At 42.0% G+C, this 288358-nt stretch overlaps 5 protein-coding genes and 1 long non-coding RNA gene across 9 annotated transcripts; 4 read left to right on the top strand and 2 right to left on the bottom strand.

Annotated features, from left to right (window-relative positions):
- The first annotated feature begins 168714 nt into the window (after positions 1-168714).
- LOC120029035 (galactosylgalactosylxylosylprotein 3-beta-glucuronosyltransferase 1) lies at positions 168715-177079 on the top strand. Its single transcript, XM_038974328.1, has 4 exons — positions 168715-168838; positions 170396-170907; positions 173784-174080; positions 176984-177079. Exons 1-4 carry the CDS (start codon positions 168727-168729, stop codon positions 177068-177070), a joined length of 1008 nt encoding a protein of 335 aa, XP_038830256.1. The 5' UTR covers positions 168715-168726; the 3' UTR covers positions 177071-177079.
- Positions 177080-179757: 2678 nt separating this feature from the next.
- Positions 179758-208178, bottom strand: LOC120028331. The gene is made up of 13 exons (XR_005473428.1): positions 207742-208178; positions 207041-207208; positions 206901-206945; positions 206686-206816; positions 206035-206143; positions 205448-205529; positions 203988-204072; positions 186130-187948; positions 183968-184103; positions 183068-183840; positions 182811-182898; positions 182270-182388; positions 179758-181583 (listed from the first exon to the last, which is right to left on the bottom strand). It is a non-coding gene; the product is annotated as an uncharacterized LOC120028331 (long non-coding RNA).
- Positions 208179-208397: 219 nt separating this feature from the next.
- On the top strand, positions 208398-234471 carry glb1l2 (galactosidase beta 1 like 2). The gene is made up of 19 exons (XM_038973542.1): positions 208398-208572; positions 224637-224822; positions 224918-224986; positions 225073-225168; positions 228650-228758; positions 228875-228967; positions 229076-229157; positions 229314-229378; positions 229476-229560; positions 229865-230005; positions 230092-230172; positions 230287-230390; positions 230523-230669; positions 230790-230861; positions 231255-231333; positions 231577-231664; positions 233422-233536; positions 233765-233881; positions 234096-234471. The coding sequence occupies exons 2-19, from the start codon at positions 224659-224661 to the stop codon at positions 234204-234206; spliced, it is 1818 nt and encodes a 605-aa protein (XP_038829470.1). The 5' UTR covers positions 208398-208572; positions 224637-224658; the 3' UTR covers positions 234207-234471.
- Positions 234472-237709: 3238 nt separating this feature from the next.
- Positions 237710-242598, top strand: LOC120028754 (2-hydroxyacyl-CoA lyase 2). Its single transcript, XM_038973987.1, has 14 exons — positions 237710-238262; positions 238726-238927; positions 239082-239209; positions 239425-239675; positions 239768-239867; positions 240032-240129; positions 240218-240354; positions 240441-240575; positions 240694-240808; positions 240990-241159; positions 241351-241421; positions 241551-241622; positions 241718-241823; positions 241976-242598. The coding sequence occupies exons 1-14, from the start codon at positions 238161-238163 to the stop codon at positions 242152-242154; spliced, it is 1866 nt and encodes a 621-aa protein (XP_038829915.1). The 5' UTR covers positions 237710-238160; the 3' UTR covers positions 242155-242598.
- Positions 242599-255591: 12993 nt separating this feature from the next.
- Positions 255592-266700, top strand: LOC120028949 (protein FAM118B-like). Of its 4 annotated transcripts, XR_005473548.1 has the most exons (9): positions 255592-255933; positions 257285-257377; positions 257581-257884; positions 261467-261694; positions 264875-265003; positions 265175-265472; positions 265806-265868; positions 265971-266057; positions 266170-266700. XR_005473548.1 is itself a non-coding variant. In XM_038974227.1 (8 exons), the coding sequence occupies exons 1-8, from the start codon at positions 255812-255814 to the stop codon at positions 265982-265984; spliced, it is 1200 nt and encodes a 399-aa protein (XP_038830155.1). In that variant the 5' UTR covers positions 255592-255811; the 3' UTR covers positions 265985-266700. The 4 variants fall into 4 exon arrangements, 3 of the variants coding, with proteins under 3 accessions (XP_038830155.1, XP_038830154.1, XP_038830156.1); XM_038974227.1 differs by having other exon boundaries at positions 257632-257884; positions 265971-266700; XM_038974226.1 differs by having other exon boundaries at positions 265971-266700.
- Positions 266701-266787: 87 nt separating this feature from the next.
- On the bottom strand, positions 266788-280936 carry LOC120028948 (signal recognition particle receptor subunit alpha-like). The gene is made up of 14 exons (XM_038974225.1): positions 280587-280936; positions 279207-279290; positions 278917-279080; positions 278537-278697; positions 278051-278213; positions 277792-277948; positions 277411-277538; positions 277166-277284; positions 276674-276760; positions 276323-276495; positions 275855-276068; positions 275477-275640; positions 268231-268329; positions 266788-267857 (listed from the first exon to the last, which is right to left on the bottom strand). The coding sequence occupies exons 1-14, from the start codon at positions 280707-280709 to the stop codon at positions 267729-267731; spliced, it is 1965 nt and encodes a 654-aa protein (XP_038830153.1). The 5' UTR covers positions 280710-280936; the 3' UTR covers positions 266788-267728.
- Positions 280937-288358: the final 7422 nt, after the last annotated feature.

The following is a 288358-nucleotide window of genomic DNA, read 5'->3' as shown; positions in this document are numbered from 1 at the left end:
AGAGACATGCATTGTGCCTGGATGAAACCCTGGAATTTAATTTTGGAAGATGTTATTCTCTACTCTTATTTCTCTCAGGGTGGTGTGTATGTTTTTCCAACTCAAAACCAAGGCTTTAGGGCTTCAGTTTTCTACTTCCAATCACTTTCATTCCAATTGTGTTGTTTTGTTCTTATGTTGCCGTAATGAGTGCAGCTAGCTACTGAAAATATTTAGACAGGTAATCTCCATGCAGTGTGACTGTCAGTTGGCAGAGTGTTAGCATAACTCTGATTTGTTTTTCTCACGTTCCTGTTGTGAAATAATTCATTAAATCCATGATTTTTATGTTAAGATCTAACACTGAGACCAGTGTTAGATCCTCCGTTCTCAGACAGTTTCTTTTTCTCGGTGACTACACACAGCTCACACAGTCTTACTCCACAGATGTCACACAAAGCACCTCAACAAGGTTGCAGGGACATTACTTTCTGGAATAGACCCATAGTGAGCAAAGCTAGACATTGTCTAGTGGCTTGATAGAGATAGATGGTAGTTCACTGTGTGCCTCTTCTCACTAATTACAGGTAGCAGGTTATTCAGTTACCCACCTCAGATTTCATTCAAATATGATTGATGGCAGTGGATGACACTGTCCCAGTTTTTTGGTTACTACATGATTTCATATGTGTTATTTCATAGTTTTGATGTCTTCACTATTATTCTACAATGTAGAAAATAATAAAAAATAACCTGGAATGAGTAGGTGTGTCCAAATTTTTGTCTGGTACTGTATATCAGTTCTCCATTGTTTGTACAAGCTAGCTGACTATAACTGTCACACCCTGATCTGTTTCACCTGTCCTTGTGCTTTTCTCCACCCCCCTCCAGGTGTCACCCATCTTCCCCATTATCCCATGTGTATTTAAACCTGTGTTTTATGTCTGTCTGTTGCCAGTTCGTCTTGTTTGTTCAAGCTTACCAGCGTTTTGTCTCAGCTCCTGGTTTTTCCTAGTCTCCCTTTTTCTCGTCCTCCTGGTTTTTGACCTTTGCTTGTCCTGACCCTGTACGCGCCCGCCTGACAACTGCCTGTCTCTGACCCTGAGCCTGCCTGCCGTCCTGTACCTTTGCTTCACCTCTGGATTACTGACCTCTGCCTGACCTGACCCTGAGCCTGACGCCGTCCTGTACCTTGGCCTCTGCTCTGGATTATCGACCCATACCTGCCTTGACCTGTCGTTTGCCTGCCCCTGTGGTTACAATAAACATTGCTACTTCACATAGTCTGCACTTGGGTCTTACCTTGATTCCTGATAGTAACAGACATTTTGAGTCTGTTGAAAAGCTTTGTAGAGACTGAATGTTTTGTAGTTGTTTCCAAAGCTCATGTTAAGCAAATGATGTAACCCCAGGTGCAGCATGCAGGGAGATGGCCTGTTGTCTGTCTCTGATTTGACTAAAACCATACACTTCATGGAATACAGAACCATCTCACACAGCAGAGTGAATACACATTAGGATTCTCATCCATAGCATCGAGCTAAGGGGCAAAGGAAAACTTAATTTGTTTTCTGAGAACTGTGGTGAGTAGTTATTTACATTTAAGTCATTTAGCAGACACTCTTATCCAGAGTGACTTACAAATTGGAAAGTTCATACATATTCATCCTGGTCCCCCCGTGGGGAATGAACCCACAACCCTGGCGTTGCAAGCGCCATGCTCTACCAACTGAGCCACACGGGACCAATCCCTCTACAAATGTAGGATCTTAATTTGATCACTCTGTTGCAGGAGAACTGCAAATGTAAAACCTGTAATGTATTTGAGGTTTAAAAAGGCTTCTGAAGTTTGTAATTTCCACTATGAAATTTCAGACTTGATTTTCCCTTACCAAAAATGTATCAACCCCTACAAAAATGTGCATTAATTATAATCCATATAATTCACCTTTCCTGTTGCAAGATTATGTTCCTGCTGTAGCAAACTGGCTCAAATTAAGATTCTACATCTGTACATTCCTATAGGGTGGTGACCACAGAGCATTCAATACATGGGTTTAACTCTGCATTAATGCAACTGTAATTACCTCACGGTAATTCCCATTAATGCACACAAATTGGTGAAAGGACAGCATCACCAGTTTAATTATGCATCATATGTAGACAGGAGAGTCCTTCAATATTGATGATAGGCTTAATGGACTGGAACAGGTAAATGGAGAACTCATCTCCTTTCTACCGGACAGGGAACCAAACTTCTGTGGAACTTAACTTTTACACATGTACCACTATTAGAGTTGACATGGGCAGTCTATGAATAAAACACACTAACACTATTTATATTGAATGTATCCTCAAACTCTTGGTTTAGGTAAGAGGCAATAGTGCCAAAGGCAGAACTGATTAAAATCTACTTTGACAACTGCTGCACACGTTGTTGTTACAATATATCCACCAATAGTACATGTTACAATTTGTATTCATATTGAACAATATTCTAGGTTAATAATGGCAGTTTCTAAAAAACATACATAAAAGAGTTAGTAATGGCCATTTCAACAACAACAACAAAATATCAAAGCGTTAGACCATGTGAATAAGCCCAGATGCTACCTGTCTGGTGAGAAGTCCAACCTAAGCCCTGATGCTAAAAGAGTTAGAACACGTGAATAAGCCCAGATGCTACCTGTCTGGTGAGAAGTCCAACCTATTCTGAAAGCATTTAAACTAATTTTAGGGCCCTTTGATTTGTGTATGTGGCACCCTGGTGTGGTAGCCAAAAATTCTAAAAAGAAAATATAACTTTCTTTCATAACAACTACATATGTGTTTGAGTGTATTTTACATTACACAAATGTCACCTTGGATGCTGTTCTACAGGACAACAAGTAGCCTACAAAATGACAACAAATATTGAGTAGAGGCAAACAGTTTCATGACAAAACACCATTAAAACAAAATGCTGGTAAATATATAGATTGTTACATGTGTGTGATTGCAACGTTTCTGTCTGTGCTGTAACACCTGAGCTTTAGATTATACAGATATCTGAGAATGTGTCAAAGTGGTAATTAGCTAGCTTCTCTGGGGTTGCCATGTTCAGTTCTTTTATCTCACGATAAATTCAAGGGAGTGATTAAACATTACACAGGAACAAGATATCAGAGTTATTAACCTTATCAAAGCTTGTCAGATTACGTTAGTGAACACAAACACATCTAATTTATTCCTTATGAATTAAACACAAGGATTTGAATGCTTTAAGACGATAAATGTACCTGTATCAGGAAGCAACATTTTAAAGATCGTCTTAAAATTTCAAAATGGACTTTACTGGAACAAAAACTAGAGACACATTTACACACCTTAATGAGATGACCTTGCTCTTAGAAGGTTTAGAGTGTCACAATCCCCAACATACTGTAGCTAGCTGCTGCTAATTTAAAACTCCTACCATATAGCACCACTGTAAGCTCTATAGATCTTCATCCTATATTATTAACCCATAAAAGTCTAAGCCCTGTCTAAGCCGGGGGCTTAACATGGGGAGTCTATGAATAAAACACACTAACACTATTTATATTGAATGTATCCTCAAACTCTTGGTTTAGGTAAGAGGCAATAGTGCCAAAGGCAGAACTGAATCAAATCTACTTTGACAACTGCTGCACACGTTGTTGTTACAATATATCCACCAATAGTACATGTTACAATTTGTATTCATATTGAACAATATTCTATGTTAATAATGGCAGTTTCTAAAAAACATACATAAAAGAGTTAGACCTTGTGAATAAGCCCAGACGCTACCTGTCAGGTGAGAACTCCCAACTGACGGATGCCTCACTGAGACTCAACAGTATGATACATTAGCATTGTGTTGCTCCTTACGTGTTCATTAAACACTGCCTAAAGGCATACGTTAGTACTCATCATTGAGATGACAATAATATTCCTTGATTAAGAAAGGTGATGCAGATTAGTGTGATTCATTAGCAACCTGGGGATATGTCTTTCAGCTCTCATGATAAATTGCCACAGTACAGTAGGAGAGTACACATACACAGAGGATCACTGTGGGGTTGACTTTTCATTGGAAGCTTGTTGACCCTAATGACAACAAATATCAACCTTGTCAAATGTATCAAAACTTGTCAGATTACGTTAGTGAACACAAACACATCTAACTAATTCCTTATGAATTAAACACAAGGATTTGAATGCTTTGAAACGAGAAATGTACCTGTATCAAGAAGCAACATTTTAAAGATTGTCTCACAATCTGAAATTTAAAAATGTACTTTACTGGAAACAAAAACTAGAGACACATTTACACACCTTAATGAGATTACCTTTCTCTTAGGTTGAGAGCCACATCACCAACATACAGTACTGTAGCTAACAGCTGCTCATTTAAAATTCATACCATATAGCGCCACTATAGATCTATAGATCTACAGCCTATATTATTAATAGATAGCTGAACCACCAATGAAACACCAGTGGGTCCCATTATGGCAACTGTATCTACTGTGCCAGCTGAGCACACTGACAGAGCCTAATCTCAAATATCTTATTGATTGGAACAAGGTGCCATGGATTTGATCTATGAAGCATTTCAAGCCGCAGTGCCAGAACATCTGTTGTAGAGGGGGAGTCTGTAATGGCTATGTAAGGTTGAATAACATCATTCAGGGGCGGACTGCCATCTGGCATTTCAGGCAAATTCCAGATGGGCTGGTCCATTTTCAGCCTAGTGAGCCTGTGTAACTTGATCTTTATTTTGTAGTGCAAAATGACAAATATCTGGCTTATAAAAGGGGCCTCAAGGAAAAGAAGAGGAAAGAAACTGCTTTCTTAGTTCAGCACTTTTTTCTACTGTTTTAATCACCAGGTACGGATCAAGACATTAATCACTAATAGTTATTTTTTATTAGTATTCTTTTGTATGTCCCACGGGGCGGCAGGTAGCCTAGCAGTTAAGAGTGTTAGGCCAGTAACCGAAAGGTGAAAAATCGGTCAATGTGCCCTTGAGCAAGGCACTTAACCCTAATTGCTTCTGTAAGTCGCTCTGGATAAGAGCGTCTGCTAAATGACTAAAATGTAAATGTAGGTAACCACATGCTTAGATTACTTTCTAATTAATACTTGACCGTACAGTACTCAAGATATATCAAACCAATATCTTCCTATGTACACTACCGTTCAAAGGTTTGGGGTCACTTAGAAATGTCCTTGTTTTTGAAAGAAAAGCACATCACTGGAGTGATGGTTGCTGATAATGGGCCTCTGTACGCCTATGTAGATATTCCATTAAAAATCAGCCGTTTCCAGCTACAATAGTCATTTACAACATTAACAATGTCTAAACTGTATTTCTGATCAATTTGATGTTATTAAAATGGACAAAACATTTGCTTTCAAAAACAAGGACATTTCTAAGTGACCCCAAACTTTTGAACAGTAGTGTACATCTATATATAAACACGGTTAGTACAGAAGCTACATTCACAATAAAATCTAAGGTCCTAAAGTAGACAGAAACAATCAGTGCGCATTTGGGAGTAAATCTTCCATGCAAATCACAGGAAGTGACATGGTAATTCAGGAGATTAATGGTTTTAGTAAATGAAGGAGCCATTACTGAAATAACGGATGCCATTTGGCATGGGAAGGACAAACATCTTTAAGTTGAAAGATAATGCTGAGAGGTACTGCCAGCTTTTACTGACATGGTCCTGATGAAGAGCATGCCAAAAGCTATATATGTTTCACTGCAGGTGCTCTGCAGTTGAGGCACTTAAATTGACAGCTAATCTTTTACACAGTGCTATCTAATAAAGAGACTGTCATAACTGTGGTCATCATTAGTTTCATTGTCAATGATAATAAATTAGCTGAGGCAATTAATGCCGAATTTCAAATGTGTGATAGCCTAGGGAGTAATAACTTAACTTTTCTCCCATTCATGGACCACCTTATCAGCTCTGAAATACTCCACAGCTGACCACACTCTTACATTTAACACATCAATCACTTAATTTAAGTATGTGTTTGTGGTGCACAGTGGGAGGAATGTGAATTTACTATGCGTTAACAATCTGCTTTCCAGGCAGCCACGGGTTGGTAAATGCATGTGTAATACAGATATTTGAAATGTAATTCACATTTTGAAAGATAATGGTTTAGTATAGCCAAATTTATGAGTGATTTACAACACCTTTAGGACAACACCAATTAATGTAAAGTCTTACCAACACTCTGTTCTAAAGTGTTGCATGATGACAGTCCCTGAATTAGGTCCCGGAGTAAATCCATGGGTGTCATATGTCAAACTAAATAAAGTTAAATCATAAGAATACATAGTTGTTTTTTTAGACAGCCATTCCAGTCAGACTCCCAGATGGCAAGTATGTCTCATCTGGCTCATGTTATATCATGATTATGACAATGGATTCCATTATTAACAAGACTGCAAACTTCTGCTGAAGGCAAGATCATGTATCAATTTGTAAAATGACAAACAATAGAACTACAGTTCATATAATATGATAGAAACACACAAAATAAACAGACATGTACATCCCCAGATGACCTATATTAATGTAGATTTCTGCATAGCAGCAGAGCTACTCTATATAACGACAAGATGGTCTTGTCTCCGCCCTAACAATAGGAGTAGTTGTCACAATGGCATAAAGGAAGGTGGGAGGAGGCAAGATCAGGTGGGAACCTTCTAGCCTATCAGAGGGCAGATATGTGTGTGAACAACAGACACAACTCCGTTATATATATCTAAAAATTAAAAAAATCTTGCCAAAATGCCACTTATATCAGTACATTTGTAACAACCTAAACATTTCCAAACATCTATTTGATCAAATATGCGTCACTTAGCAAATTACCAATCACTTTTTGTGTTGACCAAAGCCGACACTTTCTCATAGACCTCCATACAAAAAAATCCCCCCTTGGTCTGCTTATCGCTGTATTCTCGCGTTGACAGATTTTGACGGGAGTTGAGCCTCTCGCTTCACTTCTTCCTCTCTGATACCAGTACCATTACAAACATATAATAATTCCTTCATCCATGCTGTGACATAGGAACTGTAACTGTAAGCTTTTGTGTATTCTTTATAATATGATACTGTGTAACATACAATTTCTCAAAATCATTGCTATCATTACCATAAAGAAGTAGATATTAAGTACACTACATGACCAAAAGTATGTGGACACCTGCTCGTCTAACATCTCATTCCAAAATCATGGGCATGAATATGGAGTTGGTCCCCCCTTTGCTGCTATAACAGCCTCCACTCCTCTGGGAAGGCTTTCCACTAGATGTTGGACCATCGCTGCAGAGACTGCCACAAGAGCATTAGTGAGGTCGGGCACTGAAGTTCGGCGTTTAGGCCTGCCTCGCAGTCGGCATTCCAATTCATCCCAAATGTTTTCGATGGAGCTGAGGTCAGGGCTTTGTGCAGGCCAGTCAAGTTCTTCTACACCGATCTCGACAAACCATTTTTTATATATATATATTTTATTTCGATATTGTCTCATCGCTGCAACTCATCGCTACAACAATGAAGTTGTAAGCAACAGTAACATTTCCCAGGACATAGACATATCTGATATGGGCAGAAAGCTTAAATTCTTGTTAATCTAACTGCACTGTCCAATTTACAGTAGCTATTACAGTGAAAGAATACCATGCTATTGTTTGAGGAGAGCGCTCAGTTATGAACTTGAAACTGTATTAATAAACCAATTAGGCACATTTGGGCAGTCTTGATACAACATTTTGAACAGAAATGCAATGGTTAATTGGATCAGTCTAAAACTTTGCACATACACTGCTGACATCTACTGGCCAAAATCTAAATTGTGCCTAACCTGGAATAGTACATTATGGCCTTTCTCTTGCATTTCAAAGCTGATGAAAAAAATATGTTTTTCTTTTTCTTTGTATTATCTTTTACCAGATCTAATGTGTTATATTCTTCTATATTATTTACAAATTTCCACAAACGTCAAAGTGTTTCCTTTCAAATGGTATTAAGAATATGCATATCCTTGCTTCAGGTCCTGAGCTGGAGCAAGGGTATATCAATTTAGGCAAAAAATGGAAAAAAAGGGTCTGATCCTTAAGAGTTTTTAAAACCCGCCCGCTTAACCCAGAAGCCATCTGCAGCAATGTGTTAGAGGAAACATTGTTCAACTGAAGACCGAAGTCATCCTGCAGGCACCCGGCCCACCACAAGGAGTCGCTAGAGCGCGATGAGCCAAGTAAAGTCCCCCCCGGCCAGACCCTCCCGTAACCCGGACAACGCAGGTGTAACGCCTGTCGTCGGAAGGAGTGGACCAAAGCGCAGCGTGAAAAGTGTTCATGATTATTTATTTATCAAAAACACTTGAACAAAGTAACAAAACGAAAGCAAAAAGTTATGTCAGGTAACAGAGACTAAACAGAAAATAACTACCCACAAAACACAGGTGGAAAAAAGTCTGCCCATGTATGATTCCCAATCAGAGACAACGATAGACAGCTGCCTCTGATTAGGAACCACACTCGTCCAAAAACAAAGAAATAGAAAACATAGAAATAAAGAAACTAGAATGCCCACCCTAGTCACACCCTGGCCTAACCAAAATAGAGAATAAAAACCTCTCTATTGCCAGGGCATGACAGCAGGTCTAATTGTGCGCCCCCTATGGGACTCCCGGTCATGGCCGGTTGTGACACAGCCTAGGATCGAACCTGGCGATGCAGTGCCTTAGATGGCTGCGCCACTCGGGTGGCCCGACAAACTATTTCTGCATGGACCTCGCTTTGTGAACGGGGGCATTGTCATGCTGAAACAGGAAAGGGACTTCCCCAAACTCTTGCCACAAAGTTGGAAGCACGGAATCATCTAGAATGTCATTTTATGCTGTAGCGTTAAGATTTCACTGGAAGGGGGCCTAGCCTGAACCATGAACAAAAATCTCCAGACCATTATTCCATTTGGGCAGGTAGCATTCTCCTGGCATGATTCTTCCATCGGACTGCCAGATGGTGAAGTGTGATTATCACTCCAGAGAACGCATTTCCACTGCTCCAGAGTACAATGGCGGCGAGCTTTACACCACTCCAGCCGACGCTTGGCATTGCGCATGGTGATCTTAGGCTTGTGTGCGGCTACTTGTCCATTGAATTCCATTTCATGAAGCTCCCGAAGAAGTTCCCCGTTGCCTCCAAAGGCAGTTTGGAACTCAATAGTGAATGTTGCAACCAAGGGCAGACGCGTTACGTGCTTCAGCACTTGCCGTTCCTGTTCTGTGAGCTTGTGTGACCTACCACATCGCGGCTGAGCCGTTGTTGCTCCTAGATGTTTCCACTTCACAATAACAGCACTTACAGTTGACCGAGGCAGTTCTAGCAGGACAGACATTTTACGAACTGACTTGTTGGAAAGGTGGCATCCTATGGCAGTGCCTCGTTAAAAGTTACTGAGCTCTTTGTCTATGGAGATTGCATGGCTGTGTGCTCGATTTTATACACCTGTCAGCAACGAGTGTGGCTGAAATAACCAAATCCACCAATTTGAATATACAGTGGCTTGCGAAAGTATTCACCCCCCTTGGCATTTTTTTTGTTGCCGATTTTGCTGCCTTACAACCTGGAATTAAAATAGATTTTTGCGGGGTTTGTATCATTTGATTTACACAACATGCCTACCACTTTGAAGTTGCAAAATATTTTTTATTGTGAAACAAACAAGAAATAAGACAAACAAACTATATAACTCTTCTCCCCCCCAAAGTCAATACTTTGTAGAGCCACCTTTTGCAGCTGCAAGTCTCTTGGGGTATGTCTCTATAAGCTTGGCACATCTAGCCACTGGGATTTTTGCCCATTATTCTAAGCTAAACTGCTCCAGCTCCTTCAAGTTGGATGGGTTCCTCTGGTGTACAGCAATCTTTAAGTCATACCACAGATTCTCAATTGGATTGAGGTCTGGGCTTTGACTAGGCCATTCCAAGACATTTAAATGTTTCCCCTTAAAACACTTAAGTGTTGCTTTAGCAGTATGCTTAGGGTCATTGACCTGCTGGAAGGTGAACCTCCCTCTGTTGGCAGGTTTGTTGTGGTGCCATATTCTTTCCATTTTTTAATAATGGATTTAATGGTGCCCCGTGGGATGTTCAATGTTTTGGATGTTTTTTATAATCCAACCCTGATCTGTACTTCTCCACAACTTTGTCCCTGACTTGTTTGGAGAGTTCCTTGGTCTTCATGGTGCCACTTGCTTGGTGCCACTTTCTTAGTGGTGTTGCAGACTCTGGGGCCTTTTAGAACAGGTGTATACTGAGATCATGTGATAGATCATGTGACACTTATATTGCACACAAGTGGACTTAATTTAACTAATTATGTGACTTCTGAAGGTAATTGGTTGCACCAGATCTTATTTAGGGGCTTCACAGCAAAGGGGGGAATACATATGTTCCTACCACTTTTCAGTTTTTTTATTTTAGGAATTTTTTTAAACAAGTAATTTTTTTCATTTCACTTAACCAATTTGGGCTATTTTGTGTATGTCCATTACATGAAATCCAAATAAAAATCTATTTAAATTACAGGTTGTAATGCAACCATATAGGGAAAATGCCAAGGGAGGGTTAATACTTTCGCAAAGCACTGTACAGTGTCTATAAAAGTCTATTCAAAAATTAGCTTTTCTCTCATTAAAGGGTACATGCTCATTACAGCTACAGCTAAAAGGACACTTTTACCATTAACATGTTCAGATAAATACACATCACGCCATGAACTATTGTTCTGGGCTGTTAGGGGGCTATTGAGAAGCACTAGACCAGTTAAGTCCTGCTTTATGAAAGATAAAGGCTTCAAACCAGTCCAATTATTGCCATTAATAATGCTTTTTACACCTCAAATACAAACTTATACATACAAACAACAACTTATAGACTCACACAAACAATGACTACATCTCCTCTGCCCAGACCCGCATGCTCACACCCCCATCCCTAGTACCTGCATTATTGTTTGCCACTTTTTCTCGGTCGCCAATGCTATTTCAATATTTCAATAATAAATAATTTACATTTTTCCATTGTGTAAATAATGGTGGAAAGATTGACTTCCAAGTTTTTAGTGTACGTTTTGTCAAGATAAGAAGAAAACCATCCAGCCCATTTGGTATCTCAATACACCCCCATATGCATTGTCTTGAAATATGCAGACAGACGGATTAAAAGTAAGTTTATATTGTAATACTTCTGACAGCCAACTTTCTAGTTCCGCCCATAACTTCCGGACTTCATAGCATTCCCAGAAAGCATGGATTATTGAGTCATTTTCAGTTTTACACTTAAGACATGACTCTACCGTTGTGCCGTAGAACTTGTGAATTTTGTCTCTTGTATAATAAATTCTGTACATTAGTTTATACTGGATTAAGCATACATTTTCGTTAACTGTAATTTCGTTAGTTATGCTACAACTTTCCTACCATTATTACCATTTGTGATACACACCATATTCAATGTCTCAATGATGTCTTCTCTATTGTACGTACAGCTAAGAGATGTATTCTCCAATCACAATAATAATGGTGTTTACTATTGGAAAACTGAGCTATTGTATGTTTGATATGTCCATCTTTTGTCTGATGAAACTACCAAAGGTATAACAAGCTTGTATTTGAAGTTGAAGGTGAGTGAAATGTACATGCTAAAGGCAGGTTCCCTTCACTAGTGTTAAGAAATAGGACATTGGGCAGACCTGAACAGAATTTATATTCCATTGTGAAGATGTACTATCTCCCATACAATGTTCTAAAGAATGGGAAACTTTCATTTTAGCAATGTTCTTTGGTAGATAACAAATTTAAAAAATGAGCATGAAACAAGGAGTTGGGTGGAGCGACGTGAAAGCATGTGAAGACGGTACACGAGGGTCACATATGAAAAATGAGTTGAGGTACTACATCCACGTGTGTTCTGTTTTATGGAGAGTCCACCTTGATAGAGAGAGAGCCTCTCAGAAATATGAGGGGAGGTTGTAACTCTGCTCAGACCATTGTTGTGTCTTAATAAATGAAAGGGATCTTGGTGAAGCAGAAAAACTCTTCAGACAGTGCAGCATGATTCTGAATATTTCATCAAGGTCTCTCTGTGCAATGACATGCTATCCTACTGACAAACTAGGTTTTCTCATAAAAAAGGAAACATGGAGTTTCCGGGCTCTCCGCCCTTTCAGAAGACCCAGGGAATAATGAAAGAACATTATTATCTCCAACTCCATGAGGAGCTCTATCTAAGGCCAATGTAGGTTGCATTGAGAATGAGCATAAATGCTTATAAAAATAAAGTATCTCCCTAAATTGCATATTGTGTTTGCTGTAGAGAAAAATTACCATAGTTCACTGCTTTGTACCTCAGTCACAACAGAGAGCTTGCGAAAATATAACCTCTGACATTCAAATGATGTAAACTGTGGTTCATTGGGCCACAATACTGGCAAAAGAGCAGTATGATCCAAACATACAGTATTATGCCAAATTATTAATAAAGATATACTGGGCAAAATAGCCACCATCTGTTAGATTCCAAGTCGAGGGCATATTCAATGTGTGGCTTGAGGGAAGGAAGGCTCTTCTTTGTGCCCTGCCACTCTGCCACTTAGGCCAGTCGTACATGACTTCATCTGCCTCCTGGGACCCACCATTCCCTTCCTCTTGGCTGTTAGTCCTTCACCTTTCCAAACCTCTCCCAGCCCCTCTGTGTCCTTCTATTCCTCTTTCCCCACCAGAGGCCTCTGCTTCAGTAATGAGATGCATGCCTCAGCCTCGCCCCAAAGTGCTCGCCTTCATCTCCAACCCCGGAGTCAGGGTTCTCCTCTCCTCCACCAATCATGTGAGGCCAGCCCGATGCCGTGTCTGAACGTCATGACCTTACTCCCACACACCGTGGTAATGAAGCGGAAAAGTCCAGTAGTCTGGTGACCATGAACAGCATTTCCATTTTGTGTTGCAGAGATTAGGATCATTGATGATGCCTGCAAGAAAGAAAAAAACAAAGTCACCCCTCACCCAACTTAGCATATAAATGAAAATGATATTGAATCTCCCCACAACTACAGACTTCAAGTCTGACAGCCCCTGCCACCCAGCATGGCCAGAAAGAAACGACGGTCTGTTGTGACAGAATATGAGAAATGATCAGTATTTAGATATTTAGATATAAATATTTGGGTTAATGATCTCTAAAAAGCAACAAACAAACATAATCTGTCCCCTGTAAGCAGGGGTAGGAGTGGCTTAAAGGAAAACTCCACCCCCAAAATAATATTTGGTATTTGTTTCATTTGTCCATTGTTGATATACATAGTCTTAAAATGTGTGCATGTCAGCGATCAAGTTTTCAAGATACAGTGTATAACTTTCAAAATACATTTCGGGAGTATATCAACAATGGACTAATGAAACAAATACCAAAAGACAGTTTTTTGGTGGAAGTTTCCTTTAACAATCCCTGTATTCACCTCTATTTGCTACACTGGCATTACAATGCAGTGCTGATCCCAATTTGGCCTGAGAAGGCCAGAGAATAGAAAAGGGGGTGATCAGTTGCGCAGTTACAGAAAGAGAGGATGTCACTTACAGTGCGTGGAGGAACTCATCAAAACCTTTCAGTAATGACTCAACAAATGATTATTCTTGTGTTCCAGTGGAATCGCTATACCCTGATCCCTCACCCCGTGTCAGCCATATGAAAGCATTTGAAGTTACTTCATCCACCACCTGTGGGCACGGATCAGTGGGAAATGTATTGGTGCTTGAAATACAGTGTTGTAGAGGTCAGCATGGGCCAACTCTTAGACGTGCAGATATTTCACCTGCTCCGGCGTTTATTGCAGAGGGACTGTAGCTAGCTGTACAGGGTACAGGGCCATGCAGCTCACCCTTGCCACCGGAGGCTATGCCTCAAAAACACTGTCTCCATGGTAACAACACCCAGTTCCACGACAGGCATGAAGGGCATATTAAGAGATTGTGGTTTTGTGTAAAGAAAGAACTCTCACCCTGAGAGAGTTTGTGTGTGTGTGTGTGCGTGTCTGTGTGTGTGTGTGTCTGTGTGTGTGTCTGTGTGTGCGTGTGTCTGTGTGTGCGTGTGCGCATGACTACCTGGGGTGTGTGTATGATAAAGGACTAGTCATGACAAAGGCATTCTTGCCGTACCAAAGCATGAATAGTGATTGACAGTAAAATGTAACCAATCTCTGTAAACCTTTCTTCACACTATTAAAGTGCCATTAACCTAATGATCCCTTCCCTTGAAAGAACTGTGTTTAATGTGTTTCCTTTTTAGAGCAAATGAGTCCAGAATCTGATTATCAATGCATCTTGACAAGGGCTGGATAATTATTCATTTTGATTATGGTGCGGACTCAAATGTTTCATTTGCATTTCAGAGCGCCTCTCATCAGACTTAGCTGATTACATTTTCATAGAGGCTTCATCTGCCTAACAGAGAGGCCTGGTGCCTGCATTCATATTGTGGTCATAATCTGGTTGGAAATATTCAAAGCGCTTCCCTTATTTCCTGCCTGCCAAAGGAAAGTGTCAACAACCTGTCTCTGTTGATGGATTTAGGTGCAATGAGACATATTGAATGTATCCCATAATTCAAGAAAATCATGAGTCATGCATCACTTTCTTGTAACTTTGAGGAAGGAAAAGAGACATTTTTCCATTCTTAGTTGAGTTTTAGATCTGAGACTTCTCTTTGTAATACTCTCATACGTGGATTCTAAGCATATGATACAAATCTGAAAACGATGGGATTTTAGTTGTTTTGGATAGGATGAGCACATTAGAGGCTGCTGAGGAGAGGACGGCTCATAGTAATGGTTGGAATGGAGTGAATGGAATGGTATCAAACACCTGAAAACCATGTTATGGATACCATTCCATTTACTTCATTCCAGCAATTATTATGAGCCATTCTCCCCTCAGCAGCCTCCACTGGATGAGCATGTTCAAACAGGTGTGAGAAAGGTCCACTGAAAATGTGAAATAGAGCTATCTTTGTTTTTTGTTTGCTGTGTAGGTTTTAGTGTGAGAAATTAGGTTAGGTATGTGAACCATGTATGAGACCACATGGCTGTTTATTTTCACATTAGTCATGTCATTCCATAGAGATGTCTCTCTCATCAAAAGAGCTGCTAAATCATGAACCATACCACAAACGTCCTCTCCGGAGGTAACTGTGGGATAACACACTCCATTCTCTCTCTGTCATTCTCTCTCTCTCTCTTGCATGCATGCACGGCCTTGCGCACGTCCACACACACACACACACACACACACACACACACACACACACACACACACACACACACACACACACACACACACACACACACACACACACACACACACACACACACACACACACACACACACTATAACCAGCAGCTGAGCTTGTGAATTTCACATTCTGACAAGACCACGAGAAAAACCAAGAATAGGATTGGATTGCTGAGAGACTTTTCTCTCCTCAGAGTGTCAATTCAGGGCATTAAAAAATAAATAAATTGACTATTGCTGCCCTGGTTAAGACATACATCAAACACAATATGTTAAAAGGGGGTCTTCTGGAGACAGACACCCACTGTCAGTGTCAAAGTTGATTAAAAGGAGGCTGATCTGGAGCTGTAATTACTTCACACTGCTCAGAGACCTCTGGATGCTGGAGACATGAAACACTTAGGGCTTCTTACTCCTCAGGCCTTTCTGTCAATTAAGGATTGCAACAAAGTACTGATTGTTTTAGCTAAATGAGGGGAGAAAAAAACTACAAATATACAGTTATCTTGATTTCCTGGGGAACTATTATCATCCATTCACCTAATAGCTGAGATGTATCACTGAGACATTAGGCAGATAATCCTCTATATCGTTCATATTGTCCCCGTGGCTTATTGTGTCAACCTGATGAACAGCCACAGCTGGGCTATGACAGCCTGTATCAATATCACAAGGTTTAAATAATCAATCATACTTTACACTACTGAGATGGGGTTGGTTCATTGAGCTTTGCTGCAATAACACAACAGTGATGAATCAAATCAAAATCAAATCAATTTACATTTGTCACATGCTTTGTAAACAAAAGGTGTAGAATATCAGTGAAATGCTTACTTATGGGCCATTCCCAACAATGCAGAGAGAAAAATATAGAAAAAATAATAACACAAGGAATATATACGCAATGATTAAAGATAACTTGGCTATATACAGGGAGTACAAGTACCGAGTAGGGTTGCACATTTTGGGGAATATTCAGAGGTGGAAACTTTCCGTGGGAATTAATGAGAATATATGGGAATTAACGGGAATATGTGGGAATTACGGACATATATGCAAATGTATATTAATACCTTTTAAATGTAGATGTTTTTTGCATTTGAATATATTTACCATATCATATGGAGAAAGAAATATAAACATTTTACCTCATAAGTAGGCATAATTGCAAATGATTAAATCCTTCTAATAGAAATAAAAAAACAATTTAGTTATCTACCAACAAAGACAGGGCTCTAACTCCTCTAGCTCCACAATGAAATAGGGTGCAGGCCAGGCAGCAGGCTATTAGCCAGCCTGCCAGCTTAGTGGAGTCTGCCACTAGCACAGTCAGTGTAGTCAGCTCAGCTATCCCCATTGAAACCGTGTCTGTGCCTCGACCTAGGTCGGGCAAAACTAAACATGGCGGTGTTCGCCTTAACAATCTCACTAGAATAAAGACCTCCTCCATTCCTGCCATTATTGAAAGAGATCGTGATACCTCACATCTCAAAATAGGGCTACTTAATGTTAGATCCCTCACTTCAAAGGCAGTTTTGGTCAATGAACTAATCACTGGTCATAATCTTGATGTGATTGGCCTGACTGAAACATGGCTTAAGCCTGATGAATTTACTGTGTTAAATGAGGCCTCACCTCCTGGTTACACTAGTGAGCATATCCCCCGTGCATCCCGCAAAGTCGGAGGTGTTGCTAACATTTACGATAGCAAATTTCAATTTACAAAACGACGTTTTCGTCTTTTGAGCTTCTAGTCATGAAATCTATGCAGCCTACTCAATCACTTTTTATAGCTACTGTTTACAGGCCTCCTGGGCCATATACAGCGTCCCTCACTGAGTTCCCTGAATTCCTATCGGACCTTGTAGTCATAGCAGATATTCACATTTTTGGTGATTTTAATATTCACATGGAAAAGTCCACAGACCCACTCCAAAAGGCTTTCGGAGCCATCATCGACTCAGTGGGTTTTGTCCAACATGTCTCTGGACCTACTCACTGTCACAGTCATACTCTGGACCTAGTTTTGTCCCATGGAATAAATGTTGACCACCATTTTATTACGTTTGTAATCGCAACAAAAAATCTGCTCAGACCCCAACCAAGGAGCATCAAGTCATGCTATAAATTCTCAGACAACCCAAAGATTCCTTGATGCCCTTCCACACTCCCTCTGCCTACCCAAGGACGCCAGAGGACAAAAATCAGTTAACCGCCTAACTGAGGAACTCAATTTAACCTTGCGCAATACCCTAGATGCAGTTGCACCCCTAAAAACTAAAAACATTTGTCATAAGAAACTAGCTCCCTGGTATACAGAAAATATCCGAGCTCTGAAGCAAGCTTCCAGAAAATTGGAACGGAAATGGCTCCACACCAAACTGGAAGTCTTCCGACTAGCTTGGAAAGACAGTACCGTGCAATATCGAAGAGCCCTCACTGAGGCTCGATCATCCTATTTTTCCAACTTAATTGAGGAAAATAATAACAATCCTAAATTTATTTTTGATACTGTCGCAAAGCTAACTAAAGAGCAGCATTCCCCAAGAGAGGATGGCTTTCACTTCAGCAGTAATAAATTCATGAACTTCTTTGAGGAAAAGATCATGATCATTAGAAAGCAAATTACGGACTCCTCTTTAAATCTGCGTATTCCTCCAAAGCTCAGTTGTCCTGAGTCTGCACAACTCTGCCAGGACCTAGGATCAAGAGAGACACTGTTTTATTACTATTTCTCTTGACACAATGATGAAAATAATCATGGCCTCTAAACCTTCAAGCTGCATACTGGACACTATTCCAACTAAACTACTGAAAGAGCTGCTTCCTGTGCTTGGCCCTCCTATGTTGAGCATAATAAATGGCTCTCTATCCACCGGATGTGTACCAAACTCACTGAAAGTGGCAGTAATGCCGTGCCGTGGCTGAGATCTTTGTGGGCTATACCCGGCCTTGTCTCAGGATGGTTAGTTGGTGGTTGAAAATATCCCTCTAGTGGTGTGGGGGCTGTGCTTTGGCAAAGTGGGTGGGGTTATATCCTGCCTGTTTGGCCCTGTCCGGGGGTATCATCGGATGGGGCCACAGTGTCTCCTGACCCCTCCTGTTTCAGCCTCCAGTATTTATGCTGCAGTAGTTTATGTGTCAGGGGGCTAGGGTCAGTCTGTTATATCTGGAGTACTTCTCCTGTCTTATCCGGTGTCCTGTGTGAATTTAAGTATGCTCTCTCTAATTCTCTCTTTCTCTCTTTCTTTCGTTTTCTCTCTCGGAGGACCTGAGCCCTAGGACCATGCCTCAGGACTACCTGGCATGATGACTCCTTGCTGTCCCCAGTCCACCTGGCCGTGCTGCTGCTCCAGTTTCAACTGTTCTGCCTGCAGCTATGGAACCCTGACCTGTTCACCGGACGTGCTACCTGTCCCAGACCTGCTATTTTCAACTCTCTAGAGACAGCAGGAGCGGTAAAGATACTCTCAATGATCGGCTATGAAAAGCCAACTGACATTTACTCCTGAGGTGCTGACCTGCTGCACCCTCGACAACCACTGTGATTATTATTATTTGATCATGCTGGTCATTTATGAACATTTGAACATCTTGGTCATGTTCTGTTATAATCTCCACCCAGCACAGCCAGAAGAGAACTGGCCACCCCTCATAGCCTGGTTCCTCTCTAGGTTTCTTCCTAGGTTTTGGCCTTTCTAGGGAGTTTTTCCTAGCCACCGTGCTTCTACACCTGCATGGCTTGCTGTTTGGGGTTTTAGGCTGGGTTTCTGTACAGCACTTTGAGATATCAGCTGATGTAAGAAGGGCTACATAAATACATTTGATTTTGATTTGAGTTATGAATTTAACTTTATTTAAATGAGTTGACTCTTCACATGGGATGATTTCACTGAACTACAAAATAAAGGGACTATTGAATGATCCCCAATGATCTATCACATCTCCCAAAAATGTTTTCAAGATACATCTGTAAAAGGATAGTCTAGAAACTAAACCTTTGGTTGTCTTCCTCTCAGGCTTCCATGTCTTCTCCCTGGACCTCCTCAATGTCCACCTCTTAAACATCAGACTCTGAGGCCTCATCTTCACTGTCACTTTCCAATCTTGTTGAGGATGGCTCATTGTCAGGCTCAAAAAGCCTCAAATTTGCCCGGATGGCCACCAATTTTTCAACCCTTGTATTGGTCAGCCTGTTATGTGCTTTGGTGTGTGTGTTCCCAAACAAGGACCAGTTGCGCTCTGAGGTGGCTGATGTTGGTGGGATTTGGAGGATGATGGAGGCAACAGGGGAGGAGCCTCAGATCCACAAGGTCCCTTCCACCAGGTGGTTGATGAGAAATGTTGGCACGACTGCCATATTGCATCTCCATCCCAAAGCCCTTGCTTGGAAGTGTACTTCGCCAGACTGCCAAGAACCTTTCCCTCATCCAGGTAAAGTTGGCGAAACACGGTAGTGATGACAACATAGGCCTTGTTGATCTCTGCACCAGACAGGATGCTCTTGCCAGCATGCTTGGTGTCCAACATGTACGCTGCAGCGTGTATGGGCTTCAGGCAGAAGTCTTCAAGCTTTTTTATGTATTTCAGAACTGCAGTATCCTCTGCTTGGAGCAACAGTGAAGTGGGCAGGGCAGTACAGATTTCTTCTCTTACATCTGCAAGCAGAGTCTGAACATCAGACAAGATGGCATTGTCTTCCTCAATCCATGCAATGACTACTGATATAGGTTTCAGGAGTTTCAGGCTGCTTACCACTCTCTCCCAAAATACATCATCCAGGAGGATCCTCTTGATGTGGCTGTCCATATTGACAGACTGTGATATGGCCATTTCTTGGAGAGACTCCTTCCCATCCAGGAGACTGTCAAACATGATGACAACAGCAACCCAACGGGTGTTGCTGGGCAGCTTCAATGTGGTGCTCTTATTCTTCTCACTTTGCTTGTTGAGGTAGATTGCTGCTATAACTTGATGACCCTTCACATACCTAACCATTTCCTTGGCTCTCTTGTAGTGTGTCCATTGTTTTCAGTCCCATGATGTCCTTGAGGAGCAGATTCAATGCATGACAGCACAGCCAATGGGTGTGATGTGAGGATAGGACTCCTCCACTTTAGACCAAGCAGCCTTCATGTTTGTATTGTCTGCCACCAGTGCAAAGCATTTCAGCATTGTCTGCCACCAGTGCAAATATCTTCTGTGGTCCAAGGTCCTTGACTGCCTTCAGCTCATCTGCAATGTAGAGACTGGTGTGTCTGTTGTCCATTGTGTCTGTGGTCTTGTAGAATACTGGTTGAGGGGTGGAGATAATGTAGTTAATTTTCCTTGCCCACGATTATTCGACCATGCATCAGAGATGATTGCAATAAAGTCTGCTTTCTCGACGATTTGCTTGACCTCACTTGAACTCTGTTGAACTCTGCATCCAGTAAATGAGTAGATAAAGCATGTCTGGTTGGAGGGTGTAGAACATTCATAAATCTCTTCCAATACACATTGCCTGTGAGCATCAGAGGTGAACCAGTTGCATACACAGCTCGAGCAAGACATTCATTAGCATTTCTCTGACCACGTTCCTCCATTGAGTCAAAAAAACTTGGGATTCTAGGAGGACCATGAGCTGTTGCTATCGATAAGGTGTCTGATTCAACATTTTCACCTCAAATAGTATCATAGAGGGACTTTTGTCAGAGGTTGCTTGTTGTGAGGGCTGAGGGAACTTTATGCACTTGGTCAGATGATTCTGCATCTTTGTTGCATTCTTCACATATGATTTGGCACAGTATTTGCAAATGTACACAGATTATCCTTCTACATTAGCTGCAGTGAAATATCTCCACACATCAGATAGTGTCCGTGGCATTTTCATGTAAAGATTAGAAAATAATTTGTAAAAAAAATGCAATTCCATGTACAGATAAATAGTTAGGCAGTTAGATTAAACAACTCCTTTGTAAGATAAATGTTTTAAAATGAAACATGTATGGAAACAGGTGAATTAACACTCCTCAGTTAACAGGCTCAAGCAAGCTAAACCCCACATGGTAGCAAAAACTAACTAGCAAAAATTGTAAACACACTTTGCTGTAGGCTACTATTTACTAGCTACCAAAAAATCATGTATGTCATATGAAATATATTCACCCCACTCAGTATTGTAAATATTTATCAGAAAGCATGTAGTCCTTGGCTCAGACAGTATAGTATTGTGGGCTCAATAGCATCACATTAGTGTGCAAGATCTTGAGATTCAGCTGTACATCTGATGGAAGAGTGCACTGCACATGCGATGGAAGACGGCACTGTGCATGCAGAGGGTTGCAATTCCATTGAATTGGGGATAGTTTAACCAAAATATGCCACAAGACCTAGAATTTCCTTATGTGTATCCCACAAAAAAACTTTTTTGATGATTTTGAGCAAAATTCCCAAAATTCCAGGGCATCCCATGGAAAATGTCCAAGCCTATGCAACCCTAGACATAATTGATGTACTGTAGATATGCACATATAGCAGTGGAAGCTCATAATTGGTTTTATTTTAAAACATTGATAAAGTTAAAACATTGATAAAGTCCTTTTTAGATAAAACTATACTACATATAATTACGTCACCAAATAACAGATTAAAACAGACTATTTTGCAAAGAAGGTCTACAGTAGCCTCAACAGCACTCTGTAGTGTAGCACCATGGTGTAGCCGGAGGACAGCTAGCTTCCGTCCTCCTCTGGGTACATTGACTTCAATACAAACCTAGGAGCATCATGGTTCTCTCCTCCTTCCATAGACTTACACAGTAATTATTGCAACTTCCGGAGGATGTCCTCCAACCTATCAGAGCTCTTGTAGCATTAACTGACATGTTGTCCACCCAATCAAAGGATCAGATAAATAATCTACTACTGAAAGCATAAGCTACAGCTAGCTAGCACTGCGGCGTATAAAATGTGGTGAGTAGTTGACTTAAAGAGAGAGCAAGACAATAGTTGAACAGTTTTGAACAAATTAATTTATTCCAAAATGAAGGAAAATCAAGAGAGAAATAAAGAGAAAGATGAAACACCCTGCTCAAACAGAGGGATGCTATGCTCACTAGCTGTCTTTGACTTTCCAACACAACACTGGAACTTTTCCAATTCAATGTACGTTTTTGGTGTTACTAATTTATTACCAATTTATTGTAACTGCTTATTGACGTTTACTAACACGCTAGTTCTATTAGCTATGCAGACTATGGCGTTACTTTAGCTAATATGGTGACAACGATGTAAGTTGTTTGTAGAGGTTTGGCTTGGAAAGGTTTTTTCGCCTACAGCTGATTTGTTGCGCATTGAAGTCCACAAGCGAAGGGAAGAGAAGGAATACAACGTGGCTGTAATGAGAGTGAACTCTGTTTACGGTGATCAGGCGTGTATTCATTTCGCCGATTCTGTTGAAAAACGCTTCTTAAATGGAAGCAAATGGAACAAAATGGGCATAAACATACCTGAATTTGTCCAATAGAAACTCTTGTTTGCAACTGTTGGACTAATGACTACACCCTACATCAGCTAGATGTAGGCAAGAGTGTGCAAGGCGGAATTGAATGTCACTGTCTGTCACCTTAAATTTGTCTCTCGACCTGTGTTGACTATGTTGTACATTTTCCTTCATAGTCTAGGTTGTAGCAACCTCATGATGGGTATAAGGAAATTTGAGTATCATGTAGTAGCCTAAACCTATCGCTGTTACATTGAACTGGGTGAATGGAATATGAATGAGAGTCATCCAATATGCTGTAATAGAAATAAGACCATGCTCATGGAAAAAAAATCATCCTCCCTCATCTTAAATGGCACTGACCGCCACTGACATATAGGTAGTGGTAAAGTGACTATGCAACAGGACAGATAATGAACAGTAGCAGCAGCATATGTGATGAGTCCAAAGAGTTGGTAAAAAAAGGTTAACTATTTAGTAGTCTTATGGCTTTGGGATAGAAGCTGTTCAAGGTCCTGTTGGTTCCAGACTTGTTGCATCGGTACTGCTTTCCATGCGGTAGCAGAGAGAACAGAGTGACTTGGGTGGCTGGAGTCTTTGACAATTTTTAGGGCCTTCCTCTGACACCGCCTGGTATAGATGTCCTGGATGGCAGGGAGCTCAGCCTCAGTGATGCACTAGGCTGTACGCACTACCCTCTATAGCGCCTTGCGGTTGGATGCTAAGCAGTTGCCCTACCAAGCGGGGATGCCGCCAGTCAAGATGTTTCCGGAACTCTGCAATCAGCTCCTTTGACTTGCTGACATTGAGGGAGAGGTTGTTGTCCTGGCCACACACTGCCAGGTCTCTGACCTCCTCCCTATAGGCGAACTCATTGTCATCGGTGATCAGGCCTACCACCATTGTGTCATCAGCAAACTTAATGATGGTGTTGGAGTCGTGCACGGCCACGCAGTCGTGGCTAAACAGGGAGTACAGGAGGAGACTAAGCATGCAGCCCTGACGAGCCTCCGTGTTGAGGTCAGCGTTGCGGATGTGTTGGTGCCAACCCTCACCACCTGGGGGTGGCCCGTCAGGAAGTTCAGGATCCAGTTGCAGAGGGAGGTGTTCAGTCCCAGATTCCTGAGCTTAGTGATGAGCTTGGAGGGCACTGTAGTGTTGAATGCTGAGCTGTAGTCAATTAACAGCATTCTCACAAAGGTATTTCTATTTTCCAGGTGGGAGAGGGCTGTGTGGAGTGCAATAGAGATTGTGTCATCTGTGGATGTGTTGGGGCGGTAATCAAATTGGTGTGGGTCCAGGGTGTATGGGATGATGGTTTTGATGTGAGCCTTTCAAAGCATTTCATGGCTACAGATGTGAGTGCTACGGGTCTATAGTCATTTAGACAGGTTACATTGGAGTTATTTGCACAGGGACTATGGTGGTCTGCTTGAAACATGTAGGTATTACAAACTGGGTCAGGGAGAGGTTGAAAATGTCAGTGAAGACACCTACCAGCTGGTCAGCGCGTACTCTGAGTACGCGTCCTGGAAATCCATCTGGCCCCATGGCCTTGTGAACGTTGACCTGTTTAAAGGTCCTACTCACATCAGCTACGGAGAGCAACATCGCACAGTTGTCCAGAATTGCTGGTGTTCTCATGCGTGGTTCAGTGTTGATTGCCTTGAAGCGAGCAAAGAATGCAATTTTAAATTCTTAGGGATAGCCCCCTTTTTTAAATGACATACCCAAATTTAACTACCTGTCGCTCCTGAAGCAAGGATATGCATATTCTTGGTACCATTTGAAAGGAAACACTTTGAAATTTGTGGAAATGTGAATTGAAAATAGGAGGATATAACACAATAGATCTGGTAGAAGAAAATACAAAGAAAAAAACAGTTTTTTTCTACCACCATCTTTGAAATGCAAGAGAAAGGTCCCAGTTCTAGCCATCACTCTGGTTGTAATTCCGATAGTGTCCAGAAGATTGGCACCAGTGTATGTGCAAAGTTTCAGACAGATAACTCTAACTATGAGTGAACTACAATACTTTTAGTGTGAGGTCCACAGTTACATTTGGGCAAATCTTGAAGGAGACATTCGCATTCATTAAAACATTTCTGCAAGAATATCGTCAAATCTTTATACTTGGACTTTGATTTAGCTTTCCAAGTATTAGTAGCCATATTATAAGTTCAACATTTGCAAACAACCAGTTTTCATAACTTCATAACTCTGAATATTCTTAAAATGTTTGTCCAAAATGAAAAGGCATGCTGTCGTACAAGGCTAGTAGCTAAATTTTACGACATGTACATGGTTTACTCCCATAACGCCCAGCTCATTGGCTATCTAGCTAGCTTTGTTTGACCCTGATTGGTGCTTATTTGACAAAGATACAGTCGTTCAAGTGATGACCCCCCGCGTCATTGGTGTGCCATGAAGGCGTCGCTCTCTGACCAACTACTAGATCCCTAATGATATAGTGACGTCTTGTTACGTTCTTGGATCTCTGAAGAATATAAACGAATGTGATTTGACTCGTTTAACGTTTAGGGTGAGATTTTCACAGATCCCTTTCTTTGTAAATTGAACGAGTGGAAATACAAAATCGATCGTGCATGCTATATGGACCTTTTTAGGATTTGAAAAATGATTTTATTTAACAAAAGGACCTTCATGTTATCTCTGGGACCCTTTGGATGATAAGTCAGAGCAAGATTTCAGAATGTAAGTACACATTTCACCTTCAGAGGTGAATTTATCAAACCTATCACGGTGAAAAAAGTGTTTTGTTGTTAGGAGCTCTCCTCAAACAATAGCATGGCATTTTTTCGCAGTAATAGCTACTGTAAATTGGACAGTGCAGTTATATTAACAATAATTTACGCTTTCAGCCGATATAAGACACTTATATGTACCGACATTTGTTGTTTCTCTAAAATCTGCAGTCTTGACAAAAGGCGCTGCATGATTTACAACTGACTGGACGCCGATCCTTAATTAAGGTTGTCTGGTAGGCTCGCGTCACTGGGCAGCTCGCAGCTGGGTTTCCCTTTGGAATCTGTGATAGTTTGCAAGCCCTGCCACATCCGACGAGCATCAGAGCAGGTGTTGTAGGATTCGATCTTGGTCCTGTATTGACGGTTTGCCTGTTTGATGGCTTGTCGGAGGTCGTAGCGTCCGGATTAGTGTCCTGCTCCTTGAAAGCGGCAGATACTGTTCAGCCATCTCAACAGTGGATGTGTGTGTGAGAGAAGACTTGATGTGGACAACCAATTCTGGAACTGTCCAGAGATGATCTAGCAAAGAATCATGATCATGGTCACAAGAGGAAATGGAATTCATAGGGGTAGCACTTTGTTTCTCCCCATGTTTACTTTTGTGAACACTATGTGACCCCCAGACCAGTCCTCTGGTGAATAGGTGACTGCAGTAATGCAGTCTCCCAGCCAGTCATGTGAATATGGACAGAATGGACCAGAGCTGAACACCACGTCCTGTCTTCCATCCATTACCCATGAAAGGTGAGAGCCCCATGGGTCTACCAGCCAATGTGCTCATGTTCTATTACCTTTAAGGACACCTCACATTGTGCATCTGCAATAGGCCCCAATGTTGCTCTATTTCTGAAATACCCTACATCATATGCAGCCTGGGAATTAAATTAATGTAAAATACTAGAGCAGAATAAGCTCAAGCAAACCTTTGGTGGCCGAGACAAGATAACCAAGGGAATGGTATTAGCTATGCTAGAGTGGTGGATTTAGCTAGACCCAAGATGTATATTAATGTATCTGTTCAGTCTTGGTTTTGCAATTTATGACTGAAGTAAAATACTTTATTGTAAATTCAAATAGTCTGGTAAAACAACAACAACATTTTCCCTTTCGGGAGACATCCTGTGTACCACTCTAGGAAGATCTCAAGACCCCTACAAAGTTACCAACAGATCAATATGAACTAGAGTAAACACAGACAGAGCAGGCTGTGAGAGCTAGAAAACTCCAGAGGGATTATGTGGGACAAGGCATAGGGTCAGGCAGGGAGGCTGTAGTGCTAGGGTAGAGGATAGGTCAAACACCATGGGCTGGTTTACAAGAAAGTGGCTGTCATTGTAGACGTCTTAACTGACCGAAATCTGTGTATTTTGTCATTATCAATTACACACCATTGCGTCACAGCTTCAAGTCACGCTCACCCACTTAAGATAGCTTGCTAAAATAATTGACAACATCTGTCCATCAGAGGCAGTGATCTATGTTGCCCTTCAGATGGCCCCACCTCCTAATAGTCTCCAGGGTTTATGAGATTTAGACTGTGCTGTCATCAAATATCTCTGATGTTATATATAGAGTATTAGCTGTGCAGGGGCTGTGTATAGTAATCTTTTGTTTGCAGCAGTGGCATACAGTACGTAACTTGAAACATATTATGTGTAGGATGTGGCATCTAATGTGGCATCTGTCTGTCACGGCTTTGCTGAGAAAGATGATGGATAATGTGGCAGAATTGTGTTAATTAAGTTCACTCAAGCAGAGTGGAGTGCAGACTGGTGGGCGGGGGACGTCTGGGTATTAGCATGCAGTGGGGCAGTGCTGCAGACCAGACACTTGCCTTGAGTCCAGGATGACACAGCCATTTTGGATAGATACTGACCGGCTCTCTCGCTGACTGAAGCATAAAAACAGTCTGGTAGTCAAAACTGACTTTGAGTGCTCTGACATTCATGCTGGAAAGCCTACATTTTTATTTTCGGAAAAGATGTACTGTATTTGAAACATAATTTACCAGCTGCTATGTGTTTGGTTTAATGTATCATATTTCCCTTCACGAGTAACGAGTGAGTAAAAATAAATATCCTTCTTTTCTGTCAACATTTCCTGTTTTTGAAAATAAGAAACTTAAAAAAATATTTTTCAATGCAAGTTGAGTCAAACGTAATTTGATTCATAATGTCCTTTCAAAATTAAAGTAGCAATTCAGCCCACAACTTGTATCACTTGATGAGGGTCTCTTTTAAAGTGAGTTATTACAGATGGTAAATGGAAACTGCCTGCTCTCTATAACAACTTAGAATGACTCCATTGTTGAAAGGACACCCTCAGTCACTCCAATTCATTGTGCGTTCCCTTGAACAGGTCAGGGTTACAATACAGACTGTGTTCATGATTGATCAAAGCATTTCATGTAAGGACAAAAGGTTTCCTCTAGTCGTGTACACTGTATCAGAGCATGCTTTTTTAAATGGCTTTGGACTATCCTTTACCAGTCTGTACTGTAGCTATTAGGAAAATAACACACCTAGTGATGTGAATAGTGTGTGTGGATCAGAGTCTATATTAAATAAATACAAACAACATTTGACCGCTATGAAAACTAGTCTCCAATCCAGCTGAAAATGAAAAGCTCTTGACAATACATAACGACATGTTTTGGAAGAAGAGAGGAAAGGGCAGGGTGAAACAGGATAGTGTGAGAAGCCTCAGTGTTGTCACTGGCCCAGCATTGATTAAACATACCTTTCCTGCTGTGTCTCGGAGCTAAGAGCTATTCTCCTTTTCTCCTTCTCCTTTCTCTCTTCTTCACCTTTCCTTTGAGATGTTGCCCTTCAGCCTGCCTGCCTGTCAGATCCATCTGGCTCAGCCGCACCACACCCGGCTCCTGGGGTATTACACTCCTACACTACACAGGCCCTGTCAGACACTGATGCTATCCCATCACCACCAAATACCACCCTTTTAACACAATAACAAAATTATATAGGAAGTAGTTTATTCTGCTGTCAGCGACTGAGCTTCAATAGTATGAATGGCGCTTAAAACCAACAGTGTACGGTAAGTGAGAAAAAAATTAAGACATAAATAGCCCAGTATCACCATTATTGCCTGAGTGCCCAATTGTCTTTCCTATTTTAAAGTTTAGTTTTTGCTTTTTCTGGTATCAAGAGGCATTATCTTGGCTGGAGAATACCCTGCTATTAAGTAAATATCTTAATGCTTTACCTTTCAGGGAAAAAACATATAACAGACACAGAACAATGATCCAGAATTAAAGGGATGTCATCAATAACACACATATGGCACAACGATCCCGAATTAAAGCGATGTCGTAATAATACACACCCAGCACCATGATCCAGAATTAAAGGGATGTCGTCAATGACACACACGCAGCCCAATGATCCAGAATTAAAGTGATGTAGTCAATAACACACAGGCAGCACAATGGTCCAGAATTAAAGGGATGTCGTCAGTCTTGGGGGTAATGACTAGCAAAATCCATTTCCATGATAGAGCTATAAATGTCATATCCTGCCACACACACATATCTTCTCTATAACTCATCTCAGGCTCTGGGATTGGCCTGTCTCTGTACATGGCTCTACATGACTTTCACTGCTGTCATGTATGTATCAGAGGAGGCTGGTGGGAAGAGCTATAGGAGGACAGGCTTATTGTAATGGCTGGAATGGACATAATGGAAAGGTATCAAACTCAATCATATGGAAACAACATTTATTCCATTCCAGCCATTCCATTGAGACCATCCTCCTATAGCTCCTCCCACCAGCCTCCACTGGTATACCTCATTATAGCACACTCATTTATGCCATATATCATGGACGTGAGTCTCCTTTGTGCCTCTGTATAGCTGTTAAATATCACTGAACAGAATGTAGATGTTTTTCACACTGATGTACTTCCATTCCAAGTTCAACAATCTCCCCAATAACTGTTCCTGTGAATCAATGACAGCTGGAAATAAATGTCAACATGTCTGCTGAATTGCTGGTTTGAACATATTTCTGGCAAGTTGTGCAGACATGAAAGTTTATAAGGGGATGTTTGTCCCCTCATGTTTGGTATTACTTACTTGTTTAAAATCTATACATAAACCTATATTTAGTATAGGTCTGTTAGCATAAGAGTGGTCCCGTGTGGTTCAGTTGGTAGAGCATGACACTTGCAACGCCAGGTTTTTGGGTTCGATTCCCACGGGGGAGAATATTCCGATTCCTACGAGAAAATATATGAACTCACTACTGTAAGTCGATCCGGGTAAGAGCGTCTACTAAAATGTATAGACCTTGTTTTAATGAAGGGCGGTGACCTTGGGCTGTGATCTCATCCGGAAACAATCATTGGTAACATAAGTCTGGGGACTGGGAAGGGATATGTGTAGGTTGATCTGACCACAAAAACATAGGGAGGGTGGTGCCAAGGAAATGGCCTCAGAAAAAAACTGAAATCTAGTCTGTCCCCCTAATGCACTTCAAGCCACAGTATTAAAAGCATTAGATGCAATTCAAACTCCATTACCCCACAACTTGTCCTTCCTCTACCTTCTTCACATGAGGAGATAATAGGCATTCAAAAAGCAATGAAATGCTATGAGAACATTTAAATCAGGCGAATGGGCTTGTTTTTCAGTCTATGGTTACTAATATGTATTATTTATTTCCATCTGAAATAAAAAGGCTCTCACCAGCGATTTCTTTTTTTTTTTACTTCAAAATGTCCATAAGTTTAAATCAAACAAGTACTGCCATGTTCAGGCAAGGGAAGCATTGTGTGAAATATAAACATGGGCTGTACTGTATGTTTGGTTTACACAAAGAGAATGTCACATCCCGTGTAACACCCACTTGAAAACATTGCAGACCTCTTTGCTCTCCGTACCCCCCAGATGTTGAGCCATATGTGCACTATCACCAGAGCATGGATAAAACGTCAGGATTTTACAGCATTAAATGTGTTTTATCTCAGCTTTGCTGTGTTTTCTCTTGCAGTGGGAGATTACCTCTCACATAAGAAACCAACCATCTGTCGGCCGGCCAATAGAATGGGGGATGTTTCTCTGTGTCTTTATGGAAAACACAAATACAGTCTGCTCTGTGGGTGACTCACAAAAATGCTTAGAAGGACATACTGTATTGATAGCTATTCTAGGAATTCACATCACCAGGACTAGCTGGCTTTGTGCTTCTCGTTGACTATTGAAAGAACATTTTCACCTCATATATCAGTGATTCAACCGATTATATGTTGTGTTGGTAACATACTATTTATATAAGTGAAGGCTGCTGAGGGGAGGACGGCTCATAATAATGTCCGGAATGGAGTAAATGGAATACATGGTTTTCATCTGTTTGATACCATTCCATTCCAGCCATTCCACTCCATTCCAGCCATTGTTATGAGCCGTCCTCCCCTCAGCAGCCTCCACTGATGCATATGCTCTTTCATTGTATCACTCGCCACTGCTGTACCATAGGTTAGTATTTTGCAGGGATGTAAGTATTGCCTTTAGAAGCCAAATCATTTCAGCAAACCTCAGTCCTCTGCTCATATAAGGACCCAGCTAGCACATTTGGTTCTTTGGAAGTTGTGGGAATGTACGTTTTTGGTTTCCCATTGGTTCTGGGAACGAATCCATATGTTTTCTGACAGGTAAAGCAGAACACTTTTTAAACATTCTGAGAACAGAAGTGAACATTCTCTCTGTTCTGGGAACATTCATTTTTAGGTTGCATGGAGGTTCCGAGAAAATGTTACTCTGGTTGCTTAAAAGTGGGATAAACAAACTACAGTCAATAACACAATAGAAAAAAGACACAATAGAAAAATCTATATACAGTGTGTGCAAATGTAGTAAGATTAGGAAGGTAAGGCAATAAATAGGCCATAGTGGCGAAATAATTACAATTTAGCATTAACACTGGCGTGATAGATGTGCAAGTAGAGATACTGGGGTGCAAAAAGAGTAAAAATAAAGAACAATTTGAGGAAAGAGGTAGTTGGGTCGTCCATTTACAGATGGGCTGTGTACAGGTGCAATGATCGGTAAGCTGCTTTGACAGTTGATGCTTAAAGTTAGTGAGGGAGATATAAGTCTCCAGCTTCAGTGATTTTTGCAATTCGTTCCAGTCATTGGCAGCAGAGAACTGGAAGGAAAGGCGGCCAAAAGAAGCTTTGGGGATGACCAGTGAAATATACTTGCTGGAGCGCGTGCTACGGGTGGGTGTTGCTATGTTGACCAGTGAGCTGAGATAAGGCGGGGCTTTACCTAGCAAAGACTTATAGATGACCTGGAGCCAGTGTGTTTGGTGATTAATATGAAGCGAGGGCCAGCCAACGAGAGCAAACAACCAGGCATCCTTTACTGACAGGATGAAGTGAATATCCTCCCAGGATACCCGGGCCAGAACGATTAGAAAGGCCTGCTCGCTGAAGTGTTTTAGGGAGCGTTTGACAGTGATGAGGGGTGGTCGTTTGACCGCGGACCCATTACGGACGCAGGCAATGAGGCAGTGATCGCTGAGATCCTGGTTGAAGACAGCAGAGGTGTATTTGGAAGGCAGGTTGGTCAGGATGATATCTATGAGGGTGCCCGTGTTTACGGATTTGGGGTTGTACCTGGTAGGTTCCTTGATAATTTGTGTGAGATTGAGGGCATCTAGCTTAGATTGTAGGACGGACGGGGTGTTAAGCATATCCCAGTTTAGGTCACCTAACAGTACGAACTCTGAAGATAGATAAGGAGCAATCAATTCCCATATGGAGTCCAGGGCACAACTGGGGGCTGAGGGGATTTTATAGCAAGCGGCAACAGTGAAATACTTATTTTTAGAAAGGTGGATTTTTAGAAGTAGAAGCTTGAACTGTTTGGGCACAGACCTGGATAGCATGACAGAACTCTGCAGACTATTTCTGCAGTAGATTGCGACACCGCCCCCTTTGGCAGTTCTATCTTGGCGGAAAATGTTGTAGTTGGGGATGGACATTTCTGAATTTTGGTGGCCTTCCTATGCCAGGATTCAGACACAGCTAGGACATCAGGGTTGACGGAGTGTGCTAAAGCAATTGAATAAAACAAACTTAGAGAGGAGGATATCGGATGTTAACATACATGAACCCAAGGCTTTTATGGTTACAGAAGTCAACAAATGATAGCGCCTTGGGAATAGGTGTGGTACTGGGGTCTACAGGGCCTGGGTTAACATCTACATCACAAGAGCAACAGAGGAGGAGTAGGATAAGGGTACGGCTAAAGGCTATAAGAACTGGTCGTCTAGTGTGTTGGGAACAGAGAATAAAATTAGCAGATTTCTGGGCATGGTAGAATAGATTCAGAGCATAATGTACAGACAAGGGTATGGTAGGATATGAGTACAGTGGAGGTAAACCTAGACGTTGAGTGACGATGAGAGAGGTCTCGTGTCTGGTGGGACCAGTTAAGCCAGGTGAGGTCTCAGCATGTGTGTGGGGGGGGGGGGGGGGCAAAATAACTATCTAAGATAAGGTAAAGCGGGACAGAAGGCTCTACAGTGAAATAAAACAATGAGGAATAGCCGAGACAGCAGTAGACAAGGCATTTTGACATTAGAGAGAGGCATATTGACATTAGAGAGAGGCATGAAGCTGTCACAGGTGTTGATCGGGAGAGCTAAGACAACAACGGGTAAATGACGATGAATGGGCATAGCGGGTCAGTTAGGTACATACAGGACCTGAGTTCGAGGCTGGGGCCGACAGAGAAACAAAATGAGGTACCGTGTTATTGAAACAGTCCAGGGGGCATCAGCTGTGTAGCCGAGTGATCATAGGGTGCATCATCACTTTTGTCAATAGGGGGGCGCTATTTTCACTTTGTAAAAAATCGTGCCCAAATTAAACTGCCTCGTACTCAATTCTTGCTCGTACAATATGCATATTATTATTACTATTGGATAGAAAACACTCTCTAGTTTCTAAAACCGTTTGAATTATATCTGTGAGTAAAACAGAACTCATTTTGCAGCAAACTTCCTGGCAGGAAGTGAAAAATCTGAAATCGAGGCTCTGTTCCAGGGCCTTCCTATTAATTTGCCTGAAATCTATGGATCTACATGCACTGCATACGCCTTCCACTAGATGTCAACAGGCAGTGAGAGGTGGAATGGGGTGTCTAGCTTGATCTGAGGCCGAACAAGAGCTTTTGGAATGACGTGACCAGAATTTTCATTGTCTTGGAAGGCGCGAGAAGGGACCCCAGATTGCGTTCTGAAAAGCTTTCGGTATAGACGTTAGATATCTCCGGCTCTGATTTTATTTGATATATGTGATAAAAACATCATAAAGTAGTTATTTTAAACCTAGTTATATCAGTTTATTGAACGTTTATTGCGATTTTCGGCATTTTATTTTCTTTGCGTTATGTGAAGTTGGGCACGTTTGCGCCACATGGCTAGCTTTGGTTGCTAATTCGACAGGAGAAGAGGACATTCTACAACCAAACAACGATTATTCTGGACAAAGGACAACTTGTACAACATTCTGATGGAAGCTCATCAAAAGTAGGAACCATTTATGATGTTATCTTGTATTTCTGTTGAAAATGTTTAGTCATATTTTCCGCCCTGATTTTGGGCGCTGTCTCGCTATAACGTAAGCTGTATGTCGTACTAAAGTTATTTTTAAAAATCTAACACAGCGGTTGCATTAAGAACTAGTGTATCTTTCATTTGCTGTACAACATGTATTTTTTAGTAAAGATTATGATGAGTTATTTGATTAGATTAGGTGACTCTCCAAGATTTCTCCGGACAATTTTGTGCATTTTGACTACGTATTCACATTGTAAAACCACGATTTGTACCACTAAATATGCACATTTTCGAACAAAACATATATGTATTGTGTAATATGATGTTATAGGACTGTCATCTGATGAAGTTTGTCAAGGTTAGTGAATAAATTTATATCTTTTGCTGTTTTTTTTGCTATCGCTACCTTTGCGGTGAATGAATGTGGTTGTGTGGTTGGCTATTGTAGTAAGCTAATATAATGCTATATTGTGTTTTCGCTGTAAAACACTTAAAAAATCGGAAATGATGGCTGGATTCACAAGATGTGTATCTTTCATTTGGTGTCTTGGACTTGTGATTTCATGATATTTATATGCTAGTATTTACTTGTGGCGCTATGCTAGGCTATGCTAGTCAGCTTTTTACTGATGAGGATGCTCCCAGATCCGGGATTGGGACCAAGTAGAAGTTAACGCTCTGAGATCAGAAATTCTAGCTTTATTTTTATTTTTTACATTTTCTGAATGTTTCAATAATCGTTTTAATAACAATGCTAGCATATTTTAGGTAAAACTTTTTTTAAACTCAAGCACAGATGAAAATGTATTTCCTTAGGCAATTTCTTTCTTTTTTATGAGAAATGGCATCATTGAGATTCAAACCTATAACCTTCTGTTTTCTATCCATGGAATTTGTCCACTGCACCATCAGGATTGAGCTAGCATGTGATGTTTTTTTACACATACAAAGCTGTACATTTTTCTCTATTCAAACAGACCCCATTTCAAAGGAAACAAGCACTCATTAAGATCAGGGGCCGGATTCACAAAATATTCCTTACAAGAAAACGCAAGACAATTCTTAAGGAAAACAATAAGAAGTTCATAAGATTGTTCGTAAGTTCAATTCCTCAAAATGTTCTGAGGAATTCAGTTTTCTTAGGAACTATCTTTCCTAAGATCTTCTCATGTGTCATTGACATTAGTGACGTGCTTGAAACCAATAAATAAGCCTATGTGACAGGGATGATAGGATTTGTCTCACTATGTTAATGTTTTGATATTTCCATTTTACTACATGTATTTATCTTTTTTATGTCTCGAGAAGAGTTTTTTGTTGTTGGCTCGCAAACCCTTTATTCACAAAAACAAATGTTATTTTTCACACATTATAACCATCAGACTAGCTATATTTTTCAGTCTATGGTTACTAATATGTATTATTTATTTCCATCTGAAATAAAAAGGCTCTCACCAGCGATTTCTTTTTTTTTTTACTTCAAAATGTCCATAAGTTTAAATCAAACAAGTACTGCCATGTTCAGGCAAGGGAAGCATTGTGTGAAATATAAACATGGGCTGTACTGTATGTTTGGTTTACACAAAGAGAATGTCACATCCCGTGTAACACCCACTTGAAAACATTGCAGACCTCTTTGCTCTCCGTACCCCCCAGATGTTGAGCCATATGTGCACTATCACCAGAGCATGGATAAAACGTCAGGATTTTACAGCATTAAATGTGTTTTATCTCAGCTTTGCTGTGTTTTCTCTTGCAGTGGGAGATTACCTCTCACATAAGAAACCAACCATCTGTCGGCCGGCCAATAGAATGGGGGATGTTTCTCTGTGTCTTTATGGAAAACACAAATACAGTCTGCTCTGTGGGTGACTCACAAAAATGCTTAGAAGGACATACTGTATTGATAGCTATTCTAGGAATTCACATCACCAGGACTAGCTGGCTTTGTGCTTCTCGTTGACTATTGAAAGAACATTTTCACCTCATATATCAGTGATTCAACCGATTATATGTTGTGTTGGTAACATACTATTTATATAAGTGAAGGCTGCTGAGGGGAGGACGGCTCATAATAATGTCCGGAATGGAGTAAATGGAATACATGGTTTTCATCTGTTTGATACCATTCCATTCCAGCCATTCCACTCCATTCCAGCCATTGTTATGAGCCGTCCTCCCCTCAGCAGCCTCCACTGATGCATATGCTCTTTCATTGTATCACTCGCCACTGCTGTACCATAGGTTAGTATTTTGCAGGGATGTAAGTATTGCCTTTAGAAGCCAAATCATTTCAGCAAACCTCAGTCCTCTGCTCATATAAGGACCCAGCTAGCACATTTGGTTCTTTGGAAGTTGTGGGAATGTACGTTTTTGGTTTCCCATTGGTTCTGGGAACGAATCCATATGTTTTCTGACAGGTAAAGCAGAACACTTTTTAAACATTCTGAGAACAGAAGTGAACATTCTCTCTGTTCTGGGAACATTCATTTTTAGGTTGCATGGAGGTTCCGAGAAAATGTTACTCTGGTTGCTTAAAAGTGGGATAAACAAACTACAGTCAATAACACAATAGAAAAAAGACACAATAGAAAAATCTATATACAGTGTGTGCAAATGTAGTAAGATTAGGAAGGTAAGGCAATAAATAGGCCATAGTGGCGAAATAATTACAATTTAGCATTAACACTGGCGTGATAGATGTGCAAGTAGAGATACTGGGGTGCAAAAAGAGTAAAAATAAAGAACAATTTGAGGAAAGAGGTAGTTGGGTCGTCCATTTACAGATGGGCTGTGTACAGGTGCAATGATCGGTAAGCTGCTTTGACAGTTGATGCTTAAAGTTAGTGAGGGAGATATAAGTCTCCAGCTTCAGTGATTTTTGCAATTCGTTCCAGTCATTGGCAGCAGAGAACTGGAAGGAAAGGCGGCCAAAAGAAGCTTTGGGGATGACCAGTGAAATATACTTGCTGGAGCGCGTGCTACGGGTGGGTGTTGCTATGTTGACCAGTGAGCTGAGATAAGGCGGGGCTTTACCTAGCAAAGACTTATAGATGACCTGGAGCCAGTGTGTTTGGTGATTAATATGAAGCGAGGGCCAGCCAACGAGAGCAAACAACCAGGCATCCTTTACTGACAGGATGAAGTGAATATCCTCCCAGGATACCCGGGCCAGAACGATTAGAAAGGCCTGCTCGCTGAAGTGTTTTAGGGAGCGTTTGACAGTGATGAGGGGTGGTCGTTTGACCGCGGACCCATTACGGACGCAGGCAATGAGGCAGTGATCGCTGAGATCCTGGTTGAAGACAGCAGAGGTGTATTTGGAAGGCAGGTTGGTCAGGATGATATCTATGAGGGTGCCCGTGTTTACGGATTTGGGGTTGTACCTGGTAGGTTCCTTGATAATTTGTGTGAGATTGAGGGCATCTAGCTTAGATTGTAGGACGGACGGGGTGTTAAGCATATCCCAGTTTAGGTCACCTAACAGTACGAACTCTGAAGATAGATAAGGAGCAATCAATTCCCATATGGAGTCCAGGGCACAACTGGGGGCTGAGGGGATTTTATAGCAAGCGGCAACAGTGAAATACTTATTTTTAGAAAGGTGGATTTTTAGAAGTAGAAGCTTGAACTGTTTGGGCACAGACCTGGATAGCATGACAGAACTCTGCAGACTATTTCTGCAGTAGATTGCGACACCGCCCCCTTTGGCAGTTCTATCTTGGCGGAAAATGTTGTAGTTGGGGATGGACATTTCTGAATTTTGGTGGCCTTCCTATGCCAGGATTCAGACACAGCTAGGACATCAGGGTTGACGGAGTGTGCTAAAGCAATTGAATAAAACAAACTTAGAGAGGAGGATATCGGATGTTAACATACATGAACCCAAGGCTTTTATGGTTACAGAAGTCAACAAATGATAGCGCCTTGGGAATAGGTGTGGTACTGGGGTCTACAGGGCCTGGGTTAACATCTACATCACAAGAGCAACAGAGGAGGAGTAGGATAAGGGTACGGCTAAAGGCTATAAGAACTGGTCGTCTAGTGTGTTGGGAACAGAGAATAAAATTAGCAGATTTCTGGGCATGGTAGAATAGATTCAGAGCATAATGTACAGACAAGGGTATGGTAGGATATGAGTACAGTGGAGGTAAACCTAGACGTTGAGTGACGATGAGAGAGGTCTCGTGTCTGGTGGGACCAGTTAAGCCAGGTGAGGTCTCAGCATGTGTGTGGGGGGGGGGGGGGGGGCAAAATAACTATCTAAGATAAGGTAAAGCGGGACAGAAGGCTCTACAGTGAAATAAAACAATGAGGAATAGCCGAGACAGCAGTAGACAAGGCATTTTGACATTAGAGAGAGGCATATTGACATTAGAGAGAGGCATGAAGCTGTCACAGGTGTTGATCGGGAGAGCTAAGACAACAACGGGTAAATGACGATGAATGGGCATAGCGGGTCAGTTAGGTACATACAGGACCTGAGTTCGAGGCTGGGGCCGACAGAGAAACAAAATGAGGTACCGTGTTATTGAAACAGTCCAGGGGGCATCAGCTGTGTAGCCGAGTGATCATAGGGTGCATCATCACTTTTGTCAATAGGGGGGCGCTATTTTCACTTTGTAAAAAATCGTGCCCAAATTAAACTGCCTCGTACTCAATTCTTGCTCGTACAATATGCATATTATTATTACTATTGGATAGAAAACACTCTCTAGTTTCTAAAACCGTTTGAATTATATCTGTGAGTAAAACAGAACTCATTTTGCAGCAAACTTCCTGGCAGGAAGTGAAAAATCTGAAATCGAGGCTCTGTTCCAGGGCCTTCCTATTAATTTGCCTGAAATCTATGGATCTACATGCACTGCATACGCCTTCCACTAGATGTCAACAGGCAGTGAGAGGTGGAATGGGGTGTCTAGCTTGATCTGAGGCCGAACAAGAGCTTTTGGAATGACGTGACCAGAATTTTCATTGTCTTGGAAGGCGCGAGAAGGGACCCCAGATTGCGTTCTGAAAAGCTTTCGGTATAGACGTTAGATATCTCCGGCTCTGATTTTATTTGATATATGTGATAAAAACATCATAAAGTAGTTATTTTAAACCTAGTTATATCAGTTTATTGAACGTTTATTGCGATTTTCGGCATTTTATTTTCTTTGCGTTATGTGAAGTTGGGCACGTTTGCGCCACATGGCTAGCTTTGGTTGCTAATTCGACAGGAGAAGAGGACATTCTACAACCAAACAACGATTATTCTGGACAAAGGACAACTTGTACAACATTCTGATGGAAGCTCATCAAAAGTAGGAACCATTTATGATGTTATCTTGTATTTCTGTTGAAAATGTTTAGTCATATTTTCCGCCCTGATTTTGGGCGCTGTCTCGCTATAACGTAAGCTGTATGTCGTACTAAAGTTATTTTTAAAAATCTAACACAGCGGTTGCATTAAGAACTAGTGTATCTTTCATTTGCTGTACAACATGTATTTTTTAGTAAAGATTATGATGAGTTATTTGATTAGATTAGGTGACTCTCCAAGATTTCTCCGGACAATTTTGTGCATTTTGACTACGTATTCACATTGTAAAACCACGATTTGTACCACTAAATATGCACATTTTCGAACAAAACATATATGTATTGTGTAATATGATGTTATAGGACTGTCATCTGATGAAGTTTGTCAAGGTTAGTGAATAAATTTATATCTTTTGCTGTTTTTTTTGCTATCGCTACCTTTGCGGTGAATGAATGTGGTTGTGTGGTTGGCTATTGTAGTAAGCTAATATAATGCTATATTGTGTTTTCGCTGTAAAACACTTAAAAAATCGGAAATGATGGCTGGATTCACAAGATGTGTATCTTTCATTTGGTGTCTTGGACTTGTGATTTCATGATATTTATATGCTAGTATTTACTTGTGGCGCTATGCTAGGCTATGCTAGTCAGCTTTTTACTGATGAGGATGCTCCCAGATCCGGGATTGGGACCAAGTAGAAGTTAACGCTCTGAGATCAGAAATTCTAGCTTTATTTTTATTTTTTACATTTTCTGAATGTTTCAATAATCGTTTTAATAACAATGCTAGCATATTTTAGGTAAAACTTTTTTTAAACTCAAGCACAGATGAAAATGTATTTCCTTAGGCAATTTCTTTCTTTTTTATGAGAAATGGCATCATTGAGATTCAAACCTATAACCTTCTGTTTTCTATCCATGGAATTTGTCCACTGCACCATCAGGATTGAGCTAGCATGTGATGTTTTTTTACACATACAAAGCTGTACATTTTTCTCTATTCAAACAGACCCCATTTCAAAGGAAACAAGCACTCATTAAGATCAGGGGCCGGATTCACAAAATATTCCTTACAAGAAAACGCAAGACAATTCTTAAGGAAAACAATAAGAAGTTCATAAGATTGTTCGTAAGTTCAATTCCTCAAAATGTTCTGAGGAATTCAGTTTTCTTAGGAACTATCTTTCCTAAGATCTTCTCATGTGTCATTGACATTAGTGACGTGCTTGAAACCAATAAATAAGCCTATGTGACAGGGATGATAGGATTTGTCTCACTATGTTAATGTTTTGATATTTCCATTTTACTACATGTATTTATCTTTTTTATGTCTCGAGAAGAGTTTTTTGTTGTTGGCTCGCAAACCCTTTATTCACAAAAACAAATGTTATTTTTCACACATTATAACCATCAGACTAGCTATATCAAAAACAAAAATGGATAACCAAGGAACGCGAAATAAAAACTTCAGCAAACAAGAGCTTGAAGTGATGGTGGAGGAAATAGCAGCCAAGAAAAGGTTGCTGTGTGTTGGGGAGACTCGATAACTGCGGGGTCACTGCAGAGACCAAAAAGAGAGGATGGGCGAGAGTGGCCGAGTCTGTATCTACCGTCAGGTGTATGGCAAGAGACAGTGATGCCGCCGTAGAAAATAGTGGTCTGACATCAAGTCGGCTGCTAAGAAGAAGGGAGCTGAGAGACCATTCATCTGGACCAGCTGGAGGAGAAGGTGCTGTCCATGATAGGAGAGATGGTGGTAGAGGGATTGCACGACCAGTAAGTTAGATAGCTAGCTAACGCGTAACAACATTATAGCCAACATAGCTAACGACATTAACATTAGCTAAGTTAGCCAAGTTCTGCTTTGCAAATTGACGAGCTAACGCTCGTTTTAACACTTCTAGAATATTGTAATATATTGTTAATTACTAGCTAGCTAGATAATGCATGTTTAATTTGTTATCTTGCTGTATTCAAATGTCCGGTAGCCAAATGTGTCTGTGGCAATGGTGCAAGAAAACGTTTATGATTACAAAAGTATCCATTCGTCACAAGACAAGGGTTTATCTATCCTAAAGTTAAGAAGGCTTGTAAATCTGTTACCAAGTATGTCCAAATAGTGGGCGTGGCCAACACACCTGAACACACTTAAAGCTGCAATATGCAACTTTTTTGTCGACCCGTCAAAATTCATATAGAAATGTGTGTTATAGATGTGTCATTCTCATTGAAAGAAAGTCTAAGAAGCAGTATACATGTTCTATGTCAGCTATTTCTATGCTACCTGTTCTTTAATTTCATTTTGTGTTATTTTTTTGTTGAGTGTTCCAACTCCTTTAGTTTTTTATTTACCCTTTTTCTCCCCAATTTCGTGGTATCCAATTGGTAGTTACATTCTTGTCCCATCGCTGCAACTCCCGAACGGACTCGGGAGAGGCAAAGGTCAAGAGCCATGCGTCCTCCGAAACACAACCCAGCCAAGCCGCATTGCTTCTTGACACAATGCCCGCTTAACCCAGAACCCAGCCCGTTCCAATGTGTCGGAGGAAACACTGTGCACCTGGCGACCGTGTCAGCATACATTGCGCCCGGCTCGCCACAGGAGTCGCTAGTGCGCGATGGGAAAAGAATGGCCAAACCCTCCCCTAACCCTGATGACGCTGGGCCGATTGTGCGCCACCCCATGGGCCTCCCGGTCGCGGCCGGCTGCGACAGAGCCTGGACTCGAACCAGGATCTCTAGTGGCACAGCTACTTAGACCACTGCACCACTCGGGAAGCCCGCTCCAACTCCTTTTTACCTTGAATTCAGTGGAGTTTGCTTAGGGGAGGACGGCTCATAATAATGTCTGGGATGGAGTAAGTGGAATGGTATCAAACACGTGGACATCATGTATTTGATGTATTTGATACCGTTCAACAATTCCGCTCCAGCCATTACCACAAGCACCTCCTGTGCTCAAATTAGTCCTTTTGGAAGTTTTCCTTGGTAAGCTAAATTCTTGTGATTTTTGGCATTGTTGTTTAGCTCCCCTCCTTTCCTTTGTTTGCTGAAGCGCGAAGGCCCACCTGAACTCTTTCACTTTTGTGTCTTTTACTTTTGGTTATGTACACCAGCTTAAAACAGCTGAAAATACAATATTTTTGGTTATGGAAAATATATTTCACAGTGGTTGAGATGGTACAATGACTCTCTACACTACACCTGCTTGTTTTGCCACATAAACTGAAATTAGGCGACCTATTAGAAATGTAGCAACCAGGAAATGGCAGAGCGATTTCTGCATATTGCATCTTTAACAAGATCGATGCTAGAGTTTTGTTGATGGTGAGAACGGAATGTATATGTGTTTAAATAACATTCTTAGAATATTCTCTGAATGTTACAAAAGTTTTTGGGGGTGTTTTTTATGGAAAGTTTTCTTAACATGACTTTAAATAGAACTACAAGGAAACCTGTAGGAAACGTTATGCTGAAGTACTGAAATTCCCACAGAAGAATGTTGCTTCTTAATGTTCTTGGAAACATTTGAGAATATTCCCAATGTCAAACCAGTTGGGGAACGTTCCTAGAACATTACCTAAATTAAATGTAACCATGTTTGAACTTTTAGGAAACATTCTGTTAAAGTAATTAAATACCAAGAAATTTACGTATTTTTGTCAAGTTCCTTAAATGTGATGAGAATGTTCCAAAGCCAAGCCACTTTCCTGCACACTTCCCAGAACGTTGTGGGAAGGTAACCATAGGGAAAATAACCATAGGACACCACACTCTCTCCAAGCTGTAAGAAACAAACAGTATGGTTCTCAGTACGTTATGTGCTAGCTGGGTACATTGGAGCACAGAAATCACAGCTAAGTGTCAAAGCCAGCTTTTCATCCAATGACGGGTAATGCAACTGTAAGTATAATAATCACCTTACATTACATTCTATGCAGCGCTGCAGCTTTGGATTATTATGCAGACATGCAGAGATTTTCAACATGCTTGTGAAACCTTGGCTCATGTTTTGCACAGTATTTAGCCTGAGTGACTGAGATTCATATGTTCTGCGTGTTGACTTCAATCCTGGATTGATCTCACAATAAACTGTAAACATTAGATTTTTGCTCTTTAGAACGTTGTCATCATTGAATGTGCTGGTATCATTGACCTGTCTCAGAAGGAAAATCCTAAGGACTCAACAGAGTATTTTTAGACACATGGACCTAACAGTTACCTTCTTCATCCTGACACACAAGAGGACACACCACACTATAGTGTACGTGAACAGATGACCAACACACTTCGTCTCCTCAATGTTAAAATTTCATTCTGCGTTGTCTGCAATCTGCAACTTCTTTCTCAAAGTGGCAAAGTCGATGCCAGTAAGGTAATGTTGATTAAATATTTATCCATTCTGTTAGATCCACTGTCTGGCTCGCCTCCAAATAAAGCAATGCTTGTTAATACAAAAAGGCCCTTGAAACGTCCTCCAATGCAATACACTCAGAGGCATGACATGTCATTCATTTAGTATGCTTGTCAGTTTCCTTGGCATGCATTTTATAACTCATGTACTTGTCCCTTTAGAAACATTATTATTTCTGTTCTTTCACAGAGATATTGTCATAAATCTCATAAATCTCCTTGGCACAGGACAAGCTTGAACGGAAGTGTAAGAAGTGGTGAATGCCAGAATGTCAATGTGACTCCTTGCATTGTTTTGTTTCTTCCATTTTGCTGCTTTGAAATTGTGCAAGTATAACATATTATTTGACTGGACATAAATCGACACATGCAGACAAATACTTTCATACTTGTTTTTCCCCCCTACTGTACTTGTTGATCTTGTCACGGCCGACGTTGTCAACATTAATTGGCGTTACTGGCAACGTTACCGGCCAAGACATTTATTAATTCCCTTTCCACATTCACTTTGTAGATGAACTTTAAAGTAATGTGTCAGTGCTAGTCCTTTGTCCCACATTTTGAGCAATGCATTGTATGTTGGTAGTTTTAAGGATTATACAAATCCTTATAATGTAGGGATTAAACAAATCCAGTTTGAAGCACATTGTTTAATGTCATATGGTAGTGTATTGGGTGGAGTACAGAATATGAATGCTTTTGAAGATTGTCTCAATGATTTTATAAATTCCATCAGGGCCATTCCATATGATCCATGGAAAGAAAGAGAGCCAGTATTATAATGTACACAACCCACCACTGTGATATGCATTGGTGAAATAATATAAATTGTATTCATAAGACTAGGTGACAGTCCAGCCCTTTAAGCTCCAAAAAAGTGCCATCCTTGGTTTATCAGAAAGGATTGGCTGGGAAAAGTTCTATTGTTCTTTTGCTTTTATGGTAAATCCAAATCTAAAATGAGAGCAGAAAGAATGAGGACGCATGCATGGCCAGTGTAACATTTAAGGCGATGACAGATATACACTACCCTTCAAAAGTTTGGGGTCACTTAGGAATGTCCTTGTTTTTGAAAGAAAATCATATATTTTGTCCATTAAAATAACATCAAATTGATCAGAAATACAGTGTAGACATTGTTAATGTTGTAAATGACTATTGTAGCTGGAAACGGCAGATTTTTTATGGAATATCTACATAGGCGTACAGAGGCCCATTATCAGCAACCATCACTCCTGTGTTCCAATGGCACGTTGAGTTAGCTAATCCAAGTTGATCATTTTAAAAGGCTAATTGATCATTAGAAAACCCTTTTGCAATTATGTTAGCACAGCTGAAAACGGTTGTCCTGATTAAAGAAGCAATAAAACTGGCCTTTAAACTAGTTGAGTATCTGGAGCATCAGATACTCAACTAGTGGGTGGGTTCGATTACAGGCTCAAAATGTCAAGAAACAAAGCACTTTCTTCTTAAACTCGTCAGTCTATTCCAGTTCTGAGAAATGAAAGCTGTTCCATGTGAGAAATTGCCAAGAAAATGAAGATGTCGTAAAACGCTGTGTACTACTCCCTTCACAGAACAGCGCAAACTAGCTCTAACCAGAATAGAAAGAGGAGTGGGAGGCCCCGGTGCACAACTGAGCAAGAGGACATGTAGATTAAGGTGTTTAGTTTGAGAAACAAACGCCTCACAAGTCCTCAACTGGCAGCTTCATTAAATAGTTCCCGCAAAACACCAGTCTCAACGTCAACAGTGAAGAGGCGTCTCCAGGATGCTGGCCTTCTAGGCAGAGTTGCAAAGAAAAAGCCATATCTCAGACTGGCCCCAAAAAAATAAAGATTAAGATGGACAAAAGAACACAGACACTGGACAGAGGAACTCTGCCTAGAAGGCCAGCATCCCGGAGTCGCGTCTTCACTGTTGACGTTGAGAGGGTTAATGTTTTATAATGATCAATTAGCCTTTTAAAATGATAAACTTGGATTAGCTAACACAACGTGCCAACGTACCAGTGATGGTTGCTGATAATGGGCCTCTGTACGCCTACAGTATGTAGATATTCCATTAAAAACCAGTCGTTTCCAGCTACAATGGTCATTTACAACATTAACAATGTCTACACTGTATTTCTGATCAATTTTATGTTATTTTTAAATGGACAAAAAATCTGCTTTTCTTTCAAAAACAAGGACATTTCTAATTGACCCAAAACTTTTGAACGGTAGTGTACATAATAGAGTGTTTTATTAGATTTACTGTGTATTTGTCTGCGTATGGTCTGACCAATCAGAATCCACACTTCAAGATTGTTTTGATCACGCGGACTGGGACATGTTCCGGGTAGCCTCAGAGAATAATATTGACGTATATGCTGATTCGGTGAGTGAGTGGAAGTGTATGGGAGATGTACCTACTGTGACTATTAAAACCTACCCTAACCAGAAATCGTGGATAGATGGCGGCATTCGCGCAAAACTGAAAGCGCGAACAACCGCATACAACCATGGAAAGGTGACTGGGAATATGGCCAAATACAAACAGTGTAGTTATTCCCTCCGCAAGGCAATCAAACAAGTGAAATGTCAGTATAGAGACAAAGTGGAGTCGCAATTCAATGGCTCAGACACGAGATGCATGTGTCAGGGTCTACAGCCAATCACGACATACAAAAGGAAAACCAGCCATGTTACTGACACCGTCGTCTTGCTTCAAGACAAACTTAACACCTTCTTTGCCCGCTTTGAGGATAATACAGTTCAGCCTACGCGGCACGCTACCAAGGACTGTGGGCTCTCCTTCTCTGTGCCCAGACGGCATCCCTAGCAGCATCCTCAGAACATCCGCAGACCAGCTGGCTGGTGTGTTTATGGACATATTCAATCTTTCCCTATCCCAGTCTGCTGTCCCCACATGCTTCAAGATGGCCACCATAGTTCCTGTACCAAAGAAGGCAAAGGAAACTGAACTAAATGACTATAGACCCGAAGCATTCACTTCTGTCATCATGAAGTGATTTGAGAGACTAGTCAAGGATCATATCACCTCTATCTTACCTGTCACGCTAGACCCATTTCAATTTGCTTACCGCCCCAATAGGTCCACAGACAATGCAATCGCCATCACACTGCTCTATCCCATCTGGACAAGAGGAATACCTATGTAAGAACGCTGCTCATTGACTATAGCTCAACATTCAACACCATATTACTCTCCAAGCTGATCATTAAGCTTGAAGCCCTTGGTCTCAACACCGCCCTGTGCAATTCGCCCTGTGCAATCCGCCCTGTGCAATTCGGTCCTGGATTTCCACTGGGGCCCCACAAGGTTGTGTGCTCAGCCCCCTCCTGTACTCCCTGTTCACCCATGACTGCGTGGACGCCTCCAACTGAATCATCAAGTTTGCAGACGACACAACAGTAGTGGGCTTGATTACCAACAACGACGAGACAGCCTACAGGGAGGAGGTGAGGGCACTCGGAGTGTGGATTCAGGAAAAACAACCTCTCACTCAACGTCAACAAATCAAAGTAGATGATAGTGGACTTCAGGAAACAGCAGAGGGAGCACCCCCCTATCCACATCGACGGGACAGCAGTGGAGAAGGTGGAACGTTTTTGTTCCTCGGCGTACACATCACAGACAAACTGAAATGGTCCACCCACACAGACAGTGTTGCGCCTCTTCAACCTCAGGAGGCTGAAGAAATTTGGCTTGTCACCTAAAACCTTCACAAACATTTACAGATGCACAATTGACAACATCCTGTCGGGCTGTATCACTGCCTAGTACAGCAACTGTTCCACCCACAACCGCAAGGTTCTCCAGAGGGTGGTGCGGTCTGCACAACGCATCACCGGGGGCAAACTACCTGCCCTCCAGGACACCTACAGCACCCGATGTCACAGGAAGGACAAAAAGATCATCAAGGACAACAACCACCTGAGCCACTGCCTCTTTACCCTATTACCATCCAGAAGGCGAGGTCAGTACTGGTGCATCTAAACTGGGACCGAGTTTCTATCTCAAGGCCATCAGACTGTTAAACAGCCATCTCTAACACAGTGAGGCTGTTGCCTACAAAGACATGAAATCAATGGCCACTTGTCACGTTCCTGACCTGTTTTCCTTGTTTTTGTATTTGTTTAGTATGGTCAGGGCGTGAGTTGGGGTGGGCATTCTATGTTATGTGTTTCTATGTTGGGTTAAATGTGTTGCCTGATATGGTTCTCAATTAGAGGCAGGTGTTTGACGTTTCCTCTGATTGAGAACCATATTAAGGTAGGCTGTTCTCACTGTTTGTTTGGGGGTGATTGTCTTCCGTGTTTGTGTTCGTCACCACACGGGACTGTTTCGTTTGTTTAGTCTGTTCCTGTTCGTGCGTTCTTCGTGTTATGTAAGTTCTCATGTTCAGGTCTGTTTAACGTCGTTTGTTGTTTTGTAGTTTGTTCAAGTGTATTTTCGTCTTCGTTATTATTATTAAAATCATTATGTATTCAGCACCCGCTGCGCATTGGTTCGCTCAATCACCTATAGACGATCGTTACAGAATCACCCACCAACGAAGGATCAAGCAGCGGGTTAACGGGCAGCAGCAACAGCGCAAGAAGGAGGAATGGACATGGGAGGAAGTTTTGGACGGCAAGGGTTGCTACACATGGGAGGAGATCCTGGCTGGAAGAGATCGCCTGCCATGGGAACAGCTGGAGGCAGTTAGGAGAGCAGAGGCAACCGGAGAGAGGAACCGGCGTTATGAGGGTACGCGGCTAGCACGGAAGCCTGTGAGTCAAGCCCAAAAATTTATTGCGGGGGGGCTACAAGGGAGTGTGGCGAAGTCAGGTAGGAGACCTGCGCCAACTCCCCGAGCTTACCGTGGAGAGCGAGAGTACGGGCAGACACCGTGTTATGCGGTAAAGCGCACGGTGTCTCCTGTAAGTGTGCTTAGCCCGGTGCGGGTTATTCCACCTCCCCGCACTGGCAGGGCTAGATTGAGTATTGAGCCGGATGTCATGAAGCCGGCCCAACGCATCTGGCCACCAGTGCGTCTCCTCGGGCCAGCATACATGGCACCAGCCTTACGCATGGTGTCCCCCGTTCGCCTACATAGCCCAGTGCGGGTTATTCCACCTCCCCGCACTGGTCGGGCTACGGGGAGCATACAACCAGGTAAGGTTGGGCAGGCTCAGTGCTCAAGGGAGCCAGTACGCCTGCATGGTCCGGTATATCCGGCGCCACCTCCCCGCCCCAGCCCAGTACCACCAGTGCCTACACCACGCACCAGGCTTCCTGTGCGTCTCCAGAGCCCTGTTCCTCCTCCACGCACTAGCCCTATGGTGCGTGTCTTCAGCCCGGTACCACCAGTTCCGGCACCACGCACCAAGCCTCCTGTGCGTCTCCATAGCCCTGTTCCTCCTCCACGCACTAGCCCTATGGTGCGTGTCTTCAGCCCGGTACCACCAGTTCCGGCACCACGCACCAAGCCTCCTGTGCGTCTCCAGAGCCCTGTTCCTCCTCCACGCACTAGCCCTATGGTGCGTGTCTCCTGCCCATTACCACCAGTGCCTACACCACGCACCAAGCCTCCTGTGCGTCTCCAGAGTCCTGTGCGTCCTGTTGCTGCTCCCCGCACTAGCCTGAAGGTGCGTGTCCTTAGCCCGGTACCTCCAGTTCCGGCACCACGCACCAGGCCTACAGTGCGCCTCAGCCAGCCAGAGCCGTCAGCCAGCCATGACCAGCCAGAGCCGTCAGCCAGCCATGACCAGCCAGAGCCGTCAGCCAGCCATGACCAGCCAGAGCCGTCAGCCAGTCCGGAGCTGCCCCTCAGTCCGGAGCTGCCCCTCAGTCCGGAGCTGCCCCTCAGTCCGGAGCTGCCCCTCAGTCCAGAGCTGCCCCTCAGTCCGGAGCTGCCCCTCATTCCGGTGTTGCCCCTCATTCCGGTATTGCCCCTCAGTCCGGAGCTGCCCCTCATTCCGGTGTTGCCCCTCATTCCGGTATTGCCCCTTAGTCCGGTGCTGCCCCTTAATCCAGTGGGGTTAATTTGGAGGGTGGTCATTAGGAGGAGGTTACAAAAGCGGGGATTGACTATGGTGGGGTGGGGACCACGTCCTGAGCCAGAGCCGCCACCGTGGACAGATGCCCACCCAGACCCTCCCCTAGACTTTAGGTGGTGCGCCCGGAGTTCGCACCTTGGGGGGGGGGTTCTGTCACGTTCCTGACCTGTTTTCCTTGTTTTTGTATTTGTTTAGTATGGTCAGGGTGTGAGTTGGGGTGGGCATTCTATGTTATGTGTTTCTATGTTGGGTTAAATGTGTTGCCTGATATGGTTCTCAATTAGAGGCAGGTGTTTGACGTTTCCTCTGATTGAGAACCATATTAAGGTAGGCTGTTCTCACTGTTTGTTTGGGGGTGATTGTCTTCCGTGTTTGTGTTCGTCACCACACGGGACTGTTTCGTTTGTTTAGTCTGTTCCTGTTCGTGCGTTCTTCGTGTTATGTAAGTTCTCATGTTCAGGTCTGTTTAACGTCGTTTGTTGTTTTGTAGTTTGTTCAAGTGTATTTTCGTCTACGTTATTATTATTAAAATCATTATGTATTCAGCACCCGCTGCGCATTGGTTCGCTCAATCACCTATAGACGATCGTTACACCACTTTAATAAATGGATCACTAGTCACTTTCATAATGCCACTCTAATAATGTTTACATATCTTTCATTACTCATCTCATATGTATATACTGTTTTTTATACCATCTATTGCATCTTGCCTATTCTGCTCTGTCATTGCTCATCCATATATTTATATGTATATATTCTTATTCCATTCCTTTACCTAGATTTGTGTGTTGTTTAGTTGTGGAATTGTTCGATTACATGTTAGACATTGCTGCACTGTCGGAAATAGAAACACAAGCATTTTGCTACACTTACATTTACATCTGCTAACCATGTGTATGTGACCAATAAAAGTTGATTTGATTTGAACAATCACTCTCTTAAAATCTGGTAATACGTCTGCGTCTGTTTCTCCAAGTGTAACGGTGTTGGTACTCGTTTTTTTATTCGTTTTTTTATTTAACCTTTATTTAACTTGGCAAGTCAGTTAAGAACATATTCTTATTGACAATGGCGGCCTACCAAAAGGCAAAAGGCCTCCTGCAGGGACGGGGCCTGGGATTTAAAAAATGTATACAATATAAATATAGGACAAAACAGACATCAATGCAAGAGAGACACAACACTACATAAAGAGAGACCTAAGACAACAACATAACAAGTCAGCAATACATGACAACACAACATGGTAGCAGCACAAAAACATGGTACAAACATTATTGGACAAAGTCAACAGCACAAAGGTCAAGAAGGTAGAGACTACAACACATCATTCTTAGTTGACTGCATGCAGTAAGTATCTGGACTTGCTGACTCTTTTGATATGTTCTCTGAATTTACTGAGCAATTTTATAGATCCAGCTTATAAAGTAGGACTAAATTAAAGTAGGTGGTGCTGCGTAACTGATGCAGTCTCTTTGGAAGCTCTGCCTACTTTCTGTGGTGCTAGGTCCTAGATGCATTGGTCCTACTGTATAGGTAAAGCCCATTTCCTCAATCAGTCTTGAGTGATGAATCCCTTTTTTCATTTCTATCCTCAAACCACTGATGGAAAGGATGGGGTGAGATCCTTTAGCAATTTAGATGCTGACATAGGTATTTCCAAAGTGTATTAGCTCTGGAAATGGCCATTCTCCATGGATACAGGATGGGGCAGAGGCAGCTAAGCAGAAAATGAGATGGGCTTTTTTCCCAGCAGATGAAGGCCCCTTCACTCATCGCTTTACCCATTACCCAGCCAAAGCAAGGAAGTCAGGGACAGGGCGAAGTGGGCCAGGGTGATCTGCGTCATTCATTTTGAAGAGTGTTTTCTGCCAATGTCAATGGTCAACAGGTATAATGTATAACCCGTTGTATACATAGCTGGGTAAATATATACAGTACACTCTTGGAAAAAAGGGTTCCAAAAGGGTTCTTCGACTGTCCCCATAGGAGAAACCTGTATGGTTCCACGTAGAACCCATTGTGGAAAGGGTTCTACCTGGAACCAAAAGGGTTCTACCTACTGTAGTATCAAAAAGGATTCTACAAAGGGTTCTCCTATGGGACAGCCGAAGAACCCTTTTAGGTTCTAGATAGCACCTTTTTTCTAAGAGTGTACATAAATGTTACCATTGGCAATGTATCCATGGTTTTGGAATAAGAAATATATATTTTTAAATCAGAAATACGCAATGTGTATCTAACTATAAAAAATCACTTGATTGTAACCCGACTCTTTATCATCGAACACACTGGCCCTTCGGAGAAGGTGATAGTGAATTAAGTCAAATAATTAGGGTTACACACACAAACCTCTTACTGTATGTTGGTAGCTGATGGTAGCCATAAGATGGTAGCTGATTTTGAAGGTCATTGTATTCTCTCCAACAACAATCATGTTGGCTTGTAGGCTCCCATGATCCACCATCTTGGTCCTGAGAGGACACTTCCAGATCAGGGCCCGTATCTACTGTACAAAGCATCCCAGAGTAGGGATGCTGATCTACGATCTGTCAAAGTAATCTTATTCGAAGGCAAAACTGATACTAGATCAGCACTCCTACTGTGAGATGTTTTGTGGATATGGGACCTGATCTTAGGGGGAACTATATCCTTCCGAACAGACAAGTCTTAGAGGATCTTGTCCTGTGCCCACTCCCCTCTCTGATTTGTTGTTTTCTCTCAACAAATCATTTGACCATAGCAACATCAAACCAAAATACAAATAAGAAATGATCTGGTAAAAAACACAGTGATGAAGAAAGGAAGGAACAGGATGTGCTTAGGTGTACAGTTATATCACTTTGTCTTCTATTGACTGCACCCCAGCCAGACGGATGTTGTGGTAATTGGGCTTATTTTGAAAACTCAATCCTATCCCTGTCTTCTCTCTGCCATCATTAGAGCTATACAGTTTTTGGGAGGGATGAAGAGGAGAGAGGAAGCAGCTCCTTTTGAATAATAATAGAGAGATAACAGTGTCTCATTCTGGATTCCCTTTGAGCCATGCTCCTACTGATCTCACTGGCTCTTTGTCTTGCTCATCGTGACTCGGGTGCACACTGTGCTCTTGAGGCTGCAGCGGATCTCACTTTGATTTGCTGTTGAAAAATGTTAAAGAGGCTCCTTGAGCGATGAAAAAGGCACATATGTGTTTTTTTGGACTGATAAGAGCCTCGACTTTAGTCGGGGATGCTTTTCATTAGGATTTCATTATTTGGCGCTGCAGCCTTTGTTTGGTCATCGGTGTTCACGCCAAGTCCTTTATCGTCAGAGGAGGTAGCTTCCAGTGTAGCATTACGCAGCATCAGCAAGACAACGCTAACTTAGCTCAATTAGCACTATCTGGATGTGCTTTTGAGATTTCTGAATCTCATTTGCACAGCTGGTTAGATTTTGTGGGGTGCAGAGACACAATGTCTTGAACTTGACTTTTGAAATGTGAATTTGGAGCCGTTTGAGGAAGAGGGAGAGTCGAAATTACATAGTCACATGCTTCTCTGCCTGCCTTTTCAGATGGATGTATTGAAGTGCTGAATGAAAGAGCTAACTTCTCTGATACATGAGGTCACCGTGTTTCAAAAAATCTGATAAACAACCACCTCTATTGAAAAAGGCCCCCAGAATGCAATTTCAGCAGGAAATTACAGAAGTAATGAGGAGGAGATAGGTTTGTGTTAAAAATGGAAATCAAGAGTCCGATAGTGCTCCATACTCACAATCTGTTCTCTTTTGGTGTCTTTGAAAAATGCACTCATTATGGCACCAGGTCCTATGGTGCAATTAAAAGACTGTTTTACATTTTAATTAGCTAAATAATCTGCCCCAGATACAATCGGTAGGGCCTGGAGAGAAAAGGCGAGATACTTTGCAGACAGCGTGTCTCCGAGGGCGGTCCAACGAACACAGAGTCCCAACAGAGGCGGCCCACAATCTTGCTCTTCTGGAGATGGTGTGGGAAGCGCACTGATTGGCTCCCTGATGTATAACACTGTCTACCGAAAACAACCACAAACTCACAAAAAATACCATCCAAAAACCAGGATGGTTACAATGACCTTTTTCCATGATGGTGTTTCCTGCATGACTGCATAATATCTTCACCTGAAGGTGGAGACCTCATCGTGAGGGTGTAAATCTGATTTTGCTCCTGGACCATCAATTGAGACAGAGTTTCAAATCACATTAGAGAAAGAGGAAGAGGAACTGCTTGTGATAAAGGTAGAATCCCACTGGGAAAAAACTGGTTGAATAACATTGTTTCCACGTTATTTCAACACCAAAAAACATGGAACACTGATTGGATTTGCAAAAAGTCATCAACTTAAGTGCATTTTGTATTTTTTTCACCCAACTTTTAACCTATCTCCATTGACATAGTGACCTTTTTTTGATTTCACATTGAATTCACAACCAAATGTATATCAAAACTAGACGTTGAACTGAAGTCTGTGCCCAGTGGGATGTGACTGTAAGTCAGTTAAGCTGACATTGACTATCTAGATGGCAGCAGAGAGCTCATTACACGAATGAAGGAGGGCACGCGTGGAAAGGGGGAGAAAGGTCAGGTCTGACTGAGCTATTTTGAGATTGGGGGAAAGTAAGATATGAGGCCTAGGTTAGCCATATCTGCACATCTGAAAAATGTGTGCCTCTCGTCAGTCAAACTCTAACGAGCCATCAGAACCCAGTCTGTTCTTCATGCGTATAGGAAGCAATGGAAAATGTGTCATGTTATAGGGTTTCCAGAGTGGGTGAAAACACACTTTGGTGATAAAATGTAACTTCCTTATGTTATAAAATACATTTTACAAAGACAAATACAATTTTTCATGCTCTGTATTGTTCAGTGGGTCTTTCTCAAAAAAGATGTTTAATAGTATATCAAAAAAGTCAGATTTCGTAACCTAATACATGTGATATTAAGCACCCAGCTTTCTCGTCACAACTTTTGAGGATTTTACATGTTGTGGTGGTCGTCTTCAAAGTTGTTCCCGTAGGTCGCAAAAAGCTAAATTAGCATGACATGAGCTGAATAAAATGTAAAAGGCTTTGAAAATAAAAAGCTTGCAGTACTCTGTGCTCCATTGACATTTCACAAAGATACACTTGTTTTTGTGAGAAATAAATGTGAAAAGCTATCACGTTTCAGTTAAGACCCAGATGTAGACAGTGTCGGAGTAACAAAAGTGTATTACTAGTACAGGGGCAGGCAAAATAATCCAGTGTGATGTGGCAAGGTACAGAACGGCAGGCAGGATCAAGGCAGGCAGAATGGTCAAAAACGGGAAAAACTAGAATAGACAGGAGCAAGGGGAAAACGCTGGTACGTTTCACGAAACAAAATGAACTGGCAACAGACAAACAGGTATATATTTTTAACCTTTATTTAACTAGGGAAGTCAGTTAAGAACAAATTCTTATTTACTATGATGGCCTAGGAACAGTGGGTTAAGTGCCTTGTTTGGGGCAAAATGCCAGATTTTTACCTTGTCAGCTCAGGGATTCAATCTAGCAACCTTTTGGTTACTGGCCCAACGCTCTAACCACTAGGCTACATGCCACCCCAAAATAGACTGGGGATAATGGGGAAGATTGGAGAAACCTGGAGGGGGCTGGAGACAAGCACAAAGACAGGTGAAACAGATCAAGGTGTGACAAAAGCATATACTAAAATGTGAAAAAACTACATGTCAAAATCGATATCTATCTCAACTCTATATTGTTTTCTGTCCGGCAGATTCAAGAAGAAACCTGACGAGTTCAACGGGAAAGTAATCCAGTCAAGAAGCCTTCATTCTCGCACATCATCCAGCCTAGGTGACGCGATGCTGTGCAATTTTCCTTATTTTTGAACACTTTTTTTCTCTGCCCTCAATTGATTTAGTCACCCTAATTTTGGCCATCCTACAAGGGTAAAAACTGCAATAACTTTTGAACGGATTATGATAGAGACATGAGGTTTGGACCAATGGTTTTCTTAGAGGATTATCTACACAACCCATTGGTTGTATGCATTTTTGATTGGACATTCTACCTATTAGTTATTGAAAAGTAGACCTATTCTAGGTAGCTATTTCATGGTAGGCCTATTGAAAACAACATGTTGGAAACATGTTCAAACAAGTGGACATTTGGAAACACATTACTGTTGCATGGGAACTCACTGCAGTTGGTTTTAGATCTGTACCTAATGCAGATAGAAAGCTATTGAACATCATAATTATTAAAATATATGTCGTAAGATTAGTTAATAATAGACAATCAGCCTAAACCTAGAATAAAGGAAATGATTGGCAGTGGGGGATTTATTGTTGTGAATTGACATATTGATTTGAAGACAAGAATACACAATCATAATTTCATCATAGCCTAGAGCAAAAAAATTATTAATGAGAACTATGTTATTCGGTGCATAAAAATGTAATCAGCTTAATTGTTTATGGTCACTGCACTCTATACTCCTGTTAACTGGTCATATCTGTATATCCGTCGCAAGACCCACTGGTTGATGCTTATTTATAAAACCCTCTTAGGTCCCCAAAGCACATATATCCCTGGGACGCTCCTCTTTTCAGTTCGCTGCAGCTAGCGACTGGAACGAGCTGCAACAAACACTCAAACTGGACAGTTTTAACTCGATCTCTTCATTCGAAGACTCAGTCATGAACACTCTTACTGACAGTTGTGGCTGCTTTGTGTGATGTATTGTTTTCTCTACCTTCTTGCCCTTTGTGCTGTTGTCTGTGCCCAATAATGCTTGTACCATGTATTGTGCTGCAACCATGTTGTGTTGCTCCCATGTTGTTGTTATGTTGTGTTGCTACCATGCTCTGTTGTCATGTGTTGCTGCCTTGCTATGTTGTTGTCTTAAGTCTCTTTTTATGTAGTGTTGTGTTGTCTCTTGTCGTGATATGTGTTTTGTCCTATATTTATACTTGATTTATTTTTTATTTTGAATCCCCTTCCCCGCAGGAGGCATTTTGCCTTTTGGTAGGCCGTCATTGTAAATAAGAATTTGTTCTTAACTGACTTGCCTAGTTAAATAAAGGTTAAATAAAATAAAAAATGGTTGCCTAACTAAGCAACACAAAGGTTCCTGACTATGACAAACTCAAATGGCCTTCTTTTTGAATGGCTAAAGTAGACTGTGGCAATGTGTCTGCACTGTATACTGAGTTCTGAGACACACTCTCACACACACACACACACACACACACACACACACACACACACACACACACACACACACACACACACACACACACACACACACACACACACACACACACACACACACACACACACACACACATTTGATGCCTTGAACAAAGATAAAGGCTGAGGCCCTGTGGGGTTTAACTGCCAGCACTGGCAAAGGGCTGGGAAATTGCTCACTCAGGGGGAAAATGCCAGTGAGTTTCCTGCTGTCAAGGCGTCCACTGCTGAGAGAGTCGAGGGAGAGGCAAGGCGGAGGTGGGGGCAGTGAAAACACCCCCTGGGCTGAGAGGGAGGGGACGGCTAACGGTAACGGCAGGGGACTAGTGATGGGACACTGTAATCTGAGGGACACCAACACGGGGTGTAGAGACCGTACAGACAGAAAAACCACGGGAACAGGCATAACTACAGGAGACAAGACTGGTCATTATTTTCAAGAATGGACTGCTCTCTGATCCAGAGGACATTCAATGATAATCTCCCTCTATTACCTTGATCAGGCAGAGCTATATTGTAGTGGACACAGGTGTCATGACTCTCCTGGCTGAGGATGCAAGGCCTCAGATCAGCTTTGCAAATGGCTGACGATGACCAGACACCTCTGACCCAGAGAAGAGGAGAGGGGGGGGGGGGGGGGGGCTGGGCCAGTTTTATGATACCTCACGTCCATTGTAAATGTTATGCAGCAGAGAACCCTCTCTTGCTCTTTAGTATCAAGATTGGAATGTTCTTTGTTACAGAGACATTTTGCCCCCTCTAACGTCCAAAGAGTAAACTTTGGAACAATATTTCTGACATCCGAATGTGGGAAATGGGAGTCGGGGGCCAAAATAATAATAATGTCATATTGATTTTCACTTTGTGTTGTTATTAAAAACTGTATGAACCAAATACTGTAATTTAGGGAAGAAACCCCCTCTAGCTGTCAAGTTTCCATCCAGTATGTTGTCTATATGATATGAAAATGGATGAAACTATTTTTGTTAAGATAGGAATATGATTTTAGGAGTCATACGAGAAAACTTCTAATAATATCCTTTGGACATTAAGTAGCCACGCCCCGAATGAGGTCAGGGAGCTTGTCAACATGATGGAACCGCCCTTTTCGACCAGAGTGCTTAACTTCTTGACGCTAGGGGCCAGAATAGTTTTTTTTTTTTTTTATAACGTTCCCAACGTAAACAGACTATTTCTCAGGCCCAGATCGTAGAATATGCATATAATTTACAGATTAGGATAGAAAACACTCCAAAGTTTCCAAAACTGTCAAAATATTGTCTGTGAGAATAACAAAACTGATTCTGCACGCGATAACCTGAGGAAATCTAACCCGGAAGTGATTATTTATTTTTTTAATCTGTGTTTCCTGGCCCGTCTTTCTTCCATTTAAAGGGGTATCAACCAGATTCCTTTTCCAATGGCTTCCTCAGGCTGTGACCAGGCTTTAGACATAGTTTCAGGCTTTTATTTTGAAAAATGAGCGAGAATTTTCAAAACGAGTCAGGTGTCCTTTGATTAGTTCCTGTGCGCGAGAGGGGTAGCTTGACATTTTCTTTCTCGCTTTTATTGAGTAGGTTATCGTCCGGTTGAAATATTATCGATTTTTGGAGAAATGTCCTCTGGTCTGATGAAATAAAAATAAAACTGTTTGGCCATAATGACCATTGTTATGTTTGGAGGAAAAAGGGGGAGGCTTGCAAGCCGAAGAACACCATCCCAACCGTGAAGCATGGGGTGGCAGCATCATGTTGTGGGGGGTGCTTTGCTGCAGGAGGGACTGGTGCACTTCACAAAATAGATGGCATCATGAGAAGGGAAATTATGTGGATATATTGAAGCAACATCTCAAGACATCAGTCAGGAAGTTAAAGCTCAGTCGCAAATGGGTCTTCCAAATGGACAATGACCCCAAGCTTACTTCCAAGGTGTGGCAAAGTGGCTTAAGGACAACAAAGAAAATAGAAATAGAAAATTTGTGGGCAGAACTGAAAAAGTGTGTGCGAGCAAGGAGGCCTACAAACCTGCTCTGTCAGGTGGAATGGGCCAACATTCACCCAACTTATTGTGGGAAGCTTGTGGAAGGCTACCCAAAATGTTTGACCCACGTGTAACAATTTAAAGGCAATGCTACCAAATACTAATTGAGTGTATGTAAACTTCTGACCCACTGGGAATGTGATGAAAGAAATAAAAGCTGAAATAAATAATTCTCTCTAGTATTATTCTGACATTTCACATTCTTAAAATAAAGTGGTGATCCTAACTGACCGAAAACAGGGACATTTTACTTGGATTAAATGTCAGGAATGTTGAAAAACTGAGTTTAAATGTATTTGGCTAAGGTGTATGTAAACTTCCGACTTCAACTGTATTTAGAACTCAATAAATAGTTTCTAGCAATATTTGTTTCATTCCCTTGCCTGTTTGCCTGTGAGCCAATGCAGCAGATGTTAGAAAATTGAGTCAAGATATTTTGTGTGTAGTAAATCTGAGTAGGTTGATGTGAATGATATTGGATGTGATTTATTGAGTGTACGATGTCTGTGTGAGAGTAAGACTATAATGTGTGCTGTCCAAATAAATAATAACTCCGCCAATTTGCATGGTTGAGTGTCTATGTGTGTAACATGAAGTGAGTATAGCCTTAATATTCATGATGATAATTGTAATCCATATCGTATTGCCATCATAGTTGCATCATAATTACCTTTAACATCATAGAAAAACACATCCAAGCATTTCCATAGCAATTGACATTTCATATGATCATGAAAGAGACCTTGCAGTACTCTAGAGACGGCTTCAATACAGTACAAATGTATTCCGTACAATATGTTATTATTCCCCAATGCCCCTATTCTGATATATTCCCCTTGCTTGTTGTAAACATATATGAACTTGTAGAAAAAATACATAAAAAAAGATAGACAAACAAGAAAAATATTAAATTGTAAAACAGTTCTCGACAATAGATAGAGCAGAGAAGAGAAAAGAGAAAAGAGAGTGAGGGAAGAGAGTGAGATCAGGTGTATGTGTATGTATAAGTCCATATGTGTAAGTGAACATGTAATTGAGTACATGTGTGTTCATATCCACTTCATAGTGTTCAGATATTTTTACAGTTCCCATACTTTCATTTTTTTGTAACCTGAAGTCCCTGTAGAATATAGTACAGCCATGGTGTTATGGAGCTGTCTCGGAATAGTTTGAGTTTGTCCATAATGAATATGGCACGCTTACCCTTCTCCCTCTGTTGCCTTTGTACCGGATACAGTCTCTTACAACGTTTGTTTATCTCCCTTGTAAATTGGTAATTGAGACCGAATTTGGTCCCTTTTAGCTCCCTTACCCTGCTTTTGATCAGCTCCTTTTGTTGGTAGTGTTCAAATTTTGCGATGATCGGTCGGAGACCCTTGGTCTTGTCGCGCTGAGCTCCAAGTCTGTGTACTCGGTGGAAAGCCACTTTGTTTACAGTCTCTATAGGAAGTTTCAAGGCAGAATGTATGAATTCTCTGATCGCGCCCTCTAGGTTATTGGATTTGTCCTCAGGAATCCCAGAAAAAAATATATTTTCACACATGCTACGACTTTGTATGTCTTCAACACCCTGTTTTCCCTGAGTAGACAATCCATGTTGGAATCGTGGATTATTACCTTAGCTGTGAATGTCTTGTTCTCTGCTTGGAGCGTGAGATTTTCACTCTGGCTAAACTCCAAACTCCCCCTCAGCCCTGCTATCTCCTCACACAACTTTTCCAGTGTTGCATGGATTCCAGCCAGAGCACTAGCCTCTACTTCAACGGTAAGTAAATCGTCCGTGTCTGTAGATTAATCTGTTTTTCTTTTTTTGTCGGGTTAAAGTTCTTTTGTGAGGTAGTAGGATCTTTCCATGATGGAGTATGTTGCTCCTCCATAGCGTAAAGCTGTTGGTACTCGTCGATTTCCCTCAGGATCTCCTTAGTATCCAGGTTGGCTCTTTACTGCAACCAGTTGTTTCACGAAAAGATAACAATGAGTCTTTCCCATGACAACGACAGGTGTCTGTAGGACAGCTTTGGCCTGGTTTGCTAACTACCTCTCTCAAAGAGTGCAGTGTATAAAGTCAGAACCTCTGTTGTTTCAGCCACTGCCTGTGAGTACCCCAAGACTCGATCCTAGACCCCATGCTCTTCTCAATTTACATCAACAACATAGCTCAGGCAGTAGGAAGCTCTCTCATCCATTTATAAGTAGATGTTACAGTATTATACTCAGCTGGCCCCTCCCCAGACTTTGTGTTAAAGGTTCTACAACAAAGCCCTTTGTGCTGTTGTTTGTACCCAATAATGTTTGTACCATGTTTTGCGCTGCTACCATGTTGTGCTGTTGCCATTGTTGTGTTGCTACCATGTTGTTGTCATGTTGTGTTGATACTATGCTGTGTTGTCAAGTGTTGCTTCCATAATATGTTGTTGTCTTAGGTCTCTCTTTATGTTGTGTTATCTTTCTTGTTGTAATGTGTGTTTTGTCCTATGTTTTATTAGATTTTTGATCATTGTATTTAGATCATTGTAAATAAGAATTTGTTCTTATCTGACTTGCCTAGTTAAATAAAGGTTAAATACATTTTAAAAAATGAAAATGTATCCTGGAATAAATAACATTTATCCAATTTTCGCTGCATTCTCTTATCGCTGATATCTTAGCTGATATTGTTACAAAATGCCACTTCACTCAGACCAAGTACACCTGCTTCTGTTGAAGACATTAACTTTCCAGTGGAAAAGTTGTTTTGTTCAACACTTACAGTATGGTACTGTAAAGCTAAGAGATTCTCAGATGTAACAGAAAAGAATCCCATGATATTTTGCCATGATGCTATGGAAACCTCAAGAAAATAAATGGCACTTCAAACCACCCCCTGAAGCGTCGCTACAACCTGACAATCTGAGCTTTTTTTCTCTCTTCCTGTCAACACAACCGAGAATAATCATCTGTAGATATCTTGGCAAAGTTAACGCCCTCAAACGAAAAAAGAAATTAATGTATTCAAACGGAAGGGAAATAGTCCCAGTGATGAGAATGGTTTTCAAATACCTCACTTGGATATGTATAACAGCCTTTCTTTTCAAAGGAGACAGAACTGTTCGTAAATTGAATCTCTGATCGTTTGAGAGGACAATCAGTGATTCTACGTCACCTATTTTCTGCATGTCTGAAACCCAGCTTGATCACAGCGGAGAGTCACAAACATCAGACATAATATACATCAAGCCCTAGCTTTGCAGACAAACTAGTCCTATGGGGAAGCTAAAATATAGCCCTTGAGATGTATATACAGTATCTAATGATGATACTCATTATATGGTTCTAAATTAGGGGTAGAGGGATGATTTAGGCTATCTTGGGAATGCACTGGATCTCATAATACCTTAACAATCAGATGTAATCACACTAATGTGCAGTCCTTGAATCAACTGTTCTAACCATCTCACAATAATACATATAACTGCTTCTCCCATTACATTTGAGAGATATTATATTATTTCATTTAGATTAATCAGAATTATTTTATTGATAGTTAAAATATATTTAAGTTCTATCTTAAATTATCTTTAGTTTGGTACTTCATTTTTAAAGAGCAAAAAGAGGAAGATTGTTTCTGTAATAACAGTCAATGTCACACCCTGGCCTCTGTTATATTGATTTTCTTTATTAGTTTAGTTAGGTCAGGGTGTGACATGGGGGATGGTTGTGTGTTTTGTCTAGTTTAGAGTGTGTGTATTGTTTAGGGGGTTGTGTATAGTGTATGGGGTTGTGTTCAGTATAGAGGTTTAGGAAAGTCTATGGTTGCCTGGTTTGGTTCTCAATCAGAGACAGCTGTTTATTGTTGTCTCTGATTGGGAGCCATATTTAAGGCAGCCATAGGCTTTAGGTGATTGTGGGTAATTGTCTATGTCTAAACGTTAGTAGCGTGTGTGTGCACTTTTGTTTTTGTAGCTTCACGGTTGTTTTGTATAGTTTGTAAAAGTGTTTCGTTTCGTGTTCATCTTCGTTATAAATAAAAGGGAAGATGTATTCATATCACGCTGCGACTTGGTCCACTCTTTCACCAGAAGACGATCGTGACAGTCAATCTTTGATCAAACTCTATACATTCTTCAGATTGGTAGTGTGTGCATCATTATCCTCCATGGCACTTCTCATAGCAGCTTCTTTTCCATTTCCACGCTGCTACATAAAAGCAGGCTTAATTTCCCATGGGATATAAGACTCTCCTTCACTGTAGTCAAACCACTAATGGTCAAGCTGCCACAAGTACAATTTGCCCCAAACGGATGACTATGAGCTGTATAATACTGTATGACATAACTGTACTCAAGGTGAAGGCTATAGTAACTTTAATTTCCAGACTTCCCATAACATTGTTATCAAATGAGGTGAACTTTCTTTCCCCCCTCCACACTCTTCTGTCTAATTTAGCCTGCATAAGGCCACTCATTTATTTTATCGAAATGGGCTATTATATCTTCCCCCTTATCAGTCACCTGTAGTACCTGTGGAGGTCACCTGGAAATACATTCACTTTTTCTAATGATAGTGCCCAAGGCCAGGCGTCCAGGAACACGGGAAGGCCAACACTTGATCGATGTATATATCATAGAGGAGTGTAATTGTCTTTAGGACAGCTGTTTTTTAGTCAAGACTAACGTAATATGTAATTGTTGTACTGTATGTGTGTTTATAGTTTTGTTTAATGTTGTGTTAGTGTAGGTAAGTTGCTTTGTCTGAAACGTTGTTCCCCCTGCTGCTATTGGACCAGGTCTCTCTTGGAAAAGAGATGCTATCTCAATGAGAAAAACCTGTATAAATAAAGGTTATGTCGTGTCTTTGGCTATGCCAGATTAATTGCTATGACATGCTATTCTATAAAATAATTTCTCCGTAATTAATATTACCTGATTGAACTAATCATGTAAATGTAATTAACTAGAGAGGGACACCACGAAATAATATTTATAGAGCTGTTATCTTCCGAATAAACTCTTAAAGATTTAGTAATATTTTACATCCATAGCAGTCACATTAATCGTCATTTTATTCAGTCTCATCTGAAAGTTGTAAATCCTTGGTTATCTGCAAGAATCCTGGCTAACAAGTTGAATCAGCAATACAAAATTGGGTTTAATTATTTATTTACTAAATATCTAACTAATCACACAGAATCACACATACACAATTAAATCATAACTTGATTACAAATTGCCGTCGTAAAGGAAAACGTCCCTAGCGGGCGGGAAATAGATATGACAGCTTGTTACACAAAGGGAAGGGGCTGAGTTTTAGTGAAAGCGCGGGAGACTGGGACAGAGGCGAAGCTGTACTATCGTAAATACAGTATCTTATGCATTCTAAATTACCGCCCATTTAGAAAAGGAAAATGCAATAAATATTTACTCTGAGCTGCGCTTCAGTAGGTTGGTGGTAGATGGAAGACCGTATCGCCAACCCGAGTCCTCTGTCCTTTGAAGAATGTCTCTGGTGGTCACTGGATATGTGGTAACGTCGTTGTGGAGTAGACGGGATACTCTGACTGTCCTTCCTAACCTGCGTTTGTAGCAGCTGTTGCTAACTCAACGGCTAGGAGGTATCACTTCTGTAGTGAATACGAGTTCAAAGTTCATACCATTTGCAACCAAAGTCCATGCTGATGTTGGCTTAGTTCTGTAGTTATTATCTGAACCATTCTGACATCGGATCGTCATCCTAATGTACCCAGAACAGGAAGTTATATTTTTGTCAATGGCTTATATAGTGGAGGGAGAGGGGTGTGTCTGAAAAGTTTATAACCCATGTCTCTTCACAGGGGCGGGCCCCTGGTTGAGCAGAAGCCCAAACTTATGAAAACCCAAATCTCTCATTTGGAAGCTAAAATTACATTTCATCTCTTCACAAATAATTTCATATTCAAACATTTGAATTAAACAATAATTCCATGTGAATCCGATACCTCTGACGTTTAGACTTTCCACAGTAGAGTTTATGTCATTCTATCATTGATGAGAATGTGTCAGAGGGCAACCGAACTGACATAATATACCTTAAGTACCACCGCATATGTTCAGTTGGTCGGATTACCAGAATATAGTTAATTTCCCCCCAACTTCTGATGTTCCCAGAATCTCTATGTTAACCAAGGGGTTTTCTTATGTCACATCAGTTATAGTAGGGAGAGGGAAAAAGGGGAAAGAGGTATTTATGACTGTCATAAACCTACCCCCAGGCCAACGTCATGACAGTTAAATAAAAAATAACAATAGAAAATCATTGATGGATATTACTGGGCAAGTCACCTGCCGATGCATCATTTTAATGTATTATAATCATCACATAAAATAATAATAATAATTAGAATAGATGCATTTTATATAGCACTTTTCGCTACAAATAGAATCTCAAAGTCATTTAAAAACTATTTAACAAAACAAATGTAAGGATCTGGCAGTTCTGGGGCGATGGTCTTCCACTTCAACTTTAGTTGATAGGCAGTTCAGAAGGGTAGTATCTTGAGCGGCGGGAGCATTGATGGTGCTGCCAGGCAGGCAGGTATAAAACATCTGACACCAGCTCTTCCTCGGGCTATCGTAGTCTTCGACTTTCACAGCTCCTCCTTCGTAGGGAGGCTGGCTCGTCCACTACACAGAAGCGTAGCACCCACATAGACTCATTCATCCCAATACATGTAAGGGTTACAGACATGTTCTCTAGACCAGACCATCAGTTATCGGTTGGACTTCCTCTGGAATACTGTGAATAGTGTGGTATGTGAAGTCACACTACCACCACAGCTCTATGTTCCCCAGCTCCTTTTAGCCCGCTCTTAAGCGCTGTGTCCTTTATAGAGCTACGCCCTATAGCTTTTAAACTATACAATGACTGGTGTATGACATACTGGACACAACCCTCCATATTCCCTCTGCATTTGACAATCGCTGATATCATTTTATTAAAATGTCCCTTTGCTTTTCTATTTGCAATAATATACATTATGCTCATCAGCCTTGTCTCATAGACTAGATATAACATAGTAACGTAAATGTTTGGTATGGTTAAATATGACAGGTTAAATAAGTCAATAAACGAAAACTGGTTGGTTGGTCGGGTTGGAAGGATAGGCATATAACTGGAATGTCTAGCAACCCAAAGGTTACGTGTTCGAATGTCATCACGGACAACTTTAACATTTCAACGTATTAGCAACTTTGCTACTACTTACACATTTTTTGCTACTTTACAATTACTTAGCATGATATCTAACCCTTCCTCTAACCCTAACCTTAAATGCTAACTCTTAGCTAACATTAGCCACAATAAATTGAAATTTGTAACACATCAAACATTTTGCAAATTCATAATAAATCAACCAAAATTGCAATTAATATATACCATATGAAACATGTAATACTAAATGAAGTGTACTGGATTTATCTTTACTATGTTATGTCTATCCCTTATTTCAGGCTGTGCTCATACACTACCATAACATTTGAAGACTAACGATTGCGTTAAATAGTGGAACATTTCTGGATTGTCTGAACTCTGACACATTTGACACAACAGCTCAAATCAAATGTTATTGGTCGCATACACATATTTAGCAGATGTTATTGCGGGTGTAGCGAAATGCTTGTGTTCCTAGATCAAGCAGTGCAGTAACCTGTAACAATTCACAACAACACACACTGATCTAAAAGTAAAATAAATATTAGGACGAGCAATGTCAGAGTCTGAAGTATAAATAAATATAGTCTTAATTATAAATGTATAGACATAGACATTATGGATAGTATGTGAATAGAATATTTAGTATATCTGTAAAATACGTAGAATATAAAAGTATACATACAGCAATAGTTGAATAGGATGGCATTGACTCGAATACAGTATATACTGTACATATGAAATTAGCAAAACAGCATGTAAACATTATTAAAGTGACTAGTGTTCCATTGTTAAAGTGACCGGTGATTCCATGTCTATATACATAGGGCAGCAGCCTCTAAGGTGCAGGGTTGAGTAACCGAGTATTTGCCATCGAGTGACAGTGACTAAGTTCAGGGCAGGGTATTGGGTGGAGGCCAGCTAGTGATGGCTATTTAACAGTCTGATGGCCTTGAGATAGAGGCTGTTTTTCAGTCTCTCGGGCCCAGCTTTGATGCAACTGTACTGACCTCACCTTCTGAATGATAGCGAGGTGAACAGGCCGTGGCTCGAGTGGTTGATGTCCTTGATGATCTTTTTGGCCTTCCTGTGGCATCGGGTACTGTAGGTGTCCTGGAGGGAAGGCAGTGTGCCTCAGGTGATGCGTTGGGCAGACCGCACCACTCTCTGGAGAGCCCTGCGCTTGAGGGGGGTGCAGTTGCCATACCAGGCAGTGATACAGCCCGAGAGGATGCTCTCAATGGTGCATCTGTAAAAGTTTGTGAGGGTCTTAGGTGCCAAGTCGAATATATTCTGGTGAAGGCTGTTGCGCATCTGTTGGACATCTTGAACCAAGTGGGGACAGCAGACTGGGATACAGAGAGATTGAATATATCCGTAAACACTCCAGCCAGCTGGTCTGCGCATGATCTGAAGACGCGGCTAGGGATGCTGTCTGGGCCATCAGCCTTGCGAGGGTTAACAGGCTTAAATGTCTTAATCAGAATGAGAGCCCACAGTCCTTGGGAGTGGCCCACTTTGTTTGGACTGTGTTATCCTCAAAGTGGGTTGAAGAAGGTGTTTAGCTTGCCCGGGAGCAAGACGTCGGTGCTGCGACGTGGCTGGTTAACCCTTTGTAATTCGTGATTGTCTGTAGACCCTGCCATATACATCTTGTGTCTGAGCCGTTGAATTGTGACTCCACTTTGTCTCTGTACTGCCGTTTTGCCTGTTTGATTGCCTTACGGCAGGCATAACTGCACTGTTTGTATTTGACCATATTCCCAGTCACCTTGCCATGGTTAAATGAGGTGGTTTGCGCTTTTAGTTCCAGGAGAGTTCTTTATTCCTGTCTGCTCGATGTACAATACAGCTTGCCAAATGGATGGGGACAGTATATCCGGAGAAAGCCATGATTCCGTGAAACAGAGTATGTTACAATCCCTGATGTCTCTCTGGGAGAAGATCCTCGCCCTGAGCTCGTCTACTTTATTGTCCAGAGACTGAACTATAGCGAGTAGTATACTCAGAAGCGGTGGATGGTGTGCACGCCTCCTGGTCGGACTACAAGTCCCCTTCGAATACTTCTTTTCTGCCGTCGCCGTCTTGAAGCAGCCTCAAGTTCAATTGCCTTGGGGGGTACGAACAAAGGATCCAATTTGGGAAAGTCGTATTTCTGGTTGGAATGCTGGTGAGTTTCCGCCACTCTGGTATCGAAAAGTTTCTTCCGGCTGTAGGTAATAACACAAAAAGTTTCTGAGCTAATTATTATTATTTTTTATTTTTTTAACCTTTATTTAACTAGGCAAGTCAGTTAAGAACAAATTCTTATTTACAACGACGGCCTACCCTGGCCAAACCCGGATGACGCTGGGCTAATTGTGCGCCACCCTATGGGACTCCCAATCACGGCCAGATGTGATGCAGCCTGGATTCGAACCAGGTACTGCAGTGGCGTCTCTTGCACTGAGATGCAGAGTCTTAGACTTCTGCGCCACTCAGGAAATAAAAGGAAATAGTAAATAAAAAATATACTGCAAAGTTGCTTAGGAGCTAGAAGCAGAGATGCCATGTCTGTCCGCACCACCTTACTAGTGGCTCTTTGTGTAGTGAACAAAAATTACTATGGCTATTGTTGTTTGTCACAATAAAGGAAATTATAGTTCCACATTTCATTAAAGAGTGAAACAAACGGTGGTTCAATTGGCGGTTGGAACCGGTTCAGGGAACAGAACCTATAACTGGAAAATAACAACATTTTCAAGGAACAGAAACGGAACCAGGAACGAAAGTGATCCATACTGTTCCGGAACAGAACTATTATTTTAAAAGCATGCGAACCAGTAAATAATGTTATTTTACATTCCAGGCATTTTTTTTGTCCAACAAAAACATGCGACAAAGCGCTTACTCTGTCACTCAGAGACGTATTCAAATGTCTGCCTGCAAGCTGAAAATCTTTGCCAGTGTGTGCGTGTTTAGGCTACCTGCACCTCCCCCTCCGAAGCATAGGCTACTGTACTGACGTTACAAGCTTGATTCAGAAGATAGGGAGAGAGATTTTTAATTAGTTAGGGATGAAGGGATTCACTTTTTCAATGCTAATTAATGACACTATGGGCTTAGCTATCTCATTTCATGTTGAAGTTATTAACCTGTTTGGGCTGCAGGGGCAGTATTGAGTAGCCAGATAAAAGCTGCCCATTTCAAACGGCCTCGTACTCAATTCTTGCTCGTACAATATGCATATTATTATTACTATTGGATAGAAAACACTCTCTAGTTTCTAAAACCGTTTGAATTATATCTGTGAGTAAAACAGAACTCATTTGGCACAAACTTCCTGACCAGGAAGTGGAAAGTCTGAAATCTATGCTCTGTTCTAGGTCCTGCCTATAAATGGGCATGATACGTATTAGTATACATGCACGTCATACACCTTCCCCTAGATGTCAAGAGGCAGTGAGAGAAGAAATGGAGTGTTTATCTTGGTCTGAGGTGGAATAAATCCTCTTGGAATGACGTGTCACCCATTTCCTGTTTTCAGGAAGGCGCGAGAAGGAACCGGGGATTGCCTTCTGAAAAGCTGTCGTTATAGGCGACTACTATCTCCGGCTTTGATTTTATTTGATACATGTGACAATATCATCGTAAAGTATGTTTTTTCAATATAGTTTTATTAGATTATTGAAATTTATTCGGGACGTTAGGCGTGTTGCGTTGTGTGCCTTTGTTCAGGAAGGAGAGCTTCGCGCCACTTGGCTAGTGCGCTTGCTAATTCAAGAGGGAAAAAGGACGTTCTAAATCCAAACAACGATTGTTCTTGACAAAGGACCTCTTGTACAACATTCTGATGGAAGCTCATCAAAAGTAGGACCCATTTTATGATGCTATTTCATATATCTGTCGAACTGTGTACTATTAGTTTTGCGCCCAGGTTTTGGGCACTCGCTCGCCATAACGAAAGCCTTATGTCGTAATGAAGTTATTTTTAGAATTCTAACACGGCGATTGCATTAAGAACTAGTGTATCTATCATTTCCTATACAACATGTATTTTTTTGTTATGTTTATGAATAGTCATTTGGTCAGAATATGTGTGTCAGAAAAAGTGTCAGAAAAATATCCGGACGTTGTGGGAAAAATATGCTACTTTAGCACAATGTATAACCACTGATTTCAGCTCTAAATATGCACATTTTCGAACAAAACATAAGTGTATGTATAACCTGATGTTATAGGACTGTCATCTGATGAAGCTTATCAAGGTTAGTCAAAAATTATATATCTTTTGCTGGTTTGTTATGATCGCTAACCTTTGCTACTGGGGAATGGCTTGTGTTTCTGGCTATTGTGGTAAGCTAATATAACGCTATATTGTGTTTTCGCTGTAAAACACTTAATAAATCGGAAATAATGGCTGGAATCACAAGATGCCTGTCTTTCATTTGCTGTACACTATGTATTTTTCAGAAATGTTTTATGATGAGTATTTAGGTATTTGACGTTGGTGTCTGTAATTATTATGGCTGCTTTCGGTGCAATTTCTGATTGTAGCTGCAATGTAAACTATGATTTATACCTGAAATATGCACATTTTTCGAACAAAACATAGATTTATTGAATAACATGTTATAAGACTGTCATCTGATGAAGTTGTTTGTTGGTTAGTTTGGTTGGTTCTTGGTTAGTTAGGTTGGCTTTGTGCATGCTACCTGTGCTGTGAAAAATGTCTGTCCTTTTTTGTATTTGGTGGTGAGCTAACATAAATATACGTGCTGTTTTCGCTGTAAAACATTTAAAAAATCGGACATGTTGACTGGATTCACAAGATGTGTACCTTTCATTTGCTGTATTGGACTTGTTAATGAGTGAAAGTTAAATATTTCTAAAAAATATATTTTGAATTTCGCGCCCTGCACTTGAAGTGGCTGTTGTCATATTGTGGCCAGCCTCGGGCTTGGCGGCTCCTGACTGGCTGGCGGCTCTGGCAGCTCTTGACTGGCTGGCGGCTCTGGCGGCTCCTGACTGGCTGGCGGCTCTGGCGGCTCCTGACTGGCTGGCGGCTCTGGCAGCTCCTGACTGGCTGGCGGCTCTGGCAGCTCCTGACTGGCTGGCGGCTCTGGCTGCTCCTGACTGGCTGGCGGCTCTGGCGGCTCCTGACTGGCTGGCGGCTCTGGCGGCTCCTGACTGGCTGGCGGCTCTAGCGGCTCCTGACTGGCTGGCGGCTCTAGCGGCTCCTGACTGACGGACGGCTCTAGCGGCTCCTGACTGACGGACGGCTCTAGCGGCTCCTGACTGACGGATGGCTCAGATGGCGCTGGGCAGACGGATGGCCCAGATGGCGCTGGGCAGACGGATGGCACAGATGGCGCTGGGCAGACGGATGGCTCAGATGGCGCTGGGCAGACGGATGGCTCAGATGGCGCTGGGCAGACGGATGGCTCAGATGGCGCTGGGCAGACGGATGGCTCAGACGGCGCTGGGCAGACGGATAGCTCAGACGGCGCTGGGCAGGCAGGCAGCTCAGACGGCGCTGGGCAGGCGAGCAGTGCAGGCGGCGTTGAGCAGACGAGCAGTGCAGGCGGCGTTGGGCAGACGGCCGACTCTGACCTGCTGAGGCGCACAGTAGGCCTGGTGCGTGGTGCCGGAACTGGTGGTACCGGACTGGAGACACACACCTCAAGGCTAGTGCGGGGAGCAGGAAAAGGGCACACTGGACTCTCAAAGCGCACTATAGGCCTGGTGCGTGGTACCGGCACTGGTGGTACCGGGCTGAGGGCACGCACCTCAGGGCGAGTGCGGGGAGAAGAAACAGTGCGTACAGGGCTCTGGAGACGCACAGGAGGCCATAGGGCGAGTGCGTGGAGGAGGAACAGGGCTCTGGAGACACACTGGAAGCCTGGTGCGTGGTGTAGGCACTGGTGGTACTGGGCTGGGGCGGGGAGGTGGCGCCGGATATACCGGACCGTGCAGGCGTACTGGCTCCCTTGAGCACCGAGCCTGCCCAACCTTACCTGGTTGAATGCTCCCCGTAGCCCGTCCAATGCGGGGAGGTGGAATAACCCGCACTGGGCTGTGTAGGCGAACCGGGGACACCATTCGTAAGGCTGGTGCCATGTACACCGGCCCGAGGAGACGTACTGGAGGCCAGATATGTTGAGCCGGCTTCATGGCACTTGGCTCAATGCTCAATCTAGCCCGCCCAGTGCGGGGAGGTGGAATAACCCGCACCGGGCTATGCACACGTACAGAAGACACCGTGCGCTCTTCCGCATAACACGGTGTCTGCCCGTACTCCCGCTCTCCACGGTAAGCATGGGAAGTGGGCGCAGGTTTCCTACCTGCCTTCGCCACACTACCCTTTAGCCCCCCCCAAGAATTTTTTGGGATTTCTTCTCGGGTTTCCGTGCTAGCCGCGTACCTTCATAACACCGGTTCCTCTCTCCGGTTGCCTCCAGCTGTTCCCATGGGAGGCGATCCTTTCCAACCTTAGCCCAGGGTCCTTTACCGTTCATAATTTCCTCCCATGTCCATTCCTCCTGGTACCGCTGCTGCTGTCGCTGCTGCCCGTTTCCACGCTGCTTAGGTGGGTGTTAGGTGGGTGGTTCTGTAACGGTTTTCTTCCTGGGATGAAGGAGAGGACCAAAATGCAGCGCGGCTAGTGTTCAACATGATTTAATAAAGAAGAGACAATAACGTGAACACTATACAAAATACAAAATAACAAATGTGAAAACCGAGACAGTCCTATCTGGTGCAGAACACAAAGACAGAAGGCAACCACCCACAATCCCCAACACAAAACAAGCCACCTATATATGATTCTCAATCAGGGACAACGATTGACAGCTGCCTCTGATTGAGAACCATATTAGGCTGAACACAGAAACAGACAAACTAGACACACAACATAGAATGCCCACCCAGCTCACGTCCTGACCAACACTAAAACAAGCACAACACATAAGAACTCTGGTCAGGACGTTACAGCCTGGTCTAGCCGCATTGATTGGTGAAGTAATTTAATGAGCTAAATGTTTTAAAAAACTGTTGATTCCACAGGTTAAAAAAGGAACTGAAAGGAAAGATATGAACCGGTAAAAAAAATGGGTTTGAACTGGTTCAGAACCTTGTTTTGCTGGGTTGAACAGTAGAACGGAACAATTTTTTTTTTTGGGGGGGGGGGGGGGGTCTGTTCCGAACTAAACAATTGTAAAATGATTCCAACCCCTGGTTTCAATAGATCACCTTTGTAGCCTATTGTAAACATACATTTTTGTATAGAGGTGTTTGGTAGAGTTTTTATAAGACTAGAATAGATGAAGAATAAAACTGATTAAAATACACTGCTCAAAAACATAAAGGGAACACTTAAACAATACAATGTAACTCCAAGTCAATCACACTTCTGTGAAATCAAGCTGTCCACTTAGGAAGCAACACTGATTGACAATAAATTGCACATGCTGTTGTGCAAATGGAATAGACAACAGGTGGAAATTATAGGCAATTAGCAAGACACCCCCAATAAAGGAGTGGTTCTGCAGGTGGTGACCACAGACCACTTCTCAGTTCCTATGCTTCCTGGCTGATGTTTTGGTCACTTTTGAATGCTGGCGGTGCTTTCACTCTAGTGGTAGCATGAGACGGAGTCTACAACCCACACAAGTGGCTCAGGTAGTGCAGCTCATCCAGGATGGCACATCAATGCGAGCTGTGGCAAGAAGGTTTGCTGTGTCTGTCAGCGTAGTGTCCAGAGCATGGAGGCGCTACCAGGAGACAGGCCAGTACATCAGGAGACGTGGAGGAGGCCGTAGGAGGGCAACAACCCAGCAGCAGGACCGCTACCTCCGCCTTTGTGCAAGGAGGAGCAGGAGGAGCACTGCCAGAGCCCTGCAAAATGACCTACAGCAGGCCACAAATGTGCATGTGTCTGCTCAAATGGTCAGAAACAGACTCCATGAGTGTGGTATGAGGGCCCGACGTCCACAGGTGGGGGTTGTGCTTACAGCCCAACACCGTGCAGGACGTTTGGCATTTGCCAGAGAACACCAAGATTGGCAAATTCGCCACTGGCGCCCTGTGCTCTTCACAGATGAAAGCAGGTTCACACTGAGCACATGTGACAGATGTGACAGAGTCTGGAGACGCCGTGGAGAACGTTCTGCTGCCTGCAACATCCTCCAGCATGACCGGTTTGGCGGTGGGTCAGTCATGGTGTGGGGTGGCATTTCTTTGGGGGGCCGCACAGCCCTCCATGTGCTCGCCAGAGGTAGCCTGACTGCCATTAGGTACCGAGATGAGATCCTCAGACCCCTTGTGAGACCATATGCTGGTGCGGTTGGCCCTGGGTTCCTCCTAATGCAAGACAATGCTAGACCTCATGTGGCTGGAGTGTGTCAGCAGTTCCTGCAAGAGGAAGGCATTGATGCTATGGACTGGCCCGCCCGTTCCCCAGACCTGAATCCAAGTGAGCACATCTGGGACATCATGTCTCGCTCCATCCACCAACGCCACGTTGCACCACAGACTGTCCAGGAGTTGGCGGATGCTTTAGTCCAGGTCTGGGAGGAGATCCCTCAGGAGACCATCCGCCACCTCATCAGGAGCATGCCCAGGCGTTGTAGGGAGGTCATACAGGCACGTGGAGGCCACACACACTACTGAGCCTCATTTTGACTTGTTTTAAGGACATTACATCAAAGTTGGATCAGCCTGTAGTGTGGTTTTCCACTTTAATTTTGAGTGTGACTCCAAATCCAGACCTCCATGGGTTGATAAATTTGATTTCCATTGATAATTTTTGTGTGATTTTGTTGTCAGCACATTCAACTATGTAAAGAAAAAAGTATTTAATAAGAATATTTCATTCATTCAGATCTAGGATGTGTTATTTTAGTGTTCCCTTTATTTTTTTGAGCAGTGTACTACAATGCATGCCTTCTACAGTAGTTCATTATTTGAGTGCTTATTCTTCAAAGGAAAAAATGTCAGAGCATTAAAAATCAATGGGTCAAAGACGCCGGGGATTCGGGACTACTTTCAGAAAGTATGCGCCACCATATCAGAGCCTTCTCCATCTGTTGCTCCTGCCCTCCTCATGTGAACACCACCCGTATTGCCCGTGGTGCTCCAATGTCTTCATGTCCCTCTCACATTAGGCCAAAAAAACACAACAGATGGCTTGTGGGAACTCACACATCTCCAAAAAGTGGAACGGCACCCCCCACAGCAATAATGGGCGCTGAAAGATTTAAGAGCCCCGATAATAAGTCCAGTACAAAATCCAGCTAGTTACCACTCTGCAGAGATGCCTCCAGGGCAAGATTCATTACAATAAATGCCGACCTGCGGATCAGACTCAGATGGAAGTACTAATATATTTACCTCGCACATGACCTTCATATGTACCAAAGCTCAGAGGCACCGTGTGTGTATACATGCCCTGTGAATAAACAACAAGTAGGATCACTGATCCATTGAATGTTTAAGACAGAAAAATCTGTTGCGGAGAAATATGTGTGATAGTTCAAAAAACAGAGTATATAGCCATCTCAATTTGAGTCTGATTGGAAACTGCTTCAGATTTTCACATAATACATCACTCTAAATATCTGGGTTTATGTATGTGGCCCTATTATTTCAGTTGGGATAAGAGAGGACAAAAGCTGCTCCAAAGGATCCTCTATTACCGCTCAAACAACAACTGCTTTAAAATGTTGACTGAAAATGAGTCTCTCACATAAAACAGCCCCTTTATGTTTCATATAATATTTTCCCATTCCTGTGACATCAGTAGATCCCCAAAATATGCATCTGTCAGTAAATGGTTCTCTTCCACCATGTGAAACATGGAGTGACTCAAGTCCAAAGCTCTGATGAGATCAAGCCCGAAATACTGCATAACGCTTCTCGGTGAAATGTATCACACAATCGTTAGTTTATCTGAGCGCTTTCTCTGCTGCTCCTTGGAGCTTACAATCTCTCCAATATCATTGCATTAATGGCGCTTTTGTGAGGTTATGTTTGCTTCATCCAGGTTGAAATCCCTATTGTTCTCTCAACCTTGACCATTTTCTATGTCAGGCAATGAATTCAAAATGAATCTTGTGTATTTAAACCATACACTAACAATAAACATATAATAATTAAAACATATATTCCCTATAACGAATACATCTTCTAGTGACCACCCTTTCAGTAATATTGTGATTGTTGGCTTACCTAAAATAATGTCAGTGACAACTTGTCCCAGACTTTGTTCGATGATGAGTTACTGTAATCTTAATCTGTAATCACATTCTCTATGATATCCTTCATCCCAGAGTGTCCATTTTCCCATGCACTGTGTCAGCTCTCAAGGATCTGTAGATCTGTGTGAACTGAAGGGTACTTAGAGGAGGGTTTTAAGGGATACCTGGGGCCATCGTTAGCTCTTGCCGCTGTAGGCTGCGTCTCTATGGTCCTGCCCCTCCAGGTGCTGACATGTTAGTCTGAGACCCAAACTAACCATGGGCAGGGGCCTCCCTGTGTTGCTCTGGCCTGACAGGAGTATCAACCCCTGGGCTGGGTGACCTAGTTGAGCTCCTCAGAGAGCCAGGCTGCTCACACTGCTCTGAGGAGGGAGGCCGAGCCGAGGTGGTGGTGCTGGGTTTTAATCTTCACAACAGACGCTGTCTCATCTCTGAAGCAGACACACACTTCCCTTCTTTCTGGGTCTCTCTGTAAACAAACTGCTTGACATGTTCATGGAAAAATTATGTTATGAATAATGACAACAAGGATAATCCTTGACAATTATTGCTATTACCTTAGCTCTTTAAATCTGATTTTAGTGTGTACATACTGACAGCTTGTCATAACGTTTGAGATGAGTCTTAGAATACACTGTGCATCCACAATATTTTTCCATCCAATGGTGCCAATGTGCATAGTCGGGTGCTGGCGCCCATATGTTTGTGTGTCTGCGCACACGTGTTTGATTGTGCAGTCAGTCGTGTGTATGCTTTATTTGCGACACAATTACAGTTCTTCCAGAAATAATACATTGATTTATGCCAAAATGTTGGGTTTGTCCAACATATGCTCTGTTATGCAATAATTCTGAGCATTTCCCTCAAAAAATCCACAGATATATTGGGGATGGGGAATTCTGAAAGTGAAGTCATACATGTAGCAGGGTGAAAATGGGGTTGGGGGCTGTGTAATAAAACAGCCTTCAGTAGTGGTAGGGGGATTTACATACAGTATGGTTAACTGGCTGGATCATTCACAGAGAAACAGTGTGCATAACAAGGACCCTCTCATGTAAAAGGTAAAAATAAATGAGAGGAAAAGGAGAAAGCTTCCAGAAAGGAGTGAGGTGGGAATAGATGAGGAATACGCTCAGCTCACCATGTTTCCTTCCTTTCTCTGCCTGCCTCTCACTATCCCCCCTCCCTGTTCCCTCTCTCTCTCTCTCTGCTGCAGCCCACCCTGCTCTGAGCCTTAATGGTACATGCCATTAGCGAGACCGTCTCTACTAGGGGAGGGGGGTCTTTGCCTCGGCTAAGAGGCTACTTTAGTCCCACATAAACACATTCACAGATGTCTCTACACGCGAAGAGCCATCTCCCCCGTTACGACAGCACAGCACAGTCTGCCTCTAAGACAACCGCCGAGTCGCGGCAACAGAGACAGAGATAGACAGAGAGAGAGGAAAAAAGAGGGAGGGACAGATAGAGAGTGGAGAAGGACGACCACGGAGCAAAACACATCACCGTCTCTCTCTGACATCCCCCCTTGCTTGCGTGTATCTGTGTGTGAGCCTGAGCTGAGGAGAGGACAGAAAATTAAGCCGGGGAAATTCTCCCTCTCTCGTTTATTTTCCCTCTTTTCTCCATCCATCATCCAAGGATTGAATACCGGTGTCATCTGCCACAGAGGGATCAAATAAAGGGATGCTTTGAATGCTGTCTCTGTATATGACAAGTCACACAGAGAAGCAGAAAGAGGCAAAACAAGCCGGGGCAAAACCAGGATTTTGATAATGAACGGGAGTCCTTCCGCAGCATGTGTTAGGAATAGCAGTCCATCACTGAAGCCCACGGTAAATAATATTTATGTCTCTCTCTCTCTCTCTCCATGCTTGATTACACCCTTCAGTAGAAATGCAAAGAGGTGCTTGCAGCAGGAGCACAAACAGAGACATAATGAAGATTAAAAATGTTTCATGCTGATAAAGATCCTAACATGAAGGAAGATTGCCATCTTTGTCCTGAGTCCCTCCCTGTATGCATGTAGCTGTAGCATCATTGTGGAAGTGTTGGAGATTTAAGCCATCCATATTGTATGCAGTAGACTACAGAGCCATGAGGGTAGTCTGAAGGAGCAGGGAATCTGATGGTGGCCTGACTGACTGACTGACATGAGGAATCACTGATAATCCCCATCATCATGTTCCTTCCTGCTCAAATAGCAGGAGACAGCAAGAGCACATGGAGAGCTTTCATCGGCTACCGTCAATCAAACTGACAATTTGACTAAAAATCTTTGTTTGTTGCTGAGGGTCTTGTTATAGTGTGTCTTTGAATTGGTGGTCTAGCATGTCCAATAAGATGTATTCATTTTTGTTACATATGTACGTAAAATAATGTATTTCCCATTGAGGACTGTGTGCAGTATCACAGTACAGTATGCAATTACACAGTGAGTGTACAAACACATTAAGAGGAAGAATGCACTGCTTGTTTTCTGTACCCTCGACCGTCAGGCAACACAGTTTCCCTGGCGACTCAGGGGAACCCTTCACCACTAACAAAAAATAACAAGTGTGTCCAAAGAAACAAAAAGGGCATTGGCTTAGAAAAACCAACTTAAGGCAAACGTATAGGTTATTTCTGGAGAGAGGGTTGTATTTTCTCATTTTCGACAGGTACTCTACCCTTGCAACTCCTTGGGCTTTGATGCAGTTTCTGTGTTTGCTTCCTTGTCAGACACAGGTGTCGGTGTACTAACACTGTACTACCAGTCGCTTATATACTAACACAGTGGATTATGTACTAACACAGTGGATGTGTAGGGGAGACCAGGGCACAATGTAACACTTTAGGCTTTTTCTTATTTTGAAAATATTATTTGAGGTACTGTAGATTCATAATATTTTTATTCAAACAACGCACATATCTTAGCTAACATAACACACAGCAACAAAACTGATATTTGGTTAAAAAATACACTATACAGTATGGACCAAAAATATTATTATTTTATCTGTTAGGGATGTACAGTACCAGTCAAAAGTTTGGACCCACCTTCTCATTCAAGATTTTTTCTTTATTTTTACAATTTTATACATTGTAGAATAATAGTGAAGACATCAAAACTATGAAATAACACATATGGAATCATGTAGTAAACAAAAAAGTGTAAAACAAATCAAAATAGATTTTATATTTGAGATTCTTCCAAGTAGCTACCCTTTGCCTTGATGACAGCTTTGTTGTTTCCTGGCATATCATGTTGTTTCCTGGCATACCCATGTTGTTTCCTGTCATATCCATGTTGTTTCCTGTCATATCATGTTGTTTCCTGGCATACCCATGTTGTTTCCTGTCATATTCATGTTGTTTCCTGTCATATCCATGTTGTTTCTTGGTATATCCATGTTGTTTCCTGGCATATCTATGCTGTTTCCTGTCATATCCATATTGTTTCCTGGTATATCCATGTTGTTTCCTGGTATACCTGTGCTGTTTCCTGGCATATCATGTTGTTTCCTGGCATATCCATGTTGTTTCCTGGTATATCCATGTTTCCTGGCATATCATGCTGTTTCCTGGCATATCCATGTTGTTTCCTGGTATATCCATGTTGTTTCCTGGTATATCTGTGCTGTTTCCTGGCATATCATGTTGTTTCCAGGCGTATCATGTTGTTTCCTGGCGTATCATGCTGTTTCCTGGCATATCCATGTTGTTTCCTGGCATATCCATGTTGTTTCCTGGCATATCCATGTTGTTTCCTGGCATATCCATGTTGTTTCCTGGCATATCCATGCTGTTTCCTGGCATATCCATGCTGTTTCCTGGCATATCATGATGTTTCCAGGCGTATCATGATGTTTCCTGGCATATCCATGTTGTTTCCTGGCATATCCATGTTGTTTCCTGGCATATCCATCTTGTTTCCTGGCATATCCATGTTGTTTCCTGACATATCCATGTTGTTTCCTGGCATATCCATGTTGTTTCCTGGCATATCCATGTTGTTTCCTGGCATATCCATGTTGTTTCCTGGCATATCCATGTTGTTTCCTGGTATATCCATGTTGTTTCCTGGCATATCATGTTGTTTCCTGGTATATCCATGTTGTTTCCTGGCATATAATGTTGTTTTCTGGCACATCCATGGTGTTTGCTGGCATATCATGTTGTTTCCAGTCATATCCATGTTGTTTTCTGGCACATCCATGTTGTTTCCTGGCTTATCCATGTTTCCTGGCATATGCATGTTGTTTCCTTGCATACAGTTGAAGTCGGATGTTTACATACACCTTTACCAAATACATTTAAACTCAGTTTTTCACAATTCCTGACATTTAATCCTAGTAAAAATTCCCTGTCTTAGGTCAGTTAGGATCACCACTATTTTAAGAATGTGAAATGTCAGAATAATAGTAGAGAGAATGATTTATTTCAGCTTTTATTTATTTATTCACATTCCCAGTTGGTCAGCAGTTTACATACACTCAATTAGTATTTGGTAGCATTGCCTTTAAATTGTTTAACTTGGGTCAAACGTTTCGGGTAGCCTTCCACAAGCTTCCCACAATAAGTTGGGTGAAGTTTGGCCCATTCCTCCTGACAGAGCTGGTGTAACTGAGTCAGGTTTGTAGGCCTCCTTGCTCGCACACGCTTTTTCAGTTCTGCCCACAAATATTCTATAGGATTTAGGTCAGGGCTTTGTGATGTTCACTCCTTAAACCATGTTGCCACAACTTTGGAAGTATGCTTGGGGTCATTGTCCATTTGGAAGACCCATTTGCGACCAAGCTGTAACTTCCTGACTGATATCTTGACACTTTGCTTCAATATATCCATATACTTTTCCTGCCTCATGATTCCATCTATTTTGTGAAGTGCACCAGTCCCTCCTGCAGCAAAGCACCCCCACAACATGATGCTGCCACCCCTGTGCTTCACGGTTGGGATGTTGTTCTTCGGCTTGCAAGCCTCCCCCTTTTTCCTCCAAACATAATGATGGTCCTTATGGCCAAACAGTTCTATTTTTATTTCATCAGACCAGAGGACGTTTCTCCAAAAAGTACGATCTTTGTCCCCATGTGCAGTTGCAAACCGTAGTCAAAAAATGTTATGCCGGTTTTGGAGCAGTGGCTTCTTCCTTGCTGAGCAGCCTTTCAGGTTATGTCGATATAAGACTCGTTTTACTGTGGATATAGATACTTTTGTACCTGTTTCCTCCAGCATCTTCACAAGGTCCTTTGATATTGTTCTGGGATTTATTTGCACTTTCGCACCAAAGTACGTTCATCTCTAGGAGACAGAACGCGTCTCCTTCCTGAGCGGTATGACGGCTGCGTGGTCCCATGGTGTTTATACTTGCGTACTATTGTTTGTACCGATGAAGGTGGTACCTTCAGGCGATGAACCAGATTCGTGGAGATCTACAATTTTTTTTCTGAGGTCTTGGCTAATTTCTTTTGATTTGCCCATGATGTCAAGCAAAGAGGCACTGAGTTTGAAGGTAGGCCTTGAAATACATCCACCGGTACACCTCCAATTGACGCAAATGATGTCAATTATCCTATCAGAAGCTTCTAAAGCCATTACATCATTTTCTGGAATTTTCCAAGCTGTTTAATAAAGGCTCAGTAAACTTAGTGTATGTAAACTTCTAACCCACTGGAATTGTGATACTGTGAATTATAAGTGAAATAATCTGTCTGTAAACAATTGTTGGAAAAATGACTTGTGTCATGCACAAAGTAGATGTCCTAAACGACTTGCCAAAACTATAGTTTGTTAACAAGAAATTAGTGGAGTGGTTGAAAAACGAGTTTTAATGACTCCAACCTAAGTGTATTTAAACTTCCGACTTCAACTGTATATATGTTGTTTCCTGAGGTATTCTGTTGTTTCCTGGCATGAGGCAGCCCAACACCTAGCTGTTCTCTCACCTGGGTAACAGTGTGCTTATACCATTCTCTCTCTCTCTGACTCTCTCTCTGTCTGTTTGCTTGTCTGTGTGAGCCTGGACATATTTAGCCCCTGCTCCAGTCCAACTATGTCAGCAAATAGCACCTAGATCTAATTTATTGAACAGAGCCTGTCATTGGATTATGTGTCATACAGTACCCCTTGGGACCAACAGTACATAGTGTAGACTGCTGATGGTAAGAAATACACATAAAACTGTCAGCCCTAACTCATGGGTTAACATTTATATCACCGCCAGGCCAGAGTTAGAGGAGAAAAGACTTCGCCACTGTAGCCAAAACTTTGCAAGACAGTTTTAAAAAGAGATTGTCCGAGTTCTAGAGCTAAGGAAAAGTAAGAGCAGCATGTGGCTGCTTGTAAAGACCATCTACTTCCATTCTGACTGCACTGATATGAGTATTCAACCTTGTTCCACTGGGTGCAATTCACAACTCTTTTGATGTCAGCTCAAAACATGTTGTTTTGCTGTTTGAACGCAGTAGTGGTTTCCACAGATCCAGGGAGCTTTACCATCTTAAGGCAACGTGTGGAAAGGGTACAGGAGCAAGGAAAGCATAATGTTGCTCTCTTCACACACACCTGCCCCATTTCTAAGAGAGAAACTCTCCCCTCAGTCTGCATCCATCCTCTCCCAGACTGGGCAACAGTAAAACCAGGGCAGACTTGCCACCAGTGGCATGCCACCTTTCCATTCAGATTACAGAGCTAGAGGAATTTTGCTGTACAGAAGTCGAGTGTAAAGTGATTCACAGGGGCTCTCCCTTTACCCTGCAAATCTCCATGCAATTAATATTAACCACAGCGATTGTTCCCAGAGTGACGTCAGCGTGGCCAGACCCCTTTGTGCTACATTATTCATTCACTCAGAGCTGCCACCACCAGTTACATGCCGACATCAGGGAGGGATGGAGCAAGGGACGGAGAGAGGAAGGGAAGGAGGGATTACTTTACTCCACTCTCCACTTCCTATCTGGCCACCAGTCTCCACTGGCCTTTTAATAAACAGCTGAAAAGCAAACTTAGAATAAAATGTACTCTGCAAAACAAGCTGTCAGGCCTCGAGCTGTAGGAGGATGTTGTGGCTCCATGGGGCATTGTGCTTGCTGCTTGTGTTTGTCTGCTGGCTGCCCACCAAGAGAAGAGAATCTGTACTCTGCTCTATCGTACCCTTCTATCTCCTCCTCCTCCCCTCTCTCCCTCTCCCTTTCCCCTTCTCCCCCTATCTCCCTTCTCTCCCTCCCCTCTCTACCTCTCCCCCCTCCAGAAAGCCCTTTACCTCCATAGACAGCAGCTGTGCCCCTGCTGTTATTGCTGCTGTTACTGCTGCTGTTACTGCTGTTGTTATTGCTGCTGTTATTGCTGCTGTTATTGCTGTTGTTATTGCTGCTGTTATTGCTGCTGTTATTGCTGTTGTTATTGCTGTTGTTATTCCAACTGTTATTGCTGCTGTTATTCCTGCTGTTATTGCTGTTGTTATTCCAACTGTTATTGCTGCTGTTATTGCTGCTGTTATTGCTGCTGTTATTGCTGTTGTTATTCCAACTGTTATTGCTGTTGTTATTGCTGCTGTTATTGCTGCTGTTATTGCTGTTGTTATTCCAACTGTTATTGCTGTTGTTATTCCAACTGTTATTGCTGTTGTTATTGCTGCTGTTATTGCTGCTGTTATTGCTGTTGTTATTCCAACTGTTATTGCTGTTGTTATTGCTGCTGTTATTGCTGCTGTTATTGCTGCTGTTATTGCTGCTGTTATTGCTGTTGTTATTGCTGCTGTTATTGCTGCTGTTATTGCTGTTGTTATTGCTGCTGTTATTGCTGTTGTTATTGCTGTTGTTATTGCTGCTGTTATTGCTGCTGTTATTGCTGTTGTTATTGCTGCTGTTATTGCTGTTGTTATTGCTGTTGTTATTGCTGCTGTTATTGCTGCTGTTATTGCTGTTGTTATTGCTGCTGTTATTGCTGTTGTTATTGCTGTTGTTATTGCTGCTGTTATTGCTGCTGTTATTGCTGTTGTTATTGCTGCTGTTATTGCTGTTGTTATTGCTGTTGTTATTGCTGCTGTTATTGCTGCTGTTATTGCTGTTGTTATTGCTGCTGTTATTGCTGCTGTTATTGCTGCTGTTATTGCTGTTGTTATTGCTGTTGTTATTGCTGTTGTTATTGCTGCTGTTATTGCTGCTGTTATTGCTGTTGTTATTGCTGCTGTTATTGCTGTTGTTATTGCTGTTGTTATTGCTGCTGTTATTGCTGCTGTTATTGCTGTTGTTATTGCTGTTGTTATTGCTGTTGTTATTGCTGCTGTTATTGCTGTTGTTATTGCTGCTGTTATTGCTGCTGTTATTGCTGCTGTTACTGCTGCTGTTACTGCTGTTGTTACTGCTGTTGTTACTGCTGTTGTTACTGCTGCTGTTATTGCTGCTGTTATTGCTGCTGTTATTGCTGCTGTTATTGCTGCTGTTACTGCTGCTGTTACTGCTGTTGTTACTGCTGTTGTTATTGCTGCTGTTACTGCTGTTGTTATTGCTGTTGTTACTGCTGTTGTTACTGCTGCTGTTACTGCTGTTGTTACTGCTGCTGTTATTGCTGTTGTTACTGCTGTTGTTACTGCTGCTGTTACTGCTGCTGTTACTGCTGCTGTTATTGCTGTTGTTATTGCTGTTGTTATTGCTGCTGTTATTGCTGTTGTTATTGCTGTTGTTATTGCTGCTGTTATTGCTGTTGTTATTCCAACTGTTATTGCTGTTGTTATTGCTGTTGTTATTGCTGCTGTTGTTATTGCTGCTGTTATTGCTGCTGTTATTGCTGTTGTTATTGCTGCTGTTATTGCTGTTGTTATTGCTGTTGTTATTGCTGCTGTTATTGCTGTTGTTATTGCTGCTGGGGGGCAGACCAGAGCATTTTCAGCTCGAGTTCCAAATCTTACCCCTCCATGTAGGGCCTGTGTACTGTATGGCATGATCACTCACGCTTCTGTATCAGGTGTGATTCGCCCCCCACTAACACTGATCAAGCTCGCTGGATATTGTTTACCACAGCAGCCAATGAGGCTGATCCATTCATACATGTCTCACCTTTTTCTTAATGGATTTTGGCAGCCAGGTATTTTATGCATAATCGCATTATGCTGATTTTGTGTTTGCACTTGGATCTCCCCTTGGGGCTGTGTTAGCAGAGGAGAGGACGGATAGGGGGTATTAGGTACAGCTGGCAATGTAGTATCAGTAATGTTCACATCTATCAGGCCTGTCTGCCTGTCTGTTGGAGATTAGCAGCAGCTCCACATGAGAGGCACATGCAGACACACACAATCACTGACACACACACACACACACACACACACACACACAGAACATTGAGTCAGAGGCATATCACCATCACAAACACATGAATAATAGCTGAGTAGCTATGGGCAGAGTAATAAGTGCAGCCCCTGACCCCTGACTCCAGCACCTGCCCCACTGCACCCCTGTATGTTGCTGTCACACTGTATTCTGCCTACATGGGAGAGGAGAGGATGGCGCGGTAGCATGGCTGTGTTTTCTCCTAAATTCCACAGCAGTCTACTGCCTAAGTGTTACTCCAACACTGACATAACAGAAGTGTTTATGTTGCACCCATCTTTCCTTCTTACAGAATGACCTCAACCTGTAATTTAGGTGGTAGTCTCACAGCTTGTGTCACAGGCTGTAGAGTGCTCCTCTCAACGGGGAGCTTAGAGAAGAATATAGGCTGCAACGTGCAGGACTAGACTGCTGACAGGCTGACAGTATGGTACAGTAGGTTAGTGAGGAGGCTAGCTGCGAGGATCCCTTAATGTATCGACAAAGACAGCCTGTTCTGTTCTATGGTCTTGATGACGTTGTCTAACATGGGCAGCTTACATTGTCTCTGTCCCATACCATTGTACAGAAAGCTTTGCATTCTGCGCTGAATTCTAATACGCTTTGCAGGCAGATATTGTGTAAAGAAGGAGCACTATGAGCGCCTAGAAGGCTTGTAGATCATTAACACACATCATGTCATTTTAAAACATCCTTGCTGTGATAACTCAGATTAAACCGTAATAATGGCAACAGCGGACCACAATAAGCCCTGGAATACACACACATCCCTCAATAACACTGGGGACAAAAGCCAAGGGCCATGCCATAAATCCATCAGATTTAACAAAGAATTAGGCGCCATTTTCTGACTAAATGGATGGAGGGAGAAAAAGCCAATGACCTTTCAAGACAATACAGAGGAAAAACAAATCACACTCTACAATGGCCTCGTGCAGAAACCTCCACCCCTATAGAGAGACCCTGGCGAGCCAGAGCCAGAGCCACACAGAAATGCCCCAGTGACAGGATACATACAGACAGTGGTGAACCATGGCTATTGGACCTCTAGGCCTTAAGATAGGGGGGGGGGGGGGGGCTTTGAACACATTGTACCAAACTCAAATATCATGAAAGAAAAAAAACAGAAACATAGCATCACTTAATGCGCCCAACTGAATCAAACAGGTCTGAGGCTGAGCCACGGTTTGGGCTGCAGCACCCGCACGGATAATGCTACCAGCAACAACAACAACAACTACACTCCTTACACAATACCATCACTATCACCAAAAGCAACAACAGTGACACAAAGGATGTGAATGTTACAGGCTCCTTAATGCTGAAAGGACAGCGATCGTAGTATGAGAGCTCGCTTTTTGGAAAACACATAGGGCCGACAGAAAGACAGCAGTCACACACAGCATGATGTTAATGATAAGCAGTCCATTCACTCAGATATAATAAACCAGTAGGTCCCAGTCATAAGGATACAAAAACACAACCATTAGGCTAAGCATTTCCTAATCGAAATGTACAACTATTACTTCCCGTTGCAAACATCTTTTTCACATTCAGCAATCAGCACACAAAGTAACTGGTGACCTAAAGTTTAAATGCAACAAGGTTTCACACACAAGTTATTTTCAAAGAGATGGCTAATAATAGCAAGTGAGCTGCAATAGAAAACACAGTTCCACTCAACAGATGATGACAATTTAAACTTAACTTGTTGAAAATTAATCTTGAAATGGGCGAAGCTAACAAATTAGAAACAACATCCTCGCTAGCTAGACCGCGGGAACACTACTGCTCGCATTAGCTTTTGTTAAAACGGTCCCACCCATTACAAGTCAAAATGTGATTGGTTGATTCCACTGTCACTCCAAAATTCTGCCTTAATAGATGAGTTAGCTGACAACGCCACGAAAACGATGCGCGCGCGTCGATGGGGAAGAAGTCCGTGGGCTGTTATGATTCTGGATGGTCAGATAGCTCGCAACAATGACAAGAAGCTGTAATGTGGGAAATCCTTGGTGGCTCGTTTCAGCTTGTTGTATCTTGTTATTGATGCCATGTCTTGTTTTGACTCGTCACACCTATGCTAATATGGCTAAAATTCACTAACCAACAACTGTAATGATGTATTTGAGAGACAACAAGTGCTCATTGTGCAAATGTATTTCTGTTTTTCAGTAAAGATTTGGAGAGGAAATATAGTTTACATGTTGTCAACAATCATTTCATTCTAAGGCAACCCCTGCCTGTTTTTCTCCACGATTGTGCACAAATCAGTTTTGTTGCTAAACAACCCACCCATCTATACAGTTGAATGGCAGATGCCTTCTATCTACAGTGCCTTCAGAAGGTATTTGACTATTTTCACGTTTTGTTGTTACAGCCTGAATTTAAAATGGCCAAAATACCAAATTATCCCTTTAAATCCGAATAATAAAATAATAATATGATTAGAATATCATTTAAATATAATTTAAAATATAAAATATTAATTAAAAGGAAATTGATATTTTAAAACTAGAGCAATTATTTTGTTAATCCTTAGGCTTTCTCTGAAGGCGTAGAAGGCCCTCATTAGAAGGTCCTCACAGTTGGTTCCCCACTGCATACAGATACCATTGCACTCTCACTTCCACCTGTGTTGCTCAATCCACAGTTTACAGGGTATCTCCCCGTAAAAAGCTGACAAGGCAACAGCAGTAATGCATAGGGTTAGTCCATTACGACATCCATTGATTGATTGATTGATTTTTTTAGATCTGAGACCAATCAGATTTACTAATCCCCCACAAACACATTACTACGACCATGACCATTTTCGCCACGGGCCCTGAATGCTAACTCATTTTCTGCTTCAGCGGCTCAATCATCCCTGTTACACAGTATGAAACAGGATTGGCACAGGATGCCATCTGACTTTTGCATTTTGCTGGAGTTACTTGAGGTTAATGTAGACAGCATATTTTGCTGTGTTGAATAGCAGTGATACACATACTGTATTTACAGCAGAGACAAATAGTCAACTTGAATTATTGATAAGATAGTGTTTTCTCTCAGTGCAGCTCTGGCATTGCTGGACTCACAAAGCCAGTATTCGCCATGGCATCCACAAAAACCAAACCGACGCACTGATACAGTTGAAGTCAGAAGATTACATACACTTAGGTTGGAGTCATTAAAACTCGTTTTTCAACCACTCCACTGATTTCTTGTTAACAAACTACAGTTTTGGCAAGTCGGTTAGGACATCTACTTTGTGCATGACACAAGTCATTTTTCCAACAATTGTATACAGACAGATTATTTCATTTATAATTCACTGTAACACAATTTCAGTGGGTCAGAAGTTTACATACACTAAGTTGACTGTGCCTTTAAATAGCCTGGAAAATTCCAGAAATTATGTCATGGCTTTAGAAGACATCATTTGAGTCAATTGTAGGTGTACCTGTAGATGTATTTCAAAGCCTACCTTCAAACTCTGTGCCTCTTTGCTTGACATCATGGGAAAATCAAAAGAAATCAGCCAAGACCTCAGAAAAACATTTGTAGACCTCCACAAGTCTGGTTCATCCTTGGGAGCAATTTCCAAATGCCTGACGGTACCACGTTCATCTGTACAAACAATAGTACGCAAGTATAAACACCATGGGACCACGCAGCCGTCATACCACTCAGGAAGGAGACATTTTCTGTCTCCTAGAGATGAACGTACTTTGGTGCGAAAAGTGCAAATAGATCTGTCACGTTCCTGACCTGTTTTCCTTTTTTCTTGTATTTATTTAGTTGGTCAGGGCGTGAGTTGGGTGGGTTGGTCTATGTGTGTTTTTCTATGTTGGGGTTTTTGTGTTCGGCCTGGTATGATTCTCAATCAGAGGCAGCTGTAGATCGTTTGTCCCTGATTGAGAATCATACTAAGGCAGCCGGGGTTTCACGTGTGTTTTGTGGGTGGTTGTATCGCGTGTCTGCATTCGTGCCACACGGGACTGTTTGTCGGTTGTTTTATGTTATTTTTGTTTCGTGTTCAGTTTCGATTCATTAAATAATCATGGACACAAATCACTCCGCGTATTGGTCTGATCCTTCTCGCCTCTCCTCCTCGTCCGAGGAGGAGGATTACGACGACCGTTACAAGATCCCAGAACAACAGCAAAGGACCTTGTGAAGATGCTGGAGGAAACAGGTACAAAAGTATCTATATCCAGAGTGAAACGAGTCCTATATTGTCATAACCTGAAAAGCTGCTCAGCAAGGAAGAAGCCACTGCTCCAAAACCGCCATAAAAACAACAGACTAAGGTTTGCAACTGCACATGGGGACAAAGATCGTCCTTTTTGGAGAAATGTCCTCTGGTCTAATGAAACAAAAATAGAACTGTTCGGCCATAATGACCATCGTTATGTTTGGAGGAAAAAGGGGGAGGCTTGCAAGCTGAAGAACGCCATCCCAACCGTGAAGCATGGGGGTGGCAGCATCATGTTGTGGGGGGTGCTTTGCTGCAGGTTGGACTGGTGCACTTCATAAAATAGATGGCATCATGAGAATGAAAATGATGTGGATATATTGAAGCAACATCTCAAGACATCCGTCTGTAAGTTAAAGCTCGGTCGCAAATTTGTCTTCCAAATGGACAATGACCCCAAGCATACTTCCAAAGTTGTGGCAAAATGGCTTAAGGACAACAAAGTCAAGGTATTGGAGTGGCCGTCATAAAGCCCTGACTTCAATCCTATAGAAAAATTATGGGCAGAACTGAAAAAGCGTGTGCGAGCAAGGAGGCCTACAAACCTGACTCAGTTACACCAGCTCCGTCAGGAGGAATGGGCCAAAATTCACCCAACATATTGTGGGAAGCTTGTGGAATGACCCAAGTGAAACAATTTAAAGGCAATGCTACCAAATACTAATTGAGTGTGTGTAAACTTCTGACCCACTGGGAATGTGATAAAATAAATAAAATATTAAATAAATCATTCTCTCTATTATTCTGACATTTCAAATTCTTAAAATAAAGTGGTGTCCTAACTGACCTAAGACAGGGAATTTTTTCTAGGATTAAAAGACAGGAATTGTGAAAAACTCAGTTTAAATGTATTTGGCTAAGGTGTATGTAAACTTCAGACTTCAACTGTACATTGCATAACGTCAATACATGCACTCCCTCGCCTCATAGCAGGAGCTCTGTTTAATCAATCCTAAACTTCCACCTCTCGCTACGCCTGGTTATTGATTCAATTATAGTTTGACGTTTAGTCGCTGTGAAGAGAAAATAATGCTTCTGCGTAAACTCTCCAATTGGTCACACAAAATGTGATTTGGTGTGGAAGAGCAGAGAGGCTTGTGCATCAGCATCAGACCCGGTTCCACCCTGTCAAACAGTGTCAGGAGCAGAGAGAGTGAGAAATGACAGGTCAGAGAACAGCTCTGTTGATGTTGTTGTTCAGATGCATTTCAAGTAGGCCCCAATTACTTTCAACGCTGTGCTGTGGCGGGTCGGGTGGCTCACACTGGATCGTCTCACACCAGCACAGAAGCTGAGGACTAAGGCCCCTTCTCCTCACGCAGACCGGTGCGACTAATGCACCATTAAATCTTCAAACCCAACCGGCCTTGTCACTCCAGCTTTGACAAGACTCTATTTAGCCAGACAGGCATTGCTAAAGCACCCGCTTGACCTCTCCCAAGCCCAGATCAAAGAGAATCTGTGCATACTGTGTGCGTGATCTAGTCTGTCTGGCTGCTGAGGAAACTCCAAAATATTTGTAACATTGATTAAATGTCAAAATGTTTCAAGTTTTATTGTCACATGCCAAGTACAGTAAAATGCCTTTCTTGCAAGCGCTTTCCCAACGATGCAGTAATCAATATCACTAGTAAAGATATTATGATATGAAATAAAGTAGAACAAAAGCACACAAGAAATAGAAATAATAAGAACATGGGAATGTAAGTAAGTTATATACAGGGTCAGTTCCAGGGTCAGTGCCAATACCTTACAATGTGCAGGGATACTGGAGTGATAGGGTTAGATAAAGTAAAAAAGCATAGAGTCAGACCTGTTGGCGTCCGCTGTGCCTTCAGCGTCTCCTGCTTCAGCCTATAATTAACAGCTCTATAGGAGAATTGTGCAGCAAACCTGAACCCACTGGTCCCAGAATCAAATCACTATGCTCTTCCACTTTTAGGATGTGAGAGAGAATTACCATTTGTTAAAAAAGTCTAATGTTCATAGTTAAACATGTTCAGAATGAATAATATGTCACACAAATTCCCTGTAATGTGGTATTGTACCATGCCATAATTCTCTGGTGGACTCCCAACAGTTCCAAATCATGTGCTCATGTATGAAACAAACATGACAAAAGCATGACAAATAGTATGATTAAACTCATTAGCTTGACGTTTCCACTTGGGAGACTATCACTTTGATTACATTGCAACAGGCAATGTAACATGCAATGTAAATCAAGCACAGCTCAAGAATTTGACATATGTATGGTATTTGATCCAGGCCTGAAAAGCACCCCTTCTCTCCCTCCCTCTTACAGCTAATCAGTTTCCAGTATATATTTCTTCAGTCTAGATGGATACACTGCTACACAGTTTGTCCTGTAGTTGTTTAGGCTCTATTTCTCGATGCCCTCACCCTGCAGATGTGATGTCAGCTCATTATTTTAAGACCAGTGTGAATGTATTGGAATAATTGGGCCAGAAGGTTAGCAGTGACTTGTGCATTCATTGGAGGGGCCCTGGATAGATGTCTGCAGTCCATAGTCATCAATTGGGCATCAGGTCCTCCTCTGCCTAGCGAAATCCATTAGGCTGATCTAGAGAAATGGCCTTGAGGACAATTTCACACTGTCCACTGGAAGAGGAAAGGGGGATACCTAGTCAGTTCCAACTGAATGCATTCATTTGAAATGTGTCTTCCGCATTTAACCCAACCCCTCCGAATCAGAGCGGTGCGGGGGGCTGCCTTAATCGACATCCACGTCTTTGGCACCCGGGGAACAATGGGTTAACTGCCTTGCTCAGGAGCAGAACCCCAGATTTTTATCTTGTCAGCTCTGGGATTCGATCCAGCAACCTTTCGGTTACTGGCCCAACGCTCTAATCACTAGGGGGTTTCATTATGCTAAACTAGTAGCTACATCTGCTGTCGCATTGGCAACACGGGTACTCTGTTCTTCTTTTTGCCTGTTATTTTCAGAAGAAAATACAGGTTGGTTCAGTGGTCTCATTTGAAAGTATTGTCGAGCATAATGTGAACAGTTTAGCGATGCTTACAGATGTTTACAAGTCATTGATTTACAAGATTTCGCTTGGTCTCATCTCAAACTTGTTCCTCCATGCTTAACGTATCCCACAATGTAATTAGGGAATCATTGTGCTTCCTCCCAAAGGTGCATAAGGAAGAGAGGGATGATTGAAAAAGATTATAGTCATTTTGTACCCAGTAGATGAGGCAGAAAATAACTTCCACTGCTCGGTGTGGTACTTTCTCATTCAGAATGACAGAAACAAAACTGGGTTTCAGAAATGCTCATTGCAAATTTCAACCCACAAGCCTTTTGTCCAATATGCTAAAATAACCAAGTGGCATTTACATCCATTACCACCTGAGAGAATATAGGCAGAAATGCAAAGAAAAAGCCATATCTCAGACTGGCCAATAAAAAGAAAAGATTAAGATGGGCAAAAGAACACAGACACTGGACAGAGGAACTCTGCCTAGAAGGCCAGCATCCCAGAGTTGCCTCTTCACTGTTGACGTTGAGACTGGTGTTTTGTGGGTACTATTTAATGAAGCTGCCAGTTGAGGACTTGTGAGGCTTCTGTTTCTCAAACTAGACACTCTAATGTACTTGTCCTCTTACTCAGTTGTGCACCGGGGCCTCCCACTCCTCTTTCTATACTGGTTAGAGCCAGTCTGCGCTGTTCTGTGAAGGGAGTAGTACACAGCGTTGTAGGATCAATTTCTCACATGGAATAGCCATCATTTCTCATAACAAGAATAGGCTGATGAGTTTCAGAAGAAAGTATTTTGTTTTTGGCCATTTTGAGCCTGTAATCGAACCCACAAATGCTGATGCTTCAGATACTCAACTAGTCTGAAGAAGGACAGTTTTATTGCTTCTTTAAATCAGGACAACAGTTTTCAGCTGTCCTAACATAATTGCAAAAGGGTTTTCTAATGATCTTTTAAAATGTTAAACTTGCCATTGGAACACAGGAGTGATGGTTGCTGATAGTAGGCCTCTGTATGCCTATGTAGATATTCCATAAATAAATCAGCCATATCCAGCTACAATAGTCATTTACAACATTAACAATGTCTACACTGTATTTCTGATCAATTTGATGTTATTTTAATGGACCAAAAAATGTGCTTTTCTTTCAAAAACAAGGACATTTCTAAGTGACCCCAAACTTTTGAACAGTAGTGTATCCAATAGCAGAATAGAAACACATAACTATAAAAGTTGAGTCACTCACATCATGTAAGTGTTTGATTCAAATCAAGTAATGTCAAATGTGACGGTACTGTATGCATGGCTTCACTGGCAAGTGGTTTTTAGACCTTGTTTCTCAAACAGCCTATCCTGCTGACAACTGATGTAAGTATTTGTGAGAATATATTGAACACAAGCAGAGTTCAGTCATGAGTAAAATATTCTGACTGTGGTAATTATGAAGGAATAGAAGGCACTAACTATCATTCTGAGGACAGGGTTCACAGTGGAGAATAATTTACAAGGAGGCGATGTATTAACAAAATAAATTATTGGCATTAGCTGAAGGAATAAATTACAAATCTATATTACTGTGTGAGCGAGTGAGCAATGCAAATTTCAAAGTTGGCAGCACTTTTCTTGATTAAATAAATCTGTAGGTGTGTGTTTTAATCTGTTGTGAGTGTCCTTGAAATGAAATTGACTCCCACTCACTCTCAGTCAATGTAAATAATGTCACAAATTAAACTGTCATATTTCAGTCCTCAATCTGATTCGGATCTGTTTCCTGTGTTTATGAGAAAGACAAATTTTCAGAGCAATAGATTGTAAATACCTAACAGATAGATCCGATATAACCAATCTAGTATTTATATATTTTATTTATTTAAAAAAAACATACATAGACAATAACAATAAACAACTTAACATTTCCACACATACATTTCCCCAAACATTAATGACATCACACTTGCTCAGACCCACTTGTTTCCACCATATTCACACCCAATGTTGTTTCTTATACTTGTAAGACTCAACCCCATATGATTTCAAATTGGGTTATGTTTTTTCTGTCTGTAGACAGATTTCTTTCAATAGTTAAGTAATAAAACATTCGATTTTTCTGTTCTCTTAACGTTGGAGTATCATTTGACTTCCAGTATTTAAGTAATAGCTTCTATAAGTGACAAAGAATATTGTCCAGTCCATTGGGTATCTCACCACACTCCACATATGCCATGTCTTTGAATATGCAGATAGACAGATTAAAAGTACATTTACATTGTAAAATCAATGATGCGAGAAATTGCGGTAGAAACGCCTTTATGCACAAATATTGATATAATAACCATCATAAGTAATAATATGTTGTGTGGTCCTCCCACTACGACTCGGGAAAGCATACAGTTTATTAGGCTACCGATTAAATAAATGATGAGGAACTTCACAGGGTGGTGTAAGTGCAAGGTGATGAGCTTGATGCTCCTTTCCAATAAATATAGAGGGTCTTATTCTGGTGATATGATGATTGATGCTTGGCCGCTTGATGAATACAAATAATATCGCTCTTATCCATAATAATGTACATTTAAGTCATTTAGCAGACGCTCTTATCCAGAGCGACTTACAAATTGGAAAGTTCATACATATTCATCCTGGTCCCCCCGTGGGGAATGAACCCACAACCCTGGCGTTGCAAGCGCCATGCTCTACCAACTGAGCCACACGGGACCACGGTAGCCAACCTGCACTGTACATGCGTGCTGTTGGTTAAAGTGCGTGTGCCAGGACCAGAGTGGACACATTTGCTATATAAAGCAACAATGTTTGTGACAAAACCATCAGTAGAGTTGAAAATGCAATGGAAACCCATTTAACTTATATTTTTCATTTGGTACATGGGAATTTAAGGGCAAAAGTTATTTTTATGTGCACTATGTCATCACGCACAGATTTTGCAGACGTTCTAATATTCGCATGAAAATCTGTTACAAATTGGATGGAAACCTAGCTATTATTCGTTTTACACTTAATACATGCCATTGTGCTGTAGAACTTTATAATTTTGTCACTTGTATAATCAATTCTGTACATTAGTTTATACTGGATCAAGTATACATTTTCATTAACTGTAATTTCGTTCATTATGTTTCAACACTCCCTCCATCTTATGCCAATATCAGTTATTTTAAAGTCTTGGTTCCATTAGTTTATATTTTGTCAGTTGAATAGGCTTTCTGCAAGGTTTACCTATCATAAAAGTATATTTTTTTAACTCAAATAGGATTCCCTCAACATTGCTCTTCTGTCCAAAAGCTTTCAGTTGAATATGGTATGATATAAAACTTGCAAGTTGCATATATTTGAAAATGTCTACTTTGTCTACCCCCCTAAAAAAAAATTTATAAACAGTGATTGTGTTTTTTTTTTAGCACAATATTACTTTACAAAGTGGCAATATTTCAATAATAAAGTGGCGATATTTCAAGAATAAAGTCGATTTTGTGAATAAAGTGGCAATATTTTAAAAATAAAACTGGCAATATTTCGAGAATAACGACAATTAAAAAAAAAAAATCAGTCGCAGTCATATTTCAAGATTAAAGTAGGGGATTTGGTTAACATCATGTCTCATTGACTCCCTGTTGCTGTTCGAGCCCCCTTTAAAATGCCTGCAGTTAGATGACCTAGTGAAACTATACTTTAGAATTGGCTTTAGTAACAAGGAAGTTATTTCTCTTTTAGCACATAATAACCATACTATTATAAGTAGGCCTATTAGGACCTGGAAGAAGTTGTGCACAGATTATTTTCAGAAAGAGGAACCACACGGACTCGGATGAGGTCTTTCATCCAAGTCTGTGTGGTTACATACAGGTGGATTGTATGTGTATACAGGTGTGTGTGGGGGAGGAGGGTCTAATACACTTATTCAAAAAGGCGTCTCACACACACACACATACACACACACACGGTATCCCCAAAGCAATACCATTTTAACGGCCATGGTGCTTTGACAGACTGCGAAGAGACAAGAGCTATGTTCGAATACTCATACTAACCATACTATTTGTGACGTAAATGTAGTATATAGTATGCTTATTGGTCATAGTATGGATATAGTTAGTATGCAAAAGGTTCCCAGATGTCGTACTACATACGCCAAAATACGAAGTATACAGGCAGTGGACACTATATCCGTGCTTTAGTTCCGATAATGCAATTCTTCAGAAATGGCCGTGGCTTTACATCGTTATCAGATTTGAAGATTATGGCTGAAAATAAGTCCAACGAGAGCGGATACAAATTCATTGCTTTAACTAATTATGACAAATGTTTACAACATTTTTAAATGAGCAATGTAATAAAGTAATAACTTTTCAAATAAGTTACCTTACACGTTATGTTGGCAGGTGTCAGTAAACGTCGGCAAAAAAGCGTAATTAAATTGTTGCCAGCAGCACAGTTACAGTCACCAAGGCTCTGAATAACATGAAAACTGCCTAGCCAGCTCTGCTAGGGTGAGTAAAATGGTCAGAGTGAGGTGCAAGCTAGCCCCGTCTGAGACAGTAATTTTACGCTCCATTATTATAGCCTAACATCCAACAGGTCTAGCCACTAGCCTCTATAAAGTGAACAAGTGGTAGCCTAAGTTAGCAGTATAGCTGAGACAAGTAAGCCTATAACGGAGACTATGCCCCTGTTTTGGGATAACCTACAGTATGCATCCTTCATTCTTCCCATCCTTGAAGACATCACCAATAGATGGATAGTGAAAGTTGATATTATGCTAGGCTACCAACCAAGTCATGACAGATCATTGATTATTTCTATACAGTGATTATTTCTTTTTAGTCTATATAGCCTATCATCAGTTGTTGAGTAGGCCTATATTAAGAAAATTACTATTTCAAGACACTTGTAAAACCCCTGCTTCATTGTTCATTCCTCCCACTGTCGTTGGATAGGCCTATCATTTACTTCCACTTGCCCACTGTTATGTAACGTACGATTAGCCTACAGGTTAGGGTACTCAATCTAGTGGGCTGCAAAATAGCGGTGTTGTAGTGAATTTGGAGAGCAGCTTGACATGGGACACATACACACGCATAGCCCCCGGTCTCCAGGATCCCAAGATCATTTGTTTTATTCGGTGTGCTCACGTAACCTACTAGCCTATAGTCGTTAGAAGGATAGTTGCCATAAGGGACAAATACTACTGTTAGTAAATAGTTGCCATGGTGTTGGCCTTGGCTACGCAGCAGAACGTTGTAGCGAATTCGGAGGGCAGACTGACAGGGACTCAAACCCAGTTCTCTTCTTATTCAGTGACGGTATCAATAACGTTTTTAGTTTTTGCTCTTAATGCACCATTGCGTTTAGAAGAGTGTATGCCTACAGTCTGAAATTGCCAGGGGGAAACTTGGTGTGTGTGTCCCTGTGCATGCGTGTGCGAGTTATTAGCTCAGATTGATAAACGTGACTGCGCAGTGACTCCTGTTTAAACGAGTGTATTAGATTGATGGCCATTTGTTTGTTTGGCCCCTATTTTTTAGCGCCCACACACACACACACCTGCATACACACACAGCCAACCCGTTTCTACCTAGTATGTAACCATGGTTCCTCCTCCTGAAATGAATCTGTGGCACAACCTTTCCCTACTTAAATAGTTCTAAAGTATATTTTCACCAGTCATTTCAACGGTGGAGCGCAGAGACACATGGAACCAATGAGACATGCACTTAACCAAAACCCCTACATTAATCTATTCTCCAAATTGTTACTTTATTCTCGAAATTACATTTTGTGTTTATTCTCGAAACATTGCAACTTTATTCTCAAAATATTGTCATTGAAATAATGCTATTTCCTAATTCAAAGTAATTCAAGGTTTCTATGTCTTTAGTTTACCATATGAACCAATTTATCTGTGAATTGTGAAAAGCTATCCAAGGATTGTTCCATAGGGGGGTGTTTTTAATGGAGTGATATTGGTTCTTGTAGAATCTGTTTAATTTTCTTCCATGATGCTTTAGAGTTCTTAACTATTAACTTGTTAATGTTCTTAGCTCCATCCTTTGAAAACAAATACACGAAAAGATAACACTTGAAAATATTCTGGGGATGATCATGCACATCTTCAATATGTACTCTTTAGTGCATGTAACAATATGTTGCAAGTAAAAGCCTTCAATGGCGAGTTGATACAATTGCAAATCTGGAAGGTTAAAACTCCCCTCAGATTTAGGAATATGTAAAACGTTCCTATATTTTCTAGTATTTTGTTTTTGCCCATATGAATGAAGTCTGTTATGACCGAGTATACTTTCGAAAGAATGTCTATGGTAATTGGTATTACCGAAAATAAATATCCATGCCATTCTAAAGAGGTTTATTATATCTGTAAGATTTATGAGGATATTATGCCATTTAATTAGATCTGCTTTCATGTTGTTGAGTACTGGGATAAAGTTATCCTTATCCCGGCAGGTAGCCTAGTGGTTAGAGTGTTGGGCCGGTAACCAAAATGTTGCTAGATCGAATCCCCGAGCTGACAATGTAAAAATCTCGTTCTGCCCCTGAACAAGGCAGTTAACCCACTGTTCCTCAGTAGGCTGTCATTGTAAATAAGAATTTGTCCTTAACTGACTTGCCTAGTTAAATATGTTTGTTCTCAGTTATTAAGCATCCTAAGTATTTAATAGTTTTTCTGGTCCACTTAATGGCTTTCAGTAGATATAAAAAAAAAATGTTCTATTGCCATTATTTTTGTTTTTTCCACATTCATTTTATATCCTGAGATTTTACAGTATTCCCGAAAATATTTTTTACAATTGGAGGTATTGAGTTTTCAAAATTAGTTAGATATATCAGGAGATCATCTGCAAATAAGTTTAGTTTATATTCATGTTTACCGATACTGATACTAGTCTAATTCTTATTGTAAGCAGTTCAATTGCCAGTGCAAATGGGGGGGGGGGGGGGGGGGGGGATTGGGAACATCGCTGTCTTGTACCCCTTTATAAAGCAATTTAATCAGATAATATATTATTTGTTTATATTTTTGCTTTAGGATATTTATATAACATTTTTATGAAATGTATTATTTCAGCTGGAAAGTTGAATGTTTCCAAAGTTTGGAATAGAAAAGGCCCCTCAAGATGGTCCAAAGCCTTTTCGGCATCAACAGCCATTACTGATAAATCTATATCTTGTTTTTTAGCGTATTGTATTATACTAAAATATGTTATTGTATTTGTTTGTTCATTTTTAATAAACCCTGTTTAATTAATGTGTATCAAGTCTGGTAATACTTTTGCCATTCTGCTGCTTATGTTTTATTATTTTATTGTCACAATTTATAAACTTTTTGGGTCAGTAATCTGTAGGGGACTCTCCAGATTTTCCTGGTTTTAATATAAAACTTAAATAACTGTTTGATACATGGAACTCGGAAGCACTGAAATTAATGACATGTGTGTTGTCATTTGAGTAAATAGGGGTGCTACTTTATCCCAGAATATCAAATAAATTCTATGCGAAAGCTGTCCATTTTCTCCACATGTCTAATATTTATTTTGGGGTGATTTCCATGTATGTGATTATTTTTAATCTGCTGATAGTTGCTTCGGGGTTATTGAGTCTATTAGGCTGTAGAGTCAGTCCAACTGCTCCCGAGTGACACAGTGGTCTAAGGCACTGCATCACAGTGCAAGAGGTGTCACTGCAGTCCCTGGTTCAAATCCAGGCTGCATCACATCTGGCTGTGATTGGGAGTCCCATAGGGCAGTACACAATTGGCACAGCGTCGTCTGGGTTTGGCTGGTGTAGGCCGTCATTGTAAATAAGAATTTGTTCTTAACTGACTTGCCTAGTTAAATGTAAAAAAAATGGCATTCTGATGTATATAGATGAAAAAACATTCATTTTTAAATTGTTATTAATAGTGTTGTTCTTTCGAATTAAACAATTTGCATGTTTACAAGAGCCGTGAAAAGCTGGCTTTAATTTCTCTCCAGAGAGGTGATTTCTAAACCCTTCGTCATAAAGGTGACCATATTAGTCAGCCATGACTATGTGTGTGTTCCCTCCATCCCAGTACAAACACAACATCACTTACCATTATTGAAACAGGATCATTCGAATGGAAGCCAAATAACAGTTAGCAATGTTGGCTGAGGCTAACCGTAGGGTAAGTTGGATGAAAGGGATGGTTTGTGGCATTATGCTGCATTTGGTAGTAGAGCTATGTCAGATGACCTTGTGTAATTGATTACATGCTTCCAACTAATGAGATAAACAGAGAGCCAATCAATGCTGTAGGCAAGAAAACATGCCAGAGGGGAAGCAGTGGTGTGCATTGGTGGTATCGACATATCATATTCCAAGGCCAATAAACAAGCTGTGCTTTTTTTGGCTAAGTGCAGTGTCCTGCTCTATCACATTGTTGCTTCACCCACCACTGCAGTCCGGGTCAATAGTGACTCAACACAAGCTATGGGAACTGACAAATTGACTGTTGATTAGTTGACTAACCACAGTTAATAGAACACTGCTGATTTGACAGCGACAGTGTGAATACTTTGCGTCAAAAGGCTCACTGTGTAGATGCTGCAGAAGGAGGAGTGCCTTGCCTCTGCTGATGGGTTCAGAAAAGAGTGATAGAGATCATTTCTGCACCTTCCACTGTTGTGCGTTGACTGACAAACTAAATTAGAGCCGCTGTGGTTGTCCCCTGGCCCAGTGGTTATTGAGAGTCATACTGATGTGCCAGTGCTCTGCTTAACCATTTAGAGCTTCCATGCTTCAGTGGGATAACTTTAAGAGGATACATAGGCCTGGACGCCATGCGTGAGACCAAGCCTGTCTAAGCTTTTGACTCACTCTAGTGTTATCGTATGCAGAGAGAACAAGAGCTGAACCGGGGAGGCTGAGATATCTGCCACTTTCTCATCCTTACTTACCTGAAACCAGCAGATATGACAAAGTAAATTCACTGGTGCTGGTTGAGAACTGAACTGCAGCCTTCTACTAGAAATGTTTTAAAAGCTCAGTGATAATAACATCCAGCTCCTCAGATTCAAGCAATGTCCTTTCATTTTCCTTAAAAAAAATGTTTTTCTAAAAAAGCCCAAATCTTGTGTGACTTCTTTGGAATTTGCCAAAAATTGGGGCCATTGTAATCAGTGATGAGGCTTTTTGGACACTTTAGATAAGACAGATGAAAGCAAATATAGCACCGGGACTGGGAGACATTTGGAAAGACATTCAAAGAGGCAGAAGTGGGGGGGGGGGGGGTCTCGGATGTTTGAGAGGCAGCTCCCGGGAACTGTTTGGGGTTCTTGGATTGTTGGTGGCCTGTCAGTTGGGAGCTTGGGCCGGTGGCCGATAAGTTGCTGGTCCGGCTCCCCGATTTGAATTGGTGGGAGATCTGTTCGACGTGCTCCTGGGCGGGGTGCTTGACCCTGGTTGTTCCTGTGGGTCGCTCTGGATGCGAGTGTCTGCTAGATGACTGAATGTAATGTAAATGTTGAGCAGCTTCACTGCAGGTAAATGGAATGTTTTAATTGATTGCTTTATGATTGTGTCACTCAGGCCTTTTATGTGCAGCTAAGGACACAGAGGGTGAGTCATCAGTCATGAGAGAGAGAGGAAAGAAATTGGGGAAATACAGTAGTTAGGCTGTAAATGACATGCTAGCTCCTGGATGAATAAGGGGGTTGCAGATATTCTTCTCCAAAGGCCAACAATATATTTGATTTGTCTCCAATCACTTCAAATGTATGTCTTCCAACAATAGATCATCAAATTGAGGTTGTTGTCATTTATCCACAGAATGAGCACTTCACAGGAAGAGGCCTGTTTTTGTTTCCAGCCTACTTCCTGCATCATCCTGTGAGGCTGACATTTACACTGACTATTTCAGCCTGTGTGTTTCAACTGTCACAACAATTGGCAATTACAATGTGTGTGTGTGTATAAAGCATTCACATGTTCTTAGTACCCATCATTACGGCGGAGACTGGCAAGGTTCAAAAACAAAGCCGGTGATAGAAAGGTATTGGGTTCAAATGGAAAAGGAAAACAAAATGGTAGTGGATGAACATGGCCTGTTGCCCATGCACCAACCACACTGATGTGTTCCAAAGACTGGCTAATGAATTCATACAGGTGTGGAGGAAAACAAGCTTTTCACTCCTCACACAAAAGGGAGAGAAAGGGGAAGAAATCAATACAGTTCCAGCCATGCCAGTATGGCTACGATAACAGGTATGAATTTCTGAATGTGCATGTTTTATTCCCAAGGTTTGAATATACTGCAGAAGGGTGATTGATGAGCTAAGGGGAAGGTAAGTGCATTTTCTGCACATTAGGGCTGCCATGTCAGGGTGTTTATTCAACAGTGGAGGGGTGAGAACTGCCCTTGCTTGGGTTTACATTTGGTTGTGATATAGCACCACGGGGTTGTTGACAATACAGAAAGGATGTCATCTTTGTTTAAAGCATGTACTTTTTGTACACACTAAGTACCCTAATCTGTCAGTTATACTGAGAGTATATAGTGCTTTCTTGGACACAGCATGCTTTATCAAACCTTCTTTGGCTCGCTAGTGGATGTCTTACATTATTTGTTTTCCATGTTGATTCAAAACACAAGAATTCAAAGAAAACACTTCCACTATTTAATTCACGGTCTCCTGCAATTACACTTGTCTGCATGCCTGGTGGTACCTCAGGTTGTATGAGGCTGGCCACTGCTGCTGTTGCATGCCTAGCAGCTATCGGGGGCCTTAGGTGGAGACAGTATAGAGAGAGAATGTAGACTGCTGTTTAAATTGTGACACTCGCTCTGAATGGCAAACAGACTGCACTGAACAAAGAGAAAAGGAACAACATTACAATATTTACTGCAGTGAGGGAGAGGGAGATGGAGCTTTTGTGAGTAAAACAAACCATGATACATTTCACATCATTCCTCATCTGTAAGGCATCTTGGGTGCATCTGGCTGGCTGTCTGGGAGGAGCGATGGTACGGGGGCAGTATGTGTGTATGGGGGCATGCTAATGCTACTTCACATGGGAGTGAGTCAGTTGTGAGTGGCATCGCCTGTGAATGCAGACTGTGCAGATCATGCATGACTAAGTCTGGGCAGAGGGAGGAACGGAATGGTCGGTGGTGTTGGGGCCGAGCAGAATCTTGGCCGTGGCAAGGCATTGCCGTCTGGCCGTAGATCTCTTCATCCTGTGTCCAGGGTGACAGTCTCTGGGTGGTTGTGTTGTTGTGGGAGAGTAGCAGCACAGGAAAATAGGGTTGGGAAACAACATGTTAGCGGTTGATTTTAAACATCGTTTTCCCCAGTATGACTATACAGTACATGACTACAGATATATGTATCTATCTACGCATGTCAGGAGACAAGACAGTGTGAAATTGAGGATCCATCATAGTATACACTATCACAAGGTTGTTTGCATTGTTTCAGCATGGGATGGGAAACATGCATCTCAATATGCAAATCTGTAGAAGAGAGTTGGTTTAGCAGCCAGATGTCATTTGTTCTTCATCTCCTAGACCACCACAATGCTTTACATGGCAGCAGGTGGTTGTGTAAGTTGGAGAGCCGGTGATTCAGAAACAGTAATAGCTAAGGGGGATGCAAACCAGGGTTTGGCTCAATTCTAATTAAAGGCAGTCAATTCAGGAAGTGATTTGAATAAAAAAATTCTGAAGTGTTAAAAGTTGACTTCCTGAAATGACTGCCTTCAATTCGAATTGAGCCCAACCCTGATGTAAACTGTATTATTTCTACCAATCTGATCTTACAGGATACCGTACATTTGTCATTGTAAAAATATGATTTGTATTGTTAATCTTATAAATGCACAAAGTGCTCTAGATACAACAGAACACTGAGGCTAAAGCCCTTTTCAGACAGGATACATTTTACTGGGGGAGCTCAGGTAGTTTAATTATGTGCACGAGCACAAATCACCACGTGTCATTTTAGACCCACCCGAATCTGCCATGTCAGCAACATTTACTTGGCAGGAAGGATATTATCCTAGCCCAAAAAAGCGTCTTTCTTTTTAACAACGCAGTTAAGCCAAAACCACGGCCCGTTATTCAGAGCGGTGTTCTAGTACGCTCCCATTGGCTAGCTAGTGGTTGTCTCACTCACAGCCAATCAGTGCAGAGACAGTGACCTTCCAAGGTAAGGATGGAAAGTCTAATTTAACAATTAGCTGCCTACCGTAATGCAGGCCTACTATTATCATGTTTGGTAACATTTGCCTATGTATTTATTTGAGTTTCAATGAGTTGTAAAAATGTCTCAGAACTCTGCTGAATTCCCTCGATTGACAGTAAGCTAAGTTAACTTAATGTTATTAGCTCGGTATTTGAAGTTGTTGTATTATCATTAGTAATCTATTATCAGGTAAAAGCATATGCTTAATATTCATCATTTCTCAAATATTTATTACCTAATCATTCAGTCGAATACTCTATGCTACAGCCATTGAATCTGTCTTTGAGCGTTAAGGGACGCTAATGGCTAGATCGGTCCACGACATTATGTTATTATATTTTTCAATCTGGAAATACAAGGGCAAATGTTATTAGTCAGTGACTGAAATTTCGCCCTATGTGACATTCACTTCCGGACTTGGAGACTTGGAGAGCGCTCAAAGCATTGTAGAACACCCCTCTGAATAACGGGGCGTGGTTTTGGCTTAACTGCGTTGGGAAAAAGAAGGATGTGCCCAAAAACCTACAGTTTTTTTGCCAAACTCCCAGGTCCTCTGATAATACGCCAAACTCCCAGGTCCTTTGTCCCACCCCCCACACATGCGGAGACCGCACTTAGCTTAACTGGCACCTCCAGAGATGCAACCTCTCTCATCGTCACTCAATGCCTAGGTTTACCTCCACTGTACCCGCACCCTACCATATCCTTGTCTGTACATTTTGCCCTGAATCTATCCTACCATGCCCAGAAATCTGCTCCTTTTATTCTCTGTTCCCAACGCACTAGACGACCAGTTCTTATAGCCTTTAGCCGTACCCTCATCCTACTCCTCCTCTGGTGAGGTTAACCCAGGCTCTGTGTCTCTCCAGGCGCTCTCATTTTTTGACTTGTGTAACCGTAAAAGCCTTGGGTTCATGCATGTTAACATCAGAAGCCTCCTCCATAAGTTTGCTTTATTCACTGCTTTAGCACACTCCGTCACCCCTGACGTCCTAGCTGTGTCTGAATCCTGGCTTAGGAAGGCCACCAAAAATTCTGAAATTTCCATCCCCAATTACAAAATTTTCCATCAAGATAGAACTGCTAAAGGGGGCAGAGTTGCAATCTACTGCAGAGTTCTGTCATACTATCCAGGTCTATGCCCAAACAGTTTGAACAGTTCGAATCCATCTCTCCAGAAATAAGTCCCTCACTGTTGCCGATTACAATAGACCAACCTCAGCTCCTAGCTGTGCCAAGGACACTATATGTGAATTGATTGCCCCCCATCTATCTTCAGAGTTCGTACTGTTAGGTGACCTAAACTGGGATATGCCTAACACCCCGGCCATCCTACAATCTAAGCTAGATTCCTTCAATCTCACACAAATTATCAAGGAACCTACCAGGTACAACCCCAAATCCGTAAACATGGGCACCCTCATAGATATCATCCTGACCAACTTGCCCTCTAAATACACCTCTGCTGTCTTCAACCAGGATCTCAGCGATCACTGCCTCATTACCTACATCTGCAATGAGTTCGCAGTCAAACGACCACCCCTCATCACTGTCAAACGCTCCCTAAAACACTTCTGCGAGCAGGCCTTTCTAATCGACCTGGCCCGGGTATCCTGCAAGGATATTGACCTCATCCCATCAGTAGAGGATGCCTGGTTGTTCTTTAAAAGTGCTTTCCTCACCATCTGACATAAGCATGCCCCTTTAAAAAAAATTAACTAAGAACAGATATAGCCCATGGTTCACTCCAGACTTGACTGCCCTTGACCAGCACAAAAACATCCTGTGGCGTACTGCACTAGCATCAAATAGTCCCAGCGATATGCAACTTTTCAGGGAAGTCAGGAACCTATATACACAGTCAGTTAGGAAAGAAATGGCTAGGTTTTTCAAACATAAATTTGCACCATGCAGCACAAATTCCCAAAAGTTTTGGTACACTGTAAAGCCCATGGTGAATAAGAGGACCTACTCCCAGCTGCCCACTGCACTGAGGCTAGGACACACTGTCACCACCGATAATCGAACATTTCTATAAGCATTTCTCTATGGCTGGCCGTAGTTTTCACCTGGCTACCCCAACCCCTGCCAACAGCTCTGCACCACCCACAGCAACTGGCCCAAGGCCCAAGCCACCCCCCCCTGCACCACCCACAGCAACTGGCCCAAGGCCCAAGCCCCCCCCCCCTGCTTCTCCTTCACCCAAATCCAGACAGCTGATGTTTTGATAGAGCTGCAACATCTGGATCCCTACAAATCAGCTGGGCTAGACAATCTGGACCCTCTCTTCCTAAAATTATCCGCCGCCATGGTTGCAACCCCTATTGCTAGTCTGTTCAACCTCTCATATCGTCAGAGATTCCCAAAGATTGGAAAGCCCCCTCATCCCCCTCTTCAAAGGGGGAGACACTCTAGACCCAAACTGTTACAGACCTATATCCATTCTGCCATGCCTTTCTAAAGTCTTCAAAAGCCAAGTTAACAAACAGATCACCGACCATTTCGAATCCCACCGTACCTTTTCCGCTATGCAATCTGGTTTCCGAGCTGGTCATGGGTGCACCTTAGCCAAGCTCAAGGTCCTAAACGATATCATAACCGCCATCAATAAAAGACAGTACTGTGCAGCCGTCTTCATCAACCTGGCCAAAGCTTTCGACTCTGTCAATCACTGTATTCTTATCGGCAGACTCAGCCTTGGTTTATCTAATGAATGCCTCGCCTGGTTCACTAACTACTTCTCAGATAGAGTTCAGTGTGTCAAAGTCTCAAATCGGAAGGCCTGTTGTCCGGACCTCTGGCAGTCTCTATGGGGGTGCCACAGGGTTCAATTCTCTGGCCGACTCTTTTCTCTGTATATATTAATGATGTCGCTCTTGCTGCGGGTGATTCTTTGATCCATCTCTACGCAGACGACACCATTCTGTATACATCTGGCCCTTCTTTGGACACTATGTTAACAAACCTCCAAATGAGCTTCAATGCCATACAACACTCCTTCCGTGGCCTCCAATTACTCTTAAATGCAAGTAAAATGAAATGCATGCTCTTCAAACGATCGCTGCCCGCACCCGCTAGCCCAACTACCATCACTACGCTGGACGGTTCTGACTTAGAATATGTGGACAACGACAAATACCTACGTGTCTGGCTAGACTGTAAACTCTCCTTCCAGACTCATAATAAGCATCTCAAATCCAAAATGAAATCTAGAATCGGCTTCCCATTTCGCAGCAAAGCCAACAAATTGCCAAGAAACTGACGATCTCGTACAATGCCGTGTACTACTCCCTTCACAGAACAGCTCAAACTGGCTCTAACCAGAATAGAAAGAGGAGTGGGAGGCCCCGGTGCACAATTGAGCAAGAGGACAAGTCAGTACAGTGTATAGTTTGAGAAACAGACACCTCACAAGTCCTCAACTGGTAGCTTCATTAACTAGTACCTGCAAGACACCATTCTCAACGTCAACAGTGAAGAGGCGACTCCGGCATGCTGGCCTTCTAGGCAGAGATCCTCTGTCCAGTGTCTGTGTTCTTTTGCCCATCTTAATCTTTTCTTTTTATTGGCCAGTCTGAGATATGGTTTTTCCTTTGCAACTCTGCCTAGAAGGCCAGCATCCCGGAGTCGCCTATTCACTGTTGACGTTGAGACTGGTCTATTGCTATCTGCAGCGTTAGTTTAACTGTTGCAATTCTTCAGCCTTTCCTGGACCTGTGAACAAAAACGAGCTACATATGGACAGTACCAAATTAAATGATCTGATGTCTCTGCCTCCTCGCAGTTTGGTAAAACTAATACCGTCCGAATCGCCCACTGAAAAAACGGACATGCTGGGGTAATAATTACATAACCGACGTTCTACTACGTCTCTGCCTACGTCACTACTTTTTGAATAAAATACCAAATATAGCTAGCAATATGGAGATCACAGTGGCTATTTTTAATGGGTGCATTTCGCAAGTGGCTAGTTTGCATCAACTACCTTCACTAAAAACTACTGCAAAGGTTTTGCCTGCAAACTTTAGTTAAGAATCACAACGTATTGGCATGTCTGCCTTGTGATTTGTTGGGAGAGTTGTCTATCTGAAGAGGATCCACCCCAGATTTTCTTTTTTTACGTTATTGAAGTTTCCAAAAGAATCCGTCGTTGAAACCAAACCCTAGTCTCTTGGCTGGAGTCGGGTTTTCAAGACTATGTGAGGCTTGGTGCCAGAAGCACGTGTCAGCTTGGTACAGCACGTGTCAGCTGTACCAATCTGCTTCCTTCAGTCTGGACTGGAAGAAGATAGGCCTATTGTGGTTGTTGCTTATAGCCCAGGATAAAACGCTTCTGTAGATCAGTCCAATCTCCAACACTGCAATCTGATTTAAGAGTTACATTCCGGATACTCTCCTGCCTTAAGGGATGTCTGAAACTTTAATACTGTAGAGAATAAAATTACAAAAGGGGCTTCATTTTTTCAAGCTGAATTTCATGCACAATTCTTTTGAAATTCATACCTTTCACAGAGTGGTTCCACTTTCATAGCTAAAAACTTAACCACTTCATGTGTGTATGAGCGTGTCACTCTCTTTTTGTAGTGCTGGTTGAAATTGCTATATCCATTTCCTTGCTGTGAGGTAGTATCCGTAGACATGTTGTCTCTACGCTCATCCAACCTCCCTTTGTGATTGGTCACAGGTGTAAGAGAGGCGTTGCTAGGTGGTAAAGGATTAAAGGGGGGAATAGAAGTCAGGATCACCTTTTCTCCCATACAAAGGGTCATGTCACCTTTACACATTTACCCCTAACAGTCAAGCTTTCATGGACTGCCTGTGCCCTGTCTCTCCTGTGGTCCATAAAACACGAGTTGGATCTCAGAGCATGGGACTGAGCAGAGTGGTAGCTTCCCCATCCCAACACACGCTGTCTGGCCTCTGACGATTTTATCCCTCTTATGTTGTGGCAAGCAAACATTATCTGCACTTACGGTATAAGCAGATTTGGGCCCTAGCAGGATGGACATGAGTATGTACTGTAATGTCAGAAATACAAACACCCATCCAGGAACTTTGGGTGGCTTCACTGCGCTCGGACTCTTTGTTCGCGTGCCCTTTTAAAATGTGGTGTAATGAGAAATGTTAGAGATACTACATCCTGCTAGAGTGAATGGGCTGAGGCTAAGCAGTTTAAAGCCATTGAAATAGAGGAAATAGTTGGCTACCTTTAAAGTGGGGCTTGCGCTAAGCTTCACATAAATCTGATAAGTGTTTTGTGCTGAAATAGTAGAACCCAGCCACAGCATTTGGCAATTACCATGCAATAAGCTTGGCATGAGAAGTACTCTCATTTGAAATATTCCCAATGCGAGAAGGGAGACAATGTTACATTAGCTGTTTTTGTAATACACTTAACATTAAGTTGCTCTTGTACCTGTGTAACTGAGTGGCACAAGGATGGTGTTATTAGCAAAGGTTCTGAAACGGATATTCAAATTTGCAAGAATTAATACATTATAAATAATGAGAGATAAACACTTGCAGTCTGTAAATATAGCCAACATTCATAATGGCAGTTTATTTGGTACATTCATCCTGAAAAGGAGTCCCATGTTTAATTGCATCATTGATCTTATTAGGGAGGGGTTGTTTTTCTATTCAGAACAGATTACTCTTTAGAGTCTGTATACAGACTCATCAGAGTGTTTCTTAGACTTTACAAAGCCAACCAGCTTTCATCATTCATCAAGTGTGGCTTAAAGGGACGATGAGTCACACTGGTGTCACTGATGAGTCATTGCTTTAATTTGCCCAACCCAATCTGATTGTTTCTGTCACTCAGACTTTACAGGTTACTGTGATGTCAAAATATGCATAGCCTCCTAATTTGAGGACCATGTATTTCTTTGATCCCTACAAGCGTGTTGTACATTAGTTGTTAATTATAAACCACAAGAAATATACAGTGACATGGCCATGTGCAACATAAACAAAACCATCAGTGTAATTTACCTAGCCAACTAATGCTAAGACCAGACTGCTACTAGCCGGCTACCACTTTTACTAACCGGCTACCACCCGGTACACTACCCTGCACCTTAGAGACTGCTGCCCTATGTGCATAGAGTCATGTAACACTGGTCACTTTAATAATGTTTAAATACGGTTTCACCCACTTTGAATGTATATGCATTATTCTAGTCATGGCTAATCCTACAGTATATAACTGCTGCTGTACACACTTGTTCTATTCATATACTGTCAATACACGCCATTATACAGTATATACACTGAGTGTACAAAACATTAGGAACACCTTCCTAATATTGAGTTGACCCCCTTTTGCCCTCAGAACAGCCTCAATTCATGGGAAAAAAAATTAAGAACACATGCTCTTTCCATGACATGGACTGACCAGGTGAATACAGGAATCTATGATCTTTTATTTATATCACTTGTTGAATCCACTTCAATCAGTGTAGATGAAGGGGAGGAGACAGGGTAAAGAAGGGATTTGAAGTCTTCAGACAATTGAGACATGGATTGTGTATGTGTGCCATTCAGAGGGTGAATAGGCAAGACAAAATATTTAAGTGCTTTTTAACAGGGTATGGTAGTAGGTGCCAGACACACCAGTTTCCTGTGTGTATCAAGAATGGTCCACCACTCAAAGGACATTTGACATAATATCAAATCATATTGTATTTGTCACATACGCCGAATACAACAGGTGTAGTAGACCTTACTGTGAAATGCTTACTTACAAGCCCTTAATAGGGGGCAGCATTTTCACTTTTGGATGAATCGCGTGCCCAGAGTGAACTGCCTCCTACTCTGTCCCAGATGCTAATATATGCATATTATTATTACTAGTGGGTAGAAAACTCTGAAGTTTCTAAAACTGTTTGAATGATGTCTGTGAGTATAACAGTACTCATATGGCAGGCAAAAACCGGAGAAAAATCCAACCAGGAAGTGGGATATCTGAGGTTGGTCGATTTTCAACTCAGTCCCTATTGAATGCACAGTAGGATATGGATATGTTTGCACTTCCTACAGCTTCCACTAGATGTCAATAGTCTGTAGAACCTTCAATGAGGCTTCTACTGTGATGTGGAGCCGATGGGAGTTTGACAAGTTTCTTCGACCTGTAATATAACTTTTTGAAGTTTTCGTCCAACTTTCGGCTGGACCTGCACGAGCGTTTGGATATGTGTACTAAACGTGCTATCAAAAAGTAGCTACTTGGACATAAATAATGGATATTATCTAACAAAACAACAATTTATTTTGGAACTAGGATTCCTGGGAGTGCATTATGATGAAGATCATCAAAGGTAAGGGAATATTTATAATGTAATTTCTGATTTCTGTTGACTCCAACATGGCGGAATGTTTTTTTCAATGTTCTGAGTACCGCATCAGATTATTGCATGGTTTGCTTTTTACGTAAAGTTTTTTTTAAATCTGACACAGTGGTTGCATTATGAACAAGTGTATCTTTAATTCTATATAAAACATGTATCTTTCATCAAAGTTTATGATGAATATTTATGTTATTTGACGTGGCTCTGCAATTTCTCCGGATATTTGAGGCATTTCTGAACATGGCGCCAATGTAAACTGAGGTTTTTGGATATAAATATTAACTTTATCGAACAAAACATATGTATTGTATAACATGACGTCCTATGAGTGTCTTCTGATGAGGATCATCAAAGGTTAGTGAATAATTTTATCTATATTTCTGCTTTTTGTGACTCCTATCTTTGGCTGGAAAAATGGCTGTGTGTTTTTTTGACTTGGTGGTGATCTAACATAATCATACGTTGTGCTTTCGCTGTAAAGCATTTTTGAAATCGGACATGATGGGTAGATTAACAAGATGTTCATCTTTAATTTGCTGTATTGGACTTGTTAATGTGTGAAAGTTACATATTTAAAAAATATATATATAATAATTTCCCACGCTGCCTTTTCAGCGGAACGTTGTTGAGGGGTTCAGCAGAGAGAACAGTCTATGACTTGGGTGACTGGAGTCTTTAACAATTTTTAGGGCCTTCCTCTGACACCACCTGGTATATAGGTCCTGGATGGTAGGAAGCGTGGCCACAGTGATCTACTGAGCCGTACGCACTACCCTCTGAAGCGCCTTACGGTCAGATCTTGAGCAGTTGCCATACCAAGTGGTAATGCAACCGGTCAGGATGCTCTCAATGGTGCAGCTGTAGAACTTTTTGAAGATCTAGGGACCCATGCCAAATCTTTTCAGTCTCCTGAGGGGGAAAAGGTGTTGTCATGCCCTCTTCATGACTGTCTTGGTGTGTTTGGACCATGATAGTTCGTTGGTGATGTGGACACCAAGGTACTTGAAACTCTCGACCCACTCCACTACAACCTCGACGATGTTCATGGGGGCCTGTTCGGCCGGCCTTTTCCTGTAGTCCACGATCAGCTCCTTTGTCTTGCTCACATTGTTGTCCTGGAACCACACTGCCAGGTCTCTGACCTCCTCCCTATAGGCTGTCTCATCGTTGTCGGTCATCAGGCCTACCACTGTTGTGTCGTCAGCAAACATAATGATGGTGGTCGTGGGTGAACAGGAAGTACAGCGGCCCGTCAGGAAGTCCAGGATCCAGTTGCAGAGGGAGCTGTTTAGTTCCATGGTCCTTAGCTTAGTGAGGAGCTTTGTGGGCACTATGGTGTTGAATGCTGAGCTATAGTTAATGAACAGCATTCTCACATAGGTGTTCCTTTTGTCTAGGTGGGAAAGGGCAGTACATGACAATACATGTTAGAATCCCCTTTTGCATTAATTACAGCTGTGAGTCTTTCTGAGTAAGACTCTAAGAGCTTTGCAAACCTGGATTTTACAAGATTTGCCCATTGTTATTTAAAACATTTGTCAAGTTGGTTTTTGATCATTGCTAGATAGCCATGTTCAAGTCTTGCCATAGATTTTCAAGCCGGAACCTAGACCACTCAGGAACATTCACAGTTGTCTTCGTAAGCAACTACAGTGTATATTTGTCGTTGTGTTTTAGGTTATAGTGCTGCTGAAAGGCAAATGTGTCACCCAGTGTCCTTTGGAAGCAAACTTAACCAGGTTTCCTCTAGGATTTTGCCTGTGCTTAGATCTATTACGTTTCTTTTTAGCAAAAAAAACTCCCTAGTCCTTGCCGATGACGAGCATACCCATTACATGATGCAGCCACCACCATTCTTTAAAATATGAGTGGTACATACTTATTGACACTTCAGCTTTTCATCTGTAAATCATTTGGAAACATTTCGAAAAACATAATTCCACTTTGACATTACGGGGTATTGTGTGTAGATCAGTGACACAAAATCTAAATTTATTTAATTTTAAATTCAGGCTGTAACAACAAAATGTGGAAAAGGTCAAGGGGTGTGAATACTTTCTGGATTCTGGACAATGCTCGTTCTAACTTTATTTGTTTTACTTTTTTGGGTTATGTTCGTATTGTTTTGTATTGCTAGATATTATTACTGTGCTGTTGGAGCTAGAAACACAAGCATTTCGCTGCACCTGCGATAACATCTGCAAATCTGATACGCCACCAATAAACTTTTATCTGATTTGACAGACCTGTCAGCAGATCCAGGATAAGGCATGAATAAACCCTGACAATACAAAAGAGAAACAAAGATTAAAGCTATTTTTCTCCTCAGATTAACATACACACATATAGAGGGTTCATAGATGTTTTTGTGTGTGTTTTAAATAGCATAAATTAGTTTAAAAATGACCACCAGGTGGTCAGTCCTCATGGTGTCTCCTGAGACTAGCTTTGTGAACATAAACACAAAGCTAACTGAACCAGCCTCTAAAGGATGAGAAAAGCAGCACATGATGTGTGTCCTATAAAACATGAGATCTGCCTGTCAAGCAAGCTCACCACTGCAGCTCCTCATCCGCTGGGTACCAGCCTACATCTTCACCCAGCCTTGCCTGGCCATACGCAGCCGTAACCATGATCCTGACCTACAACTCTGCTCTCTTTCTGCCTTAAAGGATCAGCCCCTTTTTTTCAATTGACGCCTAAAATGACATACCCATATCTAACTGCCTGTAGCTCAGGACCTGAAGCAAGGATATGCGTATTCTTGATACCATTTGAAAGGAAACACTTTGAAGTTTGTGTAAATTTGAAATTAATGTAGGAGAATGTAACACATTAGATCTGGTAAAAGATATTACAAAGAAAAAACATGCATTTTTTGTATTTTTTTTACCTTCATCTTTGAAATGCAAGAGGAAGGCCATGATGTATTATTCCAGTCCAGGTGTAATTTAGATGTTGGCCACTAGATGGCAGCAGTGTATGTGCAACGTTTCAGACTGATCCAATGAACCATTGCATTTCTGTTCAAAATGTTGTATCAAGACTACCCAATGTGCCAAATTAGTTTATAAATTTTTCAAATTCATAATTGTGCACTCTCCTCGAACAATAGCATGGTATTGTTTCACTGTAATAGCTACTGTAAATTGGACAGTGCAGTTAGATTAACAAGAATTTAAGCTTTCTGCCAATATCAGATACAGTGGGGCAAAAAAGTATTTAGTCAGCCACCAATTGTGCAAGTTCTCCCACTTAAAAAGATGAGAGAGGCCTGTAATTTTCATCATAGGTACACTTCAACTATGACAGACAAAATGAGAAAAAAAAATCCAGAAAATCACATTGTAGGATTTTTTATGAATTTATTTGCAAATTATGGTGGAAAATAAGTATTTGGTCAATAACAAAAGTTTCTCAATACTTTGTTACATACCCGTTGTTGCCAATGACAGAGGTCAAACGTTTTCTGTAAGTCTTCACAAGGTTTTCGCACACTGTTGCTGGTATTTTGGCCCATTCCTCCATGCAGATCTCCTCTAGAGCAGTGATGTTTTGGGGCTGTTGCTGGGCAACACGGACTTTCAACTCCCTCCAAAGATTTTCTATGGGGTTGAGATCTGGAGACTGGCTAGGCCACTCCAGGACCTTGAAATGCTTCTTACGAAGCCACTCCTTCGTTGCCCGGGCGGTGTGTTTGGGATCATTGTCATGCTGAAAGACCCAGCCACGTTTCATCTTCAATGCCCTTGCTGAGGGAAGGAGGTTTTCACTCAAAATCTCACGATACATGGCCCCATTCATTCTTTCCTTTACACGGATCAGTCGTCCTGGTCCCTTTGCAGAAAAACAGCCCCAAAGGATGATGTTTCCACCCCCATGCTTCACAGTAGGTATGGTGTTCTTTGGATGCAACTCAGCATTCTTTGTCCTCCAAACACGACGAGTTGAGTTTTTACCAAAAAGTTATATTTTGGTTTCATCTGACCATATGACATTCTCCCAATCTTCTTCTGGATCATCCAAATGCTCTCTAGCAAACTTCAGACGGGCCTGGACATGTACTGGCTTAAGCAGGGGGACACGTCTGGCATTGCAGGATTTGAGTCCCTGGCGGCGTAGTGTGTTACTGATGGTAGGCTTTGTTACTTTGGTCCCAGCTCTCTACAGGTCATTCACTCGGTCCCCCCGTGTGGTTCTGGGATTTTTGCTCACCGTTCTTGTGATCATTTTGACCCCACGGGGTGAGATCTTGCGTGGAGCCCCAGATCGAGGGAGATTATCAGTGGTCTTGTATGTCTTCCATTTCCTAATAATTGCTCCCACAGTTGATTTCTTCAAACCAAGCTGCTTACCTATTGCAGATTCAGTCTTCCCAGCCTGGTGCAGGTCTACAATTTTGTTTCTGGTGTCCTTTGACAGCTCTTTGGTCTTGGCCATAGTAGAGTTTGGAGTGTGACTGTTTGAGGTTGTGGACAGGTGTCTTTTATACTGATAACAAGTTCAAACAGGTGCCATTAATACAGCTTGTTTGTAGGTGACCAAATACTTATTTTCCACCATAATTTGCAAATAAATTCATTAAAAATCCTACAATGTGATTTTCTGGATTTTTATTTCTCATTTTGTCTGTCATAGTTGAAGTATACCTAGGATGAAAATTACAGGCCTCTCTCATCTTTTTAAGTGGGAGAACTTGCACAATTGGTGGCTGACTAAATACTTTTTTGCCCCACTGTATGTCTATGTCCTGGGAAATGTTCTTGTTACTTACAACCTCATGCTAATCGCATTAGCCTACATTAGCTCAACCATCCTGTGGGGGACCAACCGATCCTGTAGAGGTTTTAAAGGTGAATCCACAGATACAATCTGTCAGCTATAATGCTTCAGCTTGCCTACTGGTTCATAGTGTTAAAGAGAATCATACACATGATGTAATTAATATGACCTTGTGTTTAGGGTGGACTCTGACCAGCCTTCAGCTGTCAGGATGAGTAGAGAGGATACATGTACTTTCTATCACACCTAATTGAACTGCTAGAAAGGCCTGAAGAAATAGGAGACAGGAGGGTTTCTGGTACTTATGGTCAGCTGTAATGAGGATGGAGAGGCGGACTAATGCACCTTGTATCTAGGCTCCTCTATGAGATTGACCTTTCTCTGCAGGCCTTTGAAGGTTGGTTCCATGTCAAGGCTGACAGACAGGCCCTATTCCACTGTATCATTTGGAAGATGGAAGGAGATGCTATCTGTCTCGAATGAGGGGGAAAGGAAAGACATTGATCGGTTTAAGGTGTAGCTAAAGTGAGGGTGCATTGACTCCCTGGGAGCTCGGCTTTAATGTAAAAAAAAAAAAAAGGCCCTCCATTTTTATCCTTTATTTCACAAGTTTGCGGGTGTCTCAGGAAGAACAACAAGCTCGAGTAAATTAATGATGCTTTCAATTTTTTCTATGGGATTTCCATGCTTTGTGTAGATTGTTAAGGATTAATCCAAATCACATTTACAGCTTGTGCAGTAATTCCCTGAAGGTGAGACACAGGCACAATTTGAGCTGAGACTGCTGTGTCTAGCTCCATCACTCAGAGAGGGAGCAAAGCAGAGTTTACACATTTGCCTCCCATGAGGACACAGTATTCTGCTGCTGCTGCATTAGGCTTGCTCAAATGGTCTGCAGTACAGACAGTGTTCTCCATCTTTAACATGCTTGTGTCTACCACCATCCAGGGAGGGCTTACATGAGAGAGCAGGTGGTCAGTTCTCATCGTGTCTCCCGAGACTCCAAGACAAAGTCTGCTGTCCCTAATGTCATTGTGGGGTTCAATACTGTACACCTATCAGCCCTGATGGATCACAGAGTGAAGAGGGAGGCCCCTGTTACATTCATCAAAGCCAGACAAACTGTTCAGGCATGGTGGCCTCAGTGAAAAATTAGGACCAAGACCGGCTGGAGGATAGCGAACGGGGGAATCCCAGTGTGGCTGAAACGGGCAAACCTTAACACTTGATCCCCAAACACTCCCTCCCAGTCCCATATTGCTCACAGTTCATAAAATGTCCAATATTACCTCTAGATGTTTGTCTAGGGAAATTAAATGAATGACAAATAGCTCTGTGCTTTTAGCAGAGTTCAATAAGGCCCAAATTGCCACTTAAAAGCCTCGTTGTGAGCGCGAGGCAGATGCAAGCTGTGGAGATGCGTGTCAACGCAAATCGCATTACACATTGCAAACCGCAAGAGGAAGGAAGCAGAGAGAACTGATTTCATCCTAAGCTCCATATAAAGTGGAGGTTTCAATAGATGTAATACATGATTGTTAGAATGTGAATAGATGGTCCCAGAGGGGATGAAAAGACAGACCAGAAGCTTCTACGTCATTTATGTTGGTAAGAAATGACAGACATAATCTGAGCCTGCTTTTAGAACCAATGTTTAACCTTCATGCGTTTGTAAAGAATGCAAAATGTATCAACTCAAAAAAGGTATACATGTGGCTATACTTCTCCAGAAAAATCTTGAACCACCGAGGACCTTTTTCTAAGACTGTATAACTCTAGCGGAAAGAATGTGATCGTAGGTGCAGGGAAGGACAACAAAGGCAGAGAAAAATAAAATTTACAGGGAATTAATTATTCCTTAACACAGTAAGGTGGGGAAAAGGGGCTGGACGGAATGAAAGCAAAGAAAGTAAAAGAGTCCCCTTCCCTACCTAACCTTTAGTACCAACTGACGCGCTAACCAAAACACAGGGGTGGTCTGCCCAGGTCTTACCTAGTGTACATAGACAGATTCAATATTACGGGTTATGTTTGCCCACAGGCCTCTTGCCTAAACACTCCCAAGGTGTGTTCCCCTTCCCCCCTTGGGAACAAATGAAACAGAATAATTCACCAATACTTAGTGAACAATTTCTATAAAGCAAAAACACTAAGTCCTATGGCATACACATACCTCTGCAGGAGCGGCTACAAAATACGGTCAACAACTTACACAGGACATACAAAGAAGCTCTCGCCTGACGAAGGAACACTGGCTTTTATCAAGCTGGAGAAGGAGTCTGTACTTGATGAGCCAGCTGTTTCCACTGACGAGAGGGCGAGCCAGAGATCCAATCAGTGATGGGCCGACCAATCAGCTGCTTGGAATCCAGGAAGACATCCTGAAATACACACACATACATACAAACCCACAACAACACAGAAACTGGGGAACGTAACAGAGTCCATTCTCAACGCTTACTGTATGTAACTACCTTATGGAAGGAGCCGGGGAATAAGAAACAACGAACCCGTTATAATGCATGGCCTCCCTCTCTCCCTTCAGCCATATACAAAGGCCCAGGGCCTGGAGACAGAGGTGTAGCACGAGTACACAGCGTAACCAGGGCAGCTGAAATGCACCACATCCCTGGAGCTCTTTCCACCACATTACCAGTGAACAGTGTGAATGGACGTTAGGCTCTTTGTCTCGCAAGCTAAAAGAGAGAGGCTCTTTCCCACTCAAAGATCAGCCTGTCTGCCCATGTCTGTCCTGAAGCTCCCTTAAACACTTTGCAGCTACAGTTGAAGTTGGAAGTTTACATACACCTTAGCCAAATACATTTAAACTAATCTTTTCACAATTCCTCACAATTTAATCCTAGTAAAAACTCCCTGTCTTAGGTCAGTTAGGATCACCATTTCATTTAAATAATGTGAAATGTCAGAATAATAGTAGAGAGAATGATTTATTTCAGCTTTTATTTATTTCATCACATTCCCAGTGGGTCAGAAGTTTACATACACTCAATTAGTATTTGGTAGCATTGCCTTTAAATTGTTTCACTTGGGTCAAACATTTTGGGGAGCCTTCCACAAGCTTCCCACAATAAGTTGGGTGAATTTTGACCCATTCCTCCTGACAGAGCTGGTGTAACTGAGTCAGGTTTGTAGGCCTCCTTGCTCGCACACGCTTTTTCAATTCTGCCCACAAATGTTCTACAGGATTGAGGTCAGGGTTTTGTGATGGCCACTCCAATACCTTGACTTTGTTGTCCTTAAGCCATTTTACCACAACTTTGGAAGTATCCTTGGGGTCATTATCCATTTGGAAGACCCATTTGCAACCAAGCTTTAACTCCTGACTGATGTCTTAAGATGTTGCTTCAATATATAAATTTTCCTGCCTCATGATGCCATCTATTTTGTGAATTGCACCTGTCCCTCCTGCAGCAAAGCACCCCCACAACATGATGCTGCCACCCCTGTGCTTCACAGTTGGGGTGGTGCTCTTCGGCTTGCAAGCCTCCCCCTTTTTCCACCAAACATAACAATGGTCATTATTGCCAAACAGTTATATTTTTGTTTCATCAGATCAGAGGACATTTCTCCAAAAAATACAATCTTTATCCCCATGTGCAGTTCCAAACCGTAGTCTGGCTTTTTTATGGTGGTTTTGGAGCAATGTCTTCTTCCTTGCTGAGTGGCCTTTCAGGTTATGTCGATATAGGACTTGTTTTACTGTGGATTTAGATAATTTTGTACCTGTTTCCTCCAGCATCTTCACAAGGTCCTGTGCTGTTGTTCTGGGATTGATTTGCACTTTTCGCAACAAAGTACGTTCATCTCTAGGAGACAGAACGTGTCTCCTTCCTGAACAGTATGACGGTTGCATGGTCCCATGGTGTTTATACTTGCGTACTATTGTTTGTACCGATGAACGTGGTACCTTCAGGCGTTTGGAAATTGCTCCCAAGGATGAACCAGACTTTTTCTGAGGTCATGGCTGATTTATTTTTATTTTCTCATGATGTCAAGCAAAGAGGCACTGAGTGTGATGGTAGGCCTTGAAATACATACACAGGTACACCTCCAATTGACTCAAATGATGTCAATTAGCCTATCAGAATCTTCTAAAGCCATGACATAATTTTCTGGAATTTTCCAGGCTGTTTAAAGGCACAGTCAATTTAGTGTGTGTACACTTCTGACCCACTGGAATTGTGATACAGTGAATTATAAGTGAAATAATATGTCTGTAAATAATTGTTGAAAAAATTACTTGTTTCATGCACAAAGTAGATGTCCTAACCGAGAAATTAGTGGAGTGGTTGAAAAACGAGTTTTAATGTCGCCAACCTAAGTTTATGTAAACTTCCGACTTCAACTGTACATCTGTTGCCCTGTTAAAACAGCCCTTTTTCCCATCTCTTTGGGTATTCAGCTGGATTTACCCCTGTCTTTTTTCACCTTACTTTAAAGATAAGAAAATAAACCTTTTGCGTGCAGCCATAGAGGAAGAGGGCTTAGAATTATTTATTTTTTTACCTCAACAAAAATGTGACTGGGCAGATGGCTGAATTCAAACATGACAGGGACCTTGCCCTCTTTCTCTGTAGGCTATGTTATAAAATATGGTGAAGGTGAGGCCCTCAGTTGTACTGTGGTTGTGTAAACTGTATTTTTCCTGTCACTCCTGGTGTTTGGTATTCCTCCCCATCCGTTCCATTGGTGACAGCACTGGACTCTCTGGTGCTGTTTGACAGCTAATTTTCACACCTTATAAATAACTAAATCAATTATATTTCCCCTTCTAATCAAGCCCCCAGTTATCTGTTAACTCATGGTAGGAAGGAAGGAGTTACATGGATGACTGAGGTAAGTGCTCCTAGTAATAAATGGAGATTCTCTTGATTTTATTCTCAGTTTTAAAAGGCCAAGGAAGTGTGAAACGTCAATGTTTCTAACTGCCACAGCAATCCTGGGCCGGACCAAATGAGTCCTTCACACATGAAGAGAGACCACACACACACAAACACACACACACACACACACACACACACACACACACACACACACACACACACATATACACACACACACAATGTTAGCTAAATTATTAATTTCTGACTTTCATTCGGTAGCTTAAACCGCCCATGCCAAAATGAAACGGAATCTGTAAAAATGTTTAAATTCCCGGACTAATACTTATCGCACAAGTGAGTTTCTCTGTTTGGTTTAGCTCTGCGTTTGTTTTATGGAGTCCGATTTGCAAATCTTGTTTGGTTGGATGTTTGCATATGTTATTGATTTTTCCTGAGTCCTCGGGGTAGTGAGGAGAAAATAAATAATCACAGTCGATTTCTTGCCTGCAATGCAAGTTCAGCTTTGTTTTGAGAGAAAGCTCACACACACCTTTTAATTACATTTTGTGGCACCCACTCACAGCAAAGCCATCCGATTATGGATATTATTGGATTTGACTTCAGATCAGTGTAATGCTTAAATTGCTTTGACTTTTAATTTTAGTTTGACGACACGTTGGACTTTGACATATCAATACAAATAATTCATGTATCACAGTATTGTTTATGAAAAGCATATTTTTCCTGAGTGCATTACTGTATGCAAAAGAAACCTTCGCCTAATATTTGTTTTATTTTATGAAACCTTACTAACAGAAGACGTCCTCTCCCCGCCTCTCGGCAAACAAATGGCAGAAGTGAATAATAAACTCATTGTAGATCAAGCAGACAAACACATTTGAAAATCAAGCAGACAAACATTGAAATCAAGCAGACAAATACATTGTAAATCAAGCAGACAATCACATTCTAAATCAAGCAGAGAAACACATTCTACATTGATTTTACCAGGTATTGTTCATCCTGATAAGACAGGTTTTTTACATGGACGATACATTGGAGTTAATATACGACAGCTACTAGAAATAATAGAACATCATGGAACATCTTAGAATCCAGGCCTGGTATTTATAGCGGATTTTGAAAAGGCATTTGATAAAGTAAGACTGGATTTTATTTAGAAATGCCTGGATTTTTTCAATTTAGTGATTCTCTTATACAATTGGTATAAGTAATGTATAGCAACCCCAAGAGTAAATAACGGATACTTCTCAGAGTTTTGAGTTTTGTCAAGAGGAGTTAAACAAGGGTGTCTGCTGTCACCATATCTATTCGTTATGGCCATTGAAATGCTAGCTATTAAAAACAGATCAAAGGCTTAAAAACAAAGGTGTCCATATATGCCGTTGACTCAAGTTTTATATTAAGTCCACAAGCTAGATCCCTGCAATGTCTCATTGAAGATCTAAATAACTTTTCTGGGCCTGTGTACAATATTACGTATTGGATCTTTAAAAAATATAACTTTTACATTACCCTCCAGTTTACTTATAAAATGGGCTGACAGTGAAGTAGACATACTGGTATTCATATCACAAAATATATAAATGAGCTCTCCACAATGAATTTCAATAGAAAACTTGTAAAAATAGACAAGATCCTGCAACCATAATTATGGAAATATTACCCTGATTTCAAAGTATCTCTCTTCCTTAGTCAAATCTCAGTTTACTCACTTACTTATGGCGCTGCCTACTCCTGATGATTTGTTTTTCAAATCATATGAGCTTTATCTGGGACGCTAAACCAGACCAGATAAGGCGTGCCTATCTATATAATGAATATGAATTGGGTGGGTTGAGATTATTAAATATTAAAGCCCTAAACCTTTCTCTAAAAGCTTCACTTATTCAAAAGTTTTACTCTCAAGTAGATTACTAAGAAAAGCTCATTCATTGTTTAAAAATTGCCTTTTCGCCTTTGTGCAGATTGCCATGTCTCATTTTTGATTAATTGAAAATCTTTTTTCAAAGTATCTCTCTTTTTTTAACAAGCATTGCAGAGCTGGCTACAGTTTCAATTTCATCCCCCAGAAAAGATAGAACAAATATTACAACAGATATTATGGCTGAACTCAAATTTGCTGGTTAATAAAATACCTGTGTTGATGGGAAAGATGTTTGAAAATAGTATTTTGTTTTTAAATTATATAGTAAATCGCAATGGTAAAGTTATGTCTTTCATTGAGTTATCAGAATTGTATGGGAAGGTCTGCTCAATCGAAGATTACAACCAATTGATTACAGCATTACCCCAAAAATTGGAGGAGGCAGTTGGCAGTGGGAGGAGGTAGGGAACTGGTCTGTCTGCCCAATATAAAGGATAAAAACTGGCAGAGTAATAAAAATAGCATAAATAGGAAAGTATACCAGTTTCATTTGAGGACCAGGATGTTGACAGCTGTGCCATACAGATTGTAACATAGTTGGGAAGAGATTTTTGATGTACAGATTCTGTGGTACAGGGTGTATGAGTTGACATATAAAATTATGCAAGATTCAAGACTTCGTGCTTTTTCAGCTAAAATGATTATATATCATTCTTGCCACCAACAAAATGTTGAATATTTGGGGCATACATTTATCGAAGCTCTGCAGATTTTGTTGTGAGTATACAGAATCAATAGACCATTCATTTTGGTATTGCCCTCAGGTAGACTGTTTCTGGTCTCAGGTTCAGGAATGGATGGAAATGCATAACATTGAACTAAAATTGGCCATAGAAATTGTACTTTTGGGAGATCTGGAGAGACCGGGTCAGTCAATTACTAATATTCTTAGTAAATGTATTAATCTTCAACTTGCAATCTGTGGATTCTGTTCGATTAGATAGATTGAAATTGTGTGTTAAACATCACAGCATAGTTAAAAGATATATAGTATGATGCGTAGAAATCTGAAGAGGGTGGCCAGCAGAGGTAGGTGGGATGGGCTGAGGGAAGCTGAGGGTTGAGATGTGGAATTGGAGACAAGTGGGAGTGGAGTTGCTGGGCGGGGGATAGAATGAAGGTCAAAGATAAAAGTAAAAATCAAGCAGACAAACACATTGTAAATCAAGCAGACAACACATTTTAAATCAAGCAGACAAACACATTTTACATCAAGCAGACAAACACATTTTAAATCAAGCAGACAAACACATTTTACATCAAGCAGACAAACACATTTTAAATCAAGCAGACAAACACATTTTACATCAAGCAGACAAACACAGTTTACATCAAGCAGACAAACACATTGTAAATCAGGCAGACAAACACATTTTAAATCAAGCAGACAAACACATTTTACATCAAGCAGACAAACACATTCTAAATCAAGCAGACAAACATATTTGAAAACAGCAGAGAGATACAGTACAACACATGATCTCTGCCTTGTATGGCGATGTTCCCGCACCTCTCGCTACCCTTGAAGTTGGAACTTGGCAGGCATGAGTGTGCCTTGCAGGGAGGTGTTGCGGTGCCACATTAGGAGGTGTGCACTGCTTACCTGCAGAAAAATACCTCTGCCGAGATGAAGGAAACCCTGCACACAATATTGACTGTTCTGAGCACAGGGAGGCTGATGGGGCACACAATGGTGAGGAGTGTGTGTGTGTGTACATGTGTGTGTGCTGCAATCCCTAGGTGAGCTGATAAACAAGAGTGCTGGAGGCAGCCGTGTCCTCCTGTCAATGTGCGCCAGTGGCGGGAAGGGCATCCATTCTCTAACAGCGTGTGGAGAGTGCTAGCCCACATATCTACTGACATCCCATCACTCATTCCAGGAAGTCCCTCTTTTTTTTGCATTGAGCGAATGCAACACATGGTTGAGTGTCATCAGGGAGCTCCAGTGAACATGCCGTCTCCCTGTGACAGGTCAGCCTTCAAATAGGGGCCCCTCCCAATACGTACAAACAGTGTGAATGACCTGCACTCTCTATATCCTATTAAATACACAAACAGGTGAACATGTACAGTACATTTCACATATTTATTCCTGTGACATTTTGTGCAGTTTAGCTAGGTCAGTCAGAGAATCATCTTGTAGTCCCACATCAATGTTCAGTAGGCTAGGCATTGGGCGGCAGGTAGCCTAGCAGTTAGAGCATTTGGCCAGTAAGGTAAAGGTAGCTAGTTTGAATCCTCAAGCCGAGAAGGTGAAACAAATCTATTGATGTACCATTAAGCAAGGCACTTAACGCTAATTGGCCGTGACCTGTCTCAGAGGGCGTTGGGAAATTTTAAAAACACATTTCCATGAAACAGGACAAATATAAGCACCCACCAAATGATTGTAACATTATACTCTTTGCAACATCTGTAGTCCATTGCTTCATTTAAAAAATCTGAACTTTCTCAGCAGTGGCATTTTTCCTCCATTCAGCAATTAGCCACCATTCTCCCTCAGTGTGTCAGTAATGTGATCTGCTACGTGGGCACGTCTCTCCTTCATTAGGGTCTCTCAAACTGATGGCAATTAGACTGTGGTTCTGCTCAAAGGCAGAAAAGCTCAACCTGCTAGTCTTGTCAGAGGGAGGCTTCTCATGAACAGCTAAACTAAAACATCAGTGCTGTGCTGTAACGAGGAAAGAGAGAGGCAACAAGAAACAGACACAGACTCATTTCCCCAGGCTCTCCGGGGAGCTGGCACAGGAATAATCATTTGGAGCCCAAAAGAGAGCTTCTCTACTGGGCCTGAACACTTTGAGCCTGGGTGTCCATGGCACGAGTGCTCAGTCCCAGGCCCTGACAATAACACCCATGTTAATGCTATAAGAAGGGCCTGGAAGGGTGGACAGGAGACGAGGCAGGAGCCTGATTAGGATAAATGGACTTCTGCTGAGAGGCTTCAAGAGATAAACAGAAGAGACAGACATGGGAGAAATAGAGCCTGAGGGACACAGGGAGGACAAGGTCCTAAAGGAATCAAGGTGATATAAACGATCAGATATCATCCACATGTTCAGTCCATAGACTGTCTGTCTATTCAGCTATCGGGTGAATATTTATCCCCCCACCAGACAGTGAATTTTAGAATTTCCTCAGTCGATTAATTTGTTATTTGTAGTTCCTGTGTATCAACTGTATCAAATCAAGATTAAGTGTGCGGACAACTCCCGGCGTGACTTTAGTTCCTAGGCCCACTACAGTCATGCCAAGTCAGTACTGTTCCGGGCCAGCAGACTAGTGTGGGGGATGACAGGGACCAAGTAGTGGTCAGATCCCCAGGAGAACGTGAAGCACTGTGTCTACCAGAACAGCACTGACTGAAGTATTCGTACTGCTGATGACAGACAGACAGAAAAACGGGTGAATGCCTTGTCATTCATCTCCGACCTGATTGGACCTGTCAGGGGAGAGCTGAGCAGTGAGAAAAGTGCATTATGTCCACTCACACAGCACACTCAAGTCTCCCCATCCCAACTTCAAAAGAGGACGCTGTGTAAATCAAATGGATGTTGTTTTTAACATGAGTCTGAGAGAAGAGTATTACTATATCCTAAAATACCCTGATGTTAGTAGCTTTCAAGTTACTCATCCTTACATAAAGCCTCTCTGTTATATTTAAAGCTGGTGTAGGAGTCTTTTTAGTAATATTTTTTAAGCAGCACAGCTTGTCAACTACTGCTGAGAGGTAACCGCTAACCACGTCTTTATCCCAACGCTGGCAGGATGTTCACGGTATGCTAGACCACTGATCCAACAAGGACGCACAGTGTTCTTTTTAATGTGTCTCATCTCAAGGAGATTACTTAAGCCTCTGTTTTACGGCAAGTGCAGCTTCTCTTATTTCCCCAAGCCCATCTTATTATCCAGAGTCAGGGTGTGAACCGTGTGATTGCACTCTGTGGCAGAAGGTATATTACCTTTTAAGGCGTCCAGTGGGGTACCTCCGGGGAGGCAGCATATAATTTCAACTCACGTTGAATTCAATTGCTGGAGCATGTAAAAGGGATTTTCTCATTGTTGTGGTTGACTGTGTCTGGAGCCGCAGACGTGCCCAGATTGCCGTTGGTTCACAGCTGTGGAAGGAAACATGTAATATGATACGTGATTAAAGATCACATTGTTGTGGGATGTGTTCACTGGCGTAATGTAATGCGCTAGCTAGACTGTACAGTACATACAAACCACATTATGCACGTGAGAGAAATCATCAGGAAATAATTTACAAGCTTGTACCTCATTAATCCACAGAAATAATTTCCCCAATGTGATTATATAAATATTATAAAACATTAAAAAGGAGCTCCTTGAAGAAAATCAAACATCCAATTGAATAAGGGCTGTAATGATTATAATGGGAGAAGAACAGAGTTAAAACAGCTCTCCCTTGACATATTCAGATTGTCAGGGAGTGATGTGGAGGTGTTGATCATTGTGGGTGGGATTGGCTGATATGAAGTTTTGAATAATATAGCTAAAAGTGTACTTTAAGACAACCCAAGTCATAATCCATATCAGACATAACTTTCTTCAGTTGCTTCAAACTGAGTGTGATTTTGGCCAATGGCCATGCATTTTGCATGACAGTAAATTATGTTCTGTCGACCACAAACTCGCTCAACACATAGTAAAACATTTTTCAGGAGAGGTCTGCTATCTCAAATGATAATTGAATGCTGAGCTGTGAAGGACTAATTAGGGATGATAAAGTGATACATATTTCAAGTTGAACTCTGAATTTCACAATGCCATTTCCCCTTGTTCCCAAAGGTCTATTATTGAAGCCAATAATGGTACCCTCATAAACATTCCCGAATGGCAGGGGACTGGGCTTCCCGAAGCACAGATCATGTCATCACCTCCTGAGTCCCTTTGAAAGTGGCTGGTGACGATGCTGCTGAAGGCTCTTGCTATTCTGGCTGCATTGCGCCTTGGGACAAACACGCAGAGGGAAAACAGCCAAGTAACCAGAATATCTGTAACCTACTCACCAAGGGTGAAAATGAACCCCTCTGATTAATTGAACCCCCTGCAGCTACAGAATGAACCTGAGCGTTTGAGTGACAGCTGTAGCAGATGAAAGGGATAGACTGAAAGGTCGGGCTCTGGCTCTGCAATGCACTGCTAGTCTACTAATGTAAAGGCAATGACAATACCTTCCTCCCTGGAGTCAGGCATCTTGAGGAACCACTTTGCTTTACTTCACTTTGGGTTTGAGAGGGCTATTACTTTAATGGCACTGAAAACATTGACGACAGTCTTTGGTTTTATAGAGAAGTCAAATCTGCCACGCCGAAGGTTGAAAGGCTGAATGGTCATTGTGCCGCATACTTGAGGCTGTTGCAATCTATGTGTTTAGCATATATTTTGTTGGGCGTTACTGTCAATGTATTAATTTTATATAATGTTCAAGAGTAGTGCACCTTCTTCCTAAAGCGAGCACTGCTTCCAGTACATCCAGGGGCCAGTATTTATTTACACCCTAGGGAGGATCTGCAGTAGGATCCTGTCTAATTTACACACCACCTTTAAACTGTGTTATTCCTGTACCGATCTATTGTTCTGCCTTGGGCTTGGATTTCTATGCGCAGATCAGCAAATCTTTTTACAGAAGAGGAGACGAGGAAGGGAAGTGGTGGGTGTGTGTGCGTACGCGTGTGTGGGGAGAGGGGATTGCTGTAGTGCCACAACCTTCTCCTGTCCTCTGTCTTTGGCACAACCTGAGCCCACTCTGAGGAGGACTGGGTGAGAGAGGAGAGCAGGGAGGGGGGGGGGGGGGGGTGGTTAGAGCCATGGCCTGACTACTTGCCAACCTCCTGAAGGGACCGGGTTTGGTGAAGCTAATACCAAGCTCTCCCTGCCTGCCTCGCTGCTTGCCTACCTCTCTCCCTGCTATCGCTGTGCCCACAGCCGGGGAGGTTTAATAGCAGACTCTCTCTAATCAGGGACTTTTAGAAGATTCTGGCATGGTGAGCGGCAGATAAATTGATTTATTTTCACATATTAATGGTCTTAGGTCTGAACCTAACAACACTGACAAGTGCTGATAAAGTGGAGGAAATATCATCAGACATACCAAGTTGCTTCCACTGTCCTTTGAGTATGAGTATGGGCATCAACATGAATGTGCATGAGAGGCATTCATTGGACTTTTAGTATTCACCTCATCGTTCCTCCAATTCATAATTCTCCATTATATGATTTTGTATTCTATACAGATGCTGTAATGTGCGGTATATGTAACGGCAGCCTTCCCTCTCTTCACGAGAAGAGAGGGTGTAACAGGGATCGGACCAACACGCAGCGTAGCCAGTGCTCAACATGTTTAATAAAACGAAACAGTGAACACTTACAACGATACAAAATAACAAATGTGGCAAACCGATACAGCCCTATCTGGTGCAGAGAAAACACAAAGACAGGAAACAACCACCCACAAACCCCAACACAAAACAAGCCACCTATATATGATTCCCAATCAGAGACAACACAAAACACCTGCCTCTAATTGAGAACCATATTAGGCCAAACATAGAAACAGACAAACTAGACACAAAACATAGAATGCCCACCCAGCTCACATCCTGACCAACACTAAAACAAGCAAAACACACAAGAACTATGGTCAGAACGTGACAGTATATGAGTAACACAGCCCAAGGCCTGGTAGGAAAACTAGACATCGGTAGTACATTGTTTTCTTTTACATAGTGGCCATAAATGATGAATGTGCTCGTCCTCTGAATGGGTCTGCCCTCAATCAGATCCTCACTGTTCCAATTATCCAGAGTGCATAAAGTGAGATTATCTCTGCCTGTAAGCAATCACTGGACATCTCAAAACCAAATGGCATTTCATGAGGTGCCAGGGAAAGAGACTCCTCAGAGATTAGAGGCATTGTCCTTTTGGATTTTCACAGATGAAAACAGTGCTGTTACCCTCTGCCTTTCCTATCTGCCATAAGCTAACATGGGGGGTCTGGTGATGGTGAAGACAATCCGTTAGAGGGTAAATGGTTGTTGTGGTTAAACCTCTGGCTGAGAAGCATTCCCAATGACAGCGTAAAGATGACTGGGAGAGTTAACATGTCACCATGGCAACCATGGCTGGCCTGGTCGGGGAGCTCACTACAGATTTCTTATTTTCTTCAGTAAATCATTAACAAGGCAAGGAACAAACAGGAGGCTGTTTGTCACAGCCTTAATGAAGAAAGGAAACACAGCGTGATCACTCTTTAAACTGTCATGTAGAGCAGAAAAATATATCTTCATCGGGATATGGTGTACAAGCAATCTTGCTTCATACACTTAACATTCCTAAAATGACATCAGGATTATGACATTAGGTTATAAACCATAGGCATTTCAAGTGAGGCGCTAATGTGATTTAAATCCTATAATTTTCAAGTAATAATTAAAAGCATCTTTAAATTAGATAATTAGAACCTGCTTCCATCCAACTAAATGGTTAATTATGATTTAATTTAATTGGATGGGTCCATGTGTAGCTTAGGCTCTGAGCAGAGGCAACCCTCAACTTGGATGATTGTCCAGTGTGTGAGAGGACAGCAATGCTGGTGCCTCTCTCCTAACCTCCACAGAGAGCTCTCAGATAGAAACGGTGGAAGACAAGCTGCCTGGTGCCTACCCTCAGCCATCTTAGGGATCGATCAAGCCACTACCTCCCGCCTTACCACAGAAACCCAACCCCACAGCACCTCCAATTACCACTGATGGTTGAGATCATTCCATCAGAAGAGCTGTCAGATCCACACCACGCCAGCTTTCCCTTTCGGGCAGGGGAGAGGAGAAAGAGATGAGGTGGCTAATATTCTAATGAAACCTTTTCATTTTGCCAATGCAAGAACTTTTCAAAGACTGATGCTGAACTTGGCCCTTTGTGCATTATTAATATCGACCACTTATGAGAGAATAAAGAAGCATTTACTCAGTATGGGCACGCCTGAATTAATAATAGAGATGGTGCTCAAAGGCGCGATTAATTATCTTTCATTACAAACCCACCAAAATTCACTTGAATGACAGATGTCTTCAGCATGGGCCACCCCTATCATTATCTCAGGCATCACTTTACCCCTGCATCAGAGATTCAATAGACGTCTGCCTTTGTTATTCTTCACCGTCACATTTTTTTACTCGCTGAATAAACTCCTACAATATGCAATCTGGTCCATAGGCTCTCTCCTATGAAAGCCGATGATATTAAGTGTGTCCGTATGCCTTACAAGGCTTGTGTGACTGTTCCATACAGAGCGAGGTTCGATCCGCATGAGCAGCTTTGAGAAGGGCAGGATTATCTATGTGCACTTTCTGAAGACAGGGGCTGAGGAAATCGTCCACAAACCTCCAGAGACCATGCCCATCAAAGGTTAAAAGTGGTTACCATGGTGATTGTGAGAGGAAGTGACTATTTGAGACAGACCTGTGTGCAGGATCACACAGTCTTCCGTCCTAGAGTTCTGTGCGGTTGGTGTTCATTTTTCCCAGGGCCAGAAAGCTTTGTCCTCTAGACAGCTCCCTGCATCCACATCAGGTAGAGTCTGAATTAAAATGGAGTGGACCCCATGGGCTAATACCAGCTACACTTCCAGAAAATGTTTGAAGTCATGGATTTTCTCCAAAATTACAAAAACAAGCTCACAGATCCGTGTGAATCACAATGGTCTTGCAGAAGAGACCTATTTAGAATGTTCTTGTATCATATAGGTCTACGTCTATTGAGTCTCATTCATTTTCTGTCATCTGAGTTGGCCACTGATCCAAACAAATCAAATTGTATTTGTCTCATGTGCCAAATACAATAGTGAAATGCTTACTTACAAGCCCTTAACCAACAATGCAGTTCGAAGAAAAAAAAGTGTTTAGTAAAAACTAGATAAGTAAAACATTAAAAATAACAGTAACAAATAATTAAAGAGCAGCAGTAAAATAAGGCTATATATAGGGGGTACCGGTACAGAGTCAATGTGCGAGGGCACAGGTTAGTCGAGGTAATTGAGGTAATATGTACATGTAGGTAGAGTTAAAGTGACTATGCATAGATAATAAACAGAGAGTAGCAGCAGCGTAAAAGAGGGGAAGGGGGGTTGGCAATGCAAATAGTCTGGGTAGCCATTTGATAAGCTGTTCAGGAGTCTTATGGCTTGGGGGTAGAAGATGTTAAGTCTTTTGGACATAGACTTGGCGCTCCGGTACCGCTTGCTGTGTGATAGCAGAGAGGACAGTCTATGACTTGGGTGACTGGCGTCTTTGACAATTATTATGGCCTTCCTCTGACACCACCTGGTATAGAGGTCCTGGATGGCAAGAAGCTTGGCCACAGTGATGTACTGGGCCGTACGCACTACCCTCTGTAGTGACTTGCAGTCGGAGACCGAGCAGTTGCTATACCAGGCAGTGATGCAATCAGTCAGGATGCTCTCGATGGAGGAGCTGTCAAACTTTATGAGGATCTGAGGACCCATGCCAGATCTTTTCAGTCTCCTGAGGGTGAATAGGCTTTGTCATGCCCTCTTCACGAATGTCTTGGTGTGTTTGGACCATTCTAGTTTGTTGGTGATGTGAACACCAAGGAACTTGAAGCTCTAAATCTGCTCCACTACAGCTTGGTCGATGAGAATAGGGGCATGCTCGGTCCTCCTTTTCCTGTAGTCCACAATCATCTCCTTTGTCTTGTTTACGTTGAGGGATATGTTGTTGTTCTGGCACCACATGGCCAGGTCTCTGACCTCCTCCCTATAGGCTGTCTCATCATTGTCAGTGATCAGGCCTACCACTGTTGTGTCATCGGCACACTTAATGAAGGTGTTGGAGTCGTGCCTGGCCATGCAGTCATAAGTGAACAGGAGGGGACTGAGCACGCAGCCCTGAGGAGCCCCCGTGTTGAGGATCAGAGTGGCGGATGTGTTATTACCTACCCTTACCACCTGGTGGCCCGTCAAGAAGTCCAGGATCCAGTTGCAGAGGGAGGTGTTTAGTCCCAGGGTCCTTAACTTAGTGATTAACTTTGAGGACACTATGGTGTTGAATGCTGAGCTGTAGTCAATGAACAGCATTCTCAAATAAGTGTTCCTTTTCTCCAGGTGGGATCTGTGGATCTGTTGGGGCGGTATGCAAATTGGAGTGGGTCTAGGGTTTCTGGGATAATGGTGTTATGTGAGCCATAACCAGCCTTTCAAAACACTTCATGGCTGCAGACGTGCGTGTTACAGGTCAGTAGTCATTTAGGCAGGTTACCTTAGTGTTCTTGGGCACAGGGACTATGGTGGTCTGCTTGAAACATGTTGGTATTACAAACTAAGTCAGGAACAGGTTGAAAATGTCAGTGAAGACATTTGTCAGTTGGTTAGCGCATGTTCGGAGTACACGTCCTGGTAATCCGTCTGGCCCTGCGGCCTTGTGAATGTTGACCTTTTTAAAGGTCTTACTCACATCGGCTACGAACAGCGTGATCACACAGTCGTCCGGAACAGTTGATGCTCTCATGCATGTTTCAGTGTTACTTGCCTCAAAGCGAGCATAGAAGTAATTTAGCTAATCTGGTAGGCTTGTGTCAATGGGCAGCCTGTGGCTGTGCTTCCCTTTGTAGTCTGATATCATCAATGTTTGGAATTAGGTTAATATACGAAAAGTTCAGGGATCACCATGGTTGTCAGTCTTCTTCATCCCCTTCCCGAGCAGGCTCTGTTAGCCTATTTACAGTGGTGTCAGAGACACTGGAGGGACAGAAAAAGTGGTCAGCCGAGATGAACAAGACCATAGTGGAAGTACCACCAACAGGTTGTCACTGTTCACCAAGTTTTGAAAGCTTAGGAAAGCCACAAAGATGACCATCTTGAATTTATACATCGTCTCTGTTACTTCACCGAGTGCTGTGTTAGCAACGTTGTATTTATGAGTATCAGAATTTCAATGAGAAATAGTATACGTCAATGAGTAGTAACAGTGTATGTTGTTCTCCTGCCATTGGAGGACCTTGAGTCAAGCTACGTGGTTTGGAATTAGCTAGCTGGATAAAAACAAATCATATTTTGGTCATGGTTGAGATGATTTGGGTTAATATAAGTAATCTCCCTCTTATTGGATTCAGATCAGGGTGATAACAACAGCATGTCATTACACAACCTCTGTTGTTTTTCTTGTCAATAAGCTTTAATTGTGTTGGTTTCAGCCACCCTTATTTTTCATATGCGGCATCATTCAGCCTTCCTCTGTGGCAGTGACTGCCTTCGGACAAACACAGCAGATATAATATTGTGGATGGCGTAAAATACAGAGCAGCTCTCACTAATAATGAAAAGGGATGGGTAGCATCCTTTGCGTGTGAAGAAATTGCAGAGAATCGGCCAGAAGAGCAGCTGGCGTGTTTGTCATGTTTTTTAGAAATGGACATCTTCAAATGTCGCTCCCCAGAGGCGACACTCAGAGGAAAGTGCTATTTATAGATAAGTCTGAATAACTTGTCAGATTTATGTTTGAACGGCTTTGCTTTTTTTGTGGGTTTGTCCTGTAAACTTGATTCTATTGTTGTGTCCTTGGAGAAACTAACAAATAAATTATTTATCCAAGAATAAATTCATGGAAGTTGGTTGACAATCAGCACTTCCACTTGAAATTAGAACAAAATGTCAAAGACAATATCCACTTGTGTCCTGAATAACTATACATGTGTGCTGTTCTCTTGCCAAACTATTTAAATACTCCTCATTTCCTGCCTGTGAACTAAAATGTATCTCTACATCATCAGGGCTATAACTGAGGAAAACATCCACCCAATGGCAGCTATGTCGTTCCCGACCCCTGCCCACTGAAGCGCCATCGTCCCACCCCAGTCCTTCAATGAAACCCATTGTTTTACAATGAGAAGGGCCATTCTAATACTCCCTGCTCTCACTTCTTGTTTCTGTAGGAGCCTACCCTCACGATGTGACAGTCGCCCTGCTATGCTCCACAGCCAAAGTTCCACTCCGATTCGTCACCAGCCACAGCGCCCATCACCACCGCTCTCCAAGTTTGTCCAATTAAGGGATGTGTGAGGACTAAGAGGCCAGGATTACAGACCACATTAGAAAAAAACTGACGAGATCCTTGCTGGCTGCAGATGGGCAGAACACTGTTGATTGTGAGTATCTTTATTGCTCTTTGTTGACATACATCTTAACTTCTCACCAGTGGTAAAGCTGCCATTCTGGTCACACACATTGGTCAATTTCCAAAGGAGCAAAAGTATTGTACGTAGGGAATGCACTGTCTCTAGCCAAAACAGACCACAACTATTTAATTCAACACTGAGTTTCCAAGAAAAAATGCATTGGAATGAGTTGTATATCAGGAGGCAGCCATTACGGGGCCAGAGGCCTCCTAATAGGTGTGCAGTTTCTTATCCCTCCGTAAACTACCATATGTGTATCCACACACCGAGCAGAAACTGTCAGGCGCATGCTGCCCTGTGTCGTGTTGCCCTCTGTTTTGTTTCATAGCAGATGAACAAATGCACTGCTGAATTATTTAGCAGCATTTTCAGCTAAATTTAAAAGTTATGACAATCACGTCTATATCGGGGACGTGATAAGTGGGATGATGTAGGTTCAAGCAGGGCTACCTCCGCCCCTCCTCCTCTCTGTGCACTATTCCATTTTCACAGGGAGATGTGGGGATGGAGGGATTAGGAAAACGACAGGGGGGCGAAATGATCTGACAGATCCACTTATTTCAACCATCTGTGAGCCCCTGGCCCTGATATTATTAGAGCCAAATACCTCCGAGTTGAAGAGGTAGACGTTGTCTTGAGAGGGGAGAGGAGAAGGAGGTCTGGAAGGAAGATGTCGGTGAATGTGATGGAAAATCAGGAGAAATAAACTTCAGAGGTGGAAGGAGGTGGAGAGGAGTGAGTAAGCTGGCGGATGGAAAACGCCTGTGGGTGCTACCTGACGTCTCCTGGGTACGGAGGGAAATATTGTGCTTCTCGACTTAAAAGCCTTGGGCCAGATGAATGCATTCCTCATTCTCCCCCCTGCCTTGCCCGATACAAATAAGCAATGCTGAAATAAGTCTGGTCAGCACGCTGTCTACAAAACGTACATAAAATAATTTTACTACAGAACCCAAGGAGACAACTACTACTCCTGTTAAGTGAGATCTTATTTGTTAGAAACAAAAGGTACAAAGGAATATTGGACGTATTGTTCCCAGTGGTGCCTAGTGTTTTTTAATTGTTGAATTGTCTCCTTTGGTATTACACACAAAAAACCTGTTGTATGTGACTTCCTGTTGTGTTGTTTGGCAATGGTTGAATAACTGGATTGGATAATTGTGATTTATAAAGAAATTTGTAATGAAAAAGCACAGACATTGTGTTATAATATCTTTATAACTGTAGGTACATTGGTTCCTTCTGTTCTACCGTGGGCAAATAACGTATTGTCTGTGTTGTCAGTAATGTGCTATAAATTATATTCTCATTACCTAAATAGGTGGGAGTTCAATTATTTCAGACCAGTGGTTCCCAAACTTTTGTATAGTCCCGTACCCCTTCAAACATTCAACCTCCACCTGCGTACCAGGGTCAACGCACTCTCAAATGTTGTTTTTTGGCATCATAGTAAGCCTGCCACACACACACTATAGGATACATTTATTAAACATAAGAATGACTGTGAGTTTTGTCACAACCCGGCTCGTGGGAAGTGACAAAGAGTTCTTATAGGACCAGGGCACAAATAATAACATAATAATCAATAATTTTGCTTACATATAAAACCTTATTTGTTCATCAATAATTGTGAATAACTCATCACAGGTTAATGAGAAGGGTGTGCACATAGCTCTGCAATGTTGGGTTGTATTGGAGAGTGTCTCAGTCTTAAATCATTTTCCACACACAATCTGTGCCTGTATTTAGTTTTCATGCTATTGAGGGCTGAGAATCCACTCTCACATAGGTACGTGGTTGCAAAGGGTATAAGTATCTTAACAGCTCGATTTGTCAAGGCAGGATACTCTGAGGGCAGCCCTATCTAGAAATCTGGCAGTGACTTCAGAGCCGCTTGTTGCAATTTCGATGAGGCTCTCTTGTTCAGATATGGGTAAGTGGACTGGAGGCAGGGCATGAAAAGGATAACGAATCCAGTCAAATCAAATCTAATTTTATTGGTCACATACACATGGTTAGCAGATGTTAATGCGAGTGTAGCGAAATGCTTGTGCTTCTAGTTCCGACCGTGCAGTAATATCTAACAAGTAATCTAACAAATTCACAACAACTACCTTAAACACACACAAGTGTAAAGGGATGGAATAAGAATATGAACATAAATATATGGATGGGCAATGGCCGTGCGCCATAGGCAAGATGCAGTAGATGGTATGAAATACAGTATATACATATGCGATGAGTAATGTAGGAAATGTAAACATTAATAAAGTGGAATTATTTAAAGTGACTAGTGATACCTTTATTAAATCCATGTATTAAATGTATTAAAGTGGCCAGAGATTTGAGTCTGTATGTTGGCAGCAGCCACTCTATGTTAATGATGGCTGTTTAACAGTCTGATGGCCTTGAGATGGAAGCTGTTTTTCAGTCTCTCGGTCCCAGCTTTGATGCACTTGTACTGACCTCTCCTTCTAAATAATAGCGGGGTGAACAGGCAGTGGCTCGGGTGGTTGTTGTCCTCTTTTTGGCCTTCCTGTAACATCGGGTACTGTAGGTGTCCTGGAGGGCAGGTAGTTTGCCCCCGGTGATGCGTTGTGCAGATTGGACTACCCTCTGGAGAGCCTTGCGGTTGAGGTCGGTGCAGTTGCCGTACCAGGCGGTGATACAGCCCGACAAGATGCTTTCAATTGTGCATCTGTAAAAGTTTGTGAGGGTTTTAGGTGACAAGCCAAATTTCTTTAGCTTCCTGAGGTTGAAGAGGCGCTGCTGCGTTTTCTTCACCACGCTGTCTGTGTGGGTGAACCATTTCAGTTTGTCCGTGATGTGTACGCCGAGGAACTTAAAACTTTCCACCTTCTCCATTACTGTCCCGTCGATGTGGATAGGGGGGTGCTCCCTCTCCACGATCATCTCCTTTGTTTCGTTGACGTTGAGTGAGAGGTAGTTTTCCTGACACCAACCCCCGAGTGCCCTTACCTCCTCCCTGTAGGCTGTCTCGTCGTTGTTGGTAATCAAGCCCACTGCTGTTGTGTCGTCTGAAAAACGTGATTATTGGGTTGGTGGCGTGCATGGCCACGCAGTCATGGGTGAACAAGGAGTACAGGAGGGGGCTCAGCACGCACCATTGTGGGGCCCCAGTGTTGAGGATCAGTGAAGTGGAAATGTTGTTTCCTACCTTCACCACCTGGGGGTGGCCCGTCAGAAAGTTCAGGACCCAATTGCACAGGGCGGGGTTGAGACCCAGGGACTCAAGCTTAATGATGAGCTTGGAGGGTACTATGGTGTTGAATGCTGAGCTGTAGTCAATGAACAGCATTCTTACATAGGTATTCCTCTTGTCCAGATGGGATAGGGCAGTGTGCAGTGTGATGGCAATTGCATTGTCTGTGGACCTGTTGGGGCGGTATGTAAACTGAAGTGGGTCTAGGGTGGCAGGTAAGGTGGAGGTGATATGATCCTTGATTAGTCACTCAAAGCACTACACGATGACAGAAGTGAGTGCTACGGGGCGATAATCATTTAGTTCAGTTATCTTTGCCTTCATTGGTACAGGAGCAATGGTGGACATCTTGAAGCATGTGGGGACAGCAGACTGGGATAGGGAGTGATTGAATATGTCCGTAAACACACCAGCCAGCTGGTCTGAGGACGCGGCTAGGGATTCCGTCTGGGCCAGCAGTCTTGCGAGGGTTAACAGATTTAAATGTCTTACTCACGCCAGCCACGGAGAAGGAGAGGGGGGGCCGCAGTCCTTGGTAGCGGGCCGTGTCGGTGGCACTGTATTATCCTCAAAGCAGGCAAAGTGGGCAAAATGTCCGTGACATGGCTGGTTTTCTTCTTGTAATCCGTAATTGCCTGTAGACCCTGCCCCATACGTCTGGGCCATTGAATTGCGACTCCATTTTGTCCCTATACCAACATTTCACTTGTTTGATTACCTTGCGGAGGGAATAAGTACACTGTTTATATATTCGGCCATATTCCCCAACCTCTTTCCATGATTGAATATGATGGTTTGCGCTTTCAGTTTTGCTCGAATGCCGCCGTCCATCCACGGTTTCTGGTTGGGGTAGGTTTTAATAGTCACCGTGGGTACAACATCTCCAATGCACTTCCTAATAAACTCACATCGTATAAATCGATGTTATTGTCTGAGGCTTCACGGAAAATTTTCCAGTCCACATGATCAAAACAATCTTGAAGCATGGATTCCGATTGGTCAGACCAGCATTGAATGTTTCTAGTCACGGGTACATCCTGTTTGAGTTTCTGCCTATAGGACAGTATGAGCAAGATGGAGTCATGGTCAGATTTGCCGAAGGGAGGGCGGGGGAGGGCCTTGTATACATTGCGGAAGTTAGAGTAGCAGTGGTCCAGTGTTTTGCTCAAGCGGGTACTACAGTCAATGTGCTAGTAGAATTTAGGTAGCCTTGTTCTCAAATTAGCTTTGTTAAAATCCCCATCTGCAATAAATGCAGTCTCAGGATATATGGTTTCCAGTTTACATAGAGTCCAGTGAACTTCTTTCAGGGCCATCGAGTTATCTGCTTGGGGGGGATATACATGTCTGTGACTATAATCGAAGTTAATTATCTTGGGAGAAAATGCGGTCGGCATTTGATTGTAAGGAATTCTAGGTCTTTTGGGTCGGCCTCTGGGATTAGATCCAATGAACAAAGGATCCGCTTCGGGAAAGTCGTATTCCTGGTCGTAATGTTGGTAAATTGAAGTTGCTCTTTTATCCAGTAGTTCTTCCCGGCTGTACAGTATGTAATAACACTTAAGATTTGCTGGGCTAACAATGTAAGAAATAATACATTAAAAAAACAAATTACTGCAGTTTTATTAAGACTTGAAGCGAGGCGACCATCTCTGTCGGCGCCATCTTGTTAATTCGTCCGTTTCAGGAAAGTACCTGCGTAATTGCGCACCCAGCTCACTCAAGTGCTTCCCTAAAATCATACAATGATGGAAAGACCTGTATGTTGTCCTTGTTAATGCAGACAGAGAAGAGCTCCAAGTTCTTAATCATAATCTCAATTCTGTCCCGCACATTGAATATAGTTGCGGAGAGTCCCTGTCCTACTAGATTCAGATCATTCAGGTGAGAAAAAACATCACCCAGATAGGCCAGTCGTGTGAGAAACTCATCATCATGCAACGGGTAAGACAAAAAAACTTTAAGCTCGTCTCTCAATAAAAAAGATGTCAATACTTTGCCCCTTGATAACCAGCGCACTTCTGTATGTTGTAAAAGCATTACATAGATGCTACCCATATCATTGCATAATGCAGAAAATACACAAGAGTACAGGGGCCTTGCTTTAACAAAATTAACCACTTTCACTGTAGTGTCCAAAACGTCTTTCAAGCTGTCAGGCATTCCCTTGGCAGCAAGAGCCTCTCGGTGGATGCTGCAGTGTACCCAAGTGGCGTCGGGAGCAACTGCTTCCACTCCACTGTCTCCCTGTCATGACTGTTGTGCCATCAATACAGATACCAACACATCTTGACCACCAAAGTCCATTTGATGTCACAAAGCTGCCCAGTACCTTAAAGATATCTTCTCCTGTTGTCCTGGTTTCCAGTGGTTTGCAGAAGAGGACGTCTTCCTTAATTTACCCCCCATAAACATAACGGACATATACCAGGAGCTGTGCCAGGCCCGGCACGTCTGTTGACTCATCCAGCTGTAACACATATAATTCACTGGCTTGTATTAGAAGCAGTAATTGTTTCAAAACATCTCCTGCCATGACACTGATGTCACTGTGTTGTTTGATGAAGGTATTGTCTGTATAGTATTTTTTGGCCTTTTCCCCCAGCATTGTCCCAGCCATACCCATGGCAGCAGGAAGAATGAAGTCCTCCACAATAGTATGGGGCTTGCCTGTCTTAGCCACTCGGTAGCTCACCATATAAGACGCTTCGAGCCCCTTCTTATTAATGGTATCTGTTGCTTTTATACGTGTCTTACTACTTAAAAGTTGTCTTAATTCTCACTCAAAAAACTCCTGTGGCAGATTTTTCAAATTGGCATGTTTTGTTTCTAAATGTCTGCGCAAGAGTGACACATATAACACACTGTGGCTGAGGAAAGGCACTACTCCCAATATAAGTGAACTCCCAATCAATGTAGTTCTCATCATATTTGCGCCTCTTCGATGGTCCAACGTCTGTCTGTTGTTCGGTGCTTTCCCGGGTAAGGGGGCAGTAGCTCTTCGGCTGCATCAGATGTCAGTGTCCATGCTAGCTGGGATAGCAACAAATGTAGAATTACTGATGCTAGCATTGGATGTACTCGTGGAAGCAGAACAACTTGTGTCGTCGACAGGTGCAGGTGTAGTACTGCTGGTAATAGCAGTACTACCAGTAGAGCTGGTATGTGTCTCTATGGACGCGGGCCTTACTTTTTTTAACCATTCATCTATTTTCAAGCAAACGGAATGAGCATCAGCTACGTTTGGCTACATTCGGACCGTTAGTGGAATTCCCGTGAGAGAGTAACGGTTAATGTGATTGAATGTTAATTGTTTAGGCTACCTGTATTTGACATTGTGTTGTTATTTTGCTGAAGACTAGATGGTTTCATTTTTGGGGGGGCAGTGAAAGGAGGCTACTCAGGAAAATCTAAATGGATTGTTTTGGAGTACCCCCGACGGCATTGCGTACCCCAGTTTGGGAATAGCCGGTTCAGACCAACCAATCTGCTAGTCTCTCGTCAGATTTACAGACCGTGATTGACTGCTGTGAGGGCTAGCTTAGCTCTGCCAATCTGTGGGCCCAGTGAAATGAGACGTTGAAAGAATCCTTCCTGCTACAGACAGATTCAAATGAAGAGAGAGAGAGAGAGAGAGCTGTCACACACACACACTGAGTCCTAGAGCACGGGAGACCGGGTTGAGCTGAATCAAACTGAGAGGATGTCCTTTCCCGCTTTGCAGAGGACCACAGAGACACATCCGCCCCCACTGTTTTAGAGCAGATACAGAGAGACAGAGAGTAGGAGAGAGAGGGCTGCAGCTTCCTGGCAGCCCAGCCTGCGACCCTTCAGCAACCCTGCTTATTAACAGCAGAAATACAACATCTGCCCTGCAGACCTGCAGACCCCCGAACCCTGCTATCTCTGCTCCTGTCCCGCTCTGACCAAAGCATGTAGGGGTCAATCCTGTTAAATAAATAATAATGTTTTAAAGAAGGAAAACAAACTAATTGAGTATTGTGATATAACTCAGTGTATTACCTCCACAATGACAAGAATACAGCTGGCTAGCATAGTAATTCCTCACCACTCATACTGTATGTTGGTATCTGGTTGTTGGGATAAGATGCTGGGTTGCTGCAATGTGCTGGAGATGGATTTTGGAGGGCTACTAATTTCTAATGCTGCTTCTAAGGTCTAAAATATTACATAATATCCCCTTATCACAAATACTGTACATACTAATATGTTTCCTTAAGTTAGTCCACATCCACCCCAGAAGAATTGCTATCAGATGCAACTGCATTTACCATTCTGCTGGGGTGTACAGAGTTTCTCCCTTGGCCTGGATGAGAAACACCCCAGAGACAGAGGTTTTTGTGTACAGAGTTTCTCCCTTGGCCTGGATGAAAAACACCCCAGACACAGACACTCCAGAGACAGAGGTGTTTGTAGAATAAGAAATTGGAACATAAATTATAGAATGAGAACTCTGCCCCCAAAAGCATTCATTGTATTTCTCCCTGACAGGGAAAAATACACATCCATGAAATGTTCCACAACTGCATCTAAATGTAAGAAGAAGGAGCGGTGAGCTGCAGTCTTGACTTCTTACCTGAGATTCATTCATAATGGTGGGAATAAATTCCTAGGCTTGTATGTCCGCCGTCTCAGAATATGAAAGGGAAACCAAAGCTTGTCACACCTTTTGTTATTTTCCAATGCGTTTGTACAGCATTGAAAAAGAGCTTGGCATGCTGAAATTAGTGCTCTCTTCACAGCATAACTGTATAGCTAAAATGTCCAGATTTTAATTTGAAAGTCATGACTACCTGACTCCTACTGTAGTTACTAAAAGCAGTTAAAGCAATTAATGCTTAGGGCACATCATTTACGTGATTACTTTAAAGCTAGTCACTACTGTACATCCATTTTTTTATGATATATACCTATTGATTCTTGAAGAAAATCCCTTACAGTTTAAATGCCTCATGAGCTTAGTTCAACTGTCATACCCCATCAGAAACCAAAATATAAGCTTGTTTTACTCCAATGTTTGTAAACAATGTAAATGTTTACAAACACTTTATAGCCTCAAGACATGGATCAAACTATCATTTGTATCTCATGGATGGTCAGTCATAGCTCCGTCTATGAATTTGTGAGTGGTTACATTTCTCCAGGCTGATCCCTCAGCATTTTACCAAAACAGAGGCGGGGTGGACGATTTGCTATTGTTTCAATTAAGGACTGGCTTTAATAGCAGGAATACATGTAATAACACATATTTTTTTTAACCTTTTATTTAACTAGGCAAGTCAGTTAAGAACAAATTCTTATTTTCAATGACAGTGGGTTAACAGTGGGGTAACTGCCTGTTCTGGGGCAGAACGACAGATTTGTACCTTGTCAGCTCGGGGATTTGAACTTGCAACCTTTCAGCTACTAGTCCAACGCTCTAACCACTAGGCTACACTTAATATATCAATGATATGAGAAGTAATGTACTTTAATCATCATTTTAATTAAGAGGGTTTTGCCACCTACGCTATAGTCAATACATTATGGTTATTTTCTCGAGTGTCAATTAAAGTTCAGGAGATGGAGACTAAAGCTCCATATACAAATAACTGAACTAGACATTTTTAAGTGGCTGCTGCCCTTAAAACACTTTAGATTGCTATTTCTTATGGCAAGAGTGCCACATGTTCTGTCACACATTGCAAATTGGTTTGAAAGAGAAATGGAACGCATGGATTGGTAGTCACTTTCTTTGGCATTTCTATCAAAAGTTATGTGCTGTTTGTTTATAATGACCCATCCACTCTCTGACTGCACTTAACATCCAGCAAACTCTGTTTCCAGTAGTTTGAAGGCTAAATTGTGCACTCATGCCATTTTATAATATACACTAAATACCCCTACAATACATAGGCATTGATTTATCATCAATGGCCAAATAACAATTATTACAGTATTATTTAGAACCTGGATAATTCTTAAGTGTGCTGCCGCTCAGGTTTTGGGAGTAATCTTATTCGCGTGGGGATTGCAGTTACAGTTACAGTGCCTTCAGAAAGTATTCATACCCCTTGACTTATTCCACATTTTGTAGTGTTACAGCCTGAATTCATAGATTTTTTTCCTCACCCATCTACACACAACATCCCATAAGGACAAAGCTAAAACATGTTTTTAGAAATGTTAGCAAATTTACTGAAAGTGAAATACAGAAATATCTCATTTATGTAAGCATTCACACCCCTGAGTCAATACATGCTAGAATCACCTTTGGCAGTGATTATAGCTGTGAGTATTTCTGAGTAAGTCTCTAAGAGCTTTGCACACCTGGAACACACTTAATATGTTGTGAAAATTGTTGAAGAAATGTAATGTCATGTAATATTTTAAATTGTATATACAGTAACTGCCTTAATGTTGCTGGACCCCAGGAAGAGTAGCTGCTGCCTTGGCAGGAACTAATGGGGATCCTTAATACATACAAATGCAAATTGCACAATATTATTCTTTAAACAATTATTCAAGCTATGTCAAGTTGGTTGTTGATCATTGCTAGATAACCATTTTTTACTGAACACAAATATAAATGCAACATGTAAAGTGTTGAAAAAGATTCCAGAAATGTCTTTGTGCACAAATTTGTTTGCATCCCTGTTAGTGAGGATTTCTCCTTTGCAAAGATAATCCATCTACCTGACAGATGTAGCATATCAAGAAGCTGATTAAACAGCATGATTATTACACAGGTGCACCTTGTGCTGGGGACAATAAAAGGCCACTCTAAAATGTGCAGTTTTGTCACACAACACAATGTCACAGATGTCTCAAGTTTTGAGGGAATGTGCAATTGGCATGCTGACTGCAGAAATGTCCACCAGAGCTGTTGCCAGAGAACTGAATGTTCATTTCTATACCATAAGCCGCCTTCAACATCGTTTTAGAGAATTTGTCAGTACGTCCAACCGGCTTCACAACCGCAGACCACGTGTATGGCATCGTGTGGACGAGCTGTTTGCTGATGTCAACATTGTAAACAGAGTGCCCCATGGTGGCGGTGGGCTTATGGTATTGGCAGGCATAAGTTACAGACAGCGAACACAACTGCATTTTATCAATGGAAATTTGAATGCACAGAGATAACATGATGAGATCCTGAGTCACATTGTCGTGCCATTCACCCGCCGCCATCACCTCATGTTAAAGCATTATGATGCACGGCCCCGTGTCGCAAGGACCTGTACACAATTTCTGGAAGCTGAAAATGTACCAGTTCTTCCATAGCCTGCACACTCACCAGACATGTCACCCAATGAACATGTTTGGGATGTTCTGGATAGACGTGTACGACAGCTTGTTCCAGTTCCCGCCAATATCCAGCAACTTCGCACAGCCATTGAAGAGGAGTGGGACAACATTCCACAGGCCACGTTTCAACAACCTGATCAACTCTATGCGAAGGAGATGAGTCGAGCTGCATGAGGCAAATGGTGGTCACACCAGATACTGACTGGTTTTCTGATTCATGCCCCCTACCTTTTTTTAAGGTATCTGTGACCAACAGATGCATATCTGTATTCCCAGTCATGTGAAATCCATATATTTCAGAAAACTTTAACCAGACCACTCAGGAACATTCAATGTCGTCTTGGTGAGCAACTCCAGTGTATATTTGGCCTTGTGTTTTAGGTTATTTTCCTGCTGAAAGGTGAATTTGTCTCCCAGTGTCTTTTGGATAGCAGACTGAACCAAGTTTTCCTCTAGGATTTTGCCTGTGCTCAGCTCTATTCCATTTTTTTTATCCTAAAAAACTCCATGGTCCTTGCCAAGGACAAGCATACCCATAACACGATGCAGCCACCACCATGCTTGAAAATATGTAGAGTGGTACTCAGTGATGACTTGAATTGCCCCAAACATAAATTATTTTTATTCAGGACATTATATTCATTTCTTTGCCACATATTTTGCAGTTTTACTTTAGTGCCTTATTGCAAACAGGATGGATGTTTTGGAATATTTTTATTTTGTACAGGCTTCCCTTTTTTACTCTATCGATTAGGTTAGTATTGTGGAGTAACTACAGTGTTGTTGATCCATCTTCAGTTTTCTCCTATCACAGCCATTAAACTCTTTAACTGTTTTAAAGTCACAATTGGCCTTATGGTGAAATCCCTGAGCGGTTTCCTTTCTCTCCGGCAACTGAGTTTGGAAGGAACCAAATAAGGAGTGAACCTGTTCAGTCTAATTCATGTGAGGCGGTGCTGCATGGATTTACCCCAGCACTAGTTGGCTGGCAGTATGCTAAAGTACCTGCACACTGTAATCCCTGGAAGATAAGACAACTAGTCCTCTGCTTAGGCGTTTTTCTGTGAGGCGCTGCCTGTGACATCCCATGGACCTGCTGCATGAAGCGACTTAATCTCACTGCAGCAGATCACAGCCTCACAGCCAACCATCACTCCCCAGAGCCAGTCAGAAGGTGGAGGTAGTGGAGACAGCCAGCCAGATCTGAAACACAAAACTCCCAGATTCTCTGCATCTCCGTAGAGGCCGACCGGGGGAGATGGATGCCCAACTTTTCGGCAGCAGTGCGGTGCGCCCCGCGGCAAAACCTCAGTAACAATCCTCGCTAAGGCAATCTCATGTCAGCTACTCTATTTTCTGGTTTAACATATGGCCACTGTGTTACGGTTTATGGGGTTAGAAAACAAGGGATTGGCTCTCAGGCCCCAAGTGATTACTAGACTTCTATAACGCAGTGGGGTTGAAAACCAATTACCACATGGCATGCGTTGCTTCTTTTCTAATTCAAATGTACTGTAACAATGTACTGTGACTGTAATGTACTATAACTGCTGTAGTAAAAAACAAACTGCAACATTAGCAATGAGTCAGAGTTAGGATGAAGAACTGCAACATGATTAATGAGTCAGAGTTAGAATGAAGAATATGGAATGTAAAGTCAGACTAAGGTACACTACATACACATAGGCATATGTACGCGAGCAATTTGAGCCGTGGAGATTTCCCTCATAACTCAGGGATCTGTGTATTGTAGAGCCTGGAGAAACCTTGAATCTCCTCTAGCCCTGAGATGTGTAAAATCAATCTGTTCTCTTCAGTTTGAGCCCTGTGAATTGGAGAAGGAATTACAATATATGCTTGAGCAGCAGCAGACCTTTTTTATTCCCAGAGTAAAGGTCTTTACCACAATATGGCAGCCTGCGAGAGAATAGGAGCCATTCCCCTGCCTAATGTGTGCATTCTACTATTGCATTCCCTACCAGACAAGGACGAGCTGGGCAACAGAACATATCCACAGCTGTAATCCTTAAACAGTGCATACTGTCAGTGTCCACATAATGCCCTTAAACATACAAGATTATTATATTATTGTAATTGTATGAACGATTTGGGCTGACTTGTCTGCAATGAGTTGAGTTCAATCAATACCACAGCACAAATCATTACTCTAGTCTAACAGGTTAGGGCCATGGGGTTAAACATATACTCAGAGTAGATGAATTCATTCATCAAGCTAAAAGAGGCAACTGTATTCCGACGGGTCACGCAAGCTTGCCAGTATCATTTGTGGCAATCCAGGAACAGGATTTACAGGACATTTACAGTGGAAAATGTTCAGTGAATATAACTCTTATTATACTCACCACCCACCCACTCAGACAGATATGTGCATAGACATAACATATAGATGGCATCTGATGAAGAAAACAAGTGACTGCATAATAATCACAATGATCACACATTACCTCTGTGGCATTGGCAATATTTCAGTGGAACATCGGATTCATATCTCAAGCACGGCATACATCAAGTCAGAATCCAAATCGTTGGATTTGTGTCACTTAAACAAACCATGCAGGGGAGGGGGAAAAAGAGCCTTTTAATTGCCCAATCAGGAGGCCTTAAAGTACCATGTCTGCAGATATAGGATTGTGTGATTGAATGCAGCACTGATGGCACCTGATTACAGTTGCCGTGGTCGCATCTATAACCTTCCCTAACTTAATTAAAGTGAAATGTTCTACCTCCATCCCCTGGAATTTACGTCTGAAAGTTTTAATTTAATCAATTTCCACTGGTAATTCTGCATCCCCTGGGGTCCTCATTAGTGCTACTGGGTCCCCTGGGTGCACCATGGTTTAGCCTGCCGGCCAGACAGACTGCATCCTTCCTGCTCCCACCAGCCAGATAAATCTTCTGTAATAGACAGTGTGAAGGAAGGAACAATTGTCCCGCTGTCTTGATTGTGTGATCCTATCACTATGCTCTAGCTGGCAAGGCTCTTGAAGGGATAGGGGTTGGAGACAGAGGGTTCATGGAAACAAAGGGTTTTATTAAGAAATCCTCTCAGATGTTTCAGGGCCACCTGGTCGTGAAGGGGAATGTTGCCATGGTTACACTGGTGCATGCTTCTTTGTTATCTATTGACTACCAGTTAGTCAAACTATTCAACAATTCCATGGTTTACCTCTAGTCCTTGTACTGTATGCATCGGATTATCCTAGTCTCATTTACAGACATTCAAATTAGATAGCTATCTCGAGATTTGATGATGGCTGGCAAGACTAGATTATCCTGACTTGAAAATAGCCTCTGAGTTTGTTGGAATTGCCAGAGGAGGGCATGCGATCAAAGTCAACGGTGAGCTCTCTGCAAAGTCATCTTCCAGCCGAGTCAGTGACAGTATACTGTTCTGTAGCATCAGCAGATGCCGAAATTCTGTCAACACTGTTCTGCATGTGTCATTTTTCTGTTCCCCCCCCCCCAGCGCTTTGGAATGTGACTCTGTGTATTAGATCGCACCCCTGATGTACAAGGACAGTAGAGGTAAAAGGGCTGACAAAAATATGCCAGCCATTTGGAAATTTGAGAGGGCAAAAATAGTGGAGTATGGAGAGATGAGCGTTGAAATGTCAGAGGCCCCTCATTAATAAGTGAATTTAAATTTAAGTCAAGTCATTTTCAGTTAGGCCTCTGGATTAACTTAACAAATAGGACTAATTAATTAACACTGAAGTCCAGTGTGACACTTATTTGGCATTTTACCAAGCGGTTTTAAATGTCATTGCTTCTCAAAATGTTAAAATGTCAGTCTGTGCAGGGTACACTTTGAAGTTTCTGAGCAAATGCTTCAACTCTACATTCTCTAACCGGTCTATGGACAGCTGACAACGTCACTAAACGATGTGCACGCTTCAATGGGCCAGAAGGCAGTGTGTTGTTATGATTCTGGATGGCCAGATAGCTAGAAACAATGAAAAGAAGCTGCCATGTGGGGAATCGCAGGCGGCTCGTTTCAGCTAGTTTTATCTTGTTCTTGATAACATGTCTTGTTTTGAGGTATTTTGACTGACGTCACGTCTATGCTAATATGGCAAAAAAAAATGTTGCTAGCTAACCAACAACTGTAACAATGTATTTGAGAGACAAGCGCTCATTGTGTAAATGTATTTCTGTTGTCAATTAAAATCGAAGATGAAATATAGTTTACAAACCCTGTCAGTTTTGCCCCATAGTTGGGCACGCGCCGGTTTTGTTATTAAACAACCAACCTGTCTATTAATTGCTGAAACTGTGTCAGTTACGCTGGATGAATTGGCTACAGTAGGTTTACCTGAAAGAAACCATTCAAAACTTGAAATATATATAAAAAGAAACATCTCTCTTTATGTTGCAGCGCTATAAGGAGAGGCTAGGCATTTCTTTATACAAAAATGGTTTATATAAAGGTCACTCAGTATGGTCAAGTGACATTTATGACATTTTGCAAAAGAGACCTTTGTCTCAATGGGACTCCCTGCTTCAATAAATAAATAAATAAGATGTTTTATGTTGTGTGCAATGACATGGCATGTTTCTTTACTGAACAAAATACATGGTGGCCTTGCTTTGACTGTAATGTTCACTATTAAGTAGCTTGATAGGCCATGCCCCCCATCATTCTGCTTTGAGTATTCTGTGGTGAATGAGATACATTCATTTATACTAGCTTTTCATTTAGACTAAAATCAGCAGCTAGGCGTGTAAATACAACACACAACTCTAAATCCAGAGTAGCCAACCCAGTGGGTGTATGAAGGTCAACATGTATTCCTGCAGGCTGCATTACCAAAATGGAATCACTCTCATATAGTAAGAAAAAGTGTGCAGGAACCAACTAAGCTAGCTCTCTCTCTAATTAGCAAAGGCATTCAATAAAATTCCACCACAAAATTGTTTACTTCAGGGGCTGCCTTTGAGTGACAGGTTAAAAGCTAATGACAGCATGTCATACCAACAGTCTCACGAATTATGCAACTAAGAAAACAACAGGGATGTACAGAAATGGTGCCCATGTAGACTGGTAAATGATGTGTATGGTGACACACTAATGCAAGTCTACATTGAAATCAATGTCCATTTAAAGCTTATCCCCCTTATAATGGTCGCCATCGATATAGTTGATATTCAGATTCTGAGCAAAATTCATAATGTTGTCCAGGCATTTACAGTAGCTGCTTAGTGCTATTTGATGTTCATGTTAGACTACCCTGCACTTAATGTATTACAGTCATTAAATAAACACCATCAATGTGAGTGTTACTATTTAACAAAGGTTGTTATTAAAACAGCCGCAGCTATCAGTTTTAGTCTGTTCTGGTATTATTCTCTCTCCTTATCATTCCTCTACCAATTATTTTCCAAGCCCAACAAAAATCATGTACTGGCTGCCTCAGCCTTGGATGAAATCCCCCTGGTTTAATTAGTGATGATCAAATTCATAATTATACATTTTCCCACTCCACACAGGCATATACAGTAATTGGGGACTTTGGCTCTTGAGAACGCTTCATGTGAACAATCCATTGTCTCTCCCTCATCAGGGGAACTTAGAGTAGAGCTAGCACTAGCTACCACAGGCCATGTTGTGGTGTCTGAGAGGAGGAATGTTGGCCTAAACTCCCACTCAGTATACTAACTTTAATGAACTCATGAATCTATCTGGGAGGCTCTTGGTGCTAACCCTTGGTCCATGTTTATGAGTGGGCCTGGTCTATGGATAGATTAATCATAAATCTCGGTTCCACACTGAACACTGGGACCTTACTATATTTACTTCAAAATAGTTAATGATTATGGCAATGAACTGAACAAGTGTACAATCTACCGTTCTTTACCAAAAGGTCCAATTCTGATACCCATTATATTTTTAAATGTTCTGTAATAGCATTCAGTACAATGCTGGTAGCTCATGAAACGTTTATTTGAGATTCATCTCACATTTTGTAGATGTCATGGAACAAATTATTGCTAAACAAGCTATTCAGTGTGTCCAGCACCTGTGGTGTAGAATAGCCATGGATCAGCAGCATACAGCTCCACACGGCGAAATAAGAGCTTGAAAATACAATACTGTTATTTTAGGACTGAGAATCAGCATTTAAAAAATGAGCTGGTATACAATGTAACTGATGGTGTATTACTGTATCAGACAACTCAAATAAGTGCACAATGAAAAAATAAAGGAAGGATGAAGTGAATACAGTGTTATGTGAGTAAAGCCTATGGATATTTTTCTGAAAAGATTCTGCTTGGTTGTACGTCACTGTTCATGCTGCATTATGGTGCTCTGTGAGGACAACGATGGCAAGCAGTATCCCCCACGCAATGTACATGTTCTTTCTGTCCTAAGATCTCCAACAAGAGACAGAAGACTTAACCTTTTACTTGTTTTCCTAATCATATTAGGAACGGCCACACATGGGCCCCTTAAGCAAAAAGGCCCGAGAGGGTGTGGTATATTGGCCATATACAGTTGAAGTCGGAAGTTTACATACATTTAGGTTGGAGTCATTAAAACTAGTTTTTCAACCACTCCACACATTTCTTGTTAACAAACTATAGTTTTTGGCAAGTCGGTTAGGACATCTACTTTGTGCATGTCACAAGTAATTTTTACAACAATTGTTTACAGACAGATTATTTCACTTATAATTCACTGTATCACAATTCCAGTGGGTCAGAAGTTAACATACACTAAGTTGATTGTGCCTTTAAACAGCTTGTAAAATTCAAGAAAATTATGTCATGGCTTTAGAAGCTTCTGATGGCACTGACATAATTTGAGTCAATTAGAGTTGTACTTGTGGATGTATTTCAAGGCCTACCTTCAAACTCAGTGCCTCTTTGCTTGACATCGTGGAAAATCAAAAGAAATCAGCCAAAAATTGTAGACCTCCACAAGTCTGGTTCATCCTTGGGAGCAATTTCCAAACGCCTGAAGGTACCACGTTCATCTGTACAAACAATAGTACGCAAGTATAAACACCATGGTACCACGCAGCCGTCATACCGCTCAATAAGGAGACGCGTTCTGACTCCTAGAGTTGAACGTACTTTGGTGCGAAAAGTGCAAATAAATCCCAGAACTAAAGCAAACGACCTTGTGAAGATGCTGGAGGAAACAGGTACAAAAGTATCTATATTCACAGTAAAACGAGTCCTATATCGACATAACCTGAAAGGCCGCTCAGCAAGGAAGAAGCCACTGCTCCAAAACCGCCACAAAAAAAGCCAGACTACGGTTTGCAACTGCACATGGGGACAAACATCGTACTTTTTGGTTTCATCAGTCCATTGGTCTGATGAAACAAAAATAGAACGGTTTGACCATAATGACCATCGTTATGTTTGGAGGAAAAAGGGGGAGGCTTGCAAGCCGAAGAACACCATCCCAACAGTGAAGCACTGTTATGGGGGTGCTTTGCTGCAGGAGGGATTGGTGCACTTCACAAAATAGAAGGCATCATGAAGCATGAAAATTATATGGATATATTGAAGCAACATCTCAAGACATCAGTCAGGAAGTTAAAGCTTGCTCCCAAATGGGTCTTCCAAATGGAAAATGACCCCAAGCATATCAATCACAAAGCCCTGACCTCAACCCTATAGAAAATGTGTGAGCAGAACTGAAAAAGCGTGTGCGAGCAAAGAGGCCTACAAACCTGACTCAGTTGCACCAGCTCTGTCAGGAGGAATGGGCCAAAATTCACCCAACTTATTTTGGGAAGCTTGTGGAAGGCTACCCAAAACATTTGACCCAAGTTAAATCATTTAAAGGCAATGCTACCAAATACTAATTGAGTGCATGTAAACTTCTGACCCACTGGGAATGTGATGAAAGAAATAAAAGCTGAAATAAATCATTCTCTCTACTATTATTCTGACATTTCACATTCTTAAAATAAAGTGGTGTTCCTAACTGACCTAAAACAGGGAATATTTACTAGGATTAAATGTCAGGAATTGTGAAAAACTGAGTTTAAATGTATTTGGCTAAGGTGTATGTAAACTTCTGACTTCAACTGTACCACAAATCCCTGAGGGGCCTTATTGTTATTATAAACTGTTTACCAATGTAATTAGAAGAGTAAAAATAAATGTTTTGTCGTACCTGTGGTATACGGTCTGATATACCACGGCTGTCAGCCATCTGCATTCAGGGCTTGAACCACCCAGTTTATAACATGAGACATGTGATGACCTGATCTTTACCCTTTGCCCGAGGTTTCGGTTTCAGTCCCCATGGTCCTATGGGACGTCTGTGTTCTTCCTACCCCAGGTGTGAGTGCCTAATCTCGGGTTCAGCCAAAAGAAGAGTCCCTGGCTGAGCTGTTGCAAATAAATTTGAGGGGAAAGTGGTAGACCGGCTGGCCAAGGCCTGTGGTTATCAGCAGAGAGAAAACCTGCCTTGGAATGGGCGCCTAAATCTTTCATCAATGCTGAGGAAGCTGGCCATCAATCAAGTGCAAAGTGCGCTGAAAATGGCTTACTTAACTATTCCTGAAAATTAAACAGCCATTCTCATCTAAATCAAATGGGAAAGTATACTCCCCGCCGCTCTTTGGAGTGATTAAGTTATTATGCAGCATTAAAGTGGACAGTGCGCTGGTCTCGTGTTAAGCAATGCGAAGAGTGTAAATCTACATGGGCTGACTTAACAGTAGGTGGAAATGAGGCGGTCTTGCATCCCCACATCCATTAGGCACATTTAGAGATGGATTATCTTTGATTACATGTCAATTTGCCCATTTTCCATGCAGCATAAACCTACTATAGGGAAATTATCATTCTTAGAATAAATTGAAAATTCTTTCTGTAAAATGCCTATATTGGGGGGAGAAGTATTTCGTCACTTTGCTCTGAATTTCATATTACAAAGACATCAACACAACATCTGCCCAGACTTGGTTAGAAAACAAAGTCCTGTTTGAATCTGTCACTCTCTGTGAATCATAGCCATTGGACCAATATGTTGTGGCATTTTACTCTGCTCCAAGGGTACTCTATAGGCCCAAGTTGTTTTCTTCCATTTACCTTCATGGCTTCTGGAAATAGAGAAGGATATAAACACAATGGAGGCATCTGAGATGTACAGTTGCAGTCGGAAGTTTACATATATTTAGGTTGGAGTCATTAAAACTTGTTTTTCAACTACTCCACAATTTTCTTGTTAACAAACTATAGTTTTAGCAAGTCGGTTAGGATATCTACTTGTGCATGACACAAGTCATTTTCCCAACAATTGTTTACAGACAGATTATTTCACTTATAATTCACTGTATCACAATTCCAGTGGGTCTGAAGTTTACATACATTATGTTGACTGTGCCTTTAAACAGCTTGGAAAATTCCAGAAAATGATGTCATGGCTTTAGAAGCTTCTGATAGGCTAATTGACATCATTTGAGTCAATTGGAGGGGTACCTGTGGATTTATTTCAAGGCCTACCTTCACACATTACTGTGCAGCCGTATTCATCGACCTAGCCAAGGCTTTCGACTCTGTCAATCACCACATTCTAATCGGCAGACTAAACAGCCTTGGTTTCTCAAATGACTGCCTCGCCTGGTTCACCAACTACTTCTCTGACTGAGTTCAGTGTGTCAAATCGGAGGGCCTGTTTTCCGGACCTCTGGCAGTCTCTATGGGGGTGCCACAGGGTTCAATTCTCGGGCCGACTCTCTTCTCTGTATACATCAATGATGTCGCTCTTGCTGCTGGTGATTCTCTGATCCACCTCTACGCAGACGACACCATTCTGTATACTTCTGGCCCGTCCCTGGACACTGTGTTAACTAACTTTCAGATGAGCTTCAATGCCGTACAACTCTCCTTCCGTGGCCTCCAACTGCTCTTAAATGCAAGTAAAACTAAATGCATGCTCTTCAACTGATCGCTGCCCACACCTGCCCGCCCGCCCAGCATCACTACTCTGGACGGTTCTGACTTAGAATATGTGGACAACTACAAATACCTAGGTGTCTGGTTAGACTGTAAACTCTCCTTCCAGACTCACATTAAGCATTTCCAATCCAAAATTAAATCTAGAATCGGCTTCCTATTTCGCAACAAAGCATCCTTCACTCATGCTGCCAAACATACCCTCGTAAAACTGACCATCCTACCGATCCTCGACTTCGGCGATGTCATTTACAAAATAGCCCCCAACACTCTACTCAACAAATTGGATGCAGTCTATCACAATGCCATCCGTTTTGTCACCAAAGCCCCATATACTACCCACCACTGTGACCTGTACGCTCTCGTTGGCTGGCCCACGTATCACACTCGTCGCCAAACCCACTGGCTTCAGGTCATCTTCAAGTCTCTGATAGGTAAAGCCCCGCCTTATCTCAGCTCACTGGTCACCATAGCAGCACCACCCGTAGCACGCGCTCCAGCAGGTATATCTCTCTAGTCACCCCGAAAGCCAATTCCTTCTTTGGCCGCCTTTCCTTCCAGTTCTCTGCTGACAATGACTGGAATGAAATGCAAAAATCACTGAGGCTCGAGACTCTTACCTCCCTCACTAGCTTTAAGCACCAGCTGTCTGAGCAGCTCACAGATCACTACACCTGTACATAGCCCATCTGTACATAGCCCATCGAACTACCTCATCCCCATACTGCTTTTATTCATTTATCTTGCTCCTTTGCACCCCTGTATCTCTACCTGCACATTCATCTTCTGCACATAAATCACTCTAGTGTCTAATTGGAATATTGTAATTACTTCGCCACCATGGCCTATTTATTGCCTTACCTCCCTTTTCTTAGCTCATTTGCACACACTGTATATAGATTTTCTTCAACTGTATTACTGACTGTATGTTTTGTTTATTCCATGTGTAACTCTGTGTTGTTGTATGTGTCGAACTGCTTTGCTTAATTCTTGGCCAGGTCGCAGTTGTAAATGAGAACTTGTTCTCAACTTGCCTACCTGGCTAAATAAAGGTGAAATAAAACAATTATTTAAAAAACTCAGTGCCTCTTTGCTTGACATCATGGGAAAACCAAAAGAAATCAGCCAAGACCTCAGATAAAAAATTGTAGACCTCCACATGTCTGGTTCACCCTTGGGAGCAATTTCCAAACGCCTGAAGGTACCACGTTCATCTGTACAAACAATAGTACTCAAGTATAAACACCATGGGACCACGCAGCAGTCATACCGCTAAGAAAGGAAACGCATTCTGTCTCCTAGAGATGAACGTACTTTGGTGAGAAAAGCACAAATTAATCCCAGAACAACAGGAAAGGACCATGTGAAGATGCTGGAGGAAACAGGTACAAACGTATCTATATCCACAGTAAAACGAGTCCTATATCGATATAACCTGAAAGGCTGCTCAGCAAGGAAGAAGCCACTGCTCCAAAACCGCCATAAAATAGCCAGACTACGGTTTGCAACTGCACATGGGGACAAAGATCGTACTTTTTGAAGAAATGTCCTCTGGTCTGATGAAACAAAAATAGAACTGGCCATAATGACCGTCGTTATGTTTGGAGGAATAAGGGGGAGGCTTGCAAGCTGAAGAACACCATCCCAACCGTGAAGCACGGGGGTGGCAGCGTCATGTTGTGGGGGTGCTTTGCTGCAGGAGGGACTGGTGCACTTCACAAAATAGATGGCATCATGAGGCATGAAAATGATGTGGATATATTGAAGCAACATCTCAAGACATCAGTCAGGAAGTTAAAGCTTGCTCGCAAATGGGTCTTCCAAATGGACAATGACCCCAAGCATACTTCCAAAGTTGTGGCAAAATAGCTCAAGGACAACAAAGTCAAGGTATTGGAGTGGCCATTACAAAGCCTTGACCTCAACCCTATAGAAAATGTGTGGGCAGAACTGAAAAAGCGTGTGCGAGCAAGGAGGCCTACAAACCTGACTCAGTTTTACCAGCTCTGTCAGGAGGAATGGGCCAAAATTCACCCAACTTATTGTGGAAAGCTTGTGGAAGGCTTTGGTTTGACCCAAGTTAAACAATTTAAAGGCAATGCTACCAAATACTAATTGAGTGTATGTAAACTTCTGACCCACTGGGAATGTGATGAAAGAAATAAAAGCTGAAATAAATCATTCTCTCTACTATTATTCTGACATTTCACATTCTTAAAATAAAGTGGTGATCCTAACTGACCTAAAACAGGGAATTTTTACTAGGATTAAATGTCAGGAATTGTGAAAAACTGAGTTTAAATGTATTTGGCTAAGGTATATGTAAACTTCCGACTTCAACTGTATGTACAGTAAACAGAAGGCAAATAGAACTTGGTGTGCTTCTGTTCCTTATATTACTGTAGCTCATTATGTTACAGTATTTCTTTGTATGGAGTGCCTAGATTAAGTTATAACACAAACCCTCATGCTAGTACTGTATGTGCACCCACATGACCACATTAATGGACACACACACACACAGAAAACTATGCTCGTCCTTGAATTATGGAACCTATTATTTACAGAAATTGTATCTATTTTTCATACAGTATATGGCCCATCTTGGTTTTCTATAGCTGTATTACTTCTGTCTTCTTCTCTGAATCCAATACAAGCACAATAGAGAACACAATGAAAAGTAGAGACTGTAGAAACCACTCAGCCAGGCTGTCCATTCTTGGTCATTTCAAAAGCAATTAAGGCCGTGTGAATCAATACTTCACAAATCCAGAATTAACATTTAATGACACCTGCAGGCGAAGTACTTTTTTGGTCTGTGACAGGAACATCGATAATGACCTATTGCAGCCCCTCTATTAGAAAGTCCCCAATACGTCATTGAAAACTGTTCCAAAGCCTGGCCATTTGGTAGGAGACCAATAAATTAATAAGTAGGAGTGAATGATTGGACAGACAAGGACATAATAATACCTCCTCTGTGGCTCTCCAACTGACTCCAACTGTAGTCTCTACATCAAAATGATGCCCTGGTGAAGTGGCTAGGAAAATATGGTATTATTATTGGTATCCCAGAAATATGAGCAGATGGGAGCCAACGGGATCTCAAGTCTGAGGCAGGCTCGATTACGAACATGGAATGTTGCCCCTTTAGTAACCCTCCAATCGGCAACAGGAGTCTATAGTAACACTCCAATAGGCAACAGGAGTCTACAGTAACTCTCTAATAGGCAACAGGAGTGTCTGCCATAATGGTTTCATCTACCCTGTCCTTGCAGATACGTAAGAATTAGTCATTGAGGGAAAGGAGGGAAGGGTGCTGTTCCATTTAGGATATAAATCAAATCAAAGTTTACTGGTCACATAATGCTTATTAGCTACTAACAATGCAGTAAAATGCCAAACAGGTACGCAATAATCAATAAAAAAAAAAAAAAAAATTAAAGATCAACAAGAAATGTCGAAACATATCTAATTATCAACCCAAATAGCACTGTAACAGTAATCCAAATGCAATCTATATGTACGTACACCGGATGAATCTACACAAGATATACTAGGAATGATATGTACGCAGTAGATATATTAGAGTAAGCTATGTCAAGAATCCAGTATATAAATAAATATGTAGTGTGTATAAACAGTGTAACTAAAATGCAATGAACAGTAGTAGAAATATTAGAATGAGCTATGTTGAGCACACTACATAAAAACACAGTACAAAACCCCATAGCAAAACGGATAGAATTGCATGAAATTTGCTTCCGGGCCTGAATCCAAAATATAATTAATATATATGTTGAGAATGATTTGTATAGACAGTATGTGAATAGAAAAGGTGTGTATAGCAGTAGTTACATAGGATGAGCCATGACTACAATACAGTATATACTGTACATTCAAAGTGGGTAAAACAGCATGTAAAAAATGTGAGTGACCAGTGTTACATGACTATGTACATAGGGCAGCGGTCTCAAAGGTGTAGGGTAGAGTACCAGGTGGTAGTCAGCTAGTGGCTGTCACGCCCTGGCCTTAGTATTCTTTGTTTTCTTTATTATTTTAGTTAGGTCAGGGTGTGACATGGGTAATTTATGTGGGTTTTGTAGTGTCCAGGGTGATTGTAAGGTTTAGGGGGTTTATTTAGAGTAGTTGGGTTTATGTTTAGTATAGTTGTCTAGCAGTGTCTATGTTGTGTGTAGTTGTCTAGGAAAGTCTATGGTTGCCTGAATGGGTTCCCAATTAGAGACAGCTGGTTTCTGTTGTCTCTGATTGGGAGCCATATTTAGGGTAGCCATAGGCTTTAGTTTGTTGTGGGGAATTGTCTATGTCTGAACGTTTGTAGCCTGTGTGTGTGTGCGTGCACTACGTTTATTAGCTTCACGGTCGTTTGTTGTTTTGTTAGTTTGTAAGTGTTTTGTTTCGTTTTGCCTTCTTCAATAATAAAAGGAAGATGGCTTATTTTCCACATGCTGCGTTTTGGTCCGTCTCTCCTCCACACGATCGTGACAGTGGCAGTGTCTGAGGTTCAGGGTAGGGTACTGGGCGGAGGCCGGCTAGTGATGACTGTTTAACAGTCTGATGCCAGTGGCATGTATTCATGGATGCAAAGGGAAGCCAGGCTTCCCCCAAAAAAATTGCAAAGAAAAAATACAAAATCTAAAAATATATATTTCGTCTCTCTGTGTTTCATAATTTTACTTAAATTCTTAAGAGGCTGAATGTATCTCACAGGAGAAAGCATCCGAGCGAGCGAAACAGCGCCCCTCTGTCTTTCTACGTGTAGCCCATCTATCTGATGCGGTCTGGTCCAAACGAGTATGACATTGTTGCCGCCCGTGGCATTGAAGGAAAGGGAAGCCAGAGAGCATCTGGCCTCCCTTGACAAAAAAGTATACAAAATTAGCCAATCAGTATTGAGCTAAACTGAGCAAGATCAACTGTGAATGGTCCTGGCGCACCAAAAAAAAGTTTCAAAGGAAGCCAGTTTTGATTTGGCGTCACTCCTATCAAATCCCATTGAAAGCATACGTCATTGACAGAAAAACTTGAATTGTTGCATCTGGTTGTTGTTGTTGTCATCTGGTGGCTAGCTAGCCAGAATTGTCCCTTTCCTAAATTAGCCATGGATGGGGATAGGTATTTGGACTTGTGGTTTAACGTAAATCTCCGTACCTGCCAATGATTATAACGGCGATTCTGATCCAACCATTAATTCATACATTGTTGTGCCCCTGGCCTGAGAGGATGGAAGTTCAATATGTGGCTAGATGTAGGCCCAGAAGGCTAATGTTAACTAGCTAACGTTGCCCATGAATGGAAGTTAGGCTAGCGAGCAAGCATTTTAGCCAGGTATCCTAGGACAACAAAAAAATAAAAGCGTGTACTGTATGACAGAGTGATAGACTGTTTTGTCAACATGAAAGAGAGCAGGATGGCATTGCTGTTTCTCGACAAGTATGTTGAGTTAAGATGTTTTTCTACTTGCACGAAAGTGCACACACACACACACACACACACACACACACAGAAATCAGAACCATCCATGGACAGCCACAACATATTTAGCTTACGTTGATCAGACTAAATAGTTTTTGGTATCGTTTAGTTATCACTGTATAAGACTAAGCAGAGGTAATTTGATGATGTTGAAATGTGCTGGAATAGTGGAGGCAGCTCCTGTTTTGTTTACGACTTGTGGTAACTCTCCGTGGTTCTAAATCAGTAGTTGTTTATTTGTCTGAAACATAATGTCGGAAACATAACCTTGCTTGACCATGTTGTAGGTCATGTAACTGTCTGTTACTGTACATTCAATATGCTTTGTGGACTTCACTGGACAGAGGTTGTTATCCGGTTTTGTGATGAAACAAAGATGTGGTTGAATTTATTCTGCCACTGTGTCTTCTCATTGTCTCAGCCTTTAGGCTTATCTAGCACGGTCAAAAGGCATATGAATTAACAGGTTATAGAGCACACAATGCAATTATCACAACACATAGGTTCAGGGCAGGGTACTGACCAGAGGTGACCTAGTGGTGACTGTTTAATGATAACAATCTTGTGGTATATTGTGACATCCATGTCTCCTGTCTATATGAAAGTGTAAAAGGGGTGAGAGAAGAGAACGATATGTAAGACTACTATTTAGTATGCCTGGTATTGAGCTGGGACTACTATTTAGTCTGCCTGGTATTGAGCTGGGACTACTATTTAGTCTACCTGGTATTAAACTGGGACGACCAGTCTACCTGGTATTGAGCTGGGACTACCATTCAGTCTTCCTGGTATTGAGCTGGGACTACCATTCAGTCTTCCTGGTATTGAGCTGGGACTACCATTCAGTCTTCCTGGTATTGAGCTGGGACTACCATTCAGTCTTCCTGGTATTGAGCTGGGACTACCATTCAGTCTACCTGGTATTGAGCTGGGACTACCATTCAGTCTTCCTGGTATTGAGCTGGGACTACCATTCAGTCTTCCTGGTATTGAGCTCAGAAATTGGCATTGAGAGACATGCCGAGATTAGAATCCAGTCTTCACGTTTCTCATATCAACAGATGGGAATTTGGGAATGTTCTGACATGATTTTTCTAAGGATTTCTTGATGATTAAGACCATAGCTTCATCATATTCAATTAAGATGTATAACATAAGACTGTAGAGAGAAGATGAAGGCTGTCAGGATGCATCTGTTTTCTAGTTCTTTTTGAAAAAGAAAAAATGGAGTGAAACGTTGACAACTTGTTGTGTTGTACAATGTCCAGGTTGTGTTCATCTTATTCTGGTTCATCACAATGTGTTGAACTGTGGAAAGGGAAGGTGTTCTTGCAGCTCTCCCATTGAGAAACATATACCCTACATCACTGTGTTTTGTGAGCATGGATTCAGTGACAATAGCAGCAAGCACGGATCTTTTTCTCTTTCTTCAATACATTGAAGTATTATCCATCGGTTCCACTTCTAGTCAGTCCATTCAAAATAGTGTTCATGATTGTCATCCTTCAATCTGATTGGTCTGAATTCTCAGAAGACATTCTTCAATTTGAGGAGAGATTGGTTAGAAATCTTGTGCACATCGAGCACATCCAACCAAGCATATACACCCCCTACCATAAACACCCCCTACTAAGCATATACACCCCTACCAAGCATATACACACCCCCTACCAAGCATATACACACCCCTACCAAGCATATACACACCCTACCATATACACTCCCTATCAAGCATACACACCCCATACCATATACACCTTCTACCAAGCATATACACACCCTACCATATACACACCCTATCAAGCATATATACACCCTACCAAGCATATACACTCCCTACCATATACATTCCCTACCATAAACACTCCCTACCATAAACACTCCCTACCATATACACCTCCCACCAAGCACATACACGCCCCACTAAGAACATGCACCCCCTACCAAGCACATACACACCCCACCAAGCACATACACTCCCTACAAGGCACATGCACCCTCTACCAAGCATGTACACCCTCCACCAAGCATATATACCCTCTACCAAGCATATACACCCTCTACCAAGCATATACACCCCTACCAAGCATATACACCCCTACCAAGCATATACACCCCTACCAAGCATATAGACACCTACCAAGCATATACATTAACCTACCAAGCATATACACCCCCTACGAAGCATATAAACCCCCTACCAAGCATATACACCCCCTACCAAGCATATACACTCCCTATCAAGCATATACACACCCTACCATATACACTCCCTACCATATACACACCCTACCAAGCATTTACACCCCCTACAAAGCACACACTCTATCATATACACTCACTACCATATACACTCCCTACCAAGGACACTCCCTACCAAGCACACTCCCTATCAAATACACCCCCTACCATATTTACTCCCTACGAAGCATATACAACCCCTACAACACACACACCCTACCAAGCATATACAACCCCTACAATACACACACCCTACCAAGCATATACATCCCGTACCAAGCATAAACATCAAATACCAAGCATATACACCCCCTACCAAGCATATACACCCCCACCAAGCATATACACCTCCCACCCAGCATATACACCCCCTACCAAGCATATACACCCCCTACCAAGTATATACATCACCTACCATGCATATACACCACCTGCCATGCATATACACCCCCTACCAAGCATATACACCCCCACCAAGCATAAACACCCCCATTAAGCATATACACCCCCTACCAAGCATACACACCCCATACCAAGCATATACACACCCCCTACCAAGCACATACACCCCCTACCAAGCATATACACACCCTACCAAGCATATACACACCTTACCAGAAACACTCACTACCAAGCATATACACCCCCTACCAAGAAAATACACCCCTACCAGGCATATGCACCCCCTAACAAGCATATACACCCCCTACCAACCATATACCCCCCCTACCAACCATATACACCCTCTACCAAGCATACACACCCTCTACCAAGCATACACACCCTCTACCAAGCATATACACCCTCTACCAAGCACATACACCCCCTACCAAGCATATACACCCCCTGCCATAAACACTCACTACCATGCATATACACCCCCTACCAAGCATACACACCCTCTACCAAGCATACACACCCTCTACCAAGCATATACACACCCTGCCATAAACACTCACTACCATGCATATACACCCCCTACCAAGCATATACACCCCCTGCCAAGCATTACCACCCCCACCAAGCATATACACCCCCCCCCCCCTCACCAAGCATATACACCCCCTACCAAGTATATACAGCCCCTAACAAGTATGTACACCACCTACCATATACACTTCCTACCATATACACACCCTACAAAGCACACCCTCTACCATATACACTCACTACCATATACACTCCCTACCATAAGCATACACACCAAGCATATACACACCTCCTACCAGGTACATACACCCCCTACCAAGCATATACACCCCCTACCAAGCATATACACCCCCTACCATATACACTTCCTACCATATACACTCACTACCATACACACTCCCTACCAAGGACACTCCCTACCAAGCACACTCCCTACCAAATACACCCCTACCATATTTACTCCCTACGAAGAATATACAACCCCTACAATACACACACCCTACCAAGCATATACAACCCCTACAATACAAACACCCTACCAAGCATATACATCCCGTACCAAGCATAAACATCCCCTACCAAGTATATACACCCCCTACCAAGTATATACACCCCCTACCAAGGATATACACCACCTACAAAGCATACACCCCCTACCAAGCATATACACCCCCTACCAAGCATATACACCCCCACCAAGCATATACACCCCCTACCAAGTATATACACCACCTTCAAAGCATATACACCACCTACCATGCATATACACCCCCTACCAAGCATATACACCCCCTACCAAGCATATACACCCCCTACCAAGCATATACACACCCTACCAAGCACACTCCCTACCAAATACACCCCCTACCATATACACCCCTACCATATACACTCCCTACCAAACATATACACCCCTACCATATACACTCCCTACCAAATATATACACCCCCTACCATATACACACCCTACCATATACACTCCCTACCAAACATATACACACCCTACCATATACCCTCCCTACCAAATTACCAGGTCAGAGGCAATTTGCATTCATACTATGCCTCAATAAGACTGGGCCCCTGCTGTTCTCTAAAAAAAAAAACATCTTTGCAGTTCATTTGATCTTCCATCACAAACGTCTAAATATATACACCCAGTCGCATCTGCAGCCGACCAATATTTGAGCTGCAGCCTACACAGACAACCTGACTCAGTTTAGCGTTCCATGGCATTCATTCATTCATTTGTCATTCATTCATTCCCATGATTTTGGATGAGATAGGATGCTAATGGTTTCATAACATCACCATTCTCCATCCACAGCACCAGACTCTTAGCAAGTGACAAGGCTGTATGCATTTCTCCCAGTCTCCACATCTTAGGGAGAAATAGAAACAACCTGTCACTGCCACATATACCTCCTGTAAACAGGACCCACTGGGCACAGACATCAGTTCAATGTTTAGTTTTGATTTACATTTGATTGATTTGTCAAGTAACCTGAATTCAACATGAAATCAATAAAAAAATGTCACCATTTCATTGGATTTAGGTTAAAATGCCCTTTTAGTTGATGACTTTTTACAAATCCAATACGTTTTCCATGTTGACTCAATGTCATCACGTCGATTCTTTGGGTTGAAATGACATGGAAACAACGTTCATTCAACCAATTTTTGCCAAGTGGAGAATGACGTAAGCCCTGATTGGAGTTATGTACTATAGTCCTCTGCTGCGCCTGCTCTTGAACAGTAGTTCTGTGATGGTTGAGACAGGGATATTACATTGTGGATGCACATGCAGCTGAGGTAGATTGATTGGCAACCTTGTCAGATACTTCAGTACAGTTATTGATGCCTAGAGTTGGTCTGAATGGCATCCTAATGTGACTGATGTCATGTCTTCCTATAACGTGACTGACGGATGACGTCATGCGGTGACTAAGCCCTGGCCAGTTGTCTTCCATCCAGGTCTCAGGGTGGTGTTTCCTGGCTGTATGAGGAGGCATGGCTGGCTGAGATGTCGTGGATGATCACACCACTCTGCTCGACGTGCTGCTGCTGTGCGGGCCTGGCTCCTCCAGCTGCACCATTGCATCACTGATGGTGCCATGATCCAGTTCTAACTGTGGGTGAGGAATCATAGTAATTTACCATAATCATCAACATGTTTAGCACAATACATTATAGCCATTGTTGTAATATGGCCATAGGCCTGTTTATGACAGGTTTTAATGAGTGCAAAATACCATATTAGTCTCACCGCATAGATTCCTTCCACAGCACAAACACATTGATCCATCAGTCTAATCAAACACTGATATTCCAAAGCAATGAAATGTGCATATGCAAAAATTATTAAATTATTTGTTCCAGATAGTGCCTGTCTGTATACCACAGGAGTCGGGTGGCACCTTAATTGGGGAGGATGGGCTCGTGGTAATTGCTGGAGCAGCGGAATTAGTGGAATTGTATCAAATACATCAAACACGTGGTTTCCATGTGTTTGATGCCATTCCATTTACTCCATTCCAGCCATTATTATGAGCCGTCCTCTCTTTAGCAGCCTCCACTGCTGTATACAGTTTTAGATACTCAGGCAGCACAATGGCAATTTCCACTGAGGACTTCCCTGTCTACTCTCCACTGAGGCAGGAGAAAACTGCTTAAAACTCTTCTTGCCCCATTTCTTTATCAGTGGAAGGCTTTTATGGGGCTTATGTCTCATCAGATGCATTCACACTTTGGAAATGAACTCTTTTGCCTGACAGGATGTGTATAAATTGAGTATTTTTACGCCTGGAAGATTAATAGAATTAACGTGGTATTATGTTGCTGTGCTAAAAGACTGTCCCCTTCCTCATGGTAAAATAAGTTAGTGGTTCTCTCAGCCAAGCCACCACATCTTGTAGAGTGGATCATTTAGCTAGCGGCCCTTATTGACATGTTTGTCGCTCCTCCTCTCTCCTGGCAGGTAATGACGAGACATAAAACCAATCCTGGAGATGCCGAAGAGAAGAGACATTCTTGCCATCGTGTTGATAGTGTTACCGTGGACTCTGCTCATCACCGTTTGGCACCAAAGTGCAATCGCTCCGCTGCTCGCCATCCGCAAGGGTACATACTCAATCCTCCACTTTCTCATATGTCCTCTGTTGCATTCAATAGCCAAGTTATACAATCCAATTCAATCACATGCCCAGTCACAGAACATCATGGTACAGTACATACAGTACAACACATGGCTTCCACAGGGTCTGTTACAGATCCCTATGTGGTGGTGTGCATCATCAGATCGTAATATAGGTCAATTGTCAGTTAAGGCTATCCAAAATGAACTTCTTGGTAAGTGTCCTTTGATTCGCACAGTCCCATCCGCAGCTTGTGCTTGGAGTAAAGCTAATTTACACGCAGCATATGGTCTTCAGCTAATATATTTAGCAGTTAAACTGTAGAAGGCTTTTCAAATCAAGAGGAGACTAGATTAATTTCTAATGCCCTTTAATCAGCATCTGAAATAGTAATAATCATAATAATCACTGCTCCCTAATAGCTTTCAGGCAGGCTTTATAGAATCTCCTGAGTTGGTGTTTATGTGGCTCCCACATACTGTTCACAAGCCTGAGACGCTATCACACACTCACATTATGAACCCCCTTCTCCATAAATGTGACCCCAAGTGACCGTAATAAAGGAACAGTCTGATATGTCAAGTACAGTACTCTGTCTAGTGAACAGAACCATATTAATAGGCCCAATGCATCTGTTCGTTTTTATCTCAATATCACAGCACTGTGATTGTTTTCAATTAAAATGGTCAAAAAGAAACAAAAATAGCTTCTTAGCAAACAGCAATTTCTCAATCAAGAATTTAGCTAGGACTGTCTGGGAGTGGTCTGAGTGAGGTGCCTAATTATTCCATCCTCAATGTGGAAATATACATAAAACACAGGTAAATCACATTTTTGACTTCACTGTGCCTTTAAGGTGACCGTAAATCAATAGCGTTCTTTGCCTCCTTTCATTTGGCATCAAGGTGAAATGTAAGATGTAAAATTGGCAGGTCTCCACAAATCAACTGGAGCCGTTCCTTTGTTTTGTCTTAAGAGTAGCAGGGGTTTGCCAGAATGCTTTCTGTCAGCCACCGCAGAACATCTGGCCCTCAGGAGATTGTGTGAATCTGCTGTGTGATGTAGAAATATCATGTTTCTGTCTGAGGTGAGAACCTCCTCTCTAACTGAGCACTGATAAAGACTGCCATGAACTATGGAACAATGTGGAGAAATGAAAAATGAACTACGTTAATGATCCAATAATGATATTAGATCCATCATAGAGAGCTATGGGAAGCCACAAAATCATAGCTCCACTACTGGATTAGGCCCTGTCCCTGCCATGGCTGTTATAGCTGAATGAGTAGGGGCAGCCAGGGGAGCCGCTGCCCTAACCAAACTGTAGCCATGTTGTCCGCTCACGTCACGCTGCCTGCTTTCACTCTTTGCTGCCTGTCACCACCTAGTAAAAGAGATCTTTATCATACCAGAGAGGCTTGCAGTACATCAGCACTGACTCTCAGGTACTTGCCTCTTGGATTGTGCCACTTGAGATTATACAGTGGGAAACCCCTCCCCCGGGGCGTGCTAATGCGTTATATGTCTTTCTGTTCCCCTGCAGATGACGGAGCCGACGGAGGGCGGAGGGAGGCGGGCCAGGCCAGCGACTCTAAGGAGTACTGCTCCTCTGATAAGGACATAGTTGAGGTGGTGAGGACGGAGTACGTGTACACACGGCCGCCACCATGGTCCGACGTGCTGCCCACCATCCACATCATCACCCCAACCTACAGCCGCCCGGTCCAGAAGGCAGAGCTGACGCGGCTGGCCAACACCTTCCTCCATGTGGCCAACCTGCATTGGATCCTGGTGGAGGACTCTCAGAGAAGGACCCCGCTGGTCACACGCATGCTCAGGGAAACGGGCCTCAACTACACCCACCTGAACGTGGAGACTCCCAGGAACTATAAGCTGCGTGGGGACACACGGGACCCCAGGATACCCCGGGGCACCATGCAGAGGAACCTGGCGTTGCGCTGGCTCAGAGAGACCTTCAACTCCAACAGCAGCCAGGCGGGCATTGTCTACTTCGCTGATGACGACAACACCTATAGCCTGGAGCTGTTTGAGGAGGTCAGTCCAGGCCTGGGGCTCAGTGGCATCTCATTGCTACGTCTGGTCCACTATATTCCCTTTAGTAACACTGAACACAATGGTAGTGGGGAGTTTACAGCAAATAATTTAAGAATTAATCACATTTATTTTTATTTGGAACCATTTTTCCACATTGAATGATGGCAACTCCTACTCCTAGTAGTAATATGTTGTGGTTATTGCCTGAAGTATTTTGATTCCCATTACCAACAACAGTGGTCCAAGGATAAGTTTGAACTTGGTAATTAGTGCCTCAGGCCATCCATTTTGACTCAAGATACATTGGCTTGGCTTGAATGGATGCTGTTGGGCCCTGGGGCACTAGCCTCAGGTCTTGTTAGTGTGAACGGGGCAGGTTGTAAATGATTTGCTCTGTATCGATGGGCCTGTCATTGCCTGATTTCCAGGGAAAGGTAGAGTGCTCTCCCTCTCCCTAGTAGCCCTCCATCACTTACACCCAGCACCAGCACTCTTTATAGGGGAGAGTAACGACCTAAAGGGCTGAGCTTGAGCTAGCTGCCTTTGGGCTGACCGATAGAGAGAGTCAGTGAGAAACCACTCAGACCCAACTGACAGAGCAGTAAATATCGGTAACAGGTGTAAGTCATGGAGGGGATGGCTTTGGAGACAAGGCAGAAAACAGCTACATGTGAAGGGGTTTAAAGTAGACATCCATCCAAGAGATTGCATGTTGTTATGATCTGGACATGAATTAACCTGACTGGAAAGATGCCAACTTGTTCAGCTTGACCTGACATTTGAAATATGAAACATTTTACAAATTAAATCATTCATTGTCATGAACTCTTGCCCAGACTTGGCAGTAATTCAATATGGAAACACGGGTTACAAATACAACAGCTGAATAAAATACGTACAGCAAGGAACTGTAATGGCCAACCTAACCTTCTGGTATTGCACCATTACATAACATTAAGCAGATGCTCTTACCCAGAGCAAACCAGACCATGGGGAAACATTCCATGTTGAGAGACATGGGCAGAGACTCTGCTGTAAATTGTGAAAATTAAAATAGCTCATGAAATATGCATCTGCCATAGTTAAACTAAATCACAGTAAAGGGGTGCATTAATTATTAAGCTTTCATAAAAAAAATGCTTATGTTGCCTTTCCAAAGCCACAAGGAATACTTACCGGCAGCACCTGCCTTTTATCATATCTAGCCTTCTTCTTCAGCATCCACATTCAACATTGTGAACCAGATCACTAAGAATATCACCTAAATTGAATACTTTTTTTAGATCATAAGTATTTGATTTAAAAGGTAAATATGATATTGCTTCTGGTTTAGGCATCATTGGGTGTACTGATGAAAATGGGGCACCGTTTAGGAGTTGAACTAAGCCATCAATTCCATGTATTAAAGACAGATAATCAACCTATAGCAGTATAATCACCCGCAAGCAGTATCAGCCTATTTCTGATGACAACTCACTTTAGAGCTTCTGTGAACCAGTACAGATCCTCATCTCGTCACCCTCTCCTGTGCTCCAGATTGATTAATACACCTCGATGTCTACCGTCTCCCTTTAAAGTTTGGGATTAGTTTCCTTTGTTGTGCTCAGACTTCAAGAACATAGGCAAGCTGTCTCTGTGGGCCTCCCCATCACTCACATCGCCCCAGTAAAGGAAAGAGTTTACACACACACAGACAGAGAGAGAGAAAGAAAGAGAGAGAGACAAGAGGAAACTTAGCAGAAACACTTAAAATACACAAAAATGGGGTAGCACTTTGTGGCATTTCCATCAGCTCAGCTCTAAACTGAGGAGAGACTGGGTGCCGTTTTAGCACTGATTCCCATTAGTGGCAGCCTTGGAAACATTCATTTTCACATTGTAGCATGGAGGGAGAGGGGCAACGCCCCTGATGATGCCTGAGACAGTTTCATTCAAGAACCAAACCCTTGAGGAAAACAGCCATTTCACTCATAGGAAAGATGCATGATCTAAACTAGTGATAAAGGTCCGTTTTCTAATTATCAGAAATCACACATGACCCTTGAGAGAAGGTGATGTCATCCCTAACACACAATTATGTGAAATATTATCTGGGTGGCTAGCCTGGCAGAGTCCTGTTCTTGGTGGCCCAGATGTGTTTCCAAACTTCACACAGACACGTCTCCTCTCTGATCCGCTGGGCTGATGGGTTATCATTAGATACGGCTAGAATACTGGGACACACACAGGGAGAGACCTGTTTCCACAGTGTTGTCCCACCCACCCACCCACCACACACCTCCTCTCTCCACTGCACACCTCATTTAAAAAGCACTTCTACAACAGAACACCAGCACCACTATTATTTCTACTGCATTGAGTGTGGATACATTACTCTACAGTTCACCCCTCATTAGAAAACTTCCTTTCATGACTCTCTCGCTGCCAGTGGTGCAGAAACACAGTCGACAAAGAGCGGGCTGCCGGGAGATCGTTTGATGCTGGAAGATTAAAGGACAAACCTGAGCCTCTGAGGAACGGAAGAGGCTCGGCACCTTTCAAGCATCTCCTCAACCAACCTGCTCTTCTACTCCCAATCCACTCTGTATAATGGCCCTGGTCCTCAAACCCACTTAGCTCTGTCCATGTTTACTCTTCTTAGGCTGGGTCCATCACGGTGGCCCTGCAAGGCTCCTGTGATACATGCAACATACACATTCTACATTTTAGCTTCTCTGACTCTATTTGTATCATTGTTTGCAATGAAAACTATAATGAATGTATTTTGCTTTGTTGGCACATCTTGTATAGACACTGATACACTGATCCTGTTAATTAAAAATACAAACAGCGCAAATATGCTTAACTTTCTCTGTCCTCTCTTCTTCTCCATCCAGATGAGGTCAACAAGGAAGGTATCTGTATGGCCCGTGGCCTTCGTTGGTGGTCTGCGCTACGAGTCGCCCAAGGTCAACGCAGCGGGCAAGGTGTACGGCTGGAAGACTGTATTCGACCCTCACCGGCCCTTTGCCATCGACATGGCAGGCTTCGCCATCAACCTGCGGCTCATCCTCTTCAAGCCCCAGGCCTACTTCAAGCTGCGGGGAGTGAAGGGAGGCTACCAGGAGAGCAGCCTGCTCCGAGAGCTGGTCACACTCAATGACCTGGAGCCCAAAGCTGCTAATTGCACTAAGGTAATGCACAGCAGATAGAGCAAAACAGATGCTTTCTTTTTACATGTTATACTCTGTAATTTTACACCAGAATATCCTCATTTTATCTATTGGTAATTTATATAATGTCAGGCAAATGAGAAATCCATACTCTGATGATCCTCTGGTGGATCCAACCTTACTGCAGAGGCAGTGGCAAGTTCACTCTCTCCAAAACAACTTTATATACAGTGGGGAGAACAAGTATTTGATACACTGCCGATTTTGCAGGTTTTCCTACTTACAAAGCATGTAGAGGTCTGTAATTTTTTATCATAGGTACACTTCAATTGTGAGAGACGGAATCGGGAAAAAAAATCCAGAAAATCACATTGTATGATTTTTAAGTAATTAATTTGCATTTTATTGCATGACATAAGTATTTGATACATCAGAAAAGCAGAACTTAATATTTGGTACAGAAACCTTTGTTTGCAATTACAGAGATCATACATTTTCTGTAGTTCTTGACCAGGTTTGCACACACTGCAGCAGGGATTTTGGCCCACTCCTCCATACAGATCTTCTCCAGATCCTTCAGGTTTCGGGGCTGTCGCTGGGCAATACGGACTTTCAGCTCCCTCCAAAGATTTTCTATTGGGTTCAGGTCTGGAGACTGGCTAGGCCACTCCAGGACCTTGAGATGCTTCTTACGGAGCCACTCCTTAGTTGCCCTGGCTGTGTGTTTCGGGTCGTTGTCATGCTGGAAGACCCAGCCACGACCCATCTTCAATGCTCTTACTGAGGGAAGGAGGTTGTTGGCCAAAATCTCGCGATACATGGCCCCATCCATCCTTCCCTCAATACGGTGCAGTCATCCTGTCCCCTTTGCAGAAAAGCATCCCCAAAGAATGATGTTTCCACCTCCATGCTTCACGGTTGGGATGGTGTTTTTGGGGTTGTACTCATCCTTCTTCTTCCTCCAAACACAGCGAGTGGAGTTTAGGCCAAAAAGCTCTATTTTTGTCTCATCAGACCACATGACCTTCTCCCATTCCTCCTCTGGATCATCCAGATGGTCATTGGCAAACTTCAGACGGGCCTGGACATGCGCTGGCTTGAGCAGGGGGACCTTGCGTGCGCTGCAGGATTTTAATCCATGACAGCGTAGTGTGTTACTAATGGTTTTCTTTGAGACTGTGGTCCCAGCTCTCTTCGGGTCATTGACCAGGTCCTGCCGTGTAGTTCTGGGCTGATCCCTCACCTTCCTCATGATCATTGATGCCCCACGAGGTGAGATCTTGCATGGAGCCCCAGACCGAGGGTGATTGACCGTCATCTTGAACTTCTTCCATTTTCTAATAATTGCGCCAACAGTTTTTGCCTTCTCACCAAGCTGCTTGCCTATTGTCCTGTAGCCCATCCCAGCCTTGTGCAGGTCTACAATTTTAACCCTGATGTCCTTACACAGCTCTCTGGTCTTGGCCATTGTGGAGAGGTGGGAGTCTGTTTGATTGAGTGTGTGGACAGGTGTCTTTTATACAGGTAACGAGTTCAAACAGGTGCAGTTAATACAGGTAATGAGTGGAGAACAGGAGGGCTTCTTAAAGAAAAACTAACAGGTCTGTGAGAGCCGGAATTCTTACTGGTTGGTAGATGAACAAATACTTATGTCATGCAATAAAATGCAAATTAATTACTTAAAAATCATACAATGTGATTTTCTGGATTCCGTCTCTCACAGTTGAAGTGTACCTATGATAAAAAATTACAGACCTCTACATGCTTTGTAAGTAGGAAAACCTGCAAAATCGGCAGTGTATCAAATACTTGTTCTCCCCACTGTATATAACCAGGTGCTGAAAACGTCCTCGGATCCATTAGGTCACTGGCAGGCTCCCCACACATAGTGGGTGTGATTGTAAAAGGCTTCAGGGCACAGTGTAGTGTTTCAAACCCACTTCATCTCCGGCCTGGCTGTTCTCTGTCTGGCCCTGGCCCCAGACCCAGCCGCTAAGCCTCTCCCTGGGCAGAGAGGAGTCGGACAGGGGCCTTAGCCCACCACCACTCACACTCACAGGACGGGATATTCAGCCTGATTATATTCAGGACTCCTGGAGGGGAGTAGATGAAGGGTGGAGCGGGGGGCATCCTAGCATGCATTCAGCCCAGATGAGCACAGGGAGAGGGATGGGGGATGAGCCGTGCTCCGGCACCTCTCCTCCTTATAATCTACCTCTTCAGATGCCAGTGTGACTATTAACCTCATCTACACCTGGGTAAAGTGGGAGTTGGCTTCTGGTGGAGGCAGCTCAAACACACCTCATGCATAATTCATTACTGAAGTGGAGGAGATGAAAGGTAGGGCTACTCAGAAACTGAGGGGAAGAAAATTAGCTCTACACGTCGATTCTTTTCCACCATCAATCTCCTGGATGTGTGTCCATTTTCCAGGGCCAATTCATCCCACTCCAAAGGCTTCATTGGGGCTATAGTTACCGGTACGTGACGCACCCAAAAGAACTGAGCTGCATCACTTTACAAAGAGCCAAAAAGGGGGCACTCTATTCCCTATCATATAATGTTGAGCTGACACGCCGGAGTACATTCTTACATATAGGTTTCCTATTGTACAATCTGTACTGCTCTTGTTGCTATATATGGGAGTAGAAGAACATCACCGCAGCCCATGCGAAGAGGAGAGAGGAGAGAGGAGGGGTGAATGGGATCAGGAGAGAGGAGGAGTGAATGGGATCAGGAGAGAGGAGGAGTGAATGGGATCAGGAGAGAGGAGGAGTGAATGGGATCAGGAGAGAGGAGGAGTGAATGGGATCAGGAGAGAGGAGGAGTGAATGGGATCAGGAGAGAGGAGGAGTGAATGGGTGTGTGTTTGATCGTGAGAGTGCTGCCTGATGCTGATTCTTTTCTCTGATATTTCTCTACAGATTCTCGTTTGGCACACTAGGACGGAAAAACCTGTCCTTGTAAATGAGGGGAAAAAAGGATTTACAGACCCCAACGTGGAGATTTGACGTTGTCTCCTCGGGCAATGGTAGAGAGAAATTATTCAAATGAGGTCACATCTCAGACTTATTTTACTCATTTATAAAAAATATATATTTTTAGGACCTCTGGCGAACAGGAAAATGGTAAGCGTCCCAATGATAAGCACATTTCGGGATATTGTTTGACTTATCCATTGCTTTTAAAGACACCCACATTTTTGGGCTAAGAAGGTCACCAATAACTGTAAGCGTTATTACATCCAATTGATCTGTACTGCAAATTGACTCACTGAGAAATTACACACATTCATAATTGAGTCCCTACTCTCTGTTCCAGGTGGTTGTCTAATATGGACCCTGAGAAGAAAAAGAGGCCATCGCCCAGTGCAAACAGTGTTCATGTCTTAATCATCTCAGAAAAGACTGCCTCGGGGGCAAAATCCTAATCCCCTTGACTGAAACTAAACACTTTTAATATTGGGATTAAAACAGTACAAATGTATCATATTAAAGCACAGATTAGTTCAAGATGGCAATATTTATCAGGTTAAATGTTGCTAGCAGCACCAACATCAAGCAGACGGTGAGAGCTGAGTCATTAAGGATCAACGGAAGATCGATGCTCTCGGAACCTGCATGGTACCATACTGCGTCTGTAGTGTCCTAACACGAGACAGCACAACACAAACATTGCAGGGAGAGAGGGAGTTAGGCAGCCAATGAGATGGAACATTACTGGTCTGAACAGGCTAATGAGATATCCATTGTCTTTCCTTCTATAGACGTGGATCTACAGGGCAGGGGATGAGATCCTGAGATCTTAGTAGGGTCTGTAAGAGACTGGAGGATCTGATTGAACACTGAGCCCCTGGACACCTTTAATAGACATGTACTGAAATGTCCTCCACGTCCTCAGACCGAACAATACTGGAGAATCCGAACAAGTCATCTCTCAGAAGATCAATTCTACTTTCAGCAAACACTGAAAGTTCAAATAGGGAAGGAATGTCATTTTTGTATAACTAAAACTGTCTGCTTTTATTTAATTTGTTTGTTTTTGGTGTTTACATACATTTTCTTGCTAGTTCAATACTATTGACTTGACTCTTGTCTCCATTTTGAAAGCTACAGATGTGGCACCATCCATTTTCAGTGTCATTCTCAGACAGGTCATTCAGTGTGTACTGAAGCTATTCACTTGAAATAAGTGACATCAAGATGGGCTCCTAATGCTTGGGAGGCACACAATATTACAAGTCAACGTCCCAAAACTTAATTTAACACTTAAAAGCACCAGTGACTGTGTTCCTAAGTGGCAAAACGTGTACATACTAATTTAACACAGGAACAATTAGAGGACTCATAGTACGGTCCTCTTAGATAAAATGTAACAACTGTATTTATATAAATGTAAAAATCAAAACTAAGAATTTACTTAGGCATTGCCAATAACACCTCACTGTATGACCACTGGCATAGCACATGTTCTCTCCTGTTTTTCCATCACATGACATGGACAGTATAACGGCACATCACCAAGTTGGGTTAAACCTAACGTTGTAACCATGTTACAGTATTCACATTACCCAATGATGAGCACTTTGGCAGATGGCCATATAGTATGCTGGTTTATATAACCACAGTAGCTAACTAGTAGAGTAGGACAAAATAAAGCATTTGACATTATCCAAGCTAAAGGCACTGACAGTACAAGTCGAGATATACTGTAAAATCTGCATAAGTATCCAGGTTCACAGTGCGTATTGCCTACGTAAGTTAGATATTTGCGCTACATCTATAAGCCCAGTGCAGTGTAGAAATGTTGCTGAATACTTAACCACAGTTTCATCAGAGGTAGACAGAATCATGCTAAAATGTTTCCAAGAAACATCCGTCATTCATTAATGCGTCTATGAACTGTAGGCAAGTAAGAAGGCAAATCAAATATTAAAAAACATGAAAACTAGAAGAAGATCCTCTGCTTTGGACAACTACTAGGAAGATACCCCATGCTAGAACCCCAGTCTGCAACACCATTCTATCCATGAATGCTCGATCCTAGTTTTTTGCCCTTACAAAACTGTACCATATACGGGTTGAAGTTAGTTTTGTGACAATTCTTGGCAATAGCAGGCAAAACTTAATGACAAGCACAATTGAATCGGTGTCATGCTCAGCTACACCTTCAGCTACAGTATTAAGGTTTCATGTCTGTTTCAATTTCTTCATGGATCCTTCAGTTTTACCTCAAATGTAGCGGAAGACACTAATGGCAAACTATGAAAAAGGAAGATCAATGACCAGGATAGTTATGGCCTATTAACTTATCCAAAGTAGTATGAGATCAAATACGCTTTTCCCATCAGTTACTGTTCCCCCATCGGATATGGCTCCCCACAAAAATATGCTCCCCCATCAGGTCAAGTGGACATACCAACATGTCATTTCTGATCATTTCTATTCAATAGTATTGTTTCATTAAAGAAGTCAAACCGAATGTTTTGAGATCAAACAATGTGTGTGGCTGTTAACGTTCATGTTGACCTCATCTTTAGGCTTTGGATTGCACAGCAGTACCATTAAGATCATTAGGAAAGAATCAATGTCTTCTGATCTGTTTCCATTCAAAATGTCAAGTGAAGTCTGTCTATTTATGCGAAAATCTAAATTAATATATTTATTTATGTATTTATTTGAAGTATGAATGTCCTCTTGTCAAATTGAATTATAATTGAACATTTATTTGTCCATGTTTGCCCCCACCCCCTTTTTTCATCGCTGCCTCTCAGCCACTGAGGTTCAGAAACCACACACAGACAAGCTCTGAGGTTACATTTAAGTTTGTGGGCAACACCAAACAACTGAGACACAACATTTCATTATTTACCATTAATTCTGTATTGCTCTGACTTCAATTGCCATCAATAGCCTTCATTTTCAATTACCTTTCTTAGAATTGATTGTGTTCATTAATGTGATTTTAGGAAAAATGTTTGGGCCTGTCTAGAGAGCCCTGCAGAGATGAACCCAGAAAACACTAAGACATGAGTTATACATAATGAAAGTGCAATTTCAACTCTTGGATATTTAATGGAGCTTGCTCCTACACTGTTGTAATCACATAAATAATCATAAGTTAGCTGTAGTACTCTGATGGTACAAAACTCAAACTTCTCCTTCCATCTCTGGCTTTCTCACACTCTCACAGTTGGATCAACGAGCGATACTGTTCTGACCATCAGACACGGCTTTAATGTAATGGAACAGCCTTATCCAGTGTTTAGCTTCGTAGTGGTACATACATAATGTAACAAAGGTGATGGTTCATACAAGGCCCTAAATGCTTTCTTAGGGCAAATCACTATTTCCGCCCCTTCCTTTACCTACTTTGATCCACAGTCATCTTCCATCCTTGTGTGAATCACTTCTTCTGCATGTAACTCTAAAGGTTGTTCATTTCTCCTCAAGACTCCATCTCAGAGATACCATATGGCATTTATCAAGAAAAATAAACAACTGAAAAGTGAAGTACTTGACAAATGTCTTTGTATTTGAGAGTATCCACTGCACTGATGGTTCAGTTTAATTCACCATCACACGTCACCGGTTAATCTCAAAAGAACAATCTGTGTATTTGTTTTAATTGTCCATTCAAAGAAATACAATGTCAAGTAGATGTGTCCTTGAATCCGGACAAACACCTATACATTAAAATACCTGAAATCTCCAAATTAGTATCTCTGACACAATTCTCACAATACACATATGGAATGGTAATGCACAAACAACAAGTACAAAACAGATATTGCTGTACAGATACTGCAGTTGCCCATCATATATAATGAAGGCACAGTTAAATTTACAAGCTCTAGTAGGATGCTTTATTAGTCTGGATCATTCAGAGGGTGGGGCTTCCCCACAGGAAATAAATGCCATGTGCAGTGATGTGCATCGATTCTGAGTAGCTATCTAGCTAGGTCCCTGATGGCAGGCAGTGTGTGAAAATGTGAGAGGATGGAACTCCTAACCATACCTCCATTCCACTAGGCCATCCTCACTATACGTCAACAGTCATTCCAAGGTCAGGCTTGCTGGCGAATTGGATTTTACCATCAGCTTCTAGCTCCTCAAACACAATGACCTGAGATCAACAAAAGGCTTTGAAACACAGCAGAGGTCAATACAGCCGAGGCGTGGAACCAACACGTTCAGAGGGAAGAGAAGTCGCCTGAGGACTATTCCCGCAAAGCACTGCCAAGTTCAATATCATCAAACCCACGGGGTGGCCCAGCCGCTGTAGCTGTATATAAAAACTATTGACCCTTGATGTTCCTAACAGAGGCATCTGAGTGAACTCCTGTGTAGGGTGTTTTTCCAGGGAACTAGTTAGACAGAAAGGCAGTATCAGTTACGGCATCAGTATCTGATTGTTTCCTCAGTTAAGCCAAGGTCCAGGGAGGTAGAGGGTTTGCTGGGGACCGATGGACCAGTGGCGTCACAGATTCTGCCCGTTGATAAAGACCACTCCTTTACTCCAGCCCTATGAATGGAATTCACTGTAATCAGTGGCTAAAATAGAACTTGGTTCTATTTGTAACGCTTGATGAACTGCAAGTCCCGCCTCTCCCATCTCCTCATTGGTTTTTAGGAGCATGATTGAAAGATGAACTGAGGTCCACATTCTAATCCAGCTGGTTCTGGTAATGCACCTTAAAGTTGTTTGTCAACTGCCATATAAAGTCCACAGAAGAAGAAGAAGCCTGAAGGAGGAGAGATTACTAGCAACGAACTCGGTTTACCCTTGTATCTGTGGAATAATTGTCGGAGTAGAGAACCCTGTGCATTTCAGGTAAAATAACATCAATGTTTATATACCAGGATATAAATTAGCTAGCAACAGCAAAATAGCCAGCTAAATTGCCAATGTTTAATGCTTTTCAACCTGTCCCCAAATGAATAAGGTTGGTTCAGAGTTTGTTTTGATATTTCAACCTGCGTGTGGGTGGACAAAATTAGCTCGTGCGTGAGCGGTCTGGTCAGCTTGTCAGAGTTTAAAGTTTCTCTAGGACTATCTTTCATCACTATGTTGGTCTCATGTGTGATATGCCTACTACACTAGCTATCAATAAACCAGAGATAGGCCTACTATACTACACATCAATAAAAAGTATGGACAGGTGGGGCTCTCTTTCATAAGCACAGACCCTGTTGGGCTGCTTTACTCACAGGCAGTCTGATGAACGTGTCTCTGGGATGGCCACCCACATACAGCATGCCCTGTAAGAACCCTGGGAAGGAAGGAAGGCCTCTGGGAGACAGAGTTCCACTGGCTTGCTGCACTCAGTCTGAAACATGGGAGGAGATCACCCTATTATAACACAGGAAATCACTGACTAATATGATTCCTCATTATATTTATTAATATAACGAGATCATTTGTGAGAGTGTACAATGGCATGACTTCAGTCGTGGATATATAAATGGTTTAATTCCACTTCTGATCTTCTGATGTAGTGTTGTTCTTAGTGGGCAGGCATTTTCAAGACAGCGCTAATTTCCCAGCTGATTATAATGGGTTTTTAACATGGTAGTGGGAAACCACATGAAAAATCTGTTTTTTCTGCAATCTGGCATTGTAATTCTACGCTCAGCGAGAACCAAGAAGATAATCAACAGAATCCGAGCTAGGCAGGAGCAATGACAGACTCAGAACAGAACAAATAAACATGGGGACGGAAATTGAAAGATGTTCATGATCAGTACAAACCTATTTACAAAGCCAGGCTTCATACCCAGACTATGAATGATAAAGCCTCATAGCGGGTTATTGTTCAACTCAATGTCTCCGACAAGACCTGAAAAATAAGCCAAGGCTGAAATAAGGCGGTCTTTGATTTTCTACATTGTGGTTAATTAGCTGCTTTTGAGCACCTATTCTGAAAGGATTTACCAATAGATGTGTCTAGTTATACTACCACAAGGCTATCACTGACCCAGAAACAGTAGGTAAAACTATCGAATTACCTTTACGCTGTTCATCTAGGAGTTTACCACAGTTCACTCTCCCAGAGTTCTCCACATGTAAACTCAATGTCCTCTCCCCCTTCAATGGAAAGTACATGAAATATGTGGAAACAATTGGACGTACTATCTACAGTCCACAATGCAAAGTAGACTAACTAGAGACAGTAGAGGAAATGTGGCTTTCAGTTGAACTGAAGATAATAATTGATCAAGTCCAATCTGCTGCTGTGCTATAGGACAGCATGGACTTGTTTTCCAATAACAGGCAGGTGCAAAGTTAGTGATTACGATTCTTCTTTGTTAGAACAACATTTGTCTGAAAACTTTGTTGGCTTAATCCTGGCACCTTAGTAACACACTCATTGATCAGCATCACCAGAAGCTTTCACCTCTATCACGGTGTTGAATATAAACTAGCCAGTTTAGAAAGCAGCTCAGCAGCACACCTATAGACTGAATAGAATAAAATAATGGGTTATTGTCACATACACCGGATAGCTGCAGTGAAATGTGTTGTTTTACAGAGACAGCCATAGTAGTATGGTGCCCCTTGAGCAAATTAGGAATAATTGCCTTGCTCAAGGGCACATCAGATTTTTCACCTTGTCAGCTCAGGTATTCGAAACCAGCAACCTTTCGGTTACTGGCCCAACACTATAACCGCTAGGCTACCTGTCGCCCGAAACACACTATCACTACACCTTCCCATCAGGCAGTGCAAACTCCAGCATCTTATAGTCCAGAACTCCAACAAAGAGTTAGTCCACAAACACCTAGAAGACAAGACAAGTTTATTAGTAGAAATAATTTACTGACAGTGTGTGCATCATAGGGTACTTGACATTTTCTAATATCATGACATAATTACATCATATCATGTAGCTGTGTGTCTGTACTCACCAGGGCTCTGTCTTTAACATTGTTCCTGGAGTTCAGAAGGTCTCCACTGCTGATGGTGGTCTCATATCAAGTGTAGTCATAGGACTGACCATTGCTATTGTTGACAGGAAGGTTCTCCATGTTGACTGCTTTTTGACTTCAAGGGTTACAGCAGGACAAAACAACAACAACATTCTTTCTAATTTGACATGAGTATACATTACATGATACAGTGACTTCAGAAAGCATTCATACCCCTTGACTTATTCCACATTCTGTTATCTTAAAGGCTGAATTCAAAATGGATTTTCTTACCCATCTACACACAATACCCCATAATGACAAAGTGAAAACATAATTTTTGGAAATTGTTGCAAATTTAATTGAAATACAGAAATATCTCAAGTATTCACACCCCTTTGCTATGACACTCCAAATTGAGCTCCGGTGCATCCAATTTCCTACAAGTTGATTGGATTCCACCTGTGGCCAACTCAATTGTTTGGACATGATTTAGAAATAAACACACCTGTCTATATAAGATACCATGAAGTTCAAGGAACTGTCCGTAGATCTCCGATCTATGTGATGAGGCATATATCTGGGGGAGGGTATAAAACAATTTCTAGAGTGTTGAAAGTTTCTAAGAGCACAGTGGTGTCCATCATTGGGAAATGGAAAAATATGGAACTACCCAGACTCTGCCTAGAGCTGGCCGTCTGACCAAACTGAGCAACCGAGCAAGAAGGACCTTGGTCAGGGAGGTGACCAAGAACCAAATGAACACTCTGACAGAACTACAGAGTTCCTTGGCTGAGATGGAAGAACCTGCCAGAAGGACAACAGTCTCTACAGCACTTTAAAAATCTGGGCTTTATGGGAGAGTGGCCAGACGGAAGCCACTCCTGAGAAAAAGGCACATGACAGCAAGCCTGGAGTTTTCAAATAGGCACGTGAAATACTCAGAGCATAAGGCAAAAGATTATATGGTCTGATGAGACAAAAATGTTACTCTTTGACCTGAATGCAAAGCGCTATGTGTGGAGAAAACCAGGTACAGCTCATCACCCGTCTAACTTATCCCTACCGTGAAGCACCGTGGTGGCAGCATCATTCTATGGGGATGCTTTTCAGCGGCAGGGACTGGGAGACTGGTAAGGGCAGAGGGAACAATGAATGGAGCCAAACACAGGCACATCCTTGATGAGAACCTGTTTCAGAGTGTAAACAACCTTAAACTGGGGCAAAGATTTACATTCCAACAGGACAATGACCCCAAACATACAGTTAAAGCAACGCTGGAATGGCTTCAGAACAAGAATGTGAAAGTCCTTGAGTGGCCCAGCCAAAGCCCAGAATTGAATCCCATTGAAAATCTGTGGAAAGACTTGAAGATTGCTGTTCACACCACTCCCGATCGCACGTAACAGAGCTTGAGAAACTCTGCAAGGAAGAATTGGAGAAAATCCCCAAATCCAGATGTGTACAAAGCTGATACTGACATACCAAAGACGACTCAAAGCTGTAATCGCCACCAAAACTGCATCTACAAAGTACTGACTCAGGTTTTTTTCCCCCACCTTTATTTATCCAGGTAGGCCAACTGTGACCTGGCCAAGATAAAGCAAAGCAGTGCGACAAAAACAACACAGAGTTACACATGGGAATGTGTAACTCATCTGAATACTTATGCAAATTTGATAAATTACATTTTCAATAAATTTGCAAAAATTTCTAAAAACTATTTTCTCACCCATCTACACACAACTCATTATGGGTTCTTGTGTGTAGATGGGTGAGATAAACAATATATTTAAATCAATTTGGAATTCAGGCTGTAACACAACAAAATGTGGAATAAGTCAAAGGGTATGAATACTTTCTGAAGGCACTGTATATTTAATATAAAGGTCAAGCTCTATTTTTAGACAGCCAATTACCATAAATCTGAAATAAAAAAATTCTACAAGTGTGTCTGGATCTAGATGTTGTGAAAATAATTGTTGTCTCAGAAGGGAGCAAATTACAGCAGCGGCTAGTGAATAATTAATGGTTTAAGCAAGTACCAGACGTGCTGCTGCATCTGCCCACAAAATAAAAAATGAAGAGAGCATGTAAGGTCTAGGGATACAGTATACAACCAATTCTAGTGATACAGTATACAACCAATTCTAGCGGCTCACCTTCTCAGTAAACTGCACGCTCTCCCATAGTGACAGATGCTGCTGAATGATGACAGGCTCATACACTCTCCTGGCCTGGAGAGAGGAAACCTCAGGAAGCTTCTCACCTGAGCAGGGGCGCCGCCAGGGATTTTGGGCCCCTTGAAAATATATCACATTGGGCCACACCACAACAGGCCACACCAACCCTGCGCAATTGCTGTAACCACACACCTCCAGAACCCAATCGACCCATTCAAAGCTTTAAATAACTACCTTTGCAGGCTTGCAACTCTCTTGTAGTCCAATATTTACTGTATGATATTTACTGACAGTGAGCTGTGAAAATATAACACTGTGCAGACATGCATGCAACATTCTGCATACAGTGGAATTCACTATTTGATGCAAGACTGATAACCTCTATAAGAAATGTGCTAAAGGCCTTTTACAGTCTAATTGTAATTGTAATGGTAAAATTCTTGAATTGAAAATTCTCTTAACATGAATGACTTAAAATTCTCTTAATAATGAATAACTTAAAACAAATATAACTTAAATATATATTAAACTCCTCAATTAAAATAAATTAACATTAATCATCTATAGAATGATATAACAAACAAAATTAAATCAGCAGCAGATTTTTAAACTAAGTATACATACCAACTAGAAAATAAGCAGCTGTAAAAGTGGAAATTGAAAACGAAATGGAAATGAAAAGGCCTGATGGTGGCGCTAGAGGAAAGGTCAAGTGGTCACCAAATCAATAGGTGTCTTCCACTTGGGGTCTTGATTGTGCACAACAATTGTTATGGCAATCCAGCCATTACTTTGAGATATATCTTGTTCTCAGCCTGTGGGCATCATATGTGTAGTGATCCAATATCCATAGCCATGCCATTTAACATTTATCACTGGGCCTTGCTCAGCCTTACTCACCAAGAGCCCAGCGCCAAGCCTTCTTGCTAGCAACGTCACTGATCAAGTCTTTGAAGTCCAGCTTTCTAGCTAACTGACTTTCAATGGACCGCAAAGCCTGTCCTTGGACATACTGGACCTCAAATAGTTCCAGTTTAAGCTTACTGAAAGTTCTCTCGCCACCAGCAGTCACAGGCAGTGTGCAAAATATAAGTAAAGCAATGCACACTTCTCCAAAAATGCTTTGCAGCTGCATCTTACAAATTGCATTCAGGAGACCAAGAGGGGACAAGTTAGGGGGGAAAGTTGCAGCATACAGTGTTCAGGTGTCTTACTTCATTTTGAAACTCAGGTGTAAGATCTCTGGAATACTTCATGATCAGTGTTTGGCACACAGAAGGGACTTTATCCTCACTAATCTGCCCAACTTTCAGAACAGAAAATTCTTCAACAATTTTTACAGTGGTGTGGAACCTAGTGTCCAAGTCACTTATGTTGTCCATAGCAGTAAAAAACACTGTTCCGAAACACCGTTGCTGCACTGTCCTGAGCTGTCTCCTCTTCAGAGGTCTCATCATGGAATCTCTTCCTTTTCCTCTGGCGGCTGTGTTCCTTGCTAAATTGAGGTGGAACATCCATTTGCGTAGCAATCAGTGTTGCCTCAGACAGGAGAGACTCCCATCCATCTCTAAGAGCCTGCATCTCTTCCTTTAAGTCTCTAATATTGGCTGCCTCTGTGTCAAGTGAGATTTTTCCTGACTGGAGAATCACATTCCTGTCCTCAATGCATTGCAGTACCTGCAATTATGCAAACTGACATGTCATTCAACACAATGCTGCTCACCTCCTTCAGTTGGAAGTAGGGCTGGTTCAGAGGTATGGGGATGGGGAGACAGGGCTGCTGAGCCTGAAGCTGCATCTGTTGGCACCAGGCAGGGACAACTGATTTAGTAGGAATAGCTTGCTAAAAGTTTGCCTGCATTGATTAAATGCCAACTAAAAACACTCAGAATTTTCTGTGAAGATATTCAGGTACTAATGTTAGGGCGCAAAAGTAGCCTATTTCACTATGGACCAATACAGAGGCTCTCTGGATGTTTACTTTTTGCCAAAAACAAGAAAATAGTACATTGTAAATAAAATATTATATTAATGATAATAGGTTAATAATTTAATATTGTTCTAATAATTTTGTAGGGCCCCTGTCAGTCACAGTCACAAGGCCCCCCCCCCCCCCCCCCCCCCCTCCCACACACACACATACTGCGCCCCTGCAGCTGAGACACACAGTCAGATATAGAACTTGGGGGGAGAAGGAGTCTCTTGGGGGACTGAGACAGAAATGGGACATTTGAGCTTACCAACATGAGCAGAGGGTTTTAGGAACATCAATGCACTCCAAGGGCTCTATTTTTGGCTGGCATTAAAGCGCCACTAGTGTCAAAAGCACCGTAGTTAGCAAGTTCCTCATGTTCGTCGGTGCTGACCTGTTGCACCCTCGACAACTACTGTAATTATTATTATTTGACCATGCTGGTCATTTATGAACATTTGAACATCTTGGCCATGTTCTGTTATAATCTCCACCCGGCACAGCCAGAAGAGGACTGGCCACCCCTCATAGCCTGGTATCTTCCTAGGTTTTGGCCTTTCTAGGGAGTTTTTCCTAGCCACTGTGCTTCTACACCTGCATTGCTTGCTGTTTTGGGGTTTTAGGCTGGGTTTCTGTACAGCATTTTGAGATATCAGCTGATCTAAGAAGGGCTATATAAATCAATTTTATTTGATGTAGAATCTGGTGCAATAGCATTTTCCAGCCCTAACGCAAGGTTCGGCAATTTACCCCTCTTATATCAGCAAGCTAGCACTCAGATGGGAGGGGTGGGAATCATTTAGGCGTGTCCTTAAAACATGATCAAAAGTGCAAATTTCAGGCACCGCTGGTAGGGATATTTACAATCAACCCAAAGCAGATTTTAGTTGTAATGCAGATGGTTATGGCATGAATTGACAGCGGAACGCAGCCTGTCCAGCCGTGACGCACACTGCCTATATGCGCATGGAACAAGAGTAGTCGAATGTGTTTTTGGTGCCTGTATACTTCGTACAGTATTTAGAAACATAAAAACTCATGCTTTTTCGCTATTTAGTTTTATTTGGGTAAAAACCAAGCATAGCTTCCCCTCTTCTCAATTAAGGCTTTTTTTCCAAACCCTTTATCGACAGTTGACTACTTCGCCTGTCGATAAAGGGTTTGGCTCCTGAGACCACTTGGAAAAAAATCTTAATCACCAAAGCATTATTAAAATATAAAGTTTGAGAGGAGTAAAACACTGAGCTGACATTCCCTTTTTATCTATGCATTGTAGGCAGGCCCACATTATTTTAGCCATGCAGGTCCCGTTTTGGACATGCGTAAAACCCCCTCCATGTAGGCTACTTTTCATGCCCATCAGGAAACGAGAGATGAGAACCTCAGGTAAATACCGGTGAAACGCGTATTTAGAAGTTATCTGTAACATGTAACAATTGTTTGTTGTCCGTTTCATACAGTATGTTCAAAACCCAAGCCCTCCCTTAGGACTACTATAACTGCTGGTTCAACAGCAATGAGTGTCGTTTTATCCTGGTGATTTTATGATATCAATTCATTTTACATGTATTTATTTATTGTTGTTAAAATAAAAAAGATTAGTTGTAATAAAATGTTACGAAAAACAAACAATCTTATTAGAAGGATTCACCTTCCTGGTTTTATGGTTACCGTAGCGCGCATGCAATGCAACTTCTGGATATGTGTGAACGCGATGTGATCTGTAAAATGGTTTCGATTATGTTCATAAATAATAAGCCTATTTGGAGGCAGTTTAACGGTGAGTGGACATTCCCCCTTTCTCTTTATATTGGATCTTTGTCCAGCTCCTGTGAAAAGTTTGGATGTGCGTAAAACTCTCCATAGAATGCGTTGTTTTAATATTATATGCCCACAGGGAGACATTATGTTGCCTTTAAGTGTATCTATTGATAACAACTTGTTGTTTTGTTTAGAATTTGATTCGAATTATTCGTTCTCTTTTTAGGCCTAATAAATAATTAAATTAATCTTGCTTATTGACAATGTTTGGCATGTCCATGCTCAGACAAAATGCAATGTACAGTAGGCCTAGCCTCTATATCAGTGTGAATGCTACTGAAGCCATGCAATTACTTAGAACAATGTGTACTGCAAATGGGTTCAAGTTAATTAACGTATTTAGCAAAGATAGGTCTACATTTTGTTATTTCGTTTCTGTAAGCCATTTAACAAACTATAACGGACTAACATTGGAATTGATTCCAAGGTAATACATAAAATACCGTAGATATGCAACTTGAAGCAACCACATATTTCCCCATGGAGCACGTTCTGATTGGCCAGTAATGGGCCAAAGCCTCAACACACACACACAACTTATTTAATCATCAAAACTCAGCCCATTCGCGCCAACGCCAGCAACTGTGCCAATAATAGTAATAGTGAAAATAGCAAAAATACCACTGAACCTATAGCGCTACCGCCTACCCTTAGATTTACCATTGCCTTAGGTTTGTTAAAATAGAGCCCCTAACTGTTAGCTATATATTGAAAATGAACTGTTTATTCAGACTGAGCGGTTGCTAGGTAACAATATATATGATCAGTTACAAGACAATTGCATCTATTTATTTTTGTCACAACATAATCATTTCATATGATCATTTTGACCTCTGCATAAAAGTGGTATGTGACAAATGACAACTCCAGATCAATACAGAAGTGGAAAACATCTGTGACTCAGGAAATAACCCATACTTTTAAGATCATTTCTGGGAAAGCATCTGAGCTTGACAGCAGCTGGTAGTACATCACACAATCATACCCATCCTCCCTTTTCCAACTGTTTGAGGTGATTGTTGCTGCTTTCTAAGAGATCTCCAGCACTCTTTAAGGTGTTGAAGCACTGAGAAACCTGCAGCCACTCGGGGTTACTGGTGGAAAGTGCTCCCCTCCCAATATGTTCAAAAGTGGATAATGGGTGGCAGAAATCACCTAGCCCTGAAATGGCATTCTGTGTTTACAAGCAGAGTATTTTTATGGAGCAAATTGTAGTTTCACACTCTTGTTGTTGTTTGATATTGTGTGAGCTGCCTGACAAAGTTATCTTCAGCTGCAGTTATATAAACTTGAAACATTCATGTTATTGGATTCTACAGTGGATTGGTATTTTGGGAAAAGTGTATTAAGATTTAGCTAAATTTAAAGAATGTTGTGCAATTTGGACTGCCTGCCACATGCATAATCAAATCTTATTACCTTGGCTTTTAACCACTGCTCTGTCAAATATTAAAGAAGTCTCAAGGTATTGCTCACCTGAGGTAGAGTACCATATGATAAGCTGTAGACCACACGATCTACCAAGAGAGTTCTCATCTATATTATTCGTAGCAGTCTATTTACCCCCACAGACCGATGCTGGCACTAAGACCACACTCATCGAGCTGTATAAGGCCAAAACAAGAAAATGCTCATCCAGAAGTGGCGCTCCTAGTGGCCGGGGACTTTAATGCAGGCAAACTTAAAATAAGGTTTACCAAATTTTTACCAGCTTGTCACATATGCAACCAGAGAAAAAAATTAAACTCTAGACCACCTTTACTCCACACACAGAAACGTGTACAAAGCTCTCCCCCGCCCTCCATTTGGCAAATCTAACCGTAATTCTAGCCTCCTGATTCCTGCTTACAAGCAAAAACTAAAAGCAGGAAGTACCAGTGACTCGCTCAATATGGAAGTGGTCAGATGACGCGGATATTACGCTACAGGACTGTTTTGGTAGCACAGACTGGAATATGTTCCGGGATTCATCCAATGGCATTGAGGAGTATACCACCCCAGTTATCGGCTTCATCAATACATGCATCGATGACGTCGTCCCCACAGTGACCGTACGTACATATCCCAACCAGAAGCCATGGAATACAGGCATCGAGCTAAAGGCTAGAGCTGAAAGCGGGACACTAATCCGGATGCTTATAAGAAATCCCGCTATGCCCTTAGACGAACCATCAAACAGGCAAAGCGTCAATACAGGATTTAGATTGAATCCTACTACACAGGCTCTGACGCTCGTCGGATGTGGCAGGGCTTGAAAACTATTACGGACTACAAAGGGAAACCCAGACGCGAGCTGCCCAGTGACGCGAGCCTACCATATGAGCTAAATGCCTTTTATGCCCGCTTCAAGGCAAGCAACACTGAAGCATGCACGAGAGCACCAGCTGTTCTGGATGACTGTATGATAACGCTCTCGATAGCCGATGTGAGCAAGACCTTTAAACAGGTCAACATTCACAAAGCCGCGGGGCCAGATGTATTACCAGAATGTGTACTCAAAGCATGCGCTGACCAACTGGCAAGTGTCTTCACTGACATTTTCAACCTCTCCCTGACCGAGTCTAATACCTACATGTTTCAAGCAGACCACCATAGTCACTGTGCCCAAGGAAGCGAAGGTAACATGCTTAAATGATTACCGCCCCGTAGCACTCACGTCGGTAGCCATTAAGTGCTTTGAAACTATGCAGTATTATGTTTTTTTACGTGTTATTTCTTACATTGGTACCCCAGGTAATCTTAGGTTTCATTACATACAGTCGGGAGGAACTACTGAATATAAGAGCAACGTCAACTCACTATCATTACGACCAGGAATATGACTCTCCCGAAGCGGATCCTGTGTTTTGCCTTCCACCCAGTACAATGGATCGGATCCCAGCCGGCGACCCTAAACAACAACGCCATAAAAGGGGCAAACGAAGCGGTCTTCTGGTCAGGCTTCGGAGACGGGCACATCGCGCTCCACTCCCTAGCATACTACTCGCCAATGTCCAGTCTCTTGACAACAAGGTTGATGAAATCCGAGCAAGGGTAGCATTCCAGAGAGACATCAGAGACTGTAACGTTCTTTGCTTCACGGAAACATGGCTCACTCGAGAGATGCTAACGGAGTCGGTGCAGCCAGCTGGTTTCTTCATGCATCGCGCCGACAGAAACAAACATCTTTCTGGTAAGAAGAGGGGCGGGGGGGTATGCCTTATGATTAACGAGACGTGGTGTGATCATAACAGCATACAGGAACTCAAGTCCTTCTGTTCACCTGACTTAGAATTCCTCACAATCAAATGTCGACCGCATTATCTACCAAGGGAATTCTCTTCGATTATAATCACAGCCGTATATATTCCCCCCCAAGCAGACACATCGATGGCCCTGAACGAACTTTATCTGACTCTATATAAACTGGAAACCACACACCCTGAGGCTGCATTCACCGTAGCTGGGGATTTTAACAAGGCTAATCTGAAAACAAAAACTCCCTAAATTCTATCAGCATATCGATTGTGCTACCAGGGCTGGTAAAACCCTGGATCATTGTTATTCTAATTTCCGCGACGCATATAAGGCCCTCCCCCGCCCTCCTTTCGGAAAAGCTGACCACGACTCCATTTTGTTGCTTCCAGCCTACAAACAGAAACTAAAACAACAAGCTCCCGCGCTCAGGTCTGTTCAACGCTGGTCCGACCAATCTGATTCCACGCTTCAAGACTGCTTCGATCACGTGGATTGGGATATGTTCCGCATTGCGTCCAACAACAACATTGACGAATACGCTGATTCGGTGAGCGAGTTCATTAGAAAGTGCATCGGCGACGTAATACCCACAGCAACGAATAAAACATTCCCAAACCAGAAACCGTGGATTGATGGCAGCATTCGCGTGAAACTGAAAGCGCGAACCACTGCTTTTAACCAGGGCAAGGTGACCGGAAACATGACCGAATACAAACAGTGTAGCTATTCCCTCCGCAAGGCAATCAAACAAGCTAAGTGCCAGTATAGAGACAAAGTAGAGTCGCAATTCAACAGCTCAGACACAAGAGGTATGTGGCAGGGTCTACAGTCAATCACGGATTACAAAAAGAAAACCAGCCCCGTCGCGGACAAGGATGCCTTGCTCCCAGATAGACTAAATAACTTTTTTGCTCGCTTTGAGGACAATACAGTGCCACTGACACGGCCCGCTACCAAAACCTGCGGGCTCTCCTTCACTGCAGCCGAGGTGAGTAAAACATTTAAACATGTTAACCCTCGCAAGGCTGCAGGCCCAGACAGCATTCCCAGCCGCGTCCTCAGAGCATGTGCAGACCAGCTGGCTGGTGTGTTTACGGACATATTCAATCAATCCTTATCCCAGTCTGCTGTTCCCACATGCTTCAAGAGGGCCACCATTGTTCCTGTTCCCAAGAAAACGAAGGTAACTGAGCTAAACAACTACCGCCCCGTAGCACTCACTTCCGTCATCATGAAGTGCTTTGAGAGACTAGTCAAGGACCATATCACCTCCACCCTACCTGACACCCTAGACCCACTCCAATTTGCTTACCGACCCAATAGGTCCACAGACGACGCAATCGCAACCACACTGCACACTGCCCTAACCCATCTGGACAAGAGGAATACCTATGTGAGAATGCTGTTCATCGACTACAGCTCAGCATTTAACACCATAGTACCCTCCAAACTCGTCATCAAGCTCGAGACCCTGGGTCTCGACCCCGCCCTGTGCAACTGGGTACTGGACTTCCTGACGGGCCGCCCCCAGGTGGTGAGGGTAGGTAACAACATCTCCACCCCGCTGATCCTCAACACTGGGGCCCCACAAGGGTGCGTTCTGAGACCTCTCCTGTACTCCCTGTTCACCCACGACTGCGTGGCCATGCACGCCTCCAACTCAATCATCAAGTTTGCGGACGACACTACAGTGGTAGGCTTGATTACCAACAACGACGAGACAGCCTACAGGGAGGAGGTGAGGGCCCTCGGAGTGTGGTGTCAGGAAAATAACTTCACACTCAACGTCAACAAAACAAAGGAGGTGATTGTGGACTTCCGGAAACAGCAGAGGGAGCACCCCCCTATCCACATCGACGGGACAGTAGTGGAGAGGGTAGTACGTTTTAAGTTCCTCGGTGTACACATCACGGACAAACTGAATTGGTCCACCCACACAGACAGCGTTGTGAAGAAGGCGCAGCAGCGCCTCTTCAACCTCAGAAGGCTGAAGAAATTCGGCTTGTCACCAAAAGCACTCTTCTACAGATGCACAATCGAGAGCATCCTGTCGGGCTGTATCACCGCCTGGTACGGCAACTGCTCCGCCCACAACTGTAAGGCTCTCCAGAGGGTAGTGAGGTCTGCACAACGCATCACCGGGGGCAAAGTACCTGCCTCCAGGACACCTACACCACCCGATGTCACAGGAAGGCCATAAAGATCATCAAGGACAACAACCACCCGAGCCACTGCCTGTTCACCCCGCTATCATCCAGAAGGCGAGGTCAGTACAGGTGCATCAAAGCAGGGACCGAGAGACTGAAAAACAGCTTCTATCTCAAGGCCATCAGACTGTTAAAACTTCTTAGGGATAGGGGGCGACATTTTCACTTTTGGATTAATTGGTGCCCAAATTAAACGGCCTCGTACTCTGTCCTAGATCATATGATATGCATATTATTATTACTATTGGATAGAAAACACTCTGAAGTTTCTAAAACTGTTTGAATTATATCTGTGAGTAAAACAGAACTCATATGGCAGGCAAACTTCCAAACAGGAAGTGAAAATTCTGAAATGGGTCACTGTGAAAGGCATCGCCTATTCAAATGCCTTATATTTATGGATCTGTATGCACTTCATACGCCTTCCACTAGATGTCACCAGGCAGTAGAACGTGGAATGAAGCGTCTAGCCTGATGTGGGACCGAATGAGAGCCTTTGGAGTGACAGGTCAGGCATATTGCCAGTCCTTGCCACGCACACTGGGAATGTCATGTCCTTGTCTGCAATGCGTTATATAGACATGAAGAAATGCTCCGTCTGGGACGTTATTGGATATATATGAGAAAAACATCCTGAAGATTGATTCTCAACTGAGTTCGACCAGTTTATTCGATTTGTAATATCACTTTTTGAAGTTTTCGTTCATTAGCGTAAAGTTCTATGGACACATGTACTACACATGCTAGCCAAAGTTGCTAATTCGACAGAAGTAATGGACATTATATAACAAAAAAACGATTTATTGTGGAACTAGGATTCCTGGCACTGCATTCTGATGAAAGATCATCAAAGGTAAGGGAATATTTATGATGTAATTTCGTATTTCTGTTGACTCCAACATGGCGGAGAATGGCTGAGCGCTGTCTCAGATTATTGCATGCTGTGCTTTTTACTAAAGTTATTTTTTTAAATCTAACACAGCAGTTGCATTAAGAACCAGTGTATCTTTTTATATGTACAACAATTATATGTACAACATGTATTTTTCATCAAAGCTTTATGATGAGTATTTCTGTATTTCACGTTGCTCTCTGTAATTATTCTGGCTATTTTGGAGCCATTTCTGAACATGGCGCCAATGTAAAACCATGATTTGTGGCTATAAATACGCACATAATCGAACAAAACATAAATGTATTGTATAACATGATGTCATATGACTCATCTGATGAAGTTGTTCAAAGGTTAGTGATTAATTTTATCTCTATTTGTGGGTTTTGTGAAAGCTATCTTTGCTGTGAAAAAATGGCTGTGTTTTTTGGGATATGGTGGTGAGCTAACATAAATATATGTTGTGTTTTTGCTGTAAAACATTTAAAAAATCGGACATGTTGGCTGGATTCACAAGATGTTTATCTTTCATTTGCTGTATTGGACTTGTGATTTCATGAAATTATATTATATTATATAAACAGCCACCACTAACATTTAGTGGCCGCTGCCAACATACTGTGTCACGTTCCTGACCTGTTTTCTGTTAGTTTTGTATGTGTTAGTTGGTCAGGACGTGAGTTTGGGTGGGCAATCTATGTTTTGTGTTTCTATGTTGGTTTAATGGGTACCTGATATGGTTCTCAATTAGAGGCAGGTGGTTTTCATCTCCTCTGATTGAGAATCATATTAAGGTAGGTGGTGTCACATTGTTTGTTTGTGGGTGGTTGTCTCCTGTGTCAGTGTCTGTATGTTACGCCACACGGGACTGTTTCGGTATCGTTCGTTCGTTCGTTTTGTATGTAGTCTGTTTCCTGTTCATGCGTTCTTCACGTTATATGTAAGTTCGTGTCCAGGTCTGTCTACATCGTTTATTTGTTTTGTAGTTTATCAAGTGTATTTCGTTTCGTCTTCGTCTTGTTTAATAAATCATTATGTCACATAACCACGCTGCATTTTGGTCGAATCACTACTCCTCCTCTTCGTATGAAGAGGAGGAGGAATTCCGTTACATACTGACTCAACTCCAGCCACTTTAATAATGGGAATTGATGGAAATGTATGTAAAAATGTATCACTAGCCACTTCAAACAATGCCACTTAATATAATGTTTACATACCCTACATTACTCCTCTCATATGTATATGTATATACTGTACTCTATATCATCTACTGCATCTTGCCATCTTTATGTAATACATGTATCACAAGCCACTTTAAACTATGCCACTTTATGTTTATATACCCTACATTACTCATCTCATATGTATATACTGTACTCTATACCATCTACTGCATCTTGCCTATGCCGTTCTGTACCATCACTCATTCATATATATTTATGTACATATTCTTTATCCCTTTACACTTGTGTGTATAAGGTAGTAGTTGTGGAATTGTTAGGTTAGATTACTCGTTGGTTATTACTGCATTGTCGGAAACTAGAAGCACAAGCATTTCGCTACACTCGCATTAACATCTGCTAACCATGTGTATGTGACAAATACAATTTGATTTGAAAGGCTGGTCATGGCTCACATCAACAGCATCCTCCCGGATGTCCTAGACCCACTCCAATTCAAATACCGCCCCAACAGATCCACAGATGACGCAATCTCAATCGCACGCCACACTGCCCTTTCCCACCTGGACAAAAGGAACACCTATGTGAGAATGCTGTTCATTGACTACAGCTCAGCGTTCAACACTATAGTGCCCACGAAGATCATCACTAAGCTAAGGACCCTGGGACTAAACACCTCCCTCTGCAACTGGATCCTGGACTTCCTGACAGGCTTCCCCCAAGTGGTATGGGTAGGCAACAACACCTCTGCCACGCTGATCCTCAATACTGGGGCCCCTCAAGGGTGTATGCTTAGTCCCCTCCTGTACTCCCTGTTCATCCACAACTGTGTGGCCAAACACGACTTCAATACTATCATTAAGTTTGCAAAGAGAACAGTGGTAGGCCTGATCACCGACAACGATGAGACAACCTATAGGGAGGAGGTCAGAGACCTGGCAGTGTGGTGCCAGGACAACAACCTCTCCCTCAATGTGAGCAAGACAAAGGAGCTGATCGTGGACTACAGGAAAAGGCAGGCCGAACAGGCCCACAATAACATCAACGGGGCTGTAGTGGAGCAGGTCGAGAGTTAAGTTCCTTGGTGTCCACATCATCAAACTATCATAGTCCAAAACACACCAAGACACTCGTGAAGAGGGCACGACAACACCTATTCCCCAGTCACCCAAGTCATAGACTGTTTTATCTGCTACCGCACGGCAAGCGGTACCGGAGCACCAAGTCTAGGACCAAAAGGCTCCTTAACAGCTTCTACCCCCAAGCTATAAGACTGCTGAACAATTAATCAAAATGCCACCGGACTATTACATTGACCCCGCCCGCCTCCATTTGTTTTGTACACTGCTGCTCCTCGCTGTTTATTATCTATGCATAGTCACTTCACCTGTACCCCCGCACACTGACTCGGTATCGGTACCCCCTGTTTATAGCCTCGTTATTGTTATATTATTGTGTTACTTTTTATATATTTTTTACTTTAGTTTATTTGGTAAATATTTTCTTAACTCTTCTTGAACTGCACTGTTGGTTAAGGGCTTGTAAGTAAGCATCTCACAGTAAGGTCTACGCTTGTTGTATTCGGCGCATGTGACAAATAAAGTTTGATTTGCTCCGACAGCATCTATGTCCTTTTTGAAGAACAAGACTATTTCATGTTGTTATTAAACCAAGTGTTAGATATTCAATTGAAAGTATTCTCCTTCTATTCATGGACAATTATTATAGACAATGTTTTAGTCTGTGACCACAGGTTACGCATTCCTCACAAAACTCATATGAGATGAGAGCCAAACAATAGCAGATATCAAGTAGGTTCTAAATACAGAATTAGGTGTACTTGTACATTCAGGTCCCTGATGCTATAGAAACAGGAGATAGGCTCCTGTTGAGCCATGCCGGCTCGCAAAAGCCATGGCTCGTGTAAGGCTGCTTACTTACACAGGGTATGCATGACGCATGAGCTGAGAGCCAAACAGCAAATATCAAGTAGGATCTAAATACAGTATTAGGTAATGTATATGTGGTGCTGAATAGAACATAGGCACTCTCCTACGCTTTAGTGCTTGCTCTCATCCAGGCCAATGCTCATTGTTCTACATACTACACAATGTAAGGATGAAACGCGTTAAGATAGCCCTGAAGATCTTAGTTTACCGGGAGCCTAGGCTGGATACGTGTAAAATTGTTCTGACTGTATGTTTGATGGGTGGGAGATGTTCCTAAACCGTTAATCTGATGCCCCCTCCTATTCTTACTGTACTATAGTCCTCGGGGGGGTCCACCAAACCCAGCATCAATCTCACACATACTCATCTCTGATTGGGCAAGACAGACTCAATGTTCCCCATAGGGCCTTACTAAGTGACTTTGGAGAACGATACAAAGAAGAGCCCCTCACGGCAACACTCACTGTGGTAGCGGCTCAATACATTCCTCAGAAGAGTGTACTTGGTGGTGTAATCCCCTGCCTCAGATAATGGAGCATCGTAATCTGAAAAGATAATGCCACTATCAGAACGGCACGAGGAGCGAGAGGCGGGGATACCTCCTCCCGTGTCCGATGAGTTTCTCTCTGCTCCAATCAAACATCTCAAGCCAGCAGGAGACATATTTTGTGGTTATCTTGACATATGCGGCTGCAGGAGTTTGGATGGAGGCAAGAGGCAGTCGAGGAAATAAAATGTAAATAGAGACTACTGTTAAACTTGAAGGTCAAAGAGCAGGTGCCAATGTGCCACTGTTACTAATGTTTGACATCAACGTCATTCTCCTCTGAGGAGCAAGGTCATTACAGTGTCAACAGTCGCAAAGAGGATATAAAACCCATCATGCCATCTTTCATTTACATTTCCCATGCATTTTATTAGCTGATAAATTAATTATGCAGTGAGTGTTAAAATGCAGCCTGAGGTCAAGCACTGTGGAGGAGTGACAGCACCATCTACTGGCCTTTACTAACAGTACAGTGACAGTATATTACTGTAACCCTGCTTGTATAACTGGCTGGTGTAAAGTCCTTATCAGAGTTATGTTTCAATAAAGCGAAATAACAAGGTCAACTATGAGAACACATTGATTATAAAACAAGTGGACAGCAAGTAATATAAAGATGCAAATAGAATGTACCATAGCTTGTTACCATTGGCTTAGGCATGGGTGTGGCAATTGCAAAGGCCCCGTTCATGAAGCCAAAATTTGTTCCTCCGTGGAACATGTAGAGATTGATTGATGCATCCTCTTTCAGGATTTCCGTCACAATAGCAACCATGTCTGCCAAACAGAGGGTAACAAATGAGAACTCACTACTGGTGGGTATAGAGACAGAGTAAGAGCTTTATCATATCCATTGCTATAAACTCTACCTCTATATACAAGAGCTGTGGCAGGTAGCCCAATGTAAAACAAAAAGTATGATAACATTTGACAAGCAACCGACCTCGTTCCAAGCATCCTATTGCCAGTAAATTCAGTTCAATTGCAATATGGAATAAAACCCTGCCACACCTTATTACATTTAACTATAACTCATTGTAGGGACAACCAGATCCCCATTCAAAATCACCTCCTTCACCATACTGATTAGCTACACATATTGCATAGAACAGTGGTTCCCAAACTGTTGGGCGTGTTTTGTTAAGGAACTCAGTCCGGCTTTAAACTTACTCTTGAAAGTCATAATACTAGAATGCACAAGGTGCAAATTCGAAATTGGGTAAAACATTTTTAAAAAGTGTGTTAAAAACTGATAAATGTTCTTTACACCCTGTCATGACGTTGCCCTCTTTGGGTACAGCGAGCACCATCCCCCTCTCTCTGTCTCCTACACCCAGGCTGCTGCGACCTCAGGTCGTAAATTCCTGGAGGAGATTATCTCCTCATGGCCACAATATAGAGAGAGAGTGAGTTTTCATAGAGAGAACAAAGGAATTTCTTCCACCCCACAGAACTGGAGGTCCGAACAGTTCTGTGAGGTGGAGGAAATTACGTTCTGGAGAACGTATAAAAGATCGGTGAAGAATCCAGCTACGAACTGGTCCGGTTGGTACAATTTTGTGAAACTCATGGGAGACAATACGGCCACATTACCATAATGCTGTTTATACAATAGCCTCAGATATGAGGCTTACATCTAATTGTTGTATAAGATGAATGAGTGAGGAAGATACTGTTTGTGAAATTGTGTAATGTGATTTTTGACTGTTTAATGAAGGAAACTCCATTTCCCTTTGGAGTTTAACTAAATCAGAGGCCCGCCCATGAGCACAGTTATGGTCTTGCGTCCTGGGACAGGCCCTTTTCTGCTCTTCCGAATAAAACCCCCACACGGGTTTTCTACCACGAGACCAGCTTACGAGAGGGCCAAGGTTTGAGAGGAGACCATAAACCTAAGGTTTGAGTAGATGGCTGAATCTTTTAACCACACCACGTGGTTAAACTCTTAGACTATCGATACCGACAGAATAAAAACAAGTCTTTGATATTAATTACTAGTCTGCAGCTAGGAATTCGGTATCATTGAACGCGAAGACCGACAACCGCCGAAACATATATTCTATAACGACATGAATGAATGTCACTCTGAACTATCCATTCTAACCACGACAGAGACAGAGAGGGCGGACAAACTCTCCAACAGAAACAAACTTTTCAACAGAGATCCCGACGACACACTGAGCGTAAATATATATAGTGATTGCAATTATTCCCGAATGAGTGAGCGTTCATGTGCAAAAGATTAGCATTTCAATTGTTATAATTATCAACTTTGTGTCTCATCTCAGTTGACCCCCACTTCCCTTTTTGTCCACCAAGCCGCGATACCGGTTTATCCCATTAGGGAAATGCCGTTATCATTTCCTTGTAACTATCTACTGTTTGTTTATGCATTTCTGTGAATTACTTAGTTAGTAAATAAATATTTTAAGACAATTGATGTATGGATGACTCATAGTGAAGACTGGGTTCGTGCAGATAACCAACAATTTACGACGTTTGGAATGAGACTAACATGAGGTAAATAATTCATTAATTCGAAGACTAAGTGATCAGATATTCAAATATCTGAAAGTTATATTAGGAAAATTATAACTTTATAATCTGAATATTTTCCTTGGTGCCCCGACTTCCTAGTTAATTACAGTTACATGATTAATCGCGTAATAATAATTACAGAGAGTTATTTGATAAATAAGTCTTCAGTTTAATGATGCCAAAGACACGACAACCCCATGACAAAATGTGTAGAATTTCAGGAAATAAGCTCAAAACCTGCAATGTTCCCTCCACCAACAGGAGGGATGTGAACAGTTTGTGTCATGAACAGTGCTTGTGCCCATAGAAATAGATGTGGTGCGTGCACGCAGGGGGGGGGGGGGGGGGGGGGGGGGGGGTGATTTCCAGTGCTGGAAGGGCCCCCCCACCCCCGAGTGAAAAAGTTTGGGAACCCCTGTCATAGAACATAACGACGTGTTTAATTAGACATTCAAATTCAGCTGACTTTACTGATTTAAATCAAGGGCAGCAGGATAATGAATAACAAAGTATGGACTGACAGAGCATGACTTGATTAGCATCCTGTGTGTGCGAGATAGACGTGGATGCTGATGGCAATGAAAGGAGGACAAAACCAGGCCTGAGGACCAGAGTTATCAGTGGCTGTTGTTCAACATAAGGACAGTCTGGAGAATCTACATGACATTAATACACATCTACAACTGTGTGCCAAGCTGTGTGACGACTGACAAGTATTTACTGCAGTGATGCATTATCTAATGAGAGGATCTTGAAAATTGAGCTTTTTTTTAAGGATTCACCATCATGTAATTTGTCAAGTATGGCCAAACTATCTCAAAGCTAGCAGTGGCTACAGTGGTATGTGATTGGTGTGTGTGTTAAATGGTTAGTCAGTGGCCCTTTCACATACTGTACTGTTCCCTTCTGAGAGGGGCTGAGTCACTCTTATCTAACAAGTTGCACACATGTACAGTAGGTTAACAATAGGGGCTTTGCAGTTTCCATTTATTTTTAAGGTTCTAGACCAGGGGTGTCCAACCCTGTTCCTGGAGAGCTACCTTCCTGTATGTCTTCGCTCCAACCCCAGTTGTAACTAACCTGGTTCAGATTATCAACCAGCTAATTATTAGAATTAGGTGTGCTAGATTAGGGTTGGAGTGAAAACTACAGGATGGTAGCTCACCGGGAACAGGGTTGGTGAGCCCTGTTCTAGACACTGAAGGCCAGTACAAAAGCATAACACAGTATAAAACAGTATACAAAAGACAGCTTGGTTCAGCTGAAATTGACTACGTGCATCATAATTGAATTTTAGGGGGAATAAAGACCAACTCTGGTTTATGATGCTTGGCTTGGAAACAAGCACACATGGAAAGCATATTCATCTCTGACAGAAACATACCACAAAGGAGAACTGACCATATGCTAAGCACCATGTGACCAATCTATTGAGTGTGACTCATGCGGTGTGGCAAAGAGATCGTACTGCTTGAGGAAATATGACTTACCCTCTGCAGCAAAAACATGGTGAAGGTCACCCCAGAGGTCAAACCACCCAGACCAATACTCCATCACCATCTTGAACTTCTGGGGCTAGAAGAATGGGAAGAATAATGTTCAACAGAGAACTACAAATAAACTAAATATATGTTACTCCTTGTAGACACACTATTTTCTCCTTGAACATCAGGGCCCAGTTTTTTTATTTTATTATCTGATTGGATTTTGGCAATCTGATAGGATTAAATGCATAGCTATTTCTATGCATGTAATCCTTTCCGATTGCTGATCAGATAACTTCTGAAAAACTGTGCCCAGACTATAGGCATCCCAAGACTGTGGTTCAAAGCAATTTATTACACAGATTAAGACTAAATAGCTAATATCCTCTGTTTTATCTACAGGTGTCAGATGAAACTGAATAACTGATCAATTACAAAGCTGGAGCTGGATAAATCTAATGATAAATATCAGTAGTGTTACAGCTTTCATATTCCTCCTCCTCGGACGAGGAGAGGCGAGAAGGATCGGACCAAGACGCGGAGTGGTTAGTGTCCATAATTTATTAGCATCGAACTGAACACTATATGAAGCAAGATAACAAATAGAAAATCAAACAGTCCCGTGTGGCACAACGACTACACGGAAGACAAACACCCACAAAACACATGTGAAACCCAGGCTGCCTAAGTATGATTCTCAATCAGGGACAACGATTGACAGCTGTCTCTGATTGAGAATCATACCCTGCCGAACACAAACATCCCAACATAGAAAATCAAACATAGACAAACCCACCCAACTCACGCCCTGACCAACTAAATAAATACAAGAAAAAGGAAAAAAGGTCAGGAACGTGACAAGTAGATGATCATCTGAACACAAGTCAATACATTCGCTCACTTGAATTGCATCCAGATACTTGAATCCCTCTGGGCTCAATTCAACGTCTATTCCACGTTGGTTGAACGTCATTTCATTGAAATGACCAACGTGGAATAGAGGTCGAATTGACGTCTGAGCCCAGTGGGATACTGTCATGCTGTATTTTATTTGTGTATGTTATGCAATTACTGTATGTACTCTACGTTGAGTCAACCAGTGTGTGCCCAGTGGGATGCTACAGTGACTTCCATGCACAGGAAACTGCTTTGCATTTTAACAGTTCCTATTTTTGCCTTGTTTTCTCCCGAGCTTAATCTGTATCTAGGTAAACAGCACATTCCCTCATCTCATCGATCTCCTTTGTGTTTAGGCTTCAAGTGGAAAGGGAATTAATCAAGGCGCAGTTCTAATGAAGCCTAACAGCAGCGGCCTGACGCACACACACATCTATCCTTGGCACAGACAGAGCCCTTGTGCTATGGGAGAATACCAACTACAGTTCAGGCAGAGACTGCAGTGTCAGATGGGCCAGAGGCTCTACTATAGTGCAGCTGTCTGTCTGTTTGTCCAGTCAGTACAATACCTCCATTCACTCCCCCGTGCTTCAGCCCATCCTGGTTATCTGAGGTCAGGAGCAGTTCCTCAATCCCCCTGGACAATAGTGCCTAGAACAAGGATCTCATTTCAATCATGCTCATATTTCCAAGTAGATATCCTACTATTGCAAATGCAAATAGTTGTAGTGAAATCAAGATAAAGTGATGCACAGAGTGTGCTTGCGTGTGCGTGTGCGTGTAATAAAGCAGATGCACTGCACTGTCTTACCTCTTTTATGTATGGCATGTATTTAACATCTTTTGCATAAGAGCAATACTCATTCTCCACTTGAACTGCTATAATTGGGCCCCCCTTGGAGTACTGAGAGTTTTAAATAATAAATCAAATAAGAGCAGAGCTTTCAAATGACTCCTGAGTAAGTCAAGCATATATTTTCAAAGCCTTTGGGATTGATAAAACACCAAGCTTCACATTTTAAGAATATTTTTGTATTTTGATAGCCATAATCAACGACCATATGCGGTCACATTGTTGTCACTCACAAATTAACAGGAAAAATGGAAACCCTAGTGTAATTAATAGAAGAGTAGTGAGAAAGTGAGAAAAGATTACCTGATATGGTGCAACTCTTGGAATGAGTTGATCAAAGAAGGAGTCAACTGCTTCTGTGAAACCTGGGTAGGTTGTTCTCAACTTCATGTCTGGATCACGCAGCAACCAACTAGGGAGAAAGCAATACTTAACTCTAATGTTATCAACAATGTATGCAGTTACATTTAAATACAGGTTGCACTGATGGCATTCATGCATAATGACTGCATTGATTGTTAATGTGCTTCATAACAGTGTGAGTTTAATGGATTTCCAAATATCTATAATCTGGTTGACATAGTGGTACGTACTGGGACATTTCTGGACCAATTACCCTTCCTCAATCAATTTTAGATGATGATCAGAGTCAGTCAAATTACTCTCATTGAAGGTGGAAGCTCAGGAAATAACTGTTTTCATTCTCTCTGTGTGTGAGACATATTGGTTTTCCCCCTTAGATCTATAATTCTATTTATCCACATTACTAAGGAATGTGGGACTGTAACTCTTTTACAGAGACCTGACTGTAAACACCAATGTAGCTGATTGAATAAATGACTAGTCAATGAGGGAAATAACACCACGCTGGAAAAGAGCATCACAAAAATGGATGAGGAAAAATGGATGAGATGTCATATAGGGGGACCTATCCAACAGGGAGTTGAAACCAACCTGGGCTAAAATGTTAAAATCTGGGAACATCTAACTTGGGCATCCCTCCTAAGTCCCACTCAGCACAGATGTAGGGTCCTGGCCGCAGAATCACCCAGAGCCCCAACTCTGCTGCTAGCCTGATGTACGCCCTAAGAGACACAGAGAAAAGAAGAGACAAAGCTCAACAGCTTTATCAAACATTTATCACAAAATCATATAAACGTCTTCCTTACTTTAAAATCCCTCTCTTTTGCTCATGCAGGTTCCATGGCACATATCTGAAAGATAAAGCAGTCATTCTCAGTATCCCTCCATAGTAGAGCTGCAGTGAGTGGTGGTATAAGAGGACATGAGGTGTTCTGTGTTTCCCTACGTGGTGAGAGTGTTGACCCCACAGGCCCTCATCTTCAGCAGCCGGTCCTCCCAGTAGGCTCTGGGGACACGGAAGTAGTGGATAGAGCCCCCCAGGATGTGAAAGGGCTCTCCCTCCAGAGTGAACTGAAAGGAGTTGGCCCTCATTCTCTCTACCTCTGGGTGTTGGCTGGAAGAGAAAGACAAACTGCTGGTCAACCCAGAAAGTTAGACTATATAGGAGTCATAGGAACTAGACAATGGCAATCTAAGGTGAGTAAGTAAGTATTTATAATTCTTGTGACAAGCATACAAGACACACCCAACAGATTTAGAAAAATAAACAAAGCTTTTAGCATACGCTACATACATGCTACTCCTCGTCTTACAAGAATGCAAATCTATATTTGAATATGAGTGAGACGTACATAGTCAATTGTTCACACTGTTGCACTGTGGAATGAGTGCTGAACTGAGCCATAACAAATGGCAACATACAAGCTACGTGTTTGTCTACACAAAGGTTAATGTCCATAGTAGGTGGGTCAGGTGAAAGTTCATGATGGGGTAAATTAAAGATATGGAATGGCTTTGTATTAACTAGACTATCAAAAGTATTGATTGCATATCATTTCTCACATTTGTAGTCCTACCTCTTCTATGTAATAATATTTAACAATCTGATAATATTTTGTCATTAAGAATGGTCTTTAATAGCATTACCTATAATAGATTATCTTTAAATAACCAGTTTTAAATGGTCCATTTGGGATACTGGTTGCCTATTGATGCATTTGCAGGTCCATGAAAACACGAGGAAAAACAAACAAATAGGACATAACTTTCTACATACTCTCGAGACCTGCCCATAAAGTCTTACCACAGACAGAACAATGAGACAGCTATTTCACCGGATGTATAAATGTGAAGCATCCGCTTGGCGGTTCCACCCACTTGAGAGGAAGCCCATTAGCCGGTAGTGGGAGAAGATGGAACGAGATGGCTTTTGTCCGACATTCTGCACATTTTCTCATCGATTAAACATTTTTCTGTTCGCAAAACTATAATATTTTACGAACAGAGTAGACACATTTTTGTAGACTCTACCCGTTGCCAAAGTTGTAAAAAATTGCATTGTTGCATACGCGCACTTCGCAGAGTAGACGTTACCTAACGGAAATATGCAAATATAGGTTATAACGCACCAATAGGGTCTCGCTAGCTCGTGCTTGGCTCTGCCCACCTCCCTACTTGTTCTGCCCACTATGACCCCCTTGTTTCCATTTGAAACGACAGGCTGTGGTCTTGATTTAGTATCTTGATTTAGTTCCAACAATCTTTGGCCTTACCGTATGAATTCAAATAAAATATATCCGAGAATGGCATACCGCTGTCGTGTGAGAGACAGCCTGACGACCATGGATGCATTAAAAATGGTTTACGAATAACTTTACAGCGTTGCAACAGCTGGTTTGACAGCCCACGCCTTCAAAGACCACACCGGAAGAACAGGAATAATACTATACAGGCGATTCACTCAAGGGGAAAATACAGGTGAGAGCTATAGACCATAATGAATTAAAATATCATTTTCACCCGAATTACACACAACTCCAAACCTAATGCAAGTGGTAAGTCTGACTCAGTTCTGACAAAATCCACAGTGTTTCTCATTAGTCTATCATAATTCGATTTTTAGCAGGCAGTAGCCTTTAGTTTACATTGTCCGTGTTAGGCGTAAAATATTGCAAGCTTTCAATAGGCACTATGAAACGGATAGTTGCAATATATTGTATCACGTTTTGTCCTTACATCAAAATCAGTAAAAAGACAGGTCAGGCGAACTTGCAATACAGGAATCTTACCATTTGGTGCTATAACCTAGATTGTAATGGGGAAAAAACTCAAACGTTTTATCCATGTAACCAGGGTTGTCAGGTCAAGCTAAAATTTCTAGCCTAATGATCATTCAAAACCCGACCAAAAGGCCTGAAACTATCCCGACTATCCCGATTTATTGCTATAATATACATGGTTACCAACGTAATTACAACTGTAAAAAGTAATTTGTCATACCGGTGGTATATGTCCTGATATACCACGGCTTTCAGCCAGTCAGCATTCAGGGCTCGAACCAGGTTTATATTTGTAAATGAATCCTCTTTGCGCATGCACATAACTGTAGATAAATCCAACAGGAGAGTTTGAGTGATGAAAGTTGGACAGAGAATCTCAATCTCTGAGCAAGAAACACTTGGACAAACATTTAAAAAAACGAAAGTTAAACTATTTCTGGCAATTGTTGTTTTATTATTTGCCAGACGTTAAGACTACAAACCGTTATAAATGGCCCATCTGCGAGATTAACTTGTCATTTCAATAGGCATAGGCTGCAGACTCAAATCTGGGTTTACGAATGTTATTCAATTTTGCCATGGTTTGCTTTGATAAAGACAGGTACCCTATAGCCCCTGATAGGCCTACATCTCATTTCAGACAGTCTACAGTAGTAGGCAAGAGGTAAACTGAACGATTTATCCGCTTCCTTAGTTCATATTAACAGATTAATTTATTCAACATGAATAGCAAGGCAATTTTGAGGTAAGAAGTCAATGAGGGAAATAACACCACAGTGGAAAGTGGGTTGAGTTTTCTTGTTGTTCAAGACCAATTCATCCGGTTCACGGCACCAAGTTTTAATTTCACCTTTATTTAACCAGGTAGGCCAGTTGAGAACAAGTTCTCATTTACAACTGCGACCTGGAGTGTTAGCGTTGATGTTATTCTTCGATAACACAGGCCGCAAAGCAAATCAGGGGGGAGAAAAATATATTTATTCAAAGATAACAAATCATAGTTGTTATGTTGGGAAGTAGCTGGTCATGCTTCCCTGTCCTCAGTGTTTCTCTCCACTGAGACAGGATTTAGTTTTATACCCCCAACCCTAGCCTGTGGTTGACCAATTCCTGCAATAAAATGTTCCCAATGGCCAGATAACAAGTATCCCATTTCAGGATCAATGTATAAACAATTTGAACTAATGAAAACTTGCCACATGTAGCTATGAGTCCAGGACTGAAACCCCTATACAGATTCTAAACAGATGTTGAACTGAAAAACAACTATTTCCATTGATCATTATTTCCCTCTTGACCTTTTAACCTTTTAATCCTCTGTGTTGTGTATTGATCTTCAAATATTCTCACACATCCAACAAGTTTGTAGAGTCATAAGCTTGATGTAATCATTGCGTGCTAAGAATATGGGACCAAATACTAAACTTTTGACTACTTTAATTCACATAAGTTCATTTGTCCCAATACGTTTGGTCCCCTAAGATGGGGGTACTATGTACAAAAAGTGTTGTAATTTCTAAACGGTTCACCCGATATGGATGAAAATACCAGTCAGTCTGCACTTTAACGTCATTGTATTGAATCCAAAGTGTTGGAGTACAGAGCTGTGTCACTGTCCCAATACTTTTTGGAGCTCACTTTAAAATGTATTGGTATTCCTATGGACTTGTGCAAGTTTCTAGTCCTCTGTTTTATGAAAACACTTAATAGGATAACATTGCATATATTTATCAGCTCACATCCATGACTACTCACATGTACATATACATTTGACATGTTTAAAGATACTGCAATTATTGATCATAACATCTTCAGAAATAAGCAACTCTGACAGCTTTTTGGGCAGATTCTTTATTCTGGGAATTTAATGTCTTTATACACTACCAATCAAAAGTTGAGACACCTACTCAAACCACGTTTTTTTTTGTTTATTTGTACTATTTTCTACATTGTAGAATAATAGTGAAGACATTTTAAAAAATTATGAAATAACACATCAAAATATATTTAATATTTGAGATTCTTCAAAGTAGCCACCCTTTGCCTTGATGACAGCTTTGCACACTCTTGAAATTCTCTCAACCAGCTTCATGAGGTAGTCACCTGAAATGCATTTAAATTAACAGGTGTGCCTTGTTAATTTGTGGAATTGCTTTCCTTCTTAACGCATTTGAGCCAATCAGTTGGGTTGTGACAAGGTAGAGCTGGCATACATTAGATAGCCTTATTTGGTAAAAGGCCAAGTCCATATTATGGCAAGAACAGCTCAAATAAGCAAAGAGAAATGACACTCCATTACTTTAACACATGAAGGTCAGTCAATCTGGAACATTTTAAGAACTTTCAAAGTGACTTCAAGTGCAGTCGCAAAAACCATCAAGCGCGATGATGAAACTGGCTCTCATGAGGACCGCCACAGGAAAGGAAGACCCAGAGTTACCTCTGCTGCAGAGGACAAGTTCATTAGAATTACCAGCCTCAGGAATTGCAGCCCAAAAAATGCTTCAGAGTTCAACAGACACATCAACATCAGCTGTTCAGAGGAGACTGCGTGAATCAGGCCTTCATGGTTGAATTGCTGCAAATAAACCACTACTAAAGGACACCAATAATAAGAAGCATGGAGGAGGAGGTGTGGGGGTGCTTTGCTGGTGACACTATCTGTGATGTATTTAGAATTCAAGGCACACTTAACCAGCAATGCTACCAGAAGATTCTGCAGCGATACGCCATCCCATCTGTTTTGCGCTTAGTGGGACTATCATTTGTTTTTCAACAGGACAATGACCCAAAATACACCTCCAAGCTGTGTAAGGGCTATTTGACCAAGGAGGAGAGTGATGGAGTGCTGCATCAGATGACCTGGCCTCCACAATCATCCGACCTCAATCCAATTGAGATGGTTTGGGATGAGTTTGACCGCAGAGTGGAAAGTGGAAGGAAAATTGTGGAAGGGCTTCTGTGGGGTTAATGCATGAATCCTGTGATGGCTCTGTATCTGCAAATCTTTTTTAAATTCTGTTCTAGCTGTGTGTGTGCGCAATTTGGAGATTATATCACCAAAATTACAATCCAAAAACATAGCCACTACGTGTAATTATATGGCTAAGCTTACACCATTTTTAATGTCAATAGTGTTAGGTGGTGCTTTCAAAGTTGGTTATATATTATAATTTGAATGGTAATATCATGGCCTTTAAGAACCACTTGTCAAACAAAGTTTAAAATGTATCAGGGTTTCCTTTTTAAAGCAATTTATACAGGTAATTCTGATTTGTACATGTTCGGTTGGCCTGAACATTCCAAAAATGTGTCTGATTGATAACGGAATCTAAGCTTTCCAATGATACAGTGCATTTGGAAAGTATTCAGACCACTTGACTTTTTCCACATTTTGTTACGTTACAGCTAGTGATGCACCGATATTATATTTTCGTCCGATTCTGATATTTTCCTTGACAAAAAAAAACCGATACCGATATTTAAAATTTTAGCTGCCTTTTAAGCATTCTAGTACAGTTAAATAGTTAAAACACAGACATGGATGCAGCGGTTCTTGCACTGCATCTCAGTGCAAGAGGCGTCACTACAGTCCCTGGTTCGAATCCCGGCTCTATCACATCCGGCCATGATTGGGAGTCACATAGGGCGGAGCACAATTGGCCCAGCGTCATCCGGGGTTGGCCGTCATTGTAAATATGAATTTGTTCTTAACCGACTTGCCTAGTTAAATAAAGGTTACACAAACAGACCCAAAAATTATTTGGTTGGCATTTACGTATGTCCCCATAACCAGTAAAACATAATCAAAACCTATTTCTTTCACTAACTTGCTGTGCTGTTTCGTTGTTCGTTTCTTCAGTTTCATTCTCAACCAGGATTTCTATGGAACGCTGTTTGGGTCTTTGCGTGTCAAAAAAGATACGCAAAAATTAATGCAGGCGTTAAATGATTGTGACGTGCAGTCAAATAGTGTTTATATATATATCCTCATTAATCTACAAACAATACCCAAAGCAAAAACAGGTTTGTAGAAATTTTGCAAAAATAATTAAATATCACACTTACATAAGTATTCAGAAACTTTACTCAGTACTTTTGTTGAAGCACCTTTGACAGCGATTACAGCCTTGATTCTTCTTGGGTATGACGTAGGGCTGGGAGATATGGCAAATTAATTCTCATGATATTTTTTCATTCGATAATTATCACAAACATTATTTGATTAATATTAAAAGTTGCATATCTCCTTCAGAATCAAGAATGCCTGAACAAACCGAAGGCTTCTTATTTATTGTCAGAAGTAGAACTCAAAACATTTTAACTCCACTTTTTTATAGCTGTAAACCCTTACAAGTCATGAAAAAGAAATAAAAAAAATAGTGCAAGTCAATATATGCATTATAACTGTTAGCCTAATGCCACTACACAGTTCATGTTGGGGTAGTTGTCTTACAAGCAAGAAAGACAATACTGTCTAGCTTTAATGGTAATTATCACAATTTTAATCAAATAATGTTTAAAAAGGGTCAAATCTGCTTCAGACTCAAGCCTGCCTGAACAAACCAAAGGCTTTACTGTTTCTTATTTGTTAGAAGTAGAAGAACTCACAAATAACATTAACTCCACTTTTTTCAAAGCTATAAACCCTTACAAGTCATGAGCAAGAAATAAAAAAACAGTGCAAGTCAATATGCATTATAACTGTTAGCGCATCACAGTTGAAGTTGGGGTAGTTTTCTTACAAGTTACAAGCAAGAAAGACAAGTCTGTCTATGGTCTCTGGCTTTAAAGCTGTCCTATGGCAGGTCACTATGTTGCCACCTGTGCTAAAAACACGCTCTGGGGGGGAGCTGGTCGCAGGAATGCACAGGTAGCGCTTTGCCAGGTGGCTGTCTTTGGGAAAGTTTTTTGGGGTGGATCTTCCACCAGTCCAGTGGATTGGTTTCACTGTCAGCATCAGGAGACTGAAGGTAGCAGCTAAGTTCCTTTTGTACCAGCTGGATTTCAGTAAGACCTTTGGTGGTGGAGCATGGCTTTTTGAAAAAACTGCCGAGTGACTCTCTTTTTATCTGGCAGTTGTGGTGAAGCAGCAGCGACGTCTCCCTGTGCTGGGCTTGGGTTATCATGTCCCTCATTGACCATCTCTGAGACAGCTCTTGCTTTTATGTGGCCCACCTTCTCGTCTTTGATGTAGTGTGTTTTAAACCGAGGGTCGACTAACGAGGCTATGTCCAGGAGGTCATCTGTGGCTAGGTCATCATATTTCTCATTCGGGTGAGCTCTGTTTCACCATCATCAGGTTTCATGACCTCTGTATTGAACGGGTGTAGTACTGGCAAAAAATCAGCCGGCTAGACAATCTGGACCCTCTCTTTCTAAAATTATCTGCCGAAATTGTTGCAACCCCTATTACTAGCCTGTTCAACCTCTCTTTCGTATCGTCTGAGATTCCCAAAGATTGGAAAGCTGCCGCGGTCATCCCCCTCTTCAAAGGGGGAGACACTCTTGACCCAAACTGCTACAGACCTATATCTTTCCTACCCGGTCTTTCTAAGGTCTTCGAAAGCCAAGTTAACAAACAGATTACCGACCATTTTGAATCCCACCGTACCTTCTCCGCTATGCAATCTGGTTTCAGAGCTGGTCATGGGTGCACCTCAGCCACGCTCAAGGTCCTAAACGACATCATAACCGCCATCGATAAGAGACATTACTGCGCAGCCGTATTCATCGACCTGGCCAAGGCTTTCGACTCTGTCAATCACCACATTCTTATTGGCAGACTCGACAGCCTTGGTTTCTCAAATGATTGCCTCGCCTGGTTTACTATCTACTTCTCTGATAGAGTTCAGTGTGTCAAATCGGAGGGCCTGTTGTCCGGACCTCTGGCAGTCTCTATGGGGGTGCCACAGGGTTCAATCCTCGGGCCGACTCTCTTCTCTGTATACATCAATGATGTTGCTCTTGCTGCTGGTGATTCTCTGATACACCTCTACGCAGACGACACCATTCTGTATACTTCTGGCCCCTCTTTGGACACTGTGTTAACTAACCTCCAGACGAGCTTCAATGCCATACAACTCTCCTTCCGTGGCCTCCAACTGCTCTTAAACGCAAGTAAAACTAAATGCATGCTATTCAACCGATCACTGCCCGCACCTGCTTGCCCGTCCAGCATCACTACTCTGGACGGCTCTGACTTAGAATACGTGGACAACTACACATACCTAGGTGTCTGGTTAGACTGTAAACTCTCCTTCCAGACTCACATTAAGCATCTCCAATCCAAAATTAAATCTAGAATCGGCTTCCTATATCGCAACAAAGCATCCTTCACTCATGCTGCCAAACATACCCTCGTAAAACTGACCATCCTACCGATCCTCGACTGGTTGATGGACTCAAGAACATCTATATCTGTATAGGTGGGAGCTAAGTGCCAGGTCTTCTTGTCACTGGACAAGACCTGTGAAATGGCTTTCTCCTGCTCCAGTACTCTTTGCACCCTCTTTTGATGTGATACCCAGCTGGTAGGCAACTCTGTCACCAACTTGTGCTGGGGTTGGTTGTGTTCTTTTTGAGCAACTGCCAGGTCTCTTCTTTTTACACGAATAGGAAAAGGCACCTGCCACTTTCTTACACACTCCAATTGCTCGATCCAGCCTTTTGTCTCTACCCATTCTCTAAGAGAGAACTTGAGATTTTAATAGTTAAAATCACAATAATCCCTTTAGTTATGTACAAATGTAATATTTAACATAATCAGTTGATGAAAAAAAAATGCACATTTAGTTTCATCTAACACAATATACACAATTGACAAGGTTACTTACCAATGGCCAAGTGCAGACGATGTCCAAAACATTGCAGTCGGGTCCATTTTGTTGATTTGAGCGGCCTTCACCACGTTCGCACCATTATCCGTTGCAGACCTGTCTGTCTTGACTGAATCCCCAGGAGGCGAGAGCATCAATGAGCCCATCTGCTATAGCGTCACCCGTGTGGTCGCTGGGAAAGTATGTTTGAAGGCATTTATTTAGAAGATTCCACTCTATCAATATAGTGGACAGTGATGCTAATATAAGGCTCTGACGTGCGACTACACCACAGATCAGTAGTAGTAGCAAAATACGTTAAATCTGTCTTGAGCTGTTCCTCAACTTTTTCCCTACACTCAGCGTAGAGTTTAGGCAGTGCGGTGTGAGAAATGTTTGCGGCCAGGGACAACGTACCTGGGTCAATTAAATTGATAAGCCTCTTGAAACCTTCCTTTTCGACTGTGCTAATTGGTAGCATGTCCTTAGCAATGCAATACATAATAGCATTTGTGATGTCTTTGTCTTTTCGATGTTTGCTCGTAGGCCATAAACACTGTCAGTGTTGACTGCTTCGGGCGACCATCCCTAGATTGGCTGGTGCCTGAGGGGCGTTTATCAATGCTGTGGTGCAAACTCAAACTTTCTGCATGTTCCAAAGAGTGATTTTGCATCAGATGGTGAAAAGGTTTGTCGTATTACCAGACTTGGTAGCCACCTGTCTACGGCACAATTTGCACTGAACCTTGCTCTGCTCTTTGTCAGACTTCAAAAAGCCAAAATTCTTCCAAATTACTGAAACAGTTGAACCCTTTTTATCAATAATTTCTTAGTTGAAAGCTGCTCCTTCCCCATGGCTATCACTGCCACTTTTCGCCTATCACAATTGTTTTGTGGTTTAATAGTGGCTACTTCATCACTCGAGGTGCAAAGTGGTTTTTAGTGGGCATATACAGTCGTATGAAAAAGTTTGGGCACCCCTGACAATTTCCATTTATAAATAATTGGGTGTTTGGATCAGCAATTCCATTTTGATCTATCAAATAACTGATGGACACAGTAATATTTCAGTAGCGAAATGAGGTTTATTGGATTAACAGAAAATGTGCAATATGCATCAAAACAAAATTAGACAGGTGCATAAATTTGGGCACCCCAATAGAAAAATCACATCAATATTTAGTAGAGCCTCCTTTTGCTAAAATAACAGCCTCTAGATGCTTCCCATAGCCTCTAATGAGTGTCTGGATTCTGGATGAAGGTATTTTGGACCATTCCTCCTTACAAACATCTCCAGTTCAGTTAGGTTTGATGGTTGCCGAGCATGGACAGCCCGCTTCAAATCATCCCACAGATTCTCAATGATATTCAGGTCTGGGGACTGGGATGGCCATTCCAGAACATTGTACTTGTTCCTCTGCATAAATGCCCGGGTAGAATTTGAGCAGTGTTTTGGGTCGTTGTCTTGTTGAAATATCCAGCGCCGGCGTAACTTCAACTTTGTGACTGATTCTTCAACATTATTCCCAATAATCTGCTGATATTGAGTGGAATCCATGCGACCCTCAACTTTAACAAGATTCCCAGTACCGGCACTGGCCACACAGCCCCACAGCATGATGGAACCCCCACCAAATTTTACTGTGGGTAGCAAGTGTTTTTCTTGGAACACTGTTCTTTTGCCGCCATGCATAACGTCCCTTGTTATGACCAAATAACTCAATCTTTGTTTCATCAGTCCACAGCACCTTATTCCAAAATGAAGCTGGCTTGTCCAAATGTGCGTTTGCATACCTCAAGCGACTCTGTTTGTGGCGTGTGTGCAGAAAAGGCTTCTTCCGCATCACTCTCCCATACAGCTTCTCCTTGTGCAAAGTGCGCTGAATTGTTGAACGATGCACAGTGACACCATCTGCAGCAAGATGATGTTGTAGGTCTTTGGAGGTGGTCTGTGGGCTGTTTTTGACCATTCTCACCATCCTTCGCCTTTGCCTCTCCGATATTTTACTTGGCCTGCCACTTCTGGCCTTAACAAGAACTGTGCCTGTGGTCTTCCATTTCCTCACTATGTTCCTCACAGTGGACACTGACAGCTTAAATCTCTGCAATAGCTTTTTGTAGCCTTCCTCTAAGCCATACTGTTGAACAATCTTTGTTTTCAGGTCATTTGAGAGTTGTTTTGAGGCCCCCATGTTGCCACTCTTCAGAGGAGAGTCAAAGACAACAACAACTTGCAATTGGCCACCTTAAATACCTTTTCTCATGATTGGATGCACTTGTTTATGAAGTTCAAGGCTTAATGAGCTCACCAAACCAATTGTGTGTTCCAATTATTCAGTGCTAAGTAGTTACAGGTATTCAAATCAACAGAATGACAAGGGTGCCCACATTTTTGCATAGCCTATTTTTCACATCTGATTTAATTTCATACAACTTAATATTGCTACACTAAAATCTTTGTCTGGACAATAACCCAGTACTCAGCTTTTATTAGAAAATGAATGGCATGCCACTGTGATCATTTTCTGTGACGACAGAGTAAATTATTATGCAGCCTCAGAGGGGTGCCCAAACTTTTTCATACGACTGTACACTACGGTTCATAAGTTTGGGGTCACTTAGAAATGTCCTTGTTTTTGAAAGAAAAGCAAATTTTTTGTCCATTAAAATAACATCAAATTGATCAGAAATACAGTGTAGACATTGTTAATGTTGTAAATGACTTTTGTAGCTGGAAAAGGCAAAATAAATATTTGATTATCTACATAGGTGTAGGCCCATTACAAGCAACCAAACAGTGTTCCAATGGCACGTTGTGTTAGCTAATCCAAGTTTATAATTTTAAAAGGCCAATTGACCATTAGAAAACCTTTTTGCAATTATGTTAGCACAGCTGAAAACTGTAGTCCTGATTTTAAAGAAGCAATAAAAATGTCCTTCTTTAGACTAGTTGAGTATCTGGAGCATCGGCATTTGTGGGTTCGATTGAAACTGAAGATGTCGTACAACACTGTGTACAAATCCCTTCACAGAACAGCACAAATTGGCTCTAACCAGAATAGAAAGAGGAGTGGGAGACCCCAGTGCACAACTGAGCAAGAGGAAAAGTACATTAGTGTCTAGTTTGAGAAAGACGCCTCACAAGTCCTCAACTGGCAGCTTCATTAAATAGTACCTGCAAAACACCAGTCTCAATGTCACCAGTGAAGAGGCAACTCTGGGATGCTGGCCTTCTAAGCAGAAATGTTTTGGTACCCTTCCTCATATCTATGCCTCGACACAATCCTGTCTCGGAGCTACACAGACAATTCCTTCAACCTCATAGCTTGTTTTTTTTCTCTGACAGGCACTGTCAACTGTGGGACCTTATATAGACAGGTGTGTGCCTTTCCAAATCATGTCCAATCAATTAAATTTACCACAGGTGGACTCCAAGTTGTAGAAACATCAAGGATGATCAATGGAAACAGGATGCACCTGAGCTCAATTTTGAAAGTCTGATAACAAATGGTCTGAATACTTATTTAAATAAGGTTCTCTTTTTTTTAATTGAGGAGAAAAAATATATATTAATAGGAATAGAGCTAAGCACAGGCAGATTCCTAGAGGAAAATTTATGTAAATAAGATATTTCTGAATTAAATTTTCAATACATTTGCAAACATTTCTAAAAACTTGTTTTCGCTTTGTCATTATGGGGTATTGTGTGTAGATTGATGAGGAAGAAATATAATTTCATCAATTTTAGAATAAGGCTGTAACTAGAGGTCGACCGATTAATCGGGGCCGATTTCAAGTTTTCATAACAATCGGAAATCGGTATTTTTGGGCGCCGATTTTCCTTTATTTATTTTTTATTTTTTTGCACCTTTATTAAATCTTTATTTAACTAGGCAAGTCAGTTAAGAACACATTCTTATTTTCAATGACGGCCTAGGAACGTTCTGCCTCGACAGATTTTGAACCTTGTCAGCTCGGGGGATCCAATCTTGCAACCTTACAGTTAACTAGTCCAATGCTCTAACACTGATTACATTGCACTCCACGAGGAGCCTGCCTGTGCCGCGAAAGAAGTAAGCAAAGGTAAATTACTAGCTAGCATTAAACTTATCTTATAAAAAACAATCAATCAATGACTGTCATTGCTCCAATGTGTACTTAACCATAAACATCAATGCCTTTCTTAAAATTAATACACAAGTATATATTTTTAAACCTGCATATTTAGCTAAAAGAAATCCAGGTTAGCAGGCAATATTAACCAGGTGAAATTGTGTCATTTCTCTTGCGTTCATTGCATGCAGAGTCAGGGTATATGCAACAGTTTGGGCCGCCTGGCTCTTTGCGAACTAATTTGCCAGAATTTTACGTAATTGTGACATAACATTGAAGGTTGTGCAATGTAACAGGAATATTTAGACTCATGGATGCCACCCGTTAGATAAAATACGGAACGGAATAAACGTTTTGTTTTCGAGGTGATAGTTTCCGGATTAGTCAAAGGTATATGGTTTAGAGAGAAATAGTCGACGCGTTATAATTCCTGTAATAACTTGCGGCTGAACTTGAAAGGGGTTCCTTCGTTATTTTACCGTTCATGTCTTCCATAGAGAATGTCTTGATCTACTTCAAATAAGGTCTGTGTTTCGTGTAGGCTTAAACCTCCTCGACATTTTGATACCTGTGTAAATCTCACTAGGATAAGGTAACGTTTGTCAACATATTTTCATAAATCCACTCTACAATTGTTTTTATCTTCGCTTATATTTAGCCAATATTGATCAGAGTTACCTTGTCCTATGGATATCTACACAGTTATAAAATTGGCAAGGTGGTGTAAGCCTACAAGAAACACAGACCTTATTTTAAGTGAATCTAAAAATATCCTATAGAATAAATGAAGGAACCGCTTTTCAGATTTTGCTAGAAGGTGTCATGGGAATTATGACTCGCACTTTGGTCGTCAATTCTTACCATGCCCATTATTAAAATAGGATTTCCTGCATATAGAAATGACAGTTTTTGTTTTCAACATTAATCACAGGTAACTTAAACTCTATTTTTTTTCTCTATTTTTATTCAAACAGTTGAGAGTATTTGTCTCCTATGCAGACTCTTCAGTATCATTGTCACTTCAGAGCTGTGTGTGTGTGCGTGTGTATTTATGTATTATATTAAGTTAAAATAAGTGTTCATTGTTCATTCAGTATTGTTGCAATTGTCATTATTACAAAAATGTTTGTGTGTATTATATATATATATATATATATATATATATAAATCGGCCGATTAATCGGTATCGGATTTTTTTGTCCTCCGATAATCGGTATCGGCGTTGAAAAATCATAATCGGTCGACCTCTAGCTGTAACGTAACAAAATGTGGAAAAAGTCAAGGGGTCGGAATACTTTCCGAATGCATTGTATATGATTTAAAGGCTATATGTAAGCAATAACTTGTTTTATACTGACATTGGGATTTTATCCAATGAAAAACAATGTGAAAAATGAATGGGGTGATAGAGTGACAACACAGAGACAGCAGCCATTGCTGCACTGCTATCACACATTTTCCACTCTAGGGACATAGACCTTCAAGAAAATCACTAAAATCACATCGTCATCCCAAGTGAGCCTGAAGGCCCAAATGTGGAGGTCTGGTCCATGAACTACACTGAACCAAAATATAAACTCAACATACAACAATTTCAAAGATTTTACTGAGTTACAGTTCATATAAGGAAATCAGTCAATTGAAATATATTAATTAGGCCTTAATCTATGGATTTCACATGGCTGGGAATACAGATATGCATATGTTGGTCCCAGATACCTTAAAAAATGGTAAGGGTGTGGTCTGGATCAGAGAAACAAGGCAAGTATCTGGTGTGACCACCATTTGCCTCATGCAGCACGACACATCTCCTTCGCATAGAGTTGATCAGGCTGTTGATTGTGGCATGTGGAATGTTGTCCCACTACTCTAAAACATCTATGCGAAGTTGCTGGATATTGGTGGGAATTGGAACACTGTCGTACACGTCGATCCAGAGCATCCCAAACATGCTCAATAGGTGACATGTTGGGTGAGTATGCAGGCCATGGAAGAACAGGGACATTTTAAACTTTCAGGAATCGTGTACAGGTCCTTGCAACATTTGTATTTATTTTATTTATTTTTTCACCTTTTATTTAACCAGGTAGGCTAGTTGAGAACAAGTTCTCATTTACAACTGCGACCTGGCCAAGATAAAGCAAAGCAGTTCGACACATACAACAGCACAGAGTTACACATGGAATAAACAAACATACAGTCAATAATACAGTAGGAAAAGTCTATATACAGTGTGTGCAAATCAGGTAGGATAAGGGAGGTGAGGCAATAAATAGGCCATGGTGGCGAAGTAATTACAATATAGCAATTAAACACTGGAATGGTAGATGTGCAGAAGATGAATGTGCAAGTAGAGATACTGGGGTGCAAAGGAGCAAGATAAATAAATAAATACAGTATGGGGATGAGTTACTTGGATGGGCAATTTACAGATGGGCTAAGTACAGGTGCAGTGATCTGTGACCTGCTCTGACAGCTGGTGCTTAAAGCTAGTGAGGGAGATATGAGTCTCCAGCTTCAGTGATTTTTGCAGTTCGTTCCAGTCATTTCCTTCCAGTTCTCTGGGGGTGACCAGTGAGATATACCTGCTGGAGCACGTGCTACGGGTGGGTGCTGCTATGGTGACCAGTGAGCTGAGATAAGGCAGGGCTTTACCTAGCAGAGCCTTGTAGATGACCTGGAGCCAGTGGGTTAGGTGACGAGTATGAGGCGAGAGCCAGCCAACGAGAGCGTACAGGTCGCAGTGGTGGGTAGTATATGGGGCTTTGGTGACAAAATAGGATGGCACTGTGATAGACTGCATCCAATTAGTTGAGTAGAGTGTTGGAGGCTATTTTGTAAATGACATCGTCGAGGATCGGTAGGATGGTCAGTTTTACGAGGGTATGTTTGGCAGCATGAGTGAAGGATGATTTGTTGCGAAATAGGAAGCCGATTCTAGATTTAATTTTGGATTGGAAATGCTTAATGTTAGTCTGGAAGGAGAGTTTACAGTCTAACCAGACACCTAGGTATTTGTAGTTGTCCACATATTCTAAGTCAGACCCGTCCAGAGTAGTGATGCTGGACAGGCGGGCAGGTGCGGGCAGCGGTCGGTTGAAGAGCATGCATTTAGTTTTACTTGCATTTAAGAGCAGTTGGAGGCCACAGAAGGAGAGTTGTATGGGATTGAAGCTCGTCTGGAGGTTAGTTAATACAGTGTCCAAAGAAGGGCCAGAGGTATACAGAATGGTGTCGTCTGAGTGGAGGTGGATCAGAGATTCACCAGCAGCAAGAGCGACATCATTGATGTATACAGAGAAGAGAGTCGGCCTGAGAATTGAACCCTGTGGCACCCCCATAGAGACTGCCAGAGGTCCGGACAACAGGCCCTCCGATTTGACACACTGAACATGGGGCCGTGCATTATCATGCTGAAACATGAGATGATGGCGGCGGATGAATGCCACGACAATGGGCCTCAGGATCTCGTCACATTATCTCTGTGCATTCAAATTGCCATTTCTAAAATGCAATTGTGTTCTTTGTCCGTCGCTTATGCCTGCCCATACCATAACCCCACTGCCACCATGGGGCACTCTGTTCACAATGTTGACATCAGCAAGCCACTGGCCCACACAACGCCATACACAGTCTTCCATCTGCCCGGTACAGTGAAACTGGGTTTAATTCGTGAAGAGCACACTTCTCCTGCGTGCCAGTGGCCATCGAAGGAGAGCGTTTTCTCACTGAAGTCGGTTACGACGCCAAACTGCAGTCATTTTGGTGAGGACGACGAGCACACAGATGAGCTTCCCTGAGACAGTTTCTAACAGTTTGCAGAAATTCTTTGGTTTCATCAACTGTCGGGGAGGCTGGTCTCAGACGATCCTGCAGGTGAAGAAGCATAATGTGGAAGTCCTGTGCTGGCATGGTTACACGTGGTCTGCGGTTGTGAGGCTGGTTGGACGCACTGCCAAATTCCCTAAAGCGATGTTGGAGATGGCTCATGGTAGAGAAATTAACATTCAATTTTCTGGCAACCACTGGTGGACATTCCTGCAGTCAGCATGCCAATTTCACAATCCCTCAAGACTTGAAGCATCTGTGGCGTTGTCTTATTTGACAAACTGCTCATTTTAGAATGTCCTTTTATTGTTCCCAGCACAAGGTGCACCTGTGTAATGATCATGCTGTTTATGAGCTTCTTAATATGCCACACCTGTCAGGAGGATAGATTATCTAGGCAAAGGAGAAAATCTCACTAACAGGGATGTAAACATGTGTGCACAACATTTTAGAGAAATTCGCTTTTTGTGCATATGGAACAATTCTGGGATCTTTTTATTTCAGCTCATAAAATATGGGACCAACACTTTACGTGTTGCGTTTATATTTTTGTTCAGTATACTATAGCTTCAACACAAAACGAACAGCAGTGTTCTGAAACAACAATGGTTTTCCTTGTTCAAAGCATTCGAGGCCTTTCTTCATTGTTCTCCATTCGCTGAAGCCGTCCGCGTGAGCTCTGCTTCAGTAGATGGGTATAAGCCATACTGAAAATTATTTCAGCTTTAGACTTTGTGAAAATCAACGTAGAAGGTAAGATTCTTAATTTTGACATTAGCTGAGATTGGTCAATCTACATAAGGATATTTATTATGTGTTGAATTGACTGTCTTAGAATAACATAGCATATATTATGACCAGAATCGATAGCTATCATCATACAGTATATTACAAGTTGTATGCATTTATTAGTCCCTACACAGTCGCTCTAATTCTTGTCTTAAGTGTGATTATTCATAACATTCATAAGAGATTCCAACAGTGGTTTGTCTGTTTCTTCCAGCCTGCAGCCAGAGGTGAGGAGAATGAGCCAGAAAGAGGGTCTGAGGGCCAACTCCTTTCAGTTCACTCTGGAGGGAGAGCCCTTTCGCATCCTGGGGGGCTCTATCCACTACTTCCGTGTCCCCAGAGCCTACTGGGAGGACCGGCTGCTGAAGATGAGGGCCTGTGGGGTCAACACTCTCACCACGTAGGGACACACAGAACACCTCATGTCCTCTTATACCACCACTCACTGCAGCTCTACTATGGAGGGATACTGAGAATGACTGCTTTATCTTTCAGATATGTGCCATGGAACCTGCATGAGCCAGAGAGAGGGGTTTTCAACTTCCAGGACCAGTTGGATTTAAAGTAAGGAAGACTTTTATGATTTTGTGATGAATATGTTTGATAGAGCGGTTGAGCTTTGTCTCTCTGCTTTTCTCTGTGTCTCTCAGGGCGTACATCAGCCTAGCAGCAGAGTTGGGGCTCTGGGTGATTCTGCGGCCAGGACCCTACATCTGTGCTGAGTGGGACTTAGGAGGGCTCCCCAGGTTGTTACCATTACTTTAATCCTTTAACTTTGTAGCAGGGGTCAAATCAAATCAAACTTTATTTGTCACATGCGCCGAATACAAGTGTAGACCTTACCGTGAAATTCTTACTATACAAGCCCTTAACCACCAATGCAGTTCAAGAAGAGTTAAGAAAATACTTACCAAATAAACTAAAGTAACACAATAAAATAACAATAACGAGGCTATAATACAGGGGGTACCGGTACCGAGTCAATGTACGGGGGTACAGGTTAGTCAAGGTAATTTGTACATGTAGGTAGGGGTGAAGTGACTATGCATAGCTAATAAACAGTGAGTGTACAAAACAAATGGAGGGGGAGGTGTCAATGTAAGTAGTCCGGTGCCCATTTGATTAATTGTTCGGCAGTCTTATGGCTTGGGGGTAGAAGCATATAAGGAGCCTTTTGGTCCTAGACTTGGCGCTCCAGTACAGCTTGCTGTGCGTTAGCAGAGAAAACAGTCTATGACTTGGGTGACTGGACTTTTTTTGGCTATCCTTATATAGGCCTGTTATATAGGTCCTGGATGGCGGGAAGCTTGGCCCCAGTGATGTACTGGGCCGTACGCACTACCCTCTGTTGCGACTTAGGGTCAGATGCTGAGCAGTTGCCATACCAGGCGGTGATGCAACCGGTCAGGATGCTCTCGATGGTGCAGCTGTAGAACTTTTTGAGGATCTGGGAACCCATGCCAAGTCTTTTCAGACTCCTGAGGGGGAAAAGGTGTTGTTGTGCCCTCTTCACGACTGTCTTGGTGTGTTTGAACAATGACTGTTCGTTGGTGATGTCGACATCAAGGAACTTGAAACTCTCGACCAACTCCACTACAGCCCCGTCGATGTTAATGGGGACCTGTTCGGCCTGCCTTTTCCTGTAGTCCACGATCAGCTCCTTTGTCTTGCTCACATTGAGGGAGAGGTTGTTGTCCTGGCACCACACTGCCAGTTCTCTGACCACCTCCATATAAGCTCTCATCGTTGTCGGTGATCAGGCCTACCACTGTTGTGTCATCAGCAAACTTAATGGTGGTGTTGGAGTCGTGTTTGGCCATGCAGTCGTGGGTGAACAGGGAGTACAGTAGAGGAGGGGACTAAGTACACACCCCTAAGGGCCCCCAGTGTTGAGGATCAGCATGGCAGACGTGTTGTTGCCTACCTGGGGGCGGCCCGTCAGGAGTTCCAGGATCCAGTTGCAGAGGGAGGTGTTTAGTCCCAGGGTCCTTAGCTTAGTGATGAGCTTTGAGGGTACTATGGTGTTGAACGCTGAGCTGTAGTCAATGAACAGCATTCTCACATAGGTGTTCCTTTTGTCCAGGTGGGAAAGGGCAGTGTGGAGTGCGATTGAGATTGCGTCTTCTGTGGATCTGTTGGGGCGGTTTGCGAATTGGAGTGGGTCTAGGACAGGTATTCCCAAACTGGGGTACGCGCACAATTCAGCCAGGGGTACGCCAAATAAAAATGTGATTTGTATTTTTTTTTTTAATAGCCCAAACTTTTGAACTGTAGTGTATCTTAAAAATGTCCTTGTTTTTGAAAGAATACAGGTAGCCTAGTCAAATAGTTAACATCCAATCATAGTAACTGTTACTCTCTCGCGGGAAACCTTCACTCATGCACAGACATTTAGAAACTAAACATGACAATTTTGACAACATGACAATTATTTTATTATTATAAAACATTTTACCCCCAATTTCGTGGTATCCAATTGGTCGTTACAGTCTTGTCTCATCGCTGCAACTCCCGTATGAATTTGGGAGAGGTGAAGGTCTAGAGCCATGTGTCCTCCAAAACACAACCCAACCAAGCTTCACTGCTTCTTGACACAATGCCCACTTAACCCAGAAGCCAGCTGTACCAATGTGTCGGAGGAAACACCGTACACCGTGCCTGGCCCGCCACAGGAGTCGCGGAGGACATCCCTGCCGGCCAAACCCTCCCCTAACCCGGACGACGCTGGGCCAATTGTATGCCGCCCCATGAGTCTCCCGGTCGTGGCAGGCTGCGATAGAGCCTGGACTCTCATCAAAATTGCAACAAGCAGTTATGTGAAAATTTTATTTAATCAGAAGCCACTGCCAGATTTCTGTATAGGACTGCTCTGAGTTTCTTGCCTTGGGAAATTGCACTGTTAAGACACTGATGCTCTCTGCAACCACGTACCTATAATGAGAGTGGATTCTTGGCCCTCACTAGCATGAAAACTAAATACAGACACAGACTGTGTGTGGAAAATGATTTAAGACTGAGACTCTCTCCAATACAACCCAACATTGCAGAGTTATGTGCATCCTTTCAAGCACACCCTTCTCATTAACCTGTGGTGAGTTATTCACAATTGTTGATGAACAAATAAGGTTTTATATGTAAGATGGCTAAATAATGAGCTAAATAATTTATTATTATTTGTGCCCTGGTCCTATAAGAGCTCTTTGTCACTTCCCACAAGCTGGGTTGTGAAAGAAACTCACACATTCTTATGTTTAATAAATGTATCGTATAGTGTGTGGCAGGCCTACAATGATATCAAAAAAACATTTGAGCGTGTGCTGACCCTGGTGCTAGAGGGGGTACGCAGCTGGAGGTTGAATGTTTAAAGGGGTACAGGACTATAAAAAGTTTGGGAACCACTGGTCTAGGGTATCCGGGAGGATGCTGTTGATGTGAGCCATGACCAGCCTTTCAAAGCACTTCATGGCTACCGACGTGAGTGCTACGGGGCGGAAATCCTTTAAGCAGGTTACCTTCGCTTCCTTGGGCACAGGGACTATGGTGGTCTGCTTGAAACAACATGTAGGTATTACAGATTCAGTCAGGGGGAGGTTTAAAATGTCAGTGAAGACACTTGCCAGTTGGTCCGCGCATGCTTTGACTACATGTCCTGGTAATCCATCTAGCCCCGTCGCTTGGTGAATGTTGACCTGTTTAAAGGTCTTGCTCACATCGGCTACCAAGAGCGTTATCACGCAGTCATCCAGGACAGCTGATGTTCACGTGCATGCTTCAGTGTTGCTTGCCTCGAAGCGAGCATATAAGACATTTAGCTCATCTGGTAGGCTCGCGTCACTGGGCAGCTCGTGTCTGGGTTCCCCTTCGTAGTCCGTAATAGTTTTCAAGCCCTGCCACATCCGACGAGTGTCAGAGTCGGTGTAGTAGGATTCAATCTTAATGGTTCGTCTGAGGGCATAGTGGGATTTCTTATAAGCGTCCAGATTAGTGTCCCGCTCCTTGAAAGTGGCAGCTCTAGACTTTTAGCCCGATGTGGATGTTGCCTGTAATCCATAGCTTCTGGTTGGGATATGTGCATACATACATTCACTGTGGGGAAGACGTCGTTGATGTACTTATTGATGAAGCCGATGACTGAGGTGGTATACTCCTCAATGCCATTGGATGAATCCTGGAAAGCAAACCAACATGTTGAATGAGACATCCTTATAATGGTTATTTTCTTTTAAGCTGGCTGTTACGTGACAAAAACATGAAGTTGAGGACAACCTACCCTGGCTTCACAGAAGCAGTGAACTCTTTCTTCGACAAACTCATCCCAATAATTAAGCCTCTACAAGTACGTAAATGAGTTGCCTTATTATCCAAGTTATTAAGTCCTGATATCTGTTAGAGCGGTTCGCAGGGGTGTTAGTGGGCTAGCTGTCAATACATGTTGTCCTCTTTGCTTTATAGTTTGAAGAGGGAGGCCCCATCATTGCAGTTCAAGTGGAGAATGAGTATGGCTCATATGCAAAGGATGAACAATACATGCCTTTTATAAAGGAGGTACTGTGATACTGTACTGTTTCTCACCATCTGCATCATACTGTATGCCCAGTATAGACTTTTGCAGTGACCTATAAATGTATAGTGAAACTGTATTCTCATTGGCAGGCTCTACTATCCAGAGGAACCAATGAACTCCTGCTGACATCAGACAACCGGGAGGGGCTCAAATGTGGAGGAGTGGACGGAGGTAATGGTTTTCTATTGCTAGATCTTGATATTTGGTCATGTACATTGTAGCACATATTTGTGCCATTTCATTTGCTTTCAATAGAGTAATGATGCTGCAAGAAAATATCCTTCTTTAGTCTACATTGTTCTTCACTTGAACCCCTCCTCTCTTAAGTTCTCAAGACGGTAAACCTTCAAAGACTGGCCTACGGAACAATACAATATTTAGCGTACATCCAGGTATAGTGCCAATGATTCTCTATTTTCTTCTATTTTGTCTTGCATCTGAGAAAACATAGTGGTCCAAAGATGAAGTGTGACTTTGCCCTTACTGTAGCCCCAGAAACCTCTGCTTGTAATGGAGTACTGGTCTGGGTGGTTCGATGTCTGGAGTGAATCTCACCACGTGTTTCCAGCAGAGGGTAAGTTTCATTACAAACTAGGTTATGATCATGTCATATAACCTCTAGTTATAGCAACTCTTAAAGTTCATCCATATTTTACTCTTTGTCATTTCGCAGACACTCTTGCCCAGAGCAACTTACACTAGTGAATGCATACATCATATTTTGTTTGTATTGGTCCCTCTTGGGAATCGAACAACCCTGGCATTGTAAGTGCCATGCTCTACCAACTGAGCCACACAGGACCATCCATCCATCAATCTAAGGACTGTATGATTGCCCACCGTCTAGCATTGATTCGGTCTGTCTCCTTTTCTGGTAGACATGTTGGCTGTGGTGTCACAGATACTGGAGCCAGGTGTATCCATCAACCTCTATATGTTCCATGGTGGAACCAGCTTTGGCTTCATGAATGGAGCTGTGGCGAACCTTGGCACCTACAAACCTCAGGTCGGCAGCTATGGTAGGTTTTATTTATCCTATCAAATGTAATATTACTTGCAAAGAAAAAAGTTGTCATCTGAATCTTTTTTTTATTTTATTTTTTAGATTATGATGCTCCGTTATCCGAGGCTGGAGATTACACCACCAAGTATCAGCTCTTGAGGAATTTATTCAGCCAGTTTCACAGTAAGCTTTCTCTTTCAAACATTCACATAAAATACTATTCACGTTTTGGAAAACAGGCACCATATGCAATTTGAGAAAAAATGTCTAGCTGGCACATGTATCTGTGTGTCTCAGGTGAGAAGCTTCCTGAGGTTCCCTCTCTCCAGGCCAGGAGAGTGTATGAGCCTGTCATCATTCAGCAGCATCTGTCACTGTGGGAGAGCCTGCAGTTTACTGAGGTGAGCTAAGGGTCAAGTAGCATGCTGTCAGCTGAGACCTGGCAATACTCTATCTCTTCAAGGGTTGATGTTGATTCCATAATGTTCTTAATTTAATTGACTGCACTACATTGACATTGTTTCATCATCAAGCCCTTGAAGTCAGAGAAGCCTGTCAACATGGAGAACCTTCCGGTCAACAGTAATAATGGTCAGTCCTATGGCTACACTCTATATGAGACCACCATCAGCAGTGGAGGCCTTCTGAACTCCAGGAACAATGTTAAAGACAGAGCCCTGGTGAGTACAGACAGACAGCTACATGGCATGAATGCACTATACTATACTATACTATACTATACTATACTATACTGTATGACAATACATCATTTGTACTAATACAGTTGGCTTGTCTTCTAGGTGTTTGTGGACAGACACTTTGTTGGTGTCCTGGACTATAAATCGGTGGAGTTTGCACTGCCTGATGGGAAGGTATGGTGATACTGTGTGTTTAGATTCAGTCTATAGGTGTGCTGCTGAGCTGCTTTGTAAACTGGCTAGTTTATATTCAACACCGTGATAGAGGTGAAAGCTTCTGGTGATGCTGATCAATGAGTGTGTTACTAAGGTGCCAGGATTAAGCCAACAAAGTTTTCAGACAAATGTTGTTCTAACAAAGAAGAATCGTAATCACTAACTTTGCACCTGCCTGTTATTGGAAAACAAATCCATGCTGTCCTATAGCACAGCGGAAGATTGGATCAATTACTCTCTGCAGTCCAACTGAAAGCCACATGTTCTTCTATTGTCTTTGGGTACTATGCATTGTTGACTGTAGTGCATCAATTAGTGGTTTCCACATGTTTTATGTATTTTCCATTGAAGGGAGAGCAAACATTGAGTTTACTTGTGGAGAACTGTGGAAGAGTGAATTATGGGAAAGCCCTAGATGATCAGCGTAAAGGTATGCTATTCTTAGTTACTACCACTTTAACAATCAGAATTCCATGGCACAAAGCGTACATTAAAGGCACTGTAGACCTTCAGGTTTAATCCTTCATTGCTGTGACAACTGTACATAGTCGTTAAAGTGGATAGACCTGAATGCTCAACAAATAGTGACCGTATCCATGAGGTCTTGGAATAATTGCATTGTTACTCGCCCATGCAGATCTTAATCTTTAGTTGCATTATCACCCTGTTCTAGGTCTGGTGGGAGATATTGTATTGAACCACGTGCCTCTGAAGGACTTTACAATCTACTGTTTGGATATGAAGCCAAACTTCCTAAAGAGGTTTGTCCTGATCATTTAATTTATACAACAATAAGGTCCATTCTGGCTCTTACAGTTTATAATTTAAGTGATAATGCCCGGGTGTTGTTAGGCCCGAGACAAAGTCGAAGGCCGGCAGCACACCTATATCCTGAATTGAAACGCACCAGCTTCGAGGGCATTATCACTTTTATACAACGGGTTACCAACATATTCAAAAAATGATTGACATATTTTCATGAACTTCATTTTGATTAATTTATTCATACTATTTCATCCTTCAACGAGATATCGTCCTGACACAAATCTAGGGTTGCTACCCAAGCCGGCTGGTCGTTCGTTCTATCGGTTTGGTTGCCAGAGACGCGACCCAGTCGTTAAGTCCTTTTTGTTCTGCATCTATGGACTTGACCCAGTCGTTCTTTCTAAATGTTCTATTGCCGTACTGGCTGGCAACGTTCTTATCCCTTGCTTTCTAGCTAGCCAACTATGGCTAATTTACAGTCATGTCAAACAGTGCAGCCAGAATAACAGCAAAGTAGCTGCATTTGCATTTGTTTAAGCTGTTTTCTTGTGGCTTTTATTTGGATACATTCATAAGAATGAGCTAATGATGCTCGATTTCACCTGGCACAGAAAATGTGCTCTCTCGTCAGGACACGGTTGTTCAGAGAGTTAGCCAACAACACAGCTAACACAATCACTTCAAACTGAAGCTGGAAAGAAAACAAACTAGCTGTGTTTCGTTTAGTTTTACCTGTTTTTTTTATGGACATTTCTTTGTATATGTCCATAAAAATTATGCTGATTCATGATTTCGACTGGCTGAGAAAAGCTGCATATCTGTCTCATTCCCACTTCCGATCCCTACACGTTAATTACTATGAGACAGCTGGAGATCGAATTTCAATATTGAAACAATGTTGCAAATGTCAGAGATACAGACTGCAAGTTTTATACAAATCTCCGCAATTGAAAACCAATTACTCGTCTAAAAGAAATGGGATATAATGTCTAGATGCTTTTTACAGTGGATATTAAGATTATAAATTGTCTGGCTGGGCTGAGACAGTGGATTGCATAGTGAGATGGAACAGAGTAAATATACATTTCACCATCATAGCTTTCATGGTGGTAACTTGTGGAAAAGACACCGACTGGAATGCGGTTTTAACCAATCAGCGTCAAGGATTAGACCCAACCGTTGTATAACTGTTGTCATTGTAAGTTTAACTGGCATATCAGGTTGTCTTATAGGCCCAATGCAGTCATAAATGGGATTATTCTGTGTTTTATATATATTTCCACACTATGAGGTTGGAATAATACTGCAAAATTGTAAACATTTGCGTAATGCCCTTTTAGTGTAATAGCTGTTTGAAAAGACCACCTGAAATTTCAGCCTGTTTTGGTAGGAGGGAGTTTTGGCCTTCCATGGTGACATCACCATGCGGTAATTAGTTAATAGACCAATAAGAGAGTTCAAAACATCTCTGCCAATAAACAGCTAATTTTCAGTTTTCCCCTCCCCACTCAGACCACTCTCAAACAGTCCAAGCAAAATTCTTGCTTGAGAAATTGCCCTTTGCTAAGAAGCTATTTTTGTTTATTTTTTAATTGAAAACAATCACAGCAAGGTCCTTAATTGTTACCCATAAATGACTTCATATTGAGATAAAAATGACTGCATTTGACCATTAAAGTTTAGATGATTCGTATTGTAATGCTAGTCAGTGATTTCCTGTGTTATAATAGGGTGATCTCCTCCCATGTTTCAGACTCAGTGCAGCAAGCCAGTGGAACTCAGTCCCCCAGAAGCCTTCCTTCCCAGGGTTCTTCCAGGGCATGCTGTATGTGGACGGCCATCCCAGAGACACCTTCATCAGACTGCCTGTGTGTAAAGTAGCCCAACAGGCTCTGTGGTTATGATAGAGATCCCCACCTGTCCATACTGTGTCCCTGCTGGTTTATTCGTATAGTATGGTAGACCTATCTCTGGTTTATTGGTGTATAGTGTAGTAGGCCCATCCCTCATCAGACACACATACTGATGAAAGAAGTTCCCAGAGAAACTCTAAACTCTGATTGTCAAGTCACTGATTACAGTGTTTCCGTCCACAGGGCTGGAGTAAAGGAGTGGTCTTTATCAACGGGCAGAATCTTGGACGCCACTGGTCCATCGGTCCCCAGAAAACTCTCTACCTCCCTGGACCTTGGCTTAAAAGTGGAAATAATCAGGTAGAATTGAAAAAAGCTCCTTTTAATTTCTAATAGATATAGGGTTCTAGTCTTCTGAGGTGTTTTCAGAAGTTCTCATGTTTACACTACCATGTATTCTTATAAAGTGTGTATCAGACTTTATTTCTACAGTTCATCCTCAAATCAAGACACGTACAGATACATAAACAGGCTAGAATGGTTTGTTTAATGGATCCTTTTTTCATTATTTTAGATCATTGTGTTCGAGGAACAGAAAGCTGATGACAAATTAGTATTTGTTGAAAATCCTGATCATGGAAAAACAATTGATGTATACAAATATCCATTTTGTGTTCTGCTTTGAAATGATCAATATTTTAAATAAAATGATGACAGCAATTTCTTATAACATAGTAATAACACGGTAATACAAAAGCTATGATTACCTTAACACACTGTATGTAATGTTGTTATTGTGTTATGGGATGGGTCTACCACTGAATGTGATGATAGACATGTATTTTTATGTAGTCTAGAGCACAGTCATAAGGCATGTTACATATACTACCGTTCATAAGTTTGGGGTCACTTAGAAATGTCCTTGTTTTTAAAAGAAAAGCAAAAAAAAAAAAAAACATTAAAATAACATCAAATTGATCAGAAATGCAGTGTAGACATTGTTAATGTTGTAAATGACTATTGTAGCTGGAAACGGCAAATTTTTATGGAATATCTACATAGGCGTACAGAGGCTCATTATCAGCAACCATCACTCCTGTGTTCCAATGACATGTTGTGTTAGCTAATCCAAGTTGATCATTAGAAAACCCCTTAGCAATTATGTTAGCACAGCTGAAAACTGTAGTCCTGATTAAAGAGCAATAAAACTGGCCTTCTTTAGACTAGTTGAGTATCTGGAGCAGTATCTGTGCCATTGGAACACAGGAGTGATGGTTGCTGATAATGGGCATCTGTACGCCTATGTAGATATTCCATTACAAATCGGCTGTTTCCAGCTACAAGAGTCATTTACAACATTAACAATGTCTACACTGTATTTCTGATCAATTTGATGTTATTTTAATGGACCAAAAATGTGCTTTTCTTTCAAAAACAAGTACATTTCTAAGTGACCCCAAACTTATGAACGGTAGTGTACATACATTAAAAGACAAGACATTGAGTGGCGGAATGTAGACTATTACAACAAAGAAAAGTGAGATGGAAGAGATAAAGGACAACAAAGTTCAAAGGTAAAATGCAGATGTGTAAAACATTCAAGTTTCAGTGCCTTACTCTAGTTGTCTGGATAGGCAGTGTTATTGTCCATCTAAAATGAAATATAGAGGAAAAAACAAACCACTTGATTTCACATTTACAGTATTTGTCTTGAGTACTGCTAGGCATACTTTTGCTGTTAGGTTGACTAAAAAGTTATTTCATTGTATTTAGATGAACACAATATAGTTTGCAGCTCATCTTGAATGGTAAAGCTCAGGTTATTAGTGCGTAAACATTAGCCTACAATATTTTCAGAACTGGTCATTTTATTTTATCATAAGTTCTTTGTTCTTCTCTGTAATAACTTTATAATAATCTGGCACGCCCCTTCGTGTATTTTATTTTATTGGATGAATTGCTTGTATATCATAGATTTAAAATCATTCTTATTACAGATTATCCATTATATTGACCTCTGTTTATCATCTATCCTGATTTGCCTAGTCACTTTTACCCCTACCTACATATGTGGCGACATGTCATTCAGGGCAGGTTAGGCTTGCCTGTTTTGCATGTTATTTTGGCATTAGTACATGTCAGTTTGCAAACAATGTAACAAAAAATGTATATAATTGAATTAATAAAGCCACATACAAACATGGTTTCTTTTTTGTTTTCTTGAGTAAGGCAACTCCAAAATGCAGGTGTTTCAGCCTAGCTCAGTGCTTTCTGTGGTGGTGGGGCAAGCCAGCAGAAAATACGGAGCGTTGCGCTGTGATTGGCTCAGTGTTCTGTCACTCATGGGGGACACTACGTCACCGCCAAGTCTAAGGGTAGACCTCGAAAGGCTCAAGGTCATTGGCCACATAAAATGACGTCAAATCACGTAATATGTACAGTAGCTTTGATTGGACTGATGTCAACATACTTTCAAAATCTTAGCTAGCAGTCATCATCATGAATCATCTCGACAATCTACTGGCAAATCCTTGTCATATGAAGATAAATAATTAAGAGAAATCATGGAAAAAATGTATCTGTGCTCATCGGCCATTGGGCATTAACATTACAAAACAAGTTGGAAATCGCAAATTCCACAATGAATGGTTTGGAAGGAAGGTGAGTTCAAAAATGTATTGTAAACTGCTGCATAAATGATGTAATATGCCAGGGAGATATGTATACTGTAGCTAGGAAAGTAATACTAAGTGTATGTTGTGTAGTAAGCTGTTAGTAGCCCATGTGCCGCACCCTAATAATTTGGTCCCTTTTCCCCTCTTAATTTCGCCTGCTGTTCTGATTTGGTGGTGCACATGCAGCCTATAGCCTGTTTAGAGAAATGTAATCATTGAATATTGTAAGAGCCTTCATTGCTTATACGCCCCCGTTATTTATCCTACGGTTCTTGGTGTACAGGGAGAATACTAAGAACAGCCCATGTTCTGAATTCTGTCGCTGTACATTTCAAAAGTGCTGTACAGGTAGTTATATTGACAATGTCCGTCCTAGCTCGCTCATTAATGTCTTAATCGAAATTACAGATGGCCTCTTATCCGCTCGTCATTCCCTTATGCCATAGTTTGGACATCTCAATTGTCAGTAGAAACCACAATTGTTTAAACAAGTAAGCCATATCAGTTATGTTTTTTTAAAGCAGTAAATTAGGCTGAATTAACTGTAGGCTCAAAATGTAGGCCCAACAGTTTGTGGGCACCGGTTGTCACCGTTATAGTGCAATTCATGTATTGTTTAGTGTTGTGTAGTAGCTTTGCTGGCATGCATAATTATTTTTCAAAGATTTGCCCCACCAATATTTACATGCTAAAATTGCCACTGTGTGTACATAATACCTAAATTACCTCGTGTCCCCTGCACATTGACTCGGTACTGGTACTCCTTGTATATAGTCTTGTTATTTTGTATTACTATTTCCTTTTTAATTTTAAAGCAAATGTTTCTTACTTTTTAACTCTGTTGTAGTCGGTATGGCTATATCGTAAGAGTTCATGAAAATAATGTTTTTGGGGGGGTCTTTAATTTAAGGTTAGGGTTTAAAATCACATTTTAAGAAGATAAATTGTAGAAATGGGCAAGGTTTATGACTTTGTGGCTGTGGTAACTAGTGATGACCAGGTACAACTCTGATATAAAGTTGCCGGGATGTCAAGTGTCCTACTCGATTCGGCAAAGGTAAGAATATCTGGATTAACTATCTAATTTTAGCTAAATGTAGCAATGAATAAATTGGCAAAATTTATTTAAAGGGACAATTCTGTGAACTGTCTTGTGCATGTTTTAAAATAACACAAAACCTGTTATCAAAGGTGTCAGCTAGAGATAATGTGCAGGAGCTTGCAGGGATTTGTAGTTTTGCATGATGTCTACTTTGACGCTAATTAGCATTTTCGAATGCGAGTAAATAGAGACAAATATATTGATAAAAGACACCTTGTCGGAGAGATTTACATGGTTATCAAAGCGTCACGCCAGGGTAAGCCTACACGAAACACAGCACTTATTTTAAGTTTCTAAAATCCTCTATGGGGAAAATGAATGGTGGAAAAACGAATGGAACCATTTTGCTGTTTGACCGCTAGGTTTTATGGGTATTATGGTACCTGTTGGGCTTTATGAATCCTCATACAAAAACTTTCTTGGTGGGCGAAAAAAACTGGGGGGGAAAAACACCTGCTGGAGAAGGCATATTTTGGGCCCAATTATCTCTCACACTTCGCCTCTTCCTCTGTTTTTATTCACGATCCCAGTAGTTGCGGAACACTGCGTTGTTGACCGTGAATATCCATTTTGCGACATTTGCGTCAACAGTGAGCAATAGCAATCATCGGTCATTTGAAGTTGAAATACGGTGGTTAGTTTCATTGCACTAACGGGTAGAGTATGGTTTACGCGTTTCTTGTACAGTAGGCTAGTAAATGGTGCATTTGAAATGCCTGTCTATAAATTGTAAGGTTACTAGGATGTGCGTTGGATGAACAGCAGCCTAAACCGGAGAGCTATTCGATCAGGATAAAATATTGGATACTGCTTTTATTTTAGGACTTGCTTCCGTATTTTGACACATTGTGGTCGGTTGGAAATGGAGATTGCCACCGCACTGGGGTGTTCTGTTGGTTTTGCCTTCGGAGGACTAGTATTTGTAGCGTATAAACTTGGTTTACTGTATCAGTTGTTTCATAAGGTAAGTCCCTTCGGTGTAAACAATGTTACATTCTAACTTGGCTTCAGCCTGCTCACTTGCTGTCTCAACTCAACCTGACATTCTTAGAAGCAAAACAGCTTGCTCTTACTGTACCTTACTACAATGTCTGTATTTTTTTCACCTAGCCTTAGTAGGTGAAAGGTAACCCTGCTGCATGTGAGAGAACCTTTAACTGCCTTGTGGCTAACGCAAAGGCCATGACGACAGTGCAGGTTCTTCAGAAGTCATACATTGGCCACATAAGGTGCATTAGGCCTACAAGGACAATATGCAGTTCATTGATAATTACAAGATACTGTAGTGATAAATAAAAAACCAATAGGCCTTTCTAGTTTATGACAGCACTTTTCAGTTAATTAAATCAAATATTCAGATTTCATGACTCTGATTTTGAAGTCTGCCTGTTCAATTATTTGCCTGAGTCCTCTACTTCTTCCCCCAGACTGAGACCCAGAGCCCTCGCCATGGTGGGGAGAGTGTGGCAGAGGTTCTGCGTGCCCATGGGGTTAAGTTTGTCTTCACCCTGGTGGGGGGGCACATCTCGCCCATCTTGGTGGCCTGCGAGAAGCTGGGCATCCGCATCGTGGACACCAGGCACGAGGCTACTGCTGTCTTTGCAGCTGACGCAGTAGCCAGGCTCTCTGGTAAATAAGTAACATGCATAATATCGCAGACACTGACAACTGTAAGGTATTTATCTGAACTGTCCGGGACTGGTTTAACTTGCTTAGTGCACTATAGTCTACTCATTTATTCATACAGTAACATTGACACTGTCAGTGATTCTCCCTCCAACAGGCACTGTAGGTGTAGCTGCAGTGACTGCTGGCCCAGGCCTGACTAACACAGTCACAGCAGTGAAGAACGCTCAGATGGCCGAGTCTCCACTGCTTCTCTTGGGGGGAGCTGCTGCAACACTACTTCAGGTGAGAGTCTGAGGGCTTTTACTGGTGTAGCTGCATGGGGGGTACCCTAGTCCTAACGTTAACACTAAGGCTAAGGTCACGCTGCACCAGCAAGTTCTACACAACAAATTACCATAATCCTGCACTGTTGAGTTGTGACTGGGTGAGCACACTCTCGTATGATTCCCCCTATCCATTGTGGAGGTTTTACCTCTTGGTGAACTTTTGTTGTGCAGGGTAGAGGAGCGCTGCAGGACATTGACCAGATGTCCCTGTTCAAGCCGCTGTGTAAGTTCTGCGCCTCAGTGAGGAGTGTGAAGGACATCACCATCACTGTGAGGAAGGCCCTAGCCATCGCCCAGTCTGGAACTCCAGGCCCTGTGTTCATAGAGTTCCCCATTGACACACTCTACCCCTTCCACCTGGTGTCCAAAGAGTTCGGAGTGAAAAACCCTCCCAAGGGAATAATGGGGAAAGTTGTCACTTGGTAAGTAATCAGCAGGATTGTGCTTGACCATGCTTTCACACATCCCTAGTGATTTGTGGAAGTAACAGATGCTGTATTTTTTCTTCCATAAGGTACCTCCACAATCACCTAAAGAACTTGTTTGCTGGGGCCTGGGAAACCAGAGACGTGTCCCCTCTCCCTGTGCACATCCCTCAGGCCACAGACAATGAGGCAAGACTAACTCTAGCCCTCAGTCGTTCTCTAACAACTGTGAGAAAGGCTTGATTTGGTAGAAGCCGACAGTTCATACTGTAACCAGTTAGTTTTCCAATAGACATGAAGGTATGTTTTTTTATATATCCCTTGTGGCTCAACCTCTATTGATCTGTCATCAGGTACAAAAGTGTATAGAGCTGGTGAGCAGAGCCAAGAAGCCTGTTATCCTACTGGGGAGCCAGGCAACACTACCTCCAACACCTGCAGACGACATCAGGTATTTCAACAACCACATTTATATTACACAAGACATCAGCAGACTTCTGGTCCATTCAATGCCAATTCATATAGTTGTCCTGTAACAGGGCGGCCCTGGAGTCCTTAGGTATCCCCTGCTTCCTGGGTGGAATGTCCCGTGGCATGCTGGGTAGGAACAGTCCCTTGCACATCAGACAGAACAGGAGGGATGCCCTGAAGGAAGCAGACCTTGTGCTGCTAGCAGGTGAGACAAACTGCGACCTGTACGTTTTGTCTTCATACAGTTTTTGTGTCTTTGAGGCAGTCTCACAATGGTGGTATGTGTTCCAGGAACTGTATGTGACTTCCGATTAAGCTACGGCAGAGTGCTGAACAGGCGCAGCAGGATCATTGCTGTCAACAGAGACAAGACTCAACTTCTGAAGAACTCTGACATGTTTTGGAAGCCCACTGTGGCCATTCAGGGTTGGTACTGATGACTGAATTGTCCCATCAGAAGTCTTATTTGCTTTCACAAAATGCTGCCACTACCTCTTTGGGCTATTTGGTCTTGTGGAGACTCCCATTTCTGTCTGTCTTTTAGGAGATGCAGGCTCCTTCCTACTCCGCCTCTCCAAAGGCCTTAAGGGCCACACATGTCCAGAGGATTGGCCACAGAGTCTCAAAGCAGGAGATGTCACCAAAGAGAAGGCTAATCGGTACACTTGTGGAATTCATTCAGCAAGTTGGGCAGAAATCCAACAGTTTTTTTTTTGTATACCTAACCAATGACCTCCATGCAAATGACTACAGTTAGTACATCTAGTGCACCAACCACAGACAGTACAGGCTGTGTTAGTTCCCTGTGAATGTGTGTTTTGTTCTGTGTTTTCCGTGCAGGGGAAAGGCTGATGAGAAGACGGACCGCCACCTGAACCCCCTGAGTGTCCTGCACCGTGTGGATGAGCTGATGGCTGACGACAGCATCATAGTGGCGGATGGGGGCGACTTTGTGGGCAGTGCTGCTTACATCATGAGACCAAGGGGCCCACTCCGCTGGCTGGATCCAGGTCAGGATCCTCAGTGGACAGTGTTATGAGTTTAGTTTTTTAGTTTATTAAAAAAAAATATATGTGTTATATAATGTGGTCACTTGAGTAAGAGAGGTATTAACATGTACAATAAAACAAGTAGGACTTGTGAACCCTGGATGTTCTTGATATCTTAATGGATGATTACCTAATGTTTGTCATTCTAACAGGAGCATTTGGAACCCTTGGTGTTGGAGGAGGGTTTGCTCTGGGAGCCAAGCTGTGTCGACCTGAGTCAGAGGTACAGTAGAATACCAAGCATCCTTTATCCATAACTATTTTATACGGGTTTAGGTTTGTCGTTTTTTTCATGTTGTGAAACACCATGTATGGTTTTGGTTGAGTTTAGCTGACTAAGTTTCTCATTAAGGTGTGGATCATCTATGGCGATGGATCCCTGGGATACAGTGTTGCAGAATTTGACACCTTTACCAGACACAAGGTACAGTAATAACCAATTCACTATTCAGACCAATTTATCAACTAACTAATCATGCATTCAGACCAGTTAATCTGCTTTGTCCCTCTCTCTCCCAGACGCCAGTAATTGCTCTGGTGGGGAACGATGCCTGTTGGAGCCAGATCGCCAGGGAGCAGGTTCCCATCCTGGGCAGCAACGTGGCCTGTGGCCTGGCCTTCACAGGTCTTTATGTTGCCTACTGTACCCTCATTGCCACCATATTGGGGATCTCTAGTGCCCATACTCACACATGCAATGTCTCTGTTGGCCTATATCATCTCTTTGGATGTCATGTCACACATCCAATTCACTGTCTCTGTTCTCCCCTTTCCTAGATTACCACATAGTTGCAGACGGTTATGGAGGCAAAGGCACCCTAATTGGTCGCGAAGACGAGGACAAGCTGGATGGCATCATAAAAGAGGCACAGAAGGAGACCAGACAGGGAAGAGCCACACTTCTCAATGTTCTCATAGGGAAGACCAACTTCAGAGAGGGCTCCATCTCTGTGTAGAGTAGCTCAAACAGACTGCAACCCCTGGGGTCTCTGTCTGGACCTATGGGTCCTAAAACCTTCCCACCTTGCCTTGAAACACAAATATGTTCACATGCTGTGGAACACTATAACTGCTGTATTTCTCTGGTGAAGAAGGGAAAACAATTCAGGAACTCAATCTTCTCAACCTTTATCAGCCTTTCAAACAGCTGTGAAGATGAGTTTTGATCATGGACTTTTTGGTTCTTTTTGCTGGAGAGAACCAAACTTGACATGTATGCTTTGGAAAATGAACTACGGCTGGCTTTGCTGCTGTTATTATGTAGTAGGCCAGTATCCTTGCTGTATACACTTAACTAATACCTGTGTATTGACTTCAGATTGCCTATTGATCTACTGAACTCTACCTTGAAGCTGGCCATTTATTTTGAAAAACCAAATAAAGGGAATTTTGGAATGGCATGTCCTTCATAGAGATATTTAGGGAAATGAATCATACACTAACCTACAAATCTCAGCAGGGTTAACAACAAGATAATACAATTGTAATCATTTAATTGAAATGGTATATAATTGATGATCGTATGGCTTTGATTATTGAATGTGCTGTAAGACTCCACTGATACATCAATCAACAGAATAGATACACAAATACAAGACACCCTATGAAAGAGGAAGGCATTTAAACTGGAAGATGTTACCATATTTTACCATTTGGGTAAAATTGTATTATTATGTAATATACTGATTGTAACACTTCAATACTTTTTTTTACCCCCTTTTTCTCCCCAATTTCATGGTATCCAATTGTTAGTAGTTACTGTCTTGTCTCATCGCTACAACTCCCGTACGGGCTCAGGAGAGACGAAGGTCGAGAGCCATGCGTCCTCCGAAACAACCCAAGCAAGCCGCACTGCTTCTTAACACAGCACGTATCCAACCCGGAAGCCAGCCGCACCAATGTGTCGGAGGAAACACAGCGGGCACTGCACCTGGCCTGCCACAGGAGTTGCTAGTGTACGATGAGACAAGGATATCCTTACCGGCCAAACCCTCCGTAACCCGGACGACGCTAGGCCAATTGTGCGCCGGGCCTGGGCTCGAACCCAGAGTCTCTGGTGGCACAGCTAGCACTGCGATGCAGTGCCTTGGATCCCTGCGCCACCCGGGAGACGACACTTGTAGACTTTGAACAATGAATCTAAAAGCAAACCATAATATCCTATTATCCAAAACAGTCATAGAACATTAATAGAGTAGAACAATCATTTAACAAGACTTGGTAGTATGGTAACGTAAAACTAGCAAGTTCGTGACTATATAGCCAGAGACATATAGAGATCTGTATGTACAGTAGCTCTGCCTATAGCCAACACAATCTTGACATCTGAGTTGATAAAAGGTAAATGATAGAGGATAAGGAGGGCAGTGGAGTGGATAGTGTAGTCATACACTGGTCAGTATCTCAGAATTAGACAACCAATGTAGTTGGTGTCACAAAGGCACCACTCAATAGAGGGGAAAAAACAACTACATTTACATTATTCTCTATTGCAACGACAAAAATAACTGTTCCTATAATCCCAGCGTTCGGATTCCAGAATTGATGACTAAATGCATTGTGTCAACATTGAAAAACAAAGGAGGCATACTAGTATCACTGTGCTTATGTAGAAGATCACATATGATATAATCAAATGCTAGTGCAACAGATTCTCAGATTCAGGTCAGGTCAGGTGTCTTCCAATCCCTCTCCTTACAACAACCCAAACATTATGAATAGTACATTCAAAACAGAAAAATATTACAATTCTCAAAACACTCAAATTTAAGGTGGACTTCAATTTGCACAATCAGGATAATACAGAATTCCTTAAAATAGGTCAACCTGAAATAGTATGAGCAGTGTAATAAGTCAGATTTTATAATTTATTTAAGATAATGATCAATACCCAAATGGTAAAATATGGTAACATCTTCCAGTTTAAATTCCTTCCTCTTTCATAGGGCGTCTTGTATTTGTGTATCTATTCTGTTGATTGATGTATTAGTGGAGTCTTACAGCACATTCAATAATCAAAGCCATACGATCATCAATTATATACCATAGGGTGTGATGATCCAAATTGTATTATTATTATTTCTCTCCATTTACTTTGGTTGAAACAAGTTGAGTAATTATATATCTCCTTGATATATGAATGATTGTTATTTGTGTGGTCTTCTCTTAACTCCTTTTCCAGCTGTATGTTCTCCTCTGCACCTGTAGACCTCTTTATTATTCTCTACTAATCCAGGGAGAGTTGCCTCCTATCAACCTTTCTATGGTGAGCAGTGCCCCTGCCGATTCTTTGGAGCACATGCAGAGCTAGAGCTAACATCAGGGCTTGCAAAGGATTTTCATGTGTTCTGGGTTGGTCCTACTTTCCTATTTCCTCAAGCAGTACTAATGGAATTAACTGATTTCATGCAGATTTCTTTAGTATTTTTGTCCTAATGTTTTTACAGCAGTAACCTGTCTTAGTAACCTTTGGCCTGCTCCTTCTGGGTGCAATTCTCATAATTACCAGCAGATGGTGCACTCACCATTTTTGGTGTGTAAGCCACACGTACGCTATTATTGGTATCCTCAAAGTAGGCTAACTAACCAGTGGTGTTAAAATACTTGAAAGTACTACTTAAGTAGCTTTTTTTGGCTGTCTATTTATATTTTACTTCACTACATTCCCAAAGAAAACAATGTACTTTTTACTCCATACATTTTCCCTGACACCCAAAAGTACTTGTTACATTTTGAATGCTTAACATGACAGAAATTGTTCAATTCAAGCACTTATCAAGAGACCATCCCTGATCATCCCTACTGCCTCTGATCTGATCTCACTTTTACTTGAGTCATTTTCTATTAAGGTATCTTTACTTTTACTCAAGTATGACAATTGGGAACTTTTTCCACCACTGTAACTAACACCAATCACCCTTTACATAAACTTTCTTGTTTAACAAGGATGTTCATCTGTTTAATTAAGTCTGTGTCCATACCGCCGTGACAATATCTAGCTACTCTCTTAAACCCCTTTTTTATGACAAATGACATCTACGGGCACTTCAATGTCCTCTGGGTTCGTTTTTGAGATTTTCTTTGTGTTAATTTCACATAAGTATTTTAGATACTTTTCAGATGTATTTCATACCTCAATTTCACTGTTTTGCCCTTGTCCCTGGCCCAGACTTGAGCTTCTACTATGTTTTCTTATGAGAAAACAATAATTACACATTATACAATGTTATCTACTAGAGAAAGAGTCAATTAAATAACATCTATTTCAATATTTATTGTGAGTATGCCCTTTTGTTTTTTTCCCCCAAAAAATATATACCTGTCCTTTGGTAGTGGTGTCATTTCCACCACCAAGGGCAAATTCCTCATTAATAGTTTTTTCAAGAGAATGTTAATTTAGTTACCATGGAAACTAATTGTGACACTGACACTGTATGCTGGCTGTAATACTAGCCAAAGCATGCTAAGCAGTCTGTCTTTTTCCTCCAAAAACTGTAGAAGTGTCATTTCAATCACAAATGTAACTGGTGGAAAGGAAAAAAATATATTTGTTTTTTTTTACTTTAGGCTTACTTAATCATGTTTTAAAGAAAATGCTCCAAGGTGAAAACTTAAGTAGTATTTTTCTTTGTTTATAGAAGATGCCACATAAAACAGCACAGAGGTCACAGACATAGAAACAAAACAAAAAATGATCCTATACTATACCAGGAACATCTGCAAAAAGACAGGAAGAGGTACTGGAAGAAAAACGAGAAGGGAAATATCTCTGAGCTTACAAAGCCAGAACAAAGAAGAGAATGCCATGGAAATGCAGCAAACTGAATAGAAGACAGACTTTAAAGAGAACAGTTGCAATGGAGACCTACCTGTCAGGCAACACACCACCTCAGTCACCAGATGACTTCCAGACAGAACATGAGGCCAACATACCTGCCCCTGATGCATGCCCTGATACCCCTTCCTCATTCTCTGCAACAGGAATGAGACGTCGAATACTTGCTGGAAGAAAAAACATGCAGAGATCTTTGCATGACAAATGTCAAACTTGATAAAGCTTTACGGAAAGCTGAGGAATACAATAAAATATATAGTAGTACAATAGACTTAGATATTGGCCATATATCTTCTTCTGGCTGCAAGCCCGAGGTCGGTACACTTATGACAACAGCCAGCTCAAGTGCAGGGTGCGAAATTCAAAATATATTTTTTAGAAATATTTAACTTTCACACATTAACAAGTCCAATACAGCATTTGAAAGATAAACATCTTGTGAATCCAGCCAACATGTCCGATTTTTTAAATGTTTTACAGCGAAAACACCACGTATATTTATGTTAGCTCACCACCAAATACAAAAAAGGACAGACATTTTTCACAGCACAGGTAGCATGCACAAAACCAACCTAACTAACCAAGAACCAACCAAACTAACCAAGAAACAACTTCATCAGATGACAGTCTTATAACATGTTATTCAATAAATCTATGTTTTGTTCGAAAAATTTGCATATTTGAGCTATAAATCAGTTTTACATTGCAGCTACCATCACAGCTACCGTCAGAAATAGCACCGAAGCAGCCAGAGTAATTGTAACGTCCTGACCAGAGTTCTTATGTGTTTTGCTTGTTTAGTGTTGGTCAGGACGTGAGCTGGGTGGGAATTCTATGTTGTGTGTCTAGTTCGTCTGTTTCTGTGTTCAGCCTGATATGGTTCTCAATCAGAGACAGCTGTCAATCGTTGTCCCTGATTGAGAATCTTATATAGGTGGCTTGTTTTGTGTTGGGGATTGTGGGTGGTTGTTTCCTGTCTCTGTGTTTGTGTTCTGCACCAGATAGGACTGTGACGGTTAGTTCGTTTGTTATTTTGTATAGTGTCTATGTCTAACGTTAGTAGCTTGTGCATTGCACTTTTGTTTGTAGCTTCACGGTCGTTTGTTGTTTTGTATTAGTTTGTCAGTATCTTGTCTTTGTGTTAATTAAATTCATGGAAAATTACCACGCTGCACATTGGTCCTCCGATCCTTCTCTCCTCTCCTCGTCCGAGGAAGAGCTAGACTGCCGTTACAGTAATTACAGACACCAACGTCAAATACCTAAATACTCATCATAAAACATTTCTGAGAAATACATGGTGTACAGCAAATGAAAGACAGGCATCTTGTGATTCCAGCCAATATTTCTGATTTCTTAAGTGTTTTACAGCGGAAACACAATATAGCATTATATTAGCTTACCACAATAGCCAGAAACACAAGCCATTCCCCAGCAGCAAAAGTTAGCGATCGTAACAAACCAGCAAAAGATATATAATTTTTGACTAACCTTGATAAGCTTCATCAGATGACAGTCCTATACCATCAGGTTATACATACACTTATGTTTTGTTCGAAAATGTGCATATTTAGAGCTGAAATCAGTGGTTATACATTGTGCTAACGTAGCATCTTTTTCCCACAACGTCCGGATATTTTTCTGACACTCACATATTCTGACCAAATAACTATTCATAAACATAACTAAAAAATACATGTTGTATAGGAAATGATAGATACACTAGTTCTTAATGCAATCGCCGTGTTAGAATTCTAAAAATAACTTCATTACGATATGCAGTTTACGTTATGGCGAGAGCGTGCCCAAAACCTGGCCGCAAACTACTAGTACACATGTACGACAGATATATGAATAACATCATAAAATGGGTCCTACTTTTGATGATCTTCCATCAGAATGTTGTACAAGGGGTCCTTTGTCCAGAACAATCGTTGTTTGGATTTAGAATGTCCTCTTCTCCAGTCAATTAGCACGGAAAGCTAGCAAAGTGGCGCGAAGCTCTCCTTCCTGAACATACGCAGACAAAGCAACACGCCTAACGTCCCGAAAAAAATTCAATAATCTAATAAAACTATATTGAAAAACATACTTTACGATGATATTGTCACATGTATCAAATAAAATCAAAGCCGGAGATATTAGTCGTCTATAACGACAGCTTTACAGAAGGCAATACCAGGTCACTTCTCGCGCGTTCCAGAAAACAGGAAATTGGGGTCACGTCATGCCAAGAGCTTTTATTCGACCTCAGATCATGTTATACACTCCATTTCTTCTCTCACTGCCTGTCGACATCTAGTGGAAGACGTATGAAGTGCATGTATACTAATAAATATCAAGGACATTTATAGGCAGGCCCTAGAACAGAGCATCGATTTCAGATTTTCCACTTCCTGTCAGGAAGTTTGCTGCAAAATGAGTTCTGTTTTACTCACAGATATAATTCAAACGGTTTTAGAAACTAGAGAGTGTTTTCTATCCAATAGTAATAATAATATGCATATTGTACGAGCAAGAATTGAGTACGAGGCCGTTTGAAATGGGCACCTTTTATCCAGGCTACTCAATACTGCCCCTGCAGCCCAAAGAGGATATCCTGCCTATAGTTTACTAGGGTACACCCAACTCTCTTAATCTGAGGGTCTCAGATTTCAAAGTTCAATAGCAATATTATAAACATGAATCCACAGAAAACACAAACCAATTCACAAATATTGACATAAACCACTATGAGATGGAATCAAATGTGAGTGACTGTGCCTATCAATAAACACTGTATGGTGTTTAAGTGTAGCATGTGTTTATGACAATCCCACTGCAATGTATGATGCGATGATGTCTCGCAAGAAAAATCCTACCACACTGTAGTATGGCAGTGCAAATTCAGTGTTCTCCAAGGAAAATAAATACTCGAATGCAAATCTTATTGATGTCCTGGGTTCGGGCGGCTCGCCATCCTTGCTGGAACTGAATCCATACAAAAAAATGACAAAATCCTGGCAATCTTTCCCTCAATCCCTTGACAGCACGTTTGTATAGGTAAGTGAGTGTTAATATCCAGTTCTCTCTTTTTTATTTCAGTTTTATACAACTTCTCAACGATTTGAAACTAAGTTTTTCTTCCATGGAATGGCGGTAGCTCTTCACGTTACGTTCTAACATGACGTTAGGAGAGGGACTAAGAGAACTCCGGGATGCTGGCCTTCTAGGCAGAGTTGCAAAGAAAAAGCCATATCCCAGACTGGCCAATAAAAATAAAAGATTAAGATGGGCAATAGAAAACAGACACTGGACAGAGGAACTCTGCCTAGAAGGCCAGCATCCCGGAGTCACCTCTTCACTATTGACCTTGAGACTGGTGTTTTGCGGGTACTATTTAATGAAGCTGCCAGTTGAGGACTTGTGAGACGTCTGTTTTTCAAACTAGACACTCTAATGTACTTGTCCTCTTGCTCAGTTGTGCACCGGGGCCTCCCACTCCTCGTGTTGTGGCTTTTCAACCTTTGCCATATCGTGGATTCAGAGCTATCTATCTAATAGAACTCAATGGGTTTTCTTTCATGAATGCTTCTCTAATGTGAAACATGTAAAGTGTGGTGTACCGCAGGGCAGCTCAATGACCTGCCACTGGCATTAAACAAAGCATGTGTGTCCATGTATGCTGATGATTCAATCATATTGTCACGATCATCATAATAAGCGGACCAAGGCGCAGCGGGATATGAGGACATCTTTTATTAGAGATGACGAAACACGAAACGAACACTTTTACAAAACAAAACCGTGAAGCTACAAACGTTAGTGCACACACAAGCTACAAACGTTCTACATAGACAATTACCCACAAACACCTAAAGCCTATGGCTGCCTTAAATATGGCTCCCAATCAGAGACAACAATAAACAGCTGTCTCTGATTGAGAACCAAATCAGGCAACCATAGACTTTCCTAAACACCTACACTGAACATAACCCCATACATACTACAAAACCCCCTAAACAATACACACACCCTAAACTAGACAAAAACACACAAACATCCCATGTCACACCCTGACCTAACTAAACTAATAAAGAAAATCAATATAACAAAGGCCAGAGTGTGACACATATACGCATCAGCAACTACAGCTAATGAAGACACTAAAACCCTTTAAAAAAAGTTGCAGTCTGTTTTTGAATGGGTGGCTGGCCCTGAAATTCTCTAAAAGTAAGAGTATTGTATTTGGTACAAATCATTCCCAAAGTTCTAGACCTCTGCTGAATCTGGTATTGAATAGTGTGGCTGTTGAATAAGTTGAGGCGACTAAATAACTTGGCTTTACTTTTAGATTGCAAACTGTCATGGTCAAAACATATAGATTCAATGGTTGTAAAAATGGGGAGAGGTCTGTCTTTAATAAAGAGATTCTGTGCATTTTTGACACCACACTCCAAAAAGCAAGTCCTACAGGCTCTAGTTTTGTCTTCTCTTGATTATTGTCCAGTTGTGTGATCGAGTTTATTTTGTAAGATTAGGGAGGTAAGGCAATAAATAGGCCGTAGTGGCGAAATAATTACAATTTCGCAAATAAACACTGGAGTGATAGATGTGCAAGTAGAGATACTGGGGTGCAAAGGAGCAAAAATATATATATATAAATAACAATATAGGGATGAGGTAGTTGGATGGGCTATGTACATGTAACGGCGGCCTTCCCTCTCTTCACTAGAAGAGGGGGTGAAACAGGGATCGGACCAACACGCAGCGTAGCCAGTGCTCAACATGTTTAATTAACAAAACTACTGTGAACACTAAACAAATACAAAATAACAAAAGTGGCAAACCGATACAGACCTATCTGGTGCAGAACACAAACACAGAGACAGGAAACAACCACCCACAATCCCCAACACAAAACAAGCCACCTATATATGATTCTCAATCAGGGACAACGATTGACAGCTGTCTCTGATTGAGAACCATATTAGGCTGAACACAGAAACAGACGAACTAGACACACAACATAGAATTCCCACCCAGCTCACGTCCTGACCAACACTAAACAAGCAAAACACATAAGAACTCTGGTCAGGACGTTACAGTACAGGTGCAATGATCTGTAAGCTGCTCTGATAGCTGATGCTTAAAGTTAGTGAGGGAGATATGAGTCTCCAGCTTGCGTGATTTTTGCAATTCGTTCCAGTCATTGGCAGCAGAGAACTGAAAGGAAAGGTAGCCAAAGGAGGAATTGGCTGCAAGGAAAGACCTAATTAAGCTGCAGCTGGCCCAGAACAGAACGGCACGTCTTGCTCTTCATTGTAATCAGAGGGCTTATATAAAGAATATGCATGCCAGTCTCTCTTGGCTAAGAGTTGAGGAATCTTTTTATAAGAAACATTAATGTGTTGAAAATCCCAAATTGTTTCTGTAGTTAATTTACACACAGCTCTGTCACACAACCTTACCCCACCAGACATGCCACCAGGGGTCTTTTCAGTCCCTAAATCCAGTACAAATTCAAGAAAGCATAGAGTATTATATAGAGCCATTATTGCATGGAACTCTGTTCCTATTATGTTGCTCAAATGAACAGCAAAAACAGATAAAGCAACACCTCACGGCAAAATGCCTCTCCCTTATTTGACCTAGACAGTTTGTGTGTATGTATTGATATTTAGGCTACGTGTGCCTTTAAAAATATTTTATGTAGTTCTGTCCTTGAGCTGTTCTTGTCTATTTGTCACGCCCTGGCCTTAGTATTCTTTGTTTTCTTTATTATTTTAGTTAGGTCAGGGTGTGACATGGGTATTTATGTGGGTTTTGTAGTGTCCAGGGTGATTGTAAGGTTTAGGGGGTTTATTTAGAGTAGTTGTATTTATGTTTAGTATAGTTGTCTAGCTGTGTCTATGTTGGGTATAGTTGTCTAGGAAAGTCTATGGTTGCCTGAAGGGGTTCCCAATTAGAGACAGCTGGTTTCTGTTGTCTCTGATTGGGAGCCATATTTAGGGTAGCCATAGGCTTTAGTTTGTTGTGGGGAATTGTCTATGTTGAACGTTTGTAGCCTGTGTGTGTGCACTACGTTTATAGCTTCACGGTCGTTTGTTGTTTTGTTAGTTTGTAAGTGTTTTGTTTCGTTTTGCCTTCTTCATAAATAAAAGGAAGATGGCTTATTTTCCACATGCTGCGTTTTGGTCCGTCTCTCCTCCACACGATCGTGACACTGTTAATGTTCTGTATTACGTAATGTTTCATGTTTTGTGTGGACCCCAGGAAGAGTAGCTGCTGCATTTGGAACAGCTAATGGTGATCCAATTCTTTAATTTTTTTACATAGATGTCATTACTACCACACCTTGTCATTTCCACCACATCCATATTTTTTAGGTAAATTAGTATATTATGTAAAATGTACATTGATTGAATTGTTTTAGACAGGGAAATTATATGGTTGTTATCCGAATTTCACAAAAAGGTTGTCACGTTCCTGACCTTATTTCCTTTGTTTAGTATGTGTTTAAGTGGTCAGGACGTGAGCTGGGTGGGCATTCTATGTTATGTGTTTCTATGTTGGGTTAATTGTATTTGCCTGATATGGTTCTCAATCAGGGGCAGGTGTTTTACGTTTCCTCTGATTGAGAACCATATTAAGGTAGGCTGTTCTCACTGTTTGTTTGTGGGTGATTGTCTTCTGTCTTTGTGGTCTGCACCAGATAGGACTGTCTTGGTTTTCACATTTGTTATTTTGTATTTTGTATAGTGTTCACGTTATTGTCTCTTCTTTATTAAATCATGTTGAACACTAGCCGCGCTGCATTTTGGTCCTCTCCTTCACCCCAGGAAGAAAGCCGTTACAAAGGTTGGGTGGAAATATCTTATTTTTCATGATGAATAAATGTTTTCAGCTGTCACAAAGGCAAGTTTAAACATGTAGGCGTCGTGTTGAATTATACATTTTAGGAAAAACAAAAGAATAACTTAATAATATTATAGAATGTACAAATGTATAAGAAATGTGTTATAAATGAATTGTATGATATTTTATATTCAACTAAAATGGACCCTGGGTACCCTGTTTTTATGCATTACATGAATGGTATGCCTAATCATCATCACAAAGAGCCATCATCAATGTTGTTTTTGTGCAACTGCTTGAATAATCCTCTTGTTTACCTGGATCTCAAGCATGTACTTTTCAAGTGTCATTTTATATCTGTCTCAGTCATAAATATTAGTCCCACATAAATGTATCAACGATTTATGTAATATATGGAAGGGAATAGAGCTGGAGACGCACTGTGGTAAGGGCTAAAAGGCTATTGAAGTCAAAACATAAAATGATTCCCATGCATTTTCACAGGACAAGAGGGTTGATGATTTTAACTCATCCCTGAAACCCAGCTGATGGTCGGTCTGTTGGTGTTTATCATGCTGGTTACAGCCACAGCCAGGTGTGCTCTCTCAGGATGACTGATAGGATAGGCAGGCACCAGATAACAGATATGGGAAACTGTAGGCTACATGCTGTTAGCCTCTGCCACAGGTTTTCACCAAAAACCTGAGAGAAGCCTGGAGCTGAGTCTACCACGCTGTTTGATAACACACGTCTCCAGAATGGGAACATTTGAAGCCACTCTTGTCATCCTCATACACAGTAATACTGAGCCTCCTTTATTTCCGTCATACATTTTCTGTGCCCTTTCTCAGGCTGTGGCTATGAGCCTTTGAGAGAGCTGAAACCTCTTCCATTAGAGAAAAATGCATTTGCTCTCTTATGGACTCTGTCCAAATGAATTACTCCAAGAATACTACTGTGCAACATAGGTCAGTCTCCTAGTTTCAGAATGGTGTGAGTACAAAATCTCAGCAACATGCATGCCTCTGTTTCCAGGGTGGTGGTAGTAAACTTAGGTTTGCTTAATATAACAGATGCACACAATTGCAGGTCCGGGGAACAGTTTATGGTGGGCAACAAAACTTCTTAACAGTATTGTGAGTAAATAGCATGGTCTCCCTCTCTAATTGACTACCAGTGACACGGAGTAGCATTATATCTAAAATTTTACAAGCTCTCAGCAATCAATACAACACCATATGGTCATAGGTCATGGGCGGGGACTGTGCTGCAACTCTGAGATAAGTAGTTTGTCATTTGCATACTGTGTGTGTGTCACGCCCTGACTTTAGTTATATTTGTTTTCTTTATTTTTGGGGTTAGGTCAGGGTGTTACAAGGGGTGGTTTGTTTAGTTTTTGTATTGTTTAGTTTTTTTCTTGTCTAGTGTTTTTGTTATCTATGGGGATTTTTGATTGTCTAGGGGTTTGTAGGTTTATGGTGGCCTGAGTTGGTTCCCAATCAGAGACAGCTGTTTCTCGTTGTCTCTGATTGGGGAGCCTATTTAGGTTGCCATTTTCCATGTTGGTTTTGTGGGTAGTTGTTTTCTGTCTTTGTCTGCACCAGACAGAACTGTTTCGTGTTGGTCTATTTTTGTTATTTTGTCTTAGTGTTCTGAGTTCAAATAAATATCATGAACACGTACCACGCTGCACTTTGGTCCGATCCTGACTACTCTTCATCAGACGAAGAAGATCGTTACAGTGTGAAAGTGATAGGTCTCAATTTCTGGAATTAGGCAACTGGTCTAGCTCTAAAATAGATAGTCCTTGTCCAAGCACATTCAACAGTGTCTTACGTAACTGCATTAGATATGAAGACCCCCTCACCTTGCATTATCACCCATTTGCCATCTAAGCCAAATTGAACTATCAGGTTTTCTTCCAGTCAGTCTTTTTTGGAACTTTGTATCCAGAGAATTTCACTCAGGGATGGGCAACTGACAATTGTCCTTGGAAGAATTTCCAAAAACAAAAAAAATCACTTATATTTTAGTTGAGTTAAAATAGTAGAATACACAAGGCAATTTTGAAATTTGGTTGTGCTGCATCAGCAATTTGTCTCTTATGTCAATCACTGACAGTCACTCAAATAGCTCGTCAGTTAACATTTTTAGGATTGGTAAATTAGTCTAGCCAGCTATCTAAACTTGTAGTAATCATGGTTTAATTACCAACCTGGGCCCCATTGATTTTGTTAGACATTCTCACTCAGATATACACTATGGCAAAATGTGTAGAATTGTAGGAAATTATCAGTAAATCTTCAACATTTTCTCTCCACCCAATGGCAAAATGAGTAGATTTGCATGAATGTAGCTATAAAATCGATAAATATTCTCTCTACCCCATGGCTAAATGGGTAGAATTGCAGCAAACTTGGTTTAAAACTGTAACATTTCCCCACACCCGGTGGCGAAATGAGTAGAATTGCAGGAAATGAACTATAAAACATTTCACTTATGTCCCCCAAAAGGCTAAAGCCGGCTCCTCAATGTGTGGGTATGGATGTAGGTACGCAAACCGGCGAGCCACTGCGGCCCCTCTTTGTGTGACCCCCACCCTCATCAAAGTTGCCGATCCCTGATCTAGCTAATATCACAATGGGCTGATCGTAAGTGGGGAGGCGGGGTTAAAACATTGTTTACCCCTTTCCAGAATGTAGAGAGCCAGTGGGATTTACAGTAGGGCGCTGAGCACATCCCTTGCCTTGTCCAACTCTGTCACAACACACAGTCAGACCTCCAGCTGCATATGAGTCGACAGGTTGTGTACACAGGGGAAGTCGACTGAGAAAATTTGATAGCTAAATAGATTTGCTAAGAATAACATCTAGTAGACAAAGGCACTCAGACTTCGCCATGTCAAGTACAACAATCTCAAATACCTGCTTTTAAAGCAGGATATGTCCGTAGTAGACTGTACTGGATTTTCAACTCGCAGTTGCAAGTCAGCTGACGTTAACGGGTCGTCTGCTAGCAAGTTGAATATTTCCTCTGACCAAAAAAGCAACTTGGAGTTATCCGGGTAAGTGTAAATACTTGTGTGAATTTAACTAGCCAGTGTGTCATATTTCGCCGTTTTAGTCCAACTTTAACGTCATTCTAGCTAGTCTGTACAGTACATTGAGCTTTTGCCAACTGGTTAGCTAACGTCAGCCAATTCTTCCTGACTGCGTTCTTCCCGTCCTTAGTAAGTAGCTAGCCAATTTAACTAGCTAAAGTCAGCTAGCCAGTAACGTTATAGCCAAAGTATACTGTGTACAGTTAGCTAAAGTTAAGCTGACTTTAGTTTATTGTTGTCATGCGGAAATTTGGGATTCAAATTTCGCCATCATGAATGAACACGTCACCAAAAAATGTTTTTCCTTGGAGTGAAGTTTTTATGTCTCCAGGAGGAAAGTATCGTTCTTATTGAGCACCAAGACTACTATTATTGCAATAAAGATACAATAAATTGGCCTCAAGCCAGACTTTGGAAGTAATACAATATGAAGATAATTTAGCTAATAGATTACGCCGAGATTTTTCACTTTCAAATTGTATTTTTTATATAACTAGGCAAGTCAGTTAAGAACAAATTATTATTACAACGACGGCCTCACTCGGATGACGCTGGGTCGCCGTTCTATGGGACTCCCAATCACGACCGGTTGTGATACACTGACTGGAATCGAACCAGGGTCTGTAGTGACGCCTCTAGCACTGAGATACAGTCAGTGCCTTAGACCGCTGTGCCACCCATTAGCCCAAAATGAAGCCACACCAAACAAAAAACTGATTTCAAAGTTTAACAAACCATAGAACATTGCACTACTTGAGGACTACTTTTAACAATTTTTACAAAACACATTTACAGGAATAACTGTGCAGATACAAAGTCTGGTAACACAGAATTTAACCGAGGGAGATTTTACCGCTTTGTTACCAAATTTAGCATCTGCACAGTTTTTCCAGTAAGTGTTTTTTTTTAACTGTGTAAATTGTTCAAGGTAGTTATTGTACATAGAGTTGTATGGTTTGTTAAACTTTGAAATCAATAGTTTTTGTTTGGCATACATTTTAAAGTGAAAAATCTAATTCTGTTATCGTGGAATTGCCCGTAGTTCGGCATCTCAGTACTTGGTGATTAAATCTTCTCTGGTGTGTAAGGTTAGCCCCATGGATGTTCCACTATGTAAGGCTAGTTAGTGTAAGGTGAATCTGATGCCCTGCCTTTGGTAGTAATGGGGACAGTGGCACACTGCCCTGTAAAGGTGCTGTTCTATGTATGATACAATAAACTGAGATCATGACTGTGGTTACTCCAGATTGCATTTCACTTAAGTTATTGCTTTGATGGTATTGTATGTATATTATTTCTCATGGTTGTCTTACAGGAGCCGAATGGCCTCTGTTGTGACTGTGAAAACCGAGAAGCGGCCTGCTCCTGCTGACCCTCAGGATGTTGACTCCAACACCAAGAAACCCAGGTAACAAAAATTGATATGAGTAGCCTACATTTAGTACTCAGTTCCTGTTTATGTGCCAAAACATTATTGGTATGTCACTGGTCAGGAGCTTTTTCTCTTAGTTCCTGTTCCTAAACCCATTCTTTATCTTTTCAGCCTAGGTTTGAGTTCAAACAGCAACAAGTAAACTTGCCATGATTTGTTTAACCTTCATGTTGTCTAAGGATTTGGGAACCATCAATGGAACCATCACTCAATCTCTGCCTGCCCCAAAGGAAACTGCTGCCCAGCCTGAAGACCAAGCGGGCCTCCGAGCTGGTCCTAGTTATTGGTACAGGGGTGAGTTCAGCTGTGGCCCCTCAGGTCCCTGCGTTGCGCTCCTGGAAGGGTTTGATCCAGGCCTTGTTGGACGCGGCCAACGACTTTGACCTCCTAGAGGAAGAGGAGAGTCGGCGTTTTCAGAAGAGCCTGAAGGACGACAAGAACCTAGTCCACGTGGCTCATGACCTCATCCAGAAGCTCTCTCCGGTAAGGCTTCCCTTCCCCCACTCCTTTGCACACACAGACAGCCAGACGTGGACAGGACACTGCCAATACACTGTCTCCAGCTGGTTGAGGCACACCAGTGTCGTTCATTGTAAACTTTCCTGTATTGGGATTTGTAATCCTAGTGGGAATGACAGCATAATATCTAAATTCGAAAACATTTGATTCAGGTTTTTCAACCTGTGTTCTTTGTAAAAGGTGATGCCCTAACCAAAGTACAGCACTGATAGATTACAACAACAACACTTCATCGTTCATTGCGTTGTTTTCAAAGCCACTGACAAGTTGGCTCAACCAGTTCTGGCACTTTTAAGGCCTGTTATTTTATTCGCTAGATGAAGAAATCCCCCCCCAGTGAACAACCACTCATTGATTTCTCAATAAGTCAACGAACCAGTGGACCGTGACTAAATGATGGAGAAATTCAAGGGGAAAACATTTAGGGATTTCCGTACCAGCCCATATCCCCGTCATACCAGGTTGGCTCAAACCATAACTGCTTGATGAGGTCTTAATACCATCTGCCTTCAGTGTTAGTCATGTCTCATCGCATCTTTCACATTGCTTAAACATGCTCTGTTTCAGCAGCCTGCCTGTTGCCACAAAGGGAACAAACAGCCCATTGTGGGTTTATCCATAGTTTTTATTCCGGTTCACAATCATGCAGGCCCGTTGCTGTTGGCTATGGATTTGGGAGGGCTTTAACGTTTTAATGGGAGTGCTGCTGCCTAGTAAAAAAATATGTTTTGTAATCATGGAGTAATGTGAATCCGGGAACACCAGCCCCTGCCAAGGTTTCCATTCAGCCTCAGAATAACAGAGCGCCCCACCAGACTAAATAGCTCACAAGAGGAGACATGATTATCAGGTGATTACACAGCCATGGACCCTGTGGCAAATATTTTTCTGTTCTTACTTAGCAAGCAATGGTTCTCCACAGGCCTGTCTGTACATGTTCAGCATTTTATCAGTATGGGGTACGCAACTTTAGCTGAACATAATTCACTGTATCACAATTCCAGTGGGTCAGAAGTTTACATACACTAAGTTGATTGCCTTTAAACAGCTTGGAAAATTCCAGAAAATTATTTAATGTCTTTAGAAGCTTCTGATAGGCTATTTAACATTATTTGAGTCATTTGGAGGTGTACCTGTGGATGTATTTCAAGGCCTACCTTCAAACTTAGTGCCTCTTTGCTTGACATCATGGGAAAATCAAAAGAAATCAGCCAAGACCTCAGAAAAAAAATTGTAGACCTCCACAAGTGTGGTTCATCCTTGGGAGCAATTTCCAAACACCTGAAGGTACCACTTTCATCTGTACAAACAATAGTACGCAACTATAAACACCATGGGACCACGCAGCTGTCATACCGCTCAGGAAGGAGACATGTTCTGTCTCCTAGAGATGAATGTACTTTGGTGCGAAAGTGCAAATCAATCCCAGAACAGCAGCAAAGGACCTTGTGAAGATCCTGGAGGAAACAGGTACAAAAGTATCTATATCCACAGTAAAACGAGTCCTGTATCGACATAACCTGAAAGGCCGCTCAGCAAGGAAGAAGCCACTGCTCCAAAACCGCCATAAAAAAGCCAGACTACGCTTTGCAACTGCACATGGGGACAAAGATAGTACTGTTTGGAGAAATGTCCTCTGGTCTGATGAAACAAAATTAGAACTGTTTGGCCATAATGACCAGTGTTATGTTTGGAGGAAAAAGGGGGAGGCTTGCAAGCCGAAGAACGCAATCCCAACCGTGAAGCACGGGGGTGGCAGCATCATGTTGTGGAGGGGCTTTGCTGCAGGAGGGACTGCACTTCACAAAATAGATAGCATCATGAGGAATGAAAATGATGTGGATATATTGAAGCAACATCTCAAGACATCAGTCAGGAAGTTAAAGCTTGATCGCAAACTGAAAAAGCGTGTGCGAGCAAGGAGGCCTAGAAACCTGACTCAGTTACACCAGCTCTGTTAGGAGGAATGGGCCAAAATTCATCCAACTTATTGTGGGAAGCTTGAGGAAGGCTACCCAAAACATTTGACGCAAGTTAAACAATTTAAAGGCAATGCTACCAAATACTAATTGAGTGCATATAAACTTCTGACCCACTGGGAATGTGATGAAAGACATAAAAGCTGAAATAAATCATTCTCTCTACTATTATTCTGACATTTCACATTCGTAAAATAAAGTGGTGATCCTAACTGACCTAAAACAAGGAATTTTTACTCTGATTAATTGTCAGGAATTGTGAAACTGAATTTAAATGTATTTGGCTAAGGTGTATGTAAACTTCTGACTTCAACTGTAGATTCTTGTAGAATTTAATATGCTGAATTTAAAGACAAAGAAACACTTTGAAAAGAGGACTCTCTTAGTTTGAGGACTCTTGTAGAGTGTAGAAGGAGAGATTTGTCATCGCTTCGCCTTTTTTAGTCTTTGGTCACATTGTTGCCCAACGGGCACAGATGTCAATTCAACGTCTATTCCACATTGGTTCAACACAATTTCATTAAAACAACATTGATTCAACCAGTGGGTGCTTGTTCACTGAACTGCTGAAGAGAACCAAGGCTTCTGCAAGGAGGAGTGTCCCGCGTCTCAAGAAGGGATCAAATACCGAGTGGGACACAGCAGTTTAACCCAATGGTATTGGTGCTGCAACGAGGGCAATCCAAACAATGTAAATAACTGGATTAGGATTGTGTTTTGGCACATAATGTCGGTTAATGAGCCTAATCTGAAGGTTAGACTTAATGTTTGTGACCTACATCCTTTCATGCTGTCGTTGAATGACCTAGGCAAAATACTCTTGGCAATTATATTACAACTTTCTCTGTTTAGGACTAGATTGGTTGAAAACAACTCAACTTTAGGGTTGAATCCTAGGCTATATCAATCTCAAAATCAGGATCGGAGCATGGTACTATACCTTATTTGGTCGTTACATAAATCCTGAAACAAAGGAGAATTTGTTCAGTGCAGAAGTCAGCAGCAGGGTGGGTGGATAGCTAGATGCTTGCCCTTGGTGATGATACCTTCCTTCCTGTGGAAAGGGATCCTGTTATTAGTTAATTAGCCCACTAGATCTCTAATCTCTACAGTCCAGCAGTCGGCCAGGCAGCTGGCTGTGCTAAACTCACCTCGACAGTGCTATTCATAGCAGGCCAGCACTTCTATGTTTTCCTACAGCCATTGCCAGGTAGTGTGAGCGTTTTGCGTAGCTCTCGGTAATGAGATTTATCCATTACAGACAGCCATAATCTCATGGCTACTCAAACATCCTGCCCACCAACTCTTTGCTCCATAGCCATAATGTTTACCGTGTATAGCAACTGTTTACATGCCACATCTAATGCTCGAAAAACATTTTCACCTTTCATTTACATGACTACCACAACCAGTCATAAATGCTTTATTATACCTTTTAAAAAACTGAAAATGCTTTTATAAAATGTCTCCCTCCTAGTAGTTAAGTACCAGCAGTATAATCTGGTCCCAGAAATGCAATACACACCCACTAACCCCTATTCATTGTGTTCCTGCCCTATCATTGCAGAGAACAGGCAACGTGCGGTCCACCTTCTTCAAGGACTGCCTGTACGAGGTGTTTGACGATCTGGAGTGTAAGATGGAGAATGCAGGGAAGCACCTTCTCCGCTCCGTACTGCAGCTGATGGAGAGTGGAGCGCTGGTCCTCACCACCAACTTTGACAACCTGCTGGAAATTTATGCAGCCCACCAGGGATCGAAGCTGGAGTCTCTGGACCTCACAGATGAGAAGAAGGTAACAACATATCCCTTTTCCCCTTTGGAAAGATATCTGTAGTCATGGCCTTGTGTGCTCTTTAGGACCAAATTCTAAATTGTGTGCATAACTGACTTTCATTGAAATAACACATCATGGATTGATGCCAATTGGGAATTTGCGTGAACATTTTTGTTACAGTATGTCATGTGTGCAGATCTCTGTTTCTAAAGCTACACTAGCACACCACTTCGCTATGATGTAATTGGGATTGTTATCATTTAAAGAAAATCCCTAACTGAAAAAGTTACATTTTTGGACAATTAAAATCACAGTGGAGCTATTACAAAACTACAACTAACAGGTTCCGATCCTCATAAGGGGAAAAATGAAACATTTAACAAATACCTAACACAACATTGCTGTAACGTTAGTAGGAGGAGATATGCATCTTTCAAATTATTTGCCAATGGAACTGCATTGTCCCCTAGCGAGCATACGCTCAAACATACAGCTGAAGTCGGAAGTTTACATACACCATAGCCAAATACATTTAAACTCAGTTTTTCACAATTCCTGACATTTAATCTGTGTAAAAATTCCCTGTTTTGAGTCAGTTAGGATCACTACTTTATTTTAAGAATGTGAAATGTCAGAATAATAGAGAGAATTAATTATTTCAGCTTTTATTTCTTTCATCACATTCCCAGTGGGTCAGAAGTTTACATGCACTCAATTAGTATTTGGTAGCATTGCCTTTAAATTATTTAACTTGGGTCAAATGTTTTTGGTAGCCTGCCTCAAGCTTCCCACTAAGTTGGATGAATTTTGTCCCATTCCTCCTAACAGAGCTGGTGTAACTGAGTCAGGTTTCTAGGCCTCTTTGCTCGCACACACTTTTTCAGTTCTGCCCACAAATGTTCTATAGGATTGAGGTCAGAGCTTTGTGATGGCCACTCCAATACCTTGACTTTGTTGTCCTTAAGCCATTTTGCCACAACTTTGGAAGTATGCTTGGTGTTATTGTCCATTTGAAAGACCCATTTGCGACCAAGCTTTAACTTCCTGACTGATGTCTTGAGATGTTGCTTCAATATATCCACAATTTTCCTCCTCATGATGCCATCTATTTTGTGAAGTGCACCAGTCCCTCCTGCAGCAAAGCCCCTCCACAACATGATGCTGCCACCCCCGTGCTTCACGGTTGGGATTGCGTTCTTCGGCTTGCAAGCCTCCCCCTTTTTCCTCCAAACATAACGATGGTCATTATGGCCAAACAGTTCTAATTTTGTTTCATCAGACCAGAGGACATTTCTCCAAACAGTACGATCTTTGTCCATGTGCAGTTGCAAAGCGTAGTCTGGCTTTTTTATGGCGGTTTTGGAGCAGTGGCTTCTTCCTTGCTGAGCGGTCTTTCAGGTTATGTCGATATAGTACTCGTTTTACTGTGGATATAGATACTTTGGTACTGGTTTCCTCCAGCATCTTCACAAGGTCTTTTGTTGTTGTTCTGGGATTGATTTTCACTTTTCGCACCTAAGTACGCTCATCTCTAGGAGACAGAACGCGTCTCCTTCCTGAGCGGTATGACAGCTGCGTAGTCCCATGGTGTTTATACTTGCGTACTATTGTTTGTACAGATGAACGTGGTACCTTCATGCGTTTGGAAATTGCTCCCAAGGATGAACCAGACTTGTGGAGGTCTACAATTTTTGGCTGATTTCTTTTGATTTTTCTCATGATGTCAAGCAAAGAGGAACTGAGTTTGAAGGTAGGCCTTGAAATACATCCACAGGTACACCTCCAATTGGCTCAAATTATGTCAAGTAGTCTATCAGAAGCTTCTAAAGCCATGACATAATTTTCTGGAATTTTCCAATCTTTTTAAAGGCACAGTCAACTTAGTGTATGTAAACTTCTGACCCACTGGAATTGTGATACAGTGAAATAATCTGTCAACAATTGTTGGAAAATTTACTTGTCATGCACAAGGTAGATGTCCTAACCGACTTGCCAAAACTATAGTTTGCTAACAAGAAATTTGTGGAGGGGTTGAAAAATTAGTTTTAATGACTCCAACCTAAGTGTATGTAAACTTCCGACTTCAACTGTATCTACATCACCTAATTTAATGATTTTTTCGTAACGTTTAAATTATAAAACAATTGCCATTTAAATGTTAAGAAATTTTTTACATTTGTCATATCTATAGAATTGGGCATGTGGTGTGGACACTGGAACATAGGTTTTGGTCCCCTTTGACCTTAAGATGGCATCAGAGCTGGGTTTTTTTTCACCTTTATTTAACCAGGTAGGCTAGTTGAGAACAAGTTCTCATTTACAACTGCGACCTGGCCAAGATAAAGCAAAGCAGTGTGACACAAACAACAACACAGTTGCACATGGAATAAACAAACAGTCAATAATACAATATAAAAAGTCTATATACAGTGTGTGCAAATGAGGTAAGGCAATGATTAGGCCATAGTGGCAAAATAGCAATTAAACACTGGAGTGATAGATGTGCAGAAGATGAGTGTGCAAGTAGATTGACTCAAATGATTAGGGACCCCTGTTCGGGGAAGTTGTCTATGAAAGACTGAGGTCATGACAGTTTAACTATACTACAATGTTTATGCTCACAACACAGGGAATGCTCTTACACATAAAACATGTTGAAGGCGTATTAAAGGCAAATTCAAGGGAAGGTATTTGATTCAAAGCCCAACATGTCTTCTAATATTGTTGCCCTTCTAATATGGTGTCCTTACGCCAGAGAAAATGGTCAACGTATTGACCTGTGAAAGTACAGTATTTTGTCTCTGACAGAAGTAGTACTCTACTATTATGTCGTTAGTATATATTGAGGTCAAATTTTCAAACGTCCTCCAACCGTTGTCAATATTTATGGATTAATCAATATGTCAGAAATGGGAACTAACATGACAAATATATTTTTCCTTTAAGCAGAACTTATAAAGACTATTCCTACTCTCTCCTTAGCAGGGACCTAACATTGATTGTTATTTATGTAGGAGCATTAAAATAATTGACATGAGTCTATGTATTTATGAGAAACCTGTGATAATGCCCTTCAGGTGTGGTATTTATGCTCTGTCTCCATCAGAACAAATATCCCGTCTGACATTAGTTTTGTTACTCTCTACCCAGTGAGAACAGGTATTGGTGCGATAGACTGTGAAATGTGTGTATGTGCAGGTCCTGGAGTGGGCTCAGGGGAAAAGAAGTCTGAGCGTTTTGCACATTCACGGTGTTTACACGAATCCCAGTGGCATTGTACTGCACCCTGCTGGCTACCAGAATGTACTGAGGAACACTGAGGTCATGGTGAGCATTGAGACAGGCAGCCTTTAAATGATACCCTGGAAATGTTTTAGCTCTTAGCAGTTGCTAATGTTTAAAAAGAATAATTTTTCAACCAATTTAAGACCCATCTCATTGTGTTAAAGTAAATTCTGTCAGTGTCTTAATGAAAACTGAATTATCTTGGTTCAACAGAGGGAGATCCAGAAACTGTATGAGACCAAGTCGTTTGTGTTCCTGGGCTGCGGGCGGACGGTGGACGACACCACTTTCCAGGCTCTGTTCCTGGAGGCGGTCAAACACAAGTCGGACCTGGAGCACTTCATGCTGGTGCGGCGCGAGGACGTTGGAGAGTTCAAGAAGCTGCGGGACAACATGCTGGACAAGGGCATCAAGGTCATCTCCTACGGCAATGAGTATTCTGACCTGCCCGAGTATTTTGAGCGGCTGGCCAACGAGATCTGCAACCGCGACACCGTCACTAACGGCTGGGGTAAGGAAGTCCCTCTGGTACAATTTATAGGAAGGGGAGAGCCTTTTCACATACAACTTACCAGTTTCAGTGAAATTACTCAAACTCTCTCACTGTATGTTTAGTAATCATACAGTATCCACTTCCTACAATAGATCACTTATTTGGTGATATGTTACTGTAGGTCATAAAACAATTATCTATTTAGGGCTTGGATCTCTTACGGTGATGCTACTGAGGAATTATATTTTAGTGAGCCAAGCTGCACATTTTCCTGTGTTTAAACATGAATAGCTCCTTTGTTTGCCCTCACTATTTATTGTTAATCTGTTGATTTCATTGTGATTTTCATAGGATCTCCCTCCCAAGAACAGGAAACCCAGAATGGCTTTCATTCACAGAAGTGCCTCCTTCAAGGTTAGGATTGTGTACAGGCTTACCTAATGCATGGCAGTCCATGGTAATATACAGCTGTTGGTTCTCCTTGGTCTTTTACCTGTTCACCTTCTTTCTGCCCAGACTATTCTTCTTGACAGGCACAAAACAGGTGGGAGTATCAGTCCTTTTCATCCACCGTTCCTTCATAGAGTTCAGTCTACTACTCAGGTCTGGTTTCATTGGATCTACTACAACTCCTCCATTGCAAATATGGGCCAGAAGAGACCATGTTACTGCTCTCTAGTCACCCGCTTATTGTTTTTATTTTCTTCTGTACTAGATTGTCATGACAAAGGGAAAGATCCAGCCAAGGAGCTAACAGGAAAGTAAACTGAAAGCAGCTGTCCAACCTGGCAACTTAATGTAAATGTGGGCCTAACGGATATAGATGTGTGAAGTAGGGATGACATAAGGACTGGTTTCTCGCACATAATTTGGAAATGAATCCTGTCCTGAATGGATGGCTGGAGAGTCAGTCCAGTGGACCTAGATGTGATAGTTTCTGAAGAGAAGCAGGCGTGGGGAAAATGTAGCCAATATATAGCGTAAGGGCTGTTCTGATGCAGCGCCAAGATACAGCCTTTTGCCATATACCACAAACCCCTGAGGTGCCTGCCTTATTGCTGTTAGAAGCTACTTACCAACATAATTAGACCAGTAAAAATAAGTATACGGTCTGATATGCCAATCAGCATTCAATCCACCCAGTTTCTTTTTATGCCTTTTGTATTTTTAATACTGCATGTTTTGTGAAATGTAGGTATTTAAGTGCTATTTAAAAAAAAATATATATAAACACTTTGGTATCATACACCTGACTCTTCCTTTTCCATTGTGATCCAGACCACACTATCAGCATTTGTTCCAAGGTTGGCATTGTAAAACATATAAAAGGAAGTAAGTTGTTCCATGCCATCATAGCAGCTTTATTTAGAAATGTTTACATTCTCAAATGACAAATCTATATAACTCTTGATTCTCATTGCACTACTGCAAATGAAAAGGGACTGGACAAATGTAAGACTTGTATTTGTTTTCAAAATGACAAAGGGGAAGAAATTGAAAGAAAATCTAAAGTCGAGGCCTCCTAGTGCCCCAGTTGTAGACCCGTGAAGCCTCTGGAGGACAACCCCAAAAAAATGTCATAGTAATTTTTTCAACTCCACCAAACTGAAGGATCATTCAAGTCTCCAATTGCAGAGGAAGAAGGGGGCATCGGGATGGGGGTTATAGCAGTCCATCCAGAGAGCGAGAAACAGAAGGTAGTTACTGGGTTTGTTGTTGTTCAGATCTCAGCAGACAGACGGTCACCCGTGTAGTGGTGATGCTTCAGGGAAACTGGAGGGATAGGATAGGCACTATGGTCACTAAGCTTTCCTCGGGAACGGGGCGGCTGCTGAAACGTGTCACATCCAGCAAGCCTTCATAACTGACATGTTTGAAGTGAAGGGGGAAAACAGACACCAAATGCCAGGAAGTGAATTTGACAATCTGAGTAACCTGTGAGTGAGGACAAATAAATATTCTCTATTTGATCGGATAAAAAGTCAGGAAATGTGTCTCTTGAACTTCACTGCGTCACTTTAAAGTAAAATTGAGGTACTTTTGAATTTGGCCCAACTGTTTACAGATAATGCAAGAGACTCTTCTTGCTTAAGTCAACACCCACCACTTTCCCAGATGGAGTTGGGAGGAAGCTTGTGTGTTTTGCGTTTGGTGCTATGTGGAGGGTTAGGATGTGAGCCACAGGACAGGGTTAGCAGGACCGGACATCTCGAAGCGCTGTGTTTAGTTGGCTTTGTCACGATAGTGGTGAACACAGATGCAGGCAGCAGCCACTCAGGCCTTCATGAGGGCGCCCACAACAGCACGGGCGTTGAGGCTCCGCAGGTCATTGTAGGTCTGCCCTGTGCCCACAAACACAATGGGCTGGCCTGTGATGTAGGTCATTGAGATGGCAGCGCCAACCTGAGGGGAGGAGTGACATCAGCTTTGGAACCAAAAACCATGCAGACTTCTGTTCTGACAATCCGATAAGGATGTCAAACAGCATTTAAAAAGCTTAGACTTCCTATCAATAAAAAACATTGTTTACAGGGACTTCTGTTAACCCATAATAATCTAAGCCGGGGGGGAGCGGGGTTCTACTAAACTATATGGAATTATTTTCTTATGGTTATACCAAGGATAATTTAGCCAATTGATATAGAGTAAAAAAATATATTAGATTTTTGGCTTTACTATTAACACATTGAATAAGATTCACTACATGGAAAAAGTCACCCCAAAATATAAAAAGTAAGTTTGTTATGAAGTGTCTGTATTCAAATGACATACGAACCTTGTCATCAATGGTGTCAAACTTGGTGAGAACGATCCCGTCGATGAGACGAGGCTTATCAGACATGGAGTGATCAGCCAGCGCCTGGTTAAATTTCACCTGCAAGTATAGTATCGCAACATAAGACAGCTATGCAAATCAACAAAAACAGTTACAGTGTATATATATATATTTTATTTTTAAAGGCGGCAGGTAGCCTAGCAGTCAAGCGGACTGGGCCAGTTACCCGAAAGATCGCTGGTTCGAATCACCGAGCAGACTAGGTGAAAAAGCTGCCGCTGTGCCCTTGAGCAAGGCACTTCTCCGGTAAGTTGCACTGGATAAGAGTGTCTGCTAAATGACTTAAATGTAAAATGTGCCCTCTGCACAAAAAATTTAAATACCATTTGGAAAGTATTCAGACCCCCTGACTTTTTCCATATTTTGTTAAGTTACAGCCTTACTCAGATTAAATTGTTTTTTCTCCCTCCCTAATGTACACACAATAACCCATATTGACAAAGCGAACAGGTTTAGAAATGTTGGCAAAAAAAAAAAGTATCACAAGTATTTAGACCCTTTACTTTGTCGAAGCACCTTTGGCAGCGATTACAGCCTTGAATATGACGCTACAAGCTTGGCACACCTGTATTTGGGAAGTTTCTCCCATTCTCTGCAGATCCTTTCAAGCTGTTAAGTTGGATGGGGAGCGTCGCTGCACAGCTATTTTCAGGTCTTTCCAGAGAGTCCGGGCTCTGGCTAGGCCACTCAAGGACATTCAAGACCTGTCCTGAAGCCACTCCTGCGTTGTCTTATGTGTGCTTAAGGTCGTTGTCCTGTTGGAAGGTGAACCTTCACCCCAGTCTGAGGTTCTCCCATCTCCACAGAGGAACTCTGGAGCTCTGTCAGAGTGACCATCGGGTTCTTGGTCATCTCCCTGACCAAAGCTCTTCTCCCCCAATTGCTAAGTTTGGCCGGGCGGTCAACTCTAGGAAGAGTCTTGGTGGTTCCAAACTCCTTCCATTTAAGAATGATGGTGACCGCCACCAGAGTCTCTGGGTTCGCGCCCAGGCTCTGTCGCAGCCGGCCACGACCGGGAGGTCCGTGGGGCGACGCACAATTGGCATAGCGTCGTCCGGGTTAGGGAGGGTTTGGCCGGTAGGGATATCCTTGTCTCATCGCGCTCCAGCGACTCCTGTGGCGGGCCGGGCGCAGTGCGCGCTAACCAAGGGGGCCAGGTACACGGTGTTTCCTCCGACACATTGGTGCGGCTGGCTTCCGGGTTGGAGGCGCGCTGTGTTAAGAAGCAGTGCGGCTTGGTTGGGTGGTGCTTCGGAGGACGCATGGCTTTCGACCTTCGTCTCTCCCGAGCCCGTACGGGAGTTGTAGCGATGAGACAAGATAGTAATTACTAGCGATTGGATACCATGAAAATTGGGGAGAAAATGGGATAAAATTTAAAGAAAAAAAGAATGATGGTGACCACTGTGTATTTGGGGACCTTCAATGCTGCAGAAATATTTTGGTACCCTTCCCCAGATCTGTGCCTCGATACAATCCTGTCTCAGAGCTCTACGGACAATTCCTTCGACCTCATGGCTCGGTTTCAAATCCTGTCACATACACATGGTTAGCAGATGTTAATGTGAGTGTAGCGAAATGCTTGTGCTTCTGGTTCCGACAGTGCAGTAATATCTAACTACTAATCTAACACTAGACCCAACAACTACCTAATACACACAAATCTAAAAATGGGGAGAATGAGAGACTGAAAAACAGATTCTCGGGCCCAGCTTTGATGCACCTGTACTGACCTCGCTTTCTGGATGGTAGCGGTGTGAACAGGCAGTGGCTCGGGTGGTTGTTGTCTTTCATGATCTTTTTTGCCTTCCTGTGTCATAGAGGGCAGGTAGTTTGCGTCCGGTGATGCGCTGTGCAGACCGCACCATCCTCTGGAGAGCCATACAGTTGAGGGCGAAGCAGTTGCCGCATCAGGCTGTGATACAGCCCGACAGGATGCTCTCGATTGTGGATCTGTAAAAGTTAGTCAGGGTTTTGGGTGACAAGCCAAATTTTTTAAGCCTCCTGAGGTTGAACCACACTGTCTGTGTGGGTGGACCATTTCAGTTTGTCGTTGATGTGTACGCCAAGGAACTTAACTTCCCACCTTCTCCACTACTTTCCCGTCGATGTGGATAGGGCGGTGCTCCCTCTGCTGTTTCCTGATGTCCACAATCATCTCCTTTGTTTTGTTGACGTTGAATGAGAGGTTGTTTCCCTGACACCACACTCCGAGTGCCCTCACCTTTTACTGTACCTGTAGGCTGTCTTGTCGTTGTTGGTAATCAAGCCCACTACTGTTGTGTCATCTGCAAACTTGATGATTTAGTTGGAGGCGTGCATGGCCACACAGTCGTGGGTGAACAGGGAGGACAGGAGGGGGCTGAGCACGCACCTTTGTGGTGCCCCAGTGTTGAGGGTCAGCGAGATGGAGATGTTTCCAATCTTCACCACCTGGGGGCGGCCCGTCAAAGTCCAGGACCCAATTGCACAGGGCGGGGTTGAGACCCAGAGTTAAATGCTGAGTTGTATTCAATGAACAGCATTCTTACATACAGTTAAAGTCGGAAGTTTGCATATACTTAGGTTGGAGTCAGTAAAACTTTTTCAACTACTCCACAAATTTCTTGTTAACAAACTATAGTTTTGGCAAGTCGGTTAGGACATCAACTTTGTGCATGACAAGTCATTTTTTCAACAATGGTTTACAGACAGATATCACTTATAATTCACTGTATCACAATTCCAGTGGGTCAAAAGTTTACATACACTAAGTTGACTGTGCCTTTAAACAGCTTGGAAAATTCCAGAAAATGTCATGGCTTTAGAAGCTTCTGATTGGTCTCAAATGATGTCAATTAACCTCACAGCCGTCAGAACGCGTCTCCTTCCTGAGTGGTATGTCTACTTGAGATGAACATACTTTGGTGCGAAGAAATGCAAATCAATCCCAGAACAACAGGAAAGGACCTTGTGAAGATGCTGGAGGAAACGGGTACAAAAGTATCTATATCCACAGTAAAACTAGCCCTATATCGACAACCTGAAAGGCCGCTCAGCAAGGAATAAAATAGAAATAGCCAGACTACGCTTTGCAACTGCACATGGGGACAAAGATCGTACGTGTCCTCTGGTCTGATGAAACAAAAATAGAACTGTTTGGCCATAATGACCATCGTTATGTTTGGAGGAAAAAGGGGGAGGCTTGCAAGCCGAAGAGCACCATCCCAACCGTGAAGCACGGGGGTGGCAGCATCATGATGTGGGGGTGCTTTGCTGCAGGAGGGATTGGTGCACTTCATAAAATAGATTGCATCATGAGGAAGGAAAAGTATGGGGATATATTGAAGCAACATCTCAAGACATCAGTCAGGAAGTTAAAGCTTGGTCGCAAATGGGTCTTTCAAATGGACAATGACACCAAGCATACTTGCAAAATGGCTTAAGGACAAACAAGTCAAGGTATTGGAGTGGTCATCACAAAGCCCTGACCTCAAGCTCATAGAAAATGTGTGGGCAGAACTGAAAAAGTGTGTGAGCAAGGAGGCCTACAAACCTGACTCAGTTACACCAGCTCTGTCAGGAGGAATGGGCCAAAATTCACCCAAATTATTGTGGGAAGCTTGTGGAAGGCTCCCCAAAATGTTTGACCCAAGTGAAACAATTTAAAGGCAATGCTACCAAATACTAATTGAGTGTATGTAAACTTCTGACCCACTGGGAATGTGATGAAAGAAATAAAAGCTGAAAGAAATCACTATTATTCTGACATTTCACATTCTTAAAATGAAGTGGTGATCCTAACTGACCTATGACAGGGAATTCTTACTAGGATAACATTTTCAGGAATTGTGAAAAACTGAGTTTAAATGTACTTGGCTAAGGTGTTTGTAAACTTCCGACTTCAACTGTAGGTATTCCTCTTGTCCAGATGGGATTGTGCAGTGTGATGGCATCATCTGTGGTCCTGTTAGGGCGGTATGCAAACTGAAGTGGGTCTAGGGTGGCCGGTAAGGTGGAGGTGATATGATCCTTGACTAGTCTCTCAAAGCACTTCATGATGACAGAAGTGAATGTTATGGGGCGGTAGTCATTTGGTTCAGTTATCTTTGCCTTCTTGGGTACAGCAACAACGGTGGCCTTATAAATTCACTCACCGAGTCAGCGTATAGGTCGATGTTATTCTCTGAGGCTGACTGGAACATATTCCAGTCCTCGTGATCAAAACAATCTTGAAGTGTGGATTCTGATTGGTCAGACCAGCGTTGAATGGTTCTAGTCACTGGTATATCCTGTTTGAGTTTCTGCCTATAAGACGGTAGGAGCAAGATGGCGTCGTGGTCGGATTTTCCAAAGGGAGGGCGGGGGAGGGCTTTGTATGCATTGCGGAAGGTAGAGTAGCAGTGGTCGAGTGTATTACCCCATCGTGTAGTGCAATCACTATGCTAATAGACTTTAAGTAGCCCTGTTCTCAAATTTGCTTTGTTAAAATCCCCACCTACAATAAATGCAGCCACAGGATATATGGTTTCCAGTTTACGTGAAGTTCCTTGAGGGCCTGCTTAAGGGGGAATGTACACAGCTGTGACTATAACTGACGAGAATTCTCGTCAGTTATAGATTGTGAGGAATTCTAGGTCGGGGGAGCAGAAGGACTTGAGTTCCTGTATGTTGTTATGATGATTACACCATGAGTCGTTAAATCATGAAGAATACAACCCCCGCCCTTCCTCTTCCCAGAGAGGTGTTTATCTCTGTTGGCGCGATGCATGGAGAAGCCCGGTGGCTGAACAGATTCCAACAACATATCCCGAGAGAGCCATGTTTCTGTGAAACAGAGAATGTTACAACCTCTGTCTCTCTGGAAGGCAACCCTGGCTCGAATTTCGTCTACCTTGTTGTCAAGAGACTGGACATTGGCGAGTAGTATACTCGGGAGCGGTGGGCGATGTGCACGTCTACGGAGCCGGCTTCTGGGATTAGATCCATTGTCCTGGGTGGTGGTCCAAACAGAGGTTCCACTTCGGGAAAGTCGTATTCCTGGTCGTAATGTTGGTAAGTTGACGTCGCTCTTATATCCAATAGTTCTTCCCGGCTGTATGTAATAAGACTTAAGATTTCCTGGGGTAATAATTTAAGAAATAATACATAAAAAAACAAAATTCTGCATAGTTTCCTAAGAACTCGAAGTGAGGCGGCCATCTCTGTCGGCGCCATCTTGAGAATTTTGCACTGTCAACTGTGGGACCTTATATAGACAGGTATATGCCTTGTCCAATCAATTGAATTTACCACAGGTGGACTCCAAGTTGTAAAAACACCTCAAGGATGATCAATGGAAACAGGATGCACCTGAGCTCAATTTTGAGTCTCATAACATAGGGTCTGAATACTTATGTAAATAAGGTCTGTTTTTTTACTTGTAATAAATTCACTAACATTTCTAAAAACCTGCTTTATGGAAAAAGGGAAGGGGTCTGAATACACTGTATAATCTGATAGCGCAGCCCATTTCAAATTTCTAGGGTTGTAGTAAATACAGCTAAAGCTCAGGGATTTTTTCTACCATTGTAATCTTTGGACGGGCTGCCTAAGTGTTTTTATCGGGTCACTTAACTCCAAACCGTGTAAAAAAAAAAAAAATAGATTTTGGATGCATAAACGCTTTCAGTGTAAACTTAAATGACAAAACAGAAAGTATGTAGAAAAGATAATGGACCTATTTTTTTTTTAATAATATAATCTTTGAGAGGTAACAATAATCAAAATAAAAGCTAGACATTCAGGGAGAATTGACAACTCCAAAAACAATGAATTTAGAATTATTACATTTTTGTTATTGTTTTAGCAAAATAACACAGAATTAGCCATGGCAAAATGCATAGAATTTCAAGAAACTAGCTTTAAAAGAGCAAAGTTCTCAGCTGAATGGAGAAATTTGTAGAATTGCAGGAAATTGGCGTAGAAACTTAAAAATATCTCTACACCGCCAAGATGGCAGCCCCATTTTCAACCAGAAAAAACCCTGAAGCTATAGCATAATTCAAAATAAACTCAAGTCTCTAAAACGCATCTAGAATTCTTTGACAGTTGGTCTGTTTTTTTACCTTCTAGGGATCAGAGTTTCAGAGGCATATTAAACAGTAGGATGTTATGACAGGTCACAAACCTTTTGAGTCAAGATCACTTTCTGAATCAAAATGCATGCCGAGATCTAACGCTCTGATTTTTTTATTAACATGACTTTAAAAAAATGTAAGCCTACGCAACATTAACCAATTAAAAACAGTACTGTAGCAATGAGGTTTGTGCAGTAAGCTATAGGCCCAAAACATTATCACCGCATACTGGCTTTGCTTGAATTTACCTGCCAATTCATTGTTGTTTGGGCCATTTTTTAAAATTATATTTCAAAATTTGAGGTAGGCTATATGATCACACCGGTAATAGATCCATTGTTGTATTACTTGTGAGGCAAAGCTGAGTGAGCATACATTTAAATAATTTGCTTTTTATTTTACTGGGCTGATGGTGCCTGCATCTGATGGTCAGTCTCAACAGAGGGAGAGAGCAGCAGACTGAGGGTCCTTCTCTCAATATCCCTCCACTCTCCCTTTCCTCCACTGACCAAAAAAGGACACGTCTTCCAGCTGATGGCGAAACTCGAGTCGCACCACATTATTTCTGCCTCATGCACAAATTCATGTTGTTACTCCTATGAACAGAGAAAGTGAAATATTCCTTGATAGGAAAAAAGACCCAAACCGCTAATAATAACAACGCAAGCCTATAGATACACTTTCATTACTTGTAGCGCTAAGTGGAAAGAGGAAGAACGCACATTTTATGGCTTATAAAAGTGTTGACAGTGCTGAGTAAGAACTTAAACGAACTCACTCATAAAAACAGCAGCTCTTTGCTGTATTTGTTGAGTCTCTCTGGTCCTGGTTTTAAATGTTTTGAAATCTCACAGTATAAATTTTGCCGTAGCTTTCTTTTATGCCTGCTACGTTACTGCAGACTCGGTTATCTGAGCAATCTGATTAGCCAGCGGTAGCATAGTGCACCTACCACCAACAGCCCGAGACTAATAAAAAAATAGGAACACAAGGCTTTATCGTTGGGTTTTTTACAGAAATGTTTGGCAATCGACTAGAAATGCCTTGAAGATCGACCGGTTGGTGACCACTGTTGTATAAGGACTCACCAGCTGGTCCACAGCCTCGTTGCCCACTAGAGCTTCCCCCACGAACAGCACCAGGTCAGGCATGTTGACAGCTATCAGCTTGGCCAGAGCCGTCATCAGGGGGGTGTTGTCCTGCATCCGCCCTGCAGTGTCCACCAGCACCACATCGAAGGCCTGGTTACGGGCTGGACAGAGAGACAACGAAGGATTTCTTCACTTGCTTGAATGGACGTCTGACTTGGTCCATATACTCAGTTAATATGCGAGACAATAAGAAGCAGTTGTGAACCCCTCCTACATATCATCATACATTTATTTGAGGACAGACAGAGCTATGGCACACTATGAGGCTAGGATGACCTAGTCTATGAATGGCAAGCTGGGGAATGGTATGGTTACCATAGGCGATAGCCTCCATGGCGATGCCAGCGGCGTCCTTCCCGTAGCCCTTCTCATAAAGCTGCACTATTGGCCGTCCCCCGTGGTCCTGAGGGGGGTGCAGGGAGTTAAGGCGGCGCTGGTGGGTACGCAGCTGCTCCACGGCCCCCGCACGGAACGTGTCACAGGCTGCTATCAGCACGGTGAAACCGTTCTCGATTAGCCAGAAGGAGATCTGCACACAGACAGAGGATGTAGGGTTTCAGCAAATAAAAAAATAATTTCCTGTTTTTTCTGTGGTCTGAATCGGGGCTTCCCAGGTATTCGGTGGCCTATGTATCTAGACAGCCTGGAAAGGTCCAACCAGGACCTGGTTTGGTTAAATGGATACAACCCAGGTTTGAAATCCCCAGCAATACCAATGTTTTCAATATGACGGATTAACAGAAGGGAAAAAAAGAAAAATACTGACACCATGGTGGATCTCACCTTGGCCAGGTTGGTGGACTTTCCGACCCCGTTGACCCCACAGAAGGTGATGACAAAGGGCCTGCGCTGGCTACGAGCCTCCAGGACGTCTCTCAGGATGTCCACACGCCGCTTGGGCTGCAGGATCTGGACCAGGGAGTCCTGCAGGGCCCCCTTTACAGTTGAGGCCACAGCTATTACGAGAGGGGGGGCTTTATCAGAGCAAGAGGGGTACTCTGAACTGTTGTGCAGCATCTTCATCTCTTTGGGGGAGTGCAGTCTATCTAGTTCACTTAAATCTCTCCACAGGTGAACTCATTATATTGTGGACTTATTCTACTCAGTAGCTATGTGGAAGACAGTTATACTCACTGGTGAAGGTGCCCATGACTTTGCCCTCCAGTTTCTTGGCTACAGAGTCACAGAGTTGGGAGGCAATTTCGGCTGCTACATTCTTAGCTGAAGAAAAAAAAAAAAAAAGTTCTATGAATACAAGTCGAATGTGAAGCTTTTCCCCTCAGGTGATCTAGGACATGTACAAATCTATGTTGAATAGTTAATTACACTCCCTTACATATTTATTTTGACAGTGAAGCTAAAACTTGTATGTCTCTATACTCCAGCATTTTGGATTTGAGATTAAATGTTTCATATAAGGCGACAGTACAGAATGTCACCTTTTATTTGAGGGGATTTTCATACGTATCTGTTTTACTGTTTAGAAATGAAAGTACTTTATGTATCTAGTCCCCTCCATTTGAAGTGCAAAATGTAAAGTTTTAGCTTCACTGTCCAAATAAATATGAAGGGGAGTGTATGTGTTAAGAAACTGATACTGTAGTGGGGGAACAGAGGAGTCCATACCGATGAGGTGGTCCCTCATCTTGTCCAGAACTGGCTCCATGTCCTCCTGGCTCAGACTCTTAGAACCCACCAGGCCCTTGAGCATCCCAAACATCCCGCCAAAAGCACCCTTTTTGGGGCTGTGGAACATTTTTAAAAGGACACTTAGACAGGAGCAACAGGGCACAACATCACATTCATATCATCTTCCATTCCTCAGCCATGCTTCCTATTATCTGACACATTAAATAATCAAAGGGTCTCACATTTTCTTGCTAGTGTCAGCAACTACCACCCTCTCCACCGCATCTTCCTCCTCCTCTTCCTCATCTCCCTCGCTGGACTCGTAATCCACGGCGAGCAAGTCACCCTTCATCGAGCTCAGCTGCATCCCCTGGACAACAAGACAAGACTTTACTAAGATGTGCAATTCCTATAAACTAAGCACTTCTACAACACATGGGCCTTATTTATCAAGGTACCAACTGAGCATCCCTGAAGGCTATTAGCTCTAGTCTGGTTAAACCAGACAGACCACTGCGCTCACCATTATTTCACTGCACTTTTAAATAATGTGAGCGCAGCATTCAGTCTGGTACAACCAGGCTATATTAGCTCTCCTGCTCTCAAACCCAACAGGCACATACCGGGTCAGCTTGAGCGTCCAAGCCATGGTCCCCAGCAGCATGGGCTCCATTTCCATTGCTCTGGCTGTAGTCCAGTTCCTTGGTGCTGCTGCCACCCAAGGTCCACACCCGCTTCTCTTTCCCCTTGGGTTTCTCCTTTGCAGGCTTGGGGGACTTACTGGAAGGCAAGAGACAATGTGACTTCCAGTACTGAAGCAACTGTCAGCAACATTCAAAATTAGAACTTTAACCACATTGTGTGTCCCCCACCCCCACTCACCTGGGCTTCTCCACAGGTGCCCCCATGCGCTTGCGGATAAACTCCTCTCTCTTCTTCTGAATGATCTCCTCCTTGGTCAAGCCTTGGTTACCGTTCTCTACTGTCTTCTGGGCACTGGTCGGAGCCTTAGCTTTTTCCCCTTTCACAGGCTCAGCAGCAGGAGCTAGGGGGGAAAATATCAGAAACTAACCCCATCCACACAAAACATTATCAATGTCCCCATCACAGGAGGTTGGTGGCACCTTAATTGGGGAGAATGGGCTCGAGCGGAATAGTATCAAATACGTGATTGCTATGTGTTTGATGCCATTCCAGTCGCTCCATTTCAGCCATTACTATGAGCCGTCCTCCCCTCAGCAGCCTTCTCTGGTCCCCATGAAATTAAAACATGAAGGAAAAAATGGGCCCGTTTCAAACAGAAATAGTGTAACCATGACAAAGTGCTTGTATTCCAACACCTTCATAATAATCATGTCAAACCCTTACCCTCTTTTTTGGCATTCTTATTCTTCTTGCCACCCTGTTCCTTGCCCTTATCCCCTCCCTTTGTCTCGATCATGGACTTCACAGTTTTCTGGGATTTCAGGGAAGCATTGAAGCTTCTCATGGAGGTGGGACCTCGAGCTTTGCTGCTCTCCTCCGCCTCACTAGAGCACAACAGGACAGTAACATTTGAGTCAAAGCACTTAGCATTTGACTTGAACTATAATGAAATTATATGTTGTACAAGTAGCCTACAGGTCCTTGTAGACCTGTGAGTTGGCAACTCAACAGCTGGTTGTGTGTGTGAGATTCAGCAAATTAGTTTGAAAGCAGAATCTTCTCTTTATGCACCAGTATCAGCCCTAAGATATGACACTGCTTACCGAAGAAGCATTTTGAAGTCATCCTCAAACGCAAAATGGCTGTTCAACAACGTAAGGGCCCCCTTTTGCTCCAGCACATTCTTATAGCGATCCCTGAAGTGGAGCTGTACGTCATCTATGAACTTGTCAACATACGTCAGCGTCAGGATCTTTTGAAAACCCACCTATACAAAAAAGAGAAACATGGTCAGTTTGGAGTCCATAGACTGCATGAGATAACATGTTGTATGGTATGTTCCTTCAGGAAATAGTAAATGTTATAATACACTGCAGTTCTCTGTGAAACTTACCACAAAAACCAGCTCAAACTCATTATCGAGTTTGTACTTAAGACTCAAGGCATCATGAGTATAGGAATTGTTGCCACTGCGCTCCTGAAACAAAATAAGAGAAGTATTAACATTAGGCTACTCAATACTGTAACACAGATCAGAGGTTTTCACTAAAATGAAAACATTTCTCTTGAACACATGCTCTACACTGAACAAAAATAAACAACATGTAAAGTGTTGGGCCCATGTTTCATGAGCTTAAATAAAAGATCCCAGAAATGTTCCATATGGACAAAAACCTTATTTCTCTAAAATGTTTGGCAAAATGTGTTTACATCCCTGTTAGTGAGCATTTATCCATTGCCAAGATAATTCATCCACCTGACAGGTTTGGCATATCAAGAAGCTGATTAAACAGTTTGATCATTACACAGGTGCACCTTATGCTGGGAACAATCAAAGGCCACTTTAAAAATGTGCAGTTGTGTCACACAAGACAATACCATAGATGTTTCAAATTTTGAGGGAGCATACATACATCCTGCTAACTGCAGGAATGTCCACCAGAGCTGTTGCCAGAGAACTGAATGTTAATTTCTCTACCATAAACCACCTGTCATTTTACAGAATTTGGCAGTACTTCCAACCAGCCTCACAACCGCAGACCACGTGTGGGCGACTGGTTTGCTGATGTCAACGTTGTGAACAAAGTGCTCTATGATGGCGGTGGGGTTATGGTATGGGCAGGCGTAAACTACGAACAACAAACACAATTGCATTTTATCAATGGTAAATTGAATGCACAGAGATACCATGACGAGATCCTGATGTTTTCTGATCCAGACCAAGTACCTTACCCCTTTTTTATGTATCTGTATTCCTAGTCACATGAAATCCATAGATTAGGGCATAATGAATTTATTTTAAATGTACTTATTTCCTTATATGAACTAACTCAGTAAAATCTTGGAAATTGTTGCGTTTATATTTTTGTTACGTATAAATACTTGATATCTAGCTAGCTACGTGGTAATAGTCTTGCATTTCGTGATAATCCCACTAGGCTGTGATATTGTGATGTGGCTGGCAAAATAACAACCTGTTAACCCCAGTTCCCAAATCCCCCATGTCTGTATTACGCAACCATATACTAGCTAGCGCAATCGTAGCATTAGCAAGCTAACAAGTGCGCTAGCTTTACCAATAGATACATCCTATTTAGTTTAGATGAAGAAGAATTTACATGATAAGTGTATCTACGAAAGCTACGTAGCTACATTAGCTAACCAGTTTGTTGATGAAGTGGCGACCCTCTGGCGCATGCTGAAAAACAGACAATACACATGGCTAGGCTGCATAGAAACATGACAGCTGTCACTTGATTTAAGTATTTCTCACCTGAAGGATCACGGAGCGGATCAGCGCGTTGACAGGCCCGGTGAAGGATTCTGTAACACCGGTTCCCTGAAAACACCACAACACTATGCCCCCCTTACTAAAGATGGTGAAGAAATCCAGCATCTTGACACCACGTACACGAGATAATATACCAACGTAAAGAAAACAAACACTAACGTTAAACGGAAGGGGGGGGAAAAACGCTATAAATAACTGAGCCGACGAATCTTTTAAGTGCCTTCCACCTCCAGAAGGAAATCTAATCAGATATACAGTATCTGATGAAACATTTCCTCCCAAGTCTAGCTACCTCCACTAACACTGTTTTAGACACGTCAGATGCAAGACCAGGAAATGACGTTTTTTTCCGGTGATTTCTGATTCTTCTTCTTTTTCTTTGGAGTTTAACGGCGGTTGGCATCCAATATGCGGCATTACCGCCACAAACTGGACTATGATATAAAATCATTATACTTTGTGATACAAAACGGGGAAAGGAAAAACAAAAAACACCCTTCCAACTGTGGTGGCAGAATTTGGGGTGAGCTGTTGTAACTTCTCAAGGGATATGTTCTGTGTTGGACTGTGATGTTATGCCTTTCATAGACTCCTGGTATGTATGCACCCTAACACAAGGTATTGTGTTCCGGAACTGTTGCTTGTATAAAAGAACCGTTGTGTAAACAATTTTATTGTGTTATCACTTCCCACTATATAAAGAACATGTAACCATTCTCAAGTTCTTCCCTGTGAAATCAGAGGTAGATCAATCAATCAATCAATCAAGTTTATTTTATATAGCCCTTCGTACATCAGCTAATATCTCGAAGTGCTGTACAGAAACCCAGCCTAAAACCCCAAACAGCAAGCAATGCAGGTGTAGAAGCACGGTGGCTAGGAAAAACTCCCTAGAAAGGCCAAAACCTAGGAAGAAACCTAGAGAGGAACCAGGCTATGAGGGGTGGCCAGTCCTCTTCTGGCTGTGCCGGGTGGAGATTATAACAGAACTATGCCAAGATGTTCATAAGTGACAAGCATGGTCAAATAATAATCATGAATAATTTTCAGTTGGCTTTTCATAGCCGATCATTAAGAGTTGAAAACAGCAGGTCTGGGACAGGTGGCGGTTCCATAACCGCAGGCAGAACAGATCTCCCCTACAGCTGCTTGTATTAAAGGTTTTCTATTATACCATTAAGTAGTCTCTGCCTTCATCTTTGGATCTAATTTTCCACAACATTTGGTGCCGTGATCCGGATGAGAACAACCTGAATTTCTGATCCGTTCTGTCCGGCTTGGACCCAGGCATCCCTCTGGCCACAATTAAAAAAGGTAAGATACCTTATTTAAAAATCTCTGTGAGGGACTGTCTGTTTTTCAGCCGAGCCTTAATGGTGAAAGATCTCGTCCTCCTCATCCACCAAATTTTGGGGTTCAATTTGGCAGAACAATTTTTCTATAATAATGAATCTCGCCGGTTAACATTGATCAATGGCAGCACAGGTGTGTATCTAATAGGGATTGGTTTTCCTACAATCAGTTGAAAATAATGTTGGGTCAGTATATAAATAGGTATTAATTTCTCTACACTTGCAGGTGGATACTGTTGGATCAGTGACAAAATACTGTTGGATAAGTATATAAGTAAGGATGGGTCAGTATATAAATAGGGATTGGATTCCCTACAATTAAATACAAATATATAATTAAATACAACCACTATATATATTACTGATTTTCACATGAGAGGAAGTGAACTGAAGGATTGAGCATGTTTAATGAAGTTGGTAAATGTAAATCAAATCAAATGTTATTTGTCACATACACATGGTTAGCAGATGTTAATGCGAGTGTAGCAAAATGCTTGTGCTTCTAGTTCCGACCATGCAGCAATATCTAACAAGTAATCTAACCTAACAATTTCACAACAACTACCTTATACACACAAGTGTAAAGGAATGAATACGAATATGTACATAAAAATATATGAATGAGCGATGGCCTAACGGCATAGCCAAGATGCAGTAGATGGTATAGAGTACAGTATATACATATGAGATGAGTAATGTAGAGTATGTAAGCATTATATAAAGTGGCATTGTTTAAAGTGGCTAGTGATACATTTATTACATACATTTTTTCATTATTAAAGTGGCTAGAGATGAGTCAGTATGTTGGCAGCAGCCACTCAATGTTAGTGATGGCTGTTTAACAGTCTGATGGCCTTGTGATAGAAGCTGTTTTTCAGTCTCTCGGTCCCCGCTTTGATGCACCTGTACTGACTTCCCCTTCTGGATGATAGCGGGGTGAACAGGCAGTGGCTTGGGTGGTTGTTGTACTTGATGATCTTTTTGGCCTTACAGTGACATCGGGTGGTGTAGGTGTTTGCCCCCGGTGATGCGTTGTGCAGACCTCACTACCCTCTGGAGAGCCTTACGGTTGTGGGCGGAGCAGTTGCCGTACCAGGTGGTGATACAGCCCGACAGGATGCTCTCGATTGTGCATCTGTAAAAGTTTGTGAGTGTTTTTGGTGACAAGCCGAATTTCTTCACCCTCCTGAGGTTGAAGAGGCACTGCTGCGCCTTCTTCACAACGCTGTCTGTGTGGGTGTACCAATTCAGTTTGTCCGTGATGTGTACACCGAGGAACTTAAAACTTTCCACCTTCTCCACTACTGTCCCGTCGATGTGGATAGGGGGCTGCTCCCTCTGCTGTTTCCTGAAGTCTACGATCATCTCCTTTGTTTTGTTGACATTGAGTGTGAGGTTATTTTCCTGACACCACACTCCGAGGGCCCTCACCTCCTCCCTGTAGGCCGTCTCGTCGTTGTTGGTAATCAAGCCTACCACTGTAGTGTCGTCTGCAAACTTGATGATTGAGTTGGAGGTGTGCATGGTCACGCAGTCATGGGTGAACAGGGAGTACAGGAGAGGGCTGAGAACGCACCCTTGTGGGGCCCCAGTGTTGAGGATCAGCGGGATGGAGATGTTGTTACCTACCCTCACCACCCGGGGGCGGCCCGTCAAGAAGTCCAGGACCTAGTTGCACAAGGAGGGGTCGAGACCCAGGGTCTCGAGCTTAATGACGAGTTTGGAGGGTACTATGGTGTTAAATGCTGAGCTGTAGTTGATGAACAGCATTCTTACATAGGTATTCCTCTTGTCAAGATAGGTTAGGGAAGTGTGCAGTGTGATTGCGATTGCGTCGTCTGTGGACCTATTGGGGCGGTAAGCAAATTGGAGTGGGTCTAGGGTATCAGGTAGAGTGGAGGTGATATGGTCCTTGACTAGTCTCTCATAGCACTTCATGATGAGGGAAGTGAGTGCTATGGGGCGATAGTCATTTAGCTCAGTTACCTTCGCTTTCTTGGGAACAGGAACAATGGTGGCCCTCTTAAAGCATGTGGGAACAGCAGACTGGGATAAGGATGGATTGAATATGTCCGTAAACACACCAGCCAGCTGGTCTGCGCATGCTCTGAGGACGCGGCTGGGGATGCCGTCTGGGCTGGCAGCCTTGCGAGGGTTAAAACGTTTACATTTTTTACTCACGTTGGCTGCAGTGAAGGAGAGCCCACAGGTTTTGGTAGCAGGCCGTGTCAGCGGCACAGTGTTGTCCTCAAAGCGTGCAAAGAAGTTGTTTAGTTCGTCTGGGAGCAAGACATTGTGGTCCGCGACGAGGCTGGTTTTCCTTTTGTAGTCCGTGATTGACTGTAGACCCTGCCACATACCTCTCGTGTCTGAGCCGTTGAATTGCGACTCCACTTTGTCTCTACAGACCCTTAGCTTGTTTGATTGCCTTGCGGAGGGAATAGCTACACTGTTTGTATTCGGTCATGTTTCCGGTCCCCTTGCCCTGATTAAAAGCAGTGGTTCGTGTTCAGTTTTGCGCGAATGCTGCCATCAATCCACGGTTTCTGGTTGGGGAATGTTTTAATAGACGCTGTGGGTACAACATCACCGATGCACTTGCTAATGAACTCGCTCACCGAATCAGCGTATTCATCAATGTTATTGTCCGACGCTATGCGGAACATATCCCAGTCTACGTGATCGAAGCAATCTTGAGGCGTGGAATCCGATTGGTCGGACCAGCGTTGAACAGACCTGAGCACGGGCGCTTCCTGTTTTAGTTTCTGTCTATAGGCTGGGAGCAACAAAATGGAGCCGTGCTCAGATTTTCCGAAAGGAGGGCGTGGGAGGGCTTTATATGCGTCGCGGAAGTTAGAATAACAATGATCCAGGGTTTTGCCAGCCCGGGTCGTGCATTCTATATGCTGATAAAAATTTAGGGAGCCTTGTTTTCAGATTAGTCAGAAATTTGACTGTAATTGTTTGGTTTGGATTAGGACGGGTTGAGTATAGAGAGGATGTGATCGAGAAGTGGTCAGGTAGAATTGTGTCTGTTGAGAGACGTAGTTGGTTGAAGAGAGATTAAGTAATAAATGTGTGTATAATGGGTTACTAGAGATTTTATAAAGTAACAATAAAAAAAACGGAGATAAGAAAAATGTAAGTAATTTAGTGTTACAATACAGGACTAAGAAACCAATTAGAAATCATGGGTGGTAAACTCTCTAAGTGTACTGAGGAACCAGCCCTTCCCTCAGCCCCACCTACACAGCCTCAACCACCACCAGCAGTGGTTTAGTGTCCTCCACTGGAACACCTAAAATTGCAATATCCACCTCCAGCTCATTAAAAACCCACTACCTTGACCCTATCTGCTCCTGCACCATGCCAATGGTCTGGAAGAACAGGACACCACCACTCAACACACCCTGTAACTCTTCTGAAATCAAATCTCGTATACTCAAATACTTCTCTGTAGCGGCCGGCACCATATCTATTTTCTGTGATTTACGTTCCATTTCGGCAGTGAAGTTCTACTTCTTCTTCTATGATATCTTGGCGGTTCACAAACAAACATTTAAGGTGTAGCACCTACTGTGCTATCAATCATTGTCTACCTAATTCTGTACAACCTCCCTCCCCGCTTCTCTGATCTGCGGCTGCGCAGTTCAAGTATTGGCTCGTTTGTCAGCGAGCCAAAGATGGTAGTCGTCACTAGTTTCCACAGCCAAAGTCATAAACCCTGCCTATTCCTACAATTTATCTTCTTAAAGGGCTGCTTCATCACTTTTCAATCTTATTTTCATTATCTCCTGCACAATATCACTGTCAACATAATGTGAAAACATCATCTGTATGTTTTGTAGAGGAAATCAAGTTAAAAAGTTCTACGCGATGACATAAAAAGTTTTAATTTTTTTTTTTTTTTAAGTGATTTTCAAACACTGAGATTCATGGTGACATGGAAAGCCAGAAAATACACTCCCGTAGGCAAAAAACAAACAAAACAAAACAGTGGGATGCCTTGCTTCCTTTTCCGTCTCTGAGCGAACTCTGTACATTGCAAAACAACTCGTTGCAGATCAGATGGTTTTCTGGTACTAGAATTCCTGTAATGGGACCAACTCAACTCCAATACTGATATGTAGGCTTAGCCCTAGTCAAAGAGAGCTCATCCGCTCTCTTTTTCTTTGCCCCAAAAGAAAAGCTCATGTTTGTCCTCCTCTTGGACAAGGTGCTAAATCCATCTTTCTGATGACAAATGTCAGTCATTTGTTAAATGCTTAGGCCATTTTAGTGTTATTTTACCAATCACACACAGAAATGTACATTGTTTTGTAAATACAGTAGCCCACACGCATGACAGAGCATTACAGTTTGACAATTGCTTGCGCATGACTTCTGAAACTATGGCTCCTTTTCTCTAGACTACACAAAATGCCAAAACACACACACACAAAACATCACACATCTCTTGCAAAACCAAACACTTCATTCAAAACTATTTTAACTCCTCAAAATTGTGTTTTAGCATCAAAACTCTACACACAAACCATCAAATTATTAGCTCTTATACAAACCAACTACACACAGATGTGACAAACACTACTATCTTGTGTCTTTTGCATGTTCAGTGGAGTCCACGGCAGTTTGTCATAGCACTCATGTACGTGCACAAATATATACAGTATATATGCATATTTAGTATATATTTACACAATAAACAGAAATACAAGGGGGTAAAAAATTAAATGCATTTCTTTCTCAAAACGTTGTATTTTCATCCAGATTTCGGGATGAACAGTAACAGACAAAACAAATACAGTAGAAGATAAACAAGTAGGCTTGTTACTAAACTCAGCAAAACAAGAAACGTCCCTTCTTCAGGACCCTGTCTTTCAAAGAGAATTTGTAAAAATCCAAATAACTTCACAGATCTTCATTGTAAAGGGTTTAAACACTGTTTCCCATGCTTGTTCAATGAACCATAAACAATTAATGAACATGCACCTGTGGAACGGTCGTTAAGACACTAACAGCTTACAGACGGTAGGCAATTAAGGTCACAGTTCTGAAAACTTAGGACACTAAAGAGGCCTTTCTACTGACTCTGAAAAACACCAAAAGAAAGATGCCCAGGGTCCCTGCTCATCTGCGTGAACGTGCCTTAGGCATGCTGCAAGGAGGCATGAGGACTGCAGATGTGGCCAGGGCAATAAATTGCAATGTCTGTACTGTGAGACGCCTAAGACAGTGCTACAGTGAGACAGGACAGACAGCTGATCGTCCTCGCAGTGGCAGACCACGTGTAACAACACCTGCACAGGATTGGTACATCCGAACATCACACCTGCGTGACAGGTACAGGATGGCAACAACAACTGCCCGAGTTACATCAGGAATGCACAATCCCTCCATCAGTGCTCAGACTGTCCGCAATAGGCTGAGAGAGGCTGGACTGAGGGCTTATAGGCCTGTTGTAAGGCAGGTCCTCACCAGACATCACAGGCAACAACGTTGCCTATGGACACAAACCCACTGTCGCTGGACCAGACAGGACTGACAAAAAGTGCTCTTCACTGACGAGTCGAGGTTTCGTTTCACCAGGGGTGATGGTCGGATTCGCGTTTATCGTCGAAGGAATGAGCGTTACACCGAGAACTGTACTCTGGAGCGGGATCGATTTGGGCGTGGAGGGTCCGTCATGGTCTGGGACGGTGCGTCACAGGATCATCGGACTGACCTTGTTGTCATTGCAGGCAATCTCAACGCTGTGCGTTACAGGGAAGACATCCTCCTCCCTCATGTGGTACCCTTCCTGCAGGCTCATCCTGACATGACCCTCCCCCCAGAAATGTCCGGGAACTTGCAGGTGCCTTGGTGGAAGAGTGGGGTAACATCTCACAGAAAGAACTGGCAAATATGGTGCAGTCCATGAGGAGATGCACTGCAGTCCATGAGGAGATGCACTGCAGTCCATGAGGAGATGCACTGCAGTACTTAATGCAGCTGGTGGCCACACCAGATACTAACTGTTACTTTGGGATTTTGACCCCCCCTTTGTTCAGGGACACATTATTCCTTTTCTGTTAGTCACATGTCTGTGGAACTTGCTCAGTTTATGTCTCAGTTGAATCTTATGTTCATACAAATATTTACACATGTTAAGTTTGCTGAAAATAAACGCAGTTGACAGTGAGAGGACGTTTCTTTATAAAGAAAAAAACAATTTGGGTGCATCCTGTCTCCTATTTGAGTCTGGCCACAGCACCTCATCAACATCACAAGAGATGTTCTCTCTGGCTAAACAGTGGGGAAAGTAGCATCTGAAGTGACGTATCCAGCCCTGGCATGTTCATCCAGCCCTGGCATGAGAATATGGTGGCAGGTTGAGCATCAAAACTTGCGGATGGTCAATGA

The sequence above is a fragment of the Salvelinus namaycush genome, chromosome 34, assembly GCF_016432855.1.
Source record: "Salvelinus namaycush isolate Seneca chromosome 34, SaNama_1.0, whole genome shotgun sequence".
Lineage (NCBI taxonomy): Eukaryota > Metazoa > Chordata > Actinopteri > Salmoniformes > Salmonidae > Salvelinus > Salvelinus namaycush.
The sequence above is the reverse complement of the archived record's forward strand: the minus strand, read 5'-3'. Positions and strand labels throughout refer to the sequence as shown.

Coding starts and splice junctions, on each gene's coding strand:
- glb1l2 (XM_038973542.1), top strand. CDS start 224,659: ATGAGCCAGAAAGAGGGTCTGAGGGCCAACTCCTTTCAGTTCACTCTG. Junction 224,823..224,917: donor GGGGTCAACACTCTCACCAC/GTAGGGACACAC, acceptor TTTATCTTTCAG/ATATGTGCCATGGAACCTGC. Junction 231,334..231,576: donor CCTAGATGATCAGCGTAAAG/GTATGCTATTCT, acceptor ACCCTGTTCTAG/GTCTGGTGGGAGATATTGTA.
- LOC120028948 (XM_038974225.1), bottom strand. CDS start 280,709: ATGCTGGATTTCTTCACCATCTTTAGTAAGGGGGGCATAGTGTTGTGG. Junction 276,761..277,165: donor GATGAGGGACCACCTCATCG/GTATGGACTCCT, acceptor TTTTTTCTTCAG/CTAAGAATGTAGCAGCCGAA. Junction 276,069..276,322: donor AGTCCACCAACCTGGCCAAG/GTGAGATCCACC, acceptor GTCTGTGTGCAG/ATCTCCTTCTGGCTAATCGA.
- LOC120028754 (XM_038973987.1), top strand. CDS start 238,161: ATGGAGATTGCCACCGCACTGGGGTGTTCTGTTGGTTTTGCCTTCGGA. Junction 240,130..240,217: donor ACACCTGCAGACGACATCAG/GTATTTCAACAA, acceptor GTCCTGTAACAG/GGCGGCCCTGGAGTCCTTAG. Junction 240,355..240,440: donor AGACCTTGTGCTGCTAGCAG/GTGAGACAAACT, acceptor TATGTGTTCCAG/GAACTGTATGTGACTTCCGA.
- LOC120029035 (XM_038974328.1), top strand. CDS start 168,727: ATGCCGAAGAGAAGAGACATTCTTGCCATCGTGTTGATAGTGTTACCG. Junction 170,908..173,783: donor GCCTGGAGCTGTTTGAGGAG/GTCAGTCCAGGC, acceptor TTCTCCATCCAG/ATGAGGTCAACAAGGAAGGT. Junction 174,081..176,983: donor AAGCTGCTAATTGCACTAAG/GTAATGCACAGC, acceptor ATTTCTCTACAG/ATTCTCGTTTGGCACACTAG.
- LOC120028949 (XM_038974226.1), top strand. CDS start 255,812: ATGTCCGTAGTAGACTGTACTGGATTTTCAACTCGCAGTTGCAAGTCA. Junction 257,378..257,580: donor TCCAACACCAAGAAACCCAG/GTAACAAAAATT, acceptor ATGTTGTCTAAG/GATTTGGGAACCATCAATGG. Junction 265,004..265,174: donor TGAGGAACACTGAGGTCATG/GTGAGCATTGAG, acceptor TTGGTTCAACAG/AGGGAGATCCAGAAACTGTA.